The 237069-nt window shown below is 39.3% G+C and overlaps 1 protein-coding gene across 1 annotated transcript; it reads right to left on the reverse strand.

The window, feature by feature from the left end:
* Positions 1-23757: 23757 nt before the first annotated feature.
* On the reverse strand, positions 23758-134294 carry LOC150087625 (sterol O-acyltransferase 1-like). Its single transcript, XM_090369832.1, has 5 exons — positions 134144-134294; positions 105780-105907; positions 33532-33607; positions 27313-27409; positions 23758-23860 (listed from the first exon to the last, which is right to left on the reverse strand). Exons 1-5 carry the CDS (start codon positions 134292-134294, stop codon positions 23758-23760), a joined length of 555 nt encoding a protein of 184 aa, XP_090225958.1.
* Positions 134295-237069: the final 102775 nt, after the last annotated feature.

Below are 237069 nucleotides of genomic sequence, written 5' to 3' on the forward strand. Positions count from 1 at the left end.
CAGAGATAGCCACAGAGAGAATTTATTGAGAGAACATTGAAGCTGTTAAGAATCGGTAATCTCCTTCACTGCTGAGTAGATCTTAAGATCATCTGCATAGAGAGCAACTTGAACATTGGAGGTGTGGATGAAAGAAGGAAGATCATTTACGAAAACAATGAAGAGGAGGACTAAGGGAGAGCCTTGTGGTACTCCGCTTAGTGGTATAAAACAGTCTGAGTTCACTTGATTGATGATAACTCTCAAGGAACGATGCGTAATATAGCTGTGTAGCCATGAGAGAAAGGGTCACGGATACCATATAGCTTAAGTTTTTCCAGAAGTTGTTCGTGCGGGACTTTATCAAATGCCTTAGATATGTCTGTGTAGACTGCATCAACTTGTAGGTGGTTATCAAGAGCTTCCGAGGTGTATTGCCAGAAAGGAAGTAAATTTGTGACTACTGACTTGCCACTGCAGAAACCATGTTGATTCTGATCGATGAAAGGCCTGAAGAATTCGAAGAGATGTTTGTGTACTGCTGTGTCGAAGAGTTTAGCCAGGCTGTTTTGCAAGGTTATGGGTCTGTAATCAAATACGTCATTTTTATCACCTTTTTTGAAAATAGGAACTATATTGACCTGCTTAAAGTGCTTAGGATACTTCCCCGGCCTGAGAGACAAATTGAAGATCCGCAGTATGAGGGGTTTTAATGTAGTGACAGTCATTTTCCAAAATAAGCCTGGAATGTCATCTGGGCCTCTAGTATAGTCATTTCTCATGCTTTTTAATGCCGAATTTAAATCTTCATCAGTGATAAAGAGGTTAATGAGGATATCATCTTTAACAGGTGTGAAGTCAGGAAATGAGGCAGGTCTCAATGTATCATTTGTTTGAATTCTGGAAAAGTGTTTGGCAAACTCTTGAGCAATACTGAATTCGTCAGATAAGAGAATTCCATCTGCGTTATAACTGAGTTGTAACTTTCTACTGGTTATATTCTTATAACCAGTAGAAAGTTACAAAGTTACAATATGAAATTCCAGAATGGTTTGATATCTCTGTGAGTAAGCAGACTATCCTGAACTGACTCTGTATACATATTGTAAGAGTTTAATATGAGCGTTTTCACTTCTTTGTGGAGTTGGCTGAATATTTCATAATATTGGCTGTCACCTGATTGCTTATATTTGTTTCTATAAAATTCTTTGGATTTAATTTTATGTATTAATTCGCTGTTATACCAGTGCGGGTAGGTAGAGCGTGTGGTAAGATGGGATTGAGGAACAATGTCAGATATAACTGAATGGACACAGTTAATCATATAAACTCTACAAGGAATGGGATGAATCAGATTGGTCCACTGGATATTGATGGTTCAACAGTTGAGGATCCTGCTCAGATAGCAACAAACTAAACGAGTATTTTGCATCTACATTCACACAAGAGTAGTTATTCAGGAAGGGGAATGCCAGAGGTGAAGTAAACATTGGCAGTGAGCTAGATGATTTTGTAATAACTGAGAGGAAAATGGAGGAGAAATTGTTGAGGATAAACATAAAAAAGCACCTTGGGTGGACGGGATCTATCCACTTATATTAAAGGAGGCAGCAACGGAAGTAAGCAAACCCCTAGCCATAATTATGGTAGCTTCTTTGGACTCAGGGGAGGTACCCATAGACTGGAGTTGTGCAAATGGAACACCAATTCACAAAGGGGGGGATCAAAGGCTGACACAAGTAATTATAGACCTGTTAGTTTAACTTCAGTTCCAGGAAAATTAATGGAGGCACTGGTTAAAGAAGCACTGCAGGATCATCTTGACAAGAAATCAGTTATAGCTCAGACACCGCATGGTTTTGTTAAGGGAAGGTCTTGCCTGTCCAATTTGATTGGATACTATGATGTAGTCACAAAAGAACTAGATGCAGGGAATAACTTTGATATTATATATTTGGATCTTAGAAAGGCTTTTGATACTGTTGCACATGGAAGACTGCTGCACAAATTGGAGCAGTGTGGCATTGGAGGCAAATTGCTGCTATGGATAAAGGGATGGTTGAGTGGCAGAAGGCAGAGAGTGGTAATCAATGCACACTGCTCAACATGGACTAATGTTATTAGTGGAGTTCCTCAGGGTTCAGTGTTGGGTCCATTGTTGTTTTCTGAATTTATAAATGATATCGATGATGGTACATCAAGATTAATGTCCAAGTTTGCAGACGATACAAAGGTTGGCAGGGTTGTTAAGGACACTACTACTGCCGCTATGCTGCTGCAACAGGATCTGGAAAGGTTGAGCAGATGGGCTGAGAGGTGGCAAATGAAGTTTAACATTGACAAATGTAAAGTACTACATATGGGAAACAGTAACCCCAGAGCAACGTATCAACTCTGCGTTCTACACTGACAGTGGTAGAGAATGAAAAGGACATGGGAGTAGTTGCGCAGGGAGATATGAAGTTCTCTGAGCAGTGCAGACGAGCTGCAAGAGTAGCTCAATGTGTCTTGTCAATGATATACAGGTATTTTTCTAGCAGGGATAGGGAGGTGATTATTCCCTTGTATAAGGCAATGGTCAGGCCACACCTTGAGTACTGTATACAGGTCTGGAAGCCTCATTTCAAGAAGAATGTAGAATGTGAGGATTCCAGATGGGTGAACTGAATTCAAGGATTGGCAGAACAATGCTGGAACGAGTACAGAGAAAGGCAACAAGGTTAGTGAATGGAACAAAGGGTTGCTCATGTGAAGAAAGGCTAAAAGTTTGCAAATTACAGAGTCTGGAGACTAGGCACCGACGAGGTTTGATGATGATGATGTTTGGATTTTAGGAGCATTAGCAACTAAGGCCATAATGCTCCGACCGACGAGGTGATCTGTTATAGGTGTATAAGGCCTTGAATGGTTTGAGCATGCTCAATACCGATGAGATTCTTCCTCTTGCTCAGAATAATCACCTGAGAGGGCGTAAATTTAAATTGAGGAAAGACAGATGTAGGACAGATGTGCAGAAATTTGCCTTTAGCCCACGGATAGTTGGTTGGTGGAACAGTCTTCCATCACTTGTTGTAGTTGATAGCCTAAACAAATTTAACGCTCAGCTGGACAGGTATTTCGAATGAATGGAGGGGTGAAATGGGAGTGGTGTTTTTTTTTTTTTTTTTTTTTGGGTGATGCTGAATAAGCTTGCTTTCTTGCATCATATGCCTCTATGAATGCTAAAAGGCATAACACCACCTCCCCTGCCTGTCCTTTTTATACACTTTGTACTGACCATATTCAAATTGTTCATCCTTTATGTCTGGGTAGCACCACGTCTCCTCTACAATATCTGCATTTAATGACCTAACTAGTACTTCAAATTCATCAAATTTGCTTAATACATTACTAACATTAGTATACATACAAGTATATACCTGCACCTGTTTTTACTTTTAGTAACACTAATATGGTCCAAGTATTAGCCATCCCTAAAAAATCTAACACCTTTCTTTCCAGGCTGTTACGTATTCCAAGAGAAGTAGTGCAAGGATCACTTATACTTCTGCTTGTTTCTGTTATTAATCTATTAGCATGTGTGAAAAACCACACATGCTAATGCTAGCAGTTTTTTTAACAACCTAACACTGTCTCGTTATCATCAGCAAGTATTCTTCCACCTCTTCTATTTAATTGTATCCCATTCAGTTTCTCTTGTTAACAAGCACATACCACACCAAGAAAAATTCTATCAAACAATTTTTGCATAGTGTCCCCAGGTCTGAACTGATTGACGAGGCTCTCATCATGTGCTCCTTTCTATTAAGCGGAATTGGAGATGCATTCAAATTTAATCATAACTCACGACTTTCTCTCAACATTACCCTGTACTTGTTAAGTAAATCCTCATAGCTCTTACTCTTATTGTTGTACACATTGATAATAATATTATCAATAATATTAGCTGCTTTACACCACATCAAACTTTGTCCCTGGCACACATACCCTAGTCCTACTCCACTTTTCCTTTTTACAAAATATATTTCCCATTTCACTAACAATAGCTACATTCTGAACGTCCAGCAATTTCTGATATGAAGGATTTATATCTTATTTTAATATGCTTACCTGATAGAACATTTTGTCTCCAAACTGCAACATTTCAGCAAAACAATTCAGCCAGCAATGGAAGAAACTAAAGAAAGCTACAGGTGTTATATAAGTATTAAGAAGAGTATATAAACTGAATAAAGTTGTGTAGTCTGCAAATGAAACATCTGGCTCTTTTACTACGTTGTGAAGTCTTTCAGACAATCTACAGAAGGGTAACAAAAAAGTGAAAATACAGATCCAGAACTGTAAGAAGTACCATACTGCATACTTCCACCTCACATACTGTGCTCTGAAATAAAATAATAAAAAAGTAGTGGACAAAGATATATATATATATATAATCAAATTAATCCAAAAATTAAATTTATGCATATATATATTTCCTTCATATACATAAAAATATATTGCATCATACTTTTTTGCTTTTAAAAATTATTTTTATTTCCAGTGCTTAGTTTCTCCTTTCTCAGATAAACAGAAATACAACAGAAATTCAAATGGTTAGTTCTGGATATTCTTGCTAGCCTGGGAGATAAGAAAAAACTCTTGGTTCGGTGATTTATGGCAAGTTAGTTTTTGTGCACGAGAAAAAGGGAAAGATGAAATTAATATCCAGTAACTACTAAATCCAATTTGGCTACTGAACTTTTGAAACTTCTGCTGCAATTTTAGTAGTTCAGTAAAAATCTAGATATGAGAAAATAAAAATTATTATCATTGTCTTATATAATTTCTCCCTGATTATGGGTCCCACCTCGTGACAGGTATTGCTACCAAGTACACAGGGTGGTTGTTGTTATGTCTGGTGTTACTGTTGGTCGAGGAACTCTCTGGCTATCCTACAGGTGTTCAGGATTGCGACTTTCTGGAGTTCCTTTTAGGTGTTTTCTGGGAGAACTATTGCTGCTAGGCTGTTATGTAGGGTCTTTGGCACCATACCTGTGGTTGACATGATAATTGGGATGATCGTTACTTGTTGCATATGCCACATCTCTTTGCTCTCCTGTCCTAGGTTCACATATTTGTTGATTTTTTCCCCACTACGTCAATCAGATAGGTAGCCTTTTCCTTCTTGTCAACAAGGGTTATGTACCGTCTGCTGTGCGGGATTGTACAGCTTGTGGGTTGTGGTCTCTAGTTCTACCTGGTCTCTAGTCCCAGTACAGCTTGTGGGTTGTGGCCTCTAGTTCTACCTGGGGTTCATACTTGTATTACAGTACTCTTTCTTCAATCAGCTGGTATTTCCTTGTTAGCTTCTGATGTATTATCCTGGCTATCTGGTCATGTCTATGAGTATACTCAGTCTGGATGATCACCTTGCATTCCGCAGTGATGTGTTGAATCATTTCTGTGGCCAGGTGGCATCGTTGACAAGTGTCATCGAACACTCTGGGCTCCTTGGCAATATATTTTCTATAATTCCTGGTGTTGATTACCTGGTCTTGGATGGCAAGCATGAATCCTTCAGTCTCAGAGAAGAGCATCCCGCTCATGAGCCATGCATTGTAAGCAATTTTATCTATGTGATCTTGATGGAGATCATTGTAGTGTCTGCCATGGAGTGTCTTCTCTGCTCATCTTTCTATCTTTGTTTGTACCTCCTGGTTGGGGGGCTCCTTGCTTAGGTCGAGTGAGGTATACCGCTTGTCTATCTTCCTTATGGCATGATGGAGTGCCGCTGTGTGTTTCCCTAAGAGAGAGAGAGAGAGAGAGAAAAGTAGAAGGGTATCACCAAGAGAGACAGGAACGATGATGTCCAGCTCAGGATGCTGTGGTGTGTGTGTGTGTGTGTGTGTGTGTGTGTGTGTGTGTGTGTGTGTGTGTGTGTGTGTGTGTGTGTGTGTGTGTGTGTGTGTGTGTGTGCCAAGCCCTTACTCACCAGATGTGAGCCCCTGGAGTGAATCAAATTAGACGTAATCATAGAATATCCATCTGGTAAGTAAGTCCACCTATCAATTACTTAGTTTGATGAATAATCCTATTTGCTGTAATGTGTGCCAGTACATTTGACATTGCAGGCACAAATGGATTCTATATTAGCATTAGCTAAAAAAAAAAAAAAAAAACCTTTCTCTAGTTCTTCCTTGAATTTATTTAAGCTGTCAATTTCCACAACAACAGATGGAAATTTGTTCCAAGAATCAACTCTGTTGGCTAAAGGCAACTTTAAACACATCTATTCTACAGCTGACTCCCCTCAATTTGAATTTATACCCACTCAGGTTCATAATATGAGCAAGAGGAAGAATCCCATCAGCAGTGAGCCTGCGCAAGTCCTTATACATCTCAATCAGATAACTTTGCATGTGCCTAGTCTCCAGATGCTGCATTTTACAGAACTTAAGCATTTCTTGGTAAGAGGACCCTTCATTTCCCTCACCAATTTTGTTGTCCTTCTCTGTACTCATTATAGCAACTCTACATGCTTCCTGAAATGAGGCCTCCAGATCTGTACACGGTACTCAAGGTATGCCCTGACCATTGTCTTAGACAAAGCAATAATCACCTCCTTTTTCCCTACTAGCAAAATTCCTGTATATCATTGACAAGACTGATGACCTGCTCTGGCAGTCTATAAGTACGACTCAGAAAACTTCATATCTGACTGCACAATTACCCCCAGGTCCTTTTCAATCTCTACCATCCTGAGGCTAGTACCGCACAGTTGGTACATTTCTCTTGGGTTACTGCTACCCATATGCAGTACTTTGCATTTGTCAATTTTAAACTTCAGTTGCTTCTTCTCAGCCCATCTGCCTAAACCCTGTTGAAGTAGAATACTGTCTTTACTATCATTAACAACCCTGCCAACCATTGTAGCATCTGCAAACTTGGACATTAAGCCTGATATACCTTCATCGATATCATTGATAAATAAACAAAACAAAAATGGGCCCAACACCGAACCCTTGGGGACTCCACTAATAAAAGTGGTCCATAAAGAGCAGTGTCCATTGATTACCACTCTCTGTCCTCTCTCACTCAACCATTCTTTTATCCATTGTAGCAACTTACCCTTAATGGCATACTGCTCCAATTTGTTCATTATCAACCCACTGCAGGATGGAAGCCTCCTCAACAATTCATATTGAGGGAAGTGGACCATAATCTGCCACGCTAGTCCGGTGCGGGTTGGTAGGTCAACCGTATTTAGCAGTCAGGGGCTTGAAACCCAATCTACTCAAGGATCGTGTGCTACTGCACTCCCGCTCCTGATCACTCGGCTACGGAGGCCTTTATGATATCAAAATTATTTTCTGCATCCAGTTCTTTCATGACCACATTATAGCATATAATAAAATTGGTTAGACGGTCAGACAAGTTCCCCTTAACAAACCTATATGCATTATGTATGGATTTCATTGGAATGAACTAAATATTATATGGCATTGGAATTTTTTTTCATTTCACATCTGAAATCAAAATTTTTAGATGGCTATATGACTATTCCTTCCAACAAAAAATTTACATTTTATGGTGGCAAATTATCACTGTCAGTGAGAAAGTCAGACACTATGTCAATAAAAAATTTAAATGCTGTTTTAACTGGCTTTTGTTACTGGCAGAGTTTTTGGGTGCATTAAGTAAATTCATACCACAAACCTCTAAATTTCTAGTCAGGTATATTTTCAACCGGTATATACTGGAAAGAATCAATGACCAGTCAGTACATATGTGTAAAATATTCACCTTTTGGTCATTCAGTGGATCAAAACAGTCCTCCAGCATGTTTTAAAACTGTTGCCCATGAATGGTACTTGACTTGCAAGAATGTAGTTTACTTAATACCTTCCTTCCTTAATCTAATTCATAGTTTCTATATGATTTCATATCATAAATAGGTCAGCCACCTAAGCAGCAAATTGATATAGAGAACAACAGTAATTCACATGACCACTCTTATTATGATTCCAATTTTGATTTAAGAATACAGCACTCATGAACTCTGTCTGATTATGCAGTTATATTTCTGATGTTTTATTATTTTTGTATCAGTTTCAATTCTAGAGATGAACCTGCAATGAGCTACAAAATGGGGAATCAGAGGAGAAAGGCAAGTCAGTGAGGATTTGCCCTAGGGGTCCATGCTTGCTTGCTTTAGATCCCCTATCCATGGAACTAAATAATTCTGAAGAGGAGACAATGATGCATACAATACTTAATGTAATGACTAAACAATACTGAACAAAAAAAAAATTTTTTTTGTGAATTTTCCCAATCACTCTAATGATGTGTAAGTAAATTTTTGAACAATCACAACAGAATCAAAATCATTATATTCTCACTGATGAGAAAAATTCAATTGAAAGAGCCTAAATAACATTTATTTTTTTGTGGTTAATTTTTTTGTCAATAATTTTGTTACAAAAAATCTATGAAATACTTAAAATCTAAGCACTTCAACTTGCTTAAAGAATGAAATCTTTAGTTTCTTGAAGGAATGAAGCTAATTCTCAGAAATTTTGTGGTACTTCCTCTATCACTTCTAGAACATAAGTGTGTGTGTGTGCGCGTGCATGTGTGCGTGAAACTGATGGTGTCATAAGGATAGCAATTCATTCATTGAAGAAGTGGTACAGCAAGTACTATAAAATAATCTATATTCCTTCAAGAAATTAAAGAAGACAGATTTTACATCAAGTGCTCAGATTTTTGCTATTCTCCATTTTGATTTATCTATGCACTATGGTACTATTACAGAAACTTAATTATTATTTTTCAAGCAATATGTATATTTAAAATGTACACCTCCTAATATGCATATAGTGGAAACCAATGTGTTTATCCCTTGTTCAATATATGTGAAATCCTAAAATAGTTTTTTATCAATATCATATTTTCTATCAATGTCATAAATTCTATCAGTCATAAATAATTGCTGAATCCATTCAAAGCCTTAAACACCACAATCACATCACCTCATAGGTGCCTAGTGTCAAGAAACTGCAATTTACAGAAGTTAAGCCTTCCTTGGTAAACATTTTGAAAGTGTTACCCTTCTCTGTACTCATTCCGACAGTCTTCCTAAAATGAGGCCTCCAGATCTGTACTCAAGATGTGGCCTAACCATTGCCTTATACAATGGGATAATCTCCTCCTTATCCCTGATAGCAAAATTATATATCATTGACAAATTCCATGAGCTGTCCTGGCAGCCATCTGCTCAGAGAAATTCATAGACTGCACAATTACCCCTTATTCATTTTCCATTACCCTGAATGTACCAACACAGTTGGTACATTCAGGGTAATGGAAAATGAATGTACCAACACAGTTGGTACATTCAGTTGGTAATCCACTTCTAGTGATCCCAGTAATCCCAGTAATCTTCAGTAATCCCAGGAATGTACCAACACAGTTGGTACATTCCTGGGATTACTGCTACCCATATTCAGTACTTTGCATTTGTCAATGTTAAACTTCAGTTGCCAGTTCTAAGCCCATCAGCCTAACTTTTCTAGATCCTGTTTGCAGTAGTGTACTGTCATTAACCACCCTGCCAACCTTGTATCATCTGCAAATTTTGACATTAATTTGATATGCATTCATTAATATCATTGATAAATATAGAAAACAACAATGGTCCCAAAACCAAACCCTTGGGGACTCTACTAATAAAAATAGTCCATAAAGAGCAGTGTCCATTGATTACAACTCTGTCTTTTCCCAATCAAAATTAGAATAATCCTAAACAACACTAATGCCAAGAAGTCTCCAATTCATTTTTACACTTGTTTTTAAAAAAAATGTGCATTTTTTAAATAGCAAAAAAATAGCTAATGCCTGATTTTTTAATAAGCTTTTTACATTCTCTGATTTTCTGATTTTTTTTATTTTTTTTTTGTGTTATCATATATCAAAATTTTCCATCTGATTAAGAATCACCAATATAGATTCCAAATTCCAAAATCAGTGTTAATCCAATACTGATAGCTTGGTTTATTTTTCATCTTTGGACAAATTTGTTCTAAAAGTTCAAGAAAAATCAAGAAGTTGAGATGTTCTTCATCATTTCTAAAGTTTAAAGACTTATGTCTTTTTAAAAGACAAAGTTCTTTTATACAAACTTCCATCTCATTGTGAGAGTTGTTTTTATAATCAGGTTGCCAGCTTTCTCTCTGTCCATCCAATGTGGGTGATGATAGGTGACTGCCTGTCTTCTAAACTCTCATGTAATGCTGGTGTTCCCCAGGTTCCCTTCTTTCGCCTACTCCTTTTCGTCTGTATATTAATGACCTATTTCAAATCATGCCAATTATTTTGCTGATGATACATTGTACACTGCACTTTGAGAAACTCTGCACTGCATAAACAGCTACAATCCCCTGTGGCAGAATGTGCCTGTCCCACGGGAGGTAGTTATTGTTGGCGACTCTACTGTCAGGAAAAGAAAAAATATACAGTGTAAAATGGATAGGTGGATTAGGACCAGGATATGTCTGCCAGGGGCAAAGGCTAATGATATCGAGCAGATATCATCTTTTTAGGGCATGAACATGATATATTGTTTCAGATGTTGGCAATAATGGTATTAAGATAAGAAATCTGAGGGCTTTGTTAACAAGTACAGGGAACTGAGAAAAAGTTGTGAGTTAGGATGAAATTTGAAAGTGTCTGCATTCTATCCAGACACAATAGGAGACCAATACATAATAAGGGCCTTTTCAATCAATTTGGCTCTGGAGAACCTGTGCAAGGCTTATGGGACAAAATTTTTTGCACCATGGTCTGTGCTTGACAAACAGGAGAGACTTGTTTCCACATGGATGGAATACACTTAAATGAAAGTTTGCAAACATGTTTGCTGATGCTGATGAGACAGTGAAAGGCTGTCAAAGAACTGCTAACATGGGGATCACACACACTTAACAACAGCTGTAGGCAGAGGTAAAAGTGGTTCTTGCACTACTTATATTGGAATGTGTAGCAGCCTGGAGAGCAAGATGTCAGGGATTTCAGAGCCTGTTGGGTGTACACATGAAACATGAAATACATGAACTATTTGGGATGACTAGTATGAAGGTGTATGTATATAAGTATAGAAAATAGTAAGCACAGTAAATAACTATAAGGAATTTGAAGTAATGGTTGAATAATCAAATGAGGTCATTGTGGGGATATTGGAAACATGGTGTCACTCAGACATAATAGATGCAGAATTTGAATATGCAGAGTGCAACGTGTATGGTAAAGATTTACGGTGCAGGAAGAGGGGAAAGTTATGCTCTTAGTTAAGAAGGATACTAACTCTAAGGCAGTGCATCGAGTTGACAAAGGTGGCCAGTGCAATGCAGTAGCTAAAAAGGATCCTATTTGGTGGTTCCAAAAACAACAGGTCACAAGGCAAATCCCACCCCAAAAGGGGCCAGCAGTTGAAGCTAGGAGTCGAGTCCATGAATATCATAAGAGGTAAGGCAATCCAAGAAGTCACTCAGCAACATAGAGGATAGTTAGATCCAGAGAAGTCCTGTCCCATATGGATCAGCAGTAGGTGCTAGGTTGTTACTCCAAGACGCATCTGGAAATAGACAAATATCATATCCCAGTTTGGTCACTATTGACTGGTAGGGTGTCAAGTGATGGTCCTGATTTGGACCTGAAGAGTCTCTATGTTGAAACAACAGGAGCAATAGTTGAAACAATAGTTAGGGGTGCAGCAGTCCAGCTCCAGGTGTGGTCGCTGGTACTAAGCATATTGTGTAAGTCCAGGAGTAAGGTCCATTCTTGGTCTTCAGGAGTCTCCAGAGTAGATATAGTGCAGTCTTGAAGATAGGGAATGCACAAGAGGTCTTCTTCTGAACACCTTATCCACAAAAGAGAATGTCAGAAAGTTTGCTTTAGATTCCAGCAAAAGTGGCAGCAGGTCAGGAGAGGTAACTCCAGTTAAGAGTTGTAGATCATTTTGGATATTCAAGTAATGTGGACAATCACAGATTATATGATGCACTGTTTCATGACTAGCACAAGGACAGAGGGAATGGAGCATGTCATAAGGAAAACAACTTTGCATTAAGATTACCATGTCCAATGAGCAAAAAAGAAGAAAATAATCCTGGGATGAACCATCTGAGCTGATTTTTATTAAATTCCTTAACAGTGAGGATGAATGCAAAGGTTGTTCTTCTGAGAATGTTGTTATTCCATGGTTGTTGCCATACGTTATTAATCCACCCTAATTCAGTTTCTCTGAGCTGAGATCTAATTAGCTAGGTCAAGTGATATGCCCCCAGTGGTGCATGGAAGATTCTTCCTAAGGTGGTATTTGTGGAGCTGGTAGGAGACCTCAAGATCAACCAGTGTACTGCACTGCTTTTATTGCAGTGCAGTACACTGATTGCTCTTGGGAGGACCTGCAGGGCCAGGGTTGAGAGGTCCAGAAGACTCTAGAAATCATTAATAAAACTAATGGGATGAACCTGAGTGAGATGTTGTTTCACTGCCACATCCTCAATACAATGTTGCCAGGCACCAGCACCATATGTAATGACTGGAAGGAATATACAGTCATAGTACAGTTTAAGCATATGCTTCTTAAGGCCTCAATCCATGTGGATAACCCTGAGAAGCTTGTCAACATACCTCTTGACCTTAACTTTGATAAATTTGGAATGGGGAACAGAAGAGAGAGCTTGTTGTCGTCGCACACCTAAATATTTCATATCTGGTCTGTGGTGGTTTTCAAAATTCAGACTTCCCTTAAAAAGCATTTATTTGGGTGTTATGAATAGAAATGAGGGGGTATTATGGAAAGGACAGGCAGTACAGAAAGTACATTGTGTATATTGTCAAGCAGCACTAGAGGGAGTCCCTGCAAACCACATATTATACGTTGCGATACTATAAACTCTGTAAATGCCAGAGTGTAAGTTTTAGTGTTAGTTTGTATAGTGTAGTGTAGTGTAGTGTTGGCCTGTTGTTCCTCTGGCATTTAGCTTGGGGGGGCTAATGGAGTGCCACATTGCCTCAGTATGTGTACCCTGTCTATGGTGGCTCTCAGATTAATGTCCATCTCCACCTAGTGTCACTGTGATGAAATACAGAAACTCTGTAAAACAGGGCTGATGTGTGGTCAATGAATGTATGCGTAGTGATAATGAATGTTCTGTAGTATATGTTGTAAGTGTCAGGTCTCTTTACCACCAGGGAGCAGGCGTCTCCCTAGCCAGGTGTGAAGGAGCAGTAGTGCGTAGCACACACTTGATTAGACCGGGGTTCGAGCCCGTCACCACCAAATACGGAGGATGTGGAAAGGTCAAGGAATGACCACCGCATATCCCCGGAGCAATATGGCCTTAGTTGCTGATGCTCCTAAAAACCAAATAACAAACAAACATAACAAACCAGGGAGCAGCCATCATCTGGACAACTGCTGCCCAGTGCCATTCTCTGCACATGAACCGAATGTGTTTCCTGTCTTTAATTACATCTACTGGAGGTAGTGCAAAACCACTGGATACATTGACCCAGTATTCAGGTTACTCAGTCCTCAATACCATACTTTGTAACCATGGGCCTTTTCAATTATCTGTGCACAATGCACAAAATCCTGCATCCACAAGAGGTAGTGCAGTGTAAACTATACCTGTGGATGCCAGCAAAATCTTGTACTGAGGCAGCCCAAACCTGGCTACCTGAAAAAAAATAAAAGAAGAGAAACTGAGGAAACAGAAAGGACAGACAGTACAAGAAGAGGAATGGGGTTATGCTCTTAGTTAAGAAGCATATTATATCTAAGACAGTGCATCCAGTTGACATGGTTGGCTAGTGCAATGCTAAGTCAGTTTTGTGTTAACATAAGCATTAGCAAAACAAATATGAGAGAAGTGTGTTTATAGGCCAAATGACCATGAGGAGAACAGCAAACATACAGAGAAATAGAGTGGGACAGTAAACCAGAATATATTATAATGGGGGATTTTAACTTTCTAGATAATGACTGGAAATTGTGGGTTGGTCTCACACACACTACAAGATTTTTCTGGATTTAATGGTTGACTGTTTCCTATGGAACAATTTTTGAGGCAACAAGATTAAACAATACACTTGATTTTATTATCAGCAGCAATTCTTCATGCATTAAGAATCAAGGTTCAGGTAAAAGAACCTCTAGGTGGCAGTGATCACAGCATATGATGTAGGATTTACTTAAAGTCATGGGTAAAGGGCTTTTGCTTTCATAAGGATGACTGCAGTGGTCTGAGACAGTTTCTAAGTTCTCTACAGTGAGACCATCTGATGATGATGTTAGCAAAAACAAATTCTAAATGGGAAGAAATTGGGGAATTAATCATAGAAGCTAATAGGCTTTCGTACTAACTAAGAAATAACATTGCAGGCTCGACCTTGGAAAATTATTTAGGTCATCAATTAATTCATCTGATGAAGAAAATGGACATCAGAAGAATTGATTAGACTTGTCTCAGAGAAGTTAAATGCATGAGATGAATATAACTTATCAGGTGATACAGAAGCCCATGGTAGATATAAACTAGTCTTTAATCAAATCACAAAAGAGGTTAGGCAAGCTAAGGCAGATTACAAGAAGTGTGACAAAGAATGCAAAGAACAGTACAAACACTTCTTTACTTATATCAACAGTAAAAGGAAGAGGTCAAATCACATTGGTCCCTGTAATGTCAATGGTTTGACTGTTGATGATACTGCTCAGGTTGCTGACAAACTGAATAAGGAATTTTGCATCTACGCTCATGCAAGGAATTCTTTAGGGGGCAGATGCCAGAAGTTTATCAAGCTGTAACAGGGAGCTAAATGATTTTGTGATAACTGAGAGGAAAGTGGAAGGGAAATTGTTGAAACTTAACATAAAAAAGGTGCCTTGGGTGGATAGTAATTATCCAATTGTATTAAAGAAGGCAGCAAATGAGATAAGCAAATTCTTGACCATCATTATTATGAGATCATCTCTGGATTCAAGGGAGGCCCTCTATGGAATAGTGATGTGCAAATGTATCCCCATTTCAAAACAGGAGATCAAAAGGCAATATGAGGCCAATCTGGAGGCCTCTTTTCAAGAAGGATGTAGAACTGCTGGAACAAGTACAGAGAAGGGCAAAAAGATTAGTGAATGGAACAAAGGGTTGCTCTTACGAAGAAAGGCTTAAGTTTTGCAAATTACAATGTCTAGAGACTAGGCATCGGCGAGGTGATCTGATAGAGGTGTATAAAGCCTTGAATGGTTGGAGCATGCTCAATGCTGATGGGATTCTGCCTCTTGACCAGAATAATCACCTGAGAGCGCATAAATTCAAATTGAGGAAAGACAGATGTATAATAGATGTGCAGAAATTTGCTTTTAGCCAGCAGGTAGTTGGTTGGTGGAACAGATTTACATCCCTTGTTGTGGAAGTTGATAGCCTAAATAAATTTAAGGCTCAGCTGGACAAATATTTTGAACAAATGGAGGGGTGAAGTGGAAGTTTTTTTTTGTTTTTTATTTTTATTTTTTTTGGCTGATGCTGCATTTTTTTTTTTTTTTTTTTTTTTTTATGTGAACCCCAAACACGAGAGGTATTAGAACCTATAGTACTTAGTACCGTGCTTGGGTTGGAGGTTGAGAAGACGAAAGAAGATATTTGTTGACATTGGACTTGAACTTCAGTAGATTGTAATTTTCAGGAAATACGTATGAAGGAAGGTTGTTCCAGAAAATGGCAGTTGAATGAATAAATGAGGAAGATGAAAAGTTGGTTCATTCTGTGGGTTTGAAGTTGGACAGTAAACGGATGTTGTCTGGTGGCGGCACATGTTCGGACTGTTTTGAAAGAGAGAGCGGGAATTATAGAAGCCAATTCAGAAGAACAGTGCCCATGGAAGTATCTGTAAAAGAGGCATGCAGCAGAAACAGTGCGTCTATGAGAAAGCGAGTGGAGAGACTCTGTTAGAGATGAGTCATTAATTAACCTAACTGCCCTCTTCTGAATGGAATCAAGAAGCCTGAGAGAGGTTTTGGGGGCACCACCCCAAATGTGGGAACAATATTCCATGGCAGGGCGGATTTGTGATTTATACAGAGTGAGCAGCTGTTTGGAAGAAAAGTAACGCCGGGAGCGAAAGAGAAAACCAAGTTTTTTAGATGCAGAGGAAGCAATATTTGTAATGTGCTTGTGCCAAGAGAGATTAGAAGTCAGGGTAATCCCCAAAAGAGATATATCCTTTTGCCTAGAAATTGGAGTGCCATTAAAGATAAGCACAGGAGCAGAAGAATCCTTTTTGCGAGATATAAGACAAGACTGAGTTTTAGAAGGGTTGAAATCAACTGAGTTGTCTTTGCCCCACTGGAGAATTATCTGAAGATCGGCATTTAAGGAATTGGTAGCAGATTTTCGAGAAGTTGAAGCTGATTGAGCAGGACAAGATTTCTCAAAACGGGAAATTGAATGCAATGTGCTATCATCAGCAAAACTATGGATAGGATTTCCAGTCAATGCAAGAAGGTCATTGATATACAAGAGGAAAAGAGTGGGGGAAAGAACTGAACCTTGGGGGACACCGGCATTAGTGGAGAAGTTAGAAGACAGAGAGCCATCTACCATCACCCTCAGTGAGCGATCAGAGAGAATACCGGATAACCAATTACTAAAAACAGTTGGCAAACCATAAAATGGAAGCTTGTTTAGAAGACCTTTATGTCAAACACGATCAAAAGCCTTTGAGATGTCAAGAGCAACTACTTGTGTTTCACCGAACCTTTCCATTGAAGTAGTCCATAAATGGGTAACATAAGCCAGGATATCACCAGTGGATCGACACTGACGGAATCCATACTGGTGATCGTTGATCAGACGGAAGGTTTCTAGGTAGTTTAAGAGTTGGCGGTTAATTGATTTCTTCATTACTTTAGAAAGAGTAGAAGTAATTGCAATGGGATGATATTGGATGGGAGGGATTTGTCACCCTTTTTAGGAACTGGCTGGATATGAGCAAATTTCCAAGCAGAAGGAAAAACACCTTTGGAATAAGAAAGTGAAAAAAGGCGGCAAAGAACAGGAGTAAGTTCAGGAGCACCGATTTTGAGAACAAGTGGAGAAATACCATCGGGACCTGGAGCTTTCTTAGCATCAAGATTCATCAAAATCCTTCTGATATCCTTTTGACGGAAGACCACAAGAGGCATTGAATGGACCGTGTTGGGAATGGTGGGAGGTGTTTTACCAAGTTCATTAATACATGAGCTGGAAGAAAAATGGGATGCTAGCAGGTCAGCTTTATCCTTGGCTGAAGTGACAACAGAACCATCTGGTTTGGACAGAGGTGGGAGCAGAGATGGGCAAAACTTGCGGCCAATAGCTTTGGCAAGAGACCAGAATGCTCGGCTACCATTAGGGCAAGAAGCAAGTTTTCTACTCTTAGCCCGTTCAAACTCTAGTTTGGACTGATTAATAACTGCTTTACAATTGTTGCGAGCTTTGGTGTAGGTAGAAAATGAAACTGAAGAATTAGAAACAAGCCAATTACGATATGCAACATTCTTCTCTTGAACAGCCTTAGCACATTTATTGGAAAACCAAGGTTTAGATAAAGGACGAGATTTTAAAGTGGAGTGTGGGATAAAGGATTCCATTCCTGCAAGAATAATTTCACTGCCACGATCTGAGCAAACGTTGACATCAGAAGTTTTGAAACAGTAATCTGACCAAGGAAATGAAGAAAAGAAGTCTCGCAGGTCATCCCATTTTGCATTCTTGTAATGCCAAACAACACGAGGTTGGGAATAGCCATGAGATAACAGTTCCATTGGAGAAGAGACAATCACCAAGTTGTGATCTGAAGTGCCTAAAGGACCTCTCACTTTGACCGTGTACTTAGAAGGGTTGTTTGTCAGAAAAAGATCAAGCGTATTGGCTGTATGATTCGGATTGTCCGGTATTTTTGTAGGTAAATGAACAATCTGTGCTAGGTCATTAGTAATTGCAAAAGCCTCAGCATCTCGACCTGCTGGGTCAGTGTGACTAGAAAACGGAAGCCAGCTGGAGTTGTGAACATTAAAATCACCAAGGAAAATTACTTCACTGTTAGGAAAGTTGGACTGGAGAAAATCAAGTTGCAACGAGAGGAAGTCAAAGAGCTCCAAGTGATTAGTGGAGTTGGGAGAACGGTAGAGACAACAGAATGAATGTGACACAATGAGGTAGAGAGATTTTAAGCCAGAGAAGATCAAAGAGAGGAGATTCCAAATTGCCAAGTCTCTGACAGGGAATATCAGAATGGACATATGCACAAGTACCACCTTTGAGGCGAAAGGAATCATACAGTGAATAATTTGGGCATCTGAGATGAGCAGTAGTTGAATCAACCGATAACTGAGATTCTGTCAGAAAAAGTACATGTGGTTTGGCAGACTGCAAGTGGAAATGGACATCGTTGAGATTAGAATTGAGACCACGTATATTTGTGAAATGAATTAAGAAGTCCTTGGGAGGTTTAGATCTTTTCGCAGATAAGCTTGTTCTATTAGTTTGACAATTCATGGTGTATTCAATAGTAAGCTTGCTTTCTTGCATCATATTCCTCTACTAATGCTAATGAACAATTACAGACCTAACATCTGTTCATATTACAGATATGAGCAATTACAGAGCTAAACCTCTGTTCCGTGGAAAAATGGAGTCTGTGGTTAAAGAAGTGTAATGCAGAACCATCTCCGCAGAAATGCAGTTATACTACAGTCACAGCATGGATTTGTTAAGGGGTGACCTTGTCTGTCCAATATCATTGATGATGCAGTAAAAGGAACTCGATGCAAAAAATAATTTTGATGTCAAATACTTGGATTTTAGGAAAGCTTTTAATATTGTTGCACATAAAAGACTGCTATACAAATTGCAGCAGTGTAATATTAAGGGCATGCACAGCTTTGGATAAAAGGATACGTTGAATGGAAAAGACAGAGAGTGCTTATTAATAGACAGTGCTGGGCCATTGTTGCTTTCTATATTCATTAATGATATTCATATAGGAATACCAGGTTTATGTCTAAGTATGCAGTTGACACAAAGATTAAACATTGTGACTAATGGCAGTAAGCAGGGTAAAGTACTGCAATGAGAACAAAAAAAATTAGGCAGATGGTTGGGAAATGGCAATTGAAGTTTAACATTGACAAATGCAAGGTACTACATATGGGGAGCAGTAATCCCCAAGTTTAGCACAACTTGTGGTACTCAGGGTATTGGAAAATGAAAACAGACCCAGGGGTAATTGTGCAGTCAGATAAAGTTCTCTGAGCAGTGCAAACAGGCTGCTTAAACACTATGACAGCTCATGGGGTTTTGTCAATGATATCCAAGAATTTTGCTAAGTGAATAAGGAAATAGTTAATTAACAGGGATTAAGGAAATAGTTAGGCTTTATCTTGAGAACAGTACATAGGTCTGGAGACCCTGGAATGGGTGCAGAGAAAGGCAATGAGATTTGCATTGGAGAAAAAGGCTGCTCTTACCAATTAAGGCTCTAGTTCTGCAAATTAGTATTAGTGTTAGTAATGGCCATATGATGCAAGGAAGCCTAAGGCTTATGTAGCACCATCCAAAAAAAAAAAAAGGAGCAAAATAATAATAAAATTAAATAAAATAAATAATAAAAAAAAAAGTAAACAGACAAATCATGCATTTCCCTCCTCCCATAGGTAACTATCCAGCTGACCTTTGAATTTCCCCAAACTGTCAGTCTCAACCACCACTTGGACTGAAGTGGAAGTGAGTATTTCAGTAATTTATAACTCTCTAGCTGAAATAAAACTTCCTGCAATCCAGTCTAAAAGGCGCCTCCGTAGCCAGGTGGGCAGGAGCAGCAGTGTGTAGCACACGCTTCTTGACTAGACCGGGGTTCGAGCCCGTTACAACTAAATATGGAGGATGAGGAAAGGTCAGGGAATGACCACTGCATATCCCTGGAGCAATATGGCCTTAGTTGCTAATGCTCCTAAAAAAAAAAAAACCAAACCAGTCTAAACATCCCCTCCCTGCAACTTGAATTTATGTCCCCTAGTTCTAGAATCATTTAGAAATGTGAAAATTTTGCCCTCATTCATTTTACTATTGCCTCTCACAGCCTTAAACACCTCGATCACCTCTAAGGTGCCTAATTTCCAAGCTGTGTAACCCATATATTCAAAGTCTTTCCTTATTATTATTATTATTATTACTAGCCATATAGTGCAAGGAAGCCTGAGGCTTATGCTGCACCAGCTAAAAAAAAAATTCCGAGAGAGAGAGAGAGAAAGTCAGAAGTAGAAGGGAATCACCAAGAAAGAGAAGAATGATGATATTCAGCTCAGGACCCTGGGTGTGCCAAGCCCATACTCACTAGATGTGAGCCCCTGGGGTTTTATATGAATGCCCTTTTGGCAATCACACCAGGGAAGTAACTGTTTTGGAACCATTCAAAAAGCTTAATGTCTTTTTTTAGGTGTGGTCTCCAACACTTGAACACAGTATTCCAAGTGTTGCTTAACAATATAATGGGATTATGATGTCCTTATCTCTACTAGAAAATATTCAACAAATTGCAGCAACTGGAGACTCAGCACCTGTGAGGTGATCTGATTGAAGTGTTTAAGTTTTTGAATGGTTTGAGCAAGTTGAATGTTGATAGCATTCATCCTCTTGCTGACTATGCACATTCAAACTGAGAAAGGATAATTTCAGAATAAACGTGTGGAAGTTTACATATCTTCTCAAATCTTGCTTCCTCTACACTTGAAAAAAATTGCATGTGTACCCAGTATGCATGGCAGATGTTTTATGTGAAAACATCTTTGATGAAAATCAGAACAGTTTTAATATCAAACAGCTAAAACTGAAGTTATGAGCAATATAACATTTAATGCTCAAGCCTGTTATTATTCTACTGAATCAATTTCTGGAAGAGGTTAGAGATATCCAAGTGGATAGCCTAATTGCCCATTTGTTGAATAGTATGATGTCACAATCATGACTGCAACAATTCAAGTATTTGTACTGTTGCAATTTGCATTTTTGTTATATTCCATTGTTAGGCTATAGATTCGTTACATTCTGCTATAGATGTTTTCACATCAATAATTTTCTGATTAGTGAAAGGGACTGAATGCCACACTGCTATAGCCAGGGGCACATTATCCAATAGGCAAAAAAGACATCTGCCTAGGGCACCAATCAGAGGGGGCCCCAAAATCACTGTTTGAAAAACTCATTGCTGTTTTTTACTAAAATTTTTAAGTGATTTTTATCAGAAACTGACTTTCTACTTGACCTGATGGTCAATGAACTTTGAAGATTAATTTGAAAATTACATTTTCTTTAAAAATGGTTTTACCGATTTTTATGAAATTTTATATTTAGTTCTTCATTAAATTGTTGAGTTAAGTAAAGACTGCCTTGTATGGAACCAGTGCCCCTGACAGCCTTATGCTTAAGGGTGTTCCCACGTAGAATGCTTATTTGGAACTAGCAGCAAAATGCGGCTAAAGCTTCTCACAGTCTATGGTAATAAATGAAAGTGGAAGAGAAAAATATTTTTGTGAACAAATATGAAAATCTTCAAAATGAAGATTCAAATTTACAACATGCTGTAAATCTTTTAAAATAATTGTCATTATATACAGTGGTGGACAAAAAACTGCAACACATTAAAAAAAGTAACATTTGTAGTGAAACGTATAAGATATTGTTTGATTACAGTCATTTTGTTTGTCGCATAGCAAAGGTATTGCATCAGATAATGCTTCTATTGCATCAGACTGTAATTACAATGTATTACATCAGCTATTTCTATAAATACAGTGTTGGAAAGGTATATACGCTCATTAGTATCCTGTTTCAGTTTTGCAGAGGTGGTAAGCATAGCTCCTTATGTTCAGTTGACACAAAGAAAAAAAATGTATAGCTGTACCTCTGTCCCAGTAAGGGCCTTCTATGCCTGCTTTCGCTGATAAAATAGGCTGCCACCAGTCAATCCCAGGTGCTGAAATTAAAGTGTGGTGTGAAGAGAAGACCTGGATCAGGCCGTAAGAGAATGACTACGCCTTCCCAAGATCGATATCTGAAACTTCATAATTGCCGTGCTAGTGCTCCTGATCTAAAACTGGACTTTGAAATGGTGTTGAAACATGTGCAAAAACTATCCAGAGATGGCTTTTGGAATGCAGTCTTCATGCCTGTTGGCCCAAGAAGAAGCCTCTGTTGACCCAACAAATGTGGAAGAAGTGACTTGCTTGGGCTAAAACACATCTTTTGTGGACAAAAGAGCAATGGGACACTGTCATCTTTTGTAACGAATTGAAATTTAACCTGCAAAAAAAAACAAAAAAAAAAAAAAAAATTACGATATTAGGGTCCCCTGTAAATGATCACATCTACCCATATATTTATTTTGTCTGTAAATTGCATGTGTTTTCTGGTCGATTTGCCTGTTTGCTGGACGAAAAAACCCGTTGATTGGGGAAAAAATCTTGCTATCTATGCCTGAGACCGACTAAGTCAGCTACGGAGTGAAAAAAGCCCACCAAAGTTCATTGCATCATCATCAACAGGATTCGAACCCAATGCTTTTCCACCTGGTGTAGGGTGAACGAACGGTGACGATACCACTGTGCTGCCCACACAGACAAAATTTCAACCTGCATGGCTCGGATGGGAAGCGATATGTGAGAAGATGAAAATCAGAGACATACCATCCTGACTGCATAACACTGACTGTAAAGTTCCCTGCCCACCAGACAGATGGTCTGGGGATGCATAACAAGCAAAGGAGTGGAGAGAATTAAATTTATTAATGGAATGGTGAGTGCAGAAACCTACACTGCTATCTTGGAGGAGTGCCTGGAACCCATTATTAGGGATCACCACACAGACATCCAAAACTGCATTTTTCAACAGGACTCAGCACCTTGCCACACAGCAAAATTCACAAGTTTTATGCTACTTAGATTTAAAGATGAGTTTGTCGTCTTGTCTCAACAAGGCTTACTTACAACATACTTACATCAATGTTTTCCCTCGATTTTCTCCCTTAAGGTGCAGTCATACCTCAGAAATGCTGGCATTACACTGTGGACTGGCCCAGATTTGAACAGTCCACATTTGAACCCTATTGAAAATTGATGTACCTAATATCATCTAAAATTGCTCAGTAGAAGCCAACAAGTAGGATTCAGCTGCAGACTTTACAGTCGGTGTTATGCCAGATCGTTGCAAGGCTGTAATTGCAGCTCAAGGAGGAGGAACAAAATATTGAGGACTTATTTTGCTGATTTACAATACATAATACTATTAGGTTAACTTGTCATTTCAGTTTGTACACATAAATGTAATAAAATGTATGTTTGGTTGTCATGATTGCTATTTGTATGATTTCTCATATTTCCATTAATTATGCATTTTACCCTTTGGGAAGATATCTATGGCATATCGTTAGGTATATCGGGTGGATTCTTTTTTTATTGGATTTCATTCACAGAGATATATATATCCCATCTAACAAATGCATTTTGAACACAATGCAGTGCGAAACACATTATTTGCAAAATTCACAAGTGATACAGTTTTTTTTTTTCCGCCACTGTAATTCAATAAATACTTATTCAGATGACATTGATGCTAATGTTTTTAAAGAATTAACGCATTTTATACATTTTGCAAAAAATTTAAATTTATATTCACCTTCTTTAATGTACGAAGCAATTCAAGGAGAACTAATATCAACTTTTCCTAATGTGGACATAATTTTAAAAATATTTTTGTCAATTGCTGTTTCAAATGCATCAGCAGAATAATCATTCTCTGTGCTTAAAAGAGTTAAGAATTATATTAGAAATTCACTTAGACAAGAAAAATTAAATAATTTGGCAATAATTTGTATTGAGAATGATATCACAAACAGGATTGATTATAATGAACTGATATATAATTTCTCAGCACAAAAAGCACGAAAAGTCCATATAAAGTAGTATAAAAATACTTAGTTTAAGTGTATACATTATTTCTGAATTATTCTTCTGGATTAGATATTTTTCTTATGTCATAATTTTTTTTTTGTTGTCACAATAAAATGAAATTGAAAATGTTCTTTATTAGTTTTTTCTTTATATGGGGTCCCCAAATTCCATTTTGCCTTGGGCCTTATGAGGGTATAATGTGCCCCTGTCTATAGCTGAGTATTCAACAATGCCAAGTCAAATGCAGAGCATTGTCAAGAATATTGACAAAGACTATTGAGATTGCATAAAAGACAAACAAAAACTGAAGTGCTGGATTTAGCAGTGCTATCAACCAGCAATGCCACTCCATCTAACAATGATGTATTCGAAGTGAGTATTAATTATGTACAATGGGGCATTTCTCCAATTGCAGAGTAGATGAGTTTAAATGATAAAGCTTCTTTTCCTTACACTGACTACTATTTACATAAGACATGCATTGAGAGTTTGAAAGGTGATTTATAAAAAGCAATTTCTGTTCTGTATGCTACATTGCGATTGTCTATGATTCGAAAATGACACAAAGAAACCAGCTGCTATAGATACACCATTGATATGCACTACATTTCCAGATGTTGACATCGACCGGATCCCTGTGTGTAATAACTGCAGAGGATCCCTTAAGAACAACACCATTCGAGAGCTATCTAATTGTCAAACAGCTTTGTCTACCCAGAAATTCCATCGCATTTACTGAAATTGGATTTAGTGACAAAGAGGCTTATTTTTCCTCGCTTACCATTCATGCAAATAAGGTGCCTGAGACACGCATATGGACAATATGGTATTCTGGGCCAAGTGATCAATGTGCCTGTTTCAATCAACATGAGGGTCCATCGCTTGCCAAGAAAGATTGACAGTGATCATTTATATAAACACACATATAAAATGCAAGAAAATACACAAGCTGAGCTATTTTATTTGGTTAGTGAGAAAGCAAGTGGTTAAAGCATAGATACTATATTTGGGCAACACGCTTCCCCATCGATTGTATCAAATCATGATATATCAGTCATTCTTTGATGACAGTCACATGGAAATTAATTTGGCTAAAGATGACATAAGTGAAGCGATTCCGATTGAGGAAAGTCTCATTGCTCAACAGCAAACGTTGTTGTGGAGTGAGGATAAAGATCTTAGAACCACCCTAGGAGAAAATAAAGTACTACAAAACTTACTGTTTGATGAGAACACAGAGGAACTGCCCTTTTACAGCATTTATTTACAGTTCATGATAGCAACAAGCAAGCTCAGACGATCTGATTGATGCAGTATTACTCCATATGATCTGCTTTACATAGCAATGAAGATAATGAGATTGAGAACAAGAGACTCTTTGGTGGTGGCTTTCAAATACATAGGTAAAGATACAAAACTGATCCATGAGCAAGTTCAATCCAAAGAATACATTAACAGCTGTATCGAAAACAATTTTGCCTTCCTAAGGACACTTCCTAACTCAACCTACTACTGGGCTCAATGTAAGCACAATCTATTCGCTATGATTAGACAGCTTGGTAAAACCAAAATGTTCTCGACTCTTGAGTGCCAATGAAACCAGCTAATGATGCTAACTCGCTAACCTTCATTTGGTATGAAATTTCCAGAAATGACGTTATTTCCGCTGTACATATATCAGCTAATGATGCTAACTCACTAACTTTGATTTGGTATATCATTTCTGAATATGACATCAAAGACATCATTTCTGCTGTACGTATATCGGATAATGAGGCTAACACTAACTTTTATTCAGAATTATGTCATTTTCATAAATGACAATGCAGAAATGAATCAAATAACATCATTTCTGCATTGCAAAATTGCAAAAAATTATTTTACTACAGTCCGAAATTTAGTAGGTGCCAAAATGTTTTCACATCAAAAACTAGGTTGTTCTTAGTATTACTTTTCATGATGTCAAAACAACATTGTTTTGACATCATGGGTGATGCCCTCTAAACCTCTTTCTTTCTCCCAGGCAACCAGGTTAATTAATAAATAATAAATAGCCTTTTACAAAACTCTTTTCTTAGTTATTTCAGTTTATGCTGCTTGTCTTCTATACAGACACTTCCGTGTATAACATCCTCTCAATTTGTAATTCCACCTCCCCTTCTCTCTCTCTCTCTCTCTCTCTCTCTCTCTCTCTCTCTCTCTCTCTTTCCAAACCAGTCTATTCACTGCGCAAATCAAAATTCAAAGTTAATGTTTACTTTTCCTCATATTCTCTTCTGCTTCTGTTCTTTGAAACAACCTACATTTTCATGTAGTTTGTTTCAAACTTACTAAAAATAACAATTTACAGAACTGAATTCAAAGTCAAGAAGAATCTTCTTAATCTTTAACCCATACATGGTACTGTGTACTATGTATGGGTTAAACATTAAGAATAATTATAAATTGAAGGATTAGAATTTGAAATTAAGTACTGTACTTATTAAGAATTAGAGCCTGTAATGTGTAGTACAGGTTCTAATTCTTAATGCATGAATAATCATTGCTGATAATCACATCAAGAATGTTACTCCCTCTTGTTGTCTCTCTAACATGTTGCTATAGAAAACGATCATCCAATAAATCCACAAAAGCCTTGCTAGTGTGCGAGTGACCAATCCACAAGTTCCAGTCAATATCTGGGAAGTTAAAATCCCCCATTATAAGACACTCTGATTTACTTGCCCACTCTGTTTCTCTGTATAACTGTTCATTGTACTCATCAGAGTCATTAGACCAATAATAAACTCCTACTCAAATGGATTGGGCAGGCTCAATGCTGATGGGATTCTTCCTCTTGGGATTTGCTGATGGGACATCAATGCTGATGGGATTCTTCCTGTCAAATAGATGTGCAGGAATATGTCTTTAGTCAGCGGGTAGTTTATTGAAGGAACATACTTCCATCTGCCATTGTCGAAGTTGATAGCTTAAATAAATTCAAGGAAGAAGTGGACAAACGTTTGGAGCGAATGGATGGGTGCAATGGGAAGGGGTTTTTTTTTTTTTTTTGTGGCTAATGCTGTATAAGCTTGCATTCTTGCATAATATGCCTCTACTAATACTAATGTTAAATCCTTTGTTGTTTGAATAACCATCAACCTATCATGTAAATATGATCCATGTTAAAAGCACCGATCTCTACTTCTTTCTACTTCCATAATTGCAAAGAGCTGACCATTTTGCTTTTATGAAATCATTTAGTCATATCATTTTTGATTACATAATATGTTTTTTTTTTTTTTGCAAGATGTAAAACTCACCTTGGATATTCATTTCTATATATCAAAGTAGGAGCAAACAGGAAGTAAATAAGCTTATTCAAATCTGGATATGGTTTGGAATTAATACTGGAATCATCTGAAAAACACAAATAGCATATTTTAGGAAAACTCGGCAATATCAAGATTTTCCACTAATAAATTTTGATTCTGAACTTTCTCATTAAACATTTTCCATCTTTATGTTTTTAAATATTCTAGTATACATGAAAAATTAACGTCCAAAAAACATTGAAATTAATCATTAACCAATAGTCAAATTTCAATATATTTACCTATCTGAAATAATAATAATAGGGAGAGTTACAGGAAGAGTGCCCAGAGTAAAGCAGACAAAAGGATATTTGATGAAAGCCAGAGTCTTCTACAGGAAAATCATACAAGAGGAGAAGACAACAGACTCCCTGATCATTTTACTGCTTTTACTCATCTGACTAAGCCATACAAACTCAGTCGGATTTTAAATGACAATGTGTCCGCAGTTTTTAAATTTTTAAAGATGATTAATATATACACACTCATTATAAATTTTTTACCTTTATACTGATTTTTATCTAGTGTTATGTCTATATACACATATATATAAAAACCTTTGATAAGGTAAATTCCAAGGAAGAAATGGACAAACGTTTGGAGCATAAAAACTTATTAAAATAAAATTTGTTTTTTGAATAAGTTTTGTAACTTATCTTTTTTGTAACTAATGTTATTTTTGTAGCTTATGTTTTATGCTTTACTTATAGTTTTTTAACTTATGTTTTTTTGAATCAAATAATTACAGTTGTTACAGTATGGCGTAACATATATCTTGAACTAGATAGTAGGTGGTATAATGTAAAACAAGATAGTATAATACATATCACTGCTTGTTATTTGTTATTATTTGGTTTTTTTAGGAGCATTAGCAGCTAAGGCCATATTGCTCCGGGGATATGCAGTGGTCATTCCCAGACCTTTCCGCATCCTCTATATTAGGTGGTCATGGGCTCAAATCCTGGTTTAATCAAGAAGTGTGTGCTATTTCAGAAACTGCTGGGAGTCATTGCGGTACAAGTAAACCCATGGGCTGTGTTAGGGTAGCTAACATAAGGAACAGGTGCATGTATACTTGCGTGTACACTAATGCTAGGAGAGTTTGGTAAATAAATTTAATGAATTTGAGGTGTTGGTCTAAAAATCAAAGGCATAAATTGTTGGGATATCAGAGACGTGGTGTCAAACAGATATAAGGAATGCAGAACTGGAATTTGAGGAATACAATGTGCACAGGAATGATAGAAAAAATAGGAAGGGAGGAGGGGATATGCTATTAGTTAAGATACATATAAAATCCAAGGAAGTGCAGCCAATCGACACTGAAGGACAGTGCAGTGTCGAGTCAGTTTGGTGTGACATAAGCACTGGGAGATCAAATTTGTAGGAGTGTGTTATAGACCTACTGACTCTGATGAGTGTAATAAGAAACTGTACAAGGAAATAGTGGGCCAGTAAATCAGAGAGTCTTATAATGAGGGATTTTAATTTCCCAGATATTGACTAGAAATTGTGGGTTAATCACTCACACGCTAGCAAGGCTTTTGTGGATTTTCGATGATTGTTTTCTACATCAGCATGTTTGGGAGGCCACTAGAGGGAGTAATACTCTTGATCTGATTATCAGTAGTGATTCTTCATGAATTAAGAATCTGCAGATAAAGGAACAACTAGGTGGCAGTGAACACAGTGTGCTCAAGTGGGATTTACTCAAAGAGGTAACTACCATCAGGGGTAAAGGGAAGGGTTTTTGTTTTTGTAAAGGTGACTACGGTGGTCTAAGACAGTATTTAAATTCTATACGGTGGGACCAACTAATGATGTTACCAACAGCAAATTCAAAATTAGAGACATTCAAAGAATTCATCTTGGAAGCTACTAGGCTTTACATACCAACTAAGAAATATTGTTCAAGGTTTAGACTTAAATGGATTTCAGAATAACTAATGAGACATGTGGCAGAGAAGAAAAATGCATGGGATACATACAAATTAACACATGACACAGAAGCCTATGATAGATATAAGCTGGTCTGTAACCAAGTCACAAAGGAGGTTAGGCAGGCAAAGGCAGATTATGAGAAATCTTTGGCAAAGGATGCAAAGAAAAATAGCAAAGAGGTCTTTACCTATGTAAACTCTAGAAGGAAAGGGATGAATCAGATTGGTCCACTGGATTTGGTGGTTCAACTGTTGATGATCCTGCTCAGGTGACTAACAAACTAAATGAGTATTTTGTATCTATATTCACACATGAGGAATTATTCAGGGAGGGGAATGCCAGAGGTGTATTCAACTCTGGCAGTAAGCTAGAGAATCTTGTAATAAATGAGAGTAAAGTGGAGGAGAAATTGTTGAAGATAAATACAAGAAAGGCACTTGGGGTGGATGGGATCTATCCAGTTATATTAAAGGAAGCAGCAAAGGAAGTAAGCAAACCCTTAGCCATAATTATGAGAGCTTCCTTGGACTCAGGGGAAGTACCCATGGACTGGAGATGTGCAAATGTGACCCCAATTCACAAAGGAGGATCAAAGGGTGACACAAGTAATTATAGACCTGTTAGTTTAACTTCTGTTCCTGGAAAATTAATGGAGGCACTGGTTAAAGAAGCACTGCAGGATCATCTAGACAAGACTTCAGTTATAGCATTAGTAGAGGCATTTGATGCAAGAAAGCAAGCTTATGAAGCACCAAAAAAAAAAAAAAAAACCACTTCCACTTCACCCCTCTGTTCGTTCAAAATATCTGTCCAGCTGAGCCTTAAACTTATTTAGGCTATCAACTTCCACGACAAGGGATGGAAGTCTGTTCCACCAGCCAACCACCCGCTGGCTAAAGGCAAATTTCCGCACATCTATCCTACATCTGTCTTTCCTCAATTTGAATTTATGCCCTCTCAGGTGATTATTCTGAGCGAGAGGAAGAATCCCATCAGCATTGAGCATGCTCAAACCATTCAAGGCTTTATACACCTCTATCAGATCACCTCGCTGGTGCCTAGTCTCCAGACACTGTAATTTGCAAAACTTAAACCTTTCTTCATAAGAGCACCCCTTTGTTCCACTCACTAATCTTGTTGCCCTTCTCTGTACTTGTTCCAGCAGCTCTACATCTTTTTGAAATGAGGCCTCCAGACTTGTATACAGTACTCTAGGTGTGGCCTGACCATTGCCTTATACAAGGGAATAATCAAATAGCTCAGACACAGCATGGTTTTGTTAAGGGGAAGTCTTGCCTGACCAATTTGATTGGATACTATGATGCAGTCACAAAAGAACTGGATGCAGGGAATAACTTTGATATTATATACTTGGATCTTAGAAAGGCTTTTGATGTTGCACATGGAAGACTGCTGCACAAATTGGAGCAGTGTGGCATTGGAGGCAAATTGCTGCTATGGATAAAGGGGTGGTTGAGGGGGAGAAGACAGAGAGTGGTAATCAATGGACACTGCTCATCGTGGACTAATGTTATTAGTGGAGTCCCTCAGGGTTCAGTATTGGGTCCATTATTGTTTTCTGTATTTATAAATGATATTGATGATGGTGTATCCAGCTTAATGTCCAAGTTTGCAGACAATACGAAGGTTGGCAGGGTTGTCAAGGACACTACTGACTCTATGCTCCTGCAACAGGATCTGGAAAGGTTGAGCAGATGGGCTGAGAGGTGGCAAATGAAGTTTAACATTGACAAATGTAAAGTACTACATATGGGAAACAGCAACCCCAGAGCAGCGTATCAACTCTGTGGTACTGCACTGACAGTGGTAGAGGATGAAAGGGACCTGGGGGTGGTTGTGCAGGCAGATATGAAGTTTTCTGAGCAGTGCAGACGGGCTGCAAGAGTAGCTCATGGTGTGTTGTCAATGATATATAGTAATTTTTCTAGCAGGGATAAGAAGGTGATTATTCCCTTGTATAAGGCAATGGTCAGACCGCACCTAGAGTACTGTATACAGGTCTGGAGGCCTCATTTCAAGAAGGATGTAGAGATGCTGGAACGAGTACAGAGAAAGGCAACAAGATTAGTGAATGGAACAAAGGAGTGCTCTTAGTGAAGAAAGGCTTACGTTTTGCAAATTACAGTGTCTGGAGACTAGGCACCAGCGAGGTGATCTAATAGAGGTGTACAAAGCCTTGAATGGTTTGAGCATGCTCAATGCTGATGAGATTCTTCCTCTTGCTCAGAATAATCACCTGAGAGGGCATAATTTCAAATTGAAGAAAGACAGATGTAGGATAGACGTGAAAAAATTTGCCTTTAGCCAGCAGGTGGTTGGTTGCTGGAATAGACTTCCATCCCTTGTCATGGAAGTTGATAGCCTAAATAAGTTTAAGTCTCAGCTGGACAGGTATTTCGAACAAACAGAGGGGTGAAGTGGAAGTGGTTATTTTTTATTTATTTATTTATTTATAATTTTTTTTTTTTGGCTGATGCTGCATAAGCTTGCTTTCTTGCATCAGATGCCTCTACTAATGCTAATGCTAATGCTAAAGTCTTGTCTGACCAATTTGATTGGATACTATGATGTGGTCTCAAAGGAACTGGATGCAGGGAATAACTTTGATATTATATACTTGGATCTTAGAAAGGCTTTTGATACTGTTGCACACGGAAGGCTGCTACACAAATTGGAGCAGCGTGGCAATGGAGGCAAATTGCTGCTATGGATAAAGGGCTGGTTGAGTGGGAGAAGATAGAGTGGTAATCAATGGACAGTGCTCTTCGTGGACTAATGTTATTAGTGGAGTCCCTGAGGGTTCATTGTTGGGTCCATTGTTGTTTTCTGTATTTATAAATGATATTGATGATGGCATATCAGGCTTAATGTCCAATTTTTCAATCGATATGACGGTTGGCAGGGTTGTTAAAGACACTAATAACAGTAAGCTTCTGCAACAGGATCTAGAAAGGTTGAGCAGATGGGATGAGAGGTGGCAAATGAAGTTTAACATTGACAAATGAAAAGTAGTACATATGGGAAGCAGTAATCCCAGAATAATGTATCAACTCTGTGGGACTACACTGACAGTGGTAGAGAATGAAAAGGACCTGGTGGTAATTGTGAAGGCAGATATGAAGTTTTCTGAGCAGTGCAGATGGTCTGCAAGAGTAGCTCATAGTGTCTTGTCAATGATATACAGGAATTTTTCCAGCAGGGATAAGGAGGTGATTATCCCCTTGTATAAGGCAATGGTCAGGCCACACCTTGAGTACTATATACAGGTCTGAAGGCCTCATTTTAAGAAGGATGTAGAGCTGTTGGAACAAGTACAGAGAAGAGCAACAAGATTAGTGAATGGAACAAAGGGTTGGTTGCTCTTACGAAGAAATGGTTAAGTTGCAGTTTACAGTGTCTGGAGACTAGGCACCTGCGAGGTGATCTGATTGAGGTATATAAAGTCTAGAATGGTTTAAGCATGCTCAACGCTGATAGGATTTTTCCTCTTGCTCAGAATAATCACCTGAGAGGGCATAAATTGAAATTGAGGAAAGACAGTTATAGGATAGATGTGCAGAAGTTTGCCTTCAGCCAGCGGGTAGTTGATTGGTGGAACAGACTTTCATCTTTTGTTGTGGAAGTTGAAAGCCTAAATAAATTTAAGGCTGAGCTGGACAGGTATTTGGAACGAATGGAGTGGTGAACTGGGATCAGGTTTTTTTTGGCTGATGCTGCATAAGCTTGCTTTCTTGCATCATATGCCTCTACTAACGCTAATATATTTTGATATATGTAGATTACTGAAAAATATTATATTTATAAATCTAATATATATATATATATATATATATATATTTTTTTTTTTTTTTTTTAAAGAAAAACTAATGTTTTTTGTGTGGCTGAAATAACCCAAGAGAGAATTCTTGTATTAATTTTTAATTTTAGACGTTCTCATTGTGGAAACTATCTCACTTGATGAAGATGCCCTAAGCATTGTGACCTTCCACCACCCTCAAAAAAGGCTCTCTGAAATTAATAAATTTTTGTTGAAAGCCTCCCTAAAAGATTATATTCAGCTAGAAAATTTCAAAAAGTATTTATAGTTTTTATATTTAATACTAAAAATTGATAGTATTAAATATTAAAATAATTCCTAAAAAAAAAATTACCAATATAATAAACTGCCCATAAGCTTATTAATCATTAATGAACAGGGAAATATACCTTGATGATCTTTGTACTTCAGAGCACAAGCAGCATTTTCCCGAACAAAAGCATGATTTTTCATTAGTATTCTGACCTACAACAAAAATAATAAGCAAGTAATCTTAAAATATTTAATTATACAGGCTACACTCAAATGTTATAAAGTATATAATAAAGAAATGAATAGTAGAAAATATCAGCTTGACAGCTTAACTTAACTTAATGATCAGGATGAAACTCCCAAGATTTCCATCACCCTCTCCTGATCTTGGAATATAAGTATTAGTAGTGGCATATGATGAAAGAAAGCAAGCCTACAAAGCATCACCCAAGACAAAAGATAAAATACTTCCCACAGCACCTGTCCATCCATCCCCTCTAATCATTTGTCTAGTTCATCCTTGAAAGTGTGTGTGGTGTGAGCAAGAGGAAGAATGGTTTGGTTTGGGTTTGGTTTTTTTATGGAGCAAAGTAGGAAGAATGGCATCAGCACTGAGCTAGCTCAATCCACTCAAATCCTTAAACACCTAAATCAGATCACATCATAAATGCATAGTCCCAGCTGCTGCAATTTGCAGAATTGAAGCTTTTTTGGTAAGACCATCCTTTTGGAACCTTCATCAATCTCATTGCCCTTCTTTGCACCCAATTTAGCAGGTCCACATTGCTAAAATGAGGCCTCCAGACCTGTATGCAATATTCAAGATAAAACATAACAGTGGGATTATCTTGTACAATGGGCTAATCACTTCCTTATCCCTGCTAGCAAAATCATCATATATCATTGACAAAACCCATGATCTGTCCTTGTAGCCTGTCTGCACTGCTCAGAGAACTTCATATTTTACTGCACAATTCCCTCCCTCCTAGGTCTTTTTTTTATTTTTCACTTCACCAAGTAATGCTATATAGCAGATACATTAATCTCACTTTATTACTACAGTATCTTGCATTTTTCAATAAAAGTAAGGTAAGGTAAGCAGTAAAAGTAAAGTAAAGTAAATTGCAGCCATTATCAACCCACTGCAGGATGGAAGCCTCCTCAACAATTGATGCTGAGGGAAATGGACCATAATCTGCCACGCTGGTCCAGTGCAGGTTGGCAGATCGACCGTATTTAGCAGTCAGGGGCTTGAACCCCGGTCTACTCAAAGAGCGTGTGCCATTGCACTCCCGCTCCTGACCACTCGGCTATGGTAAGCAGTAGCCATGATAAATCCACTGCAGGATGGAAGCCTCCTCAATGATTCATGTTAAGGGAAATGGACCATAATCTGCCATGCTGGTCAAATCGAGTTGGCAGATTGACCGTATTTAGCCGTCAGGGCTTGAACCCTGGTCTACTGCTCTTCAGATCTTGACAAACTCAGCTACAGAAGCCTTCCATTTTTAAATGTTAAACTGTATATAGGTCTGGAGGCCTCATTTTAGGAAGGAGATTGGTGAGAGCAACCCTTTGCTCTTTCTTTGTAAGAGCAAAGAGTTGCTCTTACAAAGAAATCTTGAGTTCTATAAACTGCAGTGTCTAGAGACTAGGCATCTGCAAGGTGATCTGACTGTATGAGGCTTTGAATGGTTTGAGCAAGCTCAATTTTAATGGGATTCTTCCTCTTGCTCAGATTACGCAGCTGATTGGGCATAAATTCATATTGAGGAAAGATAGTTTTAGGATAAAAGCGAACTTTGCATTTAGCTAGTGAGTGATTGATTGCTGGAAGAAACATCCATCTGTAGTTGTGGAAGTTGACAGCTTAATTAAATTCAAGGCAGAACTAGACAAGCATTTGGAGAGAATGGATGGATGAAAAGGGAAGGGTTTTTTTTTTTTTTTTTTTTTTTTCTGGCTGATGCTATATAAGCTGTCTTTCTTGCATCATATGCCTCTATTAATGCTAACGCTAATTATTTGTTAAGGCATCATAGTATCCAGAAAAGACCACCCTTTCACAAATCCATGCTGTGATAACAGTACAGGTAACCCTCATATAACACAGTAGTTTGGTTCCCACAGAATCTCGTGTAATGCAAAACCATGTTATATGGGACTAAGAACGAGTACAAAAACGGGGTTTACGTTCCAAAAGCTAACAAAAATATGCCATTTTTTTTATAACTATCGGAAACTTAATTTTTATAGTAGTAATAACTTAATATTTTAACTTTATTTTTATAATAGTAATAACTGAACAAATGTCTTAACTTACAAACTGTAATACTTATATGTGAGATAATGTACATTCATTTAATTTTCTTCCTCTTCATCGCTGCTAAGCACAATCTCTTCTGCAGCATCTAGATTTTGTATACCTTCTGCTTTCTTTAAACACCACCAACTATGCTCTTTGAAATCACAATTATTTTTTATGGTCTCAAAGAAGCACAGAACCTAACCCAGGAATCCCCCAACAATGATACGTGAAAATCAGAAAATATTTTCCAGTTAGCAAAATAAAATTAAATTTATGCTTACACTTTAAAAATATCAATTAGTACGTAATATGTTATATACTAATTGATATTTCTGTTCACTGACTTTTATTATTTTTTTTTGTTGTAAAATTAAAACTGTAAAAATGAAAAACAATTAATAACAAAGAACATGGCATGCACAGGTTGCAACAAACACATACGGAGTAATGAGTTTCTAAAATTTATTTATGTTTATTATATGATTGAATATTTCATGGAAGGGGAAACACATTTCACCATAATAACGCAAAAACCCACAGAATTCCAGCTATCGGTACTATAGCAAATACAAGAAGATCGAGTTTACTACCCATTTATAATTGATTACACTAACAGTGACCAATAAACCAAAAACTGCAAATTGATTTTTTTGTTTTATGGTAGTGACCTCCAGAAATGTGCTTTAGAAAAATACCATGAAGGAAATAACTAGCAAGTCAACAGCAGGGATTCAAAAAAAAGGAATGGAAATGTTCAAACATTACATCTAGCATAATATCAGAGTTTTCCCAGCACAAAATCACAAAAATACCGTGTTATGCAAGAATTCCAGCAATTCTCAAACCGTGTTAAAGCAAAACCTTAAAGGAGTGTTAAAGGAGTTGCCTGTATTATTGCATCTGACAACAATAAAGAATTGTGTAATGAAACAAACTTGTCATAAATTCCAGAAAACTAAATTACATGACTATTTCAGAATGGACGAATAAAATTAAGTCCATAACAGTATTATTATTCATGCATTAAGAATCTGTAGATAAAAGAACCACTAGGTGCAGTGATCATAGTGTACTGATGTGGAATTTAGTTAAAAGGAATAAATACCATTGGGGTAAAGGGAAGGGTTTTTACTTTCATAAATGAAATATGGTTGCCTGAGACAGTTTTTAAATTCTATATGGTGGGATCAACTGATGATGTTTTTAACGACAAATTCTAAATGGGAAGCATTCAAGGAATCTTGGAAGCTACTAGACTTTTTTGTACGAACTAAGAAATATCCTTCAAGGTTTAGGCCTAAATGAATGTCAGACTAATTAAAGAGACTCATGGTAGAGAAGAAAAAATGCATGGGATGCACATAAATTAAAAGGTGACACAGAAGCCTAGGTTAGAAAGCTAGTCTATAATCAAGTCACAAAGGAGGTTAGGCAGGTGAACAAAGGATGCAAAGAAAAACAACAATGATTACCATTTAGCCAGCGGGTAGTTGATTGCTAGAACAGACTTCCATCTGTTGTTGTGGAAGTTGATAGCTTAAATAAACAATAGACAAACATTTGGAATGACCGGATGGGTGAAGGAAGGGTTTTTTGTTTTTTTTTTTGACTTATGCTCTATAAGCTTGCTTTCTTGCATTGCATCATATGCCTCAACTAATACTAATGCTAACATTTCTTTACATATGTAAACTCTTGAAGAAAGGGGATGAATCAGATTGGTCCACTTGGTGTCGATGGTTTGACTGTTGTTCCAGCTCAGGTAGCTGACCAACTGAATGACTATTTTGCATCTATATTCACAGATGAGGAACACAGTACAGAAGTTTGTCTAAATCTAATATGAAGCTAAATGATGTTGAATGTAAGAAAGGAACCTGGGATGGATGAGACCTAAACAGTTGCATTAAGGGAAGCAGCAAAGGAAGTAATCAAACCTTTAGCCATAATTATGAGAGGTAAATATTGCCTTACTAATTTGATTGGATACTATGATGTGGTCACAAAGGAACTAGATGCAAAAAATAATTTTGATATCATATACTTGGATTTCAGTGGAAAGATTTTGATACTGTTGCATAAAAGGCTGCTATAGAAATTGAAGCATTATGGCATTATGAACAAGTTGCTGCTAGGGATAAAATTATGGCTGAGTGAGAGAAGACAGAAAGTATTAATCAATGGATGCTGCTCATTGTGGACTAATGTTATTAGTGGAATTCTCCAAGGTTTGATGTTTGGATCATTGTTGTTTTCTATAGTTATCAACATTATTCATGAAGGAATAACAGGTTAAATGTCTAAATTTGAAGGCGATATGAAGGAAGGTTGGCATAATTGTTAATGACAATTATGCCAACACTGCTGCAAAAAGATCTAGAAAAGTTGAATGATTTACTGAGAGGTGGCAATTGAAGTTTAAAATTGAAAAATGCAAAATACTGCATATGAGTAGCAGTAACTGCAGAGTAATATACCAACTGCGCGGTACTACACTAAGGGCAGTGAAGAATGAAAAAGACCTGGGAGTGATTGTGCAGCCAGATATGAAGTTTTCAGAATAGTTACCCCCGATATGAAGTTTTCAGAGCTGCTCTGGCAGACAGGTTGTATCCACAATTCACAAAGGGGCATGAAAGGATGACATGAGTAATTACAGACCTGTTAGTTTAACTTCTGTTCCAGGGAAAGGAATGAATGGGGTTGTGCCAAAGATATATACAGGAACTTTGTGAGCAGAGATAAGGAGATGATTAGTATAAGGTAACAGTCGGGCCACACCTTGGGTACTGCATACAAGTCTGGAGGTCTCATTTTAGGAAGGATATAGAGCTGCTGGAACAAGTACAGAGAAGGGCAACAAGATTGGTCAAGAGAACAAAGGGGTATGGGCACTCTTACCAAGAAATGCTTAAGTTCTGCAAATTCCAGCACTGGAGACTATGCACCTGTGAGGTTATCTGATTTTGGGTGTATTTGGGTTATCTGATTTGGGTCACCTCTCAGCCAATCTGCTCAACTTTTCTAGATCCTGTTGCAGTAGCATACTATCATTAGTGTCAATAACAACACTACCAACTTCTTATTGTCTGCAAACTTAGAGATTAAGACTGATATACCATCATCAGTATCATTAATAAATATAAAAAGCAAAAAAGGGCCCAACATTGAAACCTGTCGGACTCCACTAATAAAATTAGTCCACAAAGACTAGTACATTGATTACCACTCTGTCTTCTCCCATTCTGCCATCCCTTTATCCACAGCAGCAATTTTCTTCAAATGGCACAAAGCTCCAATTTGTGCAGCAGTCTTCCAGGTGCAACATTGTCAAAAGCCTTTCTAAGATCCAAATTATGATATCAAAATTGTACTTTGTACCCAGTTCCCTTGTGACCACATCATAGTACCCAATCAAACTGGTCAGACAAGACCCTTAACAAACCTATGTTGTCTCTGAATTATAACTGAAGTCTTGTCTGGATGATCCTGTACTGCTTATTGAACCAGTGCCTCCATTACTTCCCCCAGAACAGAAGTTAAATTAACAGATACAAATATGTATTATTTGTGTCAACTGTTGATCCTACTTTATGAATCGAGGTCACATTTGCACATCTCCAGTCCACGGATACCTTCAATGAGTAGATTCCACTTCTGCACACTGTGATCATTAACACCTAGTGGTTCCTTTATCTGTAGATATTTAATCCATGAAGAATCACTAGTGATAATCAGATCAAGAGTATTACTCGTTCTAGTTCTCTCCCTAACATGCTCCCTAACAATTTTGCCTCCAATTTGCTGCCAGTTATTACAAAATCATCTAACTGACTGCCAGATTTTAATATGCCACTGACATTTCGTTCGCTGAATAACTCCTCATGTGTGAATGTAGATGCAAAATACTCATTTAGTTTGTTAGCTACCTGGGAAGGATCATCAACAGTTGAACAATTGAGAGGGCGCTGACTCTCTTTAAAAGTTACAGCTGTCAGTTACAGGCTCCGCAAAAACGATAAGTGTTTGCCTTTTATTTACATGATTGTTATTTTATATTGTACTTAATACGTAGTCATATAGTTATAGTTAAGCTGGTTATTTTTTATTTTAATTTAGATAAAGAGTTTTTGTGGATTTTACTTACGATAGGTAAAACCGTTATTTCGTTCGAATTTTGCAGCGATTGTTTTTGTATATAGTGGTAGGGAATTCAAATTTTTAAATTGAGGTAGCTAGGTAGCTCTAACGCATAATTATATAGTAATACGCTTCACTGTTTCTCTTTAATAGTTTCTATTCAAATACTATTGACATTTCATTTATTGATTTTATTAATTTAAACTACCATGCCCCAAACTAGAGCAGCAAAGCAACGGGCACAAAGTGGCAGGAGTGCTGTGACTCAGGGGAGAACTGAGGGGGGCGATTCTCCAATGCATCACAGCCTAAAAAAATGTGCAACTTGTGAAATGTTTGCCAAACTCTCTGGAACGGAACATGATATTGACATGGGGGATGTCTTTGTGTGTGCGCGATGTAAGCAGTGTAAGGAAATCAGGCGACAACTCAGCGTTGTTATGGGCCTATATGAGAGTTTGAAGGACAGGGGTGGATGCTCTCGAAAGATCTAAATTGAGGGGCCCATCAGGCTCTCAGCTGCCCACATCAATGGCAGAGCTTGCACTTGGTCATCACGCAACACAGCGGCAGCCCCTAAGGCAGAATGCGCTGGTCCCATAGGAACTAGTAGTTGTTGGTGACTCTATTGTCAGGGAAACGGGGAACATGCTTTGTAAAAAGGATAGATGGAACAGGACCAGGGTATGTCTGCCAGGGGCAAAGGTTGATGACGTTGTAGAGCGGATATCATCTTTCAAGGGCACAAAAGGTGATATAGTTGTACACGTTGGCACTAATGATATTAAGAGTAGGAGACTGGCAGAATTACTCAACAAGTACAGGTCACTGTTGAAAAAAAGCCGTGAAATAGGGTTAAATTTGAAAGTGTCTGCAATTCTGCCCAGACACGACAGGAGGGAGTATATGATGAGAGCCTTGTCAATCAATTCGGCCTTGGAAAGATTGTGCAAGGCTCAAGAAGTAGAATTTTTTTCCGCCTGGACTGTACTTGTTAACAGGAGAGATTGCTTCTACAGGGATGGGATACACTTAAATAGAAAGGGTGCAAGAATATTTGCTGATGCTATCGAGGCAGTGTTAGGTGGGTCGGAAAACTGCTAGCTTGGGGGGATACAAAGACTAACAGTTTAACAGTAACTGCAGGCAGAGGTGAAGGTGATTCTTGCACAACTTCTATTAGAATAAGAAGCGACCTGGAGCGAGGGGTGTTGGGGGTTTCAGGGACGGATGGCAGTCATCATGGAATAGTTGGATATATGGGATGGGTTAGGGTAACAAGGAATAGGCATAGGAGCATGTATGCTTGCATGTATACCAATGCTAGAAGTATAGTAAATAAATTTGATGAATTTGAAGTGTTGGTCAAGACATCAAAGGCGGATATTGTTGGGATAGCAGAGACGTGGTGTCACAAAGATATAAGGAATGCAGAACTGGAATTTGGGGAGTACAATGTGTAAAGAAAGGATAGACAGGACAGAAAGGGAGGAGGTGTTATGCTGTTAATTAAGAAAAACATAAAATCAAAAGAAGTGCATCCAGTTGATATAGATGAACAGTGCACTGTTGAGTCAGTTTGGTGTGACATAAGCACTGCGAAAGCAAAAATAAGAGTAGGAGTGTGTTATAGGCCTAATGACTCGAATGAGTACAATGAACAATTGTACAGAGAAATAGAGTAGGCCAGTAAATCAGAATGTCTTATAATGGGGGATTTTAACTTCCCAGATATTGACTGGTACTTGTGGGTTGGTCACTCACACACTAGTCAGACTTTTGTGGATTTATTGGATGATTGTTTTCTGCAGCAGCATGTTCGAGAGGCAACCAGAGAGAGTAATACTCTTGATCTAGTTATTAGCAGTGATCATTCGTGTATTAAGAATTTGCAGATAAAAGAACCACTAGGTGGCAGTGATCACAGTGTGCTGAGGTGGGATTTACTCAAAGAGGTAACTACCGTCAGGGGTAAAGGAAAGGGTTTTTGCTTCCATAAAGGGGAGTACAGTGGTCTCAGACAGTTTTTAAATTCTGTACAGTGGGATCAACTGACGATGTTACAAACAGTAAATTCTAAGTGGAAAGCATTCAAGTAATTAATCGTGGAAGCTACTAGACTTTTCATACCGATTAAGAAATATTGTTCAAGGTTTAGGCCTAAATGGTTATCAAATGAACTAATGAGACTCGTGACAGAGAAGAAAAATGCATGGGATTCATATAAATTATCAGGCGACGCAGAAGCCTGTGGCAGATATAAGCTAGTCTGTAATCAGGTCACAAAGGAGGTTCGGCAGGCAAAGGCAGATTACGAGAAATCTTTGGCAAAAGATGCTAAGAAAAACAGAAAGGATTTTTTTACTTATATAAACTCTAAAAGGAAGGGGTGAATATGATTGGTCCACTTGACATCAATGGTTCGACTGTTGATGATCCTGCTCAGATAGCAAACAAACTGAATGAGTATTTTGCATCTACATTCACACGTGAGGAATTATTACAGTTTGAAAATGGAAGAAGGTTATCAAATTGTAGCAGGGTGCTTAATGATTTTGTAATAACTGAGAGCAAAGTGGAGGAGAAATTGTTGAAGTTAAACATAAGAAAGGCACCTGGGGATCTATCCAGTTATATTAAAGGAGGCGGCAAAGCAACTGAGCAAACCCTTAGCCATAATTATGAGAACATCCTTGGACTCAGGGGAGGTTCCCACTGACTGAAGATATGCAAATGTATCCCAAATTCACAAAGGGGGATCGAAGGGTGACACGAGTAATTACAGACCAGTTAGTTTAACTTCTGTTCCGGGTAAAATAATGGAGTCACTGGTTAAAGATGCATTGCAGGATCATCTAGACAAGACTGCAGCAATAATTCAGACACAGCATGGGTTTGTTAAGGGAAAGTCTTGTCTGACAAATTTGATTGGTTATTATGATGTGGTCACAAAGGAACTGGATGCAAAACATAATTTTCATATCATATACTTGGATTTCAGGAAAGCTTTTGACACTGTTGCGCATGGAAGACTACTGTACAAATTGGAGCAGAATGGTATTAAGGGTAAGTTGCTACAATGGATAAAAGGATGGTTAAGTGGAAGAAGACAGAGGGTGGTAATCAATGGGTGCTGCTCTTCGTGGACTAATGTTATTAGTGGAGTCCCACAGGGTTCGGTGTTGGGTCCACTGTTGTTTTGTGTATTTATCAATGATATTGATGAAGGTATATCAGGCTTAATGTTGAAGTTTGCAGATGACACAAAGGTTGGCAGGGTTGTTAATGATAGTAATGGCAGTGTGCTACTGCAACAGAATCTAGATAATTTGGGCAGATGGGCTAAGAAGTGGCAACTGAAGTTTAACCTTGACAAATGCAAACTACTGCATATGGGTAGAAGTAACCCCAGAGAAACGTACCAACTGTGTGGTACTACTTAAGGTGGTAGAAAATGAAAAAGACCTGGGAGTAATTGTGCAGTCAGATATGAAGTTTTCTGAGCAATGCAGACAGGCTGCTAGGGCAGGTCATGGGGTTTTGTCAATGATATATAGGAATTTTGCTAGCAGGGAAAAGGAGGTGATTGTCCCTCTGTATAAGGCAATGGTCAGGCCACGCCTTGAGTACTGCGTACAGGTCTGGAGGCCTCATTTTAGGAAGGATGTAGATTTGCTTGAGCGTGCACAGAGAAGAGCAACACGATTGTTGAGGGGAATGAAGGGATCCTCTTACCAAGAGAGGCTTAAGTTCTGCAAATTGCAGTGGCTGGAGACTAGGCACCTGCGCAGTGATCTGATTGAGGTCTATAAGGCCTTGAATGGGTTGAGCACGCTGAATTCTGATGTGATCCTTCCACTTGTTCAGATTACGAACCTACGGGGGCATAAGTTCAAATTAAGAAAGGATAGATGTAGAATAGATGTGCGGAAATTTGCCTTTAGCCAGCGGGTGGTTAATTGCTGGAACAAACTTCCATCTGTCGTTGTGGAAGTTGATAGATTAAATAAATTTAAGGAGGAACTGGACAGGCATTTGGAGGGAATGGTGTGATTTTTTTTTTTTTTTTTGGCTGATGTTGCATAAGCTCCTACACTTGCTTTCTTGCATCACGTGCCACTACTACTATTACTACTACTACTATATCAAGTGGGCCAATCTGATTCATCCTCTTCCTTTTGAGTTCATATAAGTAAAGAACTTTTTGCTGTTTTTCTTTGCACCCTTTGTCAAAGATTTCTCTTAATCTGCCTTTGTCTGCCTAAGTTCCTTTGTGACTTGATTACAGAGCAGCTTATATCTATCATAGGCTTCTGTGTCATCTGTTAATTTATATGTATCCTGTGCATTTTTCTTTTCTGCCACATGTTTTCATTAGTTCATCTGACATCCATTGAGGCCTAAAACTTGAACAATATTTCTTAGTTGGTATGAAAAGCCTAGTAACGGCCGCATGGTGCAAGAAAGCCTATGGCTTATGCTGCACCAGCCAAAAAAAAAAAAAAACAATGATAAAAACAAAAAATAAATAAATAAATAAAATAAATAACAAAATAATAATAATTAATAAATAAAAAAAATAAAATAAAAAATAAATAAAAAGGAAATTAAACCTATCATCCTATGCGCTTCCCTTACCCGAAAGTACTATCCAGATGACCTTAATTTCCCCAAACTGTTGGCCTCTACCACCCATGAAGGCAACTTATTCCAGTAATTTATAACTCGCTGGCTAAAATAAAACTTCCTGCAGTCCAATCTAAACATTTCCCCACGTAACTTGAATTTATGTCCCCTAGTTCTAGCATCATTTATAATCTTGAAAATTTTGTCCTCATTCATTTTACTGATGCCTCTCAGAGCCTTAAACACCTCAATCAAATCTCCTCTAAGGTGTCTAGTTTCCAAACTCTGCAACCCACATATTCGAAGTCTTTCTTCATAAGGACGCCCTTTTGCCGATCTCACCAGGCGAGTTACCCTTCTTTGCACCCTTTCAAGAAGCTCGATGTCTTTCTTTAGGTGCGGTCTCCATACTTGAACACAGTATTCCAAGTGTGGTCTAACATAAGCCTTATATAATTGGGATTATCATGTCCCTATCTCTACTTGCAAAAGTTCGATAGATCATCGATAGGACACCATGGCCCTTCCTTGCAACCTGTTTACAATGCTCAGAGAATTTCATGTCTGACCGTATCATAACCCCCAAGTCCCTTTCCTCCAGTACTGGGTTTAGTTGAACTCCACCAAGTGAATAAGTTATTTTGGGATTACTGTTTCCCAGGTGTAATACCTTACACTTTGTTGGATTAAAGCATAGCTGCCATTTTTCTGACCATTCCTGAAGTCTATCTAGGTCTCTCTGAAGAAGCTCAGCTTGACAGTGATCATTAACTACTCTACCAATTTTAACATCATCTGCAAATTTAGACATCACGCCCTCTATCCCTTCATCAATGTCGTTCATGAAAATTAAAAACAACAGTGGTCCTAATACTGATCCTTGGGGAACCCCACTTCTTACATCAACCCAATCTGAGGAATAGCCATTTATCATAACCCTCTGCCTCCTGCCCTGAAGCCATCCTTCTATCCATCTAAGCATTTTCCCAGTGATTCCAACCTGTTCCAGCTTATAAAGCAACCGCTCATGTGGGACTGAGTCAAAAGCTTTGCTGAAATCTAAATAAACAATGTCAAAATTATTCCCTAAATCCAGCTCGTGAGTGACCCTTTCGAAATAGCGAACCAGATTTTTTAAACATGATTTTCCCTTTACAAAACCATGCTGAGTATCCTTGAGAATTTCAATTTGATCCAAATGATCCTGAATTCCACCCTTGATCATTGCCTCCATGATTTTCCCTACTACTGAAGTCAGACTGACAGGTCGATAATTTCCAACTTCACTTTTAGAGCCACCCTTATGTATGGGAGATACATTTGCACTTTTCCAATCCAAGGGAATCTCCCCAGAGTCTAGTGATGCTCGCATAATTAGCCTCAATGGTTCAATGCACTCGCTTGCCGCCTCTCTTAAGATTATAGGGTATATTCCATCAACTCCAGGAGCCTTACTGGTCTGTAGGTTCGAAAGTTTTTTCATTAAATAATCTTGTGAAATTTCAATATCATTAATTACATATTTTTTAACTTCGCTCCCACAATTTCCCATTGCCACAAAAGGCTTTTCATTTGTAGTAGCTTCAAAAGATTAATTCTTTGAATGTCTCCCATATTGAATTTGCTGTTGGTAACATCATCAGATGTTCCAACCATATAGAATTTTAAAAGCTCTACCAGGACACCATAGTCACCTTTGCAAAAGCATAACCCTTCCCTTCACATCTTTGGTAGTTACCTCTTTTAGTTGATTCCACTTCTGCACACTGTGATCATTAACACCTAGTGGTTCCTTTATCTGTAGATATTTAATGCATGAAGAATCACTAGTGATAATCAGATCAAGAGTATTACTCGTTCTAGTTCTCTCCCTAACATGCTGCTGTAGAAAACAATCATCCAATTAATCCCCAAGAGCCTTGCTAGTTTCTGAGTGCTCAACCCACAAATTCCAGTCAATATCTGTGAAATTACAATGACAGATGGAAGAGTATTCTGGAATCAACCACCCACTGGCTAAAGGCAAACTTCTGCATATCTATCCTACAACTGACTTCCCTCAATTTGAATTTTCATCCTCTCTGGTGATTATTCTGAGCAAGAGGCAGAATCACATCAGCATTGAGCATTCTCAAACCATTCAAAGCCTTATACATCTCAATCAGATCACCTCAGAGGAGCTTAGTCTTCAGACACTGTAATTTGCAAAACTTAAGCCTTTCTTCATAAGAACAACTTTGTTCAATTCACTAATATTGTTGCCCTTCTCTGTAATCGTTCCAGCTGTAAGAGTTCCAACAAGGGGATAATCACATCCTTTACCCTGCTCGAAAAATTCCTGTATATCATTGACAAGCCACCATGAGCTACTGTTGCAGACCATCTGCACTGCACAGAAAATTTCATATCTGCCTGCACAATTATCCCCAGGTCCTTTTCATTCTCTACCAACATCAGTGTCGTACCACACAGTTGATACATTACTCTGGGGTTACTGTTTCCCTGTTTCCCATATGCAGTACTTTACATTTGTTAGTGTTAAACTTCAGTTGCCACCTCTAAGCCCATCTACTCAACTTGCTGCTCTTCTCTGTAATCATTCCAAAAAGGGGAAAATTACATCTTTTTCCCCTGCTAGAAAAATTCCTATATATCATTGACAAGCCATCACGAGCTACTCTTGCAGACCAAATACACTACTCAGAAAATTTCATATCTGACTGCATAATTATCCCCAGGTCCTTTTCATTCTCTACCAGCATCAGTGTATTAGTACCACAACCATACATTACTCTGGGTTTACTGCTTCCCATATACAATACTTTACATTTGTCAGTGTTAAATTTCAGTTGCCACCTCTAAGCTCATCTACTCAACTTTTCTAGATCCTGTTGCAGTAGTGTACTGTGATTAGTTTCATTAACAACCCTGCCAAACTTCCTATCATCTGAAAACAAACTTTGACATTAAGCCTGACATACCATCATCAGTGTCATTAATAAATACAGAAAACAACAATGGACTCAACATTGAAACCTGGGGGAACCACTAATAACATTAGTCCACAAAGAGCAGTGTCTTCTCCCACTCAACCTTCCCTTTATGCATAGCAGCAATTTGTCTCAAATGCAATACTGCTCCAAATTGTGCAGCAGTCAACCATGTGCAACAGTATCAAAAGCCTTTCTAAGATAAAAAAAGACAGGAACTCCACGACTTACACAAGGGTTGCATTCCACGGAACACTACATAAGATGGAATTTAGCATTAGTAGAAGCATATGACGCAAGAAAGCAAGCTTATTCAGTATTGGCCAAAAAAAAAAAAAAAAATACACTACTCCCATTTTACCCCTCCATTCATTCAAAATACCTGTCCAGCTGAGCCTTAAATTTGTTTAGGCTATCAACTTCAACAACAAGTGATGGAAGTCGGTTACACCAACCAACTACCCGCTGGCTAAAGGCAAATTTCTGCTCATCTATCCTACATCTGTGTTTCCTCAATTTGAATTTATGCCCTCTCAGGTGATTATTCTGAGCAAGAGGAAGACTCCCACTGGCATTGAGCATGCTCAAACCATTCAAGGCCTTATACACCTCTATCAGATCACCTTGCCAGTGCCTAGTCTCCAGACTCTGTAATTTGCAAAACTTAAGCCTTTCTTCGTAAGAGCAACCCTTTGTTCCATTCACTAATCTTGTTGCCTTTCTCTGTACTCTTTCCAGCAGCTCTACATCCTTCTTGAAATGAGGCCTCCAGACCTGTATACAGTACTCAAGGTGTGGCATGACCATTGCCTTATACAAGGGAATAATCACCTCCCTATCCCTGCAAGAAAAATTCCTGTATATCATTCACAAGACACCATGAGCTACTCATCCAGCTCATCTGCACTGCTCAGAGAATTTCATATCTCCCTGCACAATTACCCCCAGGTCCTTTTCATTCTCTACCACTGTCAGTCTAGTACTGCAGAGTTGATGCGTTGCTCTGGGGTTACTCTTTCCCATATGTAGTATTTTACATTTGTCAATGTTAAACTTCATTTGCCACCTCTCAGCCCATCTGCTCAACCTTTCCAAATCCTGTTGCAGCAGCATAGTGTCAGTAGTGTCCTTGACAACCCTGCCAACCTTTGTATCGTTTGCAAACTTGGATATTAAGCTTGATATACCATCATCAATATCATTTATAAATATAGAAAACAATAATGAACCCAACACTGAACCCTGAGGGACTCCACTAATAACATTAATCCACGTTGAGCAGTGTCCATTGATTACCACTCTCTGTCTTCTGCCACTCACCATCCCTTTATCCATAGCAGCAATTTGCCTCCAATGCCACACTGCTCCAATTTGGGCAGCAGTCTTCCATGTGCAACAGTATCAAAAGCTTTTCTAAGATCCAAATATATAATATCAAAGTTATTCCCTGCATCCAGTACTTTTGTGACTACATCATAGTATCCAATCAAATTGGACAGGCAAGACCTTCCCTTAACAAAACCATGCTGTGTCTGAGCTATAACTGAATTCTTGTTCAGATAATCCTGCAGTGCTTCTTTAACCAGTGCCTCCATTAATTTTCCTGGAACAGAAGTTAAACTAACAGGTCTATAGTTACTTGTGTCAGCCTTTGATCCTCCTTTGTGAATTGGGATTACATTTGCGCATCTCCAGTCTATGGGTACCTCCCCTGATTCCAAAGAAGCTCTCATAATTATGGCTAGGGATTTAATTCCTTTGCTGCCTCCTTTAATATAACTGGATAGATCCCATCCACCCCAGGTGCCTTTTTATGCTTATCCTCAACAATTTCTCCTCCACTTTCCTCTCAGTTATTACGAAATAATCAAGCTCACTGCCAATGTTTACTTCACCAACGACATTCCCCTTCGTGAATAACTCCTCATGTGTGAATGTAGATGCAAAATACTCATTTAGTTTGTTAGCCACCTGAGCAGGATCCTCAACTGTTGAACCATCAATATCCAGTGGACCAATCTGATTTATCCCTTTCCTTCTTGAGTTTAAAAAGGTAAAGAACTGTTTTGTTTTTCTTTGCATCCTTTGCCAAGGATTTCTCATAATCTGCCTTTGCCTGCCTAATCTCCTTTGGGACTTGGTTACAGACCAAATTATATCTATCATAAGTTTCCATGTCACCCATTAATTTGTATGTATCCCATGCATATTTCTTCTCTGCCATATGTCTCATTAGTTCATCTGCCATCCATTTAGGCCTGAACCTTGAACAATATTTCTTAGTTGGTATGTAAAGCCTGGTAGCTTCCAAGATTAGTTCTTTGAATGCTTCCCAATTTGAATTTGCTGTTGGTAACATCATCAGTTGGTCCCACTTAATAGAATTTAAATACTGTCTCAGAACATCATAGCCGCCTTTACGAAATCAACAACCCTTCCCTTTACCTCTGATGATAGTTACCTCCTTGAGTAAATCCCACTTCAGCAGACTGTGATCACTGCCACCTAGTGGTTCCTGTATCTGCAGATTCTTAATGCATGAAGGATCACTACTGATAATCAGATCAAGAGTATTGCTCCCTCTAGTTGCCTCCCGAACATGCTGATGTAGAAAACAATCATCCAATAAATCCACAAAAGCTTTGCTAATGTGTGAGTGACCAGACCTCAAATTCCAGTCAATATCTGGGAAATTAAAATCCCCCAATATAAGACTCTCTGATTTATTGGCCCACTCTATTTCCCTGTACAGTATCTTATTATACTCATCAGAGTCATTAGGCCTATAGAACACTCCTACTCTCAATTTTGATTTACCTATGCTTATGTCACACCAAACTGACTCGACACTGCACTGTCCATCAATGTCGACTGGCTTCACTTCTTTGGATTTTATGTGTTTCTTAACTAATAGCATAACCCCTCCTCCTCTCCTGTCCTGTCTATCCCTTCTATACACCTTGTATTCCCCAAATTCCTGTTCTGCATTCCTTATATCTGAGTGACACCACGTCTCTGATATCCCAACAATATCTGCCTTTGATGTTTTGAGCAATACCTCAAATTCATCAAATTTATTTACCAAACTTCTAGCATTAGTGTACATGCAAGTATACATGCACCTGTTCTTATTCTTAGCTGCCCTAACACAACCCATATGTTTACTTGTTCCGCGATGACTCCCAGCAGTCTCTGAAATATCCTGTATCTTGTTTTCCAGGCTGCTGCTCATTTCAATAGAAGCAGTGCAAAAATCACTTTCACCTCTGCCAGTCACTACTGTTAATCTATCAGTCCTTGTAACCCCCAAACTAGCAGTTTTCCGACCCACCTAACACTGCCTCGACAGCATCAGCAAATATTCTTTCACCCTCTCTATTTAAGTGTATCCCATCCCTGTAGAAGCAGTCTCTCCTGTTAACAAGCACAGACCAGGCTGAAAAAAATTCTACCCCTTGAGCCTTGCACAATCTTTCCAGGGCCAAATTGATCGACAAGGCTCTCATCATATACTCCCTCCTATCGTGTCTAGGCAGAATTGCCGACACTTTCAAATTCAACCCTACTTCACAGCTTTTTTTTAAAAGTGACCTTTACTTGTTAAGTAATTCTGCCGGTCTCCTACTCTTAATATCATTAGTGCCAACATGTACAACTATATCACCTTTTGTGCCCTTAAAAGATGATATCCGCTCTACAATGTCATCAACCTTTGCCCCTGGCAGACATACCCTGGTCCTGTTCCACCTATCCAATTTCCCCCATGCTTGTGCAGCACTCGCAACTTTGCTTGCTGAATTGATCGAATCACAAAATAAATGTTCGATGAACATGTAAATAGAATTATTTATTGTATTTATTCAATTTTATATATCATGTGCAGGAAAAATTTTAAAAAAAGTGCAATTTAAAAAAATTTCAAACTTATGAAATTACAAAAAAAGAAAAGAGACAGGCATAATCCCAGTAATTCTTGCCTCTTGAGCATTGTTGCCAGAATCGATAGCTGAAAAATAAGCTGCTGCGGAGGTTGAGGGCTGTGGATATTTAGAAGGAGTTAGCCACTCAACTTTATGAAAGAACATATTAATGAATGACTGGGCAGTTACTTTTTCCTTTTCATCATAGATTTCTTTGTAGCAAGCAAGCATACCATTCACCTCTCTGTTAACTTTTAAGAACCGTTTGCTGTCATGATCCATCTTCTCAAACCTCACCATTGCCGATGCAATTTCATGAAATGCCATTGCCATGTCTCTGGTGTGAAGCATCTCGGCTCCTCAATTGGTTCATCTTGAACTTCCTTCTTTCACTATTGCTGCCTGCAAGTCAATGAGTTCTTCATTAGATAATTCCTTCTCTTCTTTCTCTATTAACTCCTCCACGTCTTTGGCATCACCCTCCAACTGAAGTACCGTATTTTCCGGCTTATAAGACGTTTTTTTTTTTTGCTAAGAAATACTCGGAAAATCACCCTGCATCTTATATGGTCAATGTCAGATTAAGCCTAAAGACTACCGGCAATCAGGAGCGGATTAAGGTCGGTTGAGGCCCCGGGCGCAGAAGAAAATATTGGGCCCCTTAAAAAAAAAAAAGAGAGAGACATGGAAAATAAAAATACATGTTAACCATTTTTTAAATAAATAAAAAATATTATGTACTATTAATGTTTTATTTCCAATAAAATTTGAATATAATATATGTATAATATAATTAATAATAGCATAATAATAATCACAAAGTTTTGAACTACAGTAATATGTTCAACTAATTTGTTGGGGTTTTGCGTGGGCTCTTCAGAAGTCGTGGCCCAGGGTGCACACCAGGTGTGCCCGCCGTTAAATCCACCTCTGCCGGCAATGCATTTTTGATGACGCAGTGCCGGTAAACTGAGTTCAAAACTTCCCTTTGAAATTCACAGCAATTTTACTTAAAATTTATCTGCCGAAATTTATTTTTAACAATTATTAGTGGTTAAAATCAATGGCAACAATACATACCAGTAATCTTGTTTTTGTGAAAAATTTGTTGAAATCTGCATGATATGAATCTCACAATCAGACATAAGTAAAAACTTGTTTCATTTTCCCATGTGTTTGCTTCCTCTATAATGTGATCTCGCACCTTTATGGTATTCCTCTATGATCTCATGCTTTTATGGTATGGCGGGCTAATTAGACTGGATCGGGATTTTTCAATTCCAACCGTCTTTTACAAAGAGAAAGTGACGCCCATATTTGTCTTAGGGTGAGTAAGAATTTCTGTTACGTTACTTCTATCAGCTTTTTTCAGAAACAAACATTTCATTATTGGTTGAACATTTACCCAAGTGTATACCATTATTCAATGGTATACCAAGCGTGTACCATTATTCAATGGTATACCAAGCGTATACCATTATTCAATGTCACAATGGTGACATTGAATATCTTGAATATTATGATGATTTCAGTAATGGCTTTTTAGGGTTTAAGGATAAATGAAAATGTCAGACATTTCATAATCTTTAGAACAAATAAATATTTTTAAAAATTTCTTGTATTTTATGAATTGAATAAAAACTTCATGTTGTAAGTCCATTTAATAAAAAAATTTTTAAAAATAAATGTAACTCCATTTAATTTATTTTTAATACCTACCCCCTGATTACGTCCCATATCACGCCATGTTGCTATATTTGTTTACATCAGTCGGTAAAAGATCGCTTCTTAGTTTCACCATAAACAGTATCAAAGGATAAAAAAGGGATATTATTTTTTCCAAAATATGTGGCCAAAACTAGGGTGCGTCTTGTATGCCCATGTGTCACATAAGCCAGAAAATATGGTAGTTCTGCAACCTTTACAATCTTATCTGTAACCTCTTTGTATGATTCGTCTTTTTCAAATCCTTCATAGCAACTTTAAACAACTTTTAGTAATTTCCATCCAGGCCTTATTAATGTTTAAGATGGTGTGGTAAATACTGTAAGATGTCCAAGTCTCTCAATGTAAAATTTTTTCTCATCGTCTACTGCAGACAATGCCTGAGCAAATGTTGTGCATAAATAGTATGCTTTAAATTCGAAATAACACCCTGATCCATAGGTTGGATGAGTGAATGGCGGTAGAAATATGACTCTCACATTTGAATTGAAATCATCTAGATGCGTAGGATAATAGAAGCAAAATCTTGAAAGGAACGTTGTTGTCTTTACAATATTTTTCCAGAATGGTACACAAGCAGTGGTTTTAATCTGTAATATACAACTACATTAGCCCCAAACAAGAGCATGAGCCTATCTTTTGACGCCTTGAAACCTGGCATTGTATTTTCCTCTTTGGCAAGTTTTTCGATCTGGCATTTTTTTCCAATACAGAGCAGTCTCATCAATGTTTAAAATTTGTTGCATTGAATAGCCACCTTCATCAATAATTTGTTTCAACACATCACAAAATTTCTCTGCAGCTGCAGAATCGGCACTGGCAACTCCACTGCATACTTTAACATTGTGGAAACCAGCGCAATGCTTGAATCTATTAAACTACCCATTGCTTGCCATGAACTTGGGTTGGGGTTCACCGTACTTATCCTTAATATCTTCATGAATACTTCTTGCTTTTGCTTGAATGATCATTAGACTCAGGGGCCCTTGCTTCTGAATCTGATTTTCCATCCATATTATTAATAGCACCTGAATGCTGTTTTGTGATCACTGTTGATCTTAAGTGCTTTGAGCCTTTGACATGTTCTTTTATACATGCACTGTTCTTTAAAATAGTATTCATTGTTGAAGCAGCAAGACCTAATTCCCTTGCAATAGATTACAAACTTTGTCCTGCTTCTTAATTAATCATTTTCATTTCTAAATGAATCTTGTTTCTATTCAAAGCACTGCCAGCACTTGACCTTTCCATTGGTCACTTTTCCTTAACCACTGTAATAAGTAAATAGGAATGATGTGAAGGTTCTGAAAATTTGTTTTTTATATGATTAAAGATTTAAGTGAAGGGGGAACACATTTCACCATAATACCATAACATAAAAATCCACACAATTCGAGTTATCAAGATTATCACAAATGCAATAAGATTGAGTTTACCCCATTTATAAAAGACTGCACTAACAGAAAAGCCCGATAAACTGGAAAATGAAAAAAATTGTTTTTATTGTTTTATGGTTGGGAACTCCAGAAACATGCTTTAGAAAAATATCAGAAAGGCATCCAAAATTGATTTTTATAATGGAACATATGATAACAATGAAGGTGTAGTGCAATTTCCATTATACAAATGACCTTTTTGAGAGATAAATAGCTTAGTTATATAGCAAAAATTTAAACTTCCAAAGTCTTGGAACAAATTACCAAAAGAAAACAATGATATTGGGTTCACATTACGATATTCTTGTGATACCTCCATTTATTCATACGGGATGCAAAATAAATTTCCATGATTTTTTTAAGTTTGCAACAGCCGGCAAAATTTTTTTAAGTTTGCACCAGCCGGATAGAGGGCGTGATGACTAAATTTGTAGATGATGTTAAAATTGGTAGAGTAGTTAATGATCACTGTCAAGCTGTGCTTCTTCAGAGAGACCTAGATAGACTTCAGGAATGGTCAGAAAAATGGCAGCTGTGCTTTAATCCAACAAAGTGTAAGGTATTACACCTGGGAAACAGTAATCCCAAAAAAACTTATTCACTTGGTGGAGTTCAACTAAACCCAGTACTGGAGGAAAGGGACTTGGGTGTTACGATACGGTCAGACATGAAATTCTCTGAGCATTGTAAACAGGTTGCAAGGAAGGCCCATGGTGTCCTATCGATGATCTATCGAACTTTTGCAAGTAGAGATAGGGACATGATAATCCCATTATATAAGGCTTATTTTAGACCACACTAGGAATACTGCAAGTATGGAGACCACACCTAAAGAAAGACATCGAGCTTCTTGAAAGGGTGCAAAGAAGGGTAACTCGCCTGGTGAGATCAGCAAAAGGGCGTCCTTATGAAGAAAGACTTCAAATATGTGGGTTGCAGAGTTTGGAAACTAGACACCTTAGAGGAGATTTGATTGAGGTGTTTAAGGCTCTGAGAGTTACAGGGGGCAAATGTTTAGATTGGACTGCAGGAAGTTTTATTTTAGCCAGCGAATTATAAATTACTGGAATAAGTTGCCTTCATGGGTGGTAGAGGCTGGCAGTTTGGGGAAATTCAAAGGTCATCTGGATAGTACTTTCGGGTAAGGGAAGCGCATAGGATGATAGGTTTAATTTCCTTTTTTTTTTTTTTTCTTAATTATTATTATTTAGTTATTTATTTTATTTTATATATATATTTTTTTATCATTGTTTTGTTCGGATTTTTTTTTTTTTTTTTTTGGCTGATGCAGCATAAGCCATAGGCTTTCTTGCACCATGCGGCCGTTACTAATACTAATACTAAAAACTCACATAAAGTCAAATTTCCGTAAGTCGAATATTACATAAGTTGCGGAGTTCCTATATATGATATCAAAATTATTCTTTGCATCCAGTCCCTTTGTGACCAGATCAGAGTATTCATTCAAATTGGTCAGACAAGACTTCCCCTTAACAAATCCATGCTGTATCTGAGCTATAACTGAAATCTTGTTTAGATAATCCTGCAGTGCTTCTTTAACCAGTGCCTCCATTAATTTCTCTGGATCAGAAATTAAACTAATAGGTCTGTAATTACTTGTGTTGCCCTTTGATCCTCCTTTGTGAATTGGGATCAAATTTGCACATCTCCAGTCCATGGGTACCTCCCCTGAGTCCAAGGAAGCTCTCATAATTATGGCTAAGGGTTTGCTTACTTCCTTCTTTGCCTCCTTTAATATAACTGATTAGCTCCCATCCACTCCAGATGCCTTTCTTGTGTTTATCTTCAACAATTTCTCCTCCAATTTGCTCTCAATTATTACAAAATCATGTAGCATACTGCCAGTATTTAATACACCTCAGGCATTCCCTTCCCTGAATAATTCCTTAGGTGTGTTAATATAGATGTAAAATACTCATTTAGTTTGTTAGCTAATTCCGCAGGATCATAAACAGTTGAACCATCGATATCCAGTGGACCAATCTGATTTATCCCCTTCCTTTTAGAGTTTATATAAGTAAAGAGAGCCTTGCAGTTTTTCTTTGCATCCTTTGCCAAAGATTTCTCATAATCTGCCTTTGCCTGCCTAACCTCCTTTGTGACTTGGTTTCAGACCAGCTTATATCTATCATAGGCTTCTGTGTCGCCTGCTAATTTATATGTATCCCATGCATTTTTCTTCTCTACCACATGTCTCATTAGTTAATCTGACATCCATTAAGGCCTAAAACCTGATCAATATTTTTTAGTTGGTATGAAAAGCCTAGTAGCTTCCAAGATAAAATCTTTCAATGTTCATATTTTCAATTTGTTGTATGTGACAACATGAGTTGTTCCCACTGTAGAAAATTTATAAATAGTCTCAGACCTTGTAAACACCTTTATGAAAGCATGAAGGGAAAACTTTACAAAAAATTTACCTCCATCTTTACAAAAGATGGAAGTTTGTTCCAGCAATCAACTACGTGCTGGCTAAATTCAAACTTCCTCATATCTATTCTACAACTGTCGTTCTTCAATTTGAATCTATGCCCACTCAGTTTCTTAATCGGAGCAATCGGAAGTATCCCATCACCATTAAGCCTGCTCAAACCATTCAAGGCCTTAGACAATCAGACAACTTCAAGGCCTTGTACATCTCAATGAGATCACGTTGCAGGTGCCTAGTCTCCAGATGCAGTAACTTGCAGAATTTAAGCCCATCTCTTAGTAAGAGACTAGGAGACGGTCGTGATCAAATCCGCTAAGTGGATTTTTCTTATTTATTGATTTGAAATTATTGTTTTTCTAAAACTTTTCATTTAAATATAGTAGTATAACATTATTTTGTGATTTTCTGATTAATTTGGTGTATTTATTCTTCACTCGGCCTTGTAATTGCATAAAAGTATCGGTAAGGGTATCCACGTGTTTGCAACTCCGCTGAACGAGAAGTTCTTTAGCCATATTTAGCCGCTTGATTGAATATTTTTTTACATCGAATTATTTCTGTAAGTAGCTTATAGACGTAGTAAGGATCATTAGTTTATTCTGAATTGAGACAGTGAGATTTGAAAGTTAATTAATACTTAAGTGTCCGTAGATTACCGTTACCGTTCTTAACTTTCCTGCCCTTGTGATACGATAGTTATATACCGTACTAGATAGCGTTAGTTGAACTTCGTTAGCAATTAAATTGTACTTTTAAATAAATACATATAACGACTTAGATTACAAACGTAACGTAATTAATTATATTTAACATAATTAATAACATAACATAATTAATTATAATTAATTAATTAATAGAATCATGACTCAGACAAGAGCAGCAAAGCAAAAGGCTCAAGCTAATGGAAGTGCTGTGGCTCAGAGGAGAACTCAGAGGGCAGTTGTCCTCTGACTCACAGCCTTATAAAATGCACTGTTTGCTTGATGTTTGCAGAGCAATCGGGTACGGGACATGATACTGCCATGGGGGATGTCTTTGTGTGTGCGCGATGCAAGGAGTGTATCGATATCAGGCAACAACTCTGCGTTCTTGTGGGCCTATATGAGAGCTTGAAGGACAGGGTGGATGCCCTCGAAGAAACTAAATTGAGGGGCCCATCAAGCTCTCAGCTGCCCACATCAACGGCAGAGCTTGCACTCGGGCATCACGTGACACAGAGACAACCCCCAAGGCAGAATGCGCTGGTCCTGAAGGAACTAGTAGTTGTTGGTGACTCTATTGTCAGGGAAACAGGGAACATGCTTTGTAAAAAAGATAGGTGGAACAGGACCAGGGTATGTCTGCCAGGGGCAAAGGTTGATGACGTTGTAGAGCGAATATCATCTTTTAAGGGCACATAAGGTGATATAGTTGTACACGTTGGCACTAATGATATTAAGAGTAGGAGACCAGCAGAATTACTTAACAAGTACAGGTCATTGTTGAACAAAAGCCGAGAATTAGGGTTGAATTTGAAAGTGTCTGCAATTCTGCCCAGACACGATAGGAGGGAGTATATGATGAGAGCCTTGTCGATCAATTCGGCCCTGGAAAGATTGTGCAAGGCTCAAGGGGTAGAATTTTTTTCAGCCTGGACTGTACTTGTTAACAGGAGAGATTGCTTCTACAGGGATGGGATACACTTAAATAGAAAGGGTGCAAGAATATTTGCTGATGCTGTCGAGGCAGTCTTAGGTGGGTCGGAAAACTGCTAGCTTGGGGGGAGACAAAGACCAATAGATTGACAGTAGCCACTGGCAGAGGTGAAAGAGATTCTTGCACTGCTTCTATTAGAATGAGCAGAAGCCTGAAAAACAAGATGCATGATATTTCAGAGACTGCTGGGAGCCATTGCGGTACAAGTAAACACATGGGTTGTGTTAGGGTAGCTAAGAATAGAAACAGGTGCAGGTATACTTGCGTGTACACCAATGCTAGGAGTTTAGTAAATAAATTTGATGAATTTGAGGTATTGCTCAAAACATCAAAGCCAGATATTGTTGGGATATCAGAGACGTGGTGTCACACAGATATAAGGGATGCAGAACTGGAATTTGGGGAGTACAACGTCTACAGAAAGGATAGACAGGATAGGAAGTGGGGAGGGGTTATGCTATTAGTTAAGAAACACATAAAAACCAAGGAAGTGAAGCCAGTCGACATCGCTGGACAGTGCAGCGTTGAGTCAGTTTGGTGTGACATAAGCATTGGGAGATCAAAATTGAGAGTAGGAGTGTGCTACAGGCCTAATGACTCTGATGAGTATAATAAGAAACTGTACAGGGAAATAGAGTGGGCCAGTAAATCAGAGAGTCTTATAATGGGAGATTTTAATTTCCCAGATATTGACTGGAATTTGGGGGCTGGTCACTCACACACTAGCAGGGCTTTTGTGGATTTATTGGATGATTGTTTTCTACATCAGCATGTTCGGGAGGCAACTGGAGGAAGTAATACTCTTGATTTGATTATCAGCAGTGATTCTTCATGCATTAAGAATCTACAGATAAATGAACCACTAGGTGGCAGTGATCACAGTGTGCTGAAGTGGGATTTACTCAAAAAGGTAACTCCCATTAGGGGTAAAGGGAAGGGTTATTGCTTCCGTAAAGGCGACTACGATGGACTGAGACAGTATTTAAATTCTATACAGTGGGACCAACTGATGATGTTACCAAGAGCAAATTCAAAATGGGAAGCATTCAAAGAATTAATCTTGGAAGCTACTAGGCTTTACATACCAACTAAGAAATATTGTTCAAGGTTTAGGCCAAAATGGATGTCAGATGAACTAATGAGGCATATGGCAGAGAAGAAAAATGCATGGGATACTTACAAATTAACGCATGACACAGAAGCCTATGATAGATACAAGTTGATATGCAACCAAGTTACAAAGGAGGTTAGGCAGGTGAAGGCAGATTACGAGAAATCCTTGGCAAGGGATGCAAAGAAAAACAGCAAAGGGTTCTTTACTTATGTAAACTCTAGAAGGAAGGGGATGAATCAGATTGGTCCACTTGATATTGATGGGTCAACTGTTGATGACCCTGCTCAGGTAGCTAACAAACTAAATGAATATTTTGCATCGACATTCACACATGAGGAGTTATTCAGCGAGGGGAATGCCAGAGGTGTATTCAACTCTAGCAGTAAGCTACAGAATCTTGAAATAACTGGGAGTAAAGTGGAGGAGAAACTGTTGAAGATAAACACAAGAAAGGCACCCGGTGTGGATGGGATCTATCCAGTTATATTAAAGGAGGCAGCGAAGGAAGTAAGCAAACCCTTAGCCATAATTATGAGAGCTTTGTTGGACTCAGGGGAGGTACCCATAGACTGGAAATGTGCAAATGTGACCCCAATTCACAAAGGAGGATCAAAGGCTGACACAAGTAATTATAGACCTGTGAGCTTAACTTCTGTTCCAGGAAAATTAATGGAGGCACTGGTTAAAGAAGCACTGCAGGATCATTTAGACAAGACTTCAGTTATAGCTCACACACAGCATGGTTTTGTTAAGGGGAAGTCTTGCCTGACCAATTTGATTGGATATTATGATGCAGTCACAAAAGAACTGGATGCAGGGAATAGCTTTGATATTATATACTTGGATCTTAGAAAGGCTTTTGATACTGTTGCACATGGAAGACTGCTACACAAATTGGAGCAGTGTGACATTGGAGGAAAATTGCTGCTATGGATAAAGGGGTGGTTGAGGGGGAGAAGACAGAGAGTGGTAATCAATGGACACTGCTCATCGTGGACTAATGTTATTAGTGGAGTCCCTCAGGGATCAGTGTTGGGTCCATTATTGTTTTCTGTATTTATAAATGATATTGATGATGGTATAACAAGCTTAATGTCCAAGTTTGCAGACGATACAAAGGTTGGCAGGGTTGTCAAAGACACTACTGACACTATGCTGCTGCAACAGGATCTGGAAAGGTTGAGCAGATGGGCTGAGAGGTGGCAAATGAAGTTTAACATTGACAAATGTAAAGTACTACACATGGGAAACAGCAACCCCAGAGCAACGTATCAACTCTGTGGTACTACACTGACAGTGGTAGAGAATGAAAGGGACTTGGGGGTGGTTGTGCAGGCAGATATGAAGTTCTCTGAGCAGTGCAGACGGGCTGCAAGAGTAGCTCATGGAGTATTGTCAATGATATACAGGAATTTTTCCAGCAGGGATAAGGAGGTGATTATTCCCTTGTATAAGGCAATGGTCAGGCCACACCTAGAGTACTGTGTACAGGTCTGGAGGCCTCATTTCAAGAAGGATGTAGAGCTGCTGGAACGAGTACAGAGAAGAGCAACAAGATTAGTGAATGGAACAAAGGGGTACTCTTACGAAGAAAGGCTTAAGTTTTGCAAATTACAGTGTCTGGAGACTAGGCACCAGCGAGGTGATCTGATAGAGGTGTATAAAGCCTTGAATGGTTTGAGCATGCTCAATGCAGATGGGATTCTTCCTCTAGCTCAGAATAATCACCTGAGAGGGCATAAATTCAAATTGAGGAAAGACAGATGTAGGATAGACGTGCGGAAATTTGCCTTTAGCCAGCAGGTGGTTGGTTGGTGGAACAGACTTCCATCCCTTGTAGTGGAGGTTGATAGCCTAAATAAGTTTAAGGCTCAGCTGGACAGGTATTTTGAACGAACAGAGGGGTGAAATGGAAGTGGGTTTTTTTTTTTTTTTTTTTTGGCCGATGCTGCATAAGCTTGGTTTCTTGCATCAAATACTAATGCTAATGCTAATGCTAACCCCCTTTGTTCCTCTCACCAATCTTGTTGCCCTTCTCTGTAATCGTTCTAGCAACTCTATATCCTTCCTAAAATGAGTTTTCTAGAACTGTATGCAGTACACAAGTATGGCCTGACCATTGCCTTACACAAAGGTATAATCACTGCCTTGTCTCTGCTAGCAAAATTCCTAAATATCATTGACAAAACTCCACGACCTGCTCTGGCAGCCCATCTGCACTGCTCAGAAAACTTCATATCCGACTGCACAATTACCTCAAGGACTTTTTCATTCTCCACCTCTCTGAGTGCAGTACCACACAGTTGGTATGTTTCTCTTTGGTTACTGCTATCCATATGCAGTACTTTGCATTTGTGAATATTAAACTTCAATTGCCACTTCTCAGCCCATTTGCCTAACTTTTCTAGATCTTATTGTCTTTACTATTATTAACAACCTTGCCAACCTTTGTATCATCTGCAAATATACCATTGCTGATATCATTGATAAATATGCAAAACAACAACGGGCCCAACACCCAATCCGGGGGGACTCTGCTAATAGCATTAGTCCATATAAAGCAGTGTCCATTGTTTACCGCTCTCTGCAGTCTTCCACTCAACAATCCATTTATCCGTTGCAGCAACTTGCACTTAATGCTATACTGTTCCAATTTGTACAGGAGACTTCCATATGCATCAGTATCAAATGCTTTCCTGAAATCCAAGAATATGATATCAAAATTATTTTTTGCTTCCAGTTCCTTTGTTACCAAATTGTAGTATCCAGTCAGATCGGTCAGTCAAGACTTCCCTTTAATAAACCCATGCCGTGTCTGAACTATTACTGCAGTCTTGTCAAGGTGCTCCTGCATCATTTCTTTAACAAGTGACTCTATTATTTTCCCAGGAACAGAAGTGAAGCTAACAGACCTATAATTATTTGTGTCCCCCCCTTTGTACATCCTTGTGAATGGAGGATACATTTGCACATCTCCAGTCCATGGTGACCATCCCCTGAACCTAAGGATGCTCTCATAATTAAGGCTAAGAGTTTGCTTAATGCCGTCTGCCTCCTTCAATATAACTGGACATATCCCATCCACCCCAGATGTCTTCCTTATTTTTAACTTCAACAATTTCTCCTCCACTTTGCGCTCCATTTTTACAAAATCATGTAGCTGATTTTGTTAGAGCTTAGTAAACTTCTGTCCTTCCCTTCCTTATAAAAATCCTCATATATGAATGTAGATGCTGTTTTAGTTTGTCAGTTATCTGACAAACTAAAACAGTAGCCTTCACAACAAGGCCTCTGAAGACTTTTTATTTAGAATTCACCATTAGTAACATCATCAGTTGATCCCACTGTATAGAATTTAAAAACTCTCTGAGATCACTGTAGTCACCTTTACGAATGCAAAAACTCTTCCCATTAATCTTGATGGTAGTTATATATATAAGTAAATCCCACATCGGTACACTGTGATCACTGTGACCTAGTGGTTTCTTTATCTGCAAATTCCTAATGCATGAATCATCACTGTTAAAAAATTAGGTTAAAAGTATTACTTCCTCTGCTTGGCTCTCAAGCACATTGCTGTAGAAAACAATCGTGCAATAAATCCATAAAAAACTTGCTAGTGTGCGAGTGACCAAACACTAATTCTAGTCAATATCTGGAAAGATATTGACTAGATTGAATATCTGGAAAGATATTGACTGCAATTGTTCATTATACTCATCAGAGTCATTAGGCCTATAACACACTCCTACTCTCATTGTCCCTTTCACAGTGTTTATGTCACACCAAACTGACTCAACATTGCACTGTCCACCCATGTCAACTGGTTGCACTTCCTTAGATTATATGTGTTTCTTAACTAACAGCATAATGAAACCTCCCTTCCTACTCTGTCTATCCTCCCTGTATACATTGTACTCCCCAAATTCCAGTTCTGCACTGCTTTTAACCCCAGTGGCTCACATCTGCTGAATATGGGCTTGGCACACCCAGGGTCCTGAGTTGGATATCATTATTCTTCAATTTCTTGGTGATTCCCTCCTTTCTCTCCGTCTGTCTGTCTCCCTCTCTCTATCTCAGGGGTAACTCAGAAATTTTCTTTTTGCTGGTGCAGCATAAGCCTCAGGATTCCTTCCACCAAGTGGCTGATAATAATAATAATAATAATAATAATAATAATAGGTAAAACAGATGTTCAAGAACTTTCACAACTGGCAAACTCCAGGAACAGATAACGTTCACAACTACTGGTACAAGAATCTCACTTGCACACACAAGCACCTAGCAAAGCATTTCACTCGAATAATAAGGCACCCAGAGACAATCCCAAAGTTCCTCACTCAAGGAATCACAAAGCTGAAGCTTAAAGACGAAGATACAAAAATCCCGGCAAAATATAGATCCATCACCTGCCTTCCAACAATGTACAAGATCCTGACCAGCTACATAACCTGGAATATATCAGACCACTTGGAGAGACAGAACATAACAGCTGAACAGCAGAAACGATGCAAGCAGCTGAGCAAATGATGCAAGGAGAAATTAACCGGAGATACACGAATTTCAGGTGTAGGACAAAACATCAAAGGCAGATATTGTTGGGTTATCAGAGATGTGGTGTAACACAGATATAAGGAATGCTGAACTGGAATTTGGTGAGTACAATATGTACAGGAACAATTGACAGCAGAGAAATGGAGGAGGGGTTATGCTATTAGTTAAGAAATATAAAATCCAAGTTAGTGCAGTCAGTCGTCATCCCTGGACAGTGCAGTGTTGAGTCAGTCTGGTGTGACATTTAGCATTAGCATTAGTAGAGGTATTTGATGCAAGAAAGCAAGCTTATGCAGCATCAGCCAAAAAAAAAACCACTTCCAATTGACTTCTCTGTTCGTTCGAAATACCTGTCCAGCTGAGCCTTAAACTTATTTAGGCTATCAACTTCCACGACAAGGGATGGAAGTCTGTTCCACCAACCAACCACCCACTGGCTAAAGGCAAATTTCCGCACGTCTATCCCACTGATTATTCCTACTGATTATTCTGAGCAAGAGGAAGAATCCCATCAGCATTGAACATGCTCAAACCATTCAAGGCTTTATTAGCATTAGCATTAGCATTAGTAGAGGCATTTGATGCAAGAAAGCAAGCTTATGCAGCATCAGCCAAAAAAAAAAAAAAAAAAAAAACCCACTTCCATTTCACCCCTCTGTTCGTTCAAAATACCTGTCCAACTTATTTAGGCTATCAACCTCCACTACAAGGGATGGAAGTCTGTTCCACCAACCAACCACCCACTGGCTAAAGGCAAATTTCCGCACGTATATCCTACATCTGTCTTTCCTCAATTTGAATTTACGCCCTCTCAGGTGATTATTGTGAGCTAGAGGAAGAATCCCATCAGCATTGAGCATGCTCAAACCATTCAAGGCTTTATACACCTCTATCAGATCACCTCGCTGGTGCCTAGTCTCTAGACACTGTAATTTGCAAAACTTAAGCCTTTCTTCGTAAGAGGACCACTTTGTTCCATTCACTAATCTTGTTGCCCTTCTCTGTACTCATTCCAGCAGCTCTACATCCTTCTTGAAATGAGGCCTCCAGACCTGTATACAGTACTCTAGGTGTGGCCTGACCATTGCCTTATACAAGGGAATAATCACCTCCTTATCCCTGCTGGATACACCTCTTTATACACCTCTACCAGATCACCTCGCTGGTGCCTAGTTTCCAGACACTGTCATTTGCTAAACTTAAGCCTTTCTTCGTAAGAACACCCCTTTTTTCCATTCACTAATCTTGTTGCCCTTCTCTGTACTCATTCCAGCAGCTCCACATCCTTCTTGAAATGTGGCCTCCAGACCTGTATACAGTACTCTAGGTGTGGCCTGACCATTGCCTTTTACAAGGGAATAATCACCTCCTTATCCCTGCTAGAAAAATTCCTCTATATCATTGACAGTACACTATGAGCTACTCTTGCATCCTGTCTGCACTGCTCTGAGAACTTCATATCTGCCTACACAACCACCCCCAGGTCCCTTTCATTCTCTACCACTGTCAGTGTAGTACCACAGAGTTGATACGTTGCTCTCGGGTTGCTGTTTCATATATGTAGTACTTTACATTTGTCAATGTTAACCTTCATTTGCCCCCTCTCAGCCAATCTGCTCAACCTTTCCAGATCCTGTTGCAGCAGCATATTGTCAGTAGTGTCCTTGACAACCCTGCCAACCTTCATATCGTCTGCAAACTTTGACATTAAGCTTGATGTACCATCATCATCAATATCATTTATAAATACAGAAAACAATAATGGACCCAACACTGAACCCTGAGGGACTCCATTAATAACATTAGTCCATGATGAGCAGTGTCCATTGTTTACCACTCTCTGTCTTCTCCCCCTCAACCACCCCTTTATCCATAGCAGCAATATGCCTCCAATGCCACACAGCTCCAATTTGACCAATATCCAATCAAACTGGTCAGGAAAGACTTCCCCTTAACAAAACCATGCTGTGTCCCAGCTATAACTGAAGTCTTGTCTAGATTATCCTGCAGTGCTTGTTTAACCAGTGCCTCCATTAATTTTCCTGGAACAGCAGTTGAACTCACAGGTCTCTAATTACTTGTTTCAGCCTTTGATCCTCCTTTGTAAATTGGGGTCACACTTGCACTTCTCCAGTCTGTGGGTACCTCCCCTGAATCCAAGGAAGCTCTCATAATTATGGCTAAGGGTTTGCTTACTTCCTTTGCTGCCTCCGTTAATATAACTGGATATATTCCATTCACCCCAGGTGCCTTTCTTGTGTTTATCTTCAAAAATTTCTCCTCTACTTTACTCCCAGTTATTACAAGATTAGCTTACTGCCAGAGTTGAATACACCTCTGACATTCCCCCTCGCTGAATAACTCCTCATGTGTGAAGGTCGATGCAAAATATTCATTTAGTTTGTTAGCTACCTGAGCAGGATCAACAGTTGACCCATCGATATCAAGTGGACCAATCTGATTCATCCCCTTCCTTCTAGAGTTTACATAAGTAAAGAACTCTTTGCATCCCTTGCCAAAGATTTCTCGTAATCTGCCTTCGCCTGCCTAACCTCCTTTGTAACTTGGTTACAGATCAACTTATATCTATCATAGGCTTCTGTGCCACATGTTAGTTTCTATGTATCCCATGCATTTTTCTTCTCTGCCATATCTCTATTTAGTTCATCTCACATCCATTTTGCCCTAAACCTTGAACAATATTTCTCAGTTGGTATGTAAAACCTAGTAGCTTCCAAGATAAGTTCTTTGAATGCTTCCCATTTTGAATTTGCTTTTGGTAACATCACCAGTTGGTCCCACTTTATAGAATTTACATACTGTCTCAGTCCATCGTAGTCGCCTTTACGAAAGCAATAACCCTTCCCTTTACCCCTAATGGTAGTTACCTCTTTGAGTAAATCCCACTTCAGCACACTGTGATCACTGCCACCTAGTGGTTCATTTATCTGCAGATTCCTAATGCATGAAGAATCACTACTGATAATCAAATCAAGAGTATTACTCCCTCTAATTGCCTCCCGAACATGCTGATGTAGAAAACAATCATCCAATAAATCCACAAAAGCCTTGCTAGTGTGTGTGACCAGTCCACAAATTCTACTCAATATCTGGGAAATTAAAATCCCCATCATAAGACTCTCTGATTTACTCGTCCACTCTATTTCCCTGTACAGTTTCTTATTATACTCATTAGAGTCATTAGGCCTATAGCACACTCCTACTCTCAATAATTTTGATCTCCCAATGCTTATGTCACACCAAACTGACTCGACACTGCACTGTCCAGCGATGTCGACTTGCTTCACTTCCTTGGATTTTATGTGTTTCTTAACTAATACCCCTCCTCCCTTCCTATCCTATGTATCGTTTCTGTAGACGTTGTACTCCCCAAATTCCAGTTCTGAATTCCTTATATCTGTGTGATATAAGGAATGCAGTGTCTCTGCTTGTCTAAGGCAGTGTCTAAGGCCATATTATTGCGGGATATGCGGTGCTCATTCCCTAACTTTCCCATATCCTCCGTATTTGGTGGTGACTGGCTCGAACCCTGGTCTAATCAAGAATCGTGTGCTACGCCCTGCTGCACCTTCATACCTGGCTACGGAGGCGCCCAGTATCTCTGATATCCCAACAATATTTGCCTTTGATGTTTTGAGCAATACCTCAAATTCATCAAATTTATTTACTAAACTATTAGCATTGGTGTACACGCAAGTATACATACACATGTTTCTATTCTTAGTTACCCTAACACAACCCATGTGTTTACTTGTACCGCAATGACTCCCAGCAATCTCTGAAATATTCTGCATCTCGTTTTTCAGGCTTCTGCTCATTCCAATAGAAGCAGTGCAAGAATCTCTTTCATCTCTGCCAGTGGCTACTTTTAATCTATTAGTCTTTGTCTCCCCCGAAGCTAGCATTTTTCCAAACCACCTAACACTGCCTCGATAGCATCAGCAAATATTTTTGCACCCTTTCTATTTAAGTGTATTCCATCCCTGTAGAAGCAGTCTTTCCTGTTAACAAGTACAGACCAGGCTGAAACAAGTTCTATCCCTTGAGCCTTGCACAATCTTTCCAGGGCCGAAGTGATCGACAAGGCTTTCATCATATACTCCCTCCTATTGTGTCTGGGCAGAATTGCACACACTTTCAAATTCAACCCTAATTCATGGCTTTTTTTTCAAAAGTGAACTTGTTAAGTAAACACTTGGAGATCAAAATTGAGAGGAGGTGTGAGTATAATAAGAAACTGTACAAGGAAATAGTGGGCAAGTGAATCAGAGAGTTATGGTGGATTTTAATTTCCAGGATAATGACGGGAATTTGTGCGTTGGTCACTCATACACCAGCAAGGTTTTTGTGAATTTATTGGATGATTGTTTTCTCTGATTATCAGTAGGGATTCTTCATGCATAAAGAATCTGCAGATAAAGGAACCACTATGTGGCAGTGATCACAGTGTGCTGAAGTGGGATTTACTCAAAGAGGTAACTATCATCAGGGGTAAAGAGAAGAGTTTTTACTTTAATAAAGGCAACTAGGTAAAGTCAAATTTCCAACGTAAAGTCAAATATTGCTCATAGTGAATGATATACAAGAATTTTTCTAGCAGGGATTAGGGGGTGATTATCCTCTTATATAAGGCAAAGGTCAGGCCACACCTTGAGTGCTGTATACAGGTCTGGAGGCCTCATTTTAAGAAGGATGTAGAGATGTTGGAACAATACCGTGTCTGGAGACTAATCACCTGTGAGGTGATCTGATTCAGGTGTATAAAGTGAAACAGTATTTGAATTTTATACGATGGGACCAACTGATGATGTTACCAACAGCAAATTCAAAATGGGTAGCATTCAACGAATTAATCTTGGAAGCTACTAGGCTTTACATACCAAATAAAAAATATTCGTCAAGGTTTAGGCCTAAATGGATATCAGATGAACTAATGAGACATATGGCAGAGAAGAAACATGCATGGGATACATACAAATTAACACATGACACAGAAGCCTATGATAGATACAAGTTGATCTGTAACCAAGTTACAAAGGAGGTTAGGCAGGCAAAGCAGATTATGAGAAATCTTTGACAAATGATGCAAAGAAAAACAGCAAAGAGTTCTTTACATATGTAAACTCTTGAAGAAAGGGACGAATCAGCTTGGTCCATTGGATATTGATGGTTCAACTACTGATGATCCTACTCAGGTGGCTAACAAACAAAATGAGTATTACTTTCCCATTGTATAAGGCAATGGTCAGGCCACACCTTGAGTACTGTATACAGGTCTGGAGACCATTTTAGGATGGATCAGATTGGTCCACTTGATATCAATGGTTCAACTGTTGATGATCCTGCTCAGGTAGCTAACAAACTAAATGAATATTTTACATCATCATTCACACATGAAGTGTTATTCAGAGAGGAGAATGCCACAGGTGATTTAAACTCTGGCAGTGAGCTAGATGATTTTATAATAACTGAGAGGAAAGTGGAGGAGAAATTGTTGAAGATAAACATAAAAAAGGCACCCAGGTTCGATGGGATCTATCCAGTTATATTAAATGAAGCAGCAAAGGAAGTAAGCAAACCCTTAGCCATAATTATGAGAGCTTCCTTGGACTCAGGGAGGTATCCATGGACTGGAGAAGTGCAAATATGATCCCAATTTGCAAAGGAGGATGAAAGTGCTACACAAGTAATTATAGACCTCTTAGTTTAAATTCTGTTCCAAGAAAATTAATAGAGGCACTGGTTAAAGTAGCACTGCAGCATCATCTAGAAAAGCCTTCAGTTATAGCTTGGATACAGCATAAATTTGTTATGGGGAAGTCTTGTCTCAACAATTTGACTGGATACTATGATGTGGTCACAAAAGCACTGGATGCAGGGAATAACTTTGATATCATATATTTGGCTCTTAGAAAGGCTTTTGATACTGATGCACAAATTGGAGCAGTGTGGCCAGTAACTGCTGTGGATAAAGGGATGGTTCATTGGGAGAAGACAGAGAGAGGTAATCAATGTATAGTGTTCTTCATGGACTAATGTTATTAATGGAGTACCTTAGGGTTCAGTGTTGGGTCATTGTTGTTTTCTGTATTTATAAATGATATTGATAATGGCACATCAGGCTTAATGTCCAAGTTTGCAGATGATAAGAAGGCTGTAGGGTTATAATGGACACTAATGATAGTACGCTGCTGCAACAGGAGATAGAAAATTGAGCAGATTGGCTGAGAGGTGGCAAATGAAGTTTAACATTGACAAATGCAAAGTAGTACATATGGGAAGCAGTAATCCGAGAGTAATATATCAACTCTGTGGTACTACACTGACAGTGGTTGAGAATGAAAAGAACCTGGGGATAATTGTGCAGGCAGATATGAAATTTTCTGAACAGTGCAATGTTCTGCAAGATGAGCTTATAGTGTCTTGTCAATGATATACAGGAATTTTCTAGGAGGGATAATGAGGTGATTATCCCATTGTATAAGGCAAAGGTCAGGCCACACCTAGAGTGCTGTATACAGGTCTGGAGGCCTTATTTTAAGAAGGATGTAGGGGCTGTTGAAACAATACAGAGAAGGGAAACAAGATTATTGAATGGAATGAAGGGTTGCTCTTACGAAGAAAGGCTTGAGTTTTATAGATTACAGTGTCTTGAGACTAGGCACCTGTGAGGGATCTGATTGAGGTGTATAAAGCCTTGAATGGTTTGAGCATGCTCAATGCTGATGGAATCACCTGAGAGGGCATAAATTCAAATTGAGGAAAGACAGTTGTAGGATAGATATGTAAAAGTTTGCCTTTTGCCTGCAAGTAGTTGATTGGTGGAACAGCCTCCCATCTTTTGTTGTGGAAGTTGATAGCCTAAATAAATTTAAGGCTGTGCTGTATAGGTATTTGGAATTAATGGAGGGATGAAATGGGAGCAGGTTTTATTTATTTATTTTTTTTTTTTGGCTGATGCTGCATACGCTTGCTTTCTTGAATCATATGCCTCTATCAATGCTAATGATGCCATGGTTATGCAGCAAGCCTACAAGAAGTGCCGCAACATGTACCCATCCTACAGCGATTTTTTTTTTTTTTTTTTTTTTTTTATGTAAACCACAAACACGAGAGGAATTAGAACCTATAGTACTTAGTACAGTGCTTTGGTTGGAGGTTGAGAAGACAAAATAAGATATTTGTTGACATTGGACTTGAACTTTTGTAGACTGTAATTTTCAGGAAATACGTATGAAGGAAGGTTGTTCCAGAAAACGGCAGTTGAATGAATAAACGAGGAAGATGAAAAGTTGGTTCTGTGAGTTTGAAGTTGGGCAGTAAATGGATGTTGTCTCGTCGCGGCACGTGTTTGGACCATTTTGAAAGAGAGAGAGAGAGAGCGGGAATTATAGAAACCAATTCAGAAGAACAGTGCCCATGGAAGTATCTGTAGAAGAGTCATGCAGCAGAAGCAGTACGTCTATGAGAGAGCGAGTGGAGAGACTCTGTTAGAGATGTATCATTAATTAACCTAACTGCCCTCTTCTGAATGGAATCAAGAAGCCTGAGAGAGGTTTTGGGGGCACCACCCCAGATGTGGGAACTATATTCCATGGCAGGGCAGATTTGTGATTTATACAGAGTGAGCAGCTGTTTGGAAGAAAAGTAACGCCGAGAGCGAAAGAGAAAACCAAGTTTTTTCGATGTGGAGGAAGCAATATTTGCATTGTGCTTGTGCAAAGACAGATTAGAAGTCAGGGTAATCTCCAAAAGAGATATATCATTTTTCCTAGTTGTTGTTGTTATTTGGTTTTTAGGAGCATTAGCAACTAAGGCCATATTGCTCCGGGAATATGCGGTGGTCATTCCCTGACCTTTCCACATCCTCCGTATTTGGTGGTGACGGGCTCGAACCCCGGTCTAATCAAGAAGCGTGTGCTACGCACTGCTGCTCCTTCCCACCTGGCTACGGAGGCGCCTATTTTTCCAAGAGATCGGAATGTCACTAAACATAAGCATAGGAGCAGAAGAATCCTTTTTTGAGATATAAGACAAGACTGAGTTTTAGAAGGGTTGAAATCAACTAAGTTGTCTTTGCCCCACTGGAGAATTATCTGAAGATCGGCATTTAAGGAATTGGTAGCAGATTTTTGAGAAATTGAAGCTGATTGAGCAGGACAAGGTTTCTCAAAATGGAACATGAAATGCAATTTGCTATCATCGGCAAAACTATGGATAGGATTTCCAGTCAATGGCAGAAGGTCATTAATATACAAGAGGAAAAGAGTGGGGGAAAGAACTAGACCTTGGGGGACACCGGCATTAGTGGAGAAGTTAGAAGACAGAGAGCCATCTTCCATCACCCTCAGTGAGCGATCAGAGAGAAAACTGGATAACCAATTACTAAAAACAGTTGGCAAACCATAAGATGGAAGCTTGTTTAGAAGACCTTTATGCCAAACACGATCAAAAGCCTTTGAGATGTCAAGAGCAACTACTTGTGTTTCCCCGAACCTATCCATTGAATTAGTCCATGAATGGGTAACATAAGCAGGAATATCACCAGTGGATTGTCACTGACTGAATCCATACTGGCGATCATTGATCAGATGGAAGATTTCTAGGTAGTTTAAGAGTTGGCAGTTAATTGATTTCTCCATTACTTTAGAAAGAGTAGAAGTAATTGCAATGGGACGATAATTGGATGGGAGGGATTTGTCACCCTTTTTAGGAACTGGCTGGATATGAGCAAATTTCCAAGCAGAAGGAAAAACACCTTTGGAATAAGAAAGTGAAAAAAGGCGGCAAAGAATAGTTGTAAGTTCAGGAGTACAGGTTTTGAGAACAAGTGGAGAAATACCATCGGGACCTGGAACTTTCTTAGCATCAAGATTTGTCAAAATCCTTCTGACATCCTTTTGACGGAAGACCACAGGAGGCATTGAATGTAGCGTGTTGGGAATGGTGGGAGGTGTTTTACCAAGATCATTAATACATGAGTTGGAAGAAAAATGGGATGCTAGCAGGTCAGCTTTATCCTTGGCTGAAGTTGCAACAGAACCATCTGGTTTGAACAGAGGTGGGAGCAGAGATGGGCAAAAGTTGTGGCCATTAGCATTGGTAAGAGACTAGAATGCTTGGCTACCATTAGGATAAGAAGCAAGTTTTCTACTCTTAGCCTGTTCAAACTCTAGTTTGCACTGATTAATAACTGTTTTTCAATTGATGCGAGCTTTGGTGTAGGCAGAAAATGAAACTGGAGAATTAGAAACAAGCCAATTACGATATGCAACATTCTTCTATTGAACAGCCTTAGAACATTTATTGGAAAACCAAGGTTTAGTTAAAGTACGAGATTTTAAAGTGGAGTGTGGGATAAAGGATTCCATTCCTGCAAGAATAATTTCACTGACACGATCTGAGCAAACGTTGACATGAGAAGTTTTGAAACAGTAATCTGACCAAGGAAAAGAAGAAAAGAAGTCTCGCAGGTCATCCCATTTTTCTTTCTTGTAATGCCAAACAACATGAGGTTGGGAATAGTTATGAGATAAAGGTTCCATTGGAGAAGAGACAATCACCAAGTTGTGATCTGAAGTGCATAAAGGACCTCTCACTTTGAATGTGTACTTAGAAGGGTTGTTTGTGAGAAAAAGATCAAGCGTATTGGCTGTATGATTAGGATTATCCGGTATTCTTGTAGGTAAATGAACAATCTGTGCAAGGTCATTAGTAATTCCAAAAGCCTTCTCGACCAGCTAGGTCGGTGTGACTAGAAAAATGGAAGCCAGCTGGAGTTGTGAACATTAAAATCACCAAGGAAAATTACCTCACTCTTAGGAAAGTTGGACTGGAGAAAGTCAAGTTGCAAAGAGAGGAAGTCAAAGAGCTCCAAGTGATTAGTGGAATTGGGAGAACGGAAGAGACAACAGATGAATTTGACGCAATGAGGTAGAGAGATTTTAAGCCAGAGAAGATCAAAGAGAGGAGATTCCAAATTGCTAAGTCTCTGACAGGGAATATCAGAATGGACATATGTACAAGTACCACCTTTTAGATGAGCAGTAGTTGAATCAACTGATAACTGAGATTCTGTCAGAAAAAGTACATGGGGTTTGGCAGACTGCAAGTGGAAATGGACATCGTTGAGATTAGAATTGAGACCACGTATATTTGTGAAATGAATTAGGAAGTGCTTGGGAGGTTTAGATCTTTTCACAGATAAGCTTGTTTTATTATTTTGGCAATTCATGGTGTATTCAATAGTAAGAAAAAGTGGCTGGGACATGTATGAAGTAATGAAATTTTTGGATAGGGCGTACATAGAGTAAGAATATACCCAGATCCTTGACATAATATGGCTTACACACTACCCGCATACACACTACTCGGACTCCCTCCAGTCACTATCTGGCAGAGTAGAGGTAACAAGATTATACACTAGCTGATCCGGAAGCCTCCTAGAGTGTTACCAATAGGTTTGGTCCGGTGTACTAACTAGCGGCCATCCTGCGAACACCATTTTAGATCTGTACCCTCGAAATGTAAGGAATATTGGATCTCGCCACAATGTTCTTCATAACCTCAAAAGTCATCAATCATACTGCACGATGGAAGAGATAGGGAATGGTTGACCGGAACTTAGCTCTAGAGACTAAACATGGGTTCCACCACTTCAAGCCTCCAATAAGCAAAGTGGTGGTATTGCACCGGTTGATGAGAGTCATCTACCACCTAGTACTGCTTGGTAACATAGAGGGGCTGCATTCCTCTATGTGGTGTGAGCGCCATACCACGACCCCTGCTTACGTTGGATCACACCTTGGTGGTCACTCACTATGTACTTGTGCATGGAGGTTATACCCAGGATTACTAACAGTCCCACCATCGTGAAGGTGCAAGCAGAGGATTTGGCTGTCACAGACCGTCCGGACTTCGCCGAAATTGGGTCCACTTGACTTGAGTGTCACCCGAATATCAGTTCCATCAGCGTTTTAGACGCCCAGGTAGCAAGTGCACCTTGTCTGGCAAATCTGAGAGAATGTCTGTGACAACCTCAAGGACCAAAGGTTACTGCAAGGCCTCCGACTCTGTGCCTCATAGCTGGCTAATAGCGGCATTGAACATCTACCAATCAATCTGATAGTGAAAAGTTCCTACAAGAAACGATGGCGGAATGGAGTACACCATTAAGGTCAAAAACATCATAACCAGGCCAATTCCCATCAGGGGAGGAATCTTTCAGGGAGATGTCCTGATCATATTGTGATCTAGTACTGTTGAGCATGCTATCCACCATGCTCAACAGTAGCAAGTATGGATATAACCTCAAAGAAGGAAGGAAGAACCTGTACACCTGATGTACATGGATGACATCAAGCTCTACGCAGGAACAGAAAAGCATCTCCAGCATCTACTCCAGATCTCCTTCCTTCTAGAGTTTACATAAGTAAAGGACTCTTTGCTGTTTTTCTTTGCATCTTTTCCCCAATTCCAGTTCTGCATTCCTTATATCTCTGTGACACCACGTCTCTGATATCCCAACAATATCCGCCTTTGATGCTTTGAGTACTTTTTTTTTTTTTTTTTTTTTTTTTTAATGAGAACCCCAAACACGAAAGGTATCAAAACCTATAGTACTTAGTACCGTGCATGGGTTGAAGGAGAAGTATGGGGAGAGGGGGATGCCAGAAACTTTGCTCTAGAGACTAAACATGGGTTTCGCCACTTCAAGCCATTTGAGTAACACTTCAAATTCATTTTCCAAACTCCTAGCTTTGGTGTACACGCAAGTATACATGCACCTGTTCCTATTCTTAGCTACCCTAACACAACCCATGTGTTTACTTGTACCGCAATGACTCCCAGCAGTCTCTAAAACATCCTACATCCTGTTTTCCAGGCTTCTGCTCATTCCAATAGAAGCAGTGCAAGAATCACTTTCACCTCTGCCAGTGGCTACTGTTGATCTATTAGATAACTAAAGAATTCAGCAATAACATTAGGATGGAATTTGGTGTATAAAAATGCAAGACCCGCGATTTTATCGCTGAAAATTAGTCAACCGAAACTACCAGCCGCAGAGTGGTAAAGAGATCGAAGCCATGACAGAGGGAGAGGTCAACAAATACTTGGGGATGATGCAGGCTCAGCAGTTACATCACAAGGAAATTAAAGCCTGCTTGACTGAAAAATACCATCAGAGACTCAGAAGCCTGCTGAAAGCAAAGCTGAATGGAGGGAACACAGTTAAAGCCATAAACACCAATGCAGTCCCAGTGCTAACATACTCCTTTGGGGTCAAAAATTGGACTAACACCGAGCTGGAGGATATCATGAGAAAGACAAGGGCAATGGTGACCAAGAGCCACTAACACCACCTGAAATCTTCCATGGAGAGACTGATAATTTCCTGGAAAGAAGGAGGAACAGAAGACAGCGATAGTTAACCTGAAGGATTACTTCCAGAAACGCACAGCAGCACTCCATAAGGAAGATAGACAAGTGGTCTGTCCCACTCAACGTAATAACAACAATTATAAAGCAGTTATTAATTAGACCAAACTAGATTTTGAACAAGCTAAGAGTAGAATACTTGCTTCTTGTCCAAATGGCGGCCAAGCACTCTAGCCAAAGCTATTGGCTGCAAAAACCAGATTGTTCCATTGCCGATTATGTTCCAAAAACTTATATTCCAAAGATAAAATAGGATGATAGCAGGTCAGCTTTATCTTTGGAATATACGTTTTTGGAACATACGTGGCAATGGAGCCATCTCCATTGGCTCCAGGTTCATGCAGAAAATGATTGGTTTGGTTTGGTTTGGTTTTGATTTTATTGGTGCATTAGCTACTAAGGCTAGCAGAAAATGAACCTGGAGATTTGTAAAGAAGCCAATTATGATTATGCAACATTCTTCTCTTGGCACATTTATTTGAAAACTAAGGTTTATATAAAGGACAAGGTTTTAAGGTGGAGTATGAAATAATGGATTCCACTTATCTTAAAGAAAACATTGTATATTGAATTCCTGCTTCCCATCAGGAACTACAAAGTAAAAAAGCACTTAGTCAACAATATTTTAAACAAACAAGTGCAAAAATTCATTATTTTGCAATAATACATTTTATTGTAGGTACAGTTGAAATAAATATTAATATTTAGTGTGCCCACCTTGAGTTGCTATGACATCTGCATATCAGTCTGGCATGCTAATATGCAGAGATTTAACATTAGACGGTTCAAGCTCATGGTGTGCAGACATGCACAGTTGCTCCTTGAAGAGCTCTTTTTTGTCATGATATGTTTCCTTGCAATAATTTCTCTCATTATATGCCAACAGTTTTCAATTGGGTTAAATGTCAGGACTGTTAACAGATCACTTTGGACAAGTAATATTATGCCATGCTGCAAGTAATCTCTGACCTACAAGAACTCATCTTCCTCTTCCAGTCACATAGCTGCCTGAGGAGCTGTTGTGGCCACTAACAAATTCCTCCAGCTGCATCAATCATGTGCTCTACACGCGGCATCGCAAAGTGTCATACCCAGAAGTTCACTGATCCCATCCTTGCACCTAGATGCAGGTCTTCCTCTGCACCCCTTCCCCTCAGTTTTTCCTTCCATTATATACTTGAACAGAAAGTTTCCTCTTCTTACTATATGACCAAAAAACTTGGTCTGAGGTAGAATGTTGATGCTATAAAGAAGAATTTTAGGCCTGACAATTTTATTCAATACCCACTCGTTTGTTCTTCGATCCTAGTAAAAAATACGCAGTATTCTCCTGTAACACCACATTTCAAATGCCTCATTTTTCTTCCTGTGAACTCTTTTCAGATTCCATCCTTCATATCCATAAGTGGCAATTGGAAAAATTAATGAATCAATGATTCTCAGTTTTGTCTTTAGGGGCAGATCATGCTCTCTCCATAATTTTATCAGATCAGTGACTAACGTTTTAGCAATTGCCTATCGTCTCTTTACATTGTTTGAGCAGTCACTATTTTTTTTTTTATTCTTGACCCGAAGTAATCAAATTCATCAACTTCTTTGATATCTTGCCCATTAATCTTCACTTTATTGGAATCGAGATTATCGCCAATCACCATAATTTTAGTTTTACACATGTTCAGAAACAATCCTTTTCAGATTCCCTATTTTTTTACTTGCTTCACATATTTTCCTCGGAGTTTCTTTAAGATGATCCTTAGAATTACAAATTAGCACAGTATCATCTGCATAATGGAGGTTGTTTATCCTCAATCCTCCAATTTTGATGCCAGTCTAAAATTCCAAAGCTTCATGCATGATATCTTTGGCACAAAGATTAAAAAGGTGAGGTGACAAAATACAGCCCTGCCTGACACCATTACCTGTTGTGAAAAATTACGTGTTTCCCATGTTCTTTCTCACAGTTCCTTCCTGTTCCTGGTACAGTAGCTTAATTATGTGGATTGGGAAACCTATAATAGTCATCGTTTCCCATAGTTTCTCATGTTGAACACAATCAAATGCTTTTGCATAATCTATAAACAAAACGACTGGAACATTGAATTCTTTGCATTTTTTAATGATCAGTCATAGGCTTAAGATCTGATCTCTGGTTCCTCTACCCCTTCTGAAACCTGCTTACTCTTCTGGCATTTCTTCAAGTTTTCTTGAGATCCTGTTCAATATGATTTTAAGAAGAATCTTGCTAGCGTGAGAAATTAGTAATTTGAGCAAATTTTCAGATCTCCTATTCATATCTGATTTAAATTGCTGAAAAATGACAACAGAATGATTATTTAATAAAAGCATTGTAACTTACCTTTTTTACATAGTGGTCTTGGAATATGCAGCTATTATTATTATTATTAGCCATATGGTGCAAGGAAGCGTGGGCTTACACTGCACCAGCCAAAAATCATTTTTGAGTTACCCAGAGAAACACAGAGAGAGAGAGAGAGAGAGAGAGAGAGAGAGAGAGAGAGAGAGAGAGAGAGAGAGAGAGAGAGAGAGAGAAGTAGAAAGGAATCACCAAGAAAGAGAAGAATGATGATATCCTGCTCAGGACCCTAGGTGTGCCAAGCCCATACTCACTGGTGCCCCCGTAGCCAGGTGGACAGGAGCAGCACTGCATAGCACATGCTTCTTGATTAGACCGGGGTTCGAGCCCTTGACCACCAAATACGGAGGATGCGGAAAGGTCAGGGAATGACCACAGCATATCCCAAGAGCAATATGGCCTTAGTTGCTAATGCTCCTAAAAACCAAATAACAACAACCCATACTCACCAGATGTGAACCTCTGCGGTTATTCACATCATGGAATTGATCCCTGATTGTTGGCAGCAAAGGAGTCTCCAAAACCTGAATGTAAGCATGAGCATTCATATTTCCACTCATAAAGTGAAGTTATACAACTGTTTTACTAAAAATACACCCTCGCACCATTTGGCTACAAAGGAATTTCACTGTTTTGTGTAAGTACTGTGGATGAAATTCCTCACATTTTCATCGCCTTACTGTAAACCATCTGAGCTATGGGGGTTAAACTTTGATTCGTCTGACAAAATTACACTATTTCATTGATCCATAGACCAATTGATATTTTCTTTAACCCATGATAAATGAGACTGGCATACTATTTTTGTCAAAAGAGGCATTTTCCTTGGATGGTATACTTTTAGATCCATGCTATACAAACTTCTGTGAAAACAGTTCTTGAACACACAGATGGCTGTATACTTTCTTCTCATCATTTCTTAATTCAGTAGATTTACAGTTACAGTTTTTAAGACATAATCAATAATACAAAGAGCAATCCTAACAAGGTATAGAAGCTTTTTTATGCTGCTGCAAACTTTCCATGAGATACTGCCATTTTCTATTGGAAAGTTGGCAGTTTAAAGTTGAAACTTCATAATTAGACAGGAAATTGTAGAATGATGATATTTTATTTTTTATATAATATCGGTGTTTTGATACACCATAGACACTCTTAAAAAAACTACAAAGTAGTTGTTGTGGGCATCATTTGCTCTTTCTCATATTGTGCTCTGCCTTCACGACGAGTTGCCATGATGCTGCACTACCTCGAATAAGTAACGCTTCACTAATAGAGAAGGCTATTGTTACTTATTCTCAGTGAGTACCACCACCCAGACATGTTTCAAGGCTATTGGCCTATCATCAGTGGGTGGGCCAATAGGCCAATAGCCTTGAAACATGTCTGGGTGGTGGTACTCACTGAGAATAAGTAACAATAGCCTTCTCTATTAGTGAAGCGTTACTTATTCGAGGTAGTGCAGCATCATGGCAACTCGTCGTGAAGGCAGAGCACAATATGAGAAAGAGCAAATGATGCCCACAACAACTACTTTGTAGTTTTTTTAAGAGTGTCTATGGTGTATCAAAACACCGATATTATATAGATACTAAACTCTTAAAGTATTATGCCATGTGCATTTATTTATTTTAAAATTTATTTTTTATGCGATTACTCTTTGGGAAAATCCCTCTTTGTAAAGAGCAATTGCTATGCTTTTTTTATGAGGCATTAGCTGAATGCTTATCCATCATAGGCAAAGGAAAACTAAGCCAGAAATGTCGCTATGCCTCTACAACAGTGGATGATGCAATCAAAACAAAATGTTGTATAAGATTATAACATGCACTGGGTGCGGGTTAGATAATCCAGCTGATGTTGCGGATGAACTGAACAAGTACTTTGCATCTGTCTTTACCGATGAAAGACGTTTCATGCTGAGAAGAAGAAGCTGTGTGAGTGAGGCCTAGCCATTTGAAATTAGTGATATCATAATTACAAATGATTGTTTATTATAAAAACTTTTAGGCATAAAGGCAAGTAAGACTCCTAGAGTTGATGGTATATACATCGTAATTTTGAGGAAGAGTGGAAGGGAGTGTATAGAACCATTGGAGTTAATTATGAGGGCAACTTTGAACTCAGGGGTGATCTTTTTTGATCAGAGAAGTGTCAATGTATCATTAAAATATACAAGCAGTTCTAAGAGTGCAGTTGGTAACTATAGACTGGTTAGTCTGCCTTAAGTGGTAGAAAAAAATCTTAGAGGCATTAGCATCAGTACACACATATGATGCAAGAAAGCAAGTTTGTATAGCATTGGGCAAAAAAAAAAATAAAATAAAATAAATATATATATATATATATATATATATATATATATATATATATATATATACACACCATTTCATACATCCAATTGCTCTAACTGTTTGTCCACTTCTTCCTTGAATTTATTTAAGCTATCAACTTCCACATCGACAGATGTAAGTTTGTACCAGCAATCAACAACCCACTGGCTAAAAGCAAATTTCCACACATTTTTTCTATAACTGTTTTTCCTCAATTTCAATTTATGCCTCATCAGGTTTGTAATCTAAGCAAGAGGAAGAATCCCATCAGCATTGAGCCTGCTCAACCCATTCAAGGCCTTATACAACTCAATCACATCACTTTGCAGGTGCATAGTCTCCAGATGCTGCAATTTGTAGAACTTATACCTTTCTTAGTAAGAGGGCCCCCCCTTTGTTTCCCTCAAGAGACTTGTTGTCTTCTCACACTCAACCAATCTTTTATCCATTGTAGCAACTTGCCCTTAATGTCATACTGCTCCAATTTGTTCAGTAGTCTTCCATGTGCAACAGTATCAAAAGCTTTCATGAAATCCAAGTATATGATATCAAAATTATTTTTTGCATCCAGTTCCTTTGTGACTACATCATAGTATCCAATCAAATTGGTTAGACAACACTTCCCCTTAACAAACCCATGCTGTCTGTATTATTATTGCAGTCTTGTCTAGATGATTCTTTAACCAGTGACTCCATTATTTTCCCCAGAACAGAAGATAAACTAACAGGTCTGTAGTTACTCGTGTTACTTTTGTGAATTGGGAATACATTTGCATATCTCCAGTCAGTGGAGACCTCTACTGGCCCTAAGAATACTCTCATAATTATAGCTAAGGGTTTGCTTACTTCCTTTGACACCTCCTTTAATATAACTGGATAGAACCCATCCACTCCAGGTGCCTTCCTTATGTTGAACTTCAACAATTTCTCCTCTACTTTGCTCTCAGTTATTACAAATTCATTAAGCTCCCTGTTACAACTTATACAACTTAATAAGCTTCCATCCTCCACTTCCCTACAGAATTCCTCATGTGTGAATGTAGATGCAAAATAATCATTCAGTTTGTCTGCTATCTGAGCAGGATCATCAACAGTCGAACCACTGATTTCACATGGACTAACCTGATTCATTCCCCTTCCTTCCAGAGTTTATATTAGTAAAGAAGTCTTTGATGTTTTTCTTTGCATCCTTTGCCAAAGATTTCACATAATCTTCATTCACTTGCCTAACCTCCTTTGTTACTTATTTTCTAGAGTGGCTTTATATTCCTATTTACGGAATATAAATACTTAGATAGAGATTTTCTAGGTATTACTTAGTATCGGAAAGGGTATCAAATACACGTGTTTACCGTTTGTAAATAGCCGCCATTGTTACGGGAAAATTAATCAGTAAAATCTATTAATCTTGTCGAACATCACGTGACGATAGGCGGAGTCAACACCCGTCAATCACAGCTGTATCGCTAGCAGTCTGGAAGGGGTACCCGTTTCTGAATCTTTGCCATAAATAATTAATACATAACTTGATATGAAAGTTATATAAAGGGATTTCGTAGATAACACTTGTTACTGAAACATAAATATTTCGTAGATAACACTCGTAGATTTCGTAGATAACACTCGTTACTGAAACATAAATATTTCGTAGATAACACTCGTTACTGACACATAAATATTTCGTAGATAACACTCATTACTGGAACATAAATATAGCGTTATAACTGTGTTTGGATACAGGTTTAGGATTTAATTTTGTACAGAAATTGAAATTTTATTGAAAGTAAATCTAAATCATGACTCAAACCAGAGCAGCAAAGCAAAAGGCTCAAGCTAATGGGAATGCTGTGGCCCAGGGGGGAACTGAGGGGGGCAGTTGTCCTCTGAATAACAGCCTTTTAAGATGCACTATTTGCTTGATGTTTGCGGAGCAGTCAGGTATGGGACATGATACTGCCATGGGGTATGTCTTTGTATGTGTGCGATGCAAGGAGTGTAAGCAAATCAGGCGACAACTCAGCGTTGTTATGGGCCTATATGAGAGCTTGAAGGACAGGTAGATGCCCTCAAAGGATTACAAGTGAGGGGCCCATCAAACTCTCAGCTGCCCACACCAATGCCAGAGCTTGCACTTGGTCCTCGTGCAACACAGCGGCAGCCCCCAAGGCAGAATGCGCTGGTCCCAAAGGAACTAGTAGTTGTTGGTGACTCTATTGTCAGGGAAATGGGAAACATGCTTTGTAAAAAGGATAGGTGGAACAGGACCAGGGTATGTCTGCCAGGGGCAAAGGTTGATGATGTTGTAGAGCGGATATCATCTTTTAAGGGCACAAAAGGTGATATAGTTGTACACGTTGGCACTTATGATATTAAGAGTAGGAGACCGGCGGAATTACTTAACAAGTACAGGTCACTGATGAAAAAAAGCCGTGAATTAGGGTTGAATTTGAAAGTGTCTGCAATTCTGCCCAGACACGATAGGAGGGAGTATATGATGAGAGCCCTGTTGATCAATTCGGCCCTGGAAAGGTTGTGCAGGGCTCAAGGGGTAGAATTTTTTTCAGCCTGGTCTGTACTTGTTAACAGGAGCGACTGCTTCTACAGGGATGGGATACACTTAAATAGAAAGGGTGCAAGAATGTTTGCTGATGCTATCGAGGCAGTGTTAGGTGGGTCGGAAAACTGCTAGATTGGGGAGATACAAGGACTAATAGATTAACAGTAGCCACTGGCAGAGGTGAAAGTGATTCTTGCACTGCTTCTATTGGAATGAGCCGCAGCCTGGAAAATAAGATGCAGGATATTTCAGAGACTGCTGGGAATCATTGGGGTACAAGTAAACACATGGGTTGTGTTAGGGTAGCTAAGAAAAAGAACAGGTGCATGTATACTTGCGTGTACACCAATGCTAGGAGTTTAGTAAATAAATTTGATGAATTTGAGGTATTGCTCAAAACATCAAAGGCAGATATTGTGGGGATTTCAGAGACATGGTGTGACACAGATATAAGGAATGCAGAACTGGAATTTGGGGAGTACAATGTCTACAGAAAGGATAGACAGGATAGGAAGGGAGCAGGGGTTATGCTATTAGTTAAGAAACACATAAAATCCAAGGAAGTGAAGCCAGTCGACATTGCTGGACAGTGCAGTGTCGAGTCAGTTTGGTGTGACATAAGCATTGGGAGATCAAAATTGAGAGTAGGAGTGTGCTATAGGCCTAATGACTCTGATGAGTATAATAAGAAACTGTACGGAGAAATAGAGTGGGCCAGTAAATCAGAGAGTCTTATAATGTGGGATTTTAATTTCCCAGATATTGACTGGAATTTGGGGGCTGGTCACTCACACACTAGCAAGGCTTTTGTGGATTTATTGGATGATTGTTTTCTACATCAGCATGTTTGGGAGGCAACTAGAGGGAGTAATACTCTAGATTTGATTATCAGTAGTGTTTCTTCATGCATTAAGAATCTGTAGATAAATGAACCACTAGGTGGCAGTGATCACAGTGTTCTGAAGTGGGAGTTACTCAAAGATGTAACTACCATTAGGGGTAAAGGGAAGGGGTATTGCTTTCGTAAAGGGGACTACGATGGACAGAGACAGTATTTAAATGATATACAGTCGGATCAACTGATGATGTTACCAACAGCAAATTCAAGATGGGAAGCATTCAAAGAACTTATCTTGGAAGATACTAGGCTTTACATACCAACTAAGAAATATTGTTCAAGGTTTAGGCCTAAATGGATGTCAGATGAACTAATGAGGCATATGGCAGAGAAGAAAAATGCGTGGGATACATACAAATTAACACGTGACACAGAAGCCTATGATAGACACAAGTTGATCTGTAACCAAGTTACAAAGGAGGTTAGGCAGGCGAAGGCAGATTACGAGAGATCCTTGGCAAGGGATGCGAAGAAAAAACAGCAAAGAGTTGTTTACTTATGTAAACTCTAGAAGGAAGGGGATGAATCAGATTGGTCCACTTGATATCGATGGGTCAACTGTTGATGACCCTGCTCAGGTAGCTAACAAACTAAATGAATATTTTGCATCAACATTCACACATGAGGAATTATTCAGCAAGGGGAATGCCAGAGGTGTATTCAACTCTAGCAGTAAGCTAGAGAATCTTGTAATAACTGAGAGTAAAGTGGAGGAGAAATTGTTGAAGATAAACACAAGAAAGGCACCTGGGGTGGATGGGATCTATCCAGTTATATTAAAGGAGGCAGCAAAGGAAGTAAACAAACGCTTAGCCATAATTATGAGAGCTTCCTTGGACTCAGGGGAGGTACCCATGGACTAGAGATGTGCAAATGTGACCCCAATTCACAAAGGAGGATCAAAGGCTGACACAAGTAATTATAGACCTGTGAGTTTAACTTCTGTTCCAGGAAAATTAATGGAGGCACTGGTTAAAGAAGCACTGCAGGATAAATCTAGACAAGACTTCAGTTATAGCCCGGACACAGCATTGTTTTGTTAAGGGGAAGTCTTACCTGACCAATTTGATTGGATACTATGATGCAGTCACAAAAGAACTGGATGCAGGGAATAACTTTGATATTATATACTTGGATCTTAGAAAGGCTTTTGATACTGTTGCACATGGAAGACTGCTGCACAAATTGGAGCAGTGTGGCATTGGAGGCAAATTGCTGCTATGAATAAAGGGGTGGTTGAGGGGGAGAAGACAGAGAGTGGTAATCAATGGACACTGCTCATCATGGACTAATGTTATTAGTGGAGTCCCTCACGGTTCAGTATTGGGTCCTTTATTGTTTTTTGTATTTATAAATGATACTGATGATGGTATATCAGGCTTAATGTCCAAGTTTGCAGACGATATGAAGGTTGGCAGAGTTGTCAAGGACACTACTGACACTATGCTGCTGCAACAGGATTTGGAAAGGTTGAGCAGATGGGCTGAGAGGTGGCAAATGAAGTTTAACATTGACAAATGTAAAGTACTACATATGGGAAACAGCAACCACAGAGCAACGTATCAACTCTGTGGTACTACACTGACAGTGGTAGAGAATGAAAGGGACCTGGGGTGGTTGTGCAGGCAGATGTGAAGTTCTCTGAGCAGTGCAGACGGGCTTCAAGAGTAGCTCATGGTGTATTGTCAATGATATATAGGAATTTTTCTAGCAGGGATAAGGAGATGATTATTCCCTTGTATAAGGCAATAGTCAGGCCACACCTAGAGTACTGTATACAGGCCTGGAGGCCTCATTTCAAGAAGCTGTAGAGCTGCTGGAACGAGTACAGAGAAGGGCAACAAGATTGGTGAATGGAACAAAGGGGTGCTCTTACGAAGAAAGGCTTAAGTTTTGCTAATTACAGTGTCTGGAAACTAGGCACCAGCGAGGTGATCTGATAGAGGTGTACAAAGGCTTGAATGGTTTGAGCATGCTCAATGCTGATGGGATTCTTCCTCTTGCTCAGAATAATCACATGAGAGGGCATAAATTCAAATTGAGGAAAGACAGATGTAGGATAGATGTGCGGAAATATGCCTTTAGCCAGCGGGTGGTTGGTAGGTGGAACAGACTTCCATCCCTTGTCGTGGAAGTTGATAGCCTAAATGAGTTTAAGGCTCAGCTGGACAGGTATTTCGAACGAACAGAGGGGTGAAGTGGAAGTGGTTATTTTTTTATTTATTTATGTTACTTTATTTTTTTTTATTATTATTATTTTTTTTTTTTTGGCTGATGCTGCATAAGCTTGCTTTCTTGCATCAAATGCCTCTACTAATGCTAATGCTAATGCTAATGCTAATGTTACTTGATTACAGACTAGTTTAGTCTACCGTAGGCTTCTGTTTTGCCTGATAATTTATAAGCATACCATGCATTTTTCTGTACAAAAAGTCAAGCAGCTTCCAAGATTAATTTCTTGAATGCTTCCCATTTAGAATTTGCTGTTGATATCATGGTCAGTTGATCCCACTGTATAGAATTTAAAAACTGTCTGATACCACTGTAGTCACCTTTACGAAATCAAAAATCCCTTCCCTTTACCCTTGATGGTAGTTACGTCTTTAAGTAAATTCCACATCAGTACACCGTGATCACTGCCACCTAGTGGTTTCTAGGTGGCAGTGATCACTGCTTATAATCAAGTAAACAGTATTACACCCTCTGGTTGCTTCTCAAACATGCTGCTGTAGAAAACAATCATCTAATAAATCCACAAAAGTCTTGCTAGTGTGCAAGCGACCAATCCACAAGTTGCAGTCAATATCTGGAAAGTTAAAATCCCCCATTATAAGACATTCAGGTTTACTGGCTCACTCTATTTCTCTGTACAATTATTCATTGTACTCATCAGAATTATTAGGCTTATAACACACTCCTACTCTCATTTTTGCTTTCCCAGTGCTTATGTCACACCAAACTGAATCAACATTGCGCTGCCCATCTATGTCAACTGGATGCACTTACTTATATTTTATGTGTTTCTTAACTAACAGAAGAACTCTGCCTTCCTTCCTATCTTGTCTATCCTTACTGTACACATTGTACTCCCCATATTCCAATTCTTCAATTCATCAAATTTACTTACTATACTCCTAGCACTGGTGTACATGCAAGTATACATGCACCTGTTCTTACTTTTAGTTACTCTAATACAACCCATGTACTTACTTGTTCCAAGATGACTCTCACCACCCTTGAAATCCCCAGCACCTTGCTTTCCAGGCTGCTGCTCATTGTAATACAAGCAGTGCAAGAATTACTTTCACAGTGATTACAAATGCACTCCAAGAACATTTAGATTGATATGGCTTTCTGATGGACACACAACATTGCTTTGTTAAGAGTAAATCATGTTTAACTAAGTTTGCTTAACATGCTTAACTATTTAGTAGCTATTTTGACACAATTACTTATGAGCTGGATTTGGGAAATAATTTCGACATGGTTTCTTTGGATTTTAGCAAAGCATTTGATTCGGTCCCTCATGAGATGTTACTATAAGCTTGAATAGGTTGTCATTACTGTTGACTGCAGAGCAGAAGGCAGAGGGTTGTGATAAATGGATATTCTTCAGATTGGTGTAACATCAGTTGTGGGGTCCTTCAACTTCAAGGATCGGTTCTTGGGCCACTCTTGTTTCTCATTTTCATAAATGACACTGATGAAAGGATAGAAGGTGTGATGTCAAAATTTGCATTTGTCAATGTTAAAATGCAGTTGTCACCTCTCAACCCATCTGCGCTACTTCTAGACCCTCTTGCAGCAGTTTGGTATCATCACTGGCATTAACAATTATAGCAACCTTTGTGTCATCTGCAAACTTGGACATTAAGCCTGTTATACCTTCATCTATATCATTGATAAATACAGAAAACCACAATGGTCCCAACACCAAATACCAAATCCTGGGGGAATCCACAAATAACACTAGTCCACGATGAGCAGTCCATTGATTATCACTCTCTGCCTTCTCCCACTCAACTATCCTTTTATCCACAGCAGCAACTTTCCCTTAACTCCATACTGCTCCAATTTGTACAGCAGCCTTCTATGAGCAATAGTATCAAAAGCTTTCCTGAAATCCAAGTGTATAATATCAAAATTATTTTTTGCATCCAGCTCCTTTATGACCACATCATAGTATCTAATCAAATTGGTCAGACAACATTTCCCCTTAACAAACCCATGCTGTCTCTGAATTATAGCTGCAGTCTTATCATCATCATCATCATCATCAGCCATTCTCAATCCACTGCAGGATGAAGGCCTCTCCAGCAACTTTCCAGTTCCTTCTGTTTTGAGCACTGGCCATCCATTTACTACTCAAAAACTCATGAATTTCATCTATCCATCTCCGCCTTTGTCTTCCAGGTTTTCTTCTAACTCCTCTTGGGTACCATTCTGTTATTTTCTTAGTCCATCTGTCATCATGTCTTCGAGCTATGTGTCCTGCCCAGGACCATTTTAGTTCTTTAGTTTTGATAAGAATGTCCTTTACTTGAGTTTGCTGCCTAATCCATGTGTTTCTCTTCTTATCTAACAGTCTGATTCCCAATATAATTCGTTCCATTCTTCGCTGTGTACTTCTTAGCTTCTCTTCCATTCTTTTGGTGAGTGCCCAAGTTTCACTTCCATAAGTCATGGTGGGGAGTATACATTGGTTCATTATTTTACGTTTCAGACAAACTGGGATATTGCTCTTCAGTATGTGACTATATTTCCTGAATGCTATCCATCCAAAATTTATTCCTCTCTTGACTTCCAGCCATTTATCATTAATACAGCTAATAACATGTCACAGATAAGTTTTTTACTCCAACTTTTAAATTACTGCTCCTTCAATCATTATTTCCCTTTCCGTGGCATACTTGTTCATCATTACTTTTGTTTTAGCCATATTCATCTTTAGTCCAAAATCCTTACTAACTGTGCATAACTGATTAAGATTTTCCTCTAATTCTTTGGGATCGTGGCTTATAACCACAATGTCATCTGCAAATCGTAAATGGTTTAGGTATTCTCCGTTCACGTTGACTCCTTTCTGTGACCAGTCTAATCTTCTGAAAGCTTCCTCAAGGGCAGCAGTAAACAGCTTCGGAGATATTTTGTCTCCTTGTCGAACTCCTTTCTCAATTTTAAATTTGCTACTGTCTTTGTCTAGTCTAATAAAGGATGTAGCACTCTCATATATTTTCTTCAAAATCATAATATACGGAGTATCTATGCCTTGTCTTTCCAGTGCCCGAAACATTGCCTTATGCTGTATGGAGTCAAATGCCTTTTCATAATCCACAAATGCCAGGCATAATGGTGTTTTATATTCATTTGCTTTCTCCATTAGCTGTGATATTACGTGAAGGTGATCCATAGTTGAGAATCCTGTCCTAAAGCCAGCTTGCTCTTTCGGTTGATTCTCATCAAGTATTCTTTCTAATCTGTTAGTAATGACCCTTGTGAACAACTTGTAGATATGGGATAACAAGCTAATTGGTCTATAATTTCCAATTTCTGATTTATCTCCTTTCTTATGCAGCAAAACTATGATTGCATTATTCCACTGCTTAGGCATCACACCTTTTCTAATGCACTTTGTGAAGAGCCTTGCCAGTTTTTGTGTTATGTCTCTTCCTCCCAATTTTAACAACTCTACAGTAACTTTATCTTCCCCCGGGGCTTTCCGAGTCTTCATTTTCTTCAATGCATGTTCTACCTCATCAGGAAGAATATCGGGTATGTCGTATGTGTTGCTACTTTGCAATCCATGTTCCCCACTGCTGGTGTCATTCCCTCGCTCCTTGTATAATTCTCTATAGTAGTCTTCTGCTATTTGAATTATGCCTTCTCTGCTGTTTATAAGTACACCATCGCTATTCTTCAGTTTCAGTATCATTTGTCTTTCTGTATTACTGCTCATGGCTGCTGATTTAAATCCTTTGTTTTCCCTTAATGCTTGTTCTACTTTTCTTGTGTTAAATCTTCTTATGTCCTCTCTGAGTCTCTTTCTAATGGCTTTGCATAACTCAGTATACTCAATTTTCTCCCTGTCAGTGTTTTTCTTGATCTTCATTTGTCGTCTTTGGTTCATCATGACAAGTGTTTCTTGACTAATTTTTTCTTCTTTGGATTTCTGTTTCCCTATAGGTTTCTTGGGCTTTATCACTTTCAGAAAGTTGTAATATTCCTCGTCGATATCTTGGTCCTGAGCAGTCTGCAGAAGCTCAAACTTGTTCTTAAGTTCCAGTACATACTGCTTTTTCTCCTCCTCTGTTATTTCAAAGACCTTTGTATTATTTACTCGAGTCAGTTTTTTCCTTTCCTTTCCTACATCTATATCAAGTGTACATCTTACCATTCTGTGATAAGTCTTAACAGAAGTTAAACTAACAGGTCTGTAACTACTTATGTCACCCTTTGAATTCGACAGTGAATGGATATTGCTGGTTGCAGTCATCGAAATCTATAACACATGCAAAACACTGTAAATACTTTGGGCTCATTGTGGGTAATAAACTTGCATTTCTACAGCATATTCAGTATACTAGAAACAGAATACAGAAGTTTGTTGGCTTTATTAGGAGGGTGACTGCAGATTGGAGCTGTGAGCCAAGCCTTTAGCTCTTTAGAAAAGCATCTTTCTCCTCATGGTAACATATGGTGCCACATATGTTACCATGAGGAGAAAGAAATCAAGAAGAAATCAAAGAAAGAAATCAAACACAAATCAAGAAAAAATTAGACTCACTGCAAAGATTGATTTTACTAACATCACACGTGCATGCTTGTGTGATTCTACTGACCATCACATGATCATGCAGGGCCCCTTGAACTTGTGTCCTGCAAATCATCCCAGTTATTTTTATTATTATTATTATTATTATTATTATTATTATGTCTAAGGTGGCACCTAGACTTCCGTCTATCTCCACCTGATAAAGTTGACTTTGTGCAGAACCTCTGCAAAATAGACCTGTATGGAAGGTCTCTTCGCCATCAGGGAGAAGCTGTCACCTGCACAGCTGCTCCCCGTTGGCGAATAGACCCTAAGGGCCGCCCATATTCACTTGGTGCTGGGCCTGGTCTTCTATTTTAAGTGCCTCATGCACAAAAATCCCGCACCCACCGGAAGTAGTGCTATACCGGTGGGTGCCAGCAATCCCGCTCCCAGGCTGCCCACACCTGAGAGCCAGCAAAAAAATAAATAAATAAATAAAATACATATATACACACACATAATATACACAAACTAAAAGAAAAAAAAAAAAACACAAATAATCAAAATGTATATAACCAAATCTTAATTAGTAATCATTAGATTATTCCAATGTCTTCTCCGTTGAAAAACAGTTACACAGAACTCTTGCAGTGCTTGAAATTTATCCTGATTAGCAATAAGGTCACTTTCACAGCCTCTAACTAAATTGCCAATCTTCACTTTTAGCCTTTCTCTATGTTCAACATACAAACTACAATCATATAATAAATGACTCCAAGTCTCAGGTTGACCGCAAGTGCATAAAGGAGAGCTGACTAGACCAAAGTAATGTAGTTTAAAATTTAATGAGCCATGGCCAGTTAAAATAAACGATGTTACCATAGAAGGAAAAAACCATTTGTTGTTACTATCATAAGTAAATTTAACTGTTGGAATAAACAATCTAGTCACCTCCCCAGTTGCACTAAGATCCCATCTCTGTTGCCACATACCAATCAACTGTGTTAGAACATTTTTCTTAGCTTTAGCTATCTCTATAGTGACATCAGATGTGATATTCATGAAAGAAACCACAATGCCTTTTTTTAAGTAATAACAAAGGGCCCGATACACAATGTACAAGTCTAGAGGCAAATGCCCGGCCAAAACCTGCATAGCATTCGTTGAAACTGTTCTGCACAAATTAGAAATAACGTAAAGCATTGAGCGCTGAATCGATAACAATTTCTGTTTAAATTTAACGTTAGTAACTCTGAAGTACCATACTGATGCTCGGTACGCAACTATGGGTAAGAAGACTGCCTTGTAGTATAAATTTAAAACTTTCCTTTTCAACCCCCAATCTGACCGTGTTAATCGAATTATTGCTGCACTAAATTTTTTAATTTTTTCGTGTAAGTAATTTAAATGTGGGAAAAACGATAATCTATCATCAATTCTTATACCTAGATATTTCACCTCAGATACTAGGGGAATCTGCCTCCCCTTAATTAAAGCTTTTGGCGGTCGCGCATAATTTAGTTTCTCCTTAAGAAGCATCATAACAGTTTTAGTTGTAGATATCAATAGTTTGTGCAGATCAGCCCACGACACTAGACTTTCTAATACCTGGGCCACTCTTATTTCTAGCACAGCCCTGGATTTACCAGTAATACATAAAACCAAATCATCTGCATAAGCAATCTTATGCAGATTTTCAATTGATTGTTCTAGCCATAAATTAAGTATGGCTAGAGTGGGCCCAATACAGACCCCTGAGGACACCCTCTCGAAAGATTCCTATTAAACTGTAGATGCTTAGCTTTCAGTATAATTTTCCTACAATACAAATAACTCTGTATCGTCCTATACAATAAGTCTGAACATTGCATACCCCTTAATGCAGACAGAATACTCTCATGCCACACCATGTCAAAAGCTCCAGTAAAATCTATAAAGATGGCTAACACATATTTATCCTCTGCCTGGTTGGTGAAATTCATGAGATCATTAATGGCATCCTCCGTAGAATGCCCTCTCTTGAAACCATACTGATAAGGCAGGGTCAAACCATTTTTATCCATGACTTGGTTCAATCTTAAAAATAACAATCTTTCAAAAACTTTGCCAAGATTGGCCAATAACGAAATTGGTCTATACCCTCTTGGGTCATTTGGTTTTTTACCCAGCTTAACTAACAGCTTGATCAAACCAACTTTCCAGATCCCAGGAAAGGTACCTTGAAGTAAGCATTTATTATACAAGTTTAACAAGATGTTAGGATAAAGCTCAATCATTTTAAGAACAGCGATATTCTCTACTAAATCGATTCCTGGGGCTTTGGAAATGTTAATTTTCTTAGAAACGGCTCTCAATTCCTCTAAAGTAAATAAGCTACTATCAACAGACCCAACGTATGTTACATTAGAGTCCTTGATGCCTTCTTGCTCTGTTGTCTCCCCCCCCCCTTCTTCCTCATGAGGAAACAACTCCGATGTTATTGCCTGCACTGTTGTAATCCAATCTGTTGTTTCCACTCCATTGGCGATTACGGTATTCATTATCTCTCCAGGTCTTACTTTATTCATACTTAGTTTATAAATTAATCCCCAAGGATCTGTATTGCCCACACTAGTAACTAGATTTCTCCAAGCCTTTAATTTACTCTCATAAATAGCCCTATAATAAATTTTCTTTTTATTCCTATAACATGCGTGATAAAATTGAGCCTCATGAGATTGATTTTACTAACATCACACGTGCATGCTTGTGTGATTCTACTGACCATCACATGATCATGCAGGGCCCCCTTGAACTTGTGTCCTGCAAATCATCCCAGGTAAACTTCCACTGGATTTAGAAGTTGTTTATAGGGGATTATCCTACCATCCAAGGAAAACAGTTACCTGCAACAATCCTGAACATCGCCATCAATTCAAGTAACAATATAAACCAAGAAAAGAAGCAAGTACTTCAAAATAGCTACCACATGTACAAAGCAGCTGGGATGCCACAACACTGGATAGGGCAACTCATAGATTTCTCCCCAACATAAGGAGTCTAGACACAAAGAAAAGTTCCTGGTTTGATCCAGGATTGAAGGTTACATACTTGACAAATCTCACAGAACATGGACCCTTTAACCAAAAATTATCCTCCATTATTATTATTATTAAGAGTGCAAGGAAGCCTGAAGCTTATGCTACACCAGCCAAAAAAAAAATTCCCGTGTTACCCTGAGAGAGAGAGAGAGAGAGAGAGAGAGAGAGAGAGAGAGAGAGAGAAGGGAATCTCCAAGAAAGCAAGAAAGAGAAGAATGATGATATCCAGCTCAGGACCCTGGGTTTGCCAAGCCCATACTCACCAGATGAAAAAAAGCCGTGAATTAGGGTTGAATTTGAAAGTGTCTGCAATTCTGCCCAGACACGATAGGAGGGAGTATATGATGAGAGCCTTGTTGATCAATTCGGCCCTGGAAAGACTGTGCAAGGCTCAAGGGGTAGAATTATTTTCAGCCTGGACTGTACTTGTTAACAGGAGAGATTGCTTCTACAGGGATGGGATACACTTAAATAGAAAGGGTGCAAGAATATTTGCTGATGCTATCGAGGCAGTGTTAGGTAGGTCGGAAAACTACTAGATTGGGGAGAACAAAGACTAATAGATTAACAGTAGCCACTGGCAGAGGTGAAAGAGATTCTTACACTGCTTCTATTGGAATGAGCAGAAGCCTGAAAAACAAGATGCAGGATATTTCGGAGACTGCTGGAAGTCATTGCAGTAAAAGTAAACACATGGGTTGTGTTAGGGTAGCTATAGAAACAGGTGCAGGTATACTTGCGTGTACACCAATGCTAGGAGTTTAGTAAATAAATTTGATGAATTTGAGGTATTGCTCAAAACATCAAAGGCAGATATTGTTGGGATATGAGAGACGTGGTGTCACACAGATATAAGGAATGCAGAACTGGAATTTGGGGGGTACAACGTCTACAGAAAGGGTGTGTGTGTGGTATGGGTGTTTAATGGCGCACAAGCTGCTGTGGCTATATTGTGCCTATTCATAGGTATGTTTAAAAGATAAAATAAATAATTAATTAATGTGAACACGGTTCAATCTCATTTCATGCCAGAAACTAATCATAGTCACTTATACATTCCTATTTGTTTCAAATAACAGAAAAGTTCATTAATATTGGCATTTTCACCAATGATATCATTTAATGTTATCCATTCCCGGAAATTAGCCAGAGAATGAAATATTGAAGCTCGATGTTGTTGATAATGTGGACAGTCAATCAAAATATGTTTGACTGCTAGATGCTCAGAGCACTGTGAACAATGAGGAGGATCATCGCCTGTCAGTAGATGGAGGTGAGTCAGATGAGTATGTCCTATTCTAATCAGTGCGGGTACCACTTCTTCTCGCCGAACTGTCAGAATGTATGAGGGCCAAAATTTTGGGTCCTGTTTCAACTGGAAAAGTTTGTTATTTGTTTGTTTATGCCATAGCTTTGTCAATTGTTCATGGTATGCTGTTTGGATTATAATATTATAATCAGAAACAGGAATAAAAACAGAGGTTAAGTCTAGTATTGACGGATTTTTAGCAGAAATATCAGCCAACTCGTTCCCTTCGATGCCTGAATGTGCTGGAATCCAGCAGAAGTTCACTCGTTGCTGACGATCTTCAATTTTCAACAGAAAATATTTGATTTGATTTAATATAGGGTGATCCTTATGAGAGAAATTCTGCATTGCTCTAATTGAGCTGAGAGAGTCGGTGTAAATTAAATATTTTTGAGATGGGTGAAGAGTCAAGTTTTCTAGAGCTAATTGAATTGCATATAATTCCGCTGAAAAGCTGCTGTACTCTGGTGGAAGAGAGGCTGATATGATAGCAGAGGGAAACACTGCTGCTGCTTCAACAGTTGAATCAGTTTTAAAACCATCAGTATATATCGGTAAGAAGTCAAAATAGTTTTGAATATGGCTAGCATGGAGTTGCTGCACATTCAAAGTCGGTAAACAATTCTTTCCCCATTGGAGAAAATAATCATCGCAGGCTGGTTGAGGAAATGGAATCCATGGTGGGTGAGAATAATTCTTTCTGTGCTGCCTACTCTGGAGAGGAACATTCCAATTTTGTGCTATTTCAAAGAGCCGTAGGCCTGCTGGTCGTATTTTATTTGGTTTATTTCTATAGAGATTATGAAATGGTGGATTAAAGAGATATGGTTGGATGGGGTGCAGAGAACAGTTTTGTATTCTGGCTGCATATTTAAGTAGTAACATTTCTCTGCGGAGGTACAGAGGGGGCTCATTGGCTTCAATATATAGACTATAGGTTGGTGAAGTCCTATAAGCACCAAGGGCAATCCTCAGTGCCATGTGTTGTATAGGATCGAGCTAACGCAATACACTCTTTCGAGTGGAATCATAAACTGGGGCACCGTAATCCAACCGAGATCTAATCATTGCTCTGTATAAGAGCAGCAACGTTGTACGATCTGCTCCCCAAGACTGGGCAGATAGAGCTCTTAGCATGTTCAGCTTTTTCAGACAGGTAGTACGTATTTATTACTTTAATGTGTTCAAAGAAATTTAACTTGCTGTCTAATATTAATCCCAAGAATCTAATATTGTTGGCAATCGGGATGGTGGAATTTGATATCCTAAGTTCAGGGTCTATATGTAATTTACGTTGATTACAAAAGTGGATTGCAACTGTTTTCTGATGGGAAAGCCGATATCCATTGAAATCAGCCCATTTTTGAATTTTATTGAGGGACATTTGCAATTGCCGTTCAATAGATCTCATGCTCTGAGAATGGCAAGAAATGGATAGATCGTCAGCATAAAGATAGGCTTCTACAGTATTTGGAAGTTCTTTTGAAATGGAATCAATTCTAAGGGCAAATAGGGTTGCACTCAAAACCGACCCCTGTGGTACTCCTTCTTCCTGCAAGAATGTAGAAGAAAGGGAGTTTTGGTATCGAACCTGGAAAGAACGGCTCTGGAGGAAGTTCCTAATAAATATAGGCAAGTTGCCTCGTAGACCAAGATTATGTAGGTCACTGAGAATGCCATACCGCCAGGTAGTATCGAATGCTTTTTCTATATCAATGGAGACCATGACAAGGTGTTCGTTTTTCACAAAGGCATTACGAATTTCAGATTCGGCTTTGATCATCAGATCTAGGGAGGACCTATTTTTGCGAAAGCCATGTTGACAATTACTCAGTAGTTGTTCAGTTTCAATGATCCAGCTGAGTCAACTGTGGATCATTTTTTCAAGAATTTTACCAAGGCAACTTGACAGAGAGATTGGCCTGTAACTATTAGGATTGGAAGGATCTTTTCCAGGTTTCAAAAAGGGCAAAACTGTAGCATGGTGCCAAGAGGTTGGATAAATATTTTCCAGAAAGATCCGGTTAAAGAAGACTAGCAGCATTTGTAAGTTTTGCTCATCGAGATGCTGCAGCATGATATAATATATGCCATCTGGCCCAGCTGCACTGTTTCGTGTTGTTCTGATGGCTTGTAAAAGTTCACAATATTCAAGAGGCTGATTATACGGAAGTGATAGTGAGGTTCTAAAGTTGATGGGCCTCTGTTCGGTGGAGGTCTTAATTTTTTGGAATTTCGGAGTGTAATTTGATGCAGCAGAGACTTCGGCAAAGGTTTTACCCAAGGCATTCGCTATATCTAGACGACTAGAGAGTTCTTGCCCATTGTATGAAAGAATTGGGGAAGGGATGTCTGGAAACTTCCCAGAAAGCTGTCTAATTTTCTTCCATATTAATCTGGAGTCGGTATTTCTGTTGATAGTACCTGCAAACCGAGTCCAAGACTCTTTCTTGGCTTGTCTGTGAATGAACCACGCTTTTGCCCTTAACTTCTTGTAACTAATTAAATTAACTGTCATTGGAAATCGACGGAATAAATTGAATGCTTTATTTTTTTCCTTCTTTGCTTTCGTGCACTCTTCGTTCCACCAGTAGTTGAAGTGCCATCGGGTTTGGGGGTTTGATAATGGAATTGAGTATTTTGCTGCAACTAAAAGACGGGATGTGATATAATCAGTTACTTTGTCTATAGGTTGTAGCTGAATAGTTTCTTTGTCTAGAATTATTGCTGATTGAAATTTGGTCCATTTGGCTTTAGAAAATTTCCATTTTCTGCAGGGTTGGTCTAATGGTGTTTGTGTAGTGAGCAGGTTACAGACAATTGGAAAATGGTCACTTCCCATTGGATCATCCATAGCGGACCACTGAATGATTGGAAACAGTATTGGAGAACAAATCGAGAGGTCGATTGCAGAAGTCTGTCCAGTAGGTAATTGTATGTGGGTGTGTGCACCACTGTTAAGAATGGGAAAGTTCTGTTTATCTAGTAGAGTTTCAATCAGTCGGCCCTGCCTATCTAATTTAGAGGATCCCCATAAAGGGTGGTGGCCATTGAAATCCCCTAGCAAGCAGATTGGGGAGGGTAGCTGTACTAAAAGTTCTTCGATATCTTTATAAGAGTAGGTATTGTTTGGTGGGAGACAGACTGAGACTAGCGTAAATGCAATCTCAGCAATCAGACGCACAGCAACGGCTTCAATTTGGGTTTGAAGAATGATTTGACTAGCAGGGATCTTTGAGTTAATCAAAATAGCTACACCACCGCGAGCAGAGTCAGATGTATTGCGATCTCTTCGATAGACTGAGTAGTTTTTTATAGAAACATAAATTTTAGCAGTTAAATAGGTTTCCTGCAGACAGAAACCCACTGGAGAGTAGCATCTAATTAAGTACTGAATGTCATCAATGTTGCCTCTAAAGCCTCTACAATTCCACTGTAAAATGTAAGGCATTATTTGAGTTTAGAAGAAACTGTACCTGACGTGGCTGTCTTGTGGCATTCTGGCTTTGGTTTATTTCTTTTTGGAAAGGTGGGTCGAACTGTGTCCATTTCTTCTTCTTCTTCGTTTGCAAATATTTCAAGAATCAGATCTTCCTGTTTAGATGAGTACTCTTGATCCATCAATGTTTCCTGAACACTCTGTTTTGAAGTTGAACTGGGATTATTTGGAGTAGTAGCAATCACTGGCGAATCAGGAGATTTTGCTGGAATCGTAAGAGGCGTATTACTTGCTTGGTCTGAATGTTTCTGGATATTGGACTGTTGCTGAGAAAGAACAGCTCGAGCCCAGTCAGAGATTGATATGTTGGATGGAACAGTAACATCAGTTTGCGTGGCTATTGTTTGATATTTTTTTGCAATACTGGCATAGCTACGGTTAGATATACTGGGTGCAATTAATTTTCTTGCTTCCTGATAAGTAACTTTGTTTTTGACTTAATATTTTACAATTTTTTTCTCCATTTTCCACTTCTCACATGTTTTAGAGTAAGCAGGATGGTTGCCCTTGCAATTAGGACAAGTAATTTCTTTTGCCGAACAGTCATTTTGACTGTGATCAGAAGATCCACAGTTAGGACAAGCTGGGTTCCCTCTGCATGCCGTCTGAGAGTGGCCATACTTTTGGCATTTATAGCATCTCAACGGATTAGGAATATAAGGACGAATGTGACAGAGTAGATATCCTGCCTTTACTGATGGGGGTAGATTTGGACTGCTAAAGGTGAGAATGATATTTCTGGTGGGTGTGAGTATATTGTCCCTTTTAGTCATAATTCTTTTGACAGCAATTACATTTTGTTCATTTAGCTCTTCTTTAATTTCTTCTTCTGTCACATTCAAAAGGTCCCAACTAGATATAACACCCTTAGATGAATTTAGGGTTGCATGGGCAGTTACCTTTACTGGAATTTTGGCAAAGTTTGTCACTTTCAAGAGTTTTTCAGAATGCCTGCAGTTGACAGTTTCTACTAGTAAGTCCCCCGATTACAATCTCTTAACCATCTTGGGAGACCCTGCAATACTTTCCAAGTGTTTTTGGATAAGAAAGGGGGATAGCTTACTAAGAGGCTGTTCTGATAATGAATGCATTATTAAAAATGCAGGAAACTCAGTCGCAGAGGAAATGGTTTTTAACCTCTTTGCATGCGAAGAGTCATGTTCGTGCTCTGTGTCTAGCCGACTGCTTGTCGGTTCTAAACAAGGAAACATATTTTGTTCCATCTTGGCTCCTTTTAGCCCCTGGCAGATGAACTTTTCTGCCAAGGTTACCGGCCCCGCTACGGGGAGGCAGGAGCAGTGCCTGGAGTGACCAAGTGAAATTAGTAGGAGTTAGTCTATTAGATGTGAAAAATAAAGAAAGGTTACTTTCCTTCCTTGCTCTCTACCAGTACTTTTGATATAAGAGCTACTGAATTAAAGTATTTCTCAAAGAGAGGAACGTAAAAGAGAATGCAGAATTCACCTATCAAAAAGTCGCAGTGAAAGCACAAAGAGAAATCGCTCAGTCAATCGCTTGGCACCCGGGGCCACTCTACAGAAAGGATAGACTGGATAGGAAGGGAGGAGGGGTTATGCTATTAGTTAAGAAATACATAAAATCCAAGGAAGTGAAGCCAGTGGACATCGCTGGACAGTGCAGTTTGGTGTGACATAAGCATTGGGAGATCAAAATTGAGAGTAGGAGTGTGCTATAGGCCTAATGACTCTGATGAGTATAATAAGAAACTGTACAGGGAAATAGAGTGGGCCAGTAAATCAGAGAGTCTTATAATGGGAGATTTTAATTTCCCAGATATTGACTGGAATTTGGGGGCTGGTCACTCACGCACTAGCAAGGCTTTTGTGGATTTATTGGATGATTGTTTTCTACATCAGCATGTTCGGGAGGCAACTAGAGGGAGGAATACTCTTGATTTGATTATCAGCAGGGATTCTTCATGCATTAAGAATCTGCAGATAAATGAACCACTAGTTGGCAGTGATCACAGTGTGCTGAAGTGGGATTTACTCAAAGAGGTAACTACCATTAGGGGTAAAGGGAAGGGTTATTGCTTTCGTAAAGGCGACTACGATGGACTGAGACAGTATTTAAATTCTATACAGTGGGACCAACTGATGATGTTACCAACAGCAAATGCAAAATGGGAAGCATTCAAAGAACTTATCTTGGAAGCTACTAGGCTTTACATACCAACTAAGAAATACTGTTCAAGGTTTAGGCCTAAATGGATGTCAGATGAACTGATGAGGCATATGGCAGAGAAGAAACATGCATGGGATACATACAAATTAACACATGACACAGAAGCCTATGATAGATACAAGTTGATCTGTAACCAAGTTACAAAGGAGGTTAGGCAGTTGAAGGCAGATTACGAGAAATCTTTGGCAAAGGATGCAAAGAAAAACAGCAAAGAGTTCTTTACTTATGTAAACTCTAGAAGGAAGGGGATGAATCAGATTGGTCCACTTGATATCGATGGGTCAACTGTTGATGATCCTGCTCAGGTAGCTAACAAACTAAATGAATATTTTGCATCGACATTCACACATGAGGAGTTATTTAGCGAGGGGAAAGCCAGAGGTGTATTCAATTCTAGCAGTAAGCTAGAGAATCTTGTAATAACTGAGAGTAAAGTGGAGGAGAAATTGTTGAAGATAAACAAAAGAAAGGCACCCGGGATGGATGGGATCTATCCAGTTATATTAAAGGAGGCAGCAGAGGAAGTAAGCAAACCCTTAGCCATAATTATGAGAGCTTCCTTGGACTCAGGGGAGGTACCCACAGACTGGAGATGTGCAAATGTAACCCCAATTCACAAAGGAGGATCAAAGGCTGACACAAGTAATTATAGACCTGTGAGTTTAACTTCTGTTCCAGGAAAATTAATGGAGGCACTAGTTAAAGAAGCACTGCAGGATCATTTAGACAAGACTTCAGTTATAGCTCGGACACAGTATGGTTTTGTTAAGGGGAAGTCTTGCCTGACCAATTTGATTGGATACTATGATGCAGTCACAAAGGAACTGGATGCAGGGAATAATTTTGATATTATATACTTGGATCTTAGAAAGGCTTTTGATACTGTTGCACATGGAAGACTGCTGCACAAATTGGAGCAGTGTGACATTGGAGGAAAATTGCTGCTGTGTATAAAGGGGTGGCTGAGGGGGAGAAGACAGAGAGTGGTAATCAATGGACACTGCTCGTCGTGGATTAATGTTATTAGTGGAGTCCCTCAGGGCTCAGTGTTGGGTCCATTATTGTTTTCTGTATTCATAAATGATATTGATGATGGTATATCAAGCTTAATGTCGAAGTTTGCAGACGCTACAAGGGTAGGCAGGGGTGTCAAGGACACTACTGACACTATGCTATGCAACAGGATCTGGAAAAGTTGAGCAGATGGGCTGAGAGGTGGCAAATGAAGTTTAACATTGACAAATGTAAAGTACTACACATGGGAAACAGCAACCCCAGAGCAACGTATCAACTCTGTCGTACTACACTGACAGTGGTAGAGAATGAAAGGGGCCTGGGGGTGGTTGTGCAGGCAGATATGAAGTTCTCTGAGCAGTGCAGACCAGCTGCAAGAGTAGCTTATGGTGTATTGTCAATGATATATAGGAAATTTTCTAGCAGGGATAAGGAGGTGATTATTCCCTTGTATAAGGCAATGGTCAGGCCACACCTAGAGTACTGTATACAGGTCTGGAGGCCTCATTTCAAGAAGGATGTAGAGCTGCTGGAACGAGTACAGAGAAGGGTAACAAGATTAGTGAATGGAACAAAGGGGGTGCTCTTACGAAGAAAGGCTTAAGTTTTGCAAATTACAGTGTCTGGAGACTAGGCACCAGCGAGGTGATCTGATAGAGGTGTATAAAGCCTTGAATTGGTTGAGCATGCTCAATGCTGATGGGATTCTTCCTCTCGCTCAGAATAATTACCTGAGAGGGCATAAATTCAAATTGAGGAAAGACAGATGTAGGATAGACGTGCGGAAATATGCCTTTAGCCAGCGGGTGGTTGGTTGGTGGAACAGACTTCCATTCCCATATGTAGTACTTTACATTTGTCAATGTTAAACTTCATTTGCCACCTCTCAGCCCATCTGCTCAACCTTTCCAGATCCTGTTGCATAGCATAGTGTCAGTAGTGTCCTTGACAACCCTGCCAACCTTCGTATCATCTGCAAACTTGGACGTTAAGCTTGATATACCATCATCAATATCATTTATAAATACAGAAAACAATAATGGACCCAATACTGAACCCTGAGGGACTCCACTAATAACATTAGTCCACGAAGAGCAGTGTCCATTGATTACCACTCTCTGTCTTCTCCCCCTCAACCACCCCTTTATCCATAGCAGCAATTTGCCTCCAATGCCACACTGCTCCAATTTGTGCAGCAGTCTTCCATGTGCAACAATATCAAAAGCCTTTCTAAGATCCAAGTATATAATATCAAAGTTATTCCCTGCATCTAGTTCTTTTGTGACTGCATCATAGTATCCAATCAAATTGGTCAGGCAAGACTTCCCCTTAAAAAACCATGCTGTGTCTGAGCTATAACTGAAGTCTTGTCTAGATGATCCTGCAGTGCTTCTTTAACCAGTGCCTCCATTAATTTTCCGGGAACAGAAGTTAAACTAACTGGTCTATAATTACTTGTGTCGCCTTTTGGTCCTCCTTTGTGAATTCGGGTCACATTTGCACATCTCCAGTCCATGGGTACTTCTCCTGAGTCCAAGGAAGCTCTCATAATTACGGCATGTTAGTTTATATTTATTATTTGCACCCAGTTAAACAGGCAGACAACAATCAGAAACAGACAGCCCACCAATCATTGGCGGGACACACTATATGGTGCTAGCCCCCAAAAAAGTGCCACTCAATGCATCCAACCATCAAACAATCTGTGCAAAGTCGCAGGGAGCAAGCTCTGGACTGTAGGGAGGGTGCTCGAGAAGTTTCAGTCCTGTCGTGGTCAAATATTCGGTGCAGGCTTTGGCGCGGTGAGCTGGAGCATTATCATGATGGAGGTACCAGGTGTCCATTCTTGACTTTGGCCGCAGGTTCTTCATAGATCCAATGACTTTAGGCAGGCATTGTTCAGTATACCACTTAGCTGTGACTGTCTTCTGCGTGTCCAAAATGACACGTTCCACAATTCCACTCGATTTGAAAAATACAGCTATCATTTTCTTCTTTACAGATCGGGATTTTCTGACAATTACAGGTGTGTCGTCATCATCAAAGACCCAAACTTTGTTTTGAGCCTTGGTCGGCAGATCGTAATAGTACAGCCAAGTGTCGTCACCTGTCACGATGTTGTTCACATACCGAGATTGTCCCTTATCAAACTTTTTTAACATCTCCCGGCGCCAAGTCACACGTCGTGTCATCTGCTCTTCAGTCAGTTGATGCGGCACCCAGAGAGAACAAAGTTTCTTCACGTGCAAATGATCTTGCAGAATTGAACGAATTGCTGGTGCATTTAGGCCCAAAGTATCCTCTATCTGTTAGTAGGTCACTCGCCTGTTTTCATCAAGCATTTTCCTCACAGCAGTAACGTTTTCCTCCTTAACTGACGTTCGTGGCCTTCCCGGCCTCTCAGAATCCTCCAGAGTGAAATTTCCCCTTTGGAATTCTCTATACCACCTGAATATCGTTGTACGATGTGGATAATCATCATCTAGTGCAAGAGTCATTTCTTCTAAGCACTGGTCTATGGTTAAACCACGCACGAAATTATACCGCAAAACCGTCCTTATCTCATTTCGTGACCACGATGCCATTGCAAGCACTTTACACTCTCACTACTAATGAATAACTGAGCCCATCGACTTGGCGCGTCGGCTACTATGCACGTATGAACATGTCTCAACATGCAGCAACAAGCAGCTTCCTGTGATTCATTGTTGCGTCATATTGCAAAACTTTCCTAGTACCCTTTGTATATATATATAAAACTAATATTAAATTTAAAATCAAAACTAAAGCCCGTAGCATGGCAAAACTGTTGAACAAAAATAATAATAATTAATAATAATTTGCTTATTAAAAGAAGTCCCTTTTATTTGCAATAGCTTATAAATAAATGTAGCTCTCACTGCATATAATCTTAAATAACAGCATATTAAAAAAGAAACATACTTGCTCCATTGTTATAACCATAGATGACAATGGTGGAAGATGATACCTAACAACAACTGTTGCTGGAAGAATGAGAAGTGTTATCTGATACACTATGAAGAATGCCAAAAACAGCAAGTCATATAACCCTGTAATATAAAGATAAACATAACTTTTTATCATCATATAAGTAAGACTCACAGATACAGCACAAAAAGTGGATGTACTGAAATTTGCTTTCATGTACAGTCAGTTCTGCCATAACGTACATTTTAGCAACACGAATGATAAATTAGGGAACGATGCAAGTATAACTCGATTTTCGCATTGGATCATGGACGATTTCGCCTGCGAGTAACATAGGTGAACACAAAACCCGGCACAAGGCTGAACGTGGCGACTTGCAGAGCAATGCATACAAGTTTACGAGCTTAAAAAATGTCAAAGGTCAAATGTGTGCGAGCTGTATTTCCCATTTACTGTAGTTGTATTGGTCAGAGACACACTGTTGTCATTCACTGTATTCACAAGATAACATGTGATATTCTAGGCCGACTTGTTTTCAGGCGTTCACATTTTTCTGTTCAAACAGAAATTTCCTGAGGCATGGTAGCAGTGGAGCAAAGGAGCACATTTCTGGAGGTCACTGCCATAAAACAATAAAAATAATTTGCAGTTCCCAATTCATTGGGCTTTTCTGTTAATGCATTCTATCATAAATGTGTAGTAAACTCGATCTTATTGCATTTTCAATAATACCGATAACTGGAATTCTATGGGTTTTTACGTTATTATGGTGAAATGTGTTTTCCTTTCCATGAAATCTTCAATCATATAAAAAACATAAATAAAGTTTCAGAATCTTCTCTTCATTCCTATTTTTTAAACTTCGTAAACTTCTCATTTGTGCAATTTGTGCATCCTGTGTTCATCATTATTGATTGTTTATCCTTTTTACTGTTTTAAATTTTACCATCCAAAAAAAAAAGAAAGGAAAATGTCAGTGAACAGAAATATCAATCAAACTTCATATCTTGTCAAGATAAAGTGCTATATTAAAAATTGCTAACAAAGGTTAAATCTATGTTAGCAATTTTATTGGGTTTCTAACTTTTTTTAGTATTTTACTTACCAGGCTGAACATTTTTTTGAGCGCTCTACCCTATTCCTGTTTTTCCCATAAGCCCCATTGTTTTTAATGTGTGAAATACCATAACACGGAGATTTTTAGGAACACATGTCCAGCGTTATAGCAGAACAGACTGTATTCTTTTATTAAAGTTATGTGAAGGAAAAACAAGATGTAATGTTAATTTTACATAACATTTATCAATAAAAACAGGAGAGACTGCTTCTACAGGGATGGGATACACTTCAATAGAAAGGGTGCAAGAATATTTGCTGATGCTATCGAGGCAGTTTAGGTGGGTCGGAAAACTGCTAGCTTGAGGGGGGACAAAGACTAATAGATTAACAGTAGCCACAGGCAGAGGTGAAAGTGATTCTTGCACTGCTTCTGTTGGAATGAGCAGAAGCCTGAAAAACAAGATGCAGCATATTTCAGAGATTGCTGGGAGTCATTGCAGTACAAGTAAACTTGTACAAGTGAATGATTCTTAACTAATAGCATAACCCCTCCTCCCTTCCTGTCCTGTCTATCCTTTCTGTACATATTGTACTCCCCAAATTCCAGTTCTGCATTCCTTATATCTGTGTGACACCACGTCTCTGATATCCCAACAATATCTGCCTTTGATGTTTTGAGCAATACCTCAAATTCATCAAATTTATTTACCAAACTTCTAGCATTGGTGTACATGCAAGTATACATGCACCTTTTCCAATTCTTAGCTACCCTATGTGTTTACTTGTACTACGATGACTCGCAGCAGTCTCTGAAATATCCTGCATCTTGTTTTCCAGGATGCTGCTCATTCCAATAGAAGCAGTGGAAGAATCACTTCCACCTCTGCCAGTGGCTACTGTTAATCTATTACTTCTTGTATTTCCCCAAGCTAGCAGTTTTACGACAAACCTAACACTGCCTCGATAGCACCAGCAAATATTCTTGCACCCTTTCTATTTAATTGTATCCCATCCCTGTAGAAGCAGTCTCTCCTGATAACAAGTAAAGACAAGGCTGAAAAAGGTTCTATCCCTTGAACCTTGCACAATCTTATCAGGGCCGAAATGATCGACAAGGCTCTCATCATATACTCCCTCCTATCGTGTCTGAGCAGAATTGAAGACACTTTCAAATTGATCCCTAATTCACAGGAACTAATGAGACAAGACAGAGAAGAAAAATGCATGGGATACATATAAATTAACACATGACACAGAAGCCTATGATAGATACAAGTTGATCTGTAACCAAGTTACAAAAGAGGTTAGGCAGATTATCAGAAATCTTTGGCAAGGGATGCAAAGAAAAATAGCAAAGAGTTCTTTACTTATGTAAACTCTAGAAGGAAGGGGATAAATCAGATTGGTCCACTTGATATCGATGGGTCAACTGTTGATGATCCTGCTCAGGTAGCTCACAAACTAAGTGAATATTTTGCATCGACATTCACATGAGGAGTTATTCAGTGAGGGGAATGCCAGAGGTGTATTCAACTCTGGCAGTAAGCTAGAGAATCTTGTAATAACTGAGAGTAAAGTGGAGGAGAAATTGTTGAAGATAAACACAAGAAAGGCACCTTAGGTGGATGGGATCTATCCAGTTATATTAAACAAGGCAGCAAAGGAAGTAAGCAAACCCTTAGCCAAAATTATGACAGCTTCCTTGGACTCAGGGGAGGTACCCACAGACTGGAGATGTGCAAATGTGACCCCAATTCACAAAGGAAGATCAAAGGCCAACCCAAGTAATTATAGACCTGTGAGTTAAACTTCTGTTGCAGGAAAATTAATGGAGGCACTGGTTAAAGAAGCACTACAGGATCATCTAGACAAGACTTCAGTTATAGCTCGGACTGAGCATGATTTTGTTAAGGGGAAGTTTTGCCTGACCATTTTTATTGGCTACTATGATACAGTTACAAAAGAACTGGATGCAGGGAATAACTTTGATATTATATACTTGGATCTTAGAAAGGCTTTTGATACTGTTGCACATTGAAGACTGTTGCACAAATTGGAGCAGTGTGGCATTGGAGGCAAATTGTTGTTAAGGATAAAGGGATGGTTGAAGGGGAGGAGACAGAGAGTGGTAATCAATGTACACTGCTCATCGTGGACTAATGTTATTAGTGGAGTCCCTCACTGCTCAGTGTTGGGTCCATTATTGTTTTCTGTATTTGTAGATGATATTGATGATGGTATATCAAGCTTAATGTCCAAGATTGCAGACAATACAAATGTTGGCAGGGTTTTCAAGGGCGCTACTGACACTATACTGCTCCAACAGGATCTGGAAAAGTAGAGAAGATGGGCTCAGAGGTGGCAAATGAAGTTTAACATACACAAATGTAAAGTACTATATATGGGAAACAGCAACCCCAGAGCATCGTATCAACTCTGTGTGGTACTACGTTTACAGTGGTAGAGAATGAAAAGGACCTGTGGGTAATTGTGCAGGCATATATGAAGTTCTCTGAGTAGTGCAGACAGGCTGCAAGAGTAGCTCATGGTCTCTTGTCAGTGATACACAGCAATTTTTATAGCAGGGATAAGGAGGTGAATATTCCCTTGTATAAGGCAATAATCAGGCCACACTTTGAGTACCGTATACAGGTCAGGAGGCCTCATTTCAAGAAGGAAGTAGAGCTGTTGGAACGAGTACAGAGAAGGGCAACAAGATTAGTGAATGGAACAAAGCGGTACTCTTACGAAGAAAGGCTAAAGTTTTGGAAATTACAGTCTCATTAGCATTAGCAGAGGCATATCATGCAAAAAAACAAGCTTATGCAGCATCAGCCAAAAAAAAAAAAAAAAAAACAACCCTTCCATTTCACCCCTCTGTTCATTCGAAATACATGTCCAGCTGAGCCTTAAATTTATTTAGGCTATCAACTTCCACAACAAGGGATGGAAGTCTGTTCCACCAACCAACTACCCGCTGGCTAAAGGCAAATTTCCGCACATCTATCCTACATCTGTCTTTCCTCAATTTGAATTTATGCCATCTCAGGTGATTATTCTGATCAAGAGGCAGTATCCCATTAGCATTGAGCATGCTCAAACCATTCAAGGCTTTGTACACCTCTATCAGATCACCTCGCCAGTGCTACTCTCCAGACACTTTAATTTGCAAAACTTAAGCCTTTCTTCATAAGACCAACCCTTCATTCCCTTCACTAACCTTGTTGCCCTTCTCTGTACTCGTTCCAGCAGCTCTACATCCTTCTTGAAATGAGGCCTCCAGACCTGAATACAGTACTCAAGGTGCGGCCTGACCATTGCCTTATACAAGGGAATAATCACCTACCTATCCCTACTAGAAAAATTCCTGTTTATCATTGATAAAGACACCATCAGCTACTCTCGCAGCCCGTCTACACTGCTCAGAGAACTTCATATCTGCCTGCACAATTGCCCCCAGGTCCTTTTCATTCTCTACCACTGTCAGTGTAGTACCACAGAGTTCATACGTTGTTCTGGGGTTACTGTTTCCCATATGTAATACTTTACATTTGTCAATGTTAAACTTCATTTGCCACCTCTCAGCCCATCTGCTCAATTCAAGGTCCTGTTGCAGCAGCATAGCGTCAGTATTGTCCTTAACAACCCTGCCAACATTTGTATCGCCTGTAATCTTGGACATTAAGCTTGATATACCATAATCAATATTATTTATAAATACAGAAATCGACAATGGACCCCACACTGAACTCTGAGGGACTCCACTAATAACATTAGTCCACGATGAGGAGTGTCCATTAATTACCACTCACTGTCTTCTTCCACTCAACCATCCCTTTATCCATAGCATCAATTTGCCACCAATGTCACACTGCTCCTATTTGTGTAGCAGTCTTCCATGTGCAACAGTATCAAAAGCCTTTCTAAGATCCAAATATATAATATCAAAGTTATTCCCTGCATCCAGTTCTTCTGTGACTGCATCATAGTATCCAATCAAATTGGTCAGGCAAGTAAAAAAAATGTAAAGTGCAGCGATTATCAACCCACTGCAGGCCAGAAGCCTCCTCAACAATTCATGTTGAGGTGAGGCAAGACCTCCCCTTAACAAAACCATGCTGTGTCTGAGCTATAACTGAATTCTTGTCAAGATGATCCTGCCGTGCTTCTTTAACCAGTGCTTCCATTAATTTTCCTGGAATAGAAGTTAAACTCACAGGTCTATAATTACTTGTGTCAGCCTTTGATCCTCCTTTGTGAATTGGGGTTACATTTTCACATCTCCAATCTGTGTGTACCTCCCCTGAGTCCAAGGAAGCTGTCATAATTATGGTTAACGGATTGCTTACTTCCTTTGCTGCCTCCTTTAATATAACTGGATAGATCCCTTCCCCCCCCAGGTGCCTTTCTTGTATTTATTTGCAACAATTTCTGCTCCACTTTACTCTCAATTATTTCAAGATCATCTAGCTCACTGCCAGTATTTACTTCATCTATGGCATACCCCTTCCTGAATAACTCCTCATGTGTGAATGTAGATGCAAAATATTGATTTAGTTTGTTAGCTACCTGAGCAGGATCATGAACAGTTGAACCATTGATATCAAGTGGACCAGTCTGATGCATCCCCTTCCTTCTAAAGTTTACATAAGTAAAGAACTCCTTGCTGTTTTTCTTTGCATCCCTTGCCAAAGATTTCTCGTAATCTGCCTTTGCCTGCCTAACCTCCTTTGTAACTTGGTTACAGATCAACTTATATCTATCATAGGCTTCGGTGTCACATGTTAATTTATATGTATCCCATGCATTTTTCTTCTCTGCCATATGTCTCATTAGATCATCTGACATCGATTTAGGCCTAAACCTTGAACAATATTTCTTAGTTGAAATCTCCAGACACTGGTGCCTAGTGTCTAGGAGACTAGGCACCAGCGAGGTGATCTGATAGAGGTGTATAAAGCCTTGAATGGTTTGAGCATGCTTAATTCTGATGGTATTCTTCCTTTTGCTCAGAATAATCACCTGAGGGGGCATAAATTCAAATTGAGGAAAGACAGATGTAGGATAGACGTGCGGAAATTTGCCTTTAGCCAGCGGGTAGAAGCAGTCTCTCCTGTTACAGCACAGACCATGCTGAGAAAAATTGTACCCCATGAGCCTTGCACTATCTCTCTATGGCCGAACGTGTTGACAATGCTCTCATCATATTTTCCCTCCTGTCGTGTCTGGGCAGAATTGGAGACACATTTAAATTTAACCCTAACTCGCACCTTTTTTTCAACATTGACCTTTTCTTCTTAAGTTAGTCTGCAGATCTCCTACTTTTAATGTCATTAGTAATCTTTCTAATCTTCTACATTTTGAAAGTATAGCTTTAAAATAATGTTTGTAGGCCAGCTGCTAGTATTCCATCAGACTGAACCTATTGTTACATCGCTAGAAGGCTTCCAGAGCAGATAATATATAAAATCACTGCCTCTACTCTGCTTAATCGTGACTGGAAGCAGTCTGAATGTAAGGGGCATTGTCAAGTCCAAGTTATGTCAAGTAGCTGGATATATTTTTGCTGTGCTTACACCATATTCAAAAATGTCATTACTTCATACTACATGTACTCCCTTCTTTTCTTACTACCAAATACATCATGAATATTCAACGTAATAAAGCAAACTTATATGTGAAAAGTTGTAAACCTTCCACACACTTCCTTTTTCATTTCAAAAATATACTTGGTCTCAGTTCCAATCTCAATCATGTCCATTTCCACTTACAGTGGAAGTCCATATACTTTTTCTAACAGAACCTGAATTATCAGTTGATTTAACTACTACTCATCTCATCATCATCATCATCATCATCCATTTTCAATCCACTGCAGGATGAAGGCCTCTCCAGCAACTTTCCAGTTCCTTCTGTTTTGAGCACTGGCCATCCATTTTCTACCCAAAAACTCATGAATTTCATCTATCCATCTCCGCCTTTGTCTTCCAGGTTTTCTTCTAACTCCTCTTGGGTACCATTCTGTTATTTTCTTAGTCAATCTGTCATCATGTCTTCGAGCTATGTGTCCTGCCCAAGACCATTTTAGTTCTTTAGTTTTGATAAGAATGTCCTTTACTTGAGTTTGCTGCCTAATCCATGTGTTTCTCTTCTTATCTAACAGTCTGATTCCCAATATAATTCGTTCCATTCTTCGCTGTGTAGTTCTCAGCTTCTCTTCCATTCTTTTGGTGAGTGCCCAAGTTTCACTTCCATAAGTCATGGTGGGGAGTATACATTGATTCATTATTTTACGTTTCAGACAAACTGGGATATTGCTCTTCAGTATGTGACTATATTTCCTGAATGCTATCCATCCAAAATTTATTCTTCTCTTGACTTCCAGCCATTTATCATTATTACAGCTAATAACTTGTTCCAGATAAGTATATGACTCCACCTTTTCAATTACTGCTCCTTCAATCATTATTTTTCCCTTTCCGTGGCATACTTGTTCATCATTACTTTTGTTTTAGCCATATTCATCTTTAGTCCAAAATCCCTACTAACTGTGCATAACTGATTAAGATTTTCCTCTAATTCTTTGGGATCGTGGCTTATAACCACAATGTTGTCTGCAAATCGTAAATGGTTTAGGTACTCTCCGTTCACACTGACTCCTTTCTGCGACCAGTCTAATCTTCCGAATGCTTCCTCAAGGGCAGCAGTAAACAGCTTCGGAGATATTGTGTCTCCTTGTCGAACTCCTTTCTCGATTTTAAATTTCCTACTGTCTTTGTCTAGTCTAATAAAGGATGTAGCACTCTCATATATTTTCTTCAAAATCATAATATATGGGGTATCTATGCCTTGTCTTTCCAGTGCCCGAAACATTGCCTTATGCTGTATGGAGTTAAATGCCTTTTCATAATCCACAAATGCCAGGCATAATGGCGTTTTATATTCATTTGCTTTCTCCATTAGCTGTGATATTACGTGAACATGATCCATAATTGAGAATCCTGTCCTAAAACCAGTTTGCACTTTCGGTTGATTCTCATCAAGTATTCTTTCTAATCTGTTAGTAATGACCCTTGTGAACAACTTGTAGATGTGGGATAACAAGCTAATTGGTCTATAATTTCCAATTTCTGATTTATCTCCTTTCGTATGCAGCAAAACTATGATTGCATCATTCCACTGCTTAGGCGTCACACCTTTTCTAATGCACTTTGTGAAGAGCCTTGCCAGTTTTTGTGTTATGTCTCTTCCTCCCAATTTTAACAACTCTACAGTAACTTCATCTTCCCCCGGGGCTTTCTGATTCTTCATTTTCTTCAATGCATGTTCTACCTCATCAGGAAGAATATCGGGTATGTCGTATGTGTTGCTACTTTGCAATCCATCTTCCCCACTGCTGGTATCATTCCCTCGCTCCTTGTATAATTCTCTATAGTAGTCTTCTGCTATTTGAATTATTCACTGTACAATTCCTTCACTTAAAAGGTTGTACTTAAGATCTCGTCTTCTCAATCTTCTCTGGTTCTCACTCAACTCCACTAAACACTTGGAACTCTTTGAGTTCCTACGTTTGAAATTAATTTTCTCCAGTCCAATTTTCTTAACAGTGAGGTAATTTTTCTTGGTGATTTTAATATTCATAACTGAAGCTGGCTTTCATTTTCTAGTCACACCAACTCAGCTGGTTGAGATGCTGAAGCTTTTGCAATTACTAATGACCTCACACACATTGTTCATTTACTTACAGAATACCAGACGATCCTAAATACAAAGGGTACTAGGAAAGTTTTGCAATATGACGCAACAATGAATCACAGGAAGCTGCTTGTTGCTGCATGTTGAGACATGTTCATACGTGCATAGTAGCCGCCGCGCCAAGTCGATGGGCTCAGTTATTCATTAGTAGTGAGAGTGTAAAGTGCTTGCGATGGCATCGTGGTCACGAAATGAGATAAGGACAGTTTCGCGGTATAATTTCGTGCGTGGTTTAACCATAGACCAGTGCTTAGAAGAAATGACTCTTGCACTAGATGATGATTGTCCACATCGTACAACGATATTCAGGTGGTATAGAGAATTCCAAAGGGGAAATTTCACTCTGGAGGATTCTGAGAGGCCGGGAAGGCCACGAACGTCAGTTACGGAGGAAAACGTTACTGCTGTGAGGAAAATGCTTGACGAAAACAGGCGAGTGACCTACCAACAGATAGAGGATACTTTGGGCCTAAATGCACCAGCAATTCGTTCGATTCTGCAAGATCATTTGCACGTGAAGAAACTTTGTTCTCTCTGGGTGCCGCATCAACTGACTGAAGAGCAGATGACACGACGTGTGACTTGGTGCCGGGAGATGTTAAAAAAGTTTGATAAGGGACAATCTCGGTATGTGAACAACATCGTGACAGGTGACGAGACTTGGCTGTACTATTACGATCTGCCGACCAAGGCTCAAAACAAAGTTTGGGTCTTTGATGATGACGACACACCCGTAATTGTCAGAAAATCCCGATCTGTAAAGAAGAAAATGATAGCTGTATTTTTCAAATCGAGTGGAATTGGGGAACGTGTCGTTTTGGACACGCAGAAGACAGTCACACTAAGTGGTATACTGAACAATGCCTGCCTAAAGTCATTGGATCTATGAAGAACCTGCGGCCAAAGTCAAGAATGGACACCTGGTACCTCCATCACGAAAATGCTCCAGCTCACCGCGCCAAAGCCTGCACCGAATATTTGACCACGACAGGACTGAAACTTCTCGAGCACCCTCCCTACAGTCCAGACCTTGCTCCCCTGCGACTTTGCACTGTTCTCGCATGTGAAAATGAAGCTAAAAGGGAGGCGGTTTTCCAGTGACGAGGACCTTCTACGGGCTTGGGACAACGAATGTGCTTTACTCCCTAGTGAAACTTGGCAGAACTGGTTTAAAGATTGGTTTCGGAGGATGGAGAGGTGTATTGAATGTAGAGGAAATTACTTTGAAAAAATTAAATAAACAAAGCTGTATTGCAAAACTTTCCTAGTACCCTTTGTACACAGTAATGCTCTTGGTCTTATTCTCACAAACAGTCCTTTCGAGTATATGGTCAAGGTAAGCAGTCCTCTAGATACCTCAGATCATAACTTAGTGATGGTCTCTTCTTGGATGGAGTCTTTTTCTCAGCTTCATTTTGTTTTTCATTACAAGAATGCAAAATGGGATGATCTATGTTATTTCTGTTATTCTTTTTCTTTGGTTGAATTACTGTTCTCCTGTGCTTACTAAGTTGGATTACTGTTCAACATGTGTCCCTGAGCTTACTCCTGTTCTGATTCACCTTTTAAAACTTTCTTATTTCACCAGTGTTTCCTTTCTGCTGGAAATCTGACCATATCCAGCCAGTACCCAAAAAGATTAACAAATCCTTCCCTTCCAGTTATCGTCCCATTGCACTTACTTCTCTTTCTAAAGTATTGGAGAAAAGTATAGATCACTGTTGAAAAAAAGCCATGAATTAGGGATCAATATTAAAATGTGTCTTCAATTCTGCCCAGACTCGATAGAAGGGAGTATATGATGAGAGCCTTGTCGATCAATTCGGCCCAGGAAAGATTGTGCAAGGCTGAAGGGATAGAACTTTTTTCAGCCTGGTCTGTACTTGTTAACAGGAGACACTGCTTCTACAGGAATGGGATACACTTAAATAGAAAAGGTGCAAGAATATTTGTTGATGCTATCGAGGCAGTGTTAGGTGGGTCAGAAAACTGCTAGCTTGGGGGAATACAAGAACTAATAGATTAACAGTAGCCACTGGCAGAGGTAGTAGTAGTAGTAGTAGTAGTAGTAGTAGTAGTAGTGGCATGTGAAGCAAGAAAGAAAATGTAGGAGCTTATGCAGCATCAGCGAAAAAAAAAAAAAAAAAATCACAAAATTCCCTCCAAATGCCTGTCCAGTTCCCCCTTAAATTTATTCAACCTATCAACTTCCACAACGACAGATGGAAGTTTGTTTCAGCAATTAACCACCCGCTGGCTAAAGGCAAATTTCCGCACATCTAATCTACATCTGTCTTTTCTTAATTTGAATTTATGCCTCATTAGGTTCGTAATCTGAACAAGTGCAAGGATCCCATCAGAATTCAGCGTGCTCAACCCATTCAAGGCCTTATACACCTCAATCAGATCACCGTGTAGGTGCCTAGTCTCCAGCCACTGCAATTTGCAGAATTTAAGCTTCTCTTGATAAGAGGATCCCTTAATTCCCCTCACAATCTTGTTACCCTTCTCTGTACACGCTCAAGTAAATCTACATCCTTCCTAAAATGAGGCCTCCAGACCTGTATGCAGTACTCAAGGCGTGGCCTGACCATTGCCTTATACAGAGGGATAATCACCTCCTTTTCCCTGCTAGCAAAATTCCTATATATAAATTGACAAAACCCCATGACCTGCCCTGGCAGCCTGTCTGCATTGCTCAGAAAACTTCATATCTGCCTGCACAATTACTCCCAGGTCTTTTTTAGCATTAGCATTAGTATTAGCATTAGTAGAGACATTTGATGCAAGAAAGCAAGCTTATGCAGCATCAGCCAAAAAAAAAAAAAAAAAAAAAAAAAACCCACTTCCACTTCATCCCTCTGTTCGTTCAAAATACCTGTCCAGCTGAGCCTTAAACTTATTTAGGCTATCAACCTCCACCACAAGGGATGGCAGTCTGTTCCACCAACCAACCACCCGCTGGCTAAAGGCAAATTTCCGCACGTCTATCCTACATCTGTCTTTCCTCAATTTGAATTTATGCCCTCTCAGGTGATTTTTCTGAGCTAGAGGAAGAATCCCATCAGCATTGAGCATGCTTAAACCATTCAAGGCTTTATACACCTCTATCAGATCACCTCGCTGGTGCCTAGTCTCCAGACACTGTAATTTGCAAAACTTAAGCCTTTCTTCGTAAGAGCACCCCTTTGTTCCATTCACTAATCTTGTTGCCCTTCTCTGTACTCGTTCCAGCAGCTCTACATCCTTCTTGAAATGAGGCCTCCAGACCTGTATACAGTACTCTAGGTGTGGCCTGACCATTGCCTTATACAATGGAATAATCACCTCCTTATCCCTGCTGGAAAAATTCCTGTATATCATTGACAATACTCCATGAGCTACTCTTGCAGCCTGTCTGCACTGCTCAGAGAACTTCATATCTGCCTGCAGAATCACCCCCAAGTCCCTTTTATTCTCTACCACTGTCAGTGTAGTACCACAGAGTTGATACGTTGCTCTGGGGTTGCTTTTTCCCATGTGTAGTATTTTACATTTGTCAATGTTAAACTTCATTTGCCACCTCTCAGCCCATCTGCTCAACCTTTCCAGATCCTGTTGCAGCAGCATAGTGTCAGTAGTGTCCTTGACAACCCTGCCAACCTTTGTATCATCTGCAAACTTGGACATGAAGCTTGATATACCATCATCAATATCATTTATAAATACAGAAAATTTATAAATCATTTATAAATACAGTCTTCCATGTGCAACAGTATCAAAAGCCTTTCTAAGATCCAAGTATATAATATCAAAGTTATTCCCTGCATCCAGTTCTTTTGTGACTGCATCATAGTATCCAATCAAGTTGGTCAGGCAAGACTTCCCCTTAACAAAACCATGCTGTGTCTGAGCTATAACTGAAGTCTTGTCTAAATGATCCTGCAGTGCTTCTTTAACCAGTGCCTCCATTAATTTTCCTGGAACAGAAGTTAAGCTCACAGGTCTATAATTACTTGTGTCAGCCTTTGATCCTCCTTTGTGAATTGGGGTCACATTTGCACATTTCCAGTCTATGGGTACCTCCCCTGAGTCCAAGGAAGCTCTCATAATTATGGCTAAGGGTTTGCTTACTTCCTTTGCTGCCTTCTTTAATATAACTGGATAGATCCCATCCACCCCGGATGCCTTTCTTGTGTTTATCTTCAACAGTTTCTCCTCCACTTTACTCCCAGTTATTTCAAGATTCTGTAGCTTACTGCTAGAGTTGAATACACCTCTGGCATTCCCCTTGCTGAATAACTCCTCATGTGTGAATGTCGATGCAAAATATTCATTTAGTTTGTTAGCTACCTGAGCAGGATCATCAACAGTTGACCCATCAATATCAAGTGGACCAATCTGATTCATCCCCTTCCTTCTAGAGTTTACATAAGTAAAGAACTCTTTGCTGTTTTTCTTTGCATCCCTTGCCAAGGATTTCTCGTAATCTGCCTTCGCCTGCCTAACTTCCTTTGTAACTTGGTTGCATATCAACTTGTATCTATCATAGGCTTCTATGTCATGTGTTAATTTGTAAGTATCCCATGCATTTTTCTTCTCTGCCATATGCCTCATCATCTGACATCCATTTTGGCCTAAACCTTGAACAATATTTCTTAGTTGGTATGTAAAGCCTAGTAGCTTCCAAGATAAGTTCTTTGAATGCTTCCCATTTTGAATTTGCTGTTGGTAACATCATCAGTTGGTCCCACTGTATAGAATTTAAATACTGCCTCAGTCCATCGTAGTTGCCTTTACGGAAGCAATAACCCTTCCCTTTACCCCTAATGGTAGTTACCTCTTTCAGTAAATCCCACTTCAGCACACTGTGATCACTGCCACCTAGTGGTTCATTTATCTGCAGATTCATTTTCATTTTCTACCACCTTAAGTGTAGTACCACACAGTTGGTACGTTTCTCTGGGGTTACTTCTACCCATATGCAGTACTTTGCATTTATCAGGGTTAAATTTCAGTTGCCACTTCTTAGCCCATCTGCCCAAATTATCTAGATCCTGTTGCAGTAGCACACTGCCATTACTGTCATTAACAACCCTGCCAACCTTTGTATCATCTGCAAACTTCGACACTAAGCCTGATATACCTTCATCAATATCATTGATAAATATACAAAACAACAGTGGACCCAACACCGAACCCTGTGGGACTCCACTAATAACATTAGTCCAAGAAGAGCAGCACCCATTGATTACCACCCTCTGTCTTCTCCCACTTAACCATCCTTTTATCCATTGTAGCAACTTACCCTTAATACCATTCTGCTCCAATTTGTACAATAGTCTTCCATGCGCAACAGTGTCAAAAGCTTTAATGAAATCCAAATATATGATATCAAAATTATTTTTTGCATCCAGTTCCTTTGTAACCACATCATAATGCCCTATCAAATTTGTCAGACAAGACTTTCCCTTAACAAACCCATGCTGTGTCTGAATTATTGCTGCAGTCCTGTCTAGATGATCCTGCAATGCATCTTTAACCAGCGACTCCATTATTTTACCCGGAACAGAAGTTAAACTAACTGGTCTGTAATTACTCGTGTCACCCTTCGATTTCCCTTTGTGAATTTGGGATATACATTTGCACATCTCCAGTCCTTGTGAACCTCCCGTGAGTCCAAGGATGCTCTCATAATTATGGCTAAGGGTTTGCTTAGTTAATTTGCTGCCTCCTTTAATATAACTGGATAGATCCCATCCACCCCAGGTGCTTTTCTTACGTTTAACTTCAACAGTTTCTCTTCCACTTTGCTCTCAGTTATTACAAAATCATTAAGTGTCCTGCTACAATTTGATAACCTTCTGCCATTTTAAAACCTTAATAATTCATCATGTGTGAATGTAGATGCAAAATACTCATTCAGTTTGTTTGCTACCTGAGCAGGATCATCAACAGTCGAACCATCGATGTCAAGTGGACCAATCAGATTCATCAACTTGTTACAGATCAACTTGTTGGTTACAGATCAACTTGTAGCTATCATAGGCATCTGTGTCACGTGTTAATTTGTATGCATCCCATGCATTTTTCTTCTCTGTTACGAGTCTCATTAGTTCATTTGACAACCATTTAGGCCTAAACCTTGAACAATATTTCTTAATAGGTATGAAACTTTCAGTAGCATCCACGATTAATTCCTTGAATGCTTCCCACTTAGAATTTACTGTTGGTAACATCATCAGTTGATTCCACTGTACAGAATTTAAAAACTGTCGGAGACCACTGGGACTCCACTAATAACATTAGTCCAAGAAGAGCAGCACCCATTGATTACCACCCTCTGTCTTCTCCCACTTAACCATCCTTTTATCCATTGTAGCAACTTACCCTTAATACCATTCTGCTCCAATTTGTACAATAGTCTTCCATGCGCAACAGTGTTTACGGTATTTACGGAAGCAAAAACCCTTTCCTTTACCCGATGGTAATTAAATCTTTAAGTAAATCCCACGTCAGTACACTGTGATCGCTGCCACGTAGTGGTTCTTTTATCTGCAAATTCCTAATACATGAATGATCACTGCTGATAACTAGATCAAGAGTATTACTTTCTCTGGTTGCCTCTCGAACATGCTACTGCAGAAAACAATCATCCAATAAATCCACAAAAGTCTGACTAGTGTGTAAGTGCCCAACCCACAAGTTCCAGACAATATCTGGGAAGTTAAAATCCCCCATTTTAAGACATTCTGATTTACTAGCCCACTCTATTTCTCTGTACAATTGTTCATTGGACTCATTCGAGGTGGAAGTGATTCTTGCACTGCTTCTATTGGAATGAGCAGCAGCCTGGAAAACAAGATGCAGGATATTTCAAAGACTGCTGGGAGTCATTGCAGTACAAGTAAACACATGGGTTTTCTTAGGCTAGCTAAGAATAGGAACAGGTGCATGTATACTTGCATGTACACCAATGCTAGAAGTTTGGTAAATAAATTTGATGAATTTGAGGTATTGCTTAAAACATCAAAGGCAGATATTGTTGGGATATCAGAGATGTGGTGTCACACATATAAGGAATGCAGAACTGGAATTTGGGGAGTACAATGTGTACAGAAAGGATAGACAGGACAGGAAGGGAGGAGGGGTTATGCTATTAGTTAAGAAACAAATAAAATCAAAAGAAGTGAGGCCAGTCAACATCGCTGGACAGTGCAGTGTCGAGTCAGTTTGGTGTGACATAAGCATTGGGAGATCCAAATTGAGAGTAGGAGTGTGCTATAGGCCTAATGACTCTGATGAATATAATAATAACAAACTGTACAGGGAAATAGAGTGGGCCAGTATATCAGAGAGTCTTATAATGGGGGATTTTAATTTCCCAGATATTGACTGGAATTTGGGGTCTGGTCACTCACATACTAGCAAGGCTTTTGTGGATTTATTGGATGATTGTTTTCTACATCAGCATGTTCGGGAGGCAACTAGAGGGAGTAATACTCTTGATCTGATTATCAGTAGTGATTCTTCATGCATTAAGAATCTGCAGATAAAGGAACCATCTGGTGGCAGTTATCACAGTGTGTTGAAGTGGGATTTACTCATAGAGGTAACTATCATCAGGGGTAAAGTCTCACACCATTATAGTCACCTTTCCTTTCGTAAAGGTGACTATAATGGTGTGAGACGGTATTTAAATTCTATACCGTGGGACCAACTGATGATGTTACCAACAGAAAATTAAAAATGGGAACCATTCAAAGAACTTATCTTGGAATCTACTAAGCTTTATAAGAGCTTGAAGGACAGGGTGGATGCCCTCGAAGAAACTAAATTGAGGGGCCCATCAAGCTCTCAGCTGCCCACATCAATGCCAGAGCTTGCACTTGGGCATCACGTGACACAGAGGCAACCCCCAGGGCAGAATGCGTTGGTCCCAAAGGAACTAGTAGTTGTTGGTGACTCTATTGTCAGGGAAACGGGGAACATGCTTTGTAAAAAGGATAGGTGGAACAGGACCCGGGTATGTCTGCCAGGGGCAAAGGTTGAGGCCGTTGTAGAACGAATATCATCTTTTAAGGGCACAAAAGTTGATATAGTTGTACAAGTTGGCACTAATGATATTAAGAGTAGGAGACTGGCAGAATTACTTAACAAGTACAGGTCACTTTTGAACAAAAGCCGAGAATTAGGGTTGAATTTGAAAGTGTCTGCAATTCTGCCTAGACACGAGAGGAGGGAGTATATGTTGAGAGCCTTGTCGATCAATTCGGCCCTGGAAAGACTGTGCAAGGCTCAAGGGGTAGAATTTTTTTCAGCCTGGACTGTACTTGTTAACAGGAAAGATTGCTTCTACAGGGATGGGATATACTTAAATAGAAAGGGTGCAAGAATATTTGCTGATGCTATCGAGGCAGTGTTAGGTGGGTCGGAAAACTGCTAGCTTGGGGGGAGACAAAGACCAATAGATTGACAGTAGCCACTGGCAGAGGTGGAAGAGATTCTTGCACTGCTTCTATTGGAATGAGCAGAAGCCTGAAAAACAAGATGCATGATATTTCAGAGAGTGCTGGGAGCCATTGTGGTACAAGTATCCACATGGGTTGTGTTAGGGTAGCTAAGAATAGAAACAGGTGCAGGTATACTTGCGTGTACACCAATGCTAGGAGTTTAGTAAATAAATTTGATGAATTTGAGGTATTGCTCAAAACTTCAAAGCCAGATATTGTTGGGATATCAGAGACGTGGTGTCACACAGATATAAGGGATGCAGAACTGGAATTTGGGGCATACAACGTCTACAGAAAGGATAGACAGGATAGAAAGGGGGGGGGTTATGCTATTAGTTAAGAAACACATAAAAACCAAGGAAGTGAAGCCAGTCGACATCGCTGGACAGTGCAGTGTTGAGTCAGTTTGGTGTGACATAAGCATTGGGAGATCAAAATTGAGAGTAGGAGTGTGCTATAGGCCTAATGACTCTGATGAGTATAATAAGGAACTGTACAGGGAAATAGAGTGGGCCAGTAAATCAGAGAATCTTATAATGGGAGATTTTAATTTCCCAGATATTGACTGGAATTTGGGGGCTGGTCACTCACACACTAGAAGGGCTTTTGTGGATTTATTGGATGATTGTTTTCTACATCAGCATGTTCGGGAGGCAACTAGAGGGAGTAATACTCTTGATTTGATTACCAGTAGTGATTCTTCATGCATTAAGAATCTGCAGCTAAATGAACCACTAGGTGGCAGTGATCACAGTGTGCTGAAGTGGGATTTACTCAAAGAGGTAACTACCATTAGGGGTAAAGGGAAGGGTTATTGCTTCTGTAAAGGCGACTACGATGGACTGAGACAGTATTTAAATTCTATACAGTGGGACCAACTGATGATGTTACCAACAGCAAATTCAAAATGGAAAGCATTCAAAGAACTTATCTTGGAAGCTACTAGGCTGGGTCAACTGTTGATGATCCTGCTCAGGTAGCTAACAAACTAAATGAATATTTTGCATCGACATTCACACATGAGGAGTTATTCAGCAAGGGGAATGCCAGAGGTGTATTCAACTCTAGCAGTAAGCTACAGAATCTTGAAATAACTGGGAGTAAAGTGGAGGAGAAACTGTTGAAGATAAACACAAGAAAGGCACCCGGGGTGGATGGGATCTATCCAGTTATATTAAAGGAGGCAGCAAAGGAAGTAAGCAAACCCTTAGCCATAATTATGAGAGCTTCCTTGGACTCAGGGGAGGTACCCACAGACTGGAGATGTGCAAATGTGACCCCAATTCACAAAGGAGGATCAAAGGCTGACACAAGTAATTATAGACCTGTGAGCTTAACTTCTGTTCCAGGAAAATTAATGGAAGCACTGGTTAAAGAAGCACTGCAGGATCATTTAGACAAGACTTCAGTTATAGCTCAGACACAGCATGGTTTTGTTAAGGGGAAGTCTTGCCTGACCAACTTGATTGGATACTATGATGCAGTCACAAAAGAACTGGATGCAGGGATTAACTTTGATATTATATACTTGGATCTTAGAAAGGCTTTTGATACTGTTGCACATGGAAGACTGCTACACAAATTGGAGCAGTGTGACATTGGAGGCAAATTGCTGCTATGGATAAAGGGGTGGTTGAGGGGGAGAAGACAGAGAGTGGTAATCAATGGACACTGCTCATCGTGGACTAATGTTATTAGTGGAGTCCCTCAGGGCTCAGTGTTGGGTCCATTATTGTTTTCTGTATTTATAAATGATATTGATACAAACTGGACAGCAGATGATACAAAGGTTGGCAGGGTTGTCAAGGACACTACTGACACTATGCTGCTGCAACAGGATCTGGAAAGGTTGAGCTGATGGGCTGAGAGGTTTGAAAATGAAGTTTAACATTGACAAATGTAAAGTACTACACATGGGAAACAGCAACCCCAGAGCAACGTATCAACTCTGTGGTACTACACTGACAGTGGTAGAGAATGAAAGGGATTTGGGGGTGGTTGTGCAGGCAGATATGAAGTTCTCTGAGCAGTGGAGACGGGCTGCAAGAGTAGCTCATGGAGTATTGTCAATGATATACAGGAATTTTTCTAGCAGGGATAAGGAGGTGATTATTCCATTGTATAAGGCAATGGTCAAGCCACACCTAGAGTACTGTATACAGGTCTGGGGGCCTCATTTCAAGAAGGAAATGAGGGAACGAGTACAGAGAAGGGCAACAAGATTAGTGAATGGAACAAAGGGGTGCTCATACGAAGAAAGGCTTAAGTTTTGCAAATTGCAAAACTTAAGCCAGCGGGCTTAAGTTTTGCAATTTGCAGACTTCCATCCCTTGTGGTGGAAGTTGATAGCCTAAATAAGTTTAAGGCTCAGCTGGACAGGTATTTTGAACGAACAGAGGGTTGAAGTGGAAGTGGGTTTTTTTTTTTTTTTTTTTTTTGGCTGATGCTGCATAAGCTTGCTTTCTTGCATCAAAAGCCTCTACTAATGCTAATGCTAATGCTAATGAGAAATCACTAGCAAACAGAGCAAAGAGGGGGGGGGGGGTGGATAAAGAATTCTTCACATATATAAATGCCAAGAAGAGCAGGACAAACCTTATGAAGAAAGACTTCGAATATGTGGGTTGCAGAGTTTGGAAACTAGACACCTTAGAGGAGATTTGATTGAGATGTTTAAGGCTCTGAGAGGCATCAGTAAAATGAATGAGGACAAAATTTTCAAGATTATAAATGATGCTTGAACTAGGGGACATAAATTCAAGTTACGGGGGGAAATGTTTCAATTGGACTGCAGGAAGTTTTATTTTAGCCAGAGAGTTATAAATTACTGGAATAAGTTGCCTTCATGGGTGGTAGAGGTCGACAGTTTGGGGAAATTCAAAGGTCATCTGGATAGTACTTTCGGATAAGGGAAGCGCATAGGATGATAGGTTTAATTTCGTTTTTTTTTTTATTAATTATTATTATTTATTTATTTTTTTTGTTTTTATCATTGTTTTGTTCGGATTTTTTTTGGCTGGTGCAGCATAAGCCATAGGCTTTCTTGCACCATGCGGCCATTACTAATACTAATACTAATCAGTTGGTCCCACTGTATAGAATTTAAATACTGTCTCAGACCAATATAGTTGCCTTTACGAAAGCAAAAACCTTTCCCTTTACCCCTGAAGGTAGTTACCTCTTTGAGTAAATCGCACTTGAGCACACTGTGATCACTGCCACCTAGTGGTTCCTTTATCTGCAAATTCTTAATGCATGAAGAATCACTACTGATAATCAGATCATCAGGTCAAGAGTATTACTCCCGAACATGCTGATGTAGAAAATAATCATCCAATAAATCCACAAAAGCCTTGCTAGTGTGTGAGTGAATAACCCACAAATTCCAGTCAATATCTGGGAAATTAAAATCTATTTTCCTGTACAGTATCTTATTATAATCATCAGAGTTATTAGGCCTATAGCACACTCCTACTCTCAATTTTGATCTCCCAATGCTTATGTCACTCCAAACTGACTCGACACTGCACTTGTCCAGTGATGTTGACTGGCTTCATTTCCTTGGATTTTATGTGTTTCTTAACTAATAGTATAACCCCTCCTCCCTTCCTATCCTGTCTATCCTTTCTGTACACATTGTACTCCCCAAATTCCGGTTCTGCATTCCTTCTTTCTGTGTGACACCACATCTCTGATATCCCAACAACGTCTGCCTTTGATGTTTTGAGCAATACCTCAAATTCATCAAATTTATTAACTCCTAGCATTGGTGTACACGCAAGTATACATGCACCTGTTCCTATTCTTAGCTACCCTAACACAACCCATGTGTTTACTTGTACCACAATGACTCCCAGCAGTCTTTGAAATATCCTGCATCTTGTTTTCCAGGCTGCTGCTAATTCCAATAGAAGCAGTGCAAGAATCATTTTCACCTCTGCCAGTGGGTACTGTTATTCTATTAATCCTTGTATCCCCCAAGCTAGCAGTTTTCCAACCCACCTAACATTGCCTCGATAGCATCAGCAAATATTCTTGTCCCCTTTCTATTTAAGTGTATCCCATCCCTGTAGAAGCAGTCTCTCCTGTTAACAAATACAGACCAGGTACAGACCACTTGATATCGATGGTCCAGCAGTTGATAATCCTGCTGAGGTTTCTGCCAAACTGAATAGATATTTTGCATCTACATTCACGCATGAAGAATTATTTAGAGAAGGGGATGTTGGAAGTTTTTCAGATTCTAACAGGGAGCTAAATAATTTTGTGATAACTTAAAGAAAGTTGGAAGAGAACTTGTTGAGGATGGACATAAAAAAGGGTACCTATAGTAGACAGAATCTATCCAATTATATTAAGGGAGGCAGCAAAGAGGATGCAAACCTTGAGCCATAATTATGACAGCATCCCTTGATTCAGAGAAGGTTCCTATGAACTGGAGAGGTGCGAATATTTCCCCAATTCATAAATGGAGATCAAAAGGCAACAGATTAATTACAGATCTGTTGGCTTAATATCTGTTCCAAAGAAAACATTGGAATCACTGGTTAAAGAAATAATGCAGGACCATTTGGACAGGCATGCAATAATATTGACATCAAAGCATGGATTTGTCAAGGGGCAGGCAGGTCTAACCAATCTAACGAGTACAGAGAAGGGCAACTAGATTAGTGAATGTAACAAAGGGTTGTTCTTATGAAGAAAGGGTTAAGTTTTGCAAATTACAGTGTCTGGAGACTAGGCACCTGCGAGGTGATCTCACTGAGGTGTATAAGGCCTTGAGTGGTTTGAGCATGCTCAATGCTGAAGGAATTCTTCCTCTTGCTCAGAATAATTGCCTGAGAGGACATAAATTCAAATTGAGGAAAGATAATTGTAGGATAAATGTGAAGAAGTTTGTCTTTAGCCAGCGAGTCGTTGATTGCTGGAACAAACCTCCATCTGTCGTAGAAGTTGATACCTTAAATAGATTCAAGGCAGAACTAGACAAACATTTGGAGTGAGTGGATGAGTGAAATGAGAAGGGGTTTATTTTGGCTGATGCTGTATAAGCTGGCTTTCTTGCATTATATGTCTTTGTTAATGCTAATGCTAATATGATAAGTCACTGTGACCAAGGAACTGGATGCCAAAAATAATTTTGATATCATTTACTTAAATTTCAGGAAGCTTTTGATACTGTTGCACATACAAGACTGTTGTACAAACTGGAGAAATGTGGCATTAAGGTTAAGTTACTGGTACGGATAAATGATGATTCTGTGGAAAAAGAAAGAGAATGGTTAGCAATGGGCACTGCTTCGTGGACTAATGTTATTAGTGCTGGGTCCATTGTCATTTTCAATAGTTATCAAAGATATGGATATCAGGCTTAATGTCTAAGTTTGCAGATGATACAAAGGTTGGCAGAGTGGTTAATGACAGCCATCAGAATGAGCAACTGCAAAAAGAAAATTGTGTTGATAGGCTGAGAAATTGTAGTTGAAGTTTAACCATTGACAAATGCAAGGTACTGCACCTGGGTAGCAGTAACCCCAGAATAACTTATCAACTGTGTAGTACTACATTCAGAATAGTGGAGAATGAAAGAGTCCCAGAAGTAATTGTGCAGTCAGATGTGAAATTCTCTGAGCAGTGTAGACATGCTGCCTGGACAGTTCACGAGGGTTTTGTCAATAATATACAGAACCTGTGCCAGTCGGATAAAGAAGTGATTATCCCTTTGTACAAGGCCATGGTTATAGCTGCATCTTTAGTGTTGTATACAGTTTCAGAGGTCTCACTTGAGAAAGGATGTAGAACTGCTGGAACTTGTGCAGAGAAGGACAACCAGATTGGTAAAAGGAACAAAAGGGTGCTCTTACCTAGAAAGGCTTTAGTTCTGTAAATTGCAGCATCTCAAGGCTAGACAGGTGTGGGGAGATATGATTGAGGTGTTTAAAACCTTGAATGGACTGAGTAAGTTGTATGTTAATGATAATCTTCCACTTGCTATGATTACACACATGAGGAGGCATAAATTCAAGTTGTGGAAGGATGGTTGCAGGATAGATGTGCAAAAGATTTCATTCAGCCAGATGGTGGTTGATTGTTGGAACAGGCTTCCATCTGTTGTTGTGGAAATGGATGGGTTGAATAAATTCAAGGGATAACAAGAAAAAGTTTTGGAGGGTACAGATGGGAGAAGTTTATTTTTTTTGACTAATGCTACTAAGCTTCTTTTTTGCATCATTTGCCATTACTACCAAGCAAGACCACCCTTTTGTTCCGTTCAATCTTGTTGCCCTTCTCTGCACCTATTAAAGCAGATTCACATCCTTCCTAAAATGAGGCCTCAGACCTCATGGGATAATCACCTCCTTATCCCTGCTTAAAAAGTTACTGTATATTCTTGACAAAACCCCATGAGCTGTCATGGCATCCTGTCTGCACTGCACAGAGAACTTCATATCTGACTGCACAATTAGCCACAGGTCATATTTACCCCTACCCTGAGTGTAATACTACACAGTCGATACTTTAATCTGCAATTAATGCTCCCAATTGCTGTACCTTGCATTTTGTCAATATTAAAATTCAACTGCCATTTCTCAACTTACCTGCAAAATTTTTCTAAATCTTGTTGCAGTAGCATGCCTTGATTATTGTCATTGACCACCCTCCCAAACCTTTGTATCATGCAAACTTAGATATTAAGCCTTGTATACCTACATCAAAATCATGGAGTCTGTAGTTAAAGAAACTATACAGGAACATATTAATATGAATGGTATCCTTAATGGATTACACATGGGTTTATAAAGGGCTGATGTATGACTAACTGACTTGCATGACTAATGTACGAGAGGTAATCATTTAATATGCGAACTGGTGCAAGATAGATTTTATGTTTACTATACGAACTTTCCATAACTGCTGCTAGAGGCACTCTCCCTGATCACTACTGAGCAGATTTTGTGTGTGTGTGCATGCCAATGTCGAACTCGGCAATACTTGTTGAGCTAGTGTGGTGTGAAGAGAGCTTTTTTTAGCCACATTTCACTGATGATCGTTTTGAAGCAAGTATCATGTGGGACACACACACAGATTGAACAGCAACGTGTGATTCATTATTGCATAAGATGAGACGTAAATGCCTCGGAAACAGTTAAAGAGATGAATGAAGCATAAGGTATTGAGTGTTTTGGTAGGACAGCCATATTTAAATGGCAAAAGTGATTCAGTGAAGGCCGTGAGTCTATTGCAGATGACCCAAGACCTGGTTAACCTTCCTTTTAGCATTAGTAGAGGCATATGATGCAAGAAAGCAAACTTATGCAGCATCAGCAAAGAAAAAAAAAAAAAAAAAAAACCACTCCCATTTCACCCCTCTGTTCGTTCGAAATACCTGTCCAGCTCAGCCTTAAATTTATTTAAGCTATCAACTTCCACAACAAAAGATGAAAGTCTGTTCCACCAATCAACTACCTGCTGGCTAAAGGCAAACTTCCACACATCTATCCTACAACTGCCTTTCCTAAATTTGAATTTATGCTCTCTCAGGTGATTATTCTGAGTAAGAGAAAGAATCCTATCAGCATTGAGCATGCTCAAACCATTCAAAGCTTTACTCAATGAGATCACTTCACAGGTGCCTAGTCCACAGACACTAATCTGCAAAATTTAAGCCTTTCTTCCTAACAGCAACCCTTCAGAGTTAAACTATGCTGTGCCATTCATGAGAAATGTCAAGAACTTGCCGGTGTGTAGCAGTTTCTCTATCAAGACAATGCCAGGCCCCATATGGCTAATATTGTGCAGCCAGTGATCACTATCATAGGTGGCGAGGTTCTGCAAACATCCCCCTTATTCACCAGACTTAGCCATGTGTGATTTCTTCCGGTTTCAATATCTGAAGAACGTTCTGAAAGACAAGCGTTTCGCATATGACAATGATGCTCACAGAGCCACAATAGAAGAATTTTGCAGTATTTTGAAAAATGGCTTGCAAGGAGCATTTAATACATGAGTACAGTGATGATAAAAGTGTGTAAAGTTCAAAGGAGAATATTTCAAGAAGGAGAAATCCACAGAGGATTTAAATAATGACAATTACGATAAGATCTTACACCAGTCTGGAAATTAAACTATCATCCCTTGTAGTTAATTATTATGACAAAGTCATAAAACAGTTGCATGAAATAACTGTGACAATATTTACTACCTTGACTTCAATAAAGCTTTTGATACGGTTCTCCATGAAAAGCTGTTATATAAACTGGAGCACAAATTGGGATTAAAGGGAAGATCTTTTGTTGGATAAATGGCTGGCTAAGACAGAGGACAGAGAATCCTTTGTCTGATAATTTAAAGGTAAGAAGGGTGGTGAATGACCAAAATCAGGGCATTTTTCTTCAAAATGACTTGATCAATTGAATAAATTAAGGTTGCCACATGTGCAAACATTCAAAGCTTATACCTTCATATTAGTCAGGATGCAGATCTGCTAAAGCAGTTAAATTACTTTGTCAGTTGATCAAGGACACTCAGCTCCATCACAGGATGATAAAACACCTTGTTGTACACATGTGTATATTTGTGACAACATCAACAGCTGGTATTCATATATATTAATATACAGGACTCTCTTCCCAACCACACATCTGAGTTGACGTAGTTTTATATTTGTATACCAAAATTTTATAATCCAAGCTTTTTGTAACAATTATATGGTTCGGTCCAGCCTCTTTAAACAAAGGAACATGATAGTTACTGTTCCCTCCTCAAGCAGATCACATGGATAGAACTGGAGGGAATAGAATTGCCAAAGCCAAAGGCTATAAGGTATCGGTCTGTTGTGTGCAACTGTATGTATTCTTCAGGTCAGTTTCTTGTTTGCTGGATAATAATTTGCTATAATCAGCAAAACTATGGACAGGATTTCCAGACAGTGGAAGACAGTCAATAATGTATGAAAGAAAAAAAGAACTGAACCTTGGGGAACACTAGCATTACTGAAGAAGTTACAAGATAGAGAGTCAGCTGCCATCATTTGCAGGAGTGGCCAGGGATAAAACTGGGTACCATGTTGCAAAAAATAGTTGGCAATCCATAGGTTGAAGCTTGATAAGAAGACCTTTATGCCAAACATGATCAAACACCTTAGAAATTTCAAGAGAAACTGCTTGAGTTTTACTAAACTTTTCCGCTGAATTTGTCCATAAATGGGTAAAATAATTTTAAAAATAGTGCAACATTATATAACCAGTTCTTACAATCACCATTTTTTTTCTTCCTCTAGACATGAAAACAATATCCACAAGGATTTCTCAAAGTCATCAAAATTGGCCTCTAAATGGTTGGGTTATTGGAATGTTTTCTAAAGTTTATTTTCCAGTTTGTTTCAATAAACTTGATCATTTTTTGCCATTAAAATTTACATGGAATGCAGTGTTGTTTACTCTCTTATTACAATTAGTTAATTCACACGTCTTTCTCCCAAAAAATTATAAATTAAAAAAAATTTCAATTTTATTTTTTTATTTGGGTGTTTTATGTATATAATTATAGGTGTATTTAATTAGTGGTACAGAGGGGTTACTCAGCTTCTCTGATTGACTAATCAGTGCTCAATCAGTCTGTTATGACAACATCTCCCATCTCTTACTTTCCTAATCATTGAGAGGCATGGTGCATGTGACCAGGGAATGCTTCTAGAACAATGCTGTTAGCAAAGATAATAATCACAGTGTAATAATGTAGTAATCTGTAATTATCTCTCAATGCAAATACTCACAACTAAATGACTCTTCTAAAGTTATGATTGGCATTTGGTTTAGTCAACACTTTTTAATGTTAACTGCCATTTTGGGGTTTTTAATCCACCTGGATCTGAAACCACTTGACTTTAGAACCATTTTCTTCCAATTTGATGGAAGTAAAGCTGGATATGCGCAACCTTCACCAGTAATTGACTAATTCAGCCATAGTGAGAAGAAAGCCAAAAATACCTCTGTCTTCCCCAATCAATATTGACTCAATTGCATAATTTTCAATTGTGGGTCGGAAAGCTTGCCAGACAAGCATTCGGTAAAAGCTGAAAAACTTTAAACACCTCAATTAGGTTTTAAGCTGAGCTTTCAGATATTTCAATTTGCAGAATTCAAGTCTTTTTTGGTAATAATATCCTTTTTTTGCCCCAACTAATCTTGTTACTCTTCTCTGTATACTTTCTAACAGTTCTGAGATTCCCAGCCCTGCATGCAGTATTCAAGGTGAGAAGTCTGTGAGAAGTCGGTGAGAAGACAGTGAGAAATCTCTGTTAGAGACTACTACTACTAACAGCGGTAGGCTGTTAGAATAACTCAAAAGTTCACTGATAGAATTTGAGTTATCCTAACAGCCTACCTCTACACTGCTCAGAGAACTTCATGTATGACTGTACAATTGTCATCAAGTTTATTCTTCATTGACTGCTATGATTTTGGTACAATCCTGCTACCTGATACAGTCAGTATCTTGCCATTATTAATTTAATACCATAATTTGTAGAGGAGCATCAAACAAACAAAAAAGAGGAATTAGTGATCCTCAGTTAAGTCCCAGTTTGCAATACTGAAATATATACTGTATCATTATCGTGGAAGTGAATTCATTTTTTATTCTTATTTTTTTATTGTTTGAAATTTTGTGGATTGCTTATAAGAGTTGTTCTCCAGCACATTTATTTTCTCTGAAAATAAATCATTATAGCTTCGTAAATTGAGGTCAGGTTATTACATATAGGCTGTATCATTTGCATTACATTAACAATGGAAAACTGCTTCCTATTTGTTATTTTTGCATTTTTAATGTACTGTACATGTATAAAATACACTCACAGCTTAAGTTAAGGCTTTAGAAATACTTTTTATCAAAATTATTTCTAAAGCCATACAAGCTATGACAAGGGTGTCACACAAATATCAAATGATTTTATAGTAAAAAAAAAAAATCTTATATCACATATTCAAAAAAAATAATATCTTCTATTTATATAACACTTACTTTTTCTATTAATCTAATGGCACTTACTTTGTTTCTGAGATAATGGCCGATTCTGTGCCCAAAAGCAAAATAGTGGATACATAACTTTTATTGTACACAGCATAATAGTTAACCATAAAATGACTACAACATGAAAATTTCCAAAAGCCCAGAACAGTAAATCAATATCTTTCTTCATCCTATTATAAATATATATGTATATATAATAATTATACATATAAATTGAAATTAAAATTACAGTTGATTAATAGATTATGAAGAGCAACAAAAAAGAAATAAAAGAAAAACAAACATCAGTGGTTGCTCAACATAACCAACAAATTTTCTGTGAGATAATATAAATTAAGTTACATACGTGAATTAAAATCGGTCAGCAGAATGAATGAGCACTGCATGAAGGAATACAACAAAAACCAATACATAAATACAGAAACATGGAAGAGATGGAGGAAGTAACTACATTAAGAGGAAGAATATTGCTGAAGGAATACATACCTAAAATTTTTGAGATACTTTATACAGAAAACCAATACAGCAATTACAAGCCAATAATATACAAATTTAGGCCAGCGACTGCTGAGAGCACCAAAGCCAAACAATGTGAAACATTATGAATATGATACTGTAAACCAACCACAGTAACAGGTCACAGTAACATGACCAATAAATGAAAGAACCTAAAATTAAAAACAGTACAAACAGAGCCTCATCTCATCAGAATGCAACAAGGTAATAACCATTATGGAATCACTGCATTTTGAAAATTATACAAATCAATGCATCAAACAGCAACTGACAATATGCTATCACTCTTCTGATGAAATCAAATTCATGATATTTCACATCATTTGGTTTCAGTGTTTTCAGTGAACATTAGTCTAAATTTGTTTATAACTGGTTCCTATTGATTTTTCTATTTAAGGTATCCCAAAATTTTTAGGTACACATTTCTTCCACAACACTCATCCTCTTAATTTAATGCCCCCCCCCCCCATTCCTTTCAGTGTTTCTAAATTTATGTACTGTTTTCACTGTACTTGTTTCACCAGGCCTCATTTATTCTGCTGAACTATTTATGTATAGATAAATACATAGACAGATATATATAGATAAAATAGTGATATTTCATATAATTTGGTCTTAGGACATCACAGGGAGCAAAGCTAAATTTATGTTAATAAGCACTAATTCCTTCTACAATGCCTTTATTCTTGATTTAGTTTCTCACCCCATTCTATTGGTTTTCATTATATTTTACTTCTTCTTAGATGTCTTCCCATTCTTGTTATTCTTATTTTACATATTTTAATTTGTGTTCTATAAGCAAATTCCTGCTGTAGTGCTTTTGAATGGACTGGCCACAAGGTGCAAGTGAGAAAGCATTATAAGTGGTCCCCCCCCCCCTTTATTTTGTTATTTTAATTTTTCAATATTTTGAGAGATAACACTGATTTTCTAGCCTTTGCAAATTTTTAAAGCAATGGTTTATATTAAGTTAATAAGTTTAATTAAGTTCATATTATCATTACCTGTGCAGAAATGCTACTGCCGGTTTTATCTAAGATATAATGATCACAAGGTTATATTGAATTTCTTTGAAAGAGTTCAATTAGCCATTGTTCCTACTACAGAAATATGCAATCTTGTTTAAACATGAAGGTGCAGTTACAAAGAGTAGTATTTTTGAAGCATTTTAGACATTCACACAAACAACCTATGCAGGTCTACACATGTAATGCTTATAAAAAATAATTAAAAAACATAAAAATGATAATACAAAAAAAGCAATAACAATGATGATGTAAAACAGTACTGAGTTTTTAAGTGAAATTAAAATGTTCATAATTTGAATAAAATATCAAAAATATTCAATAATATAATCTTACATTTCTTTATTAGAAATATAGATGACCACTGAATAAATAAACATAACTGCCACTGCTGTAGGCCAAATGTTACACATCAGATATAAATGAGGAGTATTCTGAATGTCCCTATAAAAGAGAAAAATGTATAATTACAGCTAAAATTGAAATTTTACTTAACTTTGATCAAACACTTGATCTAGGGAAACATTACTGCTTATAATCATGAAGTTATAGCTAATACTGTATCTAATTTTGATCTGAAAGAGTGTAATTAGCCATTGTTTCCATTAGAAATATGAAGTTTGCTTTAAACACGGTGGCAGTTATATAGTAAGTATAATGAAATTTAAAGGATTTTATAATTAATGGTTTATTTTGATTTATATTATGATTAATAATTTTTTAAAATTTATTTTATGATTTTATAATTACTGATTTATTTTATGATTACTGATTTCTTTTGAAAACATTAATTACAAAAATCAAACAAATAATTATCAATTAATCTTCATTAATAATTAATAAATTCCTTTTGTCAAATGCAATTTTACATAAATATGGTACCCAGCAACTGCTGATATTTTGCTTTTCCTTTTTATAAATGTGTAAAAAGCAAAATACCAGGTCTATTTTTCGGACTTATCTATATTTATAAAGAAACATTGCACAAAAATTAAAAAAACAAAATATCAGAAATCAATTCACTTTCCTTTTTCAACATCTAGAAAACTGGAAAACAAAAACATTAAAAGTTTCTGAGTATGCAAAAAAAAAAAAAAAACGTTTAACAAAAGGAATTTAAAAATTATTTGGAGTGAATATGATTTTATTAAAAAAAAAATTAAATGAGCAGTGCGTGTTAGAAGAGTTATACAATTAACAGAAACAATGGTAGGTATATGAGAACATGTGGTTTTATCTTTTGGTAATAAACTGTGAAATGAGGTAAACATTATAAGAGGGCTGGAAATTGATACAGAGTGGATAAACTACAGTCTGCATATAAATAAATAAATTTTTATACTCTGGCACGACAACCAAGTCAGTAGAGTTTACAATAAATCGTCAATACAAATATTTATTGTATTTAGTAATCACGGGCTTGAACCCTGGTCCACTCAAGGAACGCATGCCATGCACTGTCGCGCCTGACCACTGAGCATGTGCAGAGCTTTTGGAATCTAGACTGAAGAAATGAACTTACTGCAAAAAGATACAATTATATATGGATTTCGTTAACGATAAAAAAGAGCTTTCTTAATATTTTGATATGGCGGATTCACTTTTTGCTACTGCAATTGTACTGGTGGTGCACTTGGAAGAGAACATAAAGCAGAAGAAATAAACCAGAAGAGGACATGAATGTTGGACGCGTAAGTGATGAACACGGTGAATGTTTTCATTAAGATACTACTACCATGGAGGAATGTTACCGAAGAAGGTAGATATCCAGTACATTGATAATCTATTGCTGGACAATGATCAGGGGCTCCGGATCATTTCCAAAATAAAATCAAATGAAAAAACAAATTGTGTATATTTTTACACGTTTTTTGTAATATTTGTTAAAATTTTAAAAAATTCCGCCGTTTCTCTATTCCAATAAACGTGTAACCCGCATCTCTCTAAATCTGTGGACAATATGACTTTAGGTTTAAATTCAGCTCATCAAAATCTATGAGATTTCAGTAGCAAAAAAACATCAACACTTAGAATTTGTTATCCATAGCAATTGTTTGATTTTGTATTTAACTATTAAATGTAAAAATAATTAAGCTGTATGGATAAACGTTGATAAAGAAATCTTTTTCAAGAAATGCATAATTAGTTATGAGGAACTGTACTTGCGGCCTGCGCTTCAACTTTTTATGGTTTTTTATGGTTTTGGTCAAAAAGGGTGACAGGTACTGTGTTTTTCTTTTCACTCAGAAACTCACATATATAACTTCTTTCTACCAATATTGCTTTCCAAAGGTTGTAAAAAAATCAGAAGTGAGGATTCTTATTAACGACACGACATGTGATACTTAAAGGACCAGTGATTATTTCTTACACCACTTTTGTCTTTCATTTCGAACAACTCGCAGTACATGATCTGTCATTTTCCGGTATAAACGTAATTGTAATCTGTGACTACTTTTCGCAGCCTACAGTTCTTGGAGGGTTGACATCATCCAGCGCAGCCCATTCTGCTCTCACTCTACTTCAGGGACGGCGGTGGAAGGAGATCAGGAGCATTATCACACCGGTATTCAGTGGCAGCATCATGAAGGATGTGAGTATGGCTCTGCAATCTCTGCCCCTTTCTTTTATGAGTGTTCAACGTTCATGTGTGCATTAAGCACTCACGAATGTTGAACATGCACGAGTACACTTCTGCAAAATTTTTCCTCAAAGTGCTTCCGTATATCTCCGCTCTGTTCACCAAAATTGCTTACTTTCTACAGGCAGGTGGCACCACTAATGGATGCTGCCATTGGTGACAGGCTGGATGTGGTGGAGGAAAAGGCATCTAAAGAGGAGCCATTTCCGACATGTTCCAGAGATTGACTCTGGCTGTGATGGCCTCGGCGATATTCGCGCTGGATTCTAATGTGCAGCATGATCTGTGAGACTCGTTCTTCTTGAACAGCCAGACCGCGGTGGACACGACGTTTTCCTGGCTCCTGATCCTTGTCACAGGTCAGTTCACTTTCTTCAGAAACTGTAAATAAATAAATAAATCTTTATTGTGAAGTAGTTACAGCACAATATCCCATCATGGCGACGAGCGACAGGGGTTCACATATAGCAGTTAGGGAAAAGATAAGTACGGTGTACAAATACAAAAGGCAACAAAATACAGCGAACAAATACAAAAGGCAACAAAATACAGCGAACAAATACAAAAGGCTACAAAATATCTATCACAAATGCAAAAGAAATACAAATATAGCATAAAAACACATAAAAAACACACACTAGACATAAATACAGAAATAAATACAACTTGGCAATATATCAGAGTTCAAGGGCTTTGATAAAGTTGTGTCTGTCCTTGTTACTTATTATGCTGTCGATATCAGCGTCCACACAGTTGAGGGCAGCGAGCATCTGCTTGGGAAGAAATCTCTCAGTGAGTACAAGCCTGTTGTGGTGAGCCACGAGTGCTGGTACCAACCATAGGCTTGGCTGTGGAATCCTCCAAGAGCAAGCATTCCAAATATTTGGAGATGATATCTGGCCTGTGATGAGTTTGGCTGTGAAGACCAGCCTCTTTTCCACAATCAGGAACCTCATCCTCGGGATGTCGAGTGCTTGTGCCATCATGGTGGTTGTGGTAGCGGGAGGTAGACGAAGCTTGTTATTGGCCCATTTCAGTAACCAGTATTCAGCGGTGTACACCCGCTTGAGGTTTGTAGGTGCAGCCGAGGCCCATATTTCTGCACCATAGAGAATGGGGGGGTAAACGGTGGAGGTAATGAACCTTTTGACAGTGACAGGATGTCGGACATGTAGCAGCTGCTGCTTTGAGATCCACCGTAGACGAGAGAATTTGGTACTGATTTTCTCGATCTGGTTGACAATGGACATCTTTTGGTCAAACAGAACGCCAAGGTCTGTGTGCTAGGGTACTTTTGGTATTCGTACCCCTGCGAGTGAAACGTTGAGTACTGTTGGCATGGATTTAAGGGAGAATATAACCTGAGCAGACTTCAGTGGGTTGATTTTCAGATTGAAGTTTGCCAGGTAAAATTCTAGATCCTTAAGTTGGGAATTGATCCTGTTGCTCAGCTGAATGGGGTTGTCGCCAGGGTTAATTTGAGTCAGCAGTTTGAGGTCATCAGCATAGCATAGGAGACCATTCGTTGAGGCAATAATGGGCACAGACACCCCCCCGCGGTACTCCAGCAGCAATGTCGCAGGATAGGGTGTGTTGTTGCCGATGGAGAATAAGTATTCTGTGACAGAGAAGAGATTCCAAAAAGCACAGCATATCACCTTGAATGTGAAATTTCTCCTTAAGAGAAATTTCACATTCAAGGCCGGGATCGACAAGGCATCAAAGGCTGCGCTTATGTCGAGATATGTGGTTGCTAGCTCAGCTCTTTGTTCGAAAGCTGAGAGGATGCATTCTGTGGTGGCTGCCAAGTTAGTGATTGATGATTTTCCTGCAATGGCATAGTGGATTTCAGGTGGTTTCGTCTGGAGGATTTGTTGAGTGATTGTGGGTAGCAGAGCCTTTTCAAGAGTTTTTAACAGACAAGAGGCAACTGATATGGGTCTGAACTGGCGTTTGTGGCAAATTGGTTTTTAGGGATGTTGTTATGTTGTTGTTATTTGGTTTTTAGGAGGATTAGCAACTAAGGCCATATTGCTCCGGGATATGCAGTGGTCATTCCCTGACCTTTCTGCATCCTCTGTATTTGGTGGTGACGGGCTCGAACCCCGGTCTAATCAAGAAGCGTGTGCTACGCACTGCTGCTCCTTCCCACCTGGTTACGGAGGCACCATTTTTAGGGATGGGGTATACTCTGTACTTATTCCACTGGGGTGGGAAATAATGCTCAGTGAGGCATCTGTTGTAGATCAAGAGAAGAGGGTCTATGATGAATGTGCTCAAGCATTTGATCATAAATTGCAGAATTCCATCCTCCCCAACAGTGGTTGTTGAGGGAAGGGAATTGATGGCACGTATGAGCTCCTGTTTCGTGATCTGGATAGTCCCTAGGACATCTGAAGGGTGTTCACAGTCAGGCTGGACAACTGTAGATGATACTGTGGTTGTATTTGAAAACCTGGCGATGTATTTGAGCCATTCTTGAGGATCAAACATATGATTGAATCCACCATGTGGGGCAGCATAGAATGGCTTTCCTTTCCTCAGAGTGCGGTTAAGATTTACTTGGATTGCAGCAACTTTCTTTCAATTAAAGTGGACCCTGGCACGGGAAAAGGCGATTCTGTCTTGACTGCCATTCGTACGCTTCCATTTCTTATGTAGGACTTGTTTCATTTTGAAGCTGTTGTTGAGGTCAACAATCCACCACGATCTGGAACGGTGAGTTACTGTTACTTGTTTGGTGGCAGCATAGTCGGTGATGGATTTAATCCAGTTAGACAAGCGTGTCACTGCAAGGCTGAGGTCACAGTCAATGAGGACATCCCAAGAAATGCAGGATGCTGCTTCTACACAGAGTTGAGGATTAAGGTATTTAGGTGCTGAAACATATTTGACTATTTTGTTGTCAGGGATGTTGAAGTTTGGCCCCTGCAATGACCATGTCAAAACTATAGGCTGGTGATTGGACAGGAAGAATGCAATGGGATCATCCTCAGCTGTGCATGGCGTTGAAGCAAAAGCAAGATCCAGTAGGTTCAATCCCCTGGTGGGGTTCTGATTGACCTGTGTCATGTCGATGGATTTGAAGAACTCAAGGAGCCTGATAAAGAGGTGATGGTGGTTGGGAGGCAGGTTAAAATTACCAGAAACAAGGCGTTGTGCAGACGGACGAAGATGGTTTAAGAGCCAGTTCCCTAGATCTTCAATAATTTCAACTGTAGGCCCTGGAGGAATATACACAGATGCGATATCAATGTGGATGGAGTGGAAGCATAGCGAGACTATAATCGCTTCGAAAGCTTGAGTTGTAGTTGAGGTTGAATTCTCATATGAGAATAGGGAGGTGTTGTACAGTATGGCTACTCCACCGCCTCTAGATTGCTCCCTGGAGGCAGACAGCATGTGGTAACCAGCAATAGCTGAGCAGAAGAGTGTGTCTTGATTAGGTTGAAGCCACGTTTCTGCGAGGCAGACCATGTCAGTAACCTGGGAGAGGAAGATCTGTTCTACAGAGTCTAGTTTGTTCCTAATGGGCCTGATATTTTGGAAGTACACCCTGATGACAGGTGTTCGACGAACTTCCGTCCTGATTGGAGGTATCCTGAGTTGGCATGTTCGTGAGTGAATGGCACGACTTCCTATCGACATATGGACTGGTATTTTATGGGGACCATCACATAGGGGACTCAGGATACTCTTATCATGGCGGGGTGGTGCTTTCACTGTGGGGCTTGGCAGAACAGTGGTATGAAAGGAGGATTGCTGAGATCTTTGGAAGCTGTCCGGGAATGAGTCCAGTCAGCTGTGGATGGTGATGTTGCAGACTTGGTTTTGGTGCAGAGGTGGAGGTTGGGGAAGGTGACTGGTTCTCCTATTATAGAAGGGTCAAATGATGGTGCCAATAGGCCAGATAGATTCGGTTCCAATTCAATTCAACAGGTCTTGTGGCATTCAACCTTGAACGATGCGCAGTGTGGGTTCCTGGTGTGAAGTTGCTGCACCTTTAGTCGAAGGTTTAGTTGATCATGCAGAACCTCGGCAACATGATTTGCTGTGGTATTTGGGGCTAAGCGATATATGAAAAGTCCACTAGAGAGTCTGGACTGCCATCTGGGAGGTGTGTGGGAAGGCTACAATTTGGAGTTGGTTGATGTGCCAATTCGAAGCCATTCACGTGAAGCTGTACTTGCTCATTGGCTCACTCTGAAGTTCATATGTGTACTTTCCTCTGGTTGCATAGGGTAGGATGGATTTGCAGTGGGGTGAACTGGGAGTGGAAATTGTAGTGTGGAAGAATCCGCTGGCTCGAATATTGTATTCGCTCTGACACTGAGTCCCAGGCCTTGTGAAGATGAAAAGTGCGAGTGGGGTATGGCAGGACAGGCATTGCGAGAAGTTGGGTGTGAAGGTGGAAATGATGACTTTTGCCTCATTGGCATAGATGTAGAGAATTCGTTATTGCAAGTAAGAGAGTTTCTACATGTGGTGCCAATGACCATTGGTGGGGCCTGCTTCTGTAATTGTGGAATCCTCTCTTTTGTTGAGTGGTGATTAATATCAGTTGCCCTTTTCAGGTTCTTCTTGAGCGTACATGAATGATTGGCTTTTGTGGGTGGTTTTTGCCCTTTCCCATCTGTTTTTAGAAGCTGGTTGGAGCGAGGAGATGTTTGGCCATTTTTCAGATTCGTTCCTACCTGGAGCTTCTGATGGAGGACTGGGGATTGATTTTTTGCTACATTCGGGGCAGACTGATACTGTAATGGCTTTGGGTAATTTTTATATAATCTACTGAGATCGTCTGAGTTCAGAAGGTTAGTGAGTTTACTTGGATCTGCTAGCTTACTCAGTTCGATCTTATTATAGATATCAAGGAGTATAAATTTCATCTCCTTGTTTTCTTTGTGTAGCACTGTGATGTCGTCTTGTAGCTGTGCCAGTTGTGCTTTTGAGATTTCATTTCCATGATCTATTTTCACTATTGCTTCTGATGAGGTTGTCCTGAAGTTTAATAATTCATTTTCAAGCTGATTAATTCTGGAGATCAACTGCTCAGTACTCTCAACAACTGTATCCGTGGTTCCTGAACACGACACACCGGGTTCAGGTATCCTCAGTTCTAGAAGTTCATCAGGTTTCGCACCTGTGATGTCGGTTCTCTGTTGCCCCAAGTCCTTTAACCATGTAAACTCAGCAGAAAGTTGAGAGATTGCGGTCTGAATTTCATTAACAGAATCACTTAGCTGAATAAAATCACGGCGGGATACGCACTCCGAATCAGTTTGTAAATTAGGTGAAGTGTCATTGACATTCCTCGAGTCATTTTCTGCTTGTTTGCAAAGTTCTCATTTCCAAGAATTTTTAATTTTCTTTGCAAGTCTTTTCAGGTGAGAGTATGGGCTACATGGCCCACAGAGGCGAATGGCTTTGCACGAAGTGCACATGAGGACATAGTCAACTTGATAACCACACCCTGTGCAAGTAATAGGTTCGCTCATGGCTGCAGAAACTGTAGGTATTTGTGATTTAAAGGATTATCAGCGTCCTTGAAGACAGCAAAAAACTGAACGGCGAATACAGAATACGTGTAAAGTCGCTGAAGGCACCGTGAGTGAGTGAGTAGTGGGTCAATGAGCCCTGAGGCACAAATTCCAGAAATTTTATGGACAAGCTTAGTGTCGGCAGCTCGTGCAGACAGGGAGTTCTGTATGTCATCATACAATCCAGAAAAGCAACGGACAAATTGCCTTTATCACTGAGAACAAAGTAATATTCAAAATTCAAAATTAACCTGAATCAAATTAAGAGCTGCTTGTAGTTATAGGTATAGGTGCACTTTACTGTCACAGAAAGTTAGGGCTCTCTTTCAGCCTGGGTTTAGTATTATGGAGGCACTCTCCCCAGTCAAGTGCAGGGTATATACGTGGCAATCACGAGATAGCAACGCCTCTCTATACACCATGCCAGCCACATGGTGACCACTGCAGTGTGGCAAACAAAGGATACAGATATTAACGCAAATAACCTGCTAATTTCCCAACAGAAATTTCAAATTTTCTTACCGGGGGAGTCCACTACTTGACATCTTTGAGTGAGAACACATTTTGAGACAAGGACTGAAGCTAAAGCACATTTTTTAAACAAATTTCTACAGAGCATTCAACTGCACGTCTTCACTATACGGCAGTTCAGGCTTAATATCCCCATGTTTGGAGGTCCCCATAGACTGGAGGTGTGGAAATGTATCACCAATTCACAAAGGGTGTTCAAAAGGTAACACAAGTAACTACAGACCTGTTGGTTTAACTTGTGTTCCGGGGAAAATAATAGAATCACTGGTTAAAGAAGCAGTGCAGGATCATCTAGACAAGACTGCAGTAATAGTTAAGACACAGCATGGGTTTGTTAAAGGGAGATCTTTTCTGACCAGTTTCATTGGATACTATGATGTGTTCATAGAAGAACTGAATGCAAAAAAATTATTTTGATATCATAAACTTGGATTTCAGGAAAGCTTTAGATACTGTTGCACATGGAAGACTGCTGTACAAATTGGAGAGGTATGGCATTAAGGGTAAGTTGCTACAATGGATAAAGGGATGGTTGAGTGGGAGACAGCAGAGAGTAATAATCAATGGACACTGCTCTTCATGGACAAATGTTATTAGTGGAGTTCCCCAGGGTACAGTGTTGGGCCCATTGTTGTTTTCTGTATTTATAAATGATATTGATGATGGTACATCAGGCTTAATGTCCAAGTTTGCAGATGATACAAAGGTTGGCAGGGTTGTTAACAACAGTAAAGACAGCATGCTACTCCAATTGGATCTAGATAAGTTGGGAAAATGGACTGAGAAGTGGCAATTGAAGTTTAACATTGACAAATGCAAAGTACTCCATATGGGTACCAATAACCAAAGAGAAACGTACCAACTGTGTGGTACTACACTTAAGGAAGTGGAAAGTGAAAAAGACTTGTGGGTAATTGTGCAGTCAAATATGAAGTTTTCTGAGCAGTACAGATGGGCTGCCAGGGCGGGTCATGGAGTATTGTCAATGATATATAGGAATTTTGCTAGCAGGGACAGGTAGGTGATTATCCTGTTATACAAGGCAATGGTTGTTGTTGTTATTTGGTTTTTAGGAGCATTAGCAACTAAGGCCATATTGCTCCGGGGATATGCGGTGATCATTCCGCATGAATGAGCTTTCCGCATCCTCCTTATTTGGTGGTCACGGGCTCGAACCCCGGTCTAATCAAGAAACATGTGCTACTCACTGCTGCTCCTGCCCACCTCGCTACAGAGGCGCCTAAAAAAGGCAATGGTCAGGAGACACATAGAGTACTGTGAACAGGTCTGGAGGTCTCATTTTAGGAAGGATGTAGAGTTGTTAGACTGAGTACAAAGAAGGGCAACAAGATTGGTGAGGGGGAACAAAGGGGTGCTCTTACCAATTAAGGCTGAAGTTCTGCAAATTGCAGTGCAATTTGCAGAACCTAAGAGGTGATCTGATTGAGGTGTATAAGGCCTTGAATGGGTTGAGCAAGTTGAATGCTGATGGGATTCATCCTCTTCCTCCAACAAAGAATCTGAGGGGGCACAGTTTCGAATTGAGGAAAGATAGTTGTAGAATAGATGTGCGGAAATTTGCCAGTGGGTAGTTGATTGGTGGAACAGGATTCCATCTTTTGTTGTGGAAGCTAATAGCCTAAATAAATTTAAGGCTGAGCTGGACAGGCATTTGGAACAAACAGAGGGGTGAAATGAGAGGGTGTTTTTTTTTTTTTTTTTTTTTTTTTTTGGCTGATGCTGCATAAGCTTGCTTTCTTGCATCATATGCCTCTACTAATGTTGATGTTATACAGCTTGTATATAGATTTCAGCAAATTATTCTTTGTGTATCTTCGCTTGATGCTGTTATAGAATCAATGTGATGATTAACAAACTGGCAGAGGTTTTTGAATGCTCTAATAGAATAGATGATATTGTAGGTTAAATGTCTTATTAATTAACCAGTATTCACACAATAAATTCCCTTAGAATCTCCATACTAGTTTCCCTTCTGCTCCTGATTCCAGGTTAGTGGATTTCACTCCACTCTACTGACAAACTGTTAAGCCTCTAGTAACACTTTAATTTTTTTCTCCACCCTAGAGTGTTCTCACTTCCCAAAGAAAATTTCAAAAATTGCACTGGTATTGATCAGAACAGCTTCACATCAGTTCAAGATCACTGTATACAGATATTTCAGACAAGTTCAACTTGTTGTAACATGTCTGGTGATTCATCTAGCCACAGTAACACACAAATCATCTGTTTATCTGCAGTCAATCTGAATTATTATTATTATTATTAGCAAGGAAGCCTGAGACTTATACTGCACCAGCCAAAAAACAGAAATTTCTGAATTACCCCGAGAGAGAGAGAGAGAGAGAGAGAGAGAGAGAGAGAGAGAATGAAAGTCAGAAGTAGAAGGGAAGGGAATCACCAAGAAAGAGAAGAATGATGATATCCAGACTCAGGACCCTGGGTATGTCAAGTCCATACTCACCAGATGAGAGCCCCTGGGGTTAGCACACATTGAATACAAAAGCGTTTTATGAGTTTTATTACAGTTTAAAATAAGTTCAAATTTGGGTAAGATGCAAGAGAAACCCATGAAATGTTAAAAATAGTTTTTGGAGATGTTGCTGTTATTTGGTTTTTAGGAGCATTAGCAACTAAGGCCATATTGCTCCGGAGGGATATGCGGTGGTCAATTCTCTGACCTTTCCGTATCCTCCGTATTTGGTGGTCACGGGTTCAAACCCCGGTCTAATGAAGAAGCATGTGCTACACACTGCTGCTCCTGCCCACCTGGCTACGGAGGCGCCATTTTTGGAGATGATGCATGGTTCATGATGTTTAAAGAACACTGCTTACCTGTTGAAGATGACCATTGCTCTGGTTGCTAAACAACTTTAAAAATCAATGATTCAATCACTTGCATTCATAATTTGATCAGAATGATCAAATTTTCATCAAGTTGCTAGTGAAACTGGAATTTCTTAAGAAATATATTAATCAGTTTTAACACATGGTTTGGGAATTCAACACATTTCAAACAAATTTGTGCCTCACATCCTCACTGGTGATCACAGAAAGTGGCATGTTTTCACATGTCAGAACCTTCATAAACATACTGCTGATGAAGGTTCATCAGCAGCATGTTGATGTCTCTTTCTTGTTTTTGGTAATTATTCACTGCCATATAAAGTGAAGAACAAAAGCTTTAAATTATAGTACACCAGTCTCCCCATTTCACATGGTTTAAAAGCATCACTACAAAAATAAAACCAATCCATTTGAAATCAAAATGTCTGTTACCTGGTGTGATAAATAACGGAACTGAATATTGCTGTGGCTTATTGCATCAGATACACATATATTAATTATAACAATTATGAAATAATATCACTGCCAAGCTTACAGTAACATTACAGTTTCTTATAATGACATTATGAAATAATGTGACTGTAAGAAACAGTGCCGCTTTCATTTTTTATCACATTTTTCACATCAGAGATCACTTACAATAATTGCAGGCAAGCCACCCAATTTATTTTATTTTATTTATTAAAATGAAATAAAATAAATAAAAAAATAATAAATGCATACTTAATATAAAGTAAAATCCAATTTACTGATAAAATATGAAAACAAAGTTTAAAGTATTAAAATTGCAAAGTAAAACACTAAAACACTAGAACTTTGAAAAGTGACCACCTCCTTTGTCAACAGTGAAATTTATTGACAGTACCTCTAGCTCTTAATAATCAGAGCAGAGTAGATTCACAAATCTGTATCTAAAACTAAAGGATCATGGGAGTTACCCTCCACATGTGCATGGAGGCTGGATATGGCTCAGGAGTGTGCCAGGCAAAACAGTTAATTCTGTCCAAGAACTGCAGCCTTGAAGAAAGACAAATATAACTCCCTATTTCTATTAATAATATTGTGTTCTGAAAAAAAAAAAAGAAAAAAAATTCAATCTGCAAGATCTCCATCCATTTCTACCACTAATATCTATATGTACGATGATAATAAATCTGCATCTCTCACAAATTTAGTGGTTTCTTCCCTTTCTGCTCAGCCACAATGAAACACAATGGAAGCATTCCTAAAATAAGTATATTCCTTTTAGAAAATCTTCAGAAGACAAAGCTTGAGTTGAAAATGCATTGTTTTTGCAATATGGCAGAATAAAACATGCAGCCCATACAGTCAGAATGGATTGCTAATGTCATTTGGTAAGGTCTCGCTTTTTATGATGTACCAATGCATATGTAGGTATGCAAATAATCACTTCACTTTCACCACCTACAGTAACGCTCTCTGCACGAAAGCCAAAAAACATGAACAGAACACACATTACAGACAACCCATAAGATTTTTTAATTCCACCACATATTGTCACTCATTTGGAGAGGTCCAAATTTCAGTCCTGAAGGAATTTCTAAAGGCCTCTTCAATTAAGGCTGTGGTTAGCTAATCTCGAGAAGAGGGAGTAGGACATTCCCCGCAAGTTATTCTGGGTTTTCAGCCTACAAACATGCAAATCAGCTAGTGAACGTGTACACACGTACACACAGACACACACACACACACACACTTGTAAAAACATAATATGCAATGGTGAAATATGGTTAAAATCACTGATGCACCTAAAATCCAACTACATATATCCAAATTCATAGCCCACAAATTTTTTGATTCCAAAAATAAGTGATTCTTTCTGATTAGGCATTTTTCCTTCATATTTTTCCTCTGTGATCAATCTTCAAATTACAATAATGTATTTAATTAAAAAATAAAATACTATATAATATAATCTTTATATGTTTCCTAAAAAAATTTTTATGTCTTTAAAGAATAAAAATAAATGCAGATAGACAAAGTCTGCAAAATAAAATTCACTACATGCTGACTTTCAAATACTTACGTCAACAAAGAATTTCTTTGAACAAGTTCTATGGGCAGTGGTTCTGCAAGTGACTTTGCATTTCTGAAATACAAAGTAAAGTACTGAGTTTTCAGTGATGAGCAAAATTAATGAGTTCATTAAAATTATTACATTTAATATGGAAGAAATGAACTGTTCATGCAGTAAATCTGTAGTACAAACAGGGATTATGTAACTTTATGGAGGTGAGAGCTTTGCCACTGTTTATAAGATTATTCATAATATAGTTTTAAAATGGTTTTCACAGGGGCAGCTCATTCATAAAAGCCTAATAGGTATCACCTAGGGCATAAAAAATCTCTTGTGCCCTAGGTGAGATTTTGGTGCCCAGCCACTATATAGTTCACCAGAATGCCTTTTGGTAGAACTAAGAGGTAATCAGAGTGCACACTCCTGCTGTCTCTCCTTTGCCAGCTGCATAGGAGGCATTAGAGCATGGTATAATATAAAATTTTGGTATGGAACAACTTTTGGAACACCTAAATACAGTTCGAAATTACAGTATTATAATATTTTCTAAGTACAGTGTGGTACAAAAGTACAATATTTTTTCTGTATATTTTTTTAACTTCATCCATATCAACACAGTTTTAGAAAAATCTCACAGGGGACTGCTTTATCATGATTTTGCACAAGATCTATGATGATCAATGAACAATATTAGGCTCAATTCATTTGAATGAGTTCATACCATACATTTTTTTTTTTATTATTATTTCATGTTAAATAAAACCACAGAGCAGTTAGAAATACAGTGGACTGAGTGGGAGCTTTTATGTGGCAACCATACAGTTACCATGTGAAAACTAGTACAGACAATACACAATTGAACACTGTGCCCCCTCATGTGAATAGGCTGGGCAAGAGGAAAAATCCCAAACTTGCTCAATCAATTCAAAGCCTTAAATACCTCAATAAGATTACCTCGTAGGTGCATGGTCTCCAGATGCTGCAATTTGCAGGACTTGCAACCCTTGTTTTACACACCAATCTCATTACCCTTCTCTGTACTCATCCCAGCAGCTCTACATCCTTTAGCATTAGCATTAGAAGAGGCATATGATGCAAGAAAGCAAGCTTATGCAGCATCACCAAAAAAAAAAAAAAAAACAAATAAAAAAAAAAAAACTTTCACTTCACCCCTCCGTTCGTTCGAAATACCTGTCCAGCTGAGCCTTAAATTTAATTAAGCTATCAACTTCCACAACAATGGATGGAAGTCTGTTCCACCAACCAACCACCCGCTGGCTAAAGGCAAATTTCTGCACACATCTATCCTACATCTGTCTTTCCTCAATTTGAATTTATGCCCTGTCAGGTGATTATTCTGAGCAAGAGGAAGAATCCTATCAGCACTGAGCATGCTCAAACCGTTCAAGGCTTTATACACCTCTATCAGATCACCTCGCCAGTGCCTAGTCTCTAGACACTGTAATTTGCAAAACTTAAGCTTTCTTTGTAAGAGCAACCCTTTGTTCCATTCACTAATCTTGTTGCCCTTCACTGTACTCGATCCAGCAGCTCTACATCCTTCTTGAAATGAGGCCTCCAGACCTGTATACAGTACTCAACGTGTGGCCTGACCAAATTTCTTATACAAGGGAATAATCACCTCCTTATCCCTACTAGAAAATTCCTGTATATCATTGATAAGACACCATGAGCTACTCTTGCAGCCCTTCTGCACTCCTCAGAGGACTTCATATCTGCCTGCACAATTACCCCCAGGTCCTTTTCATTCTCTACCACTGTCAGGTAGTACCAAAGAGTTGATACGTTGCTCCGGGGTTGCTGTTTCCTATATGTAGTACTTTACATTTGTCAATGTTAAACTTCATTTGCCACCTCTCAGCCCATCTGCTCAACCTTTCCAGATCCTGTTGCAGCAGCATAGTGTCAGTAGTTTCCTTAACAACCCTGCCAACCTTTGTATTGTCTGCAAATGTGGACATTAAGCTTGATATACCATCATCAATATTATTTATAAATACAGAAAACAATAATGGACCCAACACTGAACCCTGAGGGACTCCACTAATAACATTAGTCCACGATGAGCAGTGTCCATTGATTACCACTCTCTGTCTACTCCCCCTCAACCACTCCTTTATCCATAGCAGCAATTTGCCTCCAATGTCACACTGCTCTGATTTTGCAGCAGTCTTCCATGTGCAACAGTATCAAAAGCCTTTCTAAGATCCAAGTATATAATATCAAAGTTATTCCTGCATCCAGTTCTTTTGTGACTGCATCATAGTATCCAGTCAAATTGGCCAGGCAAGATTTACCCTTTATCTTGCAGGATCATCTTGTCTAGATGATCCTGCAGTGCTTTTTTAACCAGTGCCTCCATTAATTTTCCTGGAACAGAAGTTAAACACACAGGTCTATAATTACTTGTGTCAGCCTTTGATCCTCCTTTGTGAATTGGGGTCACATTTTCACATCTCCAGGCTATGGGTAACTCCCCTGAGTCCAAGTCAGCTCTCATCATTATGGCTAAGGGTTTGCTTACTTCCTTTGCTGCCTCCTTTAATATAACTGGATAGATCCCATCCACCCCAGGTGCCTTTCTTGTGTTTATCTTCAACAATTTGTCCTCCACTTTACTCTCAGTTATTACAAGATTATCTAGCTTACTGCCAGAGTTGAATACACCTCTGGCATTCCCCTCCCTGAATAACTCATGTGTGAATGTCAATGCAAAATATTCATTTAGTTTGTTAGCTACCTGAGCAGGATCATCAACAGTTGAACCATCGATATCAAGTGGACCAATCTGATCCATCCGAAAATGGTCTCCAGACCTGTATACAGTACTCAAGGTGTGGCCTGACCATTGCCTTATACAATGGGAAAGTAATAGTAATAGTAGTAATGGAGGCATGTGATGCAAGAAAGCAAGTGTGTGAGCTTATGTAGCATCAGCCAAAAAAAAAAAAAAAAACCACCAATTTCACAAATCCATTCCCACTAAAGGATTATCCAGTTTCTCCTTGAATTTATTTAAGCTATCAACTTCCATAAGGGGGAAAGGGATGGACAGTAAAAAAAGGGAGGAGGGGTTTTGATGTTAATTAGGAAATATAAAATCTAACATAATGCATCCAGTTGAGATGGGTGGACAATGCAGTGCTGCGTCAGTTTGGTGTGATATAAGCATTGAGAAAGCAAAAATGAGGATAGGAGGTTGTTATAAGTATAGTATTGTACAAAAGTATAATATTTTTTTGTATATTTTTTTAACTTCATCCATATCAACACAGTTTTAGAAAAATCTCATAAGGGTGCTTATGAATTTGAATGATTAACATGATTTTGCATGATTAATATGATTTTGCACAAGATCTATGATGATCGATGAACAACATTTGTTCATCGATCCCAACACTTTGTATGAAATAGATAAAAGTATCAGGTGACACAGCTGCCTATGGCAGGTATAAACTAGTCTGTAATCAAGTCACAAAGGAGGTTAGGCAGCCAAAGGGAGATTATGAGAAATCTTTAGCAAAGGATGCAAAGAGTTCTTTACTTATGTAAACTCTAGAAGGAAAGGGATGAATCAGATTGGTCCACTTAACATAGATGTGTTGACTATTGATGATCATGTTCAGGTAGCTGATAAACTGAATGAGTATTTTGCATCTACATTCACACATGAGGAGTTATTCAATTAGGGGAGTGCCAGAAGTTTATCAAATGTTAAGAGGGAGCTATGTGATTTTGCAATAACTGAGAGCAAATTGCAGGAGAAACTGTTGAAGTTAAACATAAGGAAGACACCTGGGGTGGACGGGATCTATCCAGTTATGTTAAAGGAGGCAGCAAAGGAAGTAAGCAAACCCTTACCCATAATTATGAGAGCTTCCTTGGACTCGGGGGGGGGGAACCCATGGACTGGAGGTGTGCAAATATATCACCAATTCACAAAATGGGTTCAAATGTGACACAAGTAACTACAGACCTGTTAGTTTAACTTGTGTTCCGGGGAAAATGGAATCACTGGTTAAAGAAACATTGGCGGATGCAGGATCATCTAGACAAGACTGCAGTAATAGTTAAGACAGAGCATGGGTTTGTTAAAGGGAGGTCTTGTCTGACCAATCTAATTGGATACTATGTGGTACAAAGAAACTGAATGCCAAAAATAATTTTGGTATCATATACTTGGATTTCAGGAAAGCATTTGATACTGTTGCACATGGAAGACTGCTGTACAAATTGGAGAGGTATGGCATTAAGAGTAAGTGCTATAATGGATAAAGGGATGGTTGAGTGGGAGACAACAGAGAGTTGTAATCAATAGACACTGCTGTTTATGGACAAATGTTATTAGTGGAGTTCCCCAGGGTTCGGTGTTGGGCCCATTGTTGTTTTGTATATTTATCAATTAGCATTAGTAGAGGCATTTGATGCAAGAAAGCAAGCTTATGCAGCATCAGCCAAAACAAAAAAAAAAAAAAAAAATTAAAAAAAATTTAAAAAAAAAATAATAAATAAATAAAAAATAACCACTTCCACTTCACCCCTCTGTTCGCTCGAAACACCTGTCCAGCTGAGCCTTAAACTTATTTAGGCTATTCCATCCCAGGATAAGGGATGGAAGTCTGTTCCACCAACCAACCCGCTGGCTAAAGGCAAATTTCCGCACATCTATCCTACATCTGTCTTTCCTCGATTTGAATTTATGCCCTCTCAGGTGATTATTCTGAGCAAGAGGAAGAATCCCATCAGCATTGAGCATACTCAAACCATTCAAGGCTTTATACACCTCTATCAGATCACCTAGCTGGTGCCTAGTTTCCAGACACTGTAATTTGCAAAACTTTAGCCTTTCTTCGTAAGAGCACCCCTTTGTTCCATTCACTAATCTTGTTGCCCTTCTCTGTACTCATTCCAGCAGCTCTACATCCTTCTTGAAATGAGGCCTCCAGGCCTACTCTAGGTGTGGTCTGACCATTGCCTTATACAAGGGAATAATCACCTCCTTATCCCTGCTAGAAAAATTCCTGTATATCATTGACAATACACTGTGAGCTACTCTTGCAGCCCATCTGCACTGCTCAGAGAACTTCATATCTGCCAGCACAACCACCCCCAGGTCCCTTTCATTCTCTACCACTGTCAGTGTAGTACCACAGAGTTGATACGTTGCTCTGGGGTTGCTGTTTCCCATATGTAGTACTTTACATTTGATATTGATGAAGGTGTATCAGGTTTAATGACCAACTTTGAAGATGATACAAAGGTCGGCAGGGTTGTTAACAACAGTAAACACAGTATGCTACTCCAACTGGATCTAGATAAGTTGGAAAAATGGCTGAGAAGTGGCAACTGAAGTTTAACATTGACAAATGCAAAGTACTGTATATGGGTAGCAGTAACCGAAGAGAAACATACCAACTGTGTAGTACTACACTCAGGGAATTGGAAAGTGAAAAGACCTGAGGGGTAATTGTGCAGTCAAATATGAAGTTTGCTGAGTAGTGTAGATGTGCTGCCAGGGCAGGTCATGGGGTTTTGTCATTGATATATGGGAATTTTGCTAACAGAGACAGAGGACTGATTATCCTGTTATACAAGGCAGGCCACACTTAGAGTACTGTGTACAGGTCTGGACACCTCATTTTAAGATGGATATAGAGTTGTTAGAACGAATACAAAGAAGGGCAACAAGATTGGTGAGGGGAACAAAGGGATGTTCTTACCAAGAAAGGCTTAAGTTCTGCAAATTGCAGCACCTGGAGAGTAGGCACCTGTGACGTGATCTGATTGAGGTGTATAAGGCCTTGAATGATTTGAGCAAGCTGAATGCTGATGGGATTCTTCCTCTTGCTCAGACTAGGAACATGAAGGGACACAGTTTCAAATTGAGTAAAGACAGTTCTAGAATTTATGTATGGAAATTTGCCTTTAGCCAGCAGGTAGTTGATTGATGGAACAGGGTTCCATCTTTTTTTTGTGGAAGCTAATAGCCTAAATAAATTTAAGGCTGAGCTGGACAGACATTTGGTGCAAATGGAGAGGTGAAATGGGAGGGTTTTTTTTGGCTGATGCTGCGTAAGCTTGCTTTCTCACATCATATGCCTCTGCTAATGCTAATACTAATAAGTCTAATGACTCTGATGAGTACAATGAACAACTGTACAGACAAATACGGTGGAGCAGTAAATCAGATTGTCTTATAATGGGGGTTTTTTAACTTTCCAGATATTGCTGGAACTTGTGGATTGGTCACTTGCACACTAGCAAGGCTTTTGTGGATTTATTGGATGAGTGTTTCCTGAAGTAGGATGTTTAAGAGGCAGCCTTAGGGAGTAATACTATTCATCTGATTAACAGTAGTGATTGTCTGCAAATTAAGAATCTGCAAATAACGGAACAACTAGGTGGCAGTGATCACAGAGTATTGAGGATGGGATTTACTTAGAGATTAACTACCATCAATATTAAAGGGAATGGTTTTACCATTCACAAAGTTTTTATATTCTATTCAGTGGTTCCAACTGATGATGTTATCAATAGGAAATTCTAAATGGGAAGAATTCAAGGAATTAATCTTGGAAGCTATTAGACTTTTCATAACAAGAAAAAAATATTGTTCAAGGTTTAGGCCTAAATGGATGTCACATGAAGTAATGAGACTCATGGCCGGAAACAAAAATGCATGGGATGCACATAAATTATCAGTTGACACAGAAGACTATGGTAGCTTTAAGCTAGTCTATAACCTTAGTCAGGTGAAGGCAGATTAAGAAAAACTTTGGCAAAGGATGCAAAAAAAAAAATAACAAAGACTTGTTTACTTATGTAAATGCTAGAAGAAAGGGGATGAATCAGATTGGTCCATCTGATATTGATGGTTTGATTGTTGATGATCCTACTCATGTAGCTGACAAACTAAATCAGTATATATATTTCACATCTACATTCACACATGAGGTATTCTAAAAGGGAGCTAAATGACTTCGTGATAACTGAAATGAAAGTGAAAACAAATTGTTGAAGCTGAACATAAAAAAAAAGCACCTGGGGTGGATGAAACTATCCAATTATATTAAGGGAGGCAGCAAAGGAGATAAGGAAACCCTTAGCCATAATTATGAGAGCATCCTTGGATTCAGGGCAGGTTCCTGTGGACTGAAGATGTTTGGATATATTCACAAAGGGAGGATCAGAAGGGGACATGAGTAATTACAAACCTGTTACCGTATTTTCCGGCTTATAAGACATGGTCTTTTTCGCAAAGAAATACTGGGAAAATCACCCTGCGTCTTATATGGTCAATGTCAGATTAGGCCTAAAGACTACCGGCAATGCATTTTCGATGATGCAGTGCCAGTAAACTGAGTTCTGAAAACTTCCCTTAAGATTTTACTTAAGATTTATCTGTTGAAATATATTTTTAACAATTACAAATTGTTGAAATGTATCTGTTGAAATATATTTTTAACCGTCGCTTCTCGTGTGGGATCAGTTCCGGTCTCACCTAACTAATTTTACTAAAATAAGATTAAAAAGTTTAAATACATAAATGGTTGTAATTCCTGGAGGTTTAATGGGTCAATTGCAACCCCTGGATGTATCAATAAATAAGCCTTTCAAGGACTACATGCGTGAAGAATGGAATAAATGGATGATGCTCCCGCAGCATGAACTAACATCAACAGGGCGCATCAAAAGACCTACCATTGTACAGGTTGGCCAGTGGGTCAAAAATGCTTGGAATGAAATTAAAATGGAGACAATAGTACGATCGTTTAAGAAGTGTGGCATAACCAATGCTCTTGACGGCACGGAAGACGACCTTTTGTATGAGAAAACAGATTCATGTGACTCAGAGATCGCTCATAACATGGATGATGGTGACATTGAATATCTTGAATATCATGATGATTTCAGTATTGGCTTTTTAGGGTTTAAGGATAAATGAAAATGTCAAACATTTCATAATCTTTAGAACAAATAAATATTTTTAAAAATTTCTTGTGTTTTATAAATTGAATAAAAATTCCATGTTGTAAGTCCATTTAATAAAAAAATTTTAAAAAATAAATGTAACTCTATTTAATTTATTTTTAATACCTACCCCCTGATTACGTCCCGTATCACGTCATGTTGCTATATTTGTTTACATTAGTTGGTAAAAGATCGCTTCTTAGTTTCACCATAAACAGTATCGAAGGATAATAGACGGGTTATTATTTTTTCCAAAATTTGTGGCCAAAACTATGGAGGAAGGATAAGATGCATGGGCTTCTTGTATGCCCGTGCATCTTATAAGCCGGAAAATACGGTAGTTTAACTTCTGTTCTGGAGAAAATAATGAGCCACTGGTTAAAAAAACATTGCAGGATCATCTAGGCAAGCATAGTTCCAACCCTGCATGGGTTTGTTATGGGGAAACTTTGCCTGACCAATTTGATTGGATACTGTGATGTGGTCACAAAGGAACTGGATGCAAAAAATAATTTTTATATCATGTATCTGTATTTTAGGAAAGCTTTTGATATGGATCCACATAAAAGATTGCTGTACAAATTGGGGCAGTCTGGCATTAAGGGCAAGTCATGGATAAAGGGATATTTGAATGTGAGAAGACAGAGTGGTAATTAATGGACACTGCACCTCATGGATTAATGTATTAATGGAATCCCCCAGGTTTCAGTGTTAGCATTATCATTAGCAAGGGTACATGACACAAGAAAGCAAGCTTATATAGCATCAGAAAAAAAAAAAAAAAAACTCACACACCCTTCTCATTTCACTCATCCACCCACTCAAAATGTTTGTCTAGTTCTGCCTTGAATCTGTTTAAGCTATCAACTTCTACATCGACAGATGGAAGTTTGTTCCAGCAATCAACCACCCACTGGCTAAAAGCAAATTTCCACAATTTTCTATCCTGCAACTGACTTTCCTCAATTTGAATTTATGCCCTCTCAGGCAATTATTCTAAGCAAAAGGAAAAATCCCATCAGAATTGAGCATGCTCAAACCATTCAAGGCTGTATACACCTCAATCAGATCACCTCACAGTTGCCTAGTCTCCAGATACTGTAATTTGCAAAACTTAAGCCTTTCTTCATAACAGCAGCCCTTTGTTCCATTCACTAATCTTGTTGCCCTTCTCTGTACTCGTTCAAACAGCTCTACATCCTTCTTAAAATTAGACCAGTATACAGTACTCAAGGTGTGGCCTGACCATTGCCTTATACAAGGGGATAATCACCTCCTTATCCCTGCTAGAAACATTCCTATATATCACTGACAATATACCATCGGCTACTCTTGCAGACTGTCTGCTCTGCTGAGCTCAGAAAACTTCATATCTGCCTGTACAATTATCCCCAGGTCCTTTTCACTCTCTACTGTCAGTGTAGTACCACACAGTTGATGCGTTATTCTGGGGTTACTGCTTCCCATAGGCAGTACTTTACATTTGTCAATGTTTAGCTTCAGCTGCCATCTCTCAGCCCACCTGCTCAACTTTTCTAGATCCTGTTGCAGCAGTGTACTTTTGTTAGTGTCATTAACAACTCTGCTGACCTTCAAATCGTCTGCAAACTTGGATATTAAGCTTGATATACCATCATCAATATCATTAATGAATACAGAAAACAATGGACCCAACACTGAACCTTGGGAGACTCCACTAATAACATTAGTCCACAAAGAGCAGTGTCCATTGATTACCACTCGGTCTTCTCCTACTTCAACCACACCACTGCTCCAATTTGTGCAGCAGTCTTTCATGTGCAACAGAATCAAAACCCTTTCTAAGATACAAATATATGATAATAAAATTATTCTTTGCATTCAGTTCCTTTGTGACTACATAATAGTATCTACTACATAAATTGGTCAGACAAGACTTCCCCTTAACAAACCCATGCTGTGTCCGAGCGATAACTGAAGTCTTGTCTAGATGACCTTTAAACAGAGCCTCCATTAATTTCCCTGGAACATAAGTTAAACTAAGAGGTCTGTAATTACCTGTGTCTCTCTTTGATCCCTCCTTTGTGAATTGGGATCAAATTTGCACTTTTTCCAGTCCATAGGTACCTCCTCTGAGTCCACAGAAGCTCTCACAATTATAACTAAGGGTTTGTTTACTCCTTTGCTGCCTCCTTTAATATAACTGGATATATGCCATCCACCCCAGGTGCCTTTCTTATGTTTATCTTCAACAATTTCTCCTCCACTTTACTCTCAGTTATTACAAGATTATCTAGCTTACTGCCAGAGTTTAATACACCTGTGGCATTCTCCTCCCCGAATAACTCCTCATGTGTGAATGTAGATGCAAAATATTCATTTAGTGTGATAGCTACCTGAGCAGAATCATCAACAGTTGAACCATTGATATCAAGTGGACCAATCTGGTTCATCCCCTTCCTTCTAGAGTTTATATAAGTAAAGAACTCTTTTCTGTTTTTCTTTGCATCCTTTGCCAAAGATTTCTCGTAATTTGCTTTTGCCTGCCTAACCTCCTTTGTGACTTGGTTACACACCAGCTTATATCTATCATAGGCTTCTGTGTTACCTGTTCATTTATATGTATCCCATTCATTTTCCTTCTCTGCCACATGTACCACACTTGCCCATCTCTGTACTCATTCCAAAAGCTCTACATCCTTCTTAAAATGAGGCTGCCAAACCTGTTGTTGTTGTTGTTATTTGGTTTTTAGGAGCATTAGCAACTAAGGCCATATTGCTCGGGGGATATGTGGTGGTCATTCCCTGACCTTTCCGTATCCTGCGTATTTGGTGGGCACGGGCTCGAACCCCGTGCCCACCAAATAATCAAGAAGCATGTGCTATGCACTGCTGCTCCTGCCCACCTGGCTACGGAGGTGCCACCAGACCTGTATACAGTACTCAAGGTGTGGCCTGTGTACGGCAATGGTCAGGCCACACCTTGAATACTGTATACACGTCTGGCGATCTCATTTTAAGAAAGATGAAGAACTTTTTGAAATGAGTACAGAGAAGTGCAACAAGATTAGTGAATGGAACAAAGTGTTGCTCTTCCGAAGAAAGGCTTAAGTTTTGCAGTGTCTGGAGACACTGCAATTTGCAAAATAGACACTTGCGAGGTGATTTGATTGAAGCGTATAAAGCCTTGAGTGGTTTGAGCAAGCTCAATGCTGATGGCATTCTTCCTCTTGCTCAGAATAATCACCTGAGAGGGCATAAATTCAAATTGAGGAAAGACAGATGTGCAGAAGTTTGCCTTTAGCCAGCTGGTAGTTGGTTGGTGGAACAGACTGCCATCTCTTGTTGTGGAAGTTGATAGCCTAAATAAATTTAAGGCTGAGCTGGACAGGTATTTGGAATGAACAGAGGGGTGAAATGGGAGTGGTTTTCTTTTTTTTTTTTTTGGCTGATGCTGCATAATATGCCTCTACTAATGCTAATGCTAATGTTTTTTTTTATATTTTTTATTGGTAGTTGTTGGCACATAGGCTTCTGTGCCCATAATGCACTTCCCAAGGTTTTTTGCAGTACTTTGATCCAAGCCCGAGGCAGGAATCGAACCCGCGACCTTTGGGTTGCCAGGCAGGCACTTGGCCCACCCGGCTAGCCCGGTCAGCTAATACTAATGTATAATTAGTTCATCTGACATCCATTTAGGCCTAAATCTTGAACAATTCTTAGTTGGTATGAAAAGCCTAGTAGCTTCCAAGATTATTTCTTTGAATGCTTCCCATTTTGAATTTGCTGTTGGTAACATCATCATTTGGTAGAATTTAAATACTGTCTCAGGCCACCAATAAGTCAACTTTATGAAAGAAAAAGCCCTTCCCTTTACTCCTGATGGTAGTTAACTCTTTGAGTAACTCCCACTTCAGCACACTGTAATCACTGCCACCTAGTGGTTCCTTTATTTGCAGACTCTTAATGAAAGAAGAATCACTACTGATAATCAGATCAAGAGTAATACTCCTCTAGTTGCCTTCCGTACATGCTGCTGCAGAAAACAATCATCCAATAAATCCAAAAAAAGCCTTGCTAGTGTATGAGTGACCAACCCACAAATTCCAGTCAATCTCTGGAAAATTAAAATCCCCCATTATAAGACACTGATTTACTGGCCCACTCTATTTCTCTGCACAATTGCTCATTTTACTCATCAGCTTCATTAGGCCTATAACACACAGACTCAATATTGCATTGCCCACCAACATCAACTGGATGCACTTCCTTGGATTTTATGCATTTTTTAACTAACAGCATAACCCCTCCTCCCTTCCTGTCCTGTCTATCCTTTCTGTATACATTGTAGTCCGCAAATTCCAATTCTGCTCATGTCTGTATGACACCACGTCTCTGATATCCCAACAATATCTGCCTTAGATGGCTTGACTAGCACTTCAAGCTCATCAAATTTATTAACTATACTCCTAGCACTGTTGTACACACAAGTATATATGCACCTGTTTCTAATCTTAGTCACTCTAACACAGCCCATGTATTTACTTCTTCCACTATGACTCCCAGCAGTCCTGAAAATCCCCATTGCTTTGCTTTCCAGGCTGCTGCTCAGTTGCATTTAAATAGAAGCAGTGCAAGAATCACTTTCACCTATGCCAGCAGCTACTGTTAATCTATTAGTCTGTGTATTCCCCCCAAGCTAGCAGTTTTCCGACCCACCTAACTCTGCCTCGATAGTATCAGCAAATATTCTTGCACCCTTTCTATTTGATTGTATCCCATCCATGTAGAAGTAGTCTCTCCTGTTAACAAGCACCGACCAGGCTGAGAAAAATTCTACCCCCTTAGCCTTGCACAATCTCTCCTGGGCTGAACTGATCGACAAGGCTCTCATCATATGCCCCCTTCTATCATGTCTGGATAGAATTGCAGACACTTTCAAATTCAACCCTAACTCGTGACTTTTTTTCAACATTGACCTGTACTTGTTAAGTAATTCCGCTGGGCTCCTATTTTTAATATCATTAGTGCCGATGTGTACAACAATATCACCCTTTGTGCCCTTAAAAGATGATATCTGTTCTGCAATGTAGTAGTAGTAGTAGTTGTAGTGGCATGTGATGCAAGAAAGCAAGTGTATGAGCTTATGCAGCATCAGCCAAAAAAAAAAAAAAAAAAAAATCACACCATTGCCTCCAAATGCCTGTCCAGTTCCTCCTTAAATTTATTCAACCTATCAACTTCCGCAACGACAGATGGAAGTTTGTTCCAAGAATTAACCACCCGCTGGCTAAATACAAATTTCCGCACATCTATTCTACATCTGTCTTTTCTTAATTTGAATTTATGCCCCCTTAGGTTCGTAATCTGAACAAGTGGAAGGATCCCATCAGAATTCAGCGTGCTCAATCCATTCAAGGCCTTATATACCTCAATCAGATCACCGCGTAGGTGCCTAGTCTTCAGCCACTGCAATTTGCAGAACTTAAGCCTCTCTTGGTAAGAGGATCCCTTCATTCCCCTCACCAATCTTGTTGCTCTTCTCTGTACACGCTCAAGTAAATCTACATCCTTCCTAAAATGAGGCCTCCAGACCTGTACGCAGTACTCAAGGTGTGGCCTGACCATTGCCTTATACAGAGGGATAATTACCTCCTTTTCGCTGCTAGCAAAATTCCTACATATCATTGACAAAACCCCATGACCTGCCCTGGCAGCCTGTCTGCATTGCTCAGAAAACTTCATATCTGACTGCACAATTACTCCCAGATCTTTTTCATTTTCTACCACCTTAAGTGTAGTACCACACAGTTGGTACATTTCTCTGGGGTTACTTCTACCCATATGCAGTACTTTGCATTTGTCAAGGTTAAACTTCAGTTGCCACTTCTTAGCCCATCTGCCCAAATTATCTAGATCCTGTTGAAGTAGCACACTGCCAAACGTCATCAACCTTTGCCCCTGACAGGCATACCCTGGTCCCGTTCTACCTATCCTTTTTGCACAATATGTTCCCCGTTTCCCTGACAATAGAGTCACAGACAACAACTAGTTCCTTTGGGACCAGCGCATTCTGCCTTGGGTGTTGCATCCATTGTTGTTTTCTATATTTATCAATTATATTCATGAAGGTATATCAGGCTTAATGTCCAAGTTTTCAGATGATACAAAGGTTGGCAGGTACCTAACCAATGGTGCGCACTACCTTCATGATGGGCCAAAGTCAAAATGAACCTGGGGCCCCCATCTATACTTTCATGGAGCACAAGTCATAATGGAATTTGGAGGCCCATCTATACCTTCATAGGGCCCAAATTGAAATGTAATATGGGGGTCCTATCTAAATTAATAACTAATAAAGAACATTTTCAATTTCATTGTATTGTGGTAACCAAACAAACAAATTATATGACAGAAGAACTAAATATAAAATTTCAAAATCAGTAAAACCATTTTTGAAAAAACGTACTTGCAAAATTAATCTTCAAATAAAGTTAATTGACCTTGATAGGTAGAAAGTTCAGTTTACAATAAAAATCACTTAAAAATATTAGTAAAAAAAAGAATGCTGTTTTGAAACAGTGATTTCGGGGCCCTAGGCAAATATCTTTTTTACTTATAGGATAATGTGCCACTGTACTTAACTCTATGTTAATTTGAATAAGGTATAATTAAATTTAATGTTTATGCAGAATTAGGGAATTCAGAATGATAATTTAACTGTGGAAACCAAATTGCTTCTAATGCCAAAATAAAAATTACTAAATTGACTTTTTCAATTTGAAAATGAAATAGAAGGTTTTGAAAAACATTTACCTTTTATTTTCTCTGGGTTTTTCTTCCATTTTTGCATTCTGTTGACAATGGGATTGAAGATTACTGTACTTTGCATCAACTTCATTAAATATATTTTTATCCACATCTTTAGAATTTTTTTTGTGCAAATGCTAAAAAGTAATATGAAATTCATTTCAATTATAATTCTTTACAGTTGTAAACATTTTAAGAAACTCAGAGGAATGTGACTTTTGCTCAAACTTTGAATGAATAAAAAATTCCTTGCATTAATCATGAATTCTCAGATACAAAAATTTTACATGGTAAAGTCAGTTTTCATGAAAACTATACATGAAAAACATGACACTATTATTATTATTATTATTATTATTAGCCATAATATAGTGCAAGGAAGCCTGAGGCTTATGCTGCACCAACCAAAAAAAAAAAATTTTGAATTTCCCTGAGAGAGAGAGAGAGAGAGAGAAGTAGAAGGGAATCACCAAGAAAAAGAAGAATGATGATATCCAGCTCAGGACCCTGGGTGTGCCAAGCCCATACTCACCAGATGTTATGTACATGTACATTAAATTAATGATATTATTATTAGCAATACAGTGCACGGAAGCCTGAGACTTATGCTGCACCAGCCAAAAAAAAAAATTTCTCAATTAACCTGAGTGGAAGAGAGAGAGAAAACAAGAGTCAGAAGTTTTGAATCACCAAGAATAAGAAGAATGATGATATCCAGCTCAGTATGTGCCAAGCGCATACTCACCAGATGTGAGCCCATAGCAGTAACCAACTAAATGGGAATAAAGCCAATCATACTAAATTTTAAGAAGATAATAAACTCCATCCATATATAAAATAAACAGAAAGAAAGAAAGAAAGAGGAAATCTCATTTCAGATATAATGTTTTATAGTCTATTTACATTACAATATACTTGAACTTCATTTAGCTCTTTAAAATTTGGTATGATTGATCTTAAACTTTTTCAAGCTTTATTTTCTATTTCATCAGCAATTGCAAGAATATATGTTTACATATCTATGATAAATTTGCAAATAAAAGAAAAGCTTTGGTGCTTAACAATAGCATTAGCATTAGGATTAGTAGAGGCATTTGATGCAAGAAAGCAAGCTTATGCAGCATCAGCCAAAAAAAGAAAAAAAAAAAAAAACCACTTCCACTTCACCCCTCTGTTCGTTCAAAATACCTGTCCAGCTGAGCCTTAAACTTATTTAGGCTATCAACTTCCACGAGAAGGGATGGAAGTCTGTTCAACCAACCAACCACCCGCTGGCAAAAGGCAAATTTCCGCACGTCTATCCTACATCTGTCTTTCCTCAATTTGAATTTATGCTCTCTCAGGTGATTATTCTGAGCAAGAGGAAGAATCCCATCAGCACTGAGCATGCTCAAACCATTCAAGGCTTTATACACCTCTTTCAGATCACCTTGCTGGTGCCTAGTCTCCAGACACTGTAATTGCACTGTAATTACCAGACATTGTAATATAATAAGCTCATTCGATAATCATGTCAGGTATGATCTACAAGCTTTTTTTAGATGTCACATGTCATTTAACTGATTCCATGAGCTACAACAGGTCATCAAATTATTACCCATACCATTTTTCTGGACAAAGAAACATTTGGTCAAAGAAATTGTTGAGGCCATGTAGAACAAAGGATCTACAATGCAACTGGGCCTCTTAGAGACAACTATAACTCAGAGAGAGCCATTTCAATCAAATCTGTCCTAGAGAGACTGTGCAACACTCGTGGGGTAAAGCTTTCCTCAGTGTGGTCTGTGCTTGTTAACATGAGGAACTGTTTTTACAGGGATGAGATACACTCAAATAGAAGGGGTACAAGAATTTATATTCACTGATGTTATCTAAGCAGTGTTAGGTGGGTTGGAAAACTGATAGCTTGGGAGGCCTACACAGAATAATAGATTAACTAGAGCTGTAGGAAGAAAACAGGTGAGAGGGAAAACTGATAGCTTGGGGCTACACACAATAATAGTTTAACTAGAGTTGCAGGCAGAGGTTAGGTGAGTTGGAAAACTGATAGCTTGGGTGGGACCAAGTTTGTGCATAATCTGAAAAAGAGGAAGAATCCCATCAGTACTGAGCTTGCTCAATCCATTCAAAGCCTTAAACACCTCAGTCAGATCACCTTGCAGGTGCCTGGTGTTCCCCTCATCAATCTCGTGGCCTTTCTCTGTACTTGTTCTAGCAGCACTATGTCTTTCTTAAAACAAAGCCTCCAGATATAATAAGCCATATAATGAGGCCTCCATATCAGTAATAATACAGAAAACAAATAATAATATGGATCAGCACAAAATTTGCGGAACTTCGCTAATAACATTAATCCACCAAGAGCAGTGTCCATTAATAGCCCACTCTCTGTCTTCTCCCACCCCTTTATACAGAACAGTAACTTACCCTTAATGCCACCTGCTCTAATTTGTACAGCAACCTTTTATGTGAAACAGTGTCAAAAACTTTCTGAAATCCAAGTATATGATACCAAAGTTAAATTTTGCATCCTGTTCCTTTGTTACTGAATCATAGTGTCCAATCAGATTTGTCAGCCAAAATCACCCCTTAACAAATCCATGCTGTGACTGCAAAAGACCCGAGTTCAAATCTTGTTAATGACACAAAGAATTTTTATTGGCCTTTTTCACAATGTGGCTTAGTAAGTCATTCTCAGGAAGGAGTAGCATGGTTTTTTCTCTCGGAAACTTGGATTTTTTCAGAAAATAGAAAATCGACCACAGAACACACGCATTTGAGACATAAGCACAGCATAAATTTCTCTGGGTCACCGATGTGCCTAAAAACTACATAACAACCAACTTGAAAGGTTACGTCTTCTCAATGGCATCAGTAATAATTCTTGCACCTCCTCTTTAAAGGAATAGTCTTTAATGAATAAATTCCAACTGCTAACTTGCCTAAGAAAAATTTTACCTATAAGCTTGCAGTGTCCAAGAGTTTAATGAATAAATTCCATCTGCTAACTTGCCTAAGAAAAATTTTACCTATAAGCTTGCAGTGTCCAAGAGTTAATCTGCATTACTTCCATCATGAAATTTTTCCTGTCATGTTGGACAGCATTAGAGACACAAGAAAATTTTGATCTATCTCGGCGATATGGTGTGAGCCTGTATGAAACGAAAAACCCGTGTTTCCAGCCCTCGCAAGTAGCACAGTTGGTAGAACTGCTGTCCTCCCCACACCAATTGGAACCTCAATTCGAATCCCATAAATTATGCAAAGAATTTTTTGAGCTTTTATGACAACATGCCTGAGTTAGTTAGTCGTGTGTGTGTGTGTGTGTGGGTTCATGCTGTTTACTCCAGGAAACTTGGAGTTTTCATCCAGCAAACTGACCACATAACACGTGCAATATACATATCTACAGCACAAATGGATTAAGTTACTGTAAGTTATGCCAGTAAGTTACTATCCGTAAACGGATAGTAACAGGTATCAGGTATCGATGGTTTGGGGGCAGGCAGCCACAAGAAAGAAAAAAGTATTTCTTTTGACCTGCATGGCAATTCTCATTGTTAATTCACATGAAACCATCTAGTAATGTAAGGGTGAGAAGAATCAGTGGTTGTATGTGGTGTTAATTTTGGTTAGTTGTTTAAAAAAAAATCGCCATTTTTGCTATTATTTTTCTTAATTTCAGCTATGACATTAACATTAGCAGAGGCATATGACACAATAAAGCAAGCTTATATAGCATCAGCCAAAAAAAAAAAAAAAAACTTCCCATTTCACCCATCCATTCGCTCCAAAAGTTTCTCCATTTCTTCCTTGAATTTATTTAAGATATCAACTTCCACGACAAATGGAAATTGGTTCAAACAATCAACTACCCGCTGGCTTAAGGTAAATTGACGCACACTATTCGACAACTCTCTTTCCTCAATTTCAGTATATTCCTCCTCAGGTTCTTAATCTGAGTAAGCGGAAGTATCCCATCAGCATTAACCCTGCTCAAACCATTCAAGGCCTTATATACCTCAATCAGATCACCTCGCAGGTGCCTAGTCTCAAGATGATGCAATTTGCAGAGTTAAGTTGTTCTTTGTATGCACATCCCTTTGTACCCCTCACCAATCTTGTTGCCCTGCTTTGTACTCATTCTAGCAACTCTATATCCTTCTCAATATTAGACCTACAGACCTGTACACAGTACTGAAGGTGGCCTGACCACTGCCTTATACAAGGGGATAATCACCTCCTTATCCCTGCTAGTAAAATTTCTGTATATCTTTGACAGAACCCCTTGACCTCTATGGAAACCTGTCTGCACTACTCAGAAAACTTCATATCCGACTACACATTATCCCCCAGGTCTTTTTCATTCTCCATTTCCCTGCATGTAGTACCATGCAATTGGTCCATTTAACCCAACCATTCTAGCATCTGCAAACTGGGATATTAAGCCTGATATACCTTCATCAATATCATTGATAAATATACAAAACACCAATGGGCACAGCCCTGAACCATGGGCGACTCCATTAATAACATTAGCCCATGACAAGAAATGTCTGTTGATTACCACTCGGTCTTCACATGCTCAACCATCCTTTTATCCATAGCAGTAATTTCCCCTGCCGACCGGGCTAGCCGGTTGGGTAAAGTGCCTGCCTGGCAACCCAAATGTTGCGGGTTCGATTCATGCCTCGGGCTTGGATCAAAGTACTACAAAAACCATGGGAAGCATATTATGGCCACAGAAGCCTATGCACCAACAACTACGAAAAAAAAAAAAAAAAAAAGCAACTTCCACATAACTCCATACTGCTCCAATTTGTACCACAACCTTCTATGCGCAACAGTATTAAAAGCTTTCCTGAAATCCAAGTTTCAGGAAAGTTTTTTTTGCATCCAGTTTCCTTACCACTCTGTCTTCTCCCACTCAACCATCCATTTATCCATTGTAGCAACTTTCCCTTAAATAATATTAAAATTATTTATTTCATCCAGTTCCTTTGTGACCACATCATAGTATCCAATCAAATTGTTAAGAAAAGACTGTCCCTTAACAAACCCATGCTGTGTCTGAATTATTTACTGCAGTTTTGTCTAGATGATTCTGCAATGCTTTTTTAACCAGTAACCCCATTATAACAGGTCTGTAAATACTTATGTTACCCTTTGTGAACTGGAGATACATTTGCACATCTCCAGTCTGGGGACCTCCCCAAGTCCAACAATGTTCTCATAATTGTGACTAAGGGTTTGCTTACTTCCTTTACTGCCTTCTTTAATATAAGTGGATGGATCCCATCCACCCCAGGTGCCTTTCTTGCATTTAACTTAAATAATTTTTCCTCCATTTTGCTCCCAGTGATTACAAAAACATTTAGCTGCCTGTTACAGTTTATTCAGGTTCTGTTCTCCACTTTTCTACAGAATTCCTTATGTGTGAATGCAGAGGCAAAATACTAATTCAGTTTGTCAGCTATCTGAACAGGATTATCAATAGTGAAACCTTACCATTGATATCAAGTTTACCAATCTCATTTACATGATATACATTCTGGATATCATGACCTCGGCTGTTTCCACTTCAGCTGCTGTGGGTTGCATTTCCTCTTGCTCTTCTGCCTTGGCAATGGTATGTTCTTCTTCCCTTTTTCCATATTCTTTATCCTTTGTAGTTGATCGCTCATGTCCTGCTTGATTTTTTTCAAGATTGCAGGGACTATTAGGTTCTTAATAACAATGGTCCTCCTCTGTTCCGTGACCTGAATATCTGGGAATCATTCCAGCCACTTGGTATGTAGTCTCGCCCTGTAAGTTGTCATATTGGTTTTTTTTGCCATGGTTATGCAGCAAGCCTACAAGAAGTGCCACAACATGTACATCGTACATCCTACATTGATTTTTTTTTTTTTTTTTTTATGTAAACCCCAAACACGAGAGGTATTAGAACCTATAGTACTTAGAACTGTGCTTGGGTTGGAGGTTGAGAAGACGAAAGAAGATATTTGTTCACATTGGACTTGAACTTCTGTAGACTGTAATTTTCAGGAAATATGTATGAAGGAAGGTTGTTCCAGAAAACGGCAGTTGAATGAATAAATGAGGAAGATGAAAAGTTTGTTCTGTGGGTTTGATGTTGGACAGTAAATGGAGGTTGGCTGGTGGTAGCATGGGTTCGGACTGTTTTGAAAGAGAGAGAGAGCGGGAATTATAGAAGCCAATTCAGAAGAACAGTGCCCATGGAAGTATCTGTAGAAGAGGCATGCAGCAGAAACAGTACGTCTATGAAAAAGCGAGTGGAGAGACTCTGTTAGAGATGAATCATTAATTAACCTAACTGCCCTCTTCTGAATGGAATCAAGAAGCCTGTGAGAGGTTTTGGGGGCACCACCCCAGATGTGGGAACAATATTCCATGGCAGCGCGGATTTGCGATTTATACAGACTGAGCAGCTGTTTGGAAGGAAAGTAACGCTGAGAGCAAAAGAGAAAACCAAGTTTTTTTAAATGAAGAGGAAGAAATATTTGTGATGTGCTTGTGCCAAGATAGATTAGAAGTCAGGGTAATCCGCAAAAGAGATATATCATTTTGCCTAGAAATCGGAGTGTCACTAAAGATAAACATAGGAGCTGAAGAATCCTTTTTGCCAGATACAAGACAAGACTGAGTTTTAGAAGGGTTGAAATCAACTAAGTTGTCTTTGCCCCACTGCAGAATTATCTGAAGATCATTAAGGAATTGGTAGCAGATTTTCGAAAAAATTGAAGCTGATTGAGCAGGACAAGGTTTCTCAAAATGGAAAGTGGAATGCAATGTGCTATCATCGACAAAACTATGGATAGGATTTCCAGTCAATGGAAGAAGGTCATTAATATGCAAGAGGAAAAGAGGGGAGGAAAGAACTGAACCTGGGGGCCACCGGCATTAGTGGAGAAGTTAGAAGACAGAGAACCATCTGCCATCACCCTCAGTGAGCAATCAGAGAGAAAACTGGCTAACAAATTACTAAAAACGGTTGGCAAACCATAAGATGGAAGCTTGTTTAGAAGACCTTTATGCCAAACACGATCAAAAGCCTTTGAAATGTCAAGAGCAATCACTTGTGTTTCATCGAACCTTTTCATTGAATTAGTCCATAAATGGGTAACATAAGCCAGAATATCACTAGTGGATCGACACTGACGGAATCCATACTGGCGATCGTTGATCAGACGGAAGGTTTCTAGGTGGTTTAAGAGTTGGCGGTTAATTGATTTCTCCATTACTTTAGAAAGAGTAGAAGTAATTGCAATGGGACGATAATTGGATGGGAGGGATTTGTCACCCTTTTTAGGAACTGGCTGGATACGAGCAAATTTCCAAGCAGAAGGAAAAACACCTTTGGAATAAGAAAGCGAAAAAAGGCGGCAAAGAATAGGAGTAAGTTCAGGAGCACAGGTTTTGAGAACAAGTGGAGAAGTATCATCAGGACCTGGAGCTTTCTTAGCATCAAGATTGATCAAAATCCTTCTGATATCCTTTTGACGGAAGACCAGAGGAGCCATTGAATGGAGCATGTTGGGAATAGTGGGAGGTGTTTTACAAAGATCATTAATACATGAGCTGGAAGAAAAATGGGATGCTAGCCGGTCAGCTTTATCCTTGGCTAAAGTGACAACAGAACCATCTGGTTTGGACAGAGGTGGGAGCAGATATGTGAAAAGTTGTGGTCAATAGCTTTGGCAAGAGACCAGAATGCTCGGCTACCATTAGGGCAAGAAGCAAGTTTTCTACTCTTAGCCTGTTCAAACTCTAATTTGGACTGATTAATAACTGCTTTACAATTGTTGTGAGCTTTGGTGTAGGGCAGAAAATGAAACTGAAGAATTAGAAACAAGCCAATTACGATATGCAACATTCTTCTCTTGAACAGCCTTAGCACATTTATTGGAAAACCAAGGTTTAGATATAGGACGAGATTTTAAAGTGGAGTGTGAGATAAAGTATTCCATTCCTACAAGAATAATTTCACAGACACTATCTGAGCAAACGTTGACATCTGAAGTTTTGAAACAGTAATCCGACCATGGAAAAGAAGAAAAGAAGTCTCGCAGGTCATCCATTTTGCATTCTTGTAATGCCAAACAACACGAGGTTAGGAATAGCCATGAGATAAAGGTTCCATTGGAGAAGAGACAATCACCAAGTTGTGATCTGAAGTGCCTAAAGGACCTCTCACTTCGACCGTGTACTTAGAAGGGTTGTTTGTGAGAAAAAGATCAAGAGTATTGGCTGTAAGGTTAGGATTGTCCATTATTCTTGTAGGTAAATGAACAATCTGTGCTAGATCATTAATAATTGCAAAAGCCTCAGCAACTCGACCTGCTGGGTTGGTGTGACTAGAAAACGAAAGCCAGCTGGAGTTGTGAACATTAAAATCACCAAGGGAAAATTACCTCACTGTTAGGAAAGTTGGACTGAAGAAAGTCAAATTGCAAAGAGAGGAAGTCAAAGAGTTCCAAGTGATTAGTGGAGTTGGGAGAACGGTAGAGACAACAGATGAATTTGACACAATGAGGTAGAGAGATTTTAAGCCAGAGAAGATCAAAGAGAGGAGATTCCAAATTGCCAAGTCTCTGACAGGGAATATCAGAATGGACATATGTACAAGTACCACCTTTGAGGTGAGTACCACCTTTGTTGTTTTGTGGTATGCTTGCATGGTGCACATATTCATTTCAATGCAGTTGTGCAGGAAGCATTTCTAGGTGGTGGGGCTGTATGTTCTTGCCCTTTTCTTGTGGTAGCTGTACAGGAGACAGTGCGACTCGTTTTGCTGACTTCCTCGGGAGGCCATCTCTGATATTTCGAACCGACCCCTCTGCCTAAGGCCTGAACGTGAGTGACTTTATCCTGCACCACACTCGATGCAGTATGATTAATATTTCTCTGGAAAATCATCCATTATTGGAGATGGACCTGTTTAGCTTCGGCTTATGTCCAGTGATAGTTCTCGTGAGTGAGGCTAGATGGCACCACACTCTGCCTTAGCTGCCACTCTGATCTTGGGTCCATTAGGTAGGTCCATTAGAGCAACTTTCACGATGTTTATTTGTTTATTAATTTTTATTACTATTAATTTATTTATTAATAATATTCCAATTTATTACTATTATTATTATACCGGTCTCCCAGCATGATGGTCCACGTTCATTTCCACCAAGGCGGTACTCGAATCTGGATCCATCAGGCTGGTAGTCCAGTATCATAACCACTGGGCCATCGCGCCCCTTTTTTTAATATTATTATTTCTCCCTGATTTAACCCCGGGGGCTCACATCTGGTGAGTATGGGCTTGGCAAACCCAGGGTCCTGAGCTGGATATCATCATTCTTCTCTTTCTTGGTGATTCCTTTCTACTTCTCTCTCTCTCTCTCTCTCTCTCTCTCTCTCTCTCTCTCTCTCTCTCTCAGGTGGTAACTTGGGAATTTTTTTTATTTTTTGGCTGGTGCAGCATAAGCCTTAGGGGATTCCTTGTACCATATGGCCATTAATAATAATAATAATAATAATAATAATTGAGGTTCCACATCGTGACGGGTATTGCTAGTAAGTACACAGCGTGGTTGTTTGTTATGTCTGGTGTTACTGTTGGTTGAGGAACTCTGACTATCCTACAGGTGTTCAGGATTGAGACTTTCTGGAGTTGCTTGTAGGTGTTCGCTGGGAGACCTATTGCTGCTGGGCTGTTATGCAGGGTCTTTGGTACCATACATGTGGTTGACATGATGATCAGGATGGTTGTTACTTTTTGCATATGCCAGAACTCTTTGATCGCCTGTCTTAGGTTTCTGTACTTCCTGATTTTTTCCCCATGGGTTTTCTGCAGGTTGCTAGCATTGGGTACCGCTGTGCAATCAGACAGGTAACCTTTTCCTTCTTGTCCACAAGGGTTATGTCCGGTCTGTTGTGCGGGATTTTCCTATCAGTTATGGCGCTGTCCCAGTACAGCTTGTGGGTTGGGGTCTCGAAGTACTGTCTGGGGTTTGTACTTGTAATACCGTAGCCGAGTGGGCAGGAGCAGTAGTGCAGTAGTGCAGTAGCACACGCTCTTTGAGTAGACCGGGGTTCAAGCCCCTGACTGCTGAATACGGTCGATCTGCCAACCCGCACTGGACCAGCGTGGCAGATTATGGTCCATTTCCCTCGGCATGAATTGTTGAGGAGGCTTCCATCCTGCAGTGGGTTGATAATGGCTGCACTTTACTTTTACTTTTTTACACTTTCTTCGGCCAACTGGTATTTCCTTGCTAGCTTCTGATGTATTATCCTGGCTACCTGGTCGTGTCTATGAGTGTACACAGTCTGGGTGATCACCTTGCATCCCACGGTGATGTGTTTGATCGTTTCTGTGGCCAGGTGGCATCGTCGACATGTATCATCGGACACTCCGGGCTCCTTGGCGATGTATTTTCTATAGTTCCTGGTGTCGATTACCTGGTCTTGGATGGTGAGCATGAACCCTTCAGTCTCAGGGAAGAGCATCCTGCTCGCAAGCCATGCGTTGGAAGCAATTTTATCTATGTGATTTTGAAGGAGATCATTGTAGTGTCTGCCATGGAGCATCTTCTCTGCCCATCTTTCTAGCTTAATTTGTACCTCCTGGTTGGAGGGTGACTCCTCGCTTACATAAGTGGGGTATTCTGCTTGTCTATCTTCCTTATAGCCTGGTGGAGTGCTGCTGTGTGTTTCTGGAAGTAATCCTTCAGGTTAACTATCGCTGTTTTCAGTTGCTTTATCAGGAGTCTTCCTCCTTCTTCCTTGGCAATTGTCAGTCTCGTCACGACAGATTTCGTGTGGTGTTAGCGGCTCTTGGTCATCATTGTCCGTTTCTTTCTCATGATATCCTCCAGCTTGGTGTTAGTCCAATCTATGTTAGCACTGGGACTGCATACGTATTTATGGCTTTAACTGTGTTCCCTCCATTCAGCTTTGCTTTTAGCAGGCTTCTGAGTCTCTGATGGTATTTTTCGGTCAGGCAGGCTTTAATTTCCTTGTGCCGTAACTGCTGAATCTGAATCATCCCGAAGCAATTGTAGGCCTCTCCCTCTGCCATGGCTTCGATCTCTTTACCACTGCGCAGCTGGTAGTTTCAGTTGACTAATTTTCCCTGACGCAATCCGTAGGTCTTGCACTTATTATTATTATTATTGAGGGCCAAGAGTAAGCATGTCTACTGTATCAACGCTCCCAGATTAAAGTGGAAATCTTTGCCATTTGTAAGTTGTTTAACTCTTTCTTTTGTTGTAAATATCGTACAAGTGCATCATCTGGAACGTCTTCTGTTGACTACTCCAAAGGTTTGCAAAAATGAATCATAATATATGCAGAAAGTGCAACCTACCGCTACACATGGTACAGGTGATATGTCATGGCTGCAACAATGGGTATCATTATCGATGCTCATTGAAGGAAACAACCTATAAAGGGATGGCGAAGCAAATGAAACAGCAGTGGAGGGTATATTGTGCAGGAAAGAGGAGAGGGAAGAGAGAAGTGAAATTTCCTGAAATTTTAACATAAAAAGTGATGAAATCTCTAATTATAACATACAAGGTTACGACAAGGTCTATATCCTGACAGAGTTAAGAAGGGGTGGTGGAATGATAATGTACTATAGAACATGCTTTAAGGCAATGCAGGTTTACCACTCGACTCAGTTTTGTGAAAACTGCTGTGTCAAATTTTTAGGAGAAGATCCAGAAAACACATTCATGCTTTGTGCTTTTTACAGGCCACCATCAGATTCTATAAACAGCTTCCTATTAGAATAATAGCATAATAATAATAATCACAAAGTTTTGAACTAATAGTTGAACTAATATGTTCAACTAATTTGTTGGGGTTTTTAGCATTAGCATTAGCATTAGTAGAGGCATTTGATGCAAGAAAGCAAGCTTATGCAGCATCAGCCAAAAAAAAAAAAAAAAAACCACTTCCACTTCACCCCTCTGTTCGTTCAAAATACCTGTCCAGCTGAGCCTTAAACTTATTTAGGCTATCAACCTCCACCACAAGGGATGGAAGTCTGTTCCACCAACCAACCACCCGCTGGCTAAAGGCAAATTTCCACACGTCTGTCCTAAATCTGTCTCTTTCCTCAATTTGAATTTATGCCCTCTCAGGTGATTTTTCTGAGCTAGAGGAAGAATCCCATCAGCATTGAGCATGCTTAAACCATTCAAGGCTTTATACACCTCTATCAGATCACCTCGCTGGTGCCTAGTCTCCAGACACTGTAATTTGCAAAACTTAAGCCTTTCTTCGTTAGAGCACCCCTTTGTTCCATTCACTAATCTTGTTGCCCTTCTCTGTACTCGTTCCAGCAGCTCTACATCCTTCTTGAAATGAGGCCTCCAGACCTGTATACAGTACTCTAGGTGTGGCCTGACCATCGCCTTATACAATGGAATAATCACCTCCTTATCCCTGCTGGAAAAATTCCTGTATATCATTGACAATACTCCATGAGCTACTCTTGCAGCCCGTCTGCACTGCTCAGAGAATTTCATATCTGCCTGCACAACCACCCCCAAGTCCCTTTCATTCTCTACCACTGTCAGTGTTGTACCACAGAGTTGATACGTTGCTCTGGGGTTGCTGTTTCCAATGTGTAGTACTTTACATTTGTCAATGTTAAACTTCATTTGCCACCTCTCAGCCCATCTGCTCAACCTTTCCAGATCCTGTTGCAGCAGCATAGTGTCAGTAGTGTCCTTGACAACCCTGCCAACCTTTGTATCGTCTGCAAACTTGGACATTAAGCCCGATATACCATCATCAATATCATTTATAAATACAGAAAACAATAATGGACCCAACACTGAGCCCTGAGGGACTCCACTAATAACATCAGTCCACGATGAGCAGTGTCCATTGATTACCACTCTCTGTCTTCTCCCCCTCAACCACCCCTTTATCCATAGCAGCAATTTGCCTCCAATGTCACACTGCTCCAATTTGTGTAGCAGTCTTCCATGTGCAACAGTATCAAAAGCCTTTCTAAGATCCAAGAGTATAATATCAAAGTTATTCCCTGCATCCAGTTCTTTTGTGACTGCATCATAGTATCCAATCAAGTTGGTCAGGCAAGACTTCCCCTTAACAAAACCATGCCGTGTCTGAGCTATAAATGAAGTCTTGTCTAAATGATCCTGCAGTGCTTCTTTAACCAGTGCCTCCATTAATTTTCCTGGAACAGAAGTTAAGCTCACAGGTCTATAATTACTTGTGTCAGCCTTTGATCCTCCTTTGTGAATTGGGGTCACATTTGCACATTCCCAGTCTATGGGTACCTCCCTTGAGTCCAAGGAAGCTCTCATAATTATGGCTAAGGGTTTGCTTACTTCCTTTGCTGCCTCCTTTAATATAACTGGATAGATCCCATCCACCCCGGGTGCCTTTCTTGTGTTTATCTTCAACAGTTTCTCCTCCACTTTACTCCCAGTTATTTCAAGATTCTGTAGCTTACTGCTAGAGTTGAATACACCTCTGGCATTCCCCTCGCTGAATAACTCCTCATGTGTGAATGTCGATGCAAAATATTCATTTAGTTTGTTAGCTACCTGAGCAGGATCATCAACACTTGACCCATCAATATCAAGTGGACCAATCTGATTCATCCCCTTCCTTCTAGAGTTTACATAAGTAAAGAACTCTTTGCTGTTTTTCTTTGCATCCCTTGCCAAGGATTTCTCATAATCTGCCTTCGCCCGCCTAACCTCCTTTGTAACTTGGTTGCATATCAACTTGTATCTTTCATAGGCTTCTGTGTCATGTGTTAATTTGTATGTATCCCATGCATTTTTCTTCTCTGCCATATGCCTCATTAGTTCATCTGACATCCATTTTGGCCTAAACCTTGAACAATATTTCTTAGTTGGTATGTAAAGCCTAGTAGCTTCCAAGATAAGTTCTTTGAATGCTTCCCATTTTGAATTTGCTGTTGGTAACATCATCAGTTGGTCCCACTGTATAGAATTTAAATACTGTCTCAGTCCATTGTAGTTGCCTTTACGGAAGCAATAACCCTTCCCTTTACCCCTAATGGTAGTTACCTCTTTGAGTAAATCCCACTTCAGCACACTGTGATCACTGCCACCTAGTGGTTCATTTATCTGCAGATTCTTAATGCATGAAGAATCACTGCTGATAATCAAATCAAGAGTATTACTCCCTCTAGTTGCCTCCCGAACATGCTGATGTAGAAAACAATCATCCAATAAATCCACAAAAGCCCTGCTAGTGTGTGAGTAACCAGCCCCCAAATTCCAGTCAATATCTGGGAAATTAAAATCTCCCATTATAAGACACCCTGATTTACTGGCCCACTCTATTTCCCTGTACAGTTCCTTATTATACTCATCAGAGTCATTAGGCCTATAGCACACTCCTACTCTCAATTTTGATCTCCCAATGTTTATGTCACACCAAACTGACTCCACACTGCACTGTCCAGCGATGTCGACTGGCTTCACTTCCTTGGTTTTTATGTGTTTCTTAACTAATAGCATAACCCCTCCCCCCTTACTATCCTGTCTATCCTTTCTGTAGACGTTGTACTCCCCAAATTGCATTTCTGCATCCCTTATATCTGTGTGACACCACGTCTCTGATATCCCAACAATATCTGCCTTTGATGTTTTGAGCAATACCTCAAATTCATCAAATTTATTTACTAAACTCCTAGCATTGGTGTACAAGCAAGTATACCTGCACCTGTTTCTATTCTTAGCTACCCTAACACAACCCATGTGTTTACTTGTACCGCAATGGCTCCCAGCAGTCTCTGAAATACCATGCATCTTGTTTTTCAGGCTTCTGCTCATTCTAATAGAAGCAGTGCAAGAATCTCTTTCACCTCTGCCAGTGGCTACTGTCAATCTATTGGTCTTTGTCTCCCCCCAAGCTAGCAGTTTTCCGACCCACCTAACACTGCCTCGATAGCATCAGCAAATATTCTTGCACCCTTTCTATTTAAGTGTATGCCATCCCTGTAGAAGCAATCTCTCCTGTTAACAAGTACAGTCCAGGCTGAAAAAAATTCTACCCCTTGAGCCTTGCACAATCTTTCCAGGGCCAAATTGATCGACAAGGCTCTCATCATATACTCCCTCCTATCATGTCTGGGCAGAATTGCAGACACTTTCAAATTCAACCCTAATTCTCGGCTTTTGTTCAACAGTGACCTGTACTTGTTATGTAATTCTGCCGGTCTCCTACTCTTAATATCGTTAGTGCCAACGTGTACAACTATATCACCTTTTGTGCCCTTAAAAGATGATATTCGCTCTACAACGTCATCAACCTTTGCCCCTGGCAGACATACCCTGGTCCTGTTCCACCTATCTCTGTGTGTATCCCATCCCTGTAGAATTTTGCGTGGGCCCTTCAGAAGTCGAGGCCCAGGGCGCACGCCGGGTGTGCCCACCGTTAAATCCGCCTCTGAACGTACCTTATTTGGAATAACTAAGCAACAAACAATGGAGGGTGATAGAAAAATAAGCCCTTGCTTGGATCACCTTATAACAAATATAAAGTTACAATATGCTAATTCTTACATACTATTAAATCAACTTTGAGTTCACAGAACACGCATACTAATAGTAGATATATATTCAAAACAACATCCATGTGAAAACACAAAATTAACAAAAGTTACGAAGAAAAATTATTTATCAACAGGTAAACTGAAACAGAACATAGAAAACATGTTAAGACAAGAGCAAATATCTTACATAATAACTTTTAAAATAAGATAATAAAAATTATAAACAATTCGAGGTTTAACACTGAGAGAAAAGTAAATCACTCAGCTTCCAACATAAATTCTAGGAGTAGGAAGATTAAGCTTACGAAACCTTGGATGACTAATGAGATAGAAGAATTAATGGTACAAAGGGATAAATACTTCAGGCAGTATAGAAATTGTTTATCAAAGACAGAACATTATCACAATTTTAAATCACTCAGAAATAGATTGGCAGGTATGATTAGAAAACAGAAAAACACTTATTACAATCAACTTTTTATGGATAAGCAGATATCTCAAAAGGATAAATGGAACATTATAAATAACCTATTAAGTACAAGGAAGAAAAAATCAAGCGGAAATCAATTTAAAACACTAATAGAACAGATGTCTGGTTCAAACAAACAATATGAAGCTGCAAACAGGTTTGCCAAAGCTGTATTAGATCTCAACAGATACTATATACATTATTGCCAAGATTTCCTTACTCAACAAGATAGCCTTCCTTCCAACAAGATACTGAGGCGCCTCCGTAGCCAGGTGGGAAGGAGCAGCAGTAGCAGTGCATAGCACACGCTTCGTGATTAGACCGGGGTTCGAGCCCGTCACCACCAAATACGGAGGATGCGGAAAGGTCAGGGAATGACCACCGCATATTCCCGGAGCAATATGGCCTTAGTTGCTAATGCTCCTAAATAACAAGATAGCCTTCAAGATTGCCATGCTTACTGACGCATGTTTCATTTATTTATTATTTTAAATAAAAAGAAATGAAACATGCGTCAGTATATATATATATATATATATATATATATATATACCCTGTGCTGCCACTTTATTAGGTACACGTACCTAGTAGCATGTTGAGCCTCCTTTAGCCTTCAAAACAGCCTGAATTCGTCTAGGCATGGATTGAACAAGATGCTGAAAACGTTGGGTAGGAATGGAGTACCATGCAGACATGAGTGTGTCACGCAGTTCGTTGAGATTCGACGGAGGTGTAGGCCTGCAGCAAAACGCCCTTTCCAGCTCATACCGAAGATGTTCAATAGGATTGAGATCAGCGGACTGAGCGTGCCACTGTAGCAAAGAAATGTCACTGTTGTGTTCCTGGAACCATTCCATAGTGATTCGTGCTTTGTGCACCAGCGCATTATCCTGCTGAAAGTAACCATCTGACTGAGGATAAACTGTAAACATGAACGGATGCTTGGTCAGCAACGATATTTGGGTACGATGTTGGGAGAAGACAGTATCAGACACATCGATATTGGCCTGCTGATGATGTGGCCCAATTCTATAATGACTACATCCACAAAAAGCATACCTATATAACAGCTGTTGCTAGGAGGAAGAAAGAAACCTGGACTACCTTTGTCAAAGAGCCTGGTAATACAAACCACTGTGGACTTCTGTATAAAATCATTATTCAAAAGACCTACACTTCAGACATACACGGATCAGTTAGGACTAACCACCAGGAAACAGAAAAGTGGACAGACTCCACAAATGTTATTCTTGACAGGCTCTTCCCTAATGACAATCCTTCTGAAGACAACCCTGACCATTGAGCAATCAGGAAGAGGCCCAAAGAATATCTCCCGCAACACAATTCAGAATCATTTACTAGCTGGAATCAATCCTCAAAAGAATCAACACGAATAAATGCCCACGTATTGACTGTATTGAGTACGTTTTCATATTACGCTTCTGTAGACTTAAACCCGAACACCTACTCCTGCTTTACAACAAGTGTCTCTCTTCCTCGTACTTCCCCAATGACTGGGAGGTGACACTGATCAAACTCATATCCAAGCCCAATAAACCGCTTACTGACCCGAAGTCGTTCAGGCCTATTGCGCTCTTAGCTAATCTGGGCAAAATACTAAAACACCTAATGTCTTTAAGGATCATCAATCTCTTCACTGACAAAGAGCTCATCTCTCCTTCACAGTATGGCTTCACTCCAGGTAGGTCTTGTAAGGAGGCGTTTAGATCATGTCTTCCACCTAGAAATGTCTCAGTCTAAATACGAATTAGCAATCTTCATTGACTTCGAGGAGGGGGGGCCTTTGATAATCTACGGTGGAAGAGTGCCTCGGACCGCCTCCGGGCTGCTGGATGTTCCTTCAACTTGTACAAACTGTTCAGATCCTATTTCTCCAACAGAACAATAATAGTAAAGTCAAGACATCACTAAGTGCAGTGGTCCATCTACTGGGGATGCCTCCAAGGTTCAGTCCTGGGGCTCCTGATATGGAATATGATCTTACAAGACTGGCTACATAATACCTTTGATAACACAAAAATCATAGCCTTTGCTGACGATTTAAGTATCATAGTCTCAGGAAGGTCTCGATCAGCAATAGAGACAAATGCCCAAAGGGTAATTAATCAACTCATGACCTGGGCTAGAACCAACAAACTACAAATCAACTCTGCCATATCAAATATGATCATATTCAAAACTAAACTAGATATCAGGCAGCCCACTCAGGTCAGGATGAACGGCGTCCAATTTCCCCTAGTACTACAAACCAAAGTCTTAGGAGTGGTAATAGACCACAAGCTGTCTTTCCTGCCGCACCTGCAGCAAATGGCCACTAAGATTAAGAGGTTCACCACAGCCATTGTTAGATTATCGAGAAGTGACTGGGCCCTCCCTAAAAGAACACTCCTGATATATTAAAAAGCGGTTTTTCTACCTATTGTATCATATGCTGCAGGAGAATGGTTTCATCGAGCAGTCTTGGTAAGAATGCGAAATAAACTCCATATCATCCAGAGAAACATGATTCTTGACACCCACAGGATCTGTCGCACTGTATCCACGGCTGCCATTCAGGTAATTGTGGGGACACTTCCCCTAGATCCTTTCATTATCTACCAGGGGCTCTGTTTTAGACTCAAGAAAAGAGTCCCCACTTCCATTCTGGATATGCAGCAGATCTCCCTTGAGGAAGATATAACTAAAGGAAAAACTCTGTGTTTCAGCGAGCTCAACCAAATGTTGCAGACCAGATGGGACACCTCGAACCTCTGGACTGTGGCTAAAAGATTCCTCCCAGACGTAACATTTACAGTGAATAAAGTAGTGGGAAGGTGGTTCTCACTGAGCCTTGAAACGTCTTTCCTGGTAACGGGACACGGCTCCCTTAATGAGAAGCTATTTCAGCTGGGTCTGTCAAACACGGATCGATGCAGAGGTGGGGAAAAAGAGAACTGGTTCCATACAATCTTCGACTGCACTCAATATGAAGAGCAGCGAGCACAACTGAAAACTATTGTGACCAACCTTGACCCTAGCCATATTGACCAACGTATTACGACGACTGACAACCTGAGGGCCTTGCAAACATTAGCATTAGCATTAGTAGAGGCATTTGATGCAAGAAAGCAAGCTTATGCAGCATCAGCCAAAAAAAAAAAAAAAAACCCACTTCCACTTCACCCCTCTGTTCGTTCAAAATACCTGTCCAGCTGAGCCTTAAACTTATTTAGGCTATCAACCTCCACCACAAAGGATGGGAGTCTGTTCCACCAACCAACCACCCGCTGGCTAAAGGCAAATTTCCACACGTCTATCCTACATCTGTCTTTCCTCAATTTGAATTTATGCCCTCTCAGGTGATTTTTCTGAGCTAGAGGAAGAATCCCATCAGCATTGAGCATGCTCAAACCATTCAAGGCTTTATACACCTCTATCAGATCATTATACACCTCTATCAGACCACCTCGCTGGTGCCTAGTCTCCAGACACTGTAATTTGCAAAACTTAAGCCTTTCTTCGTAAGAGCACCCCTTTGTTCCATTCACTAATCTTGTTGCCCTTCTCTGTACTCGTTCCAGCAGCTTTACATCCTTCTTGAAATGAGGCCTCCAGACCTTATACAGTACTCTAGGTGTGGCCTGACCATTGCCTTATACAATGGAATAATCACCTCCTTTGCTAAACATTTGCTAAGGAAGTTTTTGCCAGATGCAGACACCTAAATCTGATTAGAACTAATGACCTAGGACATGAGCTGACCGCAAAATGATGAATGTCCTATCATAACTTTTTTAATTTTTTTTTAATTTATTTATATGTTTATTATTATTATTATTATTTATTTATTTATTTTTTGCTCTGTCTCTTTCTCTTTGCGTTCTGCTTTGGGTCTGGGACTAGTTCCTGGATCCGAGTAGCAATAGCACTCTCCTGCTACGCTTTTCCCTTTCTGTCTTACATGGGATGAAAAACTTTTTTTATTAGTATTATTTATTTATTTTTCTCCCTATCTACCTGTTGCTGACACCTGATCTATGCTTCCTTCCTTTCCGCGATCGGGATGCGGGACTTATAAAGTTTTTTTTTTTTTTTTCGTTCTCGTGTTCTGCTCTGGCCTGGGGCTCCCCAGGTCAGGCTATTATTATTTTTATTTTTTTTTTCCTGACAATTTTTCCTGGACTGGGGCTCCCCTGGACCGAGGGAGTCCTCCTCCTCTTTCATCCTTCCCCCTCTTCACTTTACTCTAGTTTTCTTTTCCTCCCTGGGAAACTCGTTTACCAAGGAGGTGGGCAAGCAGATAGTGTTATTATTATTATCATCTGTTTATTAACCTTAGATTCACTCCCTGAACACCCAGTGGTCTAGGACGATGTACAAATATATATATATTTTAAATACAGCGTACAATTTTATACAAATTTTTAATATTTAAAATAATGACATTTTTTTGAAAATTATATTCACTTAATAGCGGTAACTTTAAAATAAAACTGATATTAAATTAATATTGTAGTTACAAATACAGGTTATCCTACATTTCATTTCTTCTCTCATTTCAATTTGATTTGCTTTGCTTTATATTTTTGCATTAAATTATTTACATTTCTCATACAAATAAAGCTCGCATTTTATAATAATTCTGGTGATTTCGTCAAGATTTCATGGATAATTTGGCTTCTGTATCTTCTATTTTCTCCAAACTTTATTATTATTATTATTATTATTATTAATATCCATATGATGCAAGGAAGCCTGAGGCTTATGCTGCACCAGGAAAAAAAAAAAAAAAAAAAAAAAACAGTTCCCGAGTAACCCTGAGAGAGAGAGAGAGAGAGTGTGTGTGTGTGTGTGTGTGTGTGTGTGTGTGTGTGTGTGTGTGTGTGTGTGTGTGTGTGTGTGTGTGTGTCAAAATTAGAAGGGAATCACCAAGAAAGAGAAGAATGATGATATCCAGCTCAGGACCCTGGGTGCGCCAAGCCCATACTCACCAGATGTGAGCCCCCGGGGTATTATTGGGATCTATGGAGAAGGTGCTGAAGTGTTGAATCATGTTACACGGGAACATTCCTTTCAGGGAGTCCAAGATAGTGAGCTTCATCCTAAGTGGACGTTGCCCGCTCTGGTGGTGGTGGTGGTGGTGGTGGGAGAGGCCTTGCTTTCCCGCCGTTAGGGACGAGTACCTGGAAGCTGAAGTCTAGGTGATCACTGCTTCCAGGTAGCCAAAAGGCCAATACACAACACTACCCTACACTACACTACACTACAGAACACACACACACGCTCACAGACAATTTTTCTGTCCTATCACTTTCTCCCGTGCGAGATGAAAAACTTTTTTTTTCTTTTTTTTTTTTTCTTTCGCTCTCTCTCTCTCTCTCTCTCTCTCTCTCTCTCTCTCTCTCTCTCTCTCTCTCTCTCTCTCTCTCCCTCTGCTTCCTCTCTTCCTATCCCAGTTAAACTGGCACAGAACCCTCCGTTCTGTGCAGAATGATTTTTTTTTTTTTTTTTTGACATACACTGGCCTTACCTTGACAGAGTCTGTAAAAATTGAACAGAGCAACGGGCGGAGCGGAGATGAACATCTGCTCTAGAAGCTGCCATACAAAAATACAAATACAATACGATGTGGCATTCAGACGTGAATCTATGGGTATCAATGGACTCAACGTGTGTCAAGAAAACATTCCTCACACCATAACACTGCCCCACCACCTTGCACAATAGTCGTCATACACGACGGGCCCATGGATTCATGTTGTTTTAGCCAAATTCTGAGCCTTCCATCAACATGATGCACCAGGAACTTCGACTCGTCAGACCAAGCAACTGTTTTCCAATCCTCAATAGGCCAGTGCTGGTGTTGCTCTGCCGACTGAAGGCGTGCTCTGTTGTTCTTCGTTGATAACAAAGGGTACGCGATGTGGCTGTCGACTGTTGTAGCCCATTATGCTGCAACAGCCAAAAAAAAAAAAAAATCCCGAGTTACCCTGAGAGAGAGAGAGAGAGAGAGAGAGAGAGAGAGAGAGAGAGAGAGAGAGAGAGAGAGAGAGAGAGTGGTAGAAAGGAATCAGCGAGTGGTAGAAAGGAATCAGCGAGTGGTAGAAAGCGCAATACTAGTGGGTGCAAGAAAGAGAAGAATGATGATATATATAATATACTTTATTATATATTATTATTTATTATCACTTATCATTACTACTTACTTGAAAAAACTGACTTACTTGGTTAGCGGACACAGGGTCACTGCCTTTATCATCGATATGGTTCATCGCGATTTTTCAAGGAAGTTAACTCTTCGTGCGCTTTACGAGAAATGGGAAAGAAAATCCTTTTTAATTAAGAACTGAGGAAAACTTTGACTCACGAGAAATCGCTCAGCCAATGAGCTCTTCTAATAAAAGCTATCGCCAACCAGGAATAATACTTGAAAAATATTTTAAATTAATTTGTTAGGTAGAAGTTAAGCGATTCTTCTTTGATTTTTCAAAAAATTCAAGGACTTGGTACACTGAGTGACGCCTTTATTAGGTCCGCCTCTCATTTTCATGGAATGGACATGCAGACACAGTACAGCGGCTGTAGGAGCATCAGTTCAATTCCGATGTGGCATTCTGTGATGATACAAAACTGTGTAGAACGGCCAGCAATGTGTTTAGTGTTATATTTGGGTAGAGTATTATTATCATCTATTTATTTTAAAAAAGGAAAACCACTGATGAGTATGTGTTGTTCTGTTGTATACTTGTTTCTGGCCTCTTTGCAGCTGGGAATTCGATCACCTGGAAAGCATGCCCGGTGCCCGTCTACACAACACGAGGTGGGCCACAACTAGATCTGACTCTGGTGAAGTGGAGATAGGTCATTACTATCTTTGTCTGTCCTGGAGGAGGCGAAGCCCTGCACCCACTGGAGTTAGTACAATACCAGTGGGTGCTAACTAAACTCCGTACCCACATCTACGTAAAGCGTAGAGAAAAATAAATAAATAAATAAAATAAGGCAAGATAAAATAAATACGATTATAAAAATTTATAAATAGAAGTAATAAAAAAAAGGAATAAAATAATAATGGTAAATATAGAATACAACAAAAGGAAAAAGATAAATAAAATAAAATCATACCCACAGTTGCTCAGACTGGGATACCGACTAGAAAAAAAAAGAAAAAAGAACAGTCTAAGATTAGACGAATACCGTACCCACTGAAGGAAGCGCAATACTAGTGGGTGCCAGCAATCCTCAGGTTGCCCAGGTCTGAAGGGGAAATAAAAGTAAAAAAAAAGTATAAAAAAAAATTGGAGGTGAATCTTCAAAAAGAGAATCTTTTAAGAGCTATTCAAGGTGATAAGGTTTCAGATTTGTAAGCCACCACTCACTGAGGTAAGATGACTGTGCTGAAGCTGACAACAATATTGAAGGTGCTGGAGGCACCGTAGGAAGTGGAAGTGGAGCTGAAGCGGGATTAGCCAACGGAAGTTTTCCTCTAGCAAATAAATCAGAAGCAAATTGCTATAGGATTCAGAGGTGTGAAGCAGATTCTACTATATGTTTTTCATTGCCAGATGAGAAGGTGTTTATACCGTCTTGTAGGAATTTCCATAGCAGTGTACAAAGGGTATTGACAGAGTAGGTAGTTCCAGTACTCCAGTTGGAGACAAAAGCAAGAATCAGTGTTATCTATTCTGAACTGAATGAGTTTTGGGGTTAAGAGATCTATGTCTGTGAATAATAAAATAATGTTGTAGAGGTTTGGAGAGAACCATAGGAAATATTTCTTATTGGCAGTAAAGGAGACATCTGGTATAAATTTATATGTAGTTCTGCCTTTAGATTATATCCCAACAGTCTTGCCAAATTTTTATTAACTCTGACCAAATCGAGGCTTTTTCAGATTTGGTGTCTGCAAGAAATGCATTCTGTATTCCTTAGAATTCCATGGAGGTTTCGTGTGTTTGGAAATAACAGAAAGCAAGATGTAGAAAATGTAAGTCCAGAATTAGTACTCCAGCAATGCACTGCAGGGCATCAAAAACCAAATTAATATATTAGGATACCCTGTAAATAATTACGTCTCCCCATATATATATTTTGTCTGTAAATTGTGTGTGTTCTCTAGTCGATTTGGTTGTTTGCTGGACGAAAAAACTCCAGTATCTGGGGTGGGGGGAATTGCTGTACACGCTGAGACCGACTAACTCAGCCACGGATTGAAAACTGACTAAAGTTCCGTGGCTTTTCCATTCAGTGTGGAGAGGACGGTAATATTACCACTGTGCTACTGTGTGTGTGTCGGTCCAATAGAGCTCATGCTGTCTCAATTAAGTTTGGGGATGAATTCAGAAGGGGATCAATCAGATTGGTCCACTTGATATCGATGGTTCAACTGTTGATGATCCTGCTCAGGTTGATCAACTGTTGATGATCCTGTCCAGCTGAACCTTAAATTTATTAAGGCTATCAACTTCCACAACAAGGGATGGAAATCTGTTCCACCAACCAACTACCCCCTGGCTAAAGGCAAATTTCCGGACATCTATCCTACATCTGTCTTTCCTCAATTTGAATTTATGCCTCCTCAGGTGATTATTCTGAGCAAGAGACAGAATCCTATCAGCATTGAGCATGCTCAAACCAATCAAGTCTTTATACACCTCTATCAGATCACCTCGCCGATGCCTAGTCTCCAGACACTGCAATTTGCAAAACTTAAGCCTTTCTTCGTAATAGCAAACCTTTGTTCCATTCACTAACCTTGTTGCCCTTCTCTGTACTCGTTCCAGCAGCTCATCCTTCTTGAAATGAGGCCTCCAGACCTGCATACAGTACTAAAGGTGTGGCCTGACCATTGCCTTATACAAGGGAATAATCACCTCCTTATCCCTGCTAGAAAAATTCCTGTATATCATTGATAAGACACCATGAGCTACTCTTGCAGCCCGTCTGCACTGCTCAGAGAACTTCATATCTGCCTGCACTATTACCCCCCCCCCAGGTCCTGTTCATTCTCTACTACTGTCAGCGTAGTACCACAGAGTTGATACGTTGCTCTCGGGTTTGCTGTTTCCCATATGTAATACTTTACATTTGTCAATGTTAAACTTCATTTACCACCTCTCAGCCCATCTGCTCAGCCTTTCCAGATCCTGTTGAGGCAGCAAAGCGTCAGTAGTGTCCTTAACAACCCTGCCAACTTTTATATCGTTTGCAAACTTGGACATTAAGCTTGATATACCATCATCAATATTATTTATAAATACAGAAAACAATAATGGACCCAGCATAGAACGCTGAAAGACTCCACTAATAACATTAGTCCACGATGACCAGTGTCCATTTATTACCACTCACTGTCTTCTCCCCCTCAGCCACCCCTTTATCCATAGCAGCAATTTGCCTCCAATGCCACACTGCTCCAATTTGTGCAACAGTCTTCCATGTGCAACAATATCAAAAGCATTTCAAAGATCCAAGTATATAATATCAAATTTATTGCCTGCATCCAGGTCTTTTGTGACTGCATCATAGTATCCAATAAAATTGATCAGGTAAGACTTCCCCTTAAAAAAACCATGTTGTTTCCAAACTATAACTGAAGCCCTGCTAGATGATCCTGCAGTGCTTCTTTGACTAGTGCCTCCATTAATTTTCCTCGAACAGAAGTTAAACTCACAGGTCTATAATTACTTGTATCAGCCTTTGATCCTCCTTTGTGAATTGGGGTCACATTTGCACTTCTCCTGTTTATGGGTACCTCCCCTGAGTCCAAGGAAGCTCTCATAATTAGGGCTAAGGGTTTGCTTATTTCCTTTGCTGCCTCCTTTAATATAACTGGATAGATCCCATCCACCCCGGGTGCCTTTCTTGTGTTTATCTTCAACAATTTCTCCTCCACTTTACTCTCAGTTATTACAAGATTATCTAGCTTACTGCCAGATTGAATACACCTATGGCATTCCCCTCTCTGAATAACTATTCATGTCTGAATGTCGATACAAAATATTCATTTAGTTTGTTAGCTACCTGAGCAGGATTATCAATAGTTGAATCATCGATATCAAGTGGACCAATCCAATTCATCCCATTCCTTCTAGAGTTTACACAGTTAAAGAACTCTCTTCTGTTTTTCTTTGCATCCCTTGCCAAAGATTTCTGATAATCTGCCTTTGCCTGCCTAACCTCCTTTGTAACTTGGTTACAGATAAACTTATATCTATCATAGGCTTCTGTGTCACATCTTAATTTATATGTATCCCAAGCATTTTTCTTCTCTGCCATATGTCTCATTATTTCATCTGACATCCATTTAGGCCTGAACCTTGAACAATATTTCTTAGTTGGTATGTAAAGCCTAGTAGCTTCCAAGACACGTTCTTTGAATGCTTCCCATTTTGAGTTTGCTGTTGGTAACATCAGTTCGTCCCACTGTATAGAATTTAAATACTGTCTCAGTCCATCTTAGTCGCCTTTACGAAAGCAATAACCCTTCCCTTTACCCCTAATGGTAGTTTCCTCTTTGAGTAAATCCCACTTCAGCACACTGTGATCACTGCCACCAAGTGGTTCCACTATCTGCAGATTCTTAATGCATGAAGAATCACTACTGATAATCAAATCAAGAGAATTACTCCCTCTAGTTGCCTCCCGAAAATGCTGATGTAGAAAACAATCATCCAAAATATCCACAAAAGCCTTGCTAGTGTGTGAGTGACCAACCCCCCAAATTCCAGTCAATATCTGGGAAATTAAAATCCCCCATTATTGGACTCCCTTATTTACTGGCCCACTCTATTTCTCTGTACAGTTTCTTATTATACTGATCAGAGTCATTAGGCCTATAGCACACTCCTACTCTCAATTTTGATCTCGCAATGCTTATGCCACACCAAACTGACTGGACACTGCACTGTCCAGCGATGTCGACTGGCTTCACTTCTTTGGATTTTGTGTTTCTTAACTAATAATATAACCCCTCCTCCCTTCCTATACTGTCTATCCTTTCTGTAGACGTTGTACTCCCCAAACTGCAGTTCTGCATCCCTTATATCTGTGTGACACCACGTCTCTGATATCCCAACAATATCCGCCTTTGATGCTTTCAGCAATACCTCAAATTCATCAAATTTATTTACCAACTCCGAGCGTTGGTGTACATACTCGCAAGTATACATGCACCTGTTCTTTTTGTTAGCTACCCTAACACAACCCATGTGTTTACTGTACCGCAATGACTCCTAGCAGTCTCTGAAATATCCTCATTTTGTTTTCCAGGCTTCTGCTCATTCCAATAGAAGCAGTGCAAGAATCACTTTCACCTCTGCCAGTGGCTACTGTTAATCTATTAGTCCTTGTGTCCCCCCCCCCAAGCTAGCAGTTTTCCCACCCACCTAACACTGCCTCGATAGCATCAGCAAATATTCTTGCACCCTTTCTATTTAAGTGTATTCTATCCCTGTAGAAGTAGTCCCTTCTGTTAACAAGTACAGACCAGGCTGAAAAAAATTCTACCCCTTGAGCCTTGCACAATCTTTCCAGGGCCGTATTGATCGACAAGGCTCTCATCATATACTCCCTCCAATCGTGTCTGGGCAGAATTGCAGACACTTTCAAATTCAACCCTAATTCACGGCTTTTTTTCAATAGTGACCTGTACTTGCTAAGTAATTCCGCCGGTCTCCTACTCTTAATATCATTGGTGCCGACGTGTGCAAGTATATCACCTTTTGAGCCCTTAAAAGGTGATATGCGCTCTACAACGTCATCAACCTTTGCCCCTGGAAGACATACCCTGGTCGTATTCCACTTATCCTTTTTACAAAGCATGTTTCCCGTTTCCCTGACAATAGAGTCACCAACAACTACTAGTTCCTGTGGGACCAGCGCATTCTGCCTTGGGGGTTGCCGCTGTGTTCTGTGATGACTAAGTGCAAGCTCTGGCGTTGATGTGGGCAGCTGAGAGCTTGATGTGCCCTTCACCTTAAATCGTTCGAGGGCATCCACCCAGTCCTTCAAGCTCTCATATAGGCCCGTAACAACGCTGTGTTGTCGCCTGATTTCATTACACTCCTTGCATCGCGCACACACAAAGACATCCCCCATGGCAATATCATGTCCCGTACCCGATTGCTCCACAATCATCATGCAAGCAGTGCATATTAAAAGGCTGTGATTGAGAGGGAAACTGCCCCCTCCTCCATCAGTTCTCCTCTGAGCCACAGCACTCCCATTAGCGTGAGCCCTTTGCTTTGCTGCTCTCGTCTGAGTCATGATTTCAATTTCAGTACAAAATTATAACCCTAAACTTATATCCCAACACAGTTATAACGTTTATATAACGTTTATAACGTTTATAGTTATAACACAGTTTTATTAAAGGAGGCAGCAAAGGAAGTAAGCAAACCCTTAGCCATAATTATGAGAGCTTCCTTGCACTCAGGGGAGGTACCCATAGACTGGAGATGTGCAAATGTGACCCCAATTCACAAAGGAGGATCAAAGGCTGACACAAGTAATTATAGACCTGTGAGTTTAACTTCTGTTCCAGTAAAATTAATGGAGGCACTGGTTAAAGAAGCACTGCAGGACCATCTAGACAAGACTTCAGTTATAGCTCGGACACAGCATGGTTTTGTTAAGGGGAAGTTTTGCCTGACCAATTTGATTGGATACTATGATGCAGTCAAAAAAAGAACTGGATGCAGGGAATAACTTTGACATTATATACTTGAATCTTAGAAAGGCTTTTGTTACTGTTGCACATGGAAGATTGCTGCACAAATTGAAGCAGTGTGGCATTGGAGGAAAATTGCTGCTTTGGATAAAGGGGTGGTTGAGGGGGAGAAGAAAGAGAGTGGTAATCAATGGACACTGCTCAACGTGCACTAATGTTATTAGTGAAGTCCCTCAGGGTTCAGTGTTGGATCCATTGTTGTTTTCTGTATTTATAAATAATATTGATTATGGTATATCAAGATTAATGGCCAAGTTTTCCGACGATACAAAGGTTGGCAGGGTTGTTAAGGACACTACTGATGCTATGCTTCTGCAACGGGATCTGGAAAGGTTGAGCAGATGGGCTGAGAGGTGGCAAATGAAGTTTAACATTGACAAATGTAAAGTACTACATATGGGAAACAGCAACCCCAGAGCAACGTAACAACTCTGTGGTACTACAATGACAGTAGTTGAGAATGAAAAGGACCTGGGGATAATTGAGCAGGCAGATATGAAGTTCTCTGAGCAGTGCAGACGGGCTGCAAGAGTAGCTCATGGTGTCTTATCAATGATATACAGGAATTTTTCTAGAAGGGATAAGGAGGTGATTATTCTCTTGTATAAGGCAATGGTCAGACCACACGTAGAGTAATGTATATAGGTTTTGAGGCCTCATTTCAAGAAGGATGTAAAGGTGCTGGAACGAGTACGGAGAAGGGCAACAAGATTAGTGAATGCAACCAAGGGCTGCTCTTACGAAGAAAGGCTTAATTTTTGCAAATTGCAGTGTCTGGAGACTAGGCACCGGCGAAGTGATCTGATAGAGGTGTATAAAGCTTTGAATGGTTTGAGCATGCTCAATGCTGATGGGATTCTGCCTCTTTCTCAGAGTGATCACCTAAGAGGGCATAAATTCAAATTGGAGAAAGACAGATGTAGGATAGATGTGCGGAAATTTTCCTTTAGCCAGCGGGTAGTTGGTTGGCGGAACAGATTTCCATCCTTTGTTGTGGAAGTTGATAGCCTAAATAAATTTAAGGCTAAGCTGGACAGGTATTTCGAACGAACGGAGGGGTAAAGTGGAAGTTTTTTTTTTTTTTTTTTTGGCTGATGATGCATAAGCTTGCTTTCTTGCATCATATGCCTCTATTAATGTTAATTCGAGATTCTGACCCACCTGATGTTGCTAAAAGGTGGGCCATTTCCTCTGGCGGGTCACTCCAGAGGAGAAAAAAAAAAACATTATACTTCATATTTGTAGATCATAAAACAACAATTAACACCCTATACGGTAGACAATACCTTAAGCAAAATAGCCTTAGTACAAATAAACAAATGACTTTTTAAGTATATTGCACCACATAAATATCTTAAGCTTGTAAAATACAATGTTCTATATCACAAGCCAGATCAAAATCAATTCAAATGTATACAGAGCAGTTCAAGTTCAAAGTTAAAAGACTAATGTAGATGGCATCTAAAGATAACCATTGAAGCCCCTAATACACAATGTGCCAACCTCCAACCGTGGAATATTAGTCCCTAACTAGCTCCACCAACCAAAGGAGTAGCATTAATAGTAGCCGCATAACTAATTCTTCTTGTAAAAATATCAGATGCAAACTTCTGAAGAGTTCTTGCCTCCTACCAAGAAAGTTTCATTCCCATGAGATAATGAAAAAACTGTCAAACGAAGTACATATCTAATGTCACTATAAAGCAGAAAATCAAATAAAACATGGTTCCAATTTTCATTTTGATCGCATTGGCAAGCTTCCATTCTAGAAAGACCAAAAATACATAGTTTCTCGTTAAGAGATCCATGCCCCATTAAAAGGATGTATATAAATGTCCAAAGAGAATCAAATATAGGTTTCTGCTTTACGCAAAAGGTCACCTCTGGCAAGAAAGTTCTAGTAACAGATCTTACAGATGACGTATACCAGCTTATCTGCCAGAAATTTATCATTTTATTCCACAAACGATTTTCTTGCTTAACATCTGATTGAATATTCAAAACCAAACCCATAAACTTAGTTGATATTTGTTTTTTTTAACTTATAATACAGACCTCTATAAGCTACACGAAGGTCCAAAAGCAATACACCTGCAAGAATTGCAGTGCAGAAGTTGAAACAGAACAACAAACTCTTAACATACATAAAAAATATATTGTACGTTGCACCGTAGCCAACTTCGATAGTAGCCATGAAACTACAGCATAAGTGGCTATAGGAAAGAATACGGTGTTATAATAGATTCTCATGGTATGCCTAGAAAGATCCCAGTCTCAACGAGAAATTTTTACAATAGCACCAGTGAATCTTCTGATCTTTGTTGTCACATTATTTAAATGAGACACAAAATTAAGCTTTGAGTCTATAATCCCAAGCAATTTAATTTAAGGGACAAGTGGAATCCTGTTATTGTTAATTTTTACTAAAGAGGATCATTGAGGGTTTAAATGTAACCCAAAGATCATCAATCATTTTAGTCTTAGAAGAAATGATTTTTAATTTATTATCCATAGTCCATTGAAATAAATTTTGTAAAACATCATTAGCATTATTTTCAATAACAGATCCAGATGAAGCATGAAATAAGATGGTAAGATCATCAGCATAAGCGATGATTTTAGTACCACTGAAACAACGGAAATTCAATCCTGTAACACTGTATTCGATATAAGTTGCCCCTGGGAACACCCTCCTGAAACTTCTCTAGACACCTCCTGAAATATAAACTTCACTAAGATTACTGAAATAGCTCATGAACAAGTGGTAGTTGCTGAGATTATCCAGCTGATCGTAACCGTTCGAGAGCACTTTGCACCATAGAGAATCAAAAACGCCCTCGAAATCAGCTAATATGTACGCCCTCAAAAATAGCTAATATGTACTTTGCGCCCTCATAAAGCGCCCTCAAAAATAGCTAATATATATTTTGATGTTGAACTCCTAATGCTGCGAATAAATTCAACAAGTGCATCCTCACAGGGCTTTCCTACAGAGAAACAATATTCATTAGAAGACACCACATTTTTTGACTGAAGAAGATCAGTGTTATAGATGGTCATTAAACGCTCTAGTAACTTCCCAATGGCAAAGGTGCAACAGGCCTATAGGATCTAGGCTTTAATGTCAGTTTATGTGGTTTTTTAATCAGTTTTAAAAGTTCAATTTTCCACAAAACAGGAAAGAGAGACATTTATAAAAAGGAAAAGCAGCACTAGTGGCGCAATGTCAATAATCGCAAAATATATATATTTTCAACCCAATCTATCCCTGGACATTTCTTAATATTAATCTTTTTTTAGCAACAGAGGTTAACTCATCAATGGTAAATTCTCCTGTCTGGAAATTGGTAGTATAAAGCGAATTTGCATCTCGAATGTACAATAGAATGTAATTTGATCAAGAATAATGTTATTCTTGATCAAACTAGTGTTACAATCTAGTTAATGTTATTCTTAACTAACATTAACTGTATTCATCCAATCAGTAGTCTCCAGGAAATCTTCCTTCAAAGTCCCGTTTACATTTGAAGAGTGAATCCTATTACGAGCTATCTTATAAATAATACCGCAAGGATTAGCATTACTTGCACTGTAAACACACTCCTTAAATGTTTTCCACTTATGTGTGAAATAGCCTTGATGTCACTTTGTTTAAGGGAAATGTATTGAGAGACAAAATATGCTACTTCATCAATGCATCGACGCTGATATTTTCGAAGGGCTTAATGTACATTTCAGAAGACAATCCTGAGGTCCATCAGGAACAGGACTTTAATCGTCTAGAAAGAAAAAAATCAGAGATCTTTTTCTTTCTAGACGATTTGTATGAGGCCTTAAGTAATGATTACTGTGATAAGGTAGCAATTTCAGTAGCCATAAGAGGATGAAGAGATCAAAAGACTTGTTCAGGAAAAGCTGAACAAATAGACGAGTCAAATAATTCCCAGTTTATGTGATTTATGGAAAATCTGACTAAAGCTGGCTGTGGTTAAAATTGATCCCTAGGTTTAGAAAAATCAATAATAACAAAAAATGTGACCAATTGTTGTCCGATCAGTAATCACCATCCAATCACGAACGACTGCTTTAAAATGAAAATTAGTTAATGTCACATCAATATTTGATTCTCCAAACGAGCTAGAAAAGGTCGAATTACTACTTCAGGTAGGTTTAAGCCGTTATTAATAGCATTTAAGTTGTTATTAATAATAAATTCCTCCAACTCTTTCTGGAACATTCGTTGTGGGTAACACGGAGCTAACAATCATTGTCCTCTCACAGAAAAGACTTCCGTTCGAATCGCGTGAGGATGGTCGCGTTTTTTTTAATTTTTTTTTTCTTTTATTTAACCGACACATTTACAAAATGCAATTACATAGACAATATAGTGACGCCTCACAGCCTTAGTTTGCACTTAACACTAACTCACAATCTACCATGTAAAAACACCACATATTCGTACCACGCAAAAAAAGCATGTGGACAGATGCGGATGCTATATGTGTGCAATTCAATGCGAGAATGGGCAAGATCGAAAATTCGAATGACTGATCGTGGCATGGTAGTCGGGACCAAACAGGCTCGGAAACACCAGTCCTCTCGAGTGTCACCTACAACCGTCTCGCATATATTCAGATAATTAAAATAACCAAATAACGTCCAGCCAACGGCGAGCCCCCCATCTGGTATTTTGGACCATTCACTCGAATGATAGGAAAGGTTATTATCCTTGTCTGGTTAGGGAAGTCTCTGTTTCTGTCTCTGTTTCATGGTGCTTTGTATTCTCCAATACGTCTCCTTCGGCCATCCTGAAGATGTTTAATCAGATTCGGATTGGGAATCTGGGCGGCAACTGAAAGAATATTGAATCATTTAGTACGTTGGCATTCGAGGTGAGCGGACGCGCTTAGACAGGGCTCCTCAGTTAAGTGGTTTACTTTTGGATAGTGCTTTTAAATATTTGATTTATTTAAATATTGTTGGATTATTTTGTTATAGGTTTTCCTGTAACTGTTTGATTTTAATAATATTATAGATATAATTTTTTAAAGTTACTTTCATTGATATTTATTTAATTTTATAATGGTTGTTACGAGATCTGCCTTAAACACGTCACAGGGTATCGTGAGTCACACGGAAATAGCAGATGGCGATTTACGGGTGAGTCATGATTTAATCCGTTGTGGAACCTGTGGAATGTTTTCCAAGGTCGACCTGGTGACTAATCCTACCTCACCTGGGGATTCTTTTCTTTGTGATCGATGTAAGGAGTGCACCGATCTTAAATTACAATTTGGTGCACTGATGGAACAATTTGAGTCCCTGAAAAAACGAGTGCTTGCCCTCGAAAATAATGCTTCTGGGAGCTCGTCAGGGACTCAAAACTCCAGCAATCTACCAAGTGATGCACACCCGATTCGAGCCTCAAAACAGAAAAACCAAGTGCAAACTACCCTGGTTAGAAAGGACATTGTTTTATTAGGAGACTCCATTGTCAGGGAAACGGGGAATATTTTTTGTAATAAAGATAGGTGGAGCAGAACCAGGGTATGTCTGCCGGGAGCAACTATTGATGATGTCACCAACAGACTGTCAGATTTTAAAGGGGGTAAAGAAAATATTATTATTCATGTGGGGACAAACGATATTAAACGTACACGATCTGACGATTTGTTGGAAAAATACAGGACCATGCTGAGGAAATGTCACGAGCTAGGCCATAATGTCTATGTGTCTGCAATTCTGCCCAGACACGATAGGAGGGATTATATGTTAAGAGCCTTGTGGATTAACTCAAGACTTGAAGGAATCTGCAAGGCTTTAGGGGGTAAATTTCTATCAGCATGGCCCACACTTGTAGGTAGAAGGAATTTGTTTTGTAGAGACGGGATACACTTAAACAAAGGTGGTGCAAAAGTTTTTGCCAGTATTATTGAGGATACCTTAAAGGCTCAGGGAAACTGCTAGTTAGGGGGGATGTGGGTAATACTGACACGCGTTTATCTGATAATATTGGTCAATGTAACTCTTGCACATACCTTAAGAGTTCTTATCTGTTACCCCAACTGGACGTATTATCTAGAAGTTCTGGGGCCAAAGACGTTTCACGTGAGCAGGTAGCTAATATCAGGGAAGAGAGCCTAAAAAACTTCAAGGGTTGTGTTAGGGTTGTTAAATATACAAGAACAGTAAATCTTAATTGTTTATACAGTAACGTTAGAAGTGTCGTCAATAAAATGAGCGAATTCGAACTGCTGGTTAAAACAAGTAACGCGGACATAATAGGGCTTACGGAGACGTGGTGCCACCCGGAAATTGGGGATGATGAGTTTCAGTACGGCTTGTATAATGTATTTAGGAAGGATAGAGTAGATAGAAGGGGTGGTGGGGTAATGCTTCTTATCAGAAGCAGCCTGAGTGCGACGATAGCTTTCCCAGATTCAGACATTTCACATGCTAGTATAGAGTCTGTATGGTGTGAGATAGTTGGAAACAAAGGTACAATGCGAGTAGGCGTAATCTACAGACCAGGTGATTGTGAAGACTATGACAAAAGCCTCTACATGCAAATGGATGGGCAAGTAAGCGTCAATGCCTTATTATGGGTGATTTCAATTTGCCTCTAATTGATTGGAGTAAATGGGAAGGAAACTCGACATGGGGAACAAAATTTTTAAATCAACTAGATGACTGTTATTTGTATCAACATGTCAGGGAAACTACTAGAGAAAAGAATATCCTAGACCTCATCATCACACATGAATCAGATGACATAACAGGGCTGACAGTAGAGGAACTGTAGCAGGAAGTGATCACGGAGTTCTACGGTGGATGATGACGAGAGAGGTAGCAGAAGTAAAAGGCAAAGGAATGGGTTTTAATTTCAGAAGAGGAAATTACGATGCCTTAAGGTACTACATGGCCTCTATTAACTGGGTAGATATCGCGCAGAGAATGAATACATTTGAACTGTGGTACGCTTTTAAAACATTAATCACCGATGCCTTGAATGCGTATATACCATTAAAAAAATACTCCACGAGAAGGGTTCCAAGTTGGATGAATAGTGAAGTTGCCGCATTACTTGAGCAGAAAAAGGTGGCATGGAAACGTTACAGAGCAATAAAAAGTACTGAAGCCTATAACAGCTACAAGGTGATGTGTAATAGAGCCACAGAAAACGTTCGACAGGCAAAGGCAGTTTATGAGAAATCACTAGCAAACAGAGCAAAGAGGGGGGATAAAGAATTCTTCACATATATAAATGCCAAGAAGAGCAGGACAAACCAGATCGGACCTTTACGTAAGGGAAAGGGGATAGTAATAAATACACCAGCTGCCGTTGCAGATGAACTCAACAGTTATTTTGCATCGATATTTACAAATGAAAAGCCTTTTGTGGCAATGGGAAATTGTGGGAGCGAAGTTAAAAAATATGTAATTAATGATAGTGAAATTTCGCAAGATTATTTAATGAAAAAACTTTCAAGCCTACATACTAGTAAGGCTCGTGGAGTTGATGGAATATACCCTATAATCTTGAGAGAGGCGGCAAGCGAGTGCATTGAACCACTGAGGCTGGTTATGCGAGCATCACTAGACTCTGGGGAGATTCCCTTGGATTGGAAAAGTGCAAATGTATCTCCCATACATAAGGGTGGCTCTAAAAGTGAAGTGGGAAATTATCGACCTGTCAGTCTGACTTCAGTAGTAGGGAAAATCATGGAGGCATTGATCAAGGGTGGAATTCAGGATCATTTGGATCGAATTGAAATTCTCAAGGATACTCAGCATGGTTTTGTAAAGGGAAAATCATGTTTAACAAATCTGGTTCGCTATTTCGAAAGGGTCACTCACGAGCTGGATTTAGGGAATAATTTCGACATTGTTTATTTAGATTTCAGCAAAGCTTTTGACTCAGTCCCACATGAGCGGTTGCTTTATAAGCTGGAACAGGTTGGAATCACTGGAAAAATCCTTAGATGGATAGAAGGATGGCTTCAGGGCAGGAGGCAGAGGGTTGTGATAAATGGCTATTCCTCAGATTGGGTTGATGTAAGAAGTGGGGTTCCCCAAGGATCAGTATTAGGACCACTGTTGTTTTTAATTTTCATAAACGACATTGATGAAGGGATAGAGGGCGTGATGTCTAAATTTGCAGATGATGTTAAAATTGGTAGAGTAGTTAATGATCACTGTCAAGCTGAGCTTCTTCAGAGAGACCTAGATAGACTTCAAGAATGGTCAGAAAAATGGCAGCTGTGCTTTAATCCAACAAAGTGTAAGGTATTACACCTGGGAAACAGTAATCCCAAAATAACTTATTCACTTGGTGGAGTTCAACTAAACCCAGTACTGGAGGAAAGGGACTTGGGTGTTACGATACGGTCAGACATGAAATTCTCTGAGCATTGTAAACAGGTTGCAAGGAAGGCCCATGGTGTCCTATCGATGATCTATCGAACTTTTGCAAGTAGAGATAGGCACGTGATAATCCCATTATATAAGGCCTATGTTAGACCACACTTGGAATACTGTGTTCAAGTATGGAGACCGCACCTAAAGAAAGACATCGAGCTTCTTGAGAGGGTGCAAAGAAGGGTAACTCGCCTGGTGAGATCGGCAAAAGGGCGTCCGTATGAAGAAAGACTTCGAATATGTGGGTTGCAGAGTTTGGAAACTAGACACCTTAGGGGAGATTTGATTGAGGTGTTTAAGGCTCTGAGAGGCATCAGTAAAATGAATGAGGACAAAATTTTCAAGATTATAAATGATGCTAGAACTAGGGGACATAAATTCAAGTTACGCGGGGAAATGTTTAGATTGGACTGCAGGAAGTTTTATTTTAGCCAGCGAGTTATAAATTACTGGAATAAGTTGCCTTCATGGGTGGTAGAGGCCGAGAGTTTGGGGAAATTCAAAGGTCATCTGGATAGTACTTTCGGGTAAGGGAAGCGCATAGGATGATAGGATTAATTTCCTTTTTATTTAATTTTTAATTTCATTTTTATTTAATTTTTAATTTCATTTCATTATTTTTATTTATTTATTAATTATTATTATTTATTTATTTATTTAATTTTTGTTTTTATCATTGTTTTGTTCGGATTTTTTTTTTTTTTTTTTTTTTTTTGGCTGGTGCAGCATAAGCCATAGGCTTTCTTGCACCATACGGCCGTTACTAATACTAATACTAATACTAATACTAATACTAATATTATCGTCGCTGAAAAATGAAATCAGGGTCTATCTCACCTGTGCAGTTTATGGCTCACAGATACAGAGCACAAATATCTTGCCCCCTGTGTCTTTGAGTACCCACAAATTCGCAGTCGGCAAGTCTCTGAATGGCCTTCCACACAGATGTGAGATCCATATGGCAGCTTATCATGATAACTTCCAGACCACTGGAAGGTATCATGATGAGCTGTCATATTAATCTTCATATGTATTGATCTGCAATATATTGGCGCTCTTGCTGGTAGCAAGTGATTATAAAAATAAAAATAAATTTTCTGTTTATACTACGGGACGAGCAAATGGTCAGAGGAGTTTACAAGAAACAGCACCGTATTCAGCAGTCACGGGCTTGAACCCCGGTCATTCAAGGTGTACTTATGCACCTGCGCGCCTGACCACTAGGCTACGGCGGCCAGTATATAATCACCGCACGCCTACACTAATGGAAAAGGCATGAGTTCGAATTCCATGAATGAGCGAGGAAGTTTTTATGAACATTCTTTCTTCACATGGCGGAATTAGTGGTATGGCTGTCTTCGATCTCAGCCGAAGTTTGCATGGTTATTATATTCCCCGAAAATCAGGTTTTTTGTCCTGAAAACAAACTTAAGCTTATACGCAATTACAGACAAGATATATACTGTACAGACGCCTCATAGACCTCAGTTGCTCTGGCGCTCAACACACGACTACCTAACTCAACATATTGCTCCTAAGGCTCGACTGATAGGATCGTGTTCCACGATCTATCCTGATGTGAATACGTCGAAATTCCGACGTATTCACATCTGGATATTCACAACTGTCTAAGGCCACTTCAGTCACCCTTACGTACGAGAAAGCCTTTCGCTTTACCCTTGACAGTAGCTTTGTCTTTAGTAAAATTCCATATTAGTACACTGTGATTGCAGCTACCCAGTGGGTCTTTTATCTGCAGATTCTTAACGCATGAACAATCACTGCTGATAACCAGGAAATTCCAGTCAACGTCTGGAAAATTAAAATTCCCATTATGAACAATCTGATTTACTGGCCCACATATAGCTTGTTTAGAAGTTGTCCATTCGCTGACATGTGTCTAGAGAGAGAGAGAGAGTCGTTTCGATATTGCATATTATAACTCTTAGCTGATCTTCAATTCTCAGACCACTCCTCGAAATTATTAATTACTTTTTAAGCGCATGGTCACTTCAGCTTGTTAACGTTCTACCATCATCGTGTCAATGGCCATCCAATAGCCTGATTCGTCTACGTAACATTACAGTAACTGTGATCAGGTGCACTATTATAGACCGATGTTTATTGTTACTATTTCTCATGTTTTTTTTTTTTTTTTTTTACGTGACAGGTACTGGTACCAAGTGTACAGGGTGATAATTATGTCCGGCTATTAATATTAATATTATAAAAAACCTTTCTCCTTTATGAGATTTTTTCTTCTCCATGACGAGTACCACAGTGGTGTGCAAGACTTCAGGACCAACACTATTTCTAAAGGTTACAACACAAAATCTTTACTTAAGTTACTCTTTACTGATGAGCGTAGATTCAGTCTCAGCAGCGATTCTGGAAGTCAGCTAATCTGGCGAGAGGTTGGCCCACGGTACCACACTGCAAACATCACTGAAAGGGATCGATATGGCGGTCGAGGTGTTCTCGTCTGGAGAGGCGTTATCTTGGATGGATGTACACAACGCCAGATACTGGAAGGCAGTACTGTAACCGGTGCACACTACTGTACTGAGGTAATCCTTCCCATGTGCGTCTTTTCCGACCTGCCATTGGCCCGAGTTCGTGTTTATGAATTATAACGCCACACCCCATCGCACTGCAGCTGCTGATATGCTTTGGAAAGGGAGGCTTTTGTTCGTATAGATTGGTCTGCCCGTTCACTCGCTGATCTAAATCCCATCGAACATATATGGGACGCTCTGGGGAGACGCCTCGCGGCACGTTCACACCCACCAGAAAATGTTCACCAGCTGAAGATGGCGCTGACAGAGGAATGGAAGATGTGACCGCAAGAATTTATCAACAACATTGTTGTAAGTATGGACAGGCTGTGCAAAGCCTGCATCGACATTAGGGGTGGCCATATGTCCTACTGAGGACCACATCTTCCCTTTGTTCCATCTTTGACAGTGTGGCATCTGTATCATGGCAGCCAGTGCTATGTTGCCATTTTTGAAGAAAGTCCTTCTGTACCGTTTTGTTTCCGTTTTTGTGTCGGTGTTGTTTCCCTCATCATTTCTCTACCTCATATTTTGTATGCTTTTCCCATATCCAGGCCACTTCTATGAGAAGCTACAGGTGGAAACCTGACGTCCTTAAGTTTTACGCACCAGTATAGTACCAAGCGTATGGGGTGGTTGGTTGGTTGTGTCCAGTTACTATTATTATTGTTACTATTGGTCGAGAAACTCTCTTACTATCCTGCAGATGTTTCAGGATTGTGGTTTTCTTGAGTTCCATGTGTAAATGAGCATGGTCTGCGCGTGTAGCACAGTGGTATCGTCACCGTCCTCCCACACCGGGTGGAAACGGCCTGGGTTCGAATCCCGTCGATGACGCGAGGAAATTTAATGAGCTTTTTTCACTCCGTGGCTGAATTAGTTGGTCTCAAGCGTAGATTGCAAGGTTTTTTCTCCCAGAAATTGGGTTTTTTTTCTTCCAGCAAACAGGCTAATTGACCAGAGAACACACCTGCTATTTACAGACAAATAAATATATGGGTAGATGTAAGAAATTACGGGTGGCCCTAATATAATAATTTGAATTTGTAAATGAGCATGGCGGACAGTGAGTTCAGTGCTAAACAGAACCATAGTGGGCTCAGGGAGCTGGATGATCCTCTTCTGATGGGCATCGGTCTAGTCGGGATGTTTTCGACCTTGAAGATGACCCTCCATTTTGCTACAGTTGATCTAGGAAGTGTGTCAGGGTCGGGCTGATCTTTTGGAGATCTGCACTGTCTCTATCATACATATATTAACAACTTCATCCCACACGTGCCTCCAGGGCCTAGGCCCATGCGCACTAATTCTCAAGGTCCAAAGACCATGTATACAGCCTTTGATTTTAAAGCATGTATTCATAATCAACATAATAAATAAAATAAAATGAAAATAAATAAATAAATAACAATAAATCTTTCTAAAATTTTCAATTAAATCTTGGTTCAGTGTCAATAAAATTTCACATAATATGCACTATAAAAACAGAGCGGGTATATTAGCCCGTCGGCACTGAATAGCACATTATGTTATCCAGTGCCTTCGGCTGCTATTCCTATACCTTGTGACGATATACCTCTCCTATCACTTAACAACATGGCTCTCCTTTTAAACACATTATTAACAAAAGTTGAGAAACTTTTAAAGGACACTCGACTTACAGACAAATCCGGCAAGGTATCCAAATCCAATTTAAAGGTCTCCCGTTCAAGTGTGCTGCGCAGATATTCATAATAGGGGCAATAGAGCATGACAGGTAGGCCAGTCTGCATCGCTTCACAGAAGCACAAGTCAGAAGGGACCAAACCTGCTTAATGGTTTAATTAAGCTAGACATGGCTTAATGTCTAGACTTAATTGATTATTTGAGTGAACTGCTCTGCTGTGTGCCTGGGTGTGCAGCTGAATTCCTTGTAACAGTAGCTGTGGATGTCATGTGTTCCTGGGGCTTTCCAATTCTGGGACTTCTTGATCGACTATTGTACTTCTTCCTCCCGAATCTCCCGTTCTGCCATCTGTTGTACGCTCTTCGTGTTCTTCCTTTCTAGATCTCTCCAGGGTGCACGGCTGTTATCACAAAATTCACTGTTCCACAGGTTTCCCCAGAACTTCTTGAATACCTTCCAGTTGGGGGATGGCGATCGGTCGATTTCCTTCTCCTCTTGTCCGATTTTCATGTAGAAGACTCTTTTGCTGAATGCCAGGAGTTTCTGCTAGAGTTTTTCAAGGTATTCTCAATCCTCTGATTATATATAGGTTTCATGTTTGCTGCGGTGTTGTCTTTCTTCTGGATGGCCTTCACTTTTCTGATCAGCTTGTTACTTGCGTTACCTGGTTGGTACTCGGTCACTTAGCCTGTCTTCACTAGTTCATCCCAGTGGCTGCTAAAGAGTCACAGTAAATGGCTTTACGAATGGTGTCTTTTGTTACTTCGTTGTTGTCGAGGTAATCTGGTATTGTTCAAGTATCGAGGTGCTGTGACTTGTCAATGGATTTTATTGGGTTTCTACTTCGGTATGGTGTAGGTCTTTATGGGGGCCATTCCCTCGAATTCTGCTAGCTCTTTCTTCTTCTATTCTATGAGTAGATATTGCGATCTTGTATGCACTTCAACTGCCCAGTTGTAGTAATTGTTCTTGCTGTTCCTCCTTCACTTCTGGTTCCATTATGTCCGTAAATATTATTTATAGTTGGTCACTCACGTCCTGCTTGATTTTTTCCAAGACTGCAGGAGCTATCGGGTTCTTTTTGACGATGGTCCGTCTCTGGTCTGCAATTCGTTGTTCGGTAACCTGATCCGTAGGGAATCGTTCCAACCACTTCGTGTGCTGTTCCATCCTATACATTGTCATGTCGGCTCTAGTTTCATTACTTCGTAGTATGCTAGCATGAATTTGCTAGCATACTACGAAGTTCATTTATTTCATGAATTTGCTAGCATACTACGAAGTTCATATTCATTTCGATATTCTATTTCATGCGTTGGCTTCTTCTCTCCAGGCTGGTCACTAGTGCAGTTGCTCAGGAAGCACCTGCATGGGCTTGCTCTTCAGTTAGGGTAGCCTAATACGGGAGCCTAATATGGTAGCCTCCCCAGGTTACAAAGTGGAAAAGGCCTGGGTTCGAATCCCATCGATGAGGGACTTTAATGGCGTTTTTCACTCCGTGGCTGAGTTAGTCGGTCTCAGTCCTAAATCACAAGGTTTTTTTCTCCAGAAACAGGTTTTTTCGTCTATCAAAACAGACAAATCGACGAGAGAACACACGCAATTTACAGACATAACACATAAATGGGTATATGTAAGAAATTACGGGTGGCCCTAATATAATAGTTTGAGTTTGAGTTTTGTAAGTTTTCTTGGAAGACCTATTGCTGCTAGACTCTTGTGTAGTGTCTTTGGCACCATACCGATGGTTCACACAGTGATCTGGATAGCCATTACTTGTTTCATATACCACAGCTCTTTGACCTCCTGTCTTAAGTCTGCGTGTTTCCCGATCTTTTCCTGTTATTATTATTATTATAAAAACTTTCTCCTTTATGGGTTTTTTTCCGCCCTGCGACGAATACTGGTATCAAGTACATGAGGCAGTTGGTTACTATTATTGATCCAGTTACTATTATTATTATTGATCCAGTTACTGTAGTTTCATTCCGATCGTTTCCTCGTATGTTTTCTGGAGGCTGCTGGTGTTGAGCGCCACTATGTCGTTCAGGTAGAGTCATCGATAAGAAGGAAATGAGTGCAATGTCTGGTCTGTTGTGCGGGACTGTCTTGTCCGTTATTATGACAGTTTCCCGGTATAGCTTGTGGGTAGGAGTCTCTAGTACGAGCTGAAGTACACACTTCTAATAAGGTACATTTTCTTTCATCAGCTGGTACGGTTTTCGCTAGCTTCTGACTCTGGCGACGTAGTCATGTCTCTGAGTGTATTCTGTTTGGATGATCAATCTGCATCTCTCGATGATATGCTGGATCGCATGTGGCCAGTTAGCATTGTCAACACGCGTCATCTGTCATCCTTGGCAATCTATTTCCTGTAGTTCCTGACGTTCATTACCTGGTTTTGGATGGCAAGCATGAATCCTTCTGTCTCGGGGAAGAGCTTCCTTTCGTGAGCCATGCGTTGGAAGCCTTCTTATATATGCAGTTTTGATAAAGGTCATTGCAGTTTGTCATGGAATGTCTTCTTCGCTCATCTTTCTGTCTTTGTTCCTTCTGCCTGATGAAAGCCGTCTGACTGAAAAATACCATCAGAGACTGAAAAATACCATCAAAAGCCTCACCAGAGCCCGAAAAGAAGGAGGGAGGGGGACTGAATCCCGCATGTTCTCAATCGCATTCTTCTCTTTTTCAATGAGGTCACTCAGTCCCCCTCCCTCCTTCTTTTCGGGCTCTGGTGAGGCTTTTGATGACTGACTTCGGGTGGTATTGGTGGCACTTCGTCATTATTATCGTGGTCGATCTCATAATCTCCTCCAGCTCGGTTTTGGTCTAGTCTATGATCCCGAAGAGCACTTTAATACTGGGACTGAGTAAAGTTGATGGCTGTGATCATGTTCTCACCATTCATTTTAGCAAGCTTCTCAGTCTCTGATGGTATTTTTCAATCAGACGGCTTTCATCTCCTTGCATTTAACCGAGGAGCCTGCATCATCCCCATATATTTGCAAGTCTTCCTTCTGTCGTGGCTTTAAGGTCTTCACCAGTGTTTGGCTGGTAGTTTCGTTCGACTGGATTGCCTTGATGCATTCTATGGGTCTTTCATTTATTTAGGCCAAATTCTTGAAGTTGATTCTCGGTTGCAGCATAGATTTCGATGTCGTCCATATACATCAGGTGAGAGAGGCTGTATAGGTTCATCCTCGCTTCTTTTAAGTGATATCCGTACTTGCTGTTAATCTTCCTTCGTTTCGAGAGTACAGCTCAAAAACGGTTTCGCAGGCCGGCCGCTAGATAGTCCACCTGACGACCCTATTGGTAACTCTCTAGGTGGCCTCCGAATCAGCTGGTGTATAATCTCGCTGCAAGAGTTCATGGAGAAACAGAAAATTGGATCTCATGATGTTCACCTACTGACAGCGGATTGTCGAACATAGGAAAAAGTTTCTTCCTAATGTTGTAGAGACGGTATATATGGCTAAATTCAAAGCAAAACTGGATGATTTCCTCGTGAGAATGGGAAGAGTATGAATATTAGTGTTTGGCTTCTTCCATCATTCGGCTTACTAAAACAGTAATATTATACCACTTTACGAGTATATCGAAGTGAACAGTTCCATTTAACAGTTTTTCCAACAAAGCAAAAAAAAAAAAAAAAAAAAAAAAAAAAGACTGTAAATCTTGTTATTAACTTTTTCATCGAATATTAACTGTTGGTGATAATATTCTCATATCCTTGTGTCTCATATCCTAATATCGTGACAATTCACATTGCATTCGAAGTGAAAACTGGCTTTAAAACCAAACGGAACACAATAGATCACAACACAATCCATTCAAAAATTCTTTGCAAAAATAAAAACTACACTATCTATTGTTTGGTAGCATTAGCAACTAAGGGCATATTGCTCTGGGATATGAGGTAATCATTCCCTGACCTTCCCGCATCCTCCAGTATTTGGTGGTGATGGGCTTGAACTGCGGTCTAATTCAAGAAACGTGTGCTATGTACCGCTGCTCCTTCTCACCTGGCAACAGAGGCGCCACAATATTTATGCTCGAATTGCTCGTCGTTGTGGTTCAAGAACTTCATGTTCACAGGTTAGGGGAAAAAAGTTCCCAGAGAGGGCGCAAAAAAAAAAAAAAAAAAAAGTGAAGCAGCTCAAAAAACCGTTTTTATTTTTACTTCAAAGTACCGTAATCACTATCTGATTGAATGTACTTATTACACATTCACAAATTTTCTGAAAAGAGTCCGAAGGCATCCGAAGAGATGGTGTTCCATTTGGCGGTTATGTTTTCCATTATATCCTCAGCATCCTGAAATCACTTTCGCCCGAGGATGGTTTTCACCTTGGGAAAGAGGAAGAAGCCCGCAGATGCTGAATCCGAAGAGTAAGATGGATGATTGGTTTGTAAAATGCCATGTTTCGTCAGAAATGTCTTCACAACAAGTGCGGAATGGGCGGGAGTATTGTCGTGCAACAAGCCTTTCTCTCGAAATCGCGGCCACAACCAGAAAATGCACTTCCATAGTCTTTGAAGAACCTGTGCTTAGAACGCGACATTAACTTTCTCCCCTTCCAGTACAAAGTTTTTTGTGTATCACGTACTGTTTGTGGATAAACATGATCAGCATCGTCTTGATCCTGGACTTCTGTGAAGGAGACGTTTTGGGTGATGTTGAAGTCTACTGCATCATTTGACACTTTGTTTCTGACACACCCAACACTCATCTCCACTGACAATACAGTCGAGGAAATGAGTGTAGTCTTAATATATTTGGATGAAGTCTATGTATGATGACAGTCTTCATTGTTTCTGTCTGCCCATACATCTCCTTGTCCAACTCATCAGCCATCATTCTGAGAGACAAACTACGACCTCTTGCCACAATTTCCCGAACTTTTGTAACTCTGTCCTCATTTCGAGACAGTGACGGACACTCACTTCTTTGGTCTTCGCGAACATCTTCACATCCGTATTTGAACCGTTTTTATACCATTCCAACACACTGGTACGACTTAATGTTTCATCATAAACAGTTCGTTTAACATTTTATACGTTTACGTTGCACATTTTCCCAGTTTAAGGCAAATTTTGATATTCGTTCGTTGCTCCATTGCGAAATTGCGAAACTATGGTAGTAATGAAACTGATTGTTACTTGCAACCTGTCAGCCTACTGGACAAACTCTTTATCACCATCTGTTGGAGGAAGTTTTCAGTACAACATAGCACTTCCGTTTATTTTTAAGCTCATCGAAAATGACCGCAACAGTACCAGTCCAGTCACTTTATTACCACACGTCGTTATATATATAGAAATATATACATACAAAACAAAATTCATATACCTATAAAAATAAAACAAAATAAGTTCTTGTTTATATGCTGGCATGGTCGGCTCGGTAGTACGGTTGTAATCACCATTCTCCCCACACCGGTATAAAAAAAACAAAAAATCTACTAAACTATTTTATTAGGGTTACCCGGAAATGTAATTTCAAACACCAGTGTGTATTATGTCTGTAAATTGCATGGATTCTCTGGCGATCCTACCACTTGGTGGTACCACGAAAGCCATATAGCATATCATGGCCAGGAAACAGTGAGATTTGAACCCAATTGAAAACTGCTGGAGTGTTATGAGACAGAAAAGTGTTGCTAAAAAGCCATCAAGCAAGATTACACTTCAAGAAGGCATCATTCATGTCAGGTACCATGAGCTAAGCAGCGATTATATCAAGAATCAGTCTGATATATGGTATTCCATACCAGAAGGCGTAAGGCAGAAATTAAAGCTGGTAATGGGCCAATAAAATATTAAATCTGTTATAGAAGACCTAAAGGTACCGAAAACGCTTTTGTTTTCTGCATATATGAGCTCGAAGTGTATTTCTGTGTTTATTCGTAATAAAATATGTATATCTAAATTGATTTTTCTTTAATTTATTTTCTTTCAATAAAATGTGTTTTACACCAGCATATAAATGAAAGAAAATTGCCATTTTTTTTAAAATTTTCTAGCTGTCGTACGTATTTTATTTATTATTATTTTTTTTTTTTGTTGTTCTTATCTTCTTTATCTCAATTCTATAGTTTTTTTTTTTTTGTTGTTCTTATCTTCTTTATCTCAATTCTATAGTTCTTAACTGTTTTACTTTATATGTTTACTTTTTTTTTGTTGTTCTTATCTTCTTTATCTCAATTCTATAGTTCTTAACTGTTTTACTTTATATGTGTTTTCCTTAAATTCTGTTAAATTCTGGCCTCATAAAGTAATTTTAAACACACATTGCTAAGATAAATTCTCTTTTCATTTTCTCTTAGCAAATCGTTAACAACATCATAAAAGTTCGTATTTCAGGTAAGTTAGTGCTGTAATAAGTGTTGTGGAAATAACTTCAAAACCAAATTTATAGATACGCTTTCGAATATCTTTGAAAAAAACAAACAAAAAATATAAATTTTACGCAAGAGCATTTTAATACGTTTGATATAATGATGGCTTAATTTGTTGGTTATCTGTTGGGTGGTGGATCTCTGTTCAAAGTTTTATATGCAAATGATATTTCTGAAACTATCAATTTAACGCGCCTGAATTTCGCTAAATAACTTTTGATATGCAAATAAATCCTTCAAAATCTGCAATGATGATTTTCTCAATAAGCCAAATCAACCACATCTTCCTATGGTGCTAAATGGTTATTTAATGTTACTCTTACAGATCTAAGAGTAACATTTGAACCAGGGCTCCACTTCTACAGAAATCTTGAAGCTCTTCATATCAAAATGTGTAGATTGAGATGGATTACATAGCAGCGTTTACTTTATGTTCGAGGCTATGTAACTTCCATCAAAGATGAAAACACGGCCCAGGTCTCTGAGCCGTCCTGTACGACTCACAGATCTGAACTTCACTGCGCAGCAGTTAGTTCGACGTATATTAGATGATATGTTATGTTAGGTTATGATATTTTTGGTTGATCAATAACCTAACATAACATAAAAGCAAATATAACCTCACAAATGATATCCACGCTATCACCATTACAGCAGCAGCTCTCAATTACACAACTATGAAATCAAAATTTGAAGAAAGAAGACTGACTACCACGATAAAACTGATTACACGCTACACTACATCAGCTCTTCTGATTTTTGGTAAATTTGCTACTAGAGGATCAACTTCAAATCCCCAGAGCCCTCTCGCTCTCTCTGCAGCAACTGTAATAGGCTCCACCGTGCTGACCACTTTATTGCACCAGCATGCTTCAGACTGTCCAGAACCTAGATGCAGCTCTCCATCAATCTATACGTAACAAAAAATATAGAAAAAGATGTCATTGCAAGGTTAACATTGTAGGACAAAAGGTATTAATCCACCGTGATATCACCGGAAGTCCAGTTGGAAAGCGTTCATTATCTGCTGTTACTTGTTTCTAATTTTTTATAATTTTATCTTGCTTTATACTTATGTAGCAGTCTAGTTATCCTAATAATTCAGCTATTAACTGTCTACTTCTAATTTATGTAATATTTGGACAAATCACGATAGAAGCCTAGACTCAGGATTTCGATGTGAGATCTCTAACTTAATTCGACTTTTGATGTAAAACCCCTGGCTATTGGTCATGAAGGGTCACATTATTGCAATACAATAAAGATTTGATAATGATAATACAGTAAGGCTCTGGAATGAAGAGGGCTAACGAACGCCAAACGAAGAGTACCTAAATCGAACCCCAAAAGACTGCCCTGGATCCTTGGTGTGAAGGGCGTCTTTCCTTGTACAAAAAAAAAAGTGTAGCTCAAAGGTATCTTCTTGTTGTATGCGGAATAAAGAGGTGCATTATTTTTACATCATTATCATTCATTTCTTCATTTAATAATTCTTATAATAATCACGAAAATCAGACACGCTACGTTGAAGCTACATGGCTGAGTTGCCTTTGTCCAAAGCTAACTGATGCAGATCTAAAGAATAAACCAAATGACAAGAGTACAGTTTCTCAAAATTTTAAAGACAGAGAGAATCGAATAACAGGAAAAATTTTTAGTAATTTTTCATGAATCACCGCTCCATAAACGGGGCTCACATCTGGTGAGTATGGGCTTGGCACACCCAGGGTCCTGAGCTGGATATCATCATTCTTCTCTTTCTTGGTGATTGCCTTCTATTTCTCTTTCTCTATCTCTCTCTCACTCTCAGGGTAACTCGGGAATTTTTTTTTTTTTTTTTTTTTGGCTGGTGCAGCATAAGCCTTAGGCTTCCTTGCACCATGTAGCTAATAATAATAATAATAAACAATTTCTGAAATGAGTGATTATCTGTGATTATATCTCGCGGTAAACATCCTTAACATAGTTTTTCTTTTCTGCTCTCAATCTAAATAAACATGCATTATTACATTGCTCAATGAATTGACGCAAGCCATCTTTATTGTGACCGTGAACTGATCTGATGAACGTTTCTAGCGTAGACTTAAAAACAACTAATCATTTTGGCTTTTACATCGTTTTTCCTTTAAGATATACTCATTTATACGTAAACATTCATTGGAGGGTGACCACATAAATTTATTAGAAAACAGAAAACATTGTGAACGACAAGGACGCTCAACCATTATAAGGTCCACAACTACTTACATTTCAAATATATCAAACTCATTTATCTATCACAAATAACGGGAAATCCGATGGAGAACATCGTTAGCTACGGTGTCTTGTCAGATATCTCGTTAAGCAGCATCGCCCTACAGTCTATCCACCAACCTCCTTCTGCAGCTATCTTTAGAGAACCTGAACCTGAACTTTCCTGAACCTTTTTTGGAGATTCCGCTATGTTGTGCATCACACAACACAGCGGAATCTCCAAAAGCAAAAAGAGCTGTCCGACAGGAAGTAGCTATTATCGGTTTATTATCAAGAAATTGAAATAAATATGATCTTTATTGTAAGGTGTAAAAGAACACGCAGGTACCCTAACTTTAGAAAACCCTTCACGACCCTAAGCCATGGTTTAACAAGCGGCAGAGATACCATCTCGCCTGAAATATAATACAGGGTAAGTACAATAACTTTAATACTATTAAATTAAACGAAAATTCTACTGAAAGGGCAGAAATCATGGGACACCTGGCTCCTGGGCAACGCGACGCTGTCACCCCTGTCGCTAGTGGACGAACCCACCGCTTGGCAGGTATAGGTACACTGCATCACTGCATTCACGTAGACGCTAATTCGATGTCAGTATGGATTAACCTACTTTGAAAGAGGGATGATAGTGGATACCCGACGCATGGGTCACTCTATCGCGGAGGAGGTGGTACAGAAATTGCACTATCCCCGTTCGACAGTATCAAGAGTGTATTGGGCCCTCATCATGGAGAGTGCTGTGGGCGGAGAAAGGTGGTGGATGAACGTGGCCGTCTGTCTCGTAGTGTTTCAGCCAACCGGAGAACGACAGTGGCAAAATCAAATCAAATTATTATATTATGGTTACCCGTAACTCAATATATCAACCCGTATTTCTGTCTGTAAATTGCGTGTGTTCTCAGGTCGATTTGCCTGTTTTGCTGGACGAAGAAAACCCAGTTTCTGGAGGAAAAAAAATCTTGCTATCTATGCCTGAGACTGAATGAAAAAAGTCCATTAAAGTTCCTTGCTTCATCGACGGGATTCGAACCGAGGCCTTTTCCACCAGGCGCGAGGAGGACAGTAGCATTAGGTATTAGGTATGTTGAGGGTCTGACAGCACCTGGGATTTCTCCCATCTCCGTGTATGTTCTCTGTATCGGACAAGCGAGAGATTTAAAAGTGTGGGGTATGTACAATGTAGTATGTTGTGCCCATCGTCCGGTCTGTTGGCCGCCGGCCCCTAATGAGACCCGACGATATCAATACCAGCCATGGGGAGACCGCCCGTGTGTTACCAATATTTGTACTCTGGCGTGTCCTGCCACTTACTTTCTTGGGATTTCAGTGGCTAGGACCACAAAAAAAAAAAAAAAAAAATCACGGTTGCAATTATTGATACTTAACAAGTGAGTATTAATAGTATGTGACGTGGGGCTGTGCGGTAAAAGTCAGTTTAAAAAAACCAAACGTTTCGGGCAAGAATTTTGATGTTCACTTTTAATTTTGACGTGTAGGGCTAAATGTCGTGCAAGACAAAAGTTTGGGGTGATGAGCAATATCATGTCCCAGGAACGGGAAATGATATTGCCAAGGGGAATGTCTTTGTGTGTGTGCGCCATATAAGGAGTGTGCGAAAAAATCAGGCGCCAACTCGGCATTGTTATGGGCTTATATGAGAGCTTGAAGGACAAGTGGATGCCCTCGAAGGATTTAAATTGAGGGGCCCATCAAGCTCTCAGTTGCCCACATCAATGCCAGAGCTTAGACTTGAACATCACGTAACACAGCGGCAACCAACAAGGCAGAACACAGCGGCAACCCCCAACAGAAAGGCTAGTTGTTGTAGGTGACTCTATTGTCAGGGAAACTGGAAAAATATTGTGCAAAAAAGGCTAGATGCAACAGGACCAGGGTAGTCTGGCAGGGGCAAAGTTTGATGACGTTGTAGGGCAGTTTTCATCCTTTAAGAGCACAAAGCGTGATATTGTTGTACACGTTGGCATTAATGATATTAAGAGTAGGAGACCAGCAGAATTACTTAACAAGTACAAGACAAAGCTGAAAAAAATCCGTGAGTTAGGGTTAAATTTGAAAGTGTCTACAGTTCGGCCCAGACACATAGGAGGGAGTATATGATGAGATCCTTGTCGATCAATTCTGCCTTGGAGAGATTGTGCAAGGCTCAAGGGGTAGAATTTTTCTCAGCTTGGTCTGTTCTTTTTCACAGAAGAGACTGTTTCCACAGGGATGGGATACACTTAAATAGAAAGGGTGCAAGAATATTTGCAGATGCTATCGAGACAGAGTTAGGTGGGTCGGAAAACTACTAGCTTGGGGGGGACACACAAACTAATAGCTTAACAGTAGCCGCTGGCAGAGGCAAAAATGATTCTTGCACTACTTCTATTCAAATGTAATTGAGCAGCAGCCTGGAAAGCAAGGCAATGGGAATTTCCAGGACTGCTGGGAGCCATAGTGGAACAAGTAAATACATGGGCCGTGTTAGGGTAGCTAAGAGTAAAAAAGGTGCATGTGTAGTTACATGTACACCAATGCTACGAGTAGAGTTGATAAATTTAATGAACTTGAAGTGCTAGTCAAGACACCAAAGGCAATATTATTGTTGGGATATCAGAGACAGGGTGCCACACAGACATAAGCTGTGCAGAGCTGGAATTTGGGGAGTACATTGTGTACAGAAAGGATAGACAAGACAGGAAGGGAGGACGGGTTATGCTGTTAGTTAAGAAATACATAAAATCTAAGAAAGTGCATCCAATTGAATAATGGACAATGCAATGTTGAGTCTGTTTAGTGAGACATAAGCACTGGGAAAGGAAAAATGACAGTAGGTATGTGTTATAGGCCTAATGAATCTGATCAGTATAATGAGCAATTGTGCAGAGAAATATAGTGGTCCAGTAAATTAGAGTATCTTATAATGGGGAATTTTAATTTCCCGGATATTGATTGGCATTTTTGGGTTGGTCACCCACACACTAGCAAGGCTTTTGTGGATTTATGGGATGATTGTTTTCAACAGCAGCATGTTCAGGAGTCACCTAGAGGGTGCCATACTCTTGATCTGATTATCAGTAGTGATTCTTCATGCATTAAGGATCTGAAAATAAAGGAACAACTAGGTGCCAGTGATCACAGTGTGCTGAAGTGGCATTTACTCAAAGAGATAACTACCCTTAAGAGCAATGGGAAGGGTTTTTATTTTGTAAAGGTGACTGCGGTGGTCTGAGACAGTATTTAAATTCTATACGGTGGGACCAACTGATGATGTTACCAAAAGCAAATTCAAAATGGAAACCATTCAAAGAATTAATCTTGGAAGCTTTTCATACCAACAAAGAAATATTGTTCAAGATTTAGGCCTAAATGGATGTCAGATGAACTAATTAGACATGTGACAGAGAAGAAAAATGCATGGGATACATATAAATTAAAACGTGAAACAGAAGCCTATGATTGATATGAGCTGGTCTGTAACCAAGTTACAAAGGAGGTTAGGCAGGCGAAGGCAGATTACGAAAAATCTTTGGCAAAGGATGCAAAGAAAAACAACAAAGAGTTCTTTACTTACGTAAACTCTAGAAGGAAGGGGATGAATCAGTGTGGTGCACTTGTTATCGATGGTTCAACTGTTGATAATCCTGCTCAGGTAGCTAACAAACTAAATGAATATTTTGCATCGACATTCACACGTGAGGAGAATGCCAGAGGTGTATTCAACTCTGACAGTAAGCTAGATAATCTTGTAATAACCCAGAGTAAAGTGAGGGAGAAATTGTTGAAGATAAACACAAGAAAGGCACCTGGGGTCGATGGGATCTATCCAGTTATATTAAAGGAGGCGGAAAAGGAAGTAAGTAAACCGTTAGCCATAATTATGAGAGTTCATGGGTAGGTCCCCTGGACTCAGGGGAGCTACCCATGGACTCTCATAATTAGGGCTAAGGATTTACTTCTTTGTGCAAATGTGCAAATGTGACACCATTCCACAAAGGAGGATCAAAGAGAGATACAGGTAATTACAGACCTCTTATTTTAACTTCTGTTCCAGGACCGAGTAATGGAGGCACCAGTTAAAGAAGCAGCGCAGGATCATATAGACAAGATTTCAGTTATAGCTCTGACAAAGCATGGGTTTGTTAAGGGGAAGTCTAGTCTGACCAGTTTGATTGGATACTATGATGTAGTCACGAAAGGAACTGGGTGCAAAGGATAACTTTGATATTATATAATTGGATCTTAAAAAAGCCTTTGATACTGTTGCACATGTAAGACTGCTGCACAAATTGGAGCACTGTGGCATTGGAGGCAAATTGCTGCTATGGATAAAGGGATGGTTGAGTGGAAGAAGACTGCTCTTTGTGGCCTAATGTTATTAGTGGGGTCCCTCAGGTTTCAGTGTTGGGTCATTGTTGTTTTCTGTATTTAAAATAATATTTATAATGGTATATCAGGCTTAATGTCCAAGTTTGCAGACGATACGAAGTTGGCACGGTTGTTAATGACTAATGACAGTACACTGCTGCAACAGGATCTAGAAACGTTGAGCAGATGAGCTGAGAGGAGGCAAATGAAGTTTAACTTTGACAAATGTAAAGTACTACATATGGGAAGCAGCAATTCCAGAGTAACATATCAACTCTGTGGTACCACACTGACAGTGGTAGAGATTAAAAAGGATCTGGGCGTAATTGTGTAGGCAGATATGAAATTTTCTGAGCAATGCAGACGGTCTGCAAGAGTAGCTCATGGTGATTTGTTAATGATAGACAGGAACTTTTCTAGCAGAGATAAGAAGGTGATTATCCTCTTGTATATGGCAATGATCAGGCCACACCTTGAGTAGTGTATACAGGTCTGGCGACTTCACTGTAAGAAGGATGTTGAGCTGTTGGAACGAGTACAGAAAAGGGCAACAAGATTAGTGAATGGAACAAAGGGTTGATCTTGCGAAGAAAGGCTTAAATTTTGAAAATTACAGTGTCTGGAGACTAGACACCTGCAAGGTGATCTGATGATCGGAAAACTGCTAGCTTGGGGGGCGGGGGAGACAAAAACGAATAGTTTAACAGTAGCCACTGGCAGAGGTGAAAGTGATTCTTGCACTGCTTCTATTGGAATGAGCAGAAGCCTGGAAAACAGAATGCAGGATATTTCAGAGACTGCCGGGAGTCATTGCGGTACAAGTAAACACATGGGTTGTGTTAGGGTAGCTAAGAATAGAAATAGGTGCATGTGTACTTGCGTGTACAGCAATGCTAGGAGTTTAGCAAATAAATTTGATGAATTTGAGGTATTGCTCAAAACATCAAAGGCAGATATTGTTGGTATGTCAGAGACGTGTTATCACAGAAATATAAGGGATGCAGAACTGGAATTTGTGGAGTACAACGTCTACAGAAAGGATAGACTAGATAGAAAGGGAGGAAGGGTTATGCTATTAGTTAAGAAATACATAAAATACAAGGAAGTGAAGCCAGTGGACATCGCCGGACAGTGCAGTGTCGAGTCAGTTTGGTGTGACATAAGTACTGGGAGATCAAAATTGAGAGTAGGAGTGTGCTATAGGCCTAATGACTCTGATGAGTATAATAAGAAACTGTACAGAGAAATAGAGTGGGCCAGTAAATCAGAGAGTCTTATAATGGGAGATTTTAATTTCCCAGATATTGACTGGAAATTGGGGGCTGGTCACTCACACATTAGCAAGGCTTTTGTGGATTCATTGGATCATTGTTTCTACATCAGCATGTTCGGGAGGCAACTAGAGGGAGGAATACTCTTGATTTGATTATCAGCAGTGATTCTTCATGCATTAGGAATCTGCAGATAAATGAACCACTAGGTGGCAGTGATCACAGTGTGCTGAAGTGGGATTTAGTCAAAGAGGTAACTACCATTAGGGGTAAAGGGAAGGGTTATTGCTTTCGTAAAGGTGACTACGATGGACTGAGACAGTATTTAAATTCTATACAGTGGGACCAACTGATGATGTTACCAACAGCAAATTCAAAATGGGAAGCATTCAAGGAACTAATCTTGGAAGCTACCAGGCTTTACATACCAACTAACAAATATTGTTCAAGGTTCAGGCCTAAATGGATGTCAGATGAACTGATGAGACATATGGCATAGAAGAAAAATGCATAGGATACATACAAATTAACACGTGACACAGAAGCCTATGATAATACAAGTTGATCTGTAACCAAGTTACAATGGAGGTTAGGTAGGGAAGGCGGATTACGAGATATCTTTGGCAAGGGATGCAAAGAAAAACAGCAAAGAGTTCTTTACTTATGTAAACTCTAGAAGGAAGGGGATGAATCAGATTGGTCCACTTGATATCGATGGGTCAACTGTTGATGATCCTGCTCAGGTAGCTAACAAACTAAATGAATATTTTGCATCGACATTCACAGATGAGGAGTCATTCAGCGAGGGGAATGCCAGAGGTGTATTCAACTCTAGCAGTAAGCTAGAGAATCTTGTAATCTCTGAGAGTAAAGTGGAGGAGAAATTGTTGAAGATAAACACAGATAGCCTGAACCCGGATCAAGAGAAAGACTTGAACAACGACTGGAATTATCTCTGAAGACTTGAACAAGGACTGCATTATTTCTGAAGACTTGATCAAAGACTGATATTATTTCTGAAGACTTTCAGACATTCACAAGAACTGCTAACCAGAAAGAATTCATAAATATAAAGTATTTCAGTATTTCAAAGAAGCTTCAACTGCTACTTCCTGCATTTTGTCTCACGAACGTGAGGTGATACATCGTGATGGAAACTAAATCCTTATTGATTGGAATGACGAACCTACTGTGTTAGAAATCGTAAATAGTGTTTATAGTATGTAGTTTGACTCTAGTGTTTCAGCTGTGCCATGCCATTGAATACCTATCTAACAATGAAATTAAGCGATTGCTGCAACTACCGAACCTTCTTCTGGTCCGTTGTAGAGTTCTGATATGCCTTTGTTCTAACAGGATTTCCTATCAAACAATGGGAGTGCCAAAGAAATCTTCAACGTTGAAAGAGCTACCCTTGAAGCTGAAGGATCTATTGAGGATGCGCCTCGACATCTCCTAATCCTGCTCACAGGATAGGAATTGCTAATCCTAAATTAGGATAGGATTGCACCGCGACATGTGGTATCTACAAAGGCTGAAAATTGCCTCCACCTGTTTTTTTTTTTTTTCCTCTCTCTCACTTTTATCTTTTCTCAATTTCTCTTAACTTCCTTTTATTACGGCGGGTCCCTTCTCTGACCCCCCGCTGCACTTCTTTCCTTCCGTACCACCCTAACTTTTCCAGCTATTTTTATTTATTTATTTTATTATTTTTGTTTGATTTTATTTTACTATTATTATTATTATTTTATTTATTTATTATTTTATTTTATTTTATTATTTTTTTTTTCTCCTAACTTTTCCTATCCTGGAACTTTGTTTCGGTATAGACTAGCATGAAGGTAGAAGATCCTGGCCGCCTCCACGTGGCGGGGATGGGGGGTGGGAAGCTGTGACCAGGTGTTGCTGCTTCCCACTTGCTAAGAGCCAAGTACCGGCCGACTACATAACAACAGAACACATCATAACATTTACACACTACATACAAATGGCCGGTTCTGGCGTGAGCCTCAAAACAAGAAGTAGTAGCGGCTAATGGGGGAAACCCTGGGGTCCGCCACAACAACACATGAATATCCCCTGAATATCCCCTGAAGATAAACACAAGAAAGGCACCTGGGGTGGATGGGATCTATCCAGTTATATTAAAGGAGGCAGCAAAGGAAGTAAGCAAATCATTAGCCATAATCATGAGAGCTTCCTTGGACTATAGGGATGTACCCATGGACTGGAGATGTGCAAATGTGACCCCAATTCACAAACGAGGATCAAAGGCTGACACAAATAATTATAGACCTGTGAGTTTAACTTCTGTTCCCTGAAAATTGATGGAGGCACTGGATAAAGAAGCACTGCAGGATCATCTAGACAAGACTTCAGTTCTAGTTCGGACACAGTATGGTTTTGTGAAGGGGGAGTCTTGCCTGACCAATTTGATTGGATATTATGATGCAGTCACAAAAGAACTGGATGCAGGGAATAGCTTTGATATTATATACTTGGATCTTAGAAAGGCTTTTGATACTGTTGCACATGGAAGACTGCTGCACAAATTGGAGCAGTGTGGTATTGGAGGCAAATTGCTGCTATGAATAAAGGGGTGGTTGAGGGGGAGAAGACAGAGAGTGGTAATCAATGGACACTGTTCATCGTGGACTAGTGTTGTTAGTGGAGTCCCTCAGGGTTCAGTATTGGGTCCATTATTGTTTTCTGTATTTATAAATGATATTGATGATGGTATATGAAGCTTAATGTCCAAGTTTGCAGATGATACGTAGGTTGGCAGGGTTGTCAAGGACAATACTGACACTATGCTGCTGCAACAGGATCTGGAAAGATTGAGCAGATGGGCTGAGAGGTGGCAAATGAAGTTTAACATTGACAAATGTAAAGTACTACATGTAGGAAACAGCAACTCCCGAGCAACGTATCAACTCTATGGTACTACACTGACAGTGGTAGAGAATGAAAAGGACCTGGGGGTGGTTGTGCAGGTAGATATGAAGTTCTCTGAGCACTGCAGACGGGCTGCAAGTGTAGCTCATATTGTATTGTCAATGATATATAGGAATTTTTCTAGCAGGGATAAGGAGGTGATTATTCCCGTGTATAAGGCAATGGTCAGACCACACCTAGAGTACTGTATACAGGCTTGGAGGCCTCATTTCAACGAGTACAGAGAAGGGCAACAAGAGTAGTGAATGGAACAAAGGGTGCTCTTACGAAGAAAGGCTTAAGTTTTGCAAATTACTGTGTCTCGAGACTAGGCACCAGCGAGGTGATCAGATAGAGGTGTATAAAGCCTTGAATGGTTTGAGGATGCTCAATGCTAATGGGATTCTTCCTCTTCCTCAGAATAATCACCTGAGAGGGCATAAATTCAAATTGAGGAAAGAAAGATGTAGGATAGTCGTACGGAAATTTGCCTTTAGCCAGCGGGTGGTTGGTTGGTCTAACAGACTTCCATCCCTTGTCGTGGAAGTTGATAACCTAAATAAGTTTAAGGCTCAGCTGGACAGGTATTTCGAACGAACAGAGGGGTAAAGTGGAAGTGGTTATTTTTTTATTTTATTTTTTTAATTTATTTATTTTATTTTATTTTATTTTATATTTTGGTTGATGCTGCATAAGCTTGCTTTCTTGCATCAAATGCCTCTACTAATGCTAATGCTAATGCTAATTTGAAGGTTTTTGTCTGGACATAATGTAGGGTCTTAAATTTTTTTTGGCACCCATTAATAGGATTTAACCCAAATGAAAATTTAAAAAGTTGTCGGGTTAAGGGTTAAAAATAGGGGATTTTGAGCATGCGGCTAGCCGGAGGTATTATTAAGAGTTGGCAACACTATAATCTAGTTTGGTGTATATGTTGTATCGTATAACAATGGCGGCAAGGTTTTTTTTTTTGTTAGTTGTTGGTGTATCGGCTTCTGTGATCATATTGCATCTCCCAAGGTTTTTGCTTTTTCTACTGTGATCCAAGCCCGAGGCGGGATTCGAACCCGCCACCTTTGGGTCGCTAGGCAGGCACTTTACCCACCCGGGCTAGCCCGGTCGGCTTGGCGGCAAGTTACGAACGGCAAATCTACGGACACAAGGTATTGACTTCTTTCAAAATCGCGCAATATAAATTCAAAATAAATCACCGAGCTTGACTAGGTCTATAAGCTACTTATAGAAAATAATTTAATCCAACAATTAAGTCAATAAAACGGCTAAATATAATTTAAAGTGAGTCACATTGGAATGGTTTAAGTAATATATATTCATCATTATTTTCACTTAATATCAATATTTTGGATTGCTATAAAATCGTGTCGGTTTCGATATCTCAACATGGGCCCGTAAACTTTGTACGTTCATTGGCGATATACCACTTTGTATGAAATGTTGCATTTCCTCCTGTAGACATGGTAGCTTATTATTATTCAAGCGATCCAGTTCAGCACGAAGTTCTATATTACTAGAAGCTTTGCCGTGGTGAAATGTGAAATCGTCGTGGGGATTTTTAATATATAAACCTTGCAATGAGGTCACTCAAGATAACAAGTAGCTGTTGTTGATCTTTCTCATAATTATATACAACTTCGTCGAAAGTTCCTCCTTGAGATTTATGTATAGTCAAAGCACACGCACATACTAAAGAAATTGTTTACGTCTACATGTTAATTTCCTATTGTTCTTGAATGGAATCATAATTGATCGTTTTATAATAGGTACGGGTTGACTAAGTAAATGTTTATCTTTCGCATATTGTTTATAACGAGATTGAAGATTATGTCCTATTTTTGACTCAGGAAATTTCATCCATACTCTTTTAACTGTTTCGTTGTCCTCAAATTCGAAATAAGGAACTCTATTCAATAGTATAGAAATATACTATTGAATCGCTTGTGAACATAAATTGGTAGCATCTTTTTTGGTAGCAAATCTCCATTCTATAATTTTAAGTTCATCTGGTAATAATGCTTCTCCATTGCCTATTTTTGTAAGAATTTTAGAAAATGTATATATATATATATATAATCTTTATTGTATACAAACATGGTATATACAATAGACCCTTCACAGCAGCAATGCCAGGGGTTTTACATTGGATGGTGTACAATAATAGCCATGGGGAGACGGGGCCCACATCGAAGTTCGGGCTCATCCCCCAGAGCCAACAATAAAATAGAATCAGTGTCAGATTATTTACAGGATATTATGCATTTCACAATATTTACAATGAAATAATAAAGATATTCAGATTTACATTATGTTATATTAATATTTATATTCATAAAGATATTGACTTTATTTACAACATATTCATAAAGACATCGTGCTTTGAACATTATTTACAATATATTGGGCATTATTATGCTGCCCTTATCAATGTGCACTTTGCCTGGCCAAGGTCAGGCTCTTAAGGATCTGTCTTCGGTACCTCCGATCCTTCACAAACCTACAGAGGTTGCGGTCAATTGAAACGATTGTGGGGAGCATCTCCCTGGGGAGAAAGCGGTCACTGAGCGCTAGTCTGTTATAGTGAGCTGTGAGCGTGGGAGCTGATCTCAGTCTGGGTAGAGGGATCCTCCAGCCACACAGTTCCCAGATGCTTGGCTCCGAGACCATTCCGGTTGTCATCTTGACAGTGAGAACGAGGCGTTTTTAAAATACAAGATCTGGAAGTCGGGCAAAATGAAGTGACATCGCCATCGCAGTTGTTCTTTGCTGGGGTGGACGACGATCTTTTTGCGTGATCCAACGAAGGAGCCAGTATTCGGCGGAGTACACGCGCTTGATGTTGGGGCCGCGGACCCCCAAATTTCCGAGGCATACAGTACGACGGAGTATACCGAGGTGTATACGTACCGACGAGACACATCCAGATCCCTAACGTGGAGCAGTTGTTGTTTTGTGGTCCAGCGCATTTGACAGAATTTTGCTGTGAGCTTGTCAATGTGGGGGTTGAAGCTCAGTTTATAGTCGAAGACGACTCCCAAATCTGTATGCATCTTGACCACTGGGAAGGGAATGCCGTCTAGAGAGGCTTGAATTTCAGTGGGTTGGCGCTTCAGAGAAAAGATAAAGACAATGTACTATGGGACTGTCGAACAACTTGTAATAATTCATGAAATGTAGTGAATGCCATAATTCTGGAGCAATCTCTAATGACTTGTTTATAAATTCTTTCGATTCCAATATAGAACGAGTAATGTTAGCTGTTATTCCTACTGATTTAAATGCAATTTGCAAAATTTTGGCAGTATGCATTTGAATAATTTTCATTCCCATATATAGAAAATGTTGGGGAGTTACTCCACGAGGATCAGATCTATGAATTTCACTCAATGCCATCATAAAGGGAGTAATTTTCAATCCATTTTTAAATTTTCATGCATGTCCAAAATATATAGCTCGAAAAGAAAGTTCTGCATATATATCAAATATGAAAATTGGACATGATTTCTGACCCCGTGCTATACATAAATATTTATCTTCAGACCATAATATTTATTGTTCAATTAACAATAGTTCATCATCATTGTTGACAGGTTCCACAATTTCATCTGAATGTTCCTGTTCACTATTATCATTTGTCCCCAAGAAATCGTCACTCACCTTTATGCCATAGAATTTTTTTTTTTTTTTTTTTTTTTTTTTTATGTGAAACCTAACACGAGAGGTGTTAGAACCTATAGTACTTAGTACCGTGCTTGGGTTGGAGGTTGAGAAGATGAAAGAACATATTTGTTGATATTGGACTTGAACTTCTGTAGATTGTAATTTTCAGGAAATATGTATGAAGGAAGGTTGTTCCAGAAAACGGCAGTTGAATGAATAAATGAGGAAGATGAAAAGTTGGTTCTGTGGGTTTGAAGTTGGACAGTAAATGGATGTTGGCTGGTTGCGGCACGTGTTTCGACTGTTTTCAAAGAGAGAGCAAGAAACAGAAGCCAATTCAGAAGAATAGTGCCCATGGAAGTATCTGTAGAAGAGGCATGCAGCAGAAACAGTACGTCTATGAGAAAGCGAGTGGAGAGACTCTGTTAGAGATGAATCATTAAATAACCTAACTGCCCTCTTCTGAATGGAATCAAGAAGCCTGAGAGAGGTTTTGGGGGCACCACCCCAGTTGTGGAAACAATATTCCATGGCAGAGCGGATTTGAGATTTATACAGAGTGAGCAGCTGTTTGGAAGAAAAGTAACTGTGAGAGCGAAAGAGAAAACCAAGTTTTTTAGATGCAGAGGAGCAATATTTGTAATGTGCTTGTGCCAAGAGAGATTAGAAGTCAGGGTAATCCCCAAAAGAGATATATCATTTTGCCTAGAAATCGGAGTGTCACTAAAGATAAGCATAGGAGCAAAAGAATCCTTTTTGCGAGATATAAGACAAGACTGAGTTTTAGAAGGATTGAAGATCGGCATTTCAGGAATTGGTAGCAGATTTTCGAGAAGTTGAAGCAATCAGCTTCAACTTCTCAAAATGGAAAGTGGAATGCAATGTGCTATCATCGGCAAAACTATGGATAGGATTTCCATAGTTTCCTTGTATATTAATGACCTTTCAGTCAATGGAAGGTCATTAATATACAAGAGGAAAAGAGTGGGGGAAAGAACTGAACCTTTGGGGGACACCGGCATTAGTGGAGAAGTTAGAAGACAGAGAGCCATCTACCATCACCCTCAGTGAGCAATGAGAGAGAAAACTGGATAACCAATTACTAAAAACAGTTGGCAAACCATAAGATGGAAGCTTGTTTAGAAGACCTTTATGCCAAACACGATCAAAAGCCTTTGAGATGTCAAGAGCAATCACTTGTGTTTCATTGAACCTTTTCATTGAATTAGTCCATAAATGGGTAACATAAGCCAGAATACGACCAGTGGATAGACACTGATGGAATCCATACTGGCGATCGTTGATCAGACGGAAGGTTTCTAGGTAGTTTAAGAGTTGGCGGTTAATTGATTTCTCCATTACTTTAGAAAGAGTAGAAATAATTAAAATGGGACGATAATTGGATGGGAGGGATTTGTCACCCTTTTTAGGAACTGGATAAGAGCAAATTTCCAAGCAGAAGGAAAAACACCTTTGGAATAAGAAAGTGAAAAAAGGCGGCAAAGAACAGGCGTAAGTTCAGGAGCACCAGTTCGGAGAACAAGGGGAGAAATACCATCTGGACTTGAAGCTTTCTTAGCATCAAGATTCGTCAAAATCCTTCTCACATCCTTTTCACGGAAGACCACAGGAGGCATTGAATGGAACGTGTTGGGAATAGTGGGAAGTGTTTTACCAAGATCGTTAATGCATGAGTTTAAAGAAAAATGGGATGCTAGCAGGTCAGCTTTATCATTGGCTGAAGTGATAACAGAACCATCTGGTTTGGACGGAGGTGGGAGCAGAGATGGGCAAAAGTTGCGGCCAATAGCTTTGGCAAGAGACCAGAATGCTCGGCTACAATTAGGGCAAGAAGCAAGTTTTCTACTCTTAGCCTGTTCAAACTCTAGTTTGGACTGATTAATAACTGTTTTACAATTGTTACGGACTTTGGTGTAGGCAGAAAATGAAACTGAAGAATTAGAAACAAGCCAATTACGATATGCAACATTCTTCTCTTGAACAGCCTTAGCACATTTATTGGAAAACCAAGATTTAGATAAAGGACGAGATTTTAAAGTGGAGTGTGGGATAAAGGATTCCATTCCTACAAGAATAATTTCACTGACACGATCTGAGCAAACGATGACATCAGAAGTTTTGAAACAGTAATCCGACCAAGGAAAAGAAGTCTCGCCGGTCATCCCATTTTGCATTCATGTAAGGCCAAACAACACGAGGTTGGGAATAGCCATGAGATAAAGGTTCAATTGGAGAAGAGACAATCACCAAGTTGTAATCTGAAGTGCCTAAAGGACCTCTAACTTCGACCTTGTACTTAGAAGGGTTGTTTGTGAGAAAAAGATCAAGAGTATTGGCTGTAAGGTTAGGATTGTCCAGTATTCTTGTAGGTAAAGAACAATCTGTGCTAGGTCATTAGTAATTGCAAAAGCTTCAGCATCTCGACCTGCTGGGTCGGTGTGACTAGAAAACGGAAGCCAGCTGGAGTTGTGAACATTAAAATCACCAAGGGAAAATTACCTCACTGTTAGGAAAGTTGGACTGGAGAAAGTCAAGTTGGAAAGAGAGGAAGTCAAAGAGCTCCAAGTGATTAGTGGAGTTGGGAGAACGGTAGAGACAACAGATGAATTTGACACAATGAGGTAGAGAGATTTTAAGCCACAGAAGATCAAAGAGAGGAGATTCCAAATTGCCAAGTCTCTGAGAGGGAATATCAGAATGGACATATGTACAAGTACCACCTTTGAGGCGAACGGAATGATACAGCAAATAATTTGGGCATCTGAGATGAGCAGTAGTTGAATCAACTGATAACTGAGATTCTGTCAGAAAAAGTACATGGGTTTTGGCAGATTGCAAATGGAAATGAACATCTTTGAGATTAGAATTGAGACCACGTATATTTGTGAAATGAATTAGGAAGTGCTTGGGAGGTTTAGATCTTTTCGCAGATAAGCTTGCTCTATTATTTTGACAATTCATGGTGTATTCAATAGTAAGAAAAAGTGGGTGGGACATGCTGTATGAAGTAATGAAATTTTTGGATATGGCGTACACATGGTAAGAATATACCCAGATCCTTGACATAACGTGGCCTCAACAATGCTCCCCACATACACACTACTCTGACTCCCTCCAGTCACTGTCTGGCAGAGTAGAGGTAGCAAGATTATACACTAGCTGATCCGCAAGCTTCCTAGAGAGTTACCAATAGGTTTGGTCCGGTGTACTAGCTAGCGGCCGGCCTGCGAACACCATTTTAGAGCTGTACCCCCGAAATGTAAGGAATATTGGATCTCGTCATGACATTAATCATAACCTCAAAGGGCATCAATCATACTGCATGATGGAAGAGATAGGGAAGGGTTGACCGGAACTTAGCTCTAGACTAAACATGGGTTCCACCACTTCAAGCCTCCAGTAAGCAAAGTGGTGGTATTTTACTGGTTGATGAGAGTCATCTACCACCTAGCACTACCTGGTAACATAGAGGGGCGGTATTCCTCCATGTGGTGTGGGCACCACACCTCGACCCCTGCTTACGTTGGTTCACACCTGGGTGGTCACCCACCATGTACTTGTGGATGGAGGTTATACCCACAATTACTAACAGTCCCACCATTGTGAAGATGCAAGAAGAGGATTTGGCTGTCACAAACCGTTCAGACTTCGCCAAAATTGGGTCCACTTGACTTGAGTGTCACCCGAATATCAGTTCTATCAGCGTTTTAGACTCCCAGGTAGCAAGTACAGCTTGCCTGGCATATCTGAGAGAATGTCTGTGACAACCTCAAGGACCAATTTATACAAAGGTGAATTTATCAAATACCATAACCATATTTTCACTATTTTCTTCTGCACGCATCCTTGTAGATATGATGATTTATGTATGAGTCTTCATTTTATATGTACTTTAATGGCATTATCATCGTCTAATTCTTTAGGTAATCGATAAACCATCGTATTTACGTTAACTGGTACATTTATTACTTGTTCAGTGATCTCATATTGTCCGTGTTCATAACAAAAATTACGAATTTGTATAAAGGGTAATCGTGGTGATATCAAATGCTCAATTACAAAATCCAGTGGAGGCAAATGAGTAGGATATGTTGGATATATAAATCCATTTGACGTTGCCTAGTTGGTATCTATCCCTCTTTTAATGAAGTATGACACGTATTACACGTCATGAAAGTACTCACTTCTTGTAAATGAAATTCATTTTGAAATAATTCATATGAAGTTGTTGGAAACAGTTTCAAATCTAATTGAAACCATAAATGATCACAAACATTACAACTAAATCCAAATGGATTTTTGTACACTAATTTTTTAAACTCACTGTCAGCTCGTGTAGCCACTATAGGGATGTAATCAGGAATCTCATTATTAGCCATTTCTAATTTTGCTTTTTTTGTGCACGATATTCCTTCATTCGTTATGCTGGAGTTTTAGATTCCTGATAAGTATCAGGCATAGTAGAAATCTGTGGTTGACAAGTATCAAGGCATAGTAGAACTCTGTGGTTGAATTTCATTATGATTTGGAATAGTTTGAATTTCTAATTTCCTTTTCTTCCATTCACAATATTCCTTCATTATTTCAGCTCAAGTTTTTTTGGGTGCAGTTTAAGAACTCCCGAGCATAACGAAACACTCTTGTTGAATTTCATCTGGATTCACATTTCTGTCCAACTTCCCTTTCTTTCTTTCACGATATTCCTTCGAATGCTGGGCTGTAGATTTTGGCACAGTCACTCATGTATTAATCATTATGCTGATATAACGGTATAACATAGCGTGTCACTGCTTAATTGTACTTGTTGTGTAAATGCAACTTGTTGCATCACTGCACTTGTTGCGTACAACTGAGTTTTCTTGGGCGCATGCATTGTACTTGTTGCGTCACTGCAGTGACGCAACAAGTACAATGCACATGCATCGGGTTTTGTGACGATTTCTAGATAATGTAACACTTTTTTCCAAATAAACGTTTTTAATGTCAAAAACGAGTAGATAACTAAGAGCATTTTTATTCATCATCCTAGCAAAGCAGCGAAATCGTAAAAGGTACTTCAGCAGCATCTTCATCATCAGTCATGTTGTCATGATAAGAGAAGTCTAGAAACTTTTGAGTAATACCTCATTATATGTATGAGATATACAGGATGATTCTAAACAGTTTTAAAAGGTTGAAAACTAGCCTTTATTATTGACAAAAATTAGGCTTTTTAATGAAAATAAAATTGCATATGCTAAAAATGTTGAATATATCGTGTGAAATAAAATATATTAGTACTTGGCAAGATGATGCAAGGAAGCAAGGTTATATGGCACATCCATGAAAAAAAAAAAAAAAAAATTCTACCTACTTCCTCCATCCATCCTTTTAATAATTTATCCAATCTTCCTTTAAATTTATACAAACTATCCAGTTTCACAACACCAGATGGGAATTTGTTCCAACAATTAATTACTCTCTGGCTGAAAGGATATTTTTGCACATCTGTCCTGTAACCATAATTTTTCAATTTAAATTTATGTTCCCTTACATATGTTATCCAAGAAAGGGTAAGGATGCCATCCACAATCAGTTTATTCAATCCATTAAAGCCTTAAACACTTCAATCAAGTATCCTCACAGATGCCTGGGTCACTTGCAGTCTGCAAGGTTGGAGAATATTCCATCCAAAGATGGATGGCATATTCCCTAACTTTTCAAAGACATTGTGCTTATAACTGGTTATTCTTTGAATATGCAGAATGTGTGTTTGTTTTTTTATCAATATTTTGATATAATATTAATGCACCATCCTATAATTCAATCACACAACTTATAATTTAAATAAGTAAAAGAGCTAATTAAAGTATTATATGTACATAATCAATATTATAACTGAATAATGGTCCTTAATATTTTATCAACCTGTATACCAAATTAAAAAAAAAAAATGGTAAGAAGAATTTTAACATGAATTGATCATGTCATCACTTAACATACTTTGAATTTTGTTCTTTGAGAACTAAACTTTCTACGCAGACTGCTTTCGGGACTTTTGACAACTCATTAAAAGGCAAAGTATATCTCTAACCTCTGAAGTTTTATTGTATGCTGCTAATAGATAGCCTTAAGTGATAATTAATGCTAAATGGTATTAGGTAAAAATTAAATAATGTTGAATGAACTCATTTTAACATAAGAAATAGATGGATTATTAGAACATAATTTCAATTGTAGCATAACTGTGCTGATCAGATCTTCTAGCAACCAAATTGGGGAATTTTATTATAATGTGGATGCATAATAACAAGGTTTCCTGCTTTTTTAAAAACATAAAACTGGAATACTTGTAAAAAGTAATACTCTTTTAGTAATACACTTTAGTAATACTCTTTAGTAAAAAGTAATACTCTTTTAGTAATACTCTTTAGTGCATCTTAAAAGAGTATACTTGTAATACTCTTTTAAGATGCACTGTTTGCTTGATGTTTGCGGAGCAATCGGGTATGGGACATGATACTGCCATGGGGGATGTCTTTGTGTGTGCACGATGCAAGGAGTGCAAGGAAATTAGGCGACAACTCGGCGTTGTTATGGGCCTATATGAGACCTTGAAGGACAGGGTGGATGCCCTCGAAGGAAATAAATTGAGGGGCCCATCAAGCTCTCAGCTGTCCACATCAACGCCAGAGCTTGCACTTAGTCATCTTGCAACACAGAGGTAGCCCCCAAGGCAGAATGCGCTGGTCCCACAGGAACTAGTAGTTGTTGGTGACTCTATTGTCAGGGAAACGGGGAACATGCTTTGTAAAAAGGATAGGTGGAACAGGACCAGGGTATGTCTGCCAGGGGCAAGGGTTGATGACGTTGTAGAGCAGATATCATCTTTTAAGGGCACAAAAGGTGATATAGTTGTACACGTTGGCACTAATGACATTAAGAGTAGGAGACCAGCGGAATTACTTAACAAGTACAGGTCACTGTTGAAAAAAAGCCGTGAAGTAGGGTTAAATTTGAAAGTGTCTGCAATTCTGCCCAGACACGATAGGAGGGAGTATATGATGAGAGCCTTGTCGATCAATTCGGCCCTGGAAAGATTGTGCAAGGCTCAAGGGGTAGAATTTTTTTCAGCCTGGAATGTACTTGTTAACAGGAGAGATTGCTTCTACAGGGATGGGATACACTTAAATAGAAAGGGTGCAAGAATATTTGCTGATGCTATCGAGGCAGTGTTAGGTGGGTCGGAAAACTGCTTGCTTGGGGGGAGACAAAGACTAATGGATTAACAGTAGCCACTGGCAGAGGTGAAAGAGATTCTTGCACTGCTTCTATTGGAATGAGCAGAAGCCTGAAAAACAAGATGCAGGATATTTCAGAGACTGCTGGAAGTCATTGTGATACAAGTAAACACATGGGTTGTGTTAGGGTAGCTAAGAATAGAAACAAGTGCAGGTATACTTGCGTGTACACCAATGCTAGGAGTTTAGTAAATAAATTTGATGAATTTGAGGTATTGCTCAAAACATCAAAGGCAGATATTGTTGGGATATCAGAGACGTGGTGTCACACAGATATAAGGGATGCAGAACTGGAATTTGGGGAGTACAATGTGTATAGAAAGGATAGACAGGACAGGAGGGGAGGAGGGGTTATACTATTAGTTAAAAAACACATAAAATCCAAGGAAGTGAAGCCAGTCGACATTGATGGACAGGGCAGTGTTGAGTCAGTTTGGTGTGACATAAGCATAGGTAAATCAAAATTGAGAGTAGGAGTGTGCTATAGGCCTAATGACTCTGATGAGTATAATAAGATACTGTACAGGGAAATAGAATGGGCCGGTAAATCAGAGAGTCTTATAATGGGGGATTTTAATTTCCCAGATATTGACTGGAATTTGTGGGTTGGTCACTCACACACTAGCAGGGCTTTTGTGGATTTATTGGATGATTGTTTTCTACACCACCATGTTCGGGAGGCAACTAGAGGGAGTAATACTCTTGATCTGATTATCAGTAGTGATTCTTCATGCATTAGGAATCTGCAGATAAAGAACCACTGGGTGGCAGTGATCACAGTGTGCTGAAGTGGGATTTACTCAAGGAGGTAACTACCAGCAGAGGCAAAGGGAAGGGTTTTTGCTTTCGTAAAGGCGACTATGATGGTCTGAGACAGTATTTAAATTCTATACAGTGGGACCAACTGATGATGTTACCAACAGCAAATTCAAAATGGGAAGCATTCAAGGAACTAATCTTGGAAGCTACCAGGCTTTACATACCAACCAAGAAATATTGTTCAAGGTTCAGGCCTAAATGGTTGTCAGATGAACTAATGAGACATATGGCAGAGAAGAAAAATGCATGGGATACATACAAATTAATGGGTGACATGGAAGCCTATGATAGATATAAGTTGGTCTGTAACCAAGTCACAAAGGAGATTAGGCAGGCAAAGGCAGATTATGAGAAATCCTTGGCAAAGGACACAAAGAAAAACAGAAAAGAGTTCTTTACCTATTTAAACTCAAGAAGGAAAGGGATGAATCAGATTGGTCCACTGGATGTTGATGGTTCAACAGTTGAGGATCCTGCTCAGGTGGCTAACAATCTAAACGAGTATTTTGCATCTACATTCACACATGAGGAGTTATTCAGGAAGGGGAATGTCGTAGGTGAAGTAAACATTGGCAGTGAGCTAGATTATTTTCTATTAACTGAGAGGAAAGTGGAGGAGAAATTGCTGAGGATAAACATAAAAAAGGCACCAGGGGTGGATGGGATCTATCCAGTTATATTAAAGGAGGCAGCAAAGGAAGTAAGCAAACCCCTAGCCATAATTATGAGAGCTTCTTTGGACTCAGGGGAGGTACCTATGGACTGGAGATGTGCAAATGTAACCCCAATTCACAAAGGAGGATCAAAGGCTGACACAAGTAATTATAGACCTGTTAGTTTAACTTCTGTTCCAGGTAAATTAATGGAGGCACTGGTTAAAGAAGCACTGCAGGATCATCTGGACAAGAATTCAGTTATAGCTCAGACACAACATGGTTTTGTTAAGGGCAGGTCTTGTCTGACCAACTTGATTGGATACTATGATGTAGTCACAAAAGAACTGGATGCAGGGAATAACTTTGATATTATATATTTGGATCTTAGAAAGGCTTTTGATACTGTTGTGCATGGAAGACTGCTGCACAAATTGGAGAAGTGTGGCATTGGAGGCAAATTGCTGCTATGGATAAAGGGATGGTTGAGTGGCAGAAGACAGAGAGTGGTAATCAATGGACACTGCTCAACGTGGACTAATGTTATTAGTGGAGTTCCTCAGGGTTCAGTGTTGGGTCCTTTGTTGTTTTCTGTATTTATAAATGATATTGATGATGGTGTATCAGGCTTAATGTCCAAGTTTGCAGATGATACCAAGGTTGGCAGGGTTGTTAAGGACACTACTGATACTATGCTGCTGCAACAGGATCTGGAGAGGTTGAGCAGATGGGCTGAGAGGTGGCAAATGAAGTTTAACATTGACAAATGTAAAGTACTACATATGGGAAACAGTAACCCCAGATCAACGTATCAACTCTGTGGTACTACGCTGACAGTGGTAGAGAATGAAAAGGAGCTGGGGGTAGTTGTGCAGGCAGATATGAAGTTCTCTGAGCAGTGCAGACGAGCTGCAAGAGTAGCTCATGGTGTCTTGTCAATGATATACAGGAATTTTTCTAGCAGGGATAAGGATGTGATTATTCCCTTGTATAAGGCATTGGTCAGGCCACACCTTGAGTACTGTATACAGGTCTGGAGGCCTCATTTCAAGAAGGATGTAGAGCTGCTGGAACGAGTACAGAGAAGGGCAACAAGATTAGTGAATGGAACAAAGGGTTGCTCTTACGAAGAAAGGCTTAAGTTTTGCAAATTACAGAGCCTGGAGACTAGGCATCGGCGAGGTGATCTGATAGAGGTGTATAAGGCTTTGAATGGCTTGAGCATGCTCAATGCCGATGGGATTCTTCCTCTTGCTCAGAATAATCACCTGAGAGGGCATAAATTCAAATTGAGGAAGGACGGATGTCGGATAGATGTGCGGAAATTTGCCTTTAGCCAGCGGGCAGTTGGTTTGTGGAATAGACTCCCATCGCTTGTTGTTGAAGTTGATAACCTAAATAAATTTAAGGCTCAGCTGGACAGGTATTTCGAACGAACGGAGGGGTGAAATGGGAGTAGTGGTTGTTTTTTTTTTTTTTTTTTTTTTTTTTTGGCTGATGCTGAATAAGCTTGCTTTCTTGCATCATATGCCTCCACTAATGCTACTAATGCTAATGCTAAAAGTTGAAGTTGCAGTTCTTTACCATTTCCACTAGCAGAAGCAGCAGTCACCATTCATTATCTGTGCTCATGCAGAATAAATAAAAACCCAGAGGCTCACATCTGGTGAGTATGGGCTTGGCACACCCAGGGTCCTGAGCTGGATATCATCATTCTTCTCTTTTTTGGTGATTCTCTCTCTCTCTCTCTCTCTCTCTCTCTCTCTCTCTCTCTCTCTCTCTCTCTCTCTCTCTCTTTTGGCTGGTGCAAGGAATGTTCTTTTTCATTCTGATATCCATAAAATTTATGGACACTTAAAATATTTAATTGTCTAAAACTAAAGAATAAACATCACTCAACACTCTGAA

This window comes from Mastigoproctus giganteus, chromosome 3 (assembly GCF_048544385.1).
Source record: "Mastigoproctus giganteus isolate SK-2022 chromosome 3, ASM4854438v1, whole genome shotgun sequence".
NCBI lineage: Eukaryota > Metazoa > Arthropoda > Arachnida > Uropygi > Thelyphonidae > Mastigoproctus > Mastigoproctus giganteus.

Coding starts and splice junctions, on each gene's coding strand:
- LOC150087625 (XM_090369832.1), bottom strand. CDS start 134,294: ATGAAGAAAGATATTGATTTACTGTTCTGGGCTTTTGGAAATTTTCAT. Junction 33,608..105,779: donor TGGTTATAACAATGGAGCAA/GTATGTTTCTTT, acceptor TTTTTGTTGTAG/GTCAGAATACTAATGAAAAA. Junction 23,861..27,312: donor TATAGAAATGAATATCCAAG/GTGAGTTTTACA, acceptor AACTCTTTTAAG/CACAGAGAATGATTATTCTG.